Source organism: Pseudonaja textilis, chromosome 8, assembly GCF_049901715.1.
Source record: "Pseudonaja textilis isolate UNSWEBS1 chromosome 8, rPseTex1.2, whole genome shotgun sequence".
NCBI classification, from domain to species: domain Eukaryota; kingdom Metazoa; phylum Chordata; class Lepidosauria; order Squamata; family Elapidae; genus Pseudonaja; species Pseudonaja textilis.
The window spans coordinates 31,252,120-31,502,412 of NC_141997.1; the positions used below are offsets into that span (position 1 = coordinate 31,252,120).

The 250,293-nt window shown below is 38.3% G+C and overlaps 5 protein-coding genes across 31 annotated transcripts; 2 read left to right on the top strand and 3 right to left on the bottom strand.

Moving 5' to 3' along the window:
- Positions 1-6,235: 6,235 nt before the first annotated feature.
- On the bottom strand, positions 6,236-72,929 carry MBNL2 (muscleblind like splicing regulator 2). Of its 21 annotated transcripts, none has more exons than XM_087937975.1 (10): positions 72,787-72,929; positions 49,360-50,067; positions 42,685-42,849; positions 40,182-40,379; positions 38,321-38,584; positions 33,889-33,942; positions 33,149-33,197; positions 29,069-29,104; positions 24,537-24,631; positions 6,236-9,075 (listed from the first exon to the last, which is right to left on the bottom strand). In XM_087937975.1, the coding sequence occupies exons 2-10, from the start codon at positions 49,531-49,533 to the stop codon at positions 9,061-9,063; spliced, it is 1,050 nt and encodes a 349-aa protein (XP_087794101.1). In that variant the 5' UTR covers positions 49,534-50,067; positions 72,787-72,929; the 3' UTR covers positions 6,236-9,060. The 21 variants fall into 21 exon arrangements, with proteins under 21 accessions (XP_087794101.1, XP_087794097.1, XP_026564118.1 ...); XM_087937971.1 differs by having other exon boundaries at positions 33,149-33,302; XM_026708333.2 differs by lacking the exon at positions 72,787-72,929 and adding an exon at positions 66,609-66,801 and having other exon boundaries at positions 33,149-33,302.
- Positions 72,930-74,667: 1,738 nt separating this feature from the next.
- Positions 74,668-147,413, top strand: UGGT2 (UDP-glucose glycoprotein glucosyltransferase 2). Its single transcript, XM_026708351.2, has 39 exons — positions 74,668-74,931; positions 79,212-79,294; positions 87,430-87,560; positions 88,637-88,749; positions 89,458-89,632; positions 91,105-91,201; positions 91,594-91,666; positions 93,165-93,265; positions 95,378-95,477; positions 98,711-98,771; positions 100,548-100,639; positions 102,086-102,236; positions 103,400-103,519; positions 105,440-105,525; positions 107,074-107,209; positions 109,603-109,734; positions 111,568-111,729; positions 113,355-113,478; positions 113,578-113,676; positions 115,628-115,722; positions 116,468-116,674; positions 119,015-119,146; positions 123,670-123,797; positions 124,606-124,701; positions 125,960-126,062; positions 128,930-129,009; positions 131,371-131,560; positions 132,517-132,675; positions 134,431-134,516; positions 137,550-137,634; positions 137,771-137,847; positions 139,122-139,220; positions 139,642-139,726; positions 141,858-142,040; positions 143,625-143,785; positions 144,047-144,161; positions 145,803-145,919; positions 146,734-146,878; positions 147,241-147,413. The coding sequence occupies exons 1-39, from the start codon at positions 74,786-74,788 to the stop codon at positions 147,249-147,251; spliced, it is 4,536 nt and encodes a 1,511-aa protein (XP_026564136.2). The 5' UTR covers positions 74,668-74,785; the 3' UTR covers positions 147,252-147,413.
- Positions 147,414-149,080: 1,667 nt separating this feature from the next.
- DNAJC3 (DnaJ heat shock protein family (Hsp40) member C3) lies at positions 149,081-170,482 on the bottom strand. The gene is made up of 12 exons (XM_026708352.2): positions 170,332-170,482; positions 167,099-167,209; positions 166,322-166,446; positions 165,832-165,906; positions 161,519-161,671; positions 160,651-160,832; positions 158,487-158,606; positions 155,436-155,541; positions 155,016-155,136; positions 154,742-154,874; positions 153,361-153,509; positions 149,081-151,213 (listed from the first exon to the last, which is right to left on the bottom strand). The coding sequence occupies exons 1-12, from the start codon at positions 170,411-170,413 to the stop codon at positions 151,059-151,061; spliced, it is 1,512 nt and encodes a 503-aa protein (XP_026564137.1). The 5' UTR covers positions 170,414-170,482; the 3' UTR covers positions 149,081-151,058.
- A 6,692-nt stretch (positions 170,483-177,174) lies between these two features.
- On the top strand, positions 177,175-199,361 carry DZIP1 (DAZ interacting zinc finger protein 1). 7 transcript variants are annotated; one of them, XM_087937965.1, is made up of 19 exons: positions 177,175-177,971; positions 179,991-180,075; positions 181,809-181,936; positions 182,458-182,619; positions 183,198-183,335; positions 184,281-184,343; positions 185,431-185,571; positions 186,915-186,966; positions 187,139-187,192; positions 187,472-187,555; positions 190,572-190,631; positions 191,949-192,094; positions 192,722-192,914; positions 194,167-194,296; positions 194,640-194,693; positions 195,887-196,068; positions 197,454-197,581; positions 198,442-198,601; positions 199,025-199,277. In XM_087937965.1, exons 1-19 carry the CDS (start codon positions 177,273-177,275, stop codon positions 199,105-199,107), a joined length of 2,742 nt encoding a protein of 913 aa, XP_087794091.1. In that variant the 5' UTR covers positions 177,175-177,272; the 3' UTR covers positions 199,108-199,277. The 7 variants fall into 7 exon arrangements, with proteins under 7 accessions (XP_087794091.1, XP_087794092.1, XP_087794093.1 ...); XM_087937966.1 differs by having other exon boundaries at positions 181,812-181,936; XM_087937967.1 differs by lacking the exon at positions 190,572-190,631.
- A 2,105-nt stretch (positions 199,362-201,466) lies between these two features.
- Positions 201,467-220,087, bottom strand: CLDN10 (claudin 10). The gene is made up of 5 exons (XM_026708383.2): positions 219,525-220,087; positions 205,569-205,730; positions 205,340-205,421; positions 204,321-204,428; positions 201,467-202,354 (listed from the first exon to the last, which is right to left on the bottom strand). The coding sequence occupies exons 1-5, from the start codon at positions 219,889-219,891 to the stop codon at positions 202,234-202,236; spliced, it is 840 nt and encodes a 279-aa protein (XP_026564168.2). The 5' UTR covers positions 219,892-220,087; the 3' UTR covers positions 201,467-202,233.
- Between the last annotated feature and the right edge of the window lie 30,206 nt (positions 220,088-250,293).

Genomic DNA, 250,293 nt, shown 5'->3' on the forward strand with positions numbered 1-250,293 from the left:
GGTTAATCAAAGTTGGGGTTTTTTTTTTGTTAGAATCAAAACATGAACCCTACTATTACAACAGAAGTATGCTAAAATTAACACAGCAAGTTGATTTAAAGAGTGTTATATTCTTCCAATAAGGTTAGATTTCATAGTACATGATTGTTGGGTGCTATAATTCACACCTTTTACATTTTTTATTTCTGAACACTCAACATGTTTCCAGCTAGATAACAACATAATTTATAACACATGGATTGGAAGAAAGTTTACTTTTCTCCAGAAGAGCCTCTGGAAATCCTATATTAACAATCTTTGTTAATTATTCCTGGTTTGAACTGAGCTTGCATTGTTAAAGTTCAGCACTGCTTTTATTATGATTATTATCACTGCCAACTCTGCATGATGGAACCATTAAAGGTATTCTAAAGAAAGCTAGGTGAACAGCAGAGAAAATGAATGAACTCTTTGCTTTCATCTTTATTGCCAAAATATAGATCAGATGATTACACTTGAAGTAGATTTTGAAAAAGGATCAGAAGAACCAAGACAAATAGAAGTAACGAGACATGAAAGACATATGAACTAGGAAAATAAAATATCTGGATTGAAATAGTATACACTCAAAAATCCTTAACGAAGTTAAATATGAAATTACTGATTTTCTCATAACATGCAACTTATCTTTAGCATTAGCACCCGTTTGTGACAATTAAAAAATAGCTATTTTCACCTCCATTTTAAAAAGAGATCAAGGAATTATAGAAGAAAAGCTGCAAGTCAGTTAATTTCACAACTGTTCATGGAAAATGGTTGAAGGTACTATCAAAAAGAAGCAAGCAAACATGTAGAAGAATGAGCCTTGCTGAAAAGTAACATGGCTTCTGCATGGTGAGTTCTTCCACACTTTTAGAAGGTGCCAACCAATAGGCATTGCATACTTGAATTTTCAAAGATGCTGACAAAACCCTTCATCAAAATCTCTTGAGCCAAAGTAGCTGTTGTGGGATAAGAAGATAAGTGCTCTTGGGGGTTAGCAAGCAGTTAAAAAATTTAAAAGAAATAAAAAAGTTTCAGTAGCTCCTGATTCTGACAACTGGTTCAAAAGCAGCAGGGGTTGAATTTCTGGTTGTAGTAGGGGGTCTTCGCTTCCAGTCCTTGCCCGATGTTTTCCAAATGCATGCAGTTGCTTACAGTGGGACTTGAGAAATAGAACTAGGCAAATCTTGCAGGATATTTCTGAGGTCTTTATCTCTTACTATACAATTATTTACCAAATGTATAGTTAGATTCCAATGAAATTATATAGGTAGTACTTGACTTACAACCATTCATTTAGTGACCAGTTACAATGGCACTGAAAGTTACAACGGCATAAGTGACTTATGACTGTTTTTCAGAGTTACGAGCTTTGCAGCATCCCCATAATCATGTGATCAAAATTTCAGATGCTTGGCAACTGGTTCATATCTATGACCGTTGCGAAGTCCCAAGGTCATGTGGTCACCTTTTGTGAACTTCTGACAAGCAAAGTCAATGGAGAAGCCAGATTCACTTAACAACTGTTATTAACTTATCAAATGCAGTGATCCACTTAACAACTGAGGTGAGAAAGTTTGCAAAATGGGGCAAAATTCATTTAATAAATGTCTCATGTAACAACAGAAATTTTGGGCTCTACTGTGGTCGCAAGTTGAGAACTACCTGTTTTCAGGGGTGGGATTCAAATTTTTTAACAACCGGTTCTGTGGGCATGGCTTAGTTGGTGGGCGTGGCTTGATGGTCATGTTACTGGCTGGGCATGGACAACTCAATATCACTCACATCGTGGCACACATCTCGCCTGGCCTCTCATGACTGTGGGGATGCTGCAGTAGTCATAAGTGTGAAAAATGGTCATAAGTCACTTTTTTCAGTGCCATTGTAACTTTAAATGGTCACTCCACTTAAGCAAAATACTAGCAAGAGGGGAAAAAAACTCCAGAGAAGTTCCTGAGACAGGAAGTCTAGTCCTGCCAAGAATGTAATAAGGGTTAATGGAGAGGCAGTTTCTGTAAGCAACACCAGAATGTTTCCTTCCTGCCTTCCTTACAGGATTAGGCCAGTAATTTCTTCTAACAACCAGTTCTCCGAACTGCTTAGAATGTTAACAACCGGTTCTAGCGAATAGGTGCGAACTGGTAGAATTCCATCCCTGCCTGTATTTAAGAAGCCGTGGGGGGCGGGGAAGAGAATGCTTTTTTACTTATAAGGTGTGTAAGAAACACCTTAATGAACAGTTCAGTCATTTACTGTAAGGATCATATCTCATTCATATATCCATTTGTGAACTCTGGATACTCATGCAATTATACGGATGAATGTTGTGGTACAAGTCCTGAAGATTAATGGCAGTTTTCCATTGTTTTGTTGGAAAAAAGCACAATAAAAGCATAATGTAATGGTGACAGGATTGCTGGATTGATTACATGCCATCAAGTCAGTATCAATTCTTAATAACTGCATAGACCTTCAAAATGATCTGTTCCAATTTAGCTAATCAAGTCCTACAATGGTTCACCCAAATCTGCTATTCATTCATTCATTCATTCATTGCTGCTGTTCATCTTTTCTTCCCAACCCTGGAGACTTTTCAAGAGAATTAGAGCTTTGTCTATTGTGCCAAAATATATCTAAAATAGGTCATCATATTTCAATATTCGATTGATTAGTTCTACAGTCCATTTGTTTCTTTATTTTGGTATCTTGGCTTCTCAAGCACCAAAGTTAAAAGCATTTTTAAAATCCTGCTTCTTCAACTTTTGTTTCCGTAGAATAACAAAGGAAAAACATTTCCTGCAGCACTCTTTTCTTTAAAGATATAGGCAAATTATGATATCTGAATATCTTTTCCAAGGCCTTTATTGCAACCCTACAAAGTATATTTATTTCTTGACTGTTTAACCATTGAAAGGCAGAAGCTATTCACCATGTATACAATCATATGCTTGGTGGGAGGACTTTGAAAGTCTTCCATCCAATGTTCTACCTAGGACAGGAATCCCAGATAAATAGTTGTTCAAACCTTGTTTAAAAGCTTCCAGGAGACAGGATGCTTAATAGCTCTCATGGTAAAAAAAAACCTCCTCCTTATTGTAAACAAAATCCAAAACAAATAGCTGTCTCAGCTAGATGACTGAGTAGGACAAATGACATTTAGCTGAATAGGTGGTTTTCCCATGCAAACAACACAAAGGAAAGTTCCCTCTTCCTCACACAGCATTCCCTGGTTATCTGCAAATGTCCAATCAGGTGCTTGAATATTGTTCAGGAAACAAGTGCTTAGTCCCCAGCCCTGCGTATCTTGAATGACCTTGGCTGGCTGGAGCTTCTCACATGGCTCAGCTGGGCTTCCATCCTCCCCTTTCTTCACATTCACCAAGACAAATTCCTTGTGTGTCCAATCACACTTGGCCAATAAAAATTCTATTCTATTCCAATCCTTCCTTCTCCCACAACCTCCATGCTAATGTCTGGCTGCCAACTCATGAAGCATGGATAGGTGAGATGCAGCCATGACAATAGCCCACACATGGGGGAAAAAATCCAAACAGTTCATGACTTCTTATGCAGTGACCACATCAAAATGCCATGCCCTGGAAGTTCCAATAAGGATTTCCAATTCCGTAAATCTAATGATTTCTTTATGGCTAATATAATCTTGGCCTTCTTTTACTTAATCTTAATCCTGTTTTTTTTCCACTGTGCTTCTTGACTAGAACCTCCAGATCTTTTACATTTTCAGCTATCAAAGTACTGTTATCAGCATACACAATTTGTTAAAAACACTCATTTTTTTCCCATAGACTCTCCTTCCATATATATTAAGCATATCGGTTGGCAAAGCAATGAGACAAACATGTCTCATTCCTTTGCCAACCTACCACTAGACTGTTTTGCCATATTTCAATCACACTTGCAAACCTGAAGTATATGAATATACACATATACTACATGTACAGAATTGGACAACCTGGAATCTGAATGGTCAGACTCGAGAAAGGACTTATAGAAATCATGCTTTTTGCAAGGCCATTTCTTCAGGTTAGGATAAATACTGTTTGTGATTCCCTGTAGAGCAAACAATGAAAAAAAAAAACAGACTCCATTGGGTTGTTCTTCCCCCTCACACCCACATATACATACATTAAACAGGTCAAATATTTTTGTAGTGCTCCAACAAGACAGCAGAGGACAATGCATCCATCTTGGCTAAATGTCATTAAAATGTCAGGATTGTGATAGATGTGCAATAAAGTGGGTACAAACCCACTGAACATTCAATATCCGTTGAACCAAACAATGTCCACAATTTTCGAAAAGATCACTTCTGAGGTTCCAATGCTTTTTTTCCTTTCAAAGAGCATTGTCAACTTTAACGTATTTTGAGATAACTGGTATCAAGCAACAAAACTGAAAGAACAACATATTGTCCTACAGAAGTTTGATACTACATGGTGTCACTCCACTGTGAACTGAAAATGCTAAGCATATCTGGCACCATTGTCTGAAAGCAAGCTAAATTTCGTTCTGTTCATTTGTTTTAACAAAAAAAGATGTATTTTTCCATTCAAGCATTTTGCTTCTCTGTCTCATAGAGAACACTGATATACTGGAATGATTTTAAAAGGCTTGTTTTTATTTTCATGATTGTACATAGGTAATTAAATTATACCTCAACACACTTATAAATGGGTATGTATGCTACTAAATAGTTAATGACATGAATTAATGGGAAGGATTTATTTAACTGTTAGCAGTGTAAATAATTTTGTATAGACAGATTACGATACTTTGGTGAAGACCTTACAAAAAGTACAGGCATATCTCAAATAATATGAAATTATGCTTCAATTTCTATGTTAGCATATTGTATCGGTCAATTTGCTTCAAAGGAATTTTATATATATATTTAAAAAACCAACATGCCCTCCATTTTCTATCATTATGCATTCTTTTTCAAAATATAAGTGAAATTTTGGCAAATAACATTTATACCCCCCAAAAGTTTTATATCATTCCCAAATCAATGTATTCTACAAAATTAGAATAAATAAAACTATGCCCTTAATATTTCATTATTAGGCTGTTATTTAATACAGACCCAAAGCAAGAAGCACAAAGATTAAATAAATTATGGTGAGTATGAGCAGAATAGAGCTCAGAATAGTAATTGTTTCTTTGGAAACAGCTGTACATATGGGGCAAGTCTATACTTTCATAATTTCTGTTGTCCTAGATAGTCTTGCTGAAACTAATAGAAATAAGTTACTTTTGCAAGTGGACATTACATTTGACATACACATTCACAGTTAGTTTAGCATATACACGTGTATATGTACATATGTGTGTGCACATGTATACCCACAAATACATACAAATGTAGGACAGGGTCAGAACTTGTTTTGTGATCTCATATAAAGATTATGTTGGAATGAAATTTAATTTGTTTTTGTTTAAATGTCAAAATTTAGAAACTGATGAAATTAAGAAACTTGTCAAAACAACTAAAGTCCTTCCATGCAAATACTTGAAAATTAAAATAACTAAATAGGACTGAAATCAAATAATATTGCCCTCTTCAAAGCAGAGGAATGTTAATATGCTTATTAAAAAACAAAACATGTTCATGAAGGTGGAATCCGAGCAGAATAAAAATTGTTGACCATAAAGTGGAAGAGACAAATGGAGCAATATTTCCTCAAAAATCTGTAACGGTGTAGGTGAGGGACAATTTAAATCTATACTTTCAAAACTGGACAATGTCGTTTTCACCATTTGTACATTCTCTGTAACACATACTTTAAAACTACATAAACCACTTATTCCAACATATTCCCAGGGAGATCAACTTGATTTTTATCTGGAAGAAATAATTTAATATTTAATATATTGGTTAATATAGGAACAAAACAAACTTATATCCAACAGAGGGGATCTCTCTAAGTTGTTTTAAATACATTTTCTTTTGTTCAGTTTTTATCTAGGAAGAAAACTCACAAATATCTTAAAAGTCTGTTTTTCAATAGAGTAAATAATATCAGTGATTCTAAGAAAATAATTAAATGTTCATATATTTTTTCTACAGTTTAAATATTTTTAACATACATAATTTGCCATTTGTATTGTTGAATAATCTACCAAATATTTAAATGGATCGTTTAAAAAAATTATTAACTAGCACAGAGGTTAAGTAAACAGCCAAGTCAACAAACAAGTTATAACGACAAATTTATAAATAAAAACAAAAGTTGCATACATTTTTCTCACAGTTGAGATGAAAATAAATGCAAGATTACAACATGTTTTCCATAACATTTTTGGATGTATGGTATGTGTTCCTCTTTAAATGATTAAAACTACTATTAATATAAACATTAGACATTTGAAACACAAAATTAATACTGAAAAATAAAGTTATTAAAAATAAATTAGTAGATCTGTCTCTTAGAATAGGCAATGTTGCCAAACCCATATCAATCTGAAAAGCCTAAGTTAAAATACTGCAATCTTTTATAATTTTCTTAAGGGAAAATGTTTCCAATAATTATGCATATTTTTAGACAAGTTTTTGTTTAGAAACATTAATTTAAAAACTACATACTTATGTGATATATGTGCAATATACAAAACATTAAATGTAATGTATTTGGTTCAACCTTCCAAACCAATTTGTGTATAAATTTTTGAAAATCAATGCAGTTTTGAAAAAGTAAATATTAAAATATGTTTTGCCCATATTGAATGCTGTATACGATACAGTATACAGCTGTATATAATACCCTGTTTCTCCAACAATAGGCCTCCCCCAATAGGAAGTCCCAGCATGTTTTATAGGCATGAAATTAAGCCCCTCCCCCCAAATTAAGGCCTATATTAAAACACGCGAAATGGAGGGGAAATGGCGGGTGGGGCTTGCTGTTGGAAGTACTTTTGTTGCACACCCGGATATGGTGCTGCCTGCGTTGACCCTGATACAAAGTGCCCCACCAACGCCAAGGACAACATCCAAGCCGTCGCCGCCCGCCCTAAGATGCAAGGGGGGGGAATTAAGTCACCCCCGAAAAGACGGCCTAGCCGTTTTTTCGGGGCTCAAAAAAAATAAAGACCCGGCCTTATTATATGAGAAACACATTATATTCTGTATTTAATACAGCTGTATTAAACATAATCTTGCATTTCTGTGACATAAAGTAAGCTTTTAAATAAACAATTAAAAGAACCAGTTTCTTTTTTGTTTGTTGTAATCTTTTTTAATTTTACTTTTAAAATATGGCAGTAGTAACAATGAATTAAAATGAAGCTCTTTTTATATAGTTTTCTATGTTTTCCTAATTGTCTCTATTAAAGTCACTTATTAGCTTTTACAGTGACTGCACTGAGTTTTGAGTTGAAATAGAATTTCATATAATCTTATATAATCTGTAGCCCCATTTATTTCACTGGGAAGAAGTTATTTTATAATAAATGATTTTTGGTAACCTGATTGCAAATCTGAAAGCTGAATCACTTGGCATAGATTCAATTATAGACTGCAGTGTCACTTAAGTTTCAAGTTTTATGTGACAAAATTTAGGCACTTCTGCAAAGACTTCTTTAAAAAATATTCTCTCCTTGTAAAATAACATAGTCAAGATTTTTGTTAGGGGTATGAAAATCATACTGTGCAAAGGTTTGATTTACTTCTAGAATGTTGTGATTCCATATAACTTCTCCATACATATCCCAAAGCAGCTTCTGTGCATTGCTGCAATTTGTGCTTTACCTTAGATCGGGATGAAGAACTATGGCCTTTTTATAACTTGTAGACTTCAACATCCAGAATTCAGCTAGTCATGTTGATTCAGGAATTCTGGGAGTTGAAATCCGCAAGTCATAAAGGGTCCATAGTTCACCACCTTTGCCTTAGGTCAGGGTGTCAAACTGGCAGCCCGCAGGCCAGATGAGTCACACACAGGCCACGCCCACCCTGGCTCCGAAAAGGCAAAAAACGCTACGAAGCATCATGATACGCAACGTGACATGATTGAGTTTAACACCTGTTCCTTAGATCTTCTGTTTCAGCTTCATCCAAATGACTGTGCCTCAACCTAGGTTTCTTATGACTCCCTGGATTACCTAACCACCCACCTACCCACAGCATGACTATTGGCTATGGTGGTTGCCTATGCTGGAAGAAAAAATGCTATTTATTCGAAGGACAGCAGGGTGATTCCACTTCTAGTGGTGATTCCACAACGGGAGTGTCAAGCTGGCGGCCCTTGGGCTGGATGTATCACACAGGTCACACATACCCCAGATTGCGATACATCACGTGACATCAATGTGATGTGGCGAGTTTGACACCCGTGCACTACGGCATCACTTACTTTGTCACCAAACAATCATCACAGTGCAAATAGTGGCACTGATATACCCAAAGTAATTTTTTAAAGAATTCCCTTGACCTACATCCCTGGAACCAGATTCTCCTTTTTAGCATTATAAAGTACTTTTGAAAGTCCAGTTTCAAAAGCATTTCTCTGTGCAAACTGGGGTGCAGGGAAGTCAGCTGAAGAAACATGCAACCAAAGCAACAGCTCTCATGGGAAACTATTTATGTAGTTAGATCCTGGATTTGGTGGCCAATGTAAATCAGTTATTGCTAACATTGAAAGAGTCATAAAACTGTGAACCCTGCGATACATGAATGGGACTACTTACATTCACTATTTATGGTGGTAAGACAATATTCCTAAGTAAACAGTGTTATATAAAACTTTTAAAAGTAAAATATTACCCTTTTATGTCTTGAACCATCACAGCTGGCATCAGGTAGTTAACTAGATTAGTTTTGAATATACTAAGCATACCATCTTAATATTCATATATGATATAGCAGCACTAGCTCTTAAGTGTGTTTTCTCCAGATGAATAAACTCTTTACTCAGCATGCAGTTTGTGGCAATTCTGTTAAGGAAGAGACAGGGTTGTATGTACAGTAACAATGCTTTGCTGTTCTCAACAAGGCCTCTTGACATTCCATTCCATTCCTGTTCATTATTTCAGGATTATCTGTTAGAAGAAAAGAAAACAAGGATGATTTTCAGTGCAATACTTCACTGGAATATTGGAATATTTAACTCTATTGGAACACTTAATTCTTATCAATGCTACTACTTTTCTCATTTTTTATAGTTTAAATTTAAAAAATTCCACGTAGCACATAGAAGTACATTCATTTAGGATTTTTACAAGTTAAAATATATACTACATGCAAAATTTTAACAGTAATGTTTATTAATTTTCAAAGAGCATCAGAGACCAAACCATGGATATTTAATCTCATCTTATATGCTTACTATTGTTTGGAAAGAAGTTACATATTCAAAAACAAAATACCCGATTGGGATTTTATTTCAAAACTATAAGCACTTTTTCCTTGGATGTTGATTGGACTGAAAAGTCTGATTTTTTTTCTCACAAGTTACAATTAATTAACCTCAATACAGCAGACAGATATAACTTTTAATAATTTTTGGAACATGATTTTAAAGACTTTTTTGGATTGCTTTCAGGTTGTTTTATTGCTTTTTTTAAAAAAAAAAATCTGTAGTCTGAAGCTTCATATTCAAAAGTCTTATCAGATTGAAATTTATGTATTCACATACACACTATAAAGACAGAATTTAGAATAATGCAGGACAGTCAATATATCAGGCTTTAATCATATTTTATAAAATTGGATCAACACACTATCCTTTGAAATGAATCATACAATTTAATACTAAAAAATAAATACATAATTTTTTTGGGGGGGATGTGGTTTTTTAAAAAAATAATTTTTCTCATATCTTTTAATCAACTGTTTGCATTGTTTATATGTGCATGCATGTTTGTGCTAATATGATGTATGTGTGCAATATAAAGACAACACAGGAAAATATTGGTTGAATATTTTGTTTCATTTTTTGCCTGCAATAACCCTAGCCATTGCAGTTTATAAATCATAATTTAATGACTTAGTGTGTGAGTCTTTGGTAGGCAAACTATTTTACAATAAACAAATACAGTTGTGTGGGGAAAAAAAACACAAGTTTTATGGAGGTTTCTTGTGATCAAGTTTCATGGCAAGTTTTCCTACTCTTCCTTGCAGAATTTTGCTGGCTCAGAAATATTTTTTATATAATGGAAGATAGCTGGATAATTCAGTAAAACAGCACTCTGGAATAACTGTGAAGTGCTTGCAGGAAAAATAGGTAAAGGTTTGGAAATAATCTTCTCAGTCCTCTGACTTGAATATTATTGAGAAATTGCAGGGTGATCTCAAAACATATTATAAATGCAAGGACACCTAGGAATATTTCTAAACTAGAAATGTTCTATAAGAATGAGTGGGAAAATATTCCCAAAGAACAGAAGGATTCTTGAGTTCTGGTGGAGATGGCCAACAGACAACACGCCCAGGGAGAGATCCTTGGGGCTCCCTGAAGGGTTTTTCTCTGGGCGATCGCTTTTTCAACTTACCACCAGAAGGAATTGACATTCCTTTAGTTTATATAACCCTCTTGGATTAGGGAGAATCCTAGAATCATCCCACAAGACCCTCCATACAGCAAGCAGCTTTAGGTGTGCTTTGGAGAGAGCTGGTGAGCCAGCAACTGGGAGGCAGGGCTGCAATCACTATGTTGTTGAAAAAGCAGCCATTTTTGAATTTAGTTTTCAAATGGACAATAAGTTGTGCTTTTCATTTCTTAATCACTTTTAAGAACTATTAATCTTTATTAAGCTAAGAGAAGCTCTCTTTAGTCACAGCCAATTTGGAGATTTCTTTAAATGTTAAACAAGGAAGAAGGCTGCTGAAGGCAAGTGAAAATAAGGAAGTGTGGAGTATTTTTTTTTTCAACTTTGATGGAGAAATATAGAAAGTTGTGGTTTTAGTTTATTATCTTTGAATAATTTGTAGCTTGGTCTGCTTAGCTGTGGGGGGTTAAAATGCTCCCATTTTTATGAATCCTAATTGGCCAGTAATTCTAAAGTGATCTACCAAAAATCTTTGACCAAAGAGGGAGTTAAGAAGATGGCGGAGCAAATTATTTGGAAAAAAAATAAGTTTATAGACCAGTTATGTTCCAAGGATGTTAAAAAAAAACCTACTCAAATTACTTCAGAGATGCTATTATGTATAGGAAGCTACCAAACCACTGAGGCAATTTCACAAGTAGCTGACAATGCCAAAGACTAAACTGCAATCTTGGAACATAAACCTGACACCAATCTTTATTATGATGGTTTATATATAAATCTCCCAACACAATTGAAAGAAGAGAATTTGTAACTTTCGAGAAGACAAGTTTGGGACTTTTTCTTCTTGGATACTAAGAAGATTGAGAAATCGTTGAGAAAAAGTGGATTCTTAGCTGCAAAAGTTGGTGGAGTTAACAGAGATGGCTAAGCTGACTGCTTTGATTGAAGAAAAACACAATTACTTTTGTTCCTATTTGGAAACCATTTCTGAACTTTGTGCTTGAGGCGGAAAAAAAATGAAACTTTAATTTTGGGTTTTACTGATTGGATAGGTTTGTTGTTATAGAAATGGCTAGTTTATACTACTATGTAAAAGTAAAAACTTGAGTTTTGATGTTATTATCTTATTCTACTGCCCCAAAGGGGTTAGGGTTAAGGTTTTCTTTCTTTTTCCTCTTTTTTTTTACACTTTTCCCTTCCCTCCCCTTCCCTCTCCCCTATTTTTTCTATATTTTATATTATAAACTAATAAAAAAGAGATCCTTGAGAAAAATAATTTATAATTATTTGTAGACATTCCAGAGAAGAAAAATATTTTATTCTGTGAAGATAAATGGGAAGGAATGACTTAAACTTAATGAGTTAATTGGAATTAGGATGGATTTTTATCAATCTGATATATGTAATTGAAAATTTATGTAATTGAAAATCTTACATACATACATACTACATACATACATATGTAAGGTTTTATCGAAAGTATATTTGAAAGTCTTCGTGTTAAGAAAAGCTTTTAAAAAGATGTATTAGCTTTTAAAAAGTTTAGAGTCTTAACATGGATGTATACGAGGAAAAATATTCTACGAGGATAACTTAGGAGTTATTTAAATTTAATGAACTGGCTTTTTATTGGTCTGATCTATGTAATTGAAAGAAAGATTAATGCAGCTTGTATTTTGTTTTTCTTTCATATATAATTTTTGAGTAATTTTAAAGCTTGTAAAATACTGCTGAAAATGAATTTTAAAGTATGTACGGAGGAAGTTAAAAATATGTATTAAAGTTGATTTTAGAAATGTTTTTAAAGAAATGTTTAGTGTTTTAAAATGAAAGAAAAGGTTTTTTTCTCTTTAAAGAATGTGAAATAATATATTGATTTTTGTTAATATAAATGGTAGTTTATAAAGTTTATAAAGACTATTAAGTGCAAACAGAAATATATAATTTCCACAGCAAGGAAGAAAAGGCAAAGATGGTTAAACTGATTGTTCTATTCAAAGAAGAGATTATATTTAATTATGTTTTTTATTTGGAAATCGCTTCTGGATTTTATGCTTGCAATAATAAATTGAAACTTTGATTTGGGTTTTGCTGATTAGATAGATTTGTGGTTATAGAAATGGCAGAAGTCAACGTTTTTTCCTCCCCGCTTTTAACTTACATTTTCTTCTCCCGTCCCTTTTCCTTCTCCTAGTTTCCCTTTACTTTTATTTTCCTTTGTATTTTATATTTTGATAAACGTAACAAAGTTGAAACAAAAGAACAGAAAGATTCTTACTAGCTACAGAAACATTTGGAAATTATTATTTCTGCCAAAGGAGATGTATTTTTGTCAGGTGAAAGAGTATCCAAATGTCCATGTGTACAATATTAACTCTTTTCTTATTTTGTCTCTGTCACTTATTCCATATATATCATATATTTGCATTCAAATTTGCAGAACTATGTCATTTTTAAGAGCCGTGGTGGTGCAATGGTTAGAATGCAGTATTGCAGTCAAATTCTGCTGACTGCTAGCAGTTCAACAGTTTGAGTCTCACTGGCTCAAGGCTGACTCAGCCTTCCATTCGTTCGAGGTCAGTAAAATGAGGACCCAGATTGCTGGGGGCAATATGCTGAATCTGTAAACCATTTAGAGAGGGCTGTAAAGCATTATGAAGCGGTATATAAGCTTAAGTGTTATCATTATTGCTAAGTGATATTTTTAACTTAATATGTAGAGGTTGTGTCAAATTTTATTCATCGTAACATTCCATTTGACCATGGGAATTTAAACTTTTGCATACAACCGAACAGTAACACAAGAAATGTTCTTTTGCACTAAAAGACATAATTAACACCCGTGTATTTGTGATGGTGAAGAATATCCAACACTATAAAAAGTATAATAAACCAGACTGATGATGCACAATGTACAGAATATATGTAGAGCAGGATTGTGCAAACTATTGCATATGTATATTTTGCCTGAGCATGGATCAAGAATACACATACAGTCTAAGTAGAGAACTTGAGCTGGCATATTTGGGCAGAGTATACCTGGATGGGAAGGAAAGCTCACCTGAAATAGTATAGTACAGGAGAAAAGAGGGAGCAGAAAGTTTGAGCAGAGAGAAGGTGGGCTGGCTAGGTATGACATCAAACAAGTGGATATGCCTAGCAGTGACAATGGGCAGGATGGGTCTGTACAGCAGCGGCAGGAGGGCACACAGCTAAAGGAAAGGAAGGTTGAAGAATTGGGAAAGGATGGGCATTGTTTATCCTTAGGCATCGGGGGTTGTATGCAGGGGTGCGCTGCTGAGGGCTCGCAGGGGTTCGGGAGAGTCCCTAGCTAAAATTCTGTGCAGTTCGGAGAACCCCCAATTCTCATTCCTAGCTGGCCCCGCCCCGCCCCACCCTCCCAGGAGTCCCCACATAGCCCATTTTGGATGCAGGGAAGTGCAGGGTATGTGTGGAGGCTCAGGGAGAGCGAAAAACAGGCCTTGCGGAAGTTCGGAAATGCCAGAAATGGGTCTGTTTCCGGCTTCCAGAGAGCTTCCGGAGCCCGGGGAGGCTGTTTTCGCTCTCCCGGAGGCTCGACGAAAGTCTCTTGAGCCTGGGGAAGGCAAAAACGCCCCTCCCACCATAGTGTAGGAGGCCAACTAGGCCATGCCCACCAGCAGCCAAGCAGAGAATCCTTTGCTAAAATTTCTGACGTCTACCCCTGGTTATATGTGGTAGGTTTGCTGTATAATAGGTCACTCAGAATCACTTTTATAATATGGGCAGCTATACAAATCCTATAAATAACTAAGTAAGTATAAGCAAGCAAAGGAGGGAGAAAGGAGCCAGATGCACCAGCTTTTACCTTCTAGCCTTTCCAAGATCTCTTCAGAATTTGGTTTTGCCCAGAATGGTCTGGCCAAACCTGGAAACCATGGAACAAAAGACATTTTTCATTTCGTAGAGATGCCCTTCTCTAACAAGAAGTTTTGAACTCAGCGTGCCACTACCCTTCATGCTGGTTAGCGCTCTGGGGTCCAGAAGTACCAGGTGGCAAATTCCTCGTCCTGGTATAAACTAATCATCAGATCATGTGACAATAGACAGGTCCCTGCAAATCAGGACCAAGACATAAGCCTTGTATAAGAATAATTTACAGCCCTTGCCTATAAATTTGATTTGAGAAAAGCCCATTCTGAAATTTAACTGTCTTTTAATTTGGGGGCAATTTGCTGATTGACTTCTTATAAATATAGGCACTTATATCGTTCGGACATGTAATGTAAATAGAAATAGAAATTGAATCAAAAGGCTGAATCATCCGACCTTGGAAGTCTTCTAGTCCAATCTCTTGCCCCAGGCAGGAGAACTTACACCATCCCTGACAAATGGCTGTCCAATCTTTTCTTTAAAACCTCCAACGATGGAGTACCATAACTCTTGGAAGCAAGCTGTTCAATTGGTTAACTGTTCTCACCATTAAGAAATTTCTCCTTAGTTGCAAGTTGGGTCTCCTTCTGACATGCTTCCACCCATTGCTTCTTGTCCTGCCTTCAGGTTCTTTGGAGAATAAATCAACCCGTTCTTGCCTGTGACAGCTGTTCGAGTATTGGAAGATGGTTATCACATCATCCCTAAGTCTTCTCTTTGTTAAGCTACTTTCCTTATCCGTTCCTTATACAGTTTAGCCTCCAGGCTCCTTATTATCTTTGTTGCTCTTCTCTGCACACTTTGTAGGTCTCAGTATCTTTTTCATCTCATAATGGCCAGAACCGGACACAGTATTTCAAGTGTCATCTTACTAGTGCAGTATAAAGCAGTACTATGACTTCTTGTGAGCTTGATACTATCCTTCTGTTAATGCAGTCAGGACTGCATTGGCTATTTTGGCAGCTGCAACACACTGTTGACGCCTACTTTAAGTGGTGGGACATCCCTCCCACAGCTACTATTGGAGCAGGGTATCATTTATTCTGTAGCTGTACATTTGGTTTTTCCTGCCTGAGTGAAGGACCTTATTTTTCTCACCACTGAACTGCGTCTGTTGTTGTCTAGGGCCCAATGCCCAAGAACCTTCTGAATATTGAGTCTATCTTCTGAAGTGTTAGCAATTCCCCCCAGCCTGGTATCATATGCAAATTTGGTGAGTTCCTCTTCTATTCTCTCATCTAGATCATTTATGAAGATGTTGAAGAGAAGTGGGCCCAAGACAGAACTTTGAAGTATCCCACTGTATGTTTCCCTCCATGTAGATATACAATTTCATTGAGGACCACACAGTGTGTGGTTGGTCAGTCAATTGTGAATCCATGTGGTGGTGACGGTAGTACTATCTATCCCACATTTTCTACTTTATCAATAATAGGCTGTGGTCTACATTATCAAATGTCTTACTGAAGTCTAAGTATACTGTATCCACAACATTTTTTTGCTTCACTAATTTAACCGCTTTATGAAAAAAGATGAAGGTTTGTTTGGCATGTCCTGCTTTTTAGAAACCAATGCTGTCTTCTAGAGATCTCCTTGTTCACTTCTACATACTTATAAATCCACTGCTTGATTATCTTTTTCAAGATTTTCTCAGGTATTGATGTTAAGCTGATTGGGCTGTAGTTTCCTGGATCCAAGTTTCATTAACATGTTTTGTTAATTTGGCATGAGACAGTGTTCAAAATTTTTGGATGTTCATTTAAATTTTAATTACTTTTCTATTACATGAACATTCATCTGGACAATACAATTGGATTTAATGCACTGAAATGTCCATAATTATTTGTTATTATAATTGCCAGTAGGCCCCCAGTTAATGATAATTTGTTCACTGAGTGTTTGAAATTATGACAGCGCTGAATGCGGAGACTGACAGCTGGTCCTCAAAGTTGTGGCCACTGTGGTCAATGTAATTGTGATTCAGGTGATTGGCAACTGGCTCATAATTTTAACAGTTGCAGTGTCTTGTAGTATCTTATGTGAACTTTTTAAAGGGGGAATTGCAATAGATCTTGGGGGTCATATAATCTTGTGTAAAAGGAACTATCAATAGAACCACAGAATCAGATTGGATAATAATTTGAGATCATTCTAGTCCAACTTGCATGCCAAATTCAAGATCCACTATGTCTACGGCGTCTTTGACAAATGAATGACCGCCCAGCCATCCTACCTTCCTTCAGTTGCCTCTCTGGGTTAAACTTACTTAGATCCTTCACTGTTCCCCACAGAGCTTGATTTTCAGAATTCCCTATCTTGGTAACCTTTCTCTGGACTTGTTTCCAGTTTGGTTTTTGAACAGCGGTGCCCAGAACAGGGCATGGTATTCCACAAGGAATCTGATCAGGATGAAGTTCAATGGAATGATGATTTCATGGCCTCTCTGCTTCTATTAAGTAAATCTTTTCTGAAAATATGGATTGCATTTGTTATGAGAGATCACATCTGATGAGCTGACAGTTTTAAAACTGGCAGGTAGTGGGCCACTCAGCAGATAAGGCAACAAGCAAAAGCAGGTAAGGTGGACTTGTATGATGCAGGCCCAATCCTAGCAGGGTGCCCTGGTCCAGGATACACCAGCAACTTCCGAGAACAGATCTGCTCAGCTACTCAGGAAGCAAGGACAACACATCTCCTTTAGCTGTATCTGCACCTGGGACTATTTCAGAGCTGTTGACAGGATCTTTCGCTCCATCAGAAAGAATTCTCCACCAGCCTGTGTTCCTGCTTTGTTCTCTTTCTGGGACTCTATGACATTATGGCTTGGAACTCTCTAGTGTTTGAATCTTAGGCAGACACGCTTCAAGCTTGTATTATTTCTGCCACCTTGCCTCTTTTCCTGAACCTGCATTACAGGGGTGGGATTCTCCAGGTTTAACAACTGGTTCGGGGATCGCATGCTTTGGGCACGCACTTCGCATATGCCGGTGCCTTATGTGAGCTGCGCACGCATGCGCAGCACTCAAGTCACACAGCTAAGAAGTGGCGATCTGCTGTACCGTGTTAATCAGCTGAGACAATGGTAGGTAGATAAAGCGCAGGGGCGGATGGTGGGCCCACATGACAGTTGCAGCGAACCAGTTCTCTGCCAGCTGATTTTTTGGGTTTGGCCGAACCGGTCCGAACTGGCAGAATCCTACCCTTGCCTGCATACCACTGACAAACGAAAACTGCAGTTTTGTAATGGTTCCTCTACAGAAGGGGAATTTACAGGGCCATTAAATTATTGAAGGTATTTGTTAGAAGCCTGAGTGAAAGGATGCAAGAGGTGATAATGAACACAATTTGGATTGTTCAGTGCAGCGTTATGTTAGGCAGGGGTATGCAGGCCAAAGCTTTGCTGTTTATCAGATCATTAAGAAATGTATGAATGTGAGAAAGTTGTTTGTTTACATAAGTGTTTGCTAAAGCAAATAATCTGGAATTATGGAATGAATTGCATGAATTTGGAATTGAAAGTTGCTTATTGTACATAAAAGCAGTATCTAGAGGAAGTGAAACATGCATGAGAACATTTTTTTTTTTAGTCTAAATATTTCAATATGCTACATTTGGGAACCCAAATGCAGCATAACTGAAATATTTAGGCTAAAAAATAGACACATTAAGACACAGCAATTGTCCCACCAAGGTAAGATTTAATGCTGGGCTTATTGGGAGCAAATAGGAAAGTGTTTGATGCCATCTAAGATAGTTTTATATATGTCTATTGATCTCTTCTCCTACCTATAGCATACAGGTGAATATTAAAAACAAAAGTTGTAATGCAAATAATTCTAGAAATTTCTTATATCTCTCAAGAAATCCAAAATTAGTTACATAATTTCATACTTGTTTTTTTTCAATTACGAAAATACAAAGGAGTAAGTTTGGAATTATATAGACAACCAAGAATTTTGTGACATGTTAAATAAATATACTGCAGTATGTGCTTTTAGTCCAGCGTTTGAAGAATTCTAGTGCTGGAGGCTACAATCCAGAGGAAGGTAGTAATTAGAGCATAGGTTAACTGGAAACCTTAGGCCAGACTCTATCTCTCAGTCAATCTATTTCACAGGCTTATTGTTTTAAGGAAAAATTGGATCTTGAATTCCTCGAGCAAAAGTGAGATACAAATCTCATGAACGTATAAACAACAAAAATTCTCAGTTATAGAGCCATGGTGGAGCAGTTAGAATGCAGTACTGAAGGATACCTCTGCTGACTGCCAGCTGCCAGTAGTTCGATTCTCACCAGCTCAATACATTTGCATTCAAATTTGCAGAACTATGTCATTTTAAGAACCACTGCGGTGCAGTGGTTCGAATGCCGTATTGCAGGCAAATTCTGCTGTCTGCTAGCAGTTTGACAGTTTGACTCTCATTGGCTCAAGATTGACTCAGCCTTCCATCTTTCCGAGGTTGGTAAAATGAGGACCCAGATTGTTGGGGGCAATAGGTTGATTCTGTAAACTGTTTAGAGAAGGCTGTAAAGCACTGTGAAGTGGTATCTAAGTCTAAGTGCTATTACTATTGCTATATTGATATGATATGATAGACAAATATGAATATATATTCATTTCTGACAGCGGAGAAACAAACTGGGATATGGAAATACCATTAAATATGCTTGTAAGGCAGACATATGGATGTAGCTTTTCTGTTTCAGATGACCAAGCATTTTGGATATTGCTGTTATAAACAAGGTAGGTACTGGTGAGTCTAGGGCAGAAAGCTGAATCATAACAACTATCTAAATCAAGGATAGAAAAAGTGATACTGTAGCCCAAAAGAAATTCTGTATATTTGCTATTGTTTGATTAAGATTATTCTATAGGCATGTACATCAACTAGATACAATTCCATGTTCTTCCAGACTGTCTACAAACATATAAGTGGAGAACTTATCAAAAATGTTATTGAGATTATATATATTACATTCATATTGTTGCAGTACTTAACCTATAATTCTGTAATTCTGTGCCAGTACTTTTTTACTTGATTTTCACATTTCCAAAATCAAAAAATGACAAAAAAGCATTACTAAGATTTCAAATATTTAACAGAGTATTAATATTATCATATAAATTAATAGGATTAAAACTAAATAATCTAGTTATCCATGTTTGAGGGGAAAACCCTAGTAAAATATTGTTTTATCAATTTATTCTATAATTTGAATTTAAGACTACTAAAAATGTCTATTTGGCATTTTGTGTAAAGTAATGTTTACAATGGAGCTCTTTTTCATATTTCTCAAAGCATCACAGAATTTTATTTTGAATTTATGAAATTGATAATCAACATAAATGGGAAAAGTTACTTCTTTTTTGTGAAATGTATACTGCTGAAAATTGAAAATAAATTAAACTATAAAATAACAAACTATTAGAAATAAACTATAAAATAATAAAATAAATAAATAAATTGCAAAATGCTTTAAAATATAAATGACACGCTAACCAAAACAAAAATACAGAAGCCATTTAACTAGATTAGAAGTGGTGGTAGGTGACTATGACTTCTATGTCCTTCCCATTTCAATCTCAATTCTCTATAATGAGCCCAGTTGTAGCATAGGTTTCTTAATAACACCAAAACCTGGAATGCATTCATTAATGAACAAATTTTAGATTTGACATATAATCTGGATAATATTTCTGCCTACAATTAATGCTGCAGTGTTACCACTTTACTGTCTCGGCAAATAAGAAAGACTGCTCCAAAGCATCAGAACTTTGAATGCACAACAGAACATATGGACAACAGACAAAATCTCTGGTACATGGAAATTTCCTATTCTGTATAAGGAACTGTGATTTAATCATGGCCCTTTTCTCAAATTCGCTTTGGACAGCAATGATGATTTCTTAATCAGTTTCCTATGATGGATATGTGTGGTTAGGCCTAACACGGCTAAGTTCATTAGATTGAGCTCTCTCTAACTCAAGGAAGGATACAAATCACCATTTGATATCTGAATGGTTTATTCAGGTTAAGATATTTACCATACAAATTACTGATGACAAATTATCTGTGAAAATATTTTAAATATTACTTTTTTTTAACAAAACAACACAAAATAAAATCTTTGGATCAATTAGAAAGTTTATCAACTAACCTACAATATAAACTATGGAAAGCTGTAATTTCCATATGATGTAGGCACACCTATCGTATGTACTGTCTACACATCTGTAATTTTCCTTATTATTTCAGAGAAATTCTCTTTACTGGGGAACATGAAATAGATGACACACTGGGGTCAGCAGCAACAGTTCAACAACTGATAATTTTTCTTTGTACGGGTGCTTAGAAATATTTTACAGAAAGGCAACCACTTCTTTTTCTTTTTAAGCGCTTGCATTGATTGTCAATCACAGTAGCATCCTAGTATACCATTTTACTGGTAAAGATATGTCTGTTAACATTGTTTGGAAGTTGCATATATAACATGGGCTTGATGCATCACAAACCATGGGCAGGTGAGTGCACAGTTTTAGTTGCTTGTGTAAAGCATGAAGACTGATTTACATTAGGAATGCCCCCTGGGTTATAATGCCTGAAACACTGTAAACAAATGATCAAACAAATGATGGAACGAACTATAGTTCCCAAGCCGTACCTGCTTGCAACAGAAGTCAGAAGTCTTAAGTAGCAAGCGCTGGCATATTTCTTATTTGCTCTAAAACACATCATACTTCAATGGTTCATGTGAATCAATTACATCCTAGATGTAATTGTGCCCATGTTCAAAAGACTTTTCCCTGTCTATAAGACAGAATCTAAAAATTGGCAAGTAATTGAGACTAAAGTATGGTTGGTAGCTAATTGTACAATTATCTAATACAAGTCAGATTTACTGAATGATTTTAGCCTGATCTCTTTGTCTCAGTCCAACTAATTTTATAGGAGGTTGCAGGAAAAAGAATTGGAAAAAAGGAATATTGGGTAGGACCCTTTGAACTGCTACAGGAAAGATGATACCAGCTTCTTATGTTAGACTTTAAGATTATGCAGAATCTGGAGAATGAATATGTGAAGCCTTCCATGATTCAATGGGCAAAGAATATGGGTATAGTATAATGCTTGAACAATGGGAAAATGTGTGGATGAAGGGCTTAAAATTTACACTAAATTTTAATTTAAAGTTTTTTAAAATGATGTATGGTAGTATTTAATACCAGATAAAGTATCAAAAATATATAAAGCTATTTCAAATGTACATTGGAAATGTAAATGTAAAAAAGAAACTTTTATCATTTTTGCTGGACATGTTACATAGCAGAATATTACTGGGATAAGATTCATATTTTAATACAGAAGATTCTTAAAGTAGAATATAAAAATAAAACCAGAGATGTTTCTTTTAGGTTTAATGGACAAAGAATTTGAAAAAAAGGAACTTTGTTTGTTATACATGTTGACAGCAGCAAGAATGCTTTATTCGCAAAAACAGAAAGATATCTTAATTCTCACAATGAATGGCTGGCTGAAAAATGGATTGAACTAGCAGAGATGGATAAATTGACTGCCTTAATAAAAAAAAAAGAACACATCTAATTTTGTTTCTACTTGGAAACAGTTTCTAGATTTTGTGCTTGAGACGGGGAAAAAGTGAAACTTTGACTTTGGGTTTTGCTGATTAGATAGATTTGTTATTATAGAAAAGGCTAGTATATATTAACATGCAAAAGTAAAAAAAATGAGGTTGTAATGTTATTATCCTATTCTACTTGTGCTAAAAAGGGTCAGAAGTCTTCTCCCACTTTACCCTAACTTTTTCCCTTCCCTTTTCCCTTTTCCATTTTCCCACTATTTTAATTTTCTTTTGTATTTTATATCCTGATAAACTTAATAAAAATGTAAATGACAAAACAGGTGCCTATTATTTATTGACTGAGCGTGTCCTGCATGGAGATTTTTGAAAACAAGTATTGTTCTATGAACGTATGAAGTGAACTATTATTTTTTGAATGTAGCATGATTTCACTTGTGTGTGTAATACTACTTGTATTTCTTTAGTGCTTGTTTCATTTACATATCTTCACAATGAATTATACAGTATCTGAATTTTACATTCTTTTGTTTTTCTTGGATACTATCGTGCAAGAATAGTGCACCCATCCCCTACTTCAGCAAAGTTAAATTACCTTATGATTTTATGTATTACTTTATGATTATGTTTCACTGATTGTTGAGAAAATAAAACTGGAAATTAGTTGAACCTATTGACATTTAACAGGATTCATAAGGAAATAGTTCTAAAAATATAATTATCTGTATACCAGTCTAGATTCTGTTAACCATTTGTAGAAGAGTTAAGTGATCTCAGTTTCCTGCTAGCTTTTATCTGACCGAAAGAACATTCCTTAAACTCACGTCAGAGCAGCCTGAAGACAAAGAAATATGACAAGCTTTAATGTTTCTAAACCTAGAACCTGTCAGAACCTATAATTTCTTCTCCCACCAACTAATTTCAACTGTCAATAATTGTCCTTCCATCTCCTACAGCATCCAATTCAACTGATGATGCTTCCAGGGTAGGAAACTAAACATCTTGTTTTCCTCAAAAAAATCAGTCCAGTTGGTCTTTTCAAAATAAAAACCATTTTTGATACTGACAAGCTCTAATTTGAAAAAGAACAGGCTATAATGCATTTGTGTTTGGATATTTAAAAACGTCTCCCACACATTCACTGAGAAGAAACACATTTAGAATAGCTGTACATATTGTCAGTTTAGTGCTTTTCACTGGCATTGGTTTTGTAAAAATAGATTAATTTCATAAAATGTTCCAGTGATAACTGATTAAATAAAACTATACGAGCAGTATGTTGCCAAAATGGCAGCAGAACTTAAGAAGTATGATAAAATAGGGCGGCACAACCAATACATATCCTTAGTTTCAGTACTTTAAAAGACTGAAAATGTGAGCTGTTTCTTTTGTTAATCTGCTCCAAGGAACATTTAATCCAATGAGAACCCAGGAAAACAGTTCCTTATGTAATTATTCTATACATGAAGAATGGGAACAGATGTCTTCTAAAGCCCTTTTTAATGAAGTTCCTATAATAATGGTACCTCAGTGTTTGCGTGGACTTCTATTGCTACTCATAACAATAATTCTAATAATCTTTTCAAAAGCTTCATTAATTTAGAAGTATTTCCTATACACTATGAGAATTTGAAGGAAGGAAACAGCAAGAATATATAGCCAGAGGGAATGGAAATACAATTGCAGATCCAATCAGGAATTGCTTCACTTCCATTTTACAAACGTGAAAAAAATAACCTCTATAAGCCTCATTAGGTTTATTGATAGGAATTGTGTCTATTAATGTAGATATAACTCCTATTTAAAGATTACTTTTACCATGAATAAAAGTAGTTAAATACGAAAGAAATTAGAAAAAGCAATATTGTGAATGGTTATTAAACATGATTCTTAGGACTAAATAGAGCTGCCATGTTTGAAATGCTAAAAAAAAAAAGGGGGGGGGGGAACGGACTATTAGGTGAAAGAGAAACTCATAACTCTTTGCTGCCACCAAGTGATCATTCATAAATTTGCAGCCCACATTAAAAATCCCATTGAATGTTGCAATTATAGTATACAAACTTTTGTAAATGTATGGTACATAGAAATGTTCTTCAGCCTCAATCTTTTAGTCTGTTTTTGCTTTAAAACATTAAATAATTAATTACAATTATCATCTGGAGAAAAGATAGTTAATAATTAATTTAAAAGTTAATTGGATGATAACGAAATCAGCACTAAAATGGCTACTGAACGGCTAGGCTAGTATTAGAGAAACACACACACACACAAAAATACACAGAGCGCCACATTACACCCTTATTTGCAATAAATGTTAACTCTAAATAAGTGCAACCTGTCCATAAATATTAGTTAAATAACTGTTTCAAAGAAAAGTCTGATGGGTAAAAAACATGAAGAAAAAAATTCTCTCGAGAGAATTTTTTTTAAAAGAAATACCAGCACTCATTTAGAGTTTGGGATTTGTGAAATGAAAGAAAGCTTTAAAAGAGGCAAACCTGATTGGCTGAGGCTGCTGCAGCGAAGGGGACACTTGCTGTAGGAGCTGTTGGTGCAGAGACAGTGGCGGACGTAGCGCTGTGCATCATGGAAACTTTCAGGAGGGGAGCCAATGAAGCGGTGTGGGTAGCGTTATGGCAATGGAAGTGGAATTTTGGTATGGTGAATATCAGAGCAGCAAGCCATCATATGTTAAACCAGCAGATGGCATGCAATCACAATGCAAAGCAAGAAAGCATGGTAGAGAAATAAAACAAAAGGGAAAATAGCTTATTACATGTACAATTTAAAGGAGTCATAGTTATCAGCAATTCCCAGAAAAAACAAATATCGGTTTTAGGTATTTGTTAATGTTATCCAAGTATTGGGTAATGATTCAGTATTCTTACTATAGTTTCAATAATATTTGAAAAAAGCGGGCACGTGAATCTTTTTGGAACTACCTAGATGATACAGATCTGGAGCAACTTTATCTCATGCTGTTCTAGGAAACTCCTTCCAAAAAGAAGGAAGCAGGGGAGCCTTATTTGAGAGGAAGAAGTCAGTTTATAAAGAATCTTTCTCGGTGTATTCTACACACTATTTTTTTTTCAAAGCATGTGCTCTAAATTGATTTTAGTTAGCAGTGCATAATGACTTTCTCATGAAACATTCATCCTCCTTCCAAATTAGCCTGTTTCATTGGGATGGAGTGGAGAACAATTTCCCTGTCCCCCCCCCCCGCCCTTCCCCTATATAAAACTTGCCTGTCTATTCTTTTAATGCTTCTTAACATCTTCACTTATAGATGGCAATGACTAATAGAGTAAAAGCCACAGGGAGTCCTTTACCTTTTTTTTACAACCCCTTCATAACCAGCACGTTTATGTTGCTAAGGGTTACTGTTAGACATTCTGCATATAGCCCTACAGAACAAACAGTGCACAATCCACATGTGCTTTTCTGCTTAACTTTGATAAGAAAACAGAAAAGCCTATTCAGAGCAAAAGGCATAGAGCAGGGGTGGCTAATCTTTTCGGCACCAAGTGCCGAAATGGAAGTGTGCATCTGCATGCACCAGAAACCAGAAGCTTAGCTTCCCAGCGCATGCATGCGTGACAGCCACCTGGTCTTTTGGTTTTTAATGTGCATGTGTGCACAAAGACCAGCTGGCCGGCGCAAGCATGTGGGCCAGAAAGCTGCTCTTCCTGTTTCCGGTACTCCTGTGAACACAAAGACCAACTGGCCAGCACGCATGTGCGCACCAGAATCTGGAAGAACAATGTACCTGGAGAGATGGCTCTGCATGCCACTTCTGGCATCTTCAGGCAATATGGCCAGCTTATTTTTAAACCACTGAAAACTACATTTCCGTCTAATTTTGTCTCCTTTTTTATGTCAATACACAATGAAATTGTCTACTGAAATAAAGGCCGTTTTGTTATTATTTTCTTAGCTTATTTCTAAAGATTCTGATTTTATTTATTGATCATGATTCTATGTTCTATTGAACATAACTTAAATTGTGCTAATGTGCATAGTATTATGATATATGTCTCTAACTGGTTCTTTCCCTGTGTAATTCCCTATTACTTGCAGTTCCTGCTTTCCTGGACAATTCTGCATGACCAAGAAGAGTTATTGAGCATATCAGCCTTGTTCTGCTTCTTTTATACTACCAACACTGTTTTATAGGTGTATCTACCACTTCCTGAGACTGATTCACAGTTTGGGGGAACAATATCCAATACGAATTCTTGCTTCCAACATATTCTCCCCTTCCTTTTATTTCTTAGCATTTTCTTCTATCTGCTTCTTTCACAGCCTTTACTATTATTTAATTACTTCTTTCTTAGGTTTCTGCACTTAAGAGTTCATGAATAGGTCCAGGATGTTTTCTTGAAAACAAAGCAAAAGAGTCTGAATATGCTTTTAGGAACATTTCTCAATTTCCTAATCTTGACTACAGCCTTCACATTCTCTGGCACTGTTTCATTCAGAGACTTACTGGGTCCAACTCTGCTTAGCTTCTGAGCATGTGCAAAGTCAACTAAAGCCCCTCCATCTGCTTTACCATATATAGTTTACTTCTGAGGCATATAATTATATATATATATGTATGTGTGTGTGTGTGTGTGTGTATGCATAATATATATACATATATATTTTCTCTTAAGTTTTCGCGGCTACTTACATGTATGGTATTCAGCTTTGTTCGGGTATTTTCCCACGTCACTGTAGTTGTGCTTTTAAAGTTGTAGCAACGTTCCGGCAGAATCTCATCTGCCACCATCAGGCTTCTATTGTGTTTGTCTGTGAGTCAGACTATCACAGCTGTTTCAGTTTTAAATTTGGGGCAGCCTACTGCTGTGCCAGAATGGTTTTTTCTTCATCCTGATTGGTTGGGAGTCTTGGTCTGTGTTTATTGGTCTTGGAGTTTGCTGTGTTCTGCTTGACTGGTGTTTCTAATATCTTCTGTCTGTTTTGTGGCTTTTTTTGTGTCTTGATTGGCTGGCAACATTGTGTTCCTGTATTGGAGGCTTTTAGTGCAGCTTGGCTCCGAGCGAATGAATGACTATCATTTGTTAGGAAGCTTGGTTTCATCTGGGTACCTGGTTGGGGTGTGTTTGAGCTGGAGGTATCGGGGGGATCTGTTTGTGCCCAGGTGTTTGCCTGGCTAGTGGTGTGGATATTTTTTTGTTTGTGAGTGCAGGCTTCCAAATAATTGACAGTCTGGTGGAATCATCTCTTCTATTCATGCTGTCAGGTCTTTTTTAAATCTCTATGGCTTCTCTGATAATTCTGTGGCTGGGGTTTTGGTGCCATTGAAGTTGATGCTATGACCTGTGGCTTTCATGTGTTGGACTAGTGAGGAAGTGTGTTTCAGCTTTTTTACTGCAGTAAAAGACTCCCAACCAATCAGGATGAAGAAAAAGCCATCCTGGCACAGCAGTAGGCTAGCCCCAAATTTAAAACTGAAACAACTGTAAAAGTCTGACTCACAGACGAACACAATACAGAAGCCTGATGATGGCAGATGCGATTCTGCCGAAACCTTGCTACAACTTTAAAAGCACAACTATAATGATGTGGGAAAATACCCGAACAAAGCTGAATAACATACATGTAAGTACCCGCGAAAACTTAAGAAAACATGTGTGTGTGTGTGTGTGTGTATGTGTGTGTGTAAAAACTTTGTAATGATTGTATAAAGGGATAGGCTCATGCAATGTTCTCTGGCAACAAAATAGAAGTTTTGCTTTATTCTTTTTTGACTTCCTAGTATATAACTGTGAGAAAATAGTGTTAAATAAAGGTAGCAGAAGTTGTATTCCAACCTTTTCTTTCTACCCAGACTATTTGGATAAACAAATATTGAAAGTTCACTATTTCATGAGCACCTTCAAATAGTTTATATTTAAAATTCAAATATGAGTTCAATTTTTTTATTAGGATTCTAACATAATGGCAACCATCTGATAAAGATTGAGGTAGTGTATTCTATATTGCGATTTCCTAACAGTGAAGTTTCATTATATTGAAGTAAAAATATAATGAACTTCTTAATTTTGGAAATGGATATTAAAACACCTGAATTTGATTTCATTTTTTTTTACTTTTTATTTTATATATGTGTGAGTTTTTATGTGTGTTTATATATGTGTGTGTACACACTCACATCTACGGTCCTATAAGCAATTTATTTTATCATACATTAGTTGTAACCTAACTACTATCTAGAATTATTTTATACAGTCCCAACAAGGAAAGTGAAGATTATAATAATTAATTTTGATTCATTTCCACATATAAATAAAGTGGGGTATGAAAAAGTTGAGGGCATCTGAGAAACACAATTTAAAATCTTGATTTTAAGACACAAGCATTAAGGCTGGAACTTCAAACAGTACCTTAATAATGTTATTACTAAAAATTAAGTTGAAAAAAGTATGTTGGACAAATGCTAAATTAGAAAATGGAAATTTTCTAATTTTTTAAAATTGAAAACTGTACTGCTATGTATCAATGAACTAAATGAAAATTGCTTCTAAAAAGCACTTATAGGACTGCAATGTTAAATAGCTTTATAATAGTTTCAAATAAAAAATATTTAATGATTATTTTTTCTGCAAATATTAGGATAACATTTCTGGGAAATACTGATAAAAACTTTTTTTAACAACACAGCGAAAAAGAAAATGTAGGCATACCACTATGAAACTTCAAAATACTAATGAAGTTAAATTGCTTTTTTCAATAGTTTGTCACACAATAATGCTAGCATTATAAAATATACGTTAAAAAAAGCAAAAGCACACTGGACTTCATGATATAAGTGCATTTTCCAGTAGGACTGGTATTGCAAATGATGATGCATCTAAGTAGCCGGGTTTTACTTCTTTTTAAAAAATAAAATAGATGTCAAATGTTTTAACCATTCGAGTGAAAATTCAAAGTAACCATTTATGTCTAATTTATATTTTAATTCTCCAAACAAAGAAAGGTAGAGAATGCTATTAAAAAGAGATCAATAAATAAGTTTGAAACCTACCAATACTGGTAGCAGGTGTCATGCACAAAACTGACCCTGTGTCATGCAATGGTAGGTGAAAAAAGGTGAATAAAGGGAAGAAACAGGTTAGCTGTTTAGAGTTAACATTCAAAGATCCAAGCATCCCAAGGAAAAACCAAAGTGAGTTAAATAGAAATTCTAAAATACTATTCATAGCTTCATTGCTATTCTAAAACATTTCATTTCTATGTACAAATCTGTATAAATACACAACAAATGAAATTCTTTACTACAGTCAATGATCAGATGTTATCAATGTACAGTAAGTAGAACTTCTAGTCACAACCATAATTTGTTCGGTAACTTTGGTCACAACCTGATTTGGTCCTGACCTAAACCTAATTTTGGAAATTTGGTGATTACAAAAAAAAAAAAAAGGCGCGGAAGGGGAAATCGACTGCGGGGGGGAGTGATTTTTTTGGTTGGAACCTGATTTGGTCATGGTCAAAAGCATTTGTGACCAGAGGTTCATGTTATGAATCATCATAATCTGTACAGCAAACATTTCCTTTAGTATTGAACAATGGGACATTTTCATTAAAAAGAATTCAGTTTGAATAGTATATATAACAATAACTGTTTTACAATGTGATCTCTATTCCTGCCAGCCTGGTGTCATCTGCAAATGTATATGAGTTCCCCTTCTATTCCCTCATCTAAGTCATTTATGAAGATACTGAAGAGTAAGGGGCCTAAGGCAAAATCTTGGGGTACCCCCTGCTTACTTCCCTCCATGTAAAGATAATTCCATTAAGGACTACATGTTGAGTGTGGTTTTCGGCCAGTTTCAAACCCATCTGGTGGTAACTTTCCCACATTTTTCTAACTTACTAAGAAGACTGTGATCTACTTTGTCAAATGCCTTACTGAAATCTAAGTAGACTATGTCCACAGCATTTCACTGGTCCACTCATTTAGTTACTTTGTCAAAGAATGAAATGAGATTGGTTTGGCATGATCCGTTTTTGACAATCCGTGTTGGCTTCTGGTTATAACTTTGCTTGCTTTTAGGTGTTCACAAATCTGTTGCTTGATTACCTTTCCCAGGATCTTCCTAGGTATTGATGTTAGGCTGATTGGTCTGTAGTTTTCTGGATCAGTTTTTTCCCTTTTTTGAAGCCTGGAATCACGTCAGTTCTTCTCCAATCCTCTGGTAATTTCCTGATGCTTCAGGATCTTTGAAAGATATGGTTTCCGAGATCACATCTACCAGAACTCTGGGATGTAATCCATCTAGTTCTGGTGACTTGAACTTATCTAGGGTGGACATGTTTTCTCTTACCATTTTCTTGCCTATTTTAATTTGTACTCTTAGTCTGTCTTTTACTGTTCTGTTCTTGGTAGAGGTTGGACTGTTTTTTTTCCTTTTGCATGAAGATGCAAAGAATGAATTAAGAAGCTCTGTTTTCTCGCTGCTACCCATCACTTCCTTGCTGTCTTCTCCCATTAGTGGACCCATTGTTTCCCTGACCCTTTTCTTGTTTTTTTACATGTTGAAAGAACCTTTTTAAAATGATCTTTTATTTTTGTTGCAAGTCATAGTTCATTCTGAACCTTAGCAACCTGACTTTGACTTTCCATTTTTTATACTAATCCTTTTTTGTCTTAAGCACCTTAATATTAAGCACCATTCAAATTGACAGAACTCATATGCATGAAACAACTATGCACCAAAATGTGTATATGTGTACAGTATTGTTAAAATGTTTTTCTAGAATATTCTGCTTGTTAACACTGGTTCATTTGGGGCATAGAGTCAAACTTTAGGTTACAGTTTACTATTATCTACCCAAGAAACTGTGAGTTTCATATTCACATGTTATTCTCTTAATGGCATCATATCGTTTTCTTTTGAGGTCCCTTTTATGTTACACATAAGGCCAAATCAGAAGTTGATGGATGGATACCTATGGGTTATTGCAACAAAGCAATTTCTATACATATTTATCAATGAATCATTGCCTTACTATATGCAACAGACATATAATGATAGGCAAAGAACTGATTCTACATTGGTGATTTTTTTTTAAATGAGATTTTTTTTAAAATGCCTCCATTGGAGCATACGGGAAGGAAAATGATGTTTGCTGGGAAGGGAAATCATGGGGCAGATTAACATTAGGCAAATAGTTTTAAAAAACTTTAAGATTCTTCTAGCACATATTAAAATGGCAGAGAGAAGCAGGAAAAAGAATGAAGATAAAATTAAGACATGTAATCTAATGTAAAAGTGATAGAAGATTCTTGTTATCTTACTGTCAGATTTTATAGCCTTTGTGAAACTTTCTCATATGATGTAGTACCATGATGGTGAACCTATGGTATGCGTGCCACAAGTGGCATACAGAGCCATTTGTGCCAGCATGCGAGCCGCAGGAAACTTACCTCATTGCGCATGCACAAGTCTCACATCTGATTTTTCGGCTGGTTTGAGGTCTTTTTCGGCCTCCCAGAGGCCTGGAAAAAGCCTCTGCAAAGGCTTTTCAAGATGAATAGGCCCGTTTCGTCACTTCCTGTAATACCGGAAGTGACGAAACGGACATATTATTCGACCTGAGAAGCCTTGCAGAGGCTTTTTCCAAGCCTCTGGGAGGCCAAAAAATCAGCTGTGAGGTGCAGTGCAGGTAAGGGGTGGCGGGGGGTGGTGTGGTGGGGGTGGTATGGTGGGGATTGCATGCGCATATGCAGGGGCATGGGGAGGCACGCATTGCATTCTGGGTGCTGGCACACAAGTGCATGTGTGCTAACGTGCATGCAATTTTTGGCACAGGAGCCCAAAAAGGTTGTAGTACTGTAGTACATGGGGCCTCAAGTTACCATCAAATGAGATAGTAGATGGACAGTGTCACAGATATCAAACAGAATTTTTACTCTGGAAAGAAATAAAAGGGTAGCCTTCTGTATACAACAGAAACAGAGAAGGAGAGGGTAAATCCACCTCACAGGGTGACTGTTTGGAGGAAAAGCAGAACACGAAGCAGAAGCATAATATACTGATAGTTCTCAATTTACAACCGTTCATTTAGTGACCCTTCAAAGTTACAACAGCACTGAATGAAGTGACTTATGACCATTTTTCACAATTGCCACTTTTGCAGCATCCGCATGATCATGTGATCCAAATTCAGATGCTTGACACCTGCTTCCAATTAATGACGGTTGCTGTGTCCTGGGATCATGTGATCACCTTTTTGATCTTATGACAATGGGGAGACCAGATTCACTTAACAACTAATACTAATTTAACAACTTCAGTGATTCATTTAACAATTGTGGCAAATGTCATAAAATGGGGCAAAACTCACTTTAAAAATGTTTCACGTAACAACAGAAATTTTGGGCTCTATTGTAAATCAAGGACTACTTGTACCATGCCTTGGGTTGTAGAAAATAAAGGCAAGATATAGTAACAACCACAAAAGCAATGTATTTCCAGTAAACCTTCATATATTTGCTATGTCCTTCTGAGTTCTTCTAAGTCCTATATAGAAAATATCTATACAGAACACATATAGTTCTTCAAAGATGCCAAAGAACTGAGACAAGACTCAAAGGTGCTTTTTCAGGAGGCAACTGGACTTTCTTGTTTTTTCTTTGAAGACATTTTGCTTCTCATACAAAAAAATTCTTCAGCTCTGATTGGATGGTGGGGAATGGAAAGATTTATATTTCTTGCAAACTAAACCTTTGCCCGCTATCCAGTTGCCTCCTGAAAAACCCACTTTTGGGACAACCATGACCTGGAATCACTGAGAATCTCTACAAACTGAGACAAGATCGTGCCTCTTTCCAAAAGACTGCTGAAAGACCAGGTTTAATCAAATGGGTTCAGACTGAAAACTTTTGATCCTCTTTATGCACTTCTAAACATTTTACAATATTCTTTTAAAAGTTTTTTTTTTCAAAAAAAAAAAAAAGCCTTGTCAATGTCCTCCTAAAAGAGGTGGCAAAAGGACACAATTATTCAGATGAAAGCACAAGGAATGGGATCACGTGGGGGCTTTTTTTATCCAAAGACAAAGGAATCAAAATATTTCTTTACTTCTAAACAGAACTTACCTGTGGGAATAAACGATGCATGTTGCTGCAACTGTGCACTAGCAAGAGCCTGTTGGTAGTGCAAGAAACTGGGATTAAAAATAGCACTGGCACCATTGTTTTTCTCAAGTGCTTGTCTCTTTGGTAAAGGATGAAGGACAGCAGATGGAAAGGCCTGTGGATTAAATACACACATACACACACAAATACAAACACACACACACACGTGTATATATATATATATCCATATATATCTATGTACATAGATTTATATCTTAAAACGAGGACTGTGTAATTATTACAGCTTTTTCAACAGTTGAAGAAGCCTTGCCATGATCCAAAGGCAGCAATGTAAAATTTTATTATTACTGGCAATTAATTAAACTAAATTAAACTAAACTTATAGAATCATATTAGTAATTAGACAGAGCCTAGAGAAAACATTATTTTTTGAAATAAGGTTAAAATATTTGCGTTTGTTTCTATTTATAAAAGGCACATTATTTATTATAGAATAAACAGTGTCAATGATAAAAAAAATCACATTTTTTTCTTCACTTCGACTTTTAAAATAAGTCAATGGAAGATGAAACTTTGTTAGAATAGATGCTAGGTTATTCTGTCATATATAACATGTGAAAATTAGATTACTTAACTACTGAAATTATGCCTTATAATTAAGAGTGGAATTCAGATAAACGTTAAATTTATTTGCATTTTGGAAAAGCTGCATGCAAAGCAAAAGGTGAAAGTCAAAGTACCAGGTCTACAGTTGCTTCAAGAGGTCGCTTCATTGCTTTGGCAGTCGATTGAGTCTTTTTAAGAATAGGCAGCGAGCACATGATGGCAGTGGCCAATGGAATTCAAGCGAATTAACATACAGGTAAACAGCAAGCAGAGGTGCGTCATGGGAACGGCATTGCATTGTGGATAGTTGAGAAGGAAAAAAATATTCTGAATGCAAGATACAACATACAGAACACTAGACATGCACAACAACAGAAATACTTCATCATCTAAAGAAATGAACGTTACATCTTGGATTAGTACTGAAGCAAAAAATGCATTTATCGTAATTTAGTTAAAAACATATAAGAATAAAACAGATGTTTGGAATTTAGGAAAGTTGAACAAAGTAGCAGCTTGCAGACAAATAAGCATCAGTAAGCTTTTATACTACGTAGGAAAGCAGTTATTGCAATGATTTTCCTAAACAAATACTGGTAAGTTAGTTATGCCATATTAGGAAGCATACATTAATTTCCAAAAATTAACAATCAAAATTGAAATCACAGGAAAACAACATTTTAATGAAATGAACATATATATAAAACCTAGAAAGATTAATATTATTTTAAAGTCTGTTTTTTACTGAGATCTTTAGTTAATGTTACTTCTGATCTTTAATTTATCACATTCAGTATAGTATAAAATGTTCTCTAATTTTAACTGTATTAGGAACCACGGATTACCATGTTAAGTAGGAAAAAATGATTACACATTTTGTTTGGGGATTTTAACAGAATAACAGAATTGGAAGGGAGCTTCGAGGTCTTTTAGTTCAACCTCTTGCTCAAGGAGACCCTATACCATTCCAGGAAAATGGCTATCCAGTCTCCTCTTAAAAGCCTCCAGTTATGGAGCACCCACAACTTCTGAAGTTCAGCCATTCCACTGGTTAATTGTTCTCATTGTTAGGAAATTTCTCCTTAGTTCTAGGTTACTTCTCCCATTGAATAGTTTCCCTCCATTGTTTCTTCTCGTTTTCTGGTGCTTTGGAAAATAGCTTGTCCCGCTCTTCTTTGTAACACTCACTGCATAATGAAACACTGATATGCAACCCCTAGACTTTCTTTTCACTAGACTAGACATACCCAATTCCTGCAACTGTTCTTCATACATTTTAGCCTCCAGCCCCCTCATTTTGTTGCTCTTCTCTGTACTCTTTCCAGAGTTTCAACATCCTTTTCATAGCGCGGTGACCAAAATTGAAAATATTGAAAACTGAGTATCCCAACATTGGTCTTATTAAGGCATTATAAAATGGTACTAACACTTCACATGATCTTGGTTCTATCCTTCTGTTAATGTGCCCTACTTTACATTGGCTTTTTTGGGCAGCTACAACACATGCTGGATCACATTTAAATAATTGTCCACTAAGACTCCGAGATTCCTCTCATAGTTATGGCTTTTGAGCCAGGTTTCACCTGATCTATACCTGTATATTTGTTTTTTCTTGCCTAAGTGTAAAACACTATTTTTCTCTACATTGAATTTCATTTCATTTCAGGCCCAACGTTCAAGTCTGTCAAGATCCATCTGGCTCTTGAACCTGCCTTCTGGGGTGTTGGCTATTCCTGTCAGTTTGGTGTCGTCTGCAAATTCGATGAGTTTCCCCTGTATTCCCTCATCTAAACAATTTATGAAAATATTGAAGAATATTGGGTCTAAAACAGAATGCTGGGGTACTCCACTGCTTACTCCTCTCCATGTAGATGTAGTTCCATTAAGGGCTACACACTAAGTGCAGTTAGTCAACCAGTTACAAATACATCTGGTGGTGATGCTGACTATCCTACATTTTTCTAACTTACTAATAAACTCTCATATTCTGAATTTTGTACAGATGAAGGAGAGTTCTAATTAACTTTTGTTCTCTTCCAGTGGGGATATCCGTAATGCTAATCTGCACCATTTTCTCAGAACTCACTCCTCAGTGATTCAAGTGTCTACTAATCTGGATCTGTTTGCTTAAAAATGTCTAGTATTGATATATTATAGATGTATTTTCAGTATTGGCACAAATGGTTTTGTTCTCAGCCAAACTGTAAGCTAGCTATGCAAAACAACAACACATTAAACAACATTATAAAAAATGCTGTGTTGGATCAGACCAACGATCATCTAGTTCAATACTCTGTTCCCACAGTGACCAATCAAATGCCTATAGGGAGCCCACAGGGAGGTCAGGAGAGCATTAAAACCTCCTAATAGTTGTTCCCTAGCAACTGGTCTGTAGAGGCTTACTGCTGTTGAGTACTCTAGAGTCATAATGCCTAGTAGCTCTCATTTTATCCTTAGAACTTTAAACAATTTTTAATCCAAATTGGCCCACATCTTTGCAGCAAATGGCAGCAAATTCTAAAATTTAACCACCCACTGACATGATTAAAGTGATTTCAGCAAGATATCAACCAAAGATAACTTCTCTAACTTTAGAATGGTGATGAAAGGAGTCCTCACACAAAACAAAAATATAATTCTTAACTTAAGCAGTGTTTTTAAGCTTACACCTGTCAATTCCTATTTTGAAAACATTAAATGCGCCTTCTTTTTAAACAAATTCCTGTAAAATTTTATTGTTTCATGGATTTCTATTTATGTTTAATTATGTTTTGTTATGTTATATCAAATTATGTTTGATCATGTCAGTCTATCTAGATTTCTATTTAAAAAGAGGCAGATGTTTGAGTGCTGATCCCTAAAAGCAGATATCAATAAATGTCATATTGATTATAGACAAATTGGACAGTCATTTGTCTAGAATGGCATAGGGTAGGGGTCTCCAAACTTGGCAACTTTAAGATTTGTGGACTTCAACTCCCGTAATTCTTCAGCTAATCATGCTGGCTGGGCAATTCTGGGAGTTGAAGCTCACAAGTCTTAAAGTTGCCGAAGTTTGAAGACTCCTGGTATAGGGTCTCCTGCTTGGGCAGGGAGTTGGACTCAAAGACTTCCATGGTCCCCTCCAACCCTGTTATTCTATGTTCTATGATTCTGGTAGTTTTAAGAGCATTTTGGAGGCTTGCAAGAAGCTACTAACAATATTTTTCTAACAATATTTTGTATGGTGGCTCGATGTACAATCTGCAGTCTACCATCTATTATATAAAGTAACTACTGTACATTTGTTTTATTACTTGCCCTATGGCAAGAATAAGGACAGATTTTTGTACTGGGGATACTTCATTTCCTCCTCATTTGAACATTCTGCTTGTGTTATCTAGTATACTAAAAATAATTTACTCTCACTAACCAAATAAATTACCATAAAGGGTCCACTTATAGAAAGGGCATTATCAAGGTAAAACAGCTCTCATCACTTCTAAACCAAAAGAAGTTATTTTTGTAAAGATTTGTAAAGTAGAAATGTTTTGGTCATTAAACTGATATTCCTACAAGGTTTTAGGACAGGAGTCTTCAAACTTGACAGCTTTTAAGACTTGTGGACTTTAATTCTCAGAATTCCTCCTCCAGTCATGTTAGCTCAGGAATTCTGGGAGTTGAAGTCCATAAGTCTTAAACTTGCCAAGTTTTAAAATCCTTGTTTTAGGAAGATACAGAAAGCTATCTGTTTAGTACTGTTTGTTTGAAAACTTAGCAAAACAATGACATTTTATAAAGCCAAAGATAGATACAAACAGTATAATTATTTCACCCCCTTGGTTCTTGGGACAATGACTAGATGTCAAAAATAATGAAGTTTACAAAAACTCCAATAGGTGACAATGTGATTTTTTTCTTTTTGGAAAAAGGAAGAAATACAAATGGTGGACTCAAAAGATCATCCTAGCAGAATAATATCACAACAGAACCTTCAAGATTATCCTTGTAAGGTATAGTGAGTGATTGGGCAAAATTTCTTGCACAGGTTTCCTTCCTGGGATTCAGTCTATACAGAGAATACATATCAATCTATCACAAACCGTATTTCTACCTAATCTCTTTTTCAAATTAGTTTGAAAAAGAAGACACCCAGTAATTTGCCCTCAGTTTAAAAGACATATGAATGAATTCATCCACCCTTCCTTTCTAAGGTTTTAATCATTGTAGTCACTGTGTAAGATACCATGACTCCATTTGGAACAGCCAACATGCAAATTTAATAAATAAAGACCTAGCTAGAAAACTGCATCAGATATTTTCTAAACCACCATGTGTATGTAAGTCAGCAGACCAATTTATCCAAATTTCAAAGCATTCAAGCGAAAAACAAGTTAATCTTTAGAAATAAGAGCCTGTACTAAGTAGGGCAGTTAAAACTTGAGCTCGACTGCATTCCAGGAAGATACTCCTTGTTCTGAAATTACTGAGTAAAACAGATTTCCTGGGTTGCTAATTCGTAACAAAAATCCATCTTAAAAGTAGCCATCTCAAGGACTTAAAGGACCCCGTTCCCCTTGCACTCACCATGACTGTAGCAGCTGTAGCAGCTGCCTGGGCCACTACTGCCGCTTGGTTTGTCTGGTGCTGAGCTGCTTTGATTTTGGCCTGTAAGTGAGCAGGAGGGTGAAAATATTTGCATTTTTCCCTCAGGCAACGCCCTTTTATGTAATCCATACAAACAGTTACAGTGTTGTCATTTGTATCAATCATTGTGCTGTCAGCAGGATGTGCAAAGCGACAATCGGTTTCACCCCGTGCACAATTTCCTCTCTGGAATTCCCGGCAAACCTGGGGAACAAAGCAACATTTACTATGCACATGAGCGTTAATTACACACCGAGCACAAGAAATAATTTAAAAGGCAATTTTTGAACCCGTGCCCAAATAACCTCTGAAAATTGTTAAAACCTTTAATCTCAGTCTATAACAGGGCTGTCAAACTCATGGCCCCTGGGCTGGATGTGTCACACGCTGGCCACACCCATGCCCGGTTTAGTAAAGGAGGGAAAAAGCCCCATATGTCATGTGACTCCGCGAGTTTGATGCCCCTGGTCTATAACACAGGCTCCACTATTGTATAAATTCTGCATGGATCTTGAATCCATCTGGGTCCTTGATCTCTTAGTGACTTTTAACATTATCAACTGTGGTATCCTTCTGGAGTAACTCAGGGGTTAGGAAGGAGGATGTGGTGTTACGGTGCTTCTCCTTCCTAATGGATACGTTCCATTCAGTGTTGACAGGGGAGACAAGTTTAGCCCTAAACCTCTGCTTTTTGGGGTTCCATAAAGCGCTGCCCTCTCCCCACACCGTTCTATATGAAACTGGTGGGTGAAGTCATTGGATGCCATGGAGGTAGGTACCATTAGTATATTGAAGTTGTATATCTCAACTTCTGACTGACAGAACTCAAGAAATAAGCTCAGATTTTTCATATGTAACGGTCACCTCTCTAAGAATGGAGAACACAAAGGTACTAATGGACTACCATTAATTGAACTTAACTGTTTTTCCCTTAGTTTATTATCTCTGTTTCCAAATTAATGTGAACTACAAATTACAAAATAGATTACAATTGCTGCAGAAACAATTACTAGGCCATGAAAAAGTCTGAAGAGATGATTTGCTCCAAAGGTGATTCAGGTAACCACTTTAACTGAATTTCTAACCTTTCAGAGCTCTTCTGTTCGTGTACAGAAATCACTCACCCTAAACTAAAGCATCCAGTCAAGATTAACAAGACCTGTGCTGATGTTTCATGAGGTAGAAGATCTTCTTACCTTCTAGTGCAGGGGAGTCAAATTCAATTTCATTGAGGGCCGCATCAGGGTTGTGTTTGAACTCAGTGGGCTGGAGTGGGTGTGGCCAGGGTGAGCGTGGCCAGCTTGAGGTCACTTGTGTCAGCGGCTCCTGTGGCGGCCCAAATGCTCTGCCAGCAGGTTCCCGAGCTCCCTTTTGGTAGCTGTTTGCACTGACAGAGGGCTGCAGGAGGCCAACACGGCCAAAATGCAGCCCTCCCACACTCCATTTTTGTTGGAGAAGTGCCATGGGCCAGTTCTTCGCTATTTCCAGGGTGGTCACAGTTCTTAGCACTCCATGGGCTGAAACAGCCTGCGGGCCTTCAGTTTGACACCCCAGTTCTAGTGCTAAGTGAAATGTATCAAAGCTTTGCATAGCCATGATAATGAACTCTGCACTTCTTCAAGTCAGCACAATTATGACACCACGGTTCCGGAACAGAGGATCTGCATTGCTTATGCTAAGTAGCCAACTGAAATGAAATGGAGTTTTCTCTATATTTAAACATAGTCACTGTGTTTATTCATAATCCTATATAACCAAATATCAAATACTGAATGTATCAGAAGAATGATGCTCACGATACCTCCAGTTTATCTGTCCTGAGGAGTTTCTGTGATGTAGTTGATCCAGAGACAGAGACAGGATTTCCAGGAACAATTACAGATTGTGTGGGAACAATTTCTGTAGGAACCAATCCAACCCCAGAAGTAACTGGAGCTAAATATGGTGCAAAGTTTAGTGCTGGATTAGATCCTATTGTTGGTCCTACTGGAAATGATGGCTGAAAGAGAGAATAAAAAGGAATGATAAATAAGCATAAAGAAATGAAAAATAAACACATGTTCTGTGATAAATTCAATATCAAAGTTCACTGATTTATGTTAGCGGAGTCCACACACTTGCTAAATTGAAATAACCCATATTTTGACTTAAGAGAATGTATCAACTCAGTGCCTAGATCAGGGGTGTCAAACTCAAGGCCTGCAGGGGGGCTGGGGGCCACCCCTGGAAACAGCGAATGGCCAGCCCCTGGTGCCTCTGCCAGCAAAAATGAAGCTCAGGAGGGATGCACGCGCCCCCCGGGCCCCGGTTTTGGCTGTCATGGCCCCCTGCAGCCCTCTGCCAGCAAAAGCATGCATCCCCCCCATTTTCGCTGACAGAAGGCTGCACAAGGCCATCACGGTCACCCCCACCCGTGGTGCCCCCTTAAGAACAAACTCAACCCTGACCCGGCCCTCAATGAAATGGAGTTTGACATCCCGGTCTAGATATTTGTGGCTTTCTTAATAAATTAAAACTGAGTATCATGTTTTAATTTTGATGAACCCATTCCAAAGGATTCTGAAACAGGCATTATCCAGGAAAGGTAAACTTTGTGATTCAACATGAAAGTTTTGGAGCCATGTTCATATTTGAGGGAATGAATGTACATTGCACATATATAAATTAAAAATAATATACTTAATGTTGCACATAATAACAGCTGCGAGATTGGTTTATGCCCAAAACTGGAAGAATGACAATACCCCCGTTGAAAGCGAAATAATAAAGAAAATATTAGTCTGTGCAGAGATAGACAGAATAACTCTAGAAATGAAGGATAAGGGTGAAACAGAGTATTATGAAGTCTGGAGCAAAATATATCAATGGCTGGAGTCAAGGAAAAGAAGAAATTGTTGATGCTTTATAGGAATGAAGGTTAAAGTTATGTAGGCTAAAGAAAATGAAATATAATAGATGATTATGATATGAGTATAAGGATTATAAGGGGAAAAGGAGATGAAAAAGAAATTAGGTTGCAAATATGTATACAAATGTAAATAGAAACAAATATGTAACTAGCATTAAATTAACAATGTAGGAAAAAGGAAAGATCAACTGTTATATCTATTTTATGTTATAGTATGTATGGCCAAAATGACTGCCAAGAAAGTTGCATTGTGTTTAATTGTTTTTAATGTTTACTTAATAAAATTTTTCTAAAAAAAATTAAAAATAGAGAAAGGATGCTTAATTAACCAAAGAATGGCCACGTAAATTTACTGAAACAAAATTAATTTAATGATAAAGTAGCATGTCTTGCTAATACAAACAGGATAGTTGAGGACATACCTTGATATGACCTGCTGGAAATAAATCAAAACTATAATTTAATATGCATGATTATGCTACATGTTAATTCTTCTAACAAGGGTGAAAAGATTTATACATTAAGGTCCTTTCTGATGTTATTGAGCACAAAAACATTGAAAGTTAGAAATTTTAAACATACAGGAATTACTGCTTAAATGAAAGCTCTGCCTTTTTACCCCAAGTCTAGATTTAAGTCTTTCTTAAAAGAGTAATAGCATCTGAAAAACATTACATTTCTGATCCAAGCAGTATATAAATAAAGTGTGTGTGTGCGTGCGTGAGAGGGAGGGAGGGAGGGGGAGAGGGAAGGAGGGGGAGAGAGAGAAAGAACGCTCATACGCATCTTCAAGTCACTGTGGACTTCTGGTGATTGCCTGAAAAGTTGTCTTGGCAACATCATACAGCTGATTTCATGCCTAAAGCCATATTAAAACTCCTGGTTTCTCATTTAATACCTTAATCACAACCCCAGATTTCTTACCATTTTTACTTTTAATGATTTCTATATTTCGAAAAGTTTCTGGGTCACTTTAAGATTTTCACATCACAGGCTACATTTTCATTACTAATTATTCACCAATCCCCATAAATAAATTAGAAGGGTGTGCAAATACTATATACTGTATTTATAAATATATGCATACATGTGATAAGCAAATTAATATATAACTTATTCAGCTTAACTGAATCTCACTATGTTTTTCTTTGTAGTTTATCCAGAATAAACTGGCTTGTCCCCCAAAATGCAGACAGTTCAACAGCTGCAATAAGATTACAAACAGAAAAGGTTCATAAAAACGATTTATACATTTTTACTGGACAATATTGGATGACAGCCTGTTGTAATTTATACATTAAAATTATAATAAATTCATTCATTTATTTATAATGTTAGTCAGATATCAGCTATGAAGAATCAAGCATTGGGCTGGCATTTCATTAAAAGTACTGACCATTGGCTGAAGAGGTGCTCCTGGGAATATAAATTGCATCTGCTGAGCCAGCACTGCTGCTGCAGTTTTCTGTTGGATCAGGTTGTTCCTGCCATTAATTTCTAGCTGAGTTTTCAAATGTGTTGGTGGATGAAGATATTTGCAGTTCTCCCTCGTGCAACGGCCCTGAAAACGATACAAAATGATCCATTTTGGGAAATTTTATAATGATCTGTAATTATAAAGCAGCTATTTCATATCCTCCAAATTAGCCTTTCGTATAAATCAAATAGTATATTGGACTGAATTGCTCTGTTGACATTTCTTGGTGGCGTTACACATCTGTTATAATTGCATTATGCATTTTACCAAAATTAGGTGGAAAGTATTCCCATATCTTTTCTTTTGTAATGCCCTGTAGATATAACATATTACAAAATAATGTTCATCACATTTGATGAAGTTTCTAATGTACGCTATAAAGAAGAAGGACAGAAATAGAATAGGAATGCACTAAGGCAGATTTGAATCCTTTTCCATGGTCTTTCAAAACTTTATATGTAGCTATCCCCATCAAGATTGGCAACAATAAATTCAAACTTTTCTCCCAGATGTTGGAAATGTAATAAGGAAAAAGGAACATACTATCACTTATGGTGGAGTTGTAAAGAGGCCCAAAAATATTGGCAAAATCTACATAATTAGATAGAAGAAATGTGTGCAAAGAAAATAGAATATCAACCAGAGTTCTTTCTGCTAGGGATCAATTCGAGGAATTATGATAAAGAAAATATATTTCTAATAATCCATGCAATAACTGCAGCAAGATTGGCGTATGCACAGAATTGGAAAAGTAAAGATATCCCAAATGAATTGGATATATTGGGGAAAATCATGAGATGCGCAGAAATGGATAAACTAACAAAGGAACTAAAAAATAAGGAAGATTTTGATTATTATAAAACATGGGACAAATTTTATGGTTCGTTAGAGATGATGAAGATTCATGTAAATAAGGAATGATTATATGCATAGTTAATGTATACGGAATGAAATTATGTAATATTATTACTCAATTTAGCAAAGTAATGACAAAGATTGATGTTAGGAAGACTACCAGGCTCAACATTTTTATTGTAATTTTTGTTTCTGTTTCTCTTTAGTAAAGGAAATTTTTTTTAAAAAACTTTATATGTAGGCATGAAGATGAATGAGAACAGAACTGCATTTTCCAAACCCATTTGAAGGGCTTTATAAAAAGTAAATTTCTGAAGCTGACTTTCAAAATCTGTGGTGCTCACACATTCAAAAACTTATCTCAGAACAATTGTGTTGTTTAAGTAGTATAGTGTATAGTAGCTTAGGGTAGGATAGTATAAGTATAGAAGGGGAAGGAAAGGAAAGGACAAGATAAAAAGGCAGAAAAGAAAAAGGAATGAAAAGTAGAGAATAAGAATGACTTCCAACTTCCTTTGGTACAAATGTAGATTTAAAATATATCAAACACTCACTTTAAAATAGCTGTAATTCACACTAATTCTATAATCCCATATAGTTTTTATCAAGTCCCAAAATCACAATTTCATTTCTTTCATTTTCTTGCAAAAAGTCCAAAAGTGGTTTCTTGATAGAAACAAAAATTGATAAATCTTTTCTTTAAACAAAGCTGTCAGTTTCTTCCATTTCTGACAATCCCATCGGCTTAACCATCTATCCTTCCATTTTTGTGTACAGATAGTCCTTGAGTTACAACTACCATGCTTCTCATATAATAAGGCCGGGTCTTTTTTTTTTTTTTTTGAGCCCCGAAAAAAGGGCTAGGCTGTCTTTTTTCGGGGATGACTTAATTCCCACCACCCCCACTTGCATCTTCAGGCGGGTGGGTGGCAACGGCTTGGATGTTGACCTTGGCGTTGGTGGGGCACTTCGTATCGGGGTCAACGCAGGCAGCACCATATCCGGGTGTGCAACAAAAGTACTTCCTAACGGCAAGCCCCCCCCACCATTCCCATGTTTTAATATAGGCCTTAATTTGGAGGGAGGGGCTTAATTTCATTTCATGCCTATAAAACATGCTGGGACTTCCTATTGGGGGAGGCCGTATTGTTGGAGAAACAGGGTACAATGGAGCCCAAAATTTATATTGCTAAATGAAACAGTTAAGTGAGTTTTGCCCCATTCTATAACCTTTTTAGCAACCGTTGTTAAGTGAACAACTGCAGTTGTTAAGTTAGTAACATGATTGTTAAGTGAATCTGCTTATCCCATTGACTTTGCTTATCAGAAGGTTACATAAACTGATCACACGACCCCAGGGCCCTACAACCGTCATAAATATGACTCAGTTCCCAAGCATCTGAATGTTGGTCATCTAATCATGGGGATGCTGCAATGGTTGTAAGTGTGAAAAATGGTCATAAGTCAGATTTTTCAATCTGTTTGTCCATTAACTACAAAAGGAAAGTCTCTAGTTTCAACTGTACATTTCCTTTTAATATCTTCTGAATCAAAATATATATTTGATTCCTACATTTTCTAGTTTTCTGACTTGTCCACCAAAGATAAGAGTGTACCCTCAGTGTTCTTACATTTACAACGAATATTTAAAATCCAATTATGCATGTGGAGTCCTTGGTCCTGTCTGACCTTGCTGTTGTTTTCCTGCATGTACAGGTGAAACTCAAAAAATTAGAATATCGTGCAACAGTTCATTTATTTCAGTAATGCAACTTAAAAGGTGAAACTAATATATGAGATAGACTCATTACATGTAAAGCAAGATAATTCAAGCCGTGATTTGTCATAATTAAGATGGCTTACAGCTCATGAAAACCCAAAATCCACAATCTCAGAAAATTAGATTACAGGTAATCAATAAAACAAGGATTGTACATAGAACAATATCAGACCTCTGAAAAGTATAAGCATGCATATGTATTCAGTACTTGGTTTGGGCCCCTTTTGCAGCAATTACTGCCTCAATGCGGCGTGGCATGGAAGCTATCAGCCTTTTGCACTGCTGAGGTGTTATGGAAGACCAGGATGCTTCAATAGCTCTCCAAATCAACACAGACTGTGGAAACTTCACACTGGACTTCAAGCATCTTGCAGTATGTGCCTCTCCATTCTTCCTCCAGTCTCTGGGTCCTTGGTTTCCAAATGAGATGAAAAAGTTGCTCTCATCAGAAAAGAGGACTTTGGACCACTGAGCAACAGACCAGTTCTGTTTTTCTTTAGCCCAGGTAAGACGCTTCTGAGGTTGTTTCTGTTCAGGAGCGGCTTGACAAGAGGAATACGACATTTGAAGCCCATGTCCAGGATCCGTCTATGTGTGGGTGGCTCTTGATGCACTGACTCCAGCCTCAGTCCACTCCTTGTGAAAGTCCCCAACACTTTTGAATGGCCTTTTCCTGACAATCCTCTCCAGGCTGTGGTCACCCTGCTGCTTGTGCACCTTTTTCTTCCACACTTTTCCCTTCCACATAACTTTCTATTAATGTGCTTTGATACAGCACTTTGGGAACATTCAACTTCTTTTGCAACTACCCTTTGAGGCTTTCCCTCCTTATGGAGGGTGTCAGTGATGGTTTTCTGCACAACTGTCAGGTCAGCAGTCTTTCCCATGATTGTGATTCCTACTGAACCAGACTGAGAGACCATTTAAAGGCTCAGGAACCCTTTGCAGGTGTTATGGCTTAATTATCTGATTAGAGTGAGACACTTTGAGCCTAGAATATTGAAACTTTTCACAATATTCTAATTTTTTGAGATTTGGATTTGGGGTTTTCATGAGTTGTAAGCCATAATCATCTCAATTATGCCACATTATGCCATCATCAGCTTGAACTATCTTGCTTTGCATGTAATGAGTCTATCTCATATATTAGTTTCACCTTTTAAGTTGCATTACTGAAATAAATGAACTTCTGCAGGATATTCTAATTTTTCAAGTTTCACCTGTATGTTTTTATCCAACTAGATAGCATCATCAGTTCTAGAATGGAGTAGAGTTTGCTCTCTGCTTATATACAAGCTCCTTGCCCTGTCAGTGTTGGTGGCAGTTTGTTTTCTTCCTGATACTTCCTTGATTAAGCTGTTGTTTACTGTTTGTTTATCTCAGTTGATAGTTCCTTGATTGGGGTATTGATTAACTGCTTGATTGTTGGTCTGGTATTAATCCTGTTGATAATTTCTGTTTATCTGGTTGTGGATTGCTGGCGAGGAGGTTTATATATCTTAGCACTAATATGGTCAGCATTTCTACACAGTGCCACATCAAATTCAGTCTTACCATATTCAAACTTATAGTTCTTTTTATCAGATTTTAACCTTTCCATTAACTGAACACAAGAAACCAATGACATATATAACCTTTCAATTCTGGATCCTCTCTTGTTTTTAACTTAAATTCTCCTTGAGAAAAAAATCAATACATCAGCATAAGTTAGCATTTTTCTTTAGTTATCATTTCTCTTCTAAAAAAGAGAACTGACTGTCCAATCCAATAGTGCTTGGATCCTTTCCTGGGGTACAATCACTACTGGATTTTAGAAAACAATCTTGCCTTATACCTATATACCAAACTCTCAATATGACATTTCTAATAAAGTGATTTTTAACATCTACAATTTCTCAAAGTCACGTACTCCTTGTACATTCTAAACAACAAACTGCAAAATATAATTTCAAATCTCATAGTCCTAACATCAGTCATCAATATGGGTATTGTTTGAAATCAAATGACCATTCTAGTAAAATGTTCATCTTAATCATAGAGATTCTTCCCAATAATGACAATTGCAATTTTTCTCATCATAACATATCCTTTTTTAATCTTCATTCCATATCATAATTATTTTGAAATCACATACAATTCATATTAGTCAAGTCACACCCAAATATTTAACCTTTTTCTCAATTTTAAAACCAGACCATCTTGGTACAATTGTGACTTTTTAGGACCACATCTAGTTTGGGACTATTCCATCAACTTGTATATAAACTTCACATTTCTCAGAGGGAATGACCTGTTCTTAATTAACCCATGTTGGTTTCATGTAATCACCTAGAACCTTCATATGAGCTTGTGAAACCACTGTCTTTCTTAGGATTTCCTCAAGTGCTGAGGTTAAGCTGACTGGTCTCTAAAGTCCTGAGTCCACTTTTTTTTAAAAAGTAGAAAAATGGCTGATAAGAATACTGGATGCAGATAAATACTCACAGATGCAAAAAGAAAAAAGAAAAAGGGAAAAAAAGGATCCAGTAATTCTCATTCATTTTTCAACACTTTGCTTGTGCAATTTAAAATTTTCTACATCACAAATTTAAAACCCGCAAAAAGGAATATATTACAACAGCTGAAGAAATGAAAGCATGTCCAGTACTCTGCCTAATACCGGTACCAAAAGGCTGTGAACCAGTGGTGGGATTCAAATTTTTTTACTACTGGTACTGTGGGTGAGGCTTTTTACTTCTATTGTACAGGCAGATGTTCCATAATCCATCATAGTTCAATGCATGAATCTAAGATTTACTTATATCAGTTTTTCCCCCGAATGCTATCACTCTGCTAAATAAATAATTCTCTCAATAGTGTCCAACTATTTACAAAGTCTGCATTACTATTACTATTAATCTTCTCATCACTCCTTATCACCCATCCCCTCCCACTTGTGACTGTATGACTGTAACTTTGTCACTTGCACCCTTTCGATTTATATTGACTGTTTCCTAGTATGATTTGATTGCTTATTGTACCCTATGACTATCACTAAGTGTTGTACCTGATGATTCTTGACTCTTGACAAACGTATCTTTTCTTTTAAGTACACTGAGAGCATTTGCACCAAGACAAATTCCTTGTGCATCCAATCACACTTGGCCAATAAAGAATTCTATTCTATTCTATTCTATTCTATTCTATTCTATTCTATTCTATTCTATTCTATTCTATTCTATTCTATATATCAATAATACATCTAATGATAAATTTAGGCAGGACTTCAATTGTAGCCAATAAGACATATTCTCTTGTGGCCGGAGGAGGGAACTAAGCTCTGAACACAGAGAGTTCCTAATAATTCAGCGACACTGAAACAATATAAAGCATAGCATATGTTATGTGTGTTATATGAATATGAAGCAAGGCAATATGTCTTTGAATCAGACTTGATCTCTGGCAACTGCTGGGAAAGACCATGCAGTCTTCTTGGCAACATTTTCAGAAGTGATTTGCCACTGTCATCTTAGAGCTGAGGAGGAGGGACTAGCTCAAAGTCATCCAGCTGACTTCCTTGCCTAAGGTAGGACTAGAATTCAGGTTTTCTTGTTCTAGTTCTTGAGTACTAGTGACCAGTGTTTATTAATCAGTAAGGCATTAACTGAGCTACTCTTAACAAAATCTGAACAATTAAAAACAATAAACTATTTACTGTAGGAATCAAGTGGCCTCATCTCTACAACTTAAGTTAGATTTGGAAGCTAAACTGAACCAGGCTCAATTGGAGATGGGGTGGGATAGCAACAAGGAATTCCTAGTCTAGGAAGTTACGAAACATCTTGGAAAAAAGCAACAGCAAACCAGTTCTACACCATTGTTGAGAAAACTGACTAGATATAACCCATTCAGGGATGAGAACCAGAGCTCAATACAAGGATATGTTTTACAGTATCTCCTTCTAATGCATGCATTCTTACCTTTAGTGAATCAAAGCAGGCAATCACTCTTCCACTTTCAACCTGGCAGCTTTTGGACGGATGTGCAAATTTACATTCCTCATCAGAACGTGAACAAGTCCCTCTCTGAAACTGCCTGCACACTTCTAGCGTCAGCCATTTTGTGTCTCTCACTGGAGCAACAATTGAAGCCATGATGTAAAACAGCTTTTGATTTTGTGAGTCGTTAATGAAATAGTCTCGGTTTAAAAACTCTAAAAAGCCAAGATGTTCCTTTCAATAAAACCAGGCATAGCTTAAGAAAATCCAATGCCTACGAAGATAATGTACAAAGCGGCTATTATCAGTGAACATTGTAGTTATCAACCAATATATGCCACTTGTACACTTTTGTCTGCAATATATTCATGCTCAGTAGCATTTCTGGCCAACGTTCATGCTACTGGGGGAAAAAAACTTTGTTTTCATACAATGGCATTCTTTTATACATTTTAGGCTGTAGTATCCTCTTCGTTGGTGTTGATTAGGTAGGAATGGCTACAGATTCAGCAGTTCTTGTTTAGTTCAATATTTTTTCACACGTTTTGTAAATTCTGGAATCAGATTCACAGGAAGCAGCTGCTATAGTTGATTTGTAAGGTTAAAGCCAATATCTAGCTGTGAGAGATGATCATAAGAATGAGGTTGTCACTGTACAATGACTACATAAGGCACTTATAGTGCAGAAACCTGTGAAAACAAAGTGAAAAAGTTATTCAAATAATATATAAATACAAGTTTTCTAGAAAATGTTCTAGAAATATAACTACAATATAACTTGTATAACTACATATTTTGAAAACCCAGGAAATAAAAAGTCAAGATGCACAATACAATAATCCATTAAAGTAATAAAATGATATTTAGAATAAAGTTTTTCTCATCAGATTTATTCGTTTTGGGGGGTAAAGACCAAGTTGTCGGTAGATTAAGATTTTAATATTTTTATGCATTCTGGACACCAGGAATGGAATGCTGATGATAACACACTTTAAATAAAATAACTGAGCCTTTTAATTTGGTTATATTGTGAACGGATATGCTGAATATTGAGAAGACTCACTAAGTTTCCATTTCTTCCATGTGCAGTACAATTTTATAGAGGCTCACAATATCACTGGATACACTATTTGAACTGCAACACTATTTATACACTGGTGCTTAAAAGTTTGTGAACCCTTTTGAATATCAATATTCGGCCTAAGTGTGACCTAAAACATTTTTGTGACATAGGTGATCATATAAATTTGATACATGAATAAGCAAATAAATAAAACATGATCTGTTCTCCATGTAAGTCCTAAACCTGAAAATGAAAATAACCCAATCAAAAGGGTCAAAAATATACTTTTTCATTTATTGACTGAGGAAAATAATCTAAAAATCTCAAGTATTGCAAATTACCAGAAGAAACTCTTCTGTCCTTCCTTGATGCTGTGCTTTCCCTTCAGAGTGAATAATTCTCCTTTTCCGTGCCATAATTTGCACTACCAATGTAGAGAGAGAGCACCTCAAAGTCACTATTGGTTAAAATGTGACATGATTTTAAAAAATAATTGTCATTGGCAACCACAAAACTTTTCCTGTTGACAACCAATCCAAGCTACACAAATATTTTGGATGAATCTCGGGCAGTTTTCCTCAAGAATGACAGGAGTTGGTCCAAACTTCTGGACTACAGCTTGTTGATAAATGTTATACCCATTTCTGTTATAACATTTCTGTTGTATTTTGGAAACTAGCAGGGATGGGAAAATTCTTGAATTTCTCTAAGATATATCCTGTAATGAAGAAGTCAATTGAGAGGCCAGATTCTCGCTTCCAAGCACTAACAAGGAGTGAGAGGATTTTTGCTCAATTTCAAATGACAATATTGTCATTAAAGACTGAGAAATATTCCTTCTAACAAAAATCATAAAGATTCTAGGAAGGAGTAGTACTTGTATTTTATACATCTTTTTTTCTTCTATTCAATCATGCCTTGATTCTCAGAGACTGAATAAATCCTTGCAGTTTTCTTCACAAGATTTTCAGAAATGGGTTGCCATTGCCTCCTTCCTAAGGTTGAAAGAAAATGACTGGCCCATGGTCACCCAACTGGGTTTGTGCTTAGGGCAGTACTAGACCTCAGGTTCTTTGAAATCTATAAAGACCTTCAAGATTTGGCACCTGGATACCTACGCATCACCTCCTCCAACTGGATTCAAACCGGCCTGTTTGATCATGTAAAGAGGACTCCTTGTGGATCCACACCTCCATGAAACTAGAGGGCACCACTTCTCCAAAGCAGCACCAAAGAGCAAAATGGGGTCGCCACTGGAAGTTATTAAAAACCAAGCTTTTTCCAAGAGACCTTCATTATCTGCGCTGCTTGTGGTTTTCTCTTCTACTTTAGTTTAGTTTTTATTATTTGAATTGTATGCCATTCTAATTCCGATGTCATTTTATTATGACACTGTAAATACCGAAAGTTACAAGATTGAATTAGGATAAAAATCAAGTACAGTGGTACCTTGGGTCATGAACGCTTCTATTCACGACCAAATCAGGTGACAACCAGAATTTTTGCTTCTGTTTGCGAACAGATCTTTGGGTGGCGACCAAGCAAACCCAAAAATCACTGCGATTTCCCCTTCAGTGCCACTTTTTTGGGTCCATGCATGCATAGACAGTCGTGCTTCCAGTCACGACCAAATTGGGTAGCAACCGTAGTCCTGGAATGGATTGCAGTCATGACTCGAGGTTCTACCGTACTGGTATCTTTTTTCTACCTTCAGCAAAGGAAGAGATTATGGTAATCTGATTCTGCATGTGACCAAGAGTTCTGCCTCACTTGTGGACATAGATAGCTGATGTATACAATGAAAGGAACTATATCAGAATCCTTGAGTCTTGCTTTACTATAATTTTGAATAATCATAGGCACTTAATCAATTTGCTTTCTCTTATCCCTTATATTTTGCTCAGATTTTGGGGATGAGTTCAGGCGAGATGCTAGAAGTTAATATCTAAATATAATTTGTAAGAAGGAACAAGAAATGCACCAAGATGCAAACATAGAGAGCTAGTTACAGTATTATTCCCGTATATGAAGATGTCGGTAAAGAGCTAGTGGAAAGGATAGATGTATGGAGCAGAGGGTATTTTTTTCATTAAAAAATGAGAAAGAGATGTATTCAAAACATCTCTTGGGCTTTTCAGGATGAATTTGCTCATTGTTTCTGTTTTCTTCAGCACCCTTTGCCCCCCCCCCCCACCACAATTCTGACCTTGAAAGATTAATGAAGCATTTAATGATTCTGCAATGGATGGGTAAGAATTTAACATCTCTTCAGTGTGTATCTTCCAGAAAGATCTTGAAAGACTTTCCCTTGCCCGTTTCCTTCTTCCTCTTTCTTTTAGATTAGATTAGGACACTGAATTTTGTAATTGCTTATCAAACCTAAACAGTTCAACTCTAATCTCTTATCCAGCTAAGTATAGGAACAATGAAGACAAAAAGTTGTCTGCTTTGGGAGCCTCGTGGACACAACTTACTGAAGAACAGAAAGGGCTGTTGCTTGAATATTGTGGCATTGCCATATCTGAGGAAATGAAATGCATGTTTGGAAAAAAAATGTAAAAGTATCTAGGGGTCAATCTGGCTGAAGTGTCATTTTAAAAAATCAGAGGCAGATTTGGTAGAAACATTCATAAACAAAACCAGAGTCTCTTAGGAGCTAATCTAGTAGAGGTATCCCCAGGAGTACCTTGGAGGCAAATTTAGCAGAGAATTCCCTGGAGGGTGGAGATGAAGATTAGCAGAAGCTACTAATGCAGAGAACTTGACAGTAATGTTCAAAGGTAGTGAGTGAACTGACAAGAGTCACATGACAGAGCTGTGACTAGTTAATTAGCAGTCCTTGGCATTGGATAGAATAGAATAGAATAGAATAGAATAGAATTCTTTATTGGCCAAGTGTGATTGGACATGCAAGGAATTTGTCTTTGGTGCAATTGCTCTCAGTGTACATAAGAAAAAATAAAATACAATACAATACATTCATCAAGAAACATAAGATACATTTAGTTCTAGTCATAGGTTACTAACAAGCAGTCAAATCATACTAGAAAACAAATAAAACAATACAAATTGTAAAGATACAAGCAACACGGTTATAATCGTAAGTGGGAAGAGATAGGGAATAGGAAGGATGAGAAGAATAATAGTAATACAGTCTTACTAAATAGTTTGACAGTGTTGTGGGAATTAGTTGTTTAGCAGAGTGATCGCATTTGGGGGGAAACAGTTCTTGTGTCTAGTTGTTCTGTTGTGCAGCGCCCAGACTGACAAACTCTCAAAACAGAGTCATGTGAGTGGAAGGCATGAGTCCAATTCCCCCAAAACTATATTGGACACAATATATTAGGTGTCTAGAGTCTGTTGGGCATGCAAGCTACATTCACATCTTTTAAGACTAACATCCAAGATAGAACGAAAGATACAAGTCGGGCCCCTAAAAGAATAGAAATGAGATGGCATTAAGTAGTAAGAAAACAGTCTTGTTACATTGCCTTAAGCAGGGGTCTTCAAACTTGATAGCTTTAAGACTTGTGGACTTCAACTCCCAGAATTCCCCCTCCAGTCATGTTAGCTCAGGAATTCTGGGAGTTGAAGTCCACAAGTCTTCACTTGTCAAGTTTGAAGACCCTTGGCCTTAAGTATGGGGGGAAAAGAACAGAAATGTATTAAGAATTTTTTATAAGACACTAAAACTACATCAGCCCCAAATGAAAATTATGATAATAGAATTAACAGAATTGGAGGGGCCTTGGAGGTCTTCTACCATTCCAGACAAAGTTATCCAATCTCTTCTTAAAAACCTCCAGTGTTGGAGCATCTACAATCTCTGAAAACAAACCTGATTCATTGTTCTTAATATCAAGAAAAATGTCCTTAGTTCTAGGTTGGATGTTTCTTTGTTAAGTTTCCATCCTTCTTGTCTTGCACTTGGGTGCTCTGGAGAATAGATTGCCCCCCTCTTCTTTGTGACAATCTCTCAAATATTGGTAGACAGCTATCGTATTACTCCTATTTCTTCTCTTCATTAGACTAGACATGCTTAGTTTCTATAACCATTCATCATGTTTTTGGCTCCAGACCTCTAATCACCTTTTGTTGCTGTTCTTTGCACTTTTCCTAGAATCTCAACATCTTTATTGTAGAATGGTGATCAGAACAGTATTCCAAATGTTGTTTTACTAAGGAAATTTATTGAAGTAATAATATTTCATGTGATCTTGATACTATTCCCCTTTTTATGCAGCCTAGGACTTGTTGGCTTTTTTTGGTAACTGCAGCATGCTCTGGCTCATTCTTGCCTTTTAGTTAACTCTCAGTTACTAATTTTTGGCCAGATAATCCATGACTTACAACCAGAACTGAGCTCAGAATTATGGTCATTATGTTGTTTCTGTCATTAAAAAAGGAACCCAAGCAATCCCAGATCTCCCCACTGTAGCTATTATGCAGAGCATGAGATGGCTTAGGTGCAGGGAAGGCCCTGGGCTGCTGGAATAAATGATTTTAGTTGAGGACTCCCTCTATAACCTGTGCATTTGGTTTTTCTTGCCTAAGTGTAAAACCTTACTTTTCTCGCCCGTGAATTGATTTCTGACTTATATCCAGTGTTCAAGTCTGTTGAGATATTTTTGGATCTTGAGCCAATCTTCTAGAGTGTTGGCTATTCCCCCTAGTTTATAAATATAAGAAATGGAACAACAGCTACGGAAAGCATATTTAAAACTGGATGTTAAAATTTAAATCAAAGAAATAAAATTTCACAATAATTAGCAATGGAACAATATCATAAAGCTAGTTTCAAAATACGACTATATCAATGCCATTCACAAATAGTCATGAAATCTAGTCTGCATTCAAGTATCACATCACTAAATGGAATTTAATAATAAGAATAAAAAACAGATTTAAGAACTTTATACTGAAGGTATATATAGTATAAACAGAAATTATTGCCTAATATGTAAGTAAAAGACCAATCTACTGCGATGATTCCATCAATTATTTTACATTCAACCAATTGCAATGAATATTTAAATAATATAATAATTTCTCTTTAGAAATCAATGTAGCACAAAGTCTTAATTTAGATGTGGTTGCATTATTAATTCAGTGCAATACAGGACAGGCGATATAGTCATTTGCCAACAACAGATACATCCCTTGTTAGCAAAAATGAACTATTCAAAGTTGCTAGCAAATCATTCTTAGTTCTATAAGTAAATAGTACATGTTTTTCTATTATCTAGGGATGTCCAACATATTTTTGATGTTAAACATATTTAAGTTAAAACATTTTGTTTAAAGCCCAACGTTATCTTGATTTCAAAATTAGTTTTGACTATTTTGGAAGTCTTTGAAGTTAGGAGTCAGCTATGTCAGTAACTCATTTAAATATCAAACAGGGGGTGGTTTTGAGTTTGAAACGTATCCAGAATGATTGAGAAAACCCATTTTGGACTTATCACAGGGAGCACCTGATTAGCCTAGCCAATCCAATCCTGGGGCTGTTCAAAGTTAAAACAATCCTCCTCTAACTCATTGATGAATGGACTATGTGGTATTTACACAAAACTCTAATTCTGTTCATGACTTAATAAAGTTATGCAAATGCAACTTACAAGTAGCCTTAAGCTGCAGCTATATTAATTAATATAAGGCAAATGGGTTGAATAATTTGCAAGTGTTCTGTTTTTTCCCAAATTGTTATGCTGTAATTTAGACCCAATTCCTGATTTTTCATATTTGCATCTACCACATTTCACAAAGAATAAAAAAACCTTTATTGTCAGCAGATGCACTCTGGGAAGGATTAGTAATCAGGATTTGGAAGTTATCACTAAGTCAGGTATTTATCCAGAAGCTCTATTTCTATCAACACTTCTATTATAGGAAATAAAAGACAGAGCAGATAATACTATTCATAAATTATCAGTTAACATTGTTTCTCATTTAAATCTGGATTGGTTAAAGATGAGCATGTAAAAACTGACAATTTTTACCATAAAGCAATCTGAAATCTTTGAAAACCATGGTGAAATTGTAGTCCAAAAAAGACACGTTCAATTTATGCCTTCTGTTTTACTGTATTGGTGTTCCTATTAGCATATAGCTACTATTATAAATCAGCATTGATCCTTAGCATCTTTAAACCTCTGAGATATTGAATCTTAAGTACAAATATTCGAAACACACATTACGCATTCACCTCTATTTACTTAACATTTTATTTATACAACTTTATATGCAGATTGTCAATATCTTCTGGAGGAAAAAAACCCAAATTGATCCAAGTTTTAAGTGAAAAAAAAAACACCAAAGGACACTGTTCAAAATTCATGAAGAAATGCAATACCTAAAAGAAAATTAGAAAAATTTCTGTGAATGCTGTTAGAAAAAAATAAAAGGGTTATTTTCTATGAGCACCACACAGAACAATTTAAATTGCTTCGACATGAATTGATTTAACTCTCACATACAGATTTCTCTGTTCTTAGGAAAAATCTCTTTTCTCTAAATCCTTGCTCCAAGAGACACATATGGTATGCAGCACAGTGCAGCAAACTCTATAAACATTCAATAATACATACATACATACATACATAAAATCAATCTCCTACCTACCTTTTGTAGCTGTGTCTAATCGGCACTCCCATGAAGCAAGCAAAGTCGTCTAATGTAGGAGTAGCCATATCTTTTCAATTGCATCATCCTGATGATGCGTAAGTTTCCGTGGAATAATTATTATGCTTATTTTCTCCCTCCTCTAGCTAAAAGCTTTATGCCTTATCTGGGGATTTCCCTTCAGATGATGATGAATCAAAGACGGCCTAGAGGCTGCTGGTGACAGGCTGCAGCCCTTCCTTCTAGCAAAATTCCTCCCAAAATACAGTCTGTAGCCAATTACGTGAAAGCTTAGGTTGCTCTGCTGGTCTTAGCAACTGATTGGAAGGCAGTAACTGACAAGGCAGCAGCACTTACTACTGTGCAAAAACAGGGCATCTGTACCAATAAAACAGAAATATATCTTCCCCTTGAAAATGGTGTTTTGAAAAAGGTAAATGATACCAGTTAATGAACAGAAATGTAAAAAACAGAAATGTAAACAACACCGATTTACCAGATTTGACACTTACGCAACTGAAAATGCATACATATTAAAGAAAATAGATTAGATTTTTAAATCGGCGTAGCTGTTTTATATAAAATTCATATATCTTTTTGTTGATAAGTATTTCTTTAGGCACTTAAATGTCTACTCTGCAGTAAATGATTATGAAGAGAGAATGCTCTGGTCCTCTGCTGAGATTTGTTCATGTATATTAATCCAATTAACCTGAGTGTAATAACTTCAACTTTTAAAACAATACTTCTGAGATAGATCATGTTATTAACTGGCATTCCATAAACTTTGGAATGCCAGTTAATAACTTCCACTTCCTTTTGCTATGTATATTAAAACATATTTTTTCTTTTTTTCTTTTTTTACTATGCAACATGTTAAAAATGGTTCTGATAATCCTTTAAAATTATTTTTTTTTAATTTTAAATTAATTTGGCCCTAGGAATATTAAAAAGCCCAGAGAGGTACAAAATGCCTGTCTCATATTAATGTTCAGCATAACATTAATTTCCAGCAGTTGTTTAAAACCATACCTAATAATTATTCTATTATTTGTAAATGTTTTTGTACTATATGTTTAACTAATATTTAACTTTAACGTGCCTATTTAGGGCTTGTTGTATCTTTTTTTTTAACTGTCTTTATCTTGAAATACCAGGAACTTGAGCTGACTCACCCTAATGGGATTGATGCATCCCACTCACACCAGAGGCCTATTTCAGATCCCATCTGCCAAAGAATTTCTGCTTTTCTGCTTGGGCCCTGCCCTCTGTAATATTCTCCCATTGCCTCTACCTCCTGGCCTTCCAGAAGAGCATTAATCAATTTAATCAGAATAAAACTGGAAGGGACCTTGGAGGTCTTCTAGTCCAACCACCTACTTAAGCAGGAGACCCCATACCATTTCAGATTAGTGGCTGTCCAGTCTCTTTTTAAAGACCTTCAGTAATGAAGCATCCATGACTTCTGAGAGCAAGCTGTTTCACTGCTTCATTGTTCTTAATGTTAGGAAGGTTCTTCTTAATTCCAGGTTGCTTCTTCCCTTGATTAGTTTCCATCCATTGTTTCTTGTCTTGCCTTCTGGTGCTTTGGGAAATAAGTTGACTCCTTTCTCTTGGTGGCAACCTCTCAGATACTGGGAAACTGCTATCAGATCACCCCAGTACTTCTTTTCTCTAGACTAGCCAAATGCAAATCCTGCAACTGTTCTTCATATTTTAGTCCCCAGGCCCTTAATTATCTTAGCTGGTCTTCTGTGCACCTTTTCCAAAGTCTCAACATCTTTTTCGTAATATGGCGCAGTATTCCAAGCTTTTCTTGGCTGCTATCGCACACTGCTGGCCCATATTTAAGGGGATGATCCACTAGGTCTCTCTAAACAGTTACTGTTTTTGAGACAGGTTTCACCTAATCTGTACTTGTACTTTTGGTTTTTCTTGCCTAAATGTAATGTGCTTTTCTCCACATTAAATTTCATTTTGTTGGATAGGACACGTTATTCAACTCTCTCAAGGTCCATTTGGATCCTGAGCTTGTCTTCTGGGGGCCGGTTGGAAATTCCTGCCAGCTTAGTATCATCTGCAAATTTGATGAGTTCCCCTTCTATTGGTCTGTAGTTTCCTGGGTCTGGGTGGTTTTTTTTTCCTTTTTTTGAAATTGGGAACCAACAATCAACTTTTTTGTAATCCTCAAGTATTTCCCTGGGGCTCCAGGAAATTTGAAAGATATACTACAATAATTCTGAGATAACATCTGCCAGCTCCTTCAGAACTCTTAAGATATATTCCAAATCAGGTCCTGGTGACTTATATTCATTGAGATCAAACAGGTATTTTCTTACCATTTTCTTGCTTATTTTAATTTTTATTTCTAGTCTGTCTTTTAAGGTAATGTTTTTGGTAGGATGGCTTCTAATTCTTCTCCCAAAAAGACTGAGGCAAAGATTGAGTTAAGTGGCTCTGCTTTCTCTCTACGGCCTTGCCTTCTTCTCTCCTCAGTGGACTGACTGTTTCCTTGACTTTATTCTTGTTATTTATGTGTCAAAACAAACTTTATTATCTTTGATTTTTGTTAGGAGTCTGAGTTCCTTCTGAGTCCTTGCTTTCCTGACTTCATCTTTGCAGTTTTGGGCTATCTGCTGATATTCTACCATAGTTAAATGTCCCTCTTTCCATTTTTTGCCCTTGTTCTTTTTGTCTTTCAGTTTATTAGAGAGATATTTGTGCCACCATGCTGGTTTATTCTTGGATTTCCTGCGTTTGATTTTCAGCGGTAGAGGTAGTCTTCGACTTACAACAGTTCATTTAGTGACCATTTAAAGTGACATCCCCATGGTCATGTATCAAAATCCAGATGCGTGGCAACCATCTGACTCATATTTGGGATGGTTGCAGTGCCTTAGGGTCATGCGATCAGCTGCTATCACCTTCTGACAATCAAAGTCAATGTGGAAACCAGATTCACTGAACAACCATGTTACTAAATGAACAGCTGCAGTGATTCACTTAACAACGGTGGCAAGAAAAGTATTAAAATGGGGCAAAATTCATTTAAATGGTTCACTCAGCAACATAAATTTTGGGCTCAATTGTGGTTGTAAGTCAAGGAGCAACATTATTGTGCTGGATTGGGTTTATATGATTATGTTTTTCAGAGTTTCTCAAGCTTCTTGAGTTGTTTTCCCCTGTCAGATTTGCATCCATGGAATCTTTCCTAGGCTCTCTCTGAGTTTGTTAAAGTCAGCTCTTTTAAAGTTTAAGACACCGGTTGGATTATGTTCTATCGCTTATGTTTGCATTATATTGAATTCAAATAAGACATTATCACCTTTGCCCAAAATTCTGGCAACTTCAACTCCTCTATTAGATCTAGTATAGCTTTTCCTAGTTCCCTCCTGTACCCTTTGACTGACAAAGTTTTTAGCTAACATGGTTAGGTATCTATTTGATCATCCACTTGCTGCAGATTTTGTCTTCCAGTTGATATCAGGATAATTAAAGTCTCCCATTACTACTGTGGTATGCTTTTCACATATATTTGTTAATTGGTTAGCAAAAAGTTCATCTATTTCTTTTGCTTGGTTGGTTGGCCTGTAGTATAAATCTATGGCAATATCATTCTTTTTTCCTTTAATATTGACCCATATGCATTCTAGGAGGCTTTCATCCTTAGTTTTGTAGATTATGCATATCTTTGCTGGAAATCCATCAATCTAATCTAAGTGTGGCTAGATTGTAAAACTAATTAACAACCCAGTAGAAGGCAATGGTAAACTATTTCCATATTGTTGCTAAGATATGAAATCACTAAGCACTAAGCTCAACTCAAAAAACACTTTTCTCTTTTAACATAATGGACATTTTTGTAATAAAGAACTACACAAGATCTTACTAAACAAGATGAAGAAGTCAGAAAAAAAGCTGAAAATGGCATAAAGTAAACTAAAATTCCTATCCCAGATATTCACAATATTCCCATCTATAAATTAAAATACCTGTCCAAGATATTCACAATATTTATGCTATGTAAATCTCTTGTGGATGAAATTCAGAAGGAATCTGGTAGCTGCTTTTCTCATTAATCCTAATTAATATTAGTAAACTTAGCTACCCCAAACAATTGAAGGAGAATAAGGTGAAAATGATTGGAGGGAAGGTTGAATTTTGGAGCCGAAGAAGTAGGAAATCTGGTTTTGTTCAAAAAATGGGAAAGTAGATCAAGTATCAAAATCAGACCAATATGAGTGAAAACAAAATAAAAATGTTCTCTCTCTGCGATGTAGAAGTATGGGTCCCTCCCGTAGGGAATAAAAGAGGAGTGAAAGGGTAGCAGGGTATTGCAGGAGACAATAGTTCATTTGGGTGAAGATGTTTCTGCATTCTTGCCAAGTATTGCCTACTACAGTGTGGCATCTGAAAGATATCAGCCTGGCAACTTTCCAAGCCAGATAAAAGTATGCAATTGTGCAATATCTTGAAAGACTGTTGGCAAGGACTTTGCTGGAGAGGAATTCACTGTAAACTAAATAAAAGTGGTTTATCAGGATGAGTCAACTTCATGCTGTTGGGGAAGCCTAGGTCAGAAGCTAAGTTCAATGCAACCACCTCTCCCGTGTGTTTTTTTTCAATAATCTTACTACCAAATACAGAGTATTAAACTCACATTCTGGATCCAAAACAATTTGTTATTAATCAAAACAGGAATCCTTTATTCCAGGATGGTTACATCTTAGAACTGAGAAAGAAACAACTTCTAGATATGAACAGATACTCACCGTTTTCTTAATCAGCCCTAATCTGTGCTTTGTATAGTTTGACAGTGGGGGAGATAAGATTCACTACCATCACAACAACTATGGCCGGGAGCTGTTGAAGGCCAGTGAGCAAGTTTTAGTAAGAGTTAAGTCACAAATATTCTGGTTTTTTTTTTTTCAATTTCTTAGTATTGAGGTTTAGACTTTGAAATGTAAATAATATACCAGAGCACTTGATGTGCCCACAGGAGGAGATTCCAATAAATTATGTTCAAAGGTATGGTATTAGAGCTACCAGAATGGACATCCTTGTACTATAGTTCAGAAAGCAAATTTTAATTCCAATGAGAGGATATTAATGCACAATAATACAATAGACAATACAAATAAACAGTTAAATATGCAAACCAAAGTGAGATACACTGAAACCAACCGGATCTATTTCCAAGGAATATCATTAGGACTTGAGCTGAAAAACATCAAAAAGAAGTGCTTATCCTTAACCTTGAGTCTTTTGCATTCTGCATCGTTCAGTTGTACAAACTCGAAGGAACAGAACAAAACATGAAAATCAGTATTATAGTATGATGGCTACCTTCTTTTTCAAGAAACAGTGTATCAACATAGAGAATAGAATGTCTTTGCAGATATAGGTTTTAATGAAAGATTTGGCAGGAAAAGACTATGTATCGATTTGCATGACACAGTAAATCTTATTAAAACTTATTAATGAACAAGCAACTAGCAATTCCCATGAGTGTCAGCGGTTAATAAAATTAAGACGAACTATGTTTTGCTTTGCATTTTTCTCTAGTTTGTTCTAGGAGGAGCAGGACTGAATCCCTAGTTGGAGAGTACACTAAATTAACCACAAAGTTTGTGGTTTTCTGATGGTGTCTGCTTGCAGAGAGAATTAGCTTGCACCCCATGCTGCTGATTTATTAATAAACCTTAATACACTTGCTGTGTCATTGCAGACTGACTCCATGCAAGCAACAAGATTCAGCTTGGACAAAAACATATCTTGGCTTTACAAGAGAGAAAATGCAAAAATGTCATATTTTGGCAGCATATTTTCATTGCAAGTATTTTGGGATATTTCACAGCATATTTTAGAAGCTGTGCTCCATTTTCCAATTCCTCTTGCAATTCTTGTAAGAATATATGTGTATCTCCAATTGCTACTTGTGGCAATCTTTGTTATGGAATTCAGAAATAAAGCTTAATTACCAATAAAGGAGAACCACTCAACACAGTCAACTTGCTGCAGCCAACTCACTGCGGAACAAGAGTTACACTAATATGAAAGAAATGGTGGAATAGAATCATTAAAAAAAAAGAATGCAAAGGAGGGACAAAATGAAACGTGAATGACACAAATTAAATTAATTTTTTTAATTATTTAAATTGAGTTGCTGAATTGTCCCTCAGCAAGTGGTCCCTTGGTGAGTTGGTTGTGAAGTGGTGCCATGGTAAGTTGACCGTGGAAAGTTCTCTCATTCTGGTCCTTGGTGCTCTCTAACCTTGATTGTTTTCTTGCAGACCTTCCAATACCCAGACTAAATAACATCATCAGTACGAGTAATGGCTAATGAAATGACTGCAAAAACAACAACAACACCCAACCAAGCTCAGGGAGCACTAAGGACACCCTCCCTTAATATTAATATGATTGTAAGAGATAATTTTAACTATTGGAGCAAATGTTTAAAAATGTCACTGCCTTCAATCGGCTCACTCTTTTATGTATTGGATCACCGCTGCCTTTGCATTTTCACAGACATGTTTCCTTCAACAGGCTATATACCATATTATAAATATCGTACTTGACATTAATAGGATTTTATGAATTTCAAATACCTGGAGAAAAAAAATACTCTACCTGCTCTAATTCAGCTTCATGAGTGAAAAATGTTTTTATGTATCAGTGCTTCCCATGGTCTCTTTCAAATCATTTCAAGGACACATATTTCCTGAATATGTAGGCTTACATTTAACCATTTCATTGCAAAAAGCCCAAAACATTCCACAAACAAACTCTCTTCCTTACAGGAATAAATCATATTTAAAAGCAAACTTAGTTCTCTTACTAAAGTTGCCAAATGCTGAATAAACAAAATAATGAATCAGCGCTGAACCACAAGTAATTCTCTTTCCACATGTGCTGAGCAGTTAATAGCTGTAGTAGAACTGTCCACAACAGAGCAATAGTCACTTTTCTAAATCACCCAACAGTATTATACAAATCCACTAAAAGCATATATTTAAAAGCAGTGGGCATAAACTCTTCATGTTTAAAATTGCATATACTATTCATCAAATGAGGGAATGAGAGATGGCAAACAGCAAACATTTCCATATGGAAGAGCTGGAGTACTGACCGCAATTCTTTCTCTCTTTTTTAAACCTAATCAAGGCTGATAAAGCTACAGGAGGGCCTTGTACAGCATGGACCAGATTGAGGATTCAGGCTCTGCCTCTATGGGTTTTAGCCAAGAATGGCACATAACAATTCCTATAAATGAACAATTAGATCTAGAACCAGAACTCTTCCTATTGGGGATCTTCAAAAAAATATGTAGAGTACAAAATATGTACAGATATTAACTGCTGCCAGGATTGCCTTTGCTCAATGTTGGAAACAGCCATGCATACCCTCAGAGAAACTTGTTATACAAAAAGTTATGAACTGCGCAGAAATGGACAAATTAAAGCTGAGCTTAAAAGATAAAGAGACATCGATATTATATAAGGTGTGGGAATTATTATATAATGGTATAACTGGATAGAACGGAGATAGATTAAAGATAGATAGTTATTAAACATAAGTAATAGATAAAATAAGACTGTAATTATGCATTCTTAACGACGATAATGCACGAATTATTGTCATAAGAGAATCACTACAAATTGCTGTTGTTGAGTGATATAATTTTTTTTCTTTTTCTTGCTTTTTCATGTTTTTTATGTAATTAAAGTTCAATAAAGGATTTAAAAAAGGCAATTCCTATAAATGCAGGTAGTCCTCAACTCACAACAATTGAGGCCAAAATTTCTGCTGCTAAATGAGACATTTGTTAACTGACTTTTGCCCCATTTTATGACCTTTCCTGTCAGCTCAGTGAATCACTGCAGTTGTTCAGTTAATAACATGGTTGTTAAAAGTGAATCTGATATCTTCATTGACTCTGCTTGTCAGAAGTTCGCAAAAGGTGATCACATGACCTCCAGACACCACAACCTGTTATAAATATGAATTGGTTGCCAAATATATGACTATGGAGAAGCTGCAATAGTCGCAAGTCTGAAAAACGGTGTTAAGTCCCTTTTTCTAGTGCCGCTGTAACTTTGAATGGTCAACTGTTGCAAGTCGAGGACTACCTGTACATTAAAATTCCCTAGTGATCTCAGCTACAGATAGTCCATAACTTACAACAGTTCATTTAGTGACTCAAAGTTACAATGGCACTGAAAAAAGGGACGATCATCTTTCTCACTTATGACCTTTGTAAGCATCCCGATGATCATCTGATCAAAATTCAGATGCTTGGTCACTGGTTCATACTTACGACCATTGCTGCATCCCAAAGTTATGTCATCACCTCCTGACAAGCAAAGCCAACGGGGCAGTCAGATTCACTTAACAACCGGGTTACTAACTTACCAAGTGCAGTGATTCACTTAACAATGGTGACAAGCGAGGTCGTAAAACGGGGCGAAAAAAAATCACTTAACCAAAGTTTTATTTAACAACATAATTTTTGGGCTCACTTGTCCTGGTAAGTCGAAGGACTGCAAATGGTGACAAGCAAGGTCGTAAAACAGGGCGAAAAAAATCATTTAACCAATGTTTCACTTAACAACATAATTTTTGGGCTCACTTGTCCTCGTAAGTCGAAGGACTGCGTGTACTTACTTCTAGTCTGCATGCATCTTCTGATAATATCCTCCTCCGTTCGCTTTGCTACGCAATGTTACAGAGAAAAGACCATAAACACTAACCGGAGAGGGCTGCACGCTCGATTCTACCGCGTCCCAAACAGTTCTCCAAACCCAGGCGGCCAGGCTCTCTCAGCCGGCCAAGGGTTCAACGCGGAACCGGCGGCGGCGGCGGCACCACCTTGGCGTGAAGTAACCACACCGACTCGCTCCTCAAGCAGTGCTGGACTCGAGCGCCAAAGATGAAAACAGCCTCGACGCCTGGCAACCTCGCTCGCCTTCTCCGCCTCGATTACGCACGGAACCTGCCACCATTTCCATAGTATCCGTTGAGGGCCGGACTAGCAAAAAACACACACACACACACACACACACACACACACACACACACACACACACACACACTCTCTCTCTCTCTCTCTCTCTCTCTCTCTCTCTCTCTCTCTCTCTCTCTCTCTCTCTCTCTCTCACGGAACATGTTCTTCCCGCCCGGTAAAGGCATTCACAAGGACGGCGCTGGATGTCGCCTCCCTGCCACCCACCTACCCAAAAAAGCCAGCGTCTTCTCAGCAAACTGCCACCCACACCTGGTCCCACGCGTGTGTGTGTGTGTGTGTGTGTGTATATATATATATATAGAGAGAGAGAGAGAGAGATAGATATATACACACACACACACATACATACACGTGGGACCAGGTGTATGTATGTATGTATGTATGTATCTACCTACCTACTTACCTACCTACCTAATATATCTCTATATCCCCGAAGCCGCGGTCGCCCGCCCTTCTCCCGGTTTGCAAGGAAAGCTATCGGGCACCTCGCCCTCAGGCCTCCCCACGTTCCCCGCTCACCTGCGAAGGAAACCGAGCGGCCGCGGCGCTTGGGAGGGCTTCGGCGCGAACCGCAAGAACTCGTCCGCGCGCCCTCGGAGTGGCGAAGGCAGCAGCTCGAGACTGGCTAAACCAGGCCCTCTCTCTCTCTTTGGAAGGGCTGAGCTGAGGCCGGCCGTGCCACCTCCCTCCTGCTCCTCCTCTTCACGGGGCCGCAGCCTCCACGATGAGGCCGCCCATGAGACGCGCTGCGGCGTGAACCGGGGACGGCTGCCCGCCTGGCACCGCTAGGGAGAGGCCGCGCTCTGCGCTTCGTTCCCTGGCGCGCGAATTCTCTCCCTGCCCGCTGCCCCCCGCCCCCCCCCCGCGCGCGCTCACCCTTCGCCCCACAGGCGTCTAAAAGTGGTTTGGTGGGACTTGGGAACGCTGGAGGGATTTTGGCAATCGTGACGGGAAGCTTCTTCGTGTTGGCGAAAATAATGGCCCGCCGCCTTTTTGGATTTTCGGGCAGAGCATAATAATCCTGCGTGAGGGGGCTTGCCTAATGAGCCAAACGAAGGATATACAGATCTTCCTCCGAATAAAAACACACAGCTTTCCGTGTAGGGTACAGATGGATGTAGGCCAATCAAAAAGGGGATGTAAAAAGCTAAAAATACTAGGAAAGTGGGGCTTAAAAGTCAGACTTGGCTCAGATGCATCCTCTTGTACGTCCTCTTTCGCTTATGTTCAATGTTTGTGGTCAAGCAGATGGAAGATACTAATAAGGGAGGATATTAGTAGCTCAAGAGTTGACATACGGGATGCTTCGTGCTCTCTGAGCTGGCTTGTTTTCTTGCAAACGTTTCATTACCCAAACTAGTTAATACAATCAGTGCTGGTGCTGGCGCTGGCTAGCCAGCACTGATTATATCATCTAGTTTGGGTAATGAAACAAGAAAACAAGGAAGAGAGCACTAAGGACCCCTCAGACATAGCAAGTTGCAAATGACTACATCGAAGAAAGAAATAATATATTTATGCAAAGACATCAAAATGCAAAACTTCCATTCCTTCTGATCTTTTTGGTGTGCATTTCACATTTTTATTAACTGGAAATGAAAAGCACGTCAAATCAATTATCCATCATTTTATATATATTGAATAATAAATAGCAAAGATCATCACAGTGCATAACGCTGATGTCGTCCACTTATGTCATTCCTCTGCCCACTCCTATTTTTCTTGCTTTTTAAGACAAGAAGAAGATATTTTCCTTGAAACAACAGTAATTGGTTTCCCCATATCAAGAGGGAAATAAAATTCAATTTGGAAGTATTCAGAGACATCCCTTCAGCAGACGATGCTTCCCAAGCTTTGCTGCTTTGAATGACAAACACAAATCAGTGAATTAAGACCAGCTGTTTACTCTTGCTCTGCCAGCCCTACAATGGTTGCAGTGGGCCTTCAGTTGAGAGAAAAACAAATCCTATAATTAGGCAGAGGAAAGCAGCTGATCCTGAGCTCAAGGAAAGGATGCAAAAATTTATTATTGTAATTCACTTTTTTTTTTACAGCCAAACATTTGCTGCTTATACTTTGGATTGCAAAATGCCCTGGGTTAACCTCGCCTCCATAATAAGCAATTGATTAATTCATTGATGAATTCATTTGTAACATTGGATAAAATCATTCTGGACACTGAAGTATGGTGGAATGGAGAAGGTTTCTTAGGAACCAGATTTCTGCAAATCCATATCTCTTTCCAGTTGCCACATCAAATGTATGGCACCTAGGTTCCTCATTATTCTGAGAAATCTTGCCACCATCTGGTCTTCTGTGCAAAATGGGTTATCTCAAAATTGGGGAAGGGGGAATTTCCAGCAAAAAAAAAAGAAAAGCTTGATATAATTACCATTTTAAACAAAATGCCACTTTCCTTGTTACATTTATAAGAATAACAAAACCTTAAATCCATTATTCTAAATATTGATCACATTTAATAAATCTCTGAAAGTACTGTATATGGTATTATATAGAACTGGGATGGGGAACCTATGACACACGTGCTGGAAGTGGCACGCAGAGCCATTTCTGCTAGCACGCAAGAGGTTGCCCAGAAGAGCCCCACTGAGCATGCGCACGCACCCCCCACCAGCCAGCTGATTGTCAAATATCTGCTGCGCATGCACGGGGGAGACGCGTGTGCGGGAGATGCGTGCACATGCACAAGAGGCAGGGCACAAGGGGGTCATGCACATGCGCAGAGGCATGTGACATGGGTCGCGTGCTGTGCGCACACGGGGTTATACATGCCTGCACGGGGGGGTTGCATGCGCTTTGCATCATGAGTGCAGGCATGCAAGCATGTGCATGCATGCTCATGCACACACACTTTCAGCACGCAACGTGGAAAAGGTTAGCCATCACTGATATAGAACATAGAATCATATGTCTGAAAGGGACCTCAGGGTTCTTCTAGTCCAGCTGTGGCCCACTGGTGGGCCATGAGAAAATTTTGGTGGGCTGCAGCGAAATCTCACCCCCCGAGCACTCCCCTCAAAAGCAATTAATCCAGGCTGCACAGAAACACAAGGCTGCGCCACCCACAAGGCCTGTGGGAACCCGCCCCGCCCACTCACTCCTTACCTGGTAAAGTTGCCTGCTAAATTTCTGTTTTTCCTTTTTCTGGCCATCATCTGTTCTGCTGTGCCAGGAGATTTAGATTAGCTAGGAAGCAGGAAATAGTTGGATTTCTTGCTTTCTAGCTCGACTTTAGATCTTCGGCTCTGCTTTTAAGCACAGCTGAACCTCCCTTAGGACTGAAGGTTTGCTTGCAAGCAAATTCAGTGCAGACTCATGGCAAGCAAATTTGAGAGGCTGAGCTAGCCAATGGCAGATAGATAGATCACTGAATGACTCTGTGAGCAATTCAATCTGCCTGCCTACTTTGCCTGATTTTGGGTAAAAGTTGCTCTTTTTTAAAATAAAAAAAATCAATATTTACATGCATGGTATGTTGTGAGTTAATTTTATGGGTTTGCTTGCAAGCAAATTTTATGTGACAGACTGAGCTAGACAATGGCAAATAGATAGATTTGTCACGCTAGTATTTCCTACCTCTTAGCACTGATTTTTTTAGCTGCCTTTCTGAGGGGCATGTGACCTTTCCTTAAATCTGGCTTATTTACTTAGGATATCTTGTGAGGTGAGTGAGACCAGCTGGTATCTGTAAGTGGTGCAAATGGATCTAAAGATTGCTTTTCCTGGGTGTGCTTTTTCTGGAGAGCTTAAATGACCTCTCTGCTAAAGGGTTTCACTTTAGGAGCAAGAGATGGCTGCTTGATAGTTAACACTGCATTTTAACTATTTTCATTCCTCAAGGCGCTCTGGCACCCTGCCTGATTTGTAACTCTGGCTTGCAGATATTTTTATTCTAATGATTGGTATTTAGGGCAGCTTTTTGCAAGCAAAGAAGCTTTTTGTATTTTTGTATTCTTGACTTACAACAGTTCATTAATGACCAAAGTTACAATGGCACTGAAAAAAGTGATTTATTACCATTTTTCACATTTATGACCGTTGCAGCATCCCCACTGTCATGAGAGGCCAGGTGAGGAGAAGCGCCCTTTGACATGAGTGATGTTGACTTGGTCATGCCCACCCCGTCACATGACCAAGCCACACCCACCAACTAAGCCACGCCCACAGAACTGGTTGTTAAAAACACTGAATCCCACCCTTGGTTAAAGACTTCTTTCCACTCCACTGGTTTGTAAGGAATGTATTGAGCCAACTAGATATTGTCTTTGTTTTAAATTCTTTGTTTTTCTATATCCTTTTAAACATGAGATAGTATGTTTAAATTTATCAAAAGCTTAGCCACTTTAAGCACATAGTGTTTCTTCTGGCAGAATCTCTCCCAGATACTAAATAATTCATATCCCTTTTATTGGCTAGCTTGTCCCCCCCCCATTCAGGAGATTTTAGAGCATTTAAGTGCTCAAATAGTGGGCATGGAGATATTCTTGGGAACAGAATGTCCTCATTTTCAGTTTTCCCTCCTTCATTCAACAGAGAAGAAAAAGAAGGGATGAGGCAGATGCTTGCTAAAAATATCTCATTCTTAATACTCATAAAATTCAAGTATTTTCATTCTGCTACTATTCAAGCAATCATAATTTAGTTTCTCTTTATGTCCTATATTTTAAATAATTCCTTCAAAATACATAACAATAATTCACTTATTGTTTTCATCACAGTCTGTTTTCAGTTGTAGAAATAATAAACAGATTGAAAGCAAACTGAGTATCAGTAATTTATTCAAATGATGTTAACTTGCTAGATTGGGGATTTAGAAAACAAACATACCAATCCTTTTTTCCCCCTCCTGTTCAATTTTGTTTGATTCTCAGACACATCTTGCACAAGTCCCTGCAGTTCTCAGAATATATATGCACTGAATCTTGTAATTCTCCATCATTATGCAGTAAGCTGATAACAAGGAGCAGTTGTATGTTTGAGCTAGGGGTCTGATATGCTATGAATTGCTATCACTGTCGCTTAGCAGAAGGCCCAACTGAAATGTACTGTAAATGTTTGTATGCTCAATAAAAATACATAGAACTGCAGTCTTTGATTTAAAAAGCCCTATCCTTTTTAAATCAAAGGATTTTCCCATTCAAATTTTTCTTTTATTTTTTTTAAAATGTAAACTTGGTTTATTTGATCAAAGTTAAAATAGATCTGTTATCTCCCATAACCTTTAATGGCTAGGGGCTATTTTTTTTTTTTTTTTGCAACATATGGATTTTTAAAAAAAAATAAACCATTTTTCTTATATCCAACATCATTTCCATTCATTACAATGCTTCCATGACGGTATACATACTTTTACATAAATCTTAATTATCTGTACATTTATCTATATTCCTTCATCTATCTTTGTTCACTATAACCTTTGCCTTATTCAGTAGAGGGATTCAAATATTGTTGCCACCGGTTTGGTGTGGCTTGGTGGGCATGCTTTGTGCACGTGCGTATACTTTGCATGTATGCACGTGCCAACCACACACTTTGCACAGGCATATTGGCATTCTAACTCGCCTACTGCAAGCCTGCATGATCCCAGTCGCTTTAGTAGCTGTCGCGCAGCACTCTTCTGGGCCACGCAAAGCAGCTGCGCTTCAAATTCAGCAGATAAAAATGAGTATGGGAGTGCGGGTGGTCGGATGGGCCCAACAGCAGAGCAGTGGAGAGAACCAGTTCCGTCTCCACTGCTCATCACTCCTACTGGCTCGCCAGAACCGGGCCGAACCGGTCAAATACCACCACTGGCCTTATTGTCCTATTGTCATCTTCTCTATTCATCTCTCTCTATATTATTTAGCCAATCATACAATACATTCCACGTCAAATAATAATCCATTTCCTCTCTTTCTTTATATCCATGGTCAGCTTATCCATCTCGGCACACTCTTTTTTATCACATTTTCCTCTAGTGGCATACTATCATTTTTCCAATTTTGTGCACAAGTTATTCTTGCCACCATTAATAGATGTAGCATTAGATGCTCTGTTTCCTTATCATATTTTCCCATTGTTATATCTAATAGAAATGTTTCTATTATTCATCCATTGTTATATAAAGTCCTAAATATTGATGATAATGAGACTGTGGTAATGAGAGGCACATCCTGGAAAACTTTCATCTTCTTACCTATAGATCTTACCTATAGCAGGTCGGATGTGTCACACGCTGGCCACGCCCACTTTAGCAAAGGAGAAAAAAGTTGCAATATGTCATCTGATGACACCGGGATGACGTGAGTTTGACACCTCTGCTATAAATGCTAAAGTAGTTCCTTAAATATGTTATAGCAGATACCAAGGCACATAGAATGAAGGTGACCAACTCATTTGAGATGAAGTGGAAATAAACCTTAGAATTCATTTTTAAAAAGTTGAGCCAGAATGCTTTTCATCTTCGTTTGTCAAAACTTTGAATAGGAGTAATACAATCCAGTTGTTTAAAAATAAAGCATGGAAACCAATGTAATTTAAATAAATTTGTTTAGGCTGAAACAAATTAGTGAAAACTAATCAGCTTCAATTTTACTGCTGGCTAGATGATAAGTAGGGGTTGTGATGGCTCAACGGTTAAAGACCTGAGCGCTGTACGATAGGGTGAGCTCCCTTACTTGCCCCATCTCCTGCTCACCTAGCAGTTTGAAAACAGGCAATGCGAGTAGATAAATAGGTACCACTTTGGTGGGAAGGTAACAGCATACTGTGTTTCTTGGAGTATAGTCATGCTGGTCACATGTCCATGGAAATGTCTTCAGACAACAGTGGCACCTTTGGCTAAAAAATGGAAATGACCACACACACACATACAAGTCAGACACAAATTGGACAGAGAAACCTTTATCTTTATCTTAGACGATGGTATGTGCACAATATGCTAATTCTTCCCATTCCCTAGTTTAGCATGACATGTGAACATAGCAGAGGTGGTATTCAGCAGGTTCTGACCAGTTCTGGAGAAGTGATAGCGGAAATTTTGAATACTTCGGAGAACCGGCAAATACCACCTCTGACTGGCCCCCTCTCCATCTATTCTCTGCCTCCCGAGTCCCAGCTGATCGGCTGGGTCTTTTGTTGCTTGGCACAGGAGAATGGAGCTGGTTAGTGGGGGGGGGGGAGGGAATGTAATTTTGCAGTAACCTTCCCCAGGAGTGGGGAGGGAATGGAGATTTTACAGTATCCTTCCCCTGCCATGCCCACCAAGCCACGCCCACAGAACCAGTAGTAAAAAAATTTGAATCCTACCACTGGCAACATTGCCACTGAGTTGCCATGCAATCTAAAGCTTCTAGCACAATGTCATTCCCTGTAGGACTTTTTATCATCCACTGGATTTTTCACTGCACGTTGACCATTTTCTCATCAGAAATTGAATGTTTCATCAAAAAGTTAATTTAAAAGTTCAGATATAAAAACAAGGGTGTGGGTGGCTTGGTCATTTAAAGGGCTTGTTTATATTTTCTTTTCTTTTGTCTCCCCATTTAGTAACTAGTTTTCTTAGTGCCATCCATTGGTGAAGCGATATACAAGCCTTTCCTCATGACTATTACTTTGGCCCAATAATGATTAGATGATTTTTTGGGGAAAACATTTAAATCACTAGCGGGGGAAATGACTCCTATTTTGTAGGTGACTGCAAAAACAGCAATATAGAATTAATTTAAAAGGTAGTCTGTAATCTTCCATAGAGGATAATTTTGATTATTATATTACAATGTTTATTATTGATACTTCATATTTTTAAATGACTGAGACCAGGGCACCAGCAGTATTGCTACCTTCACCAGGGGCAGTGAGTAAAGATGACCTGTCCTGGCAGTTTCACACACGTTAACCAGGAGCAGAGAAAAACCCGGGGCACCCCATAATATATAGGGGCTGAAGCTGGATCATACAATTAAGTGGCTCTTAAAAGTCCTTTGAGGTGTATGTTATCCTCGCCCGATGGGGGTTCACTCAGGCCGTGATGTAGTGAATGAGCGGCTTAGTCATTTACTGTGATTAACACATTAACAGAGTTGGAAGAGACTTTTGGGGTCATCTAGTCCAACCCTGCCCTCGCCCCCAGGAGACTCTGCCTACACCATTTCTGACACATGGCAGTCCAAGTCTCTTCTTGAAAGCTTCCCCGGGATGGAAGCTTCCAGAGACTGTGAAGAGTCTGAGAAAAACAGAGGATGCTCGCAAAGGAGGGAGGGGAAGAGTAGGAAACAGCAAGTCCAAGCTCTACGCACAATTTCCAACTCGCCCAGCTGCCCCAAAAGGCTCCGAAGGTAAGCCGCGAGTAGCAGCGCAGCTCTCTCTCCGCGCCCCCCCTCCCCTCCTGTTCCTCGGGCCCCGCCCCTCATCCCGCTACCTTCCATCTCTGGCGAACTCGCCGGGCCTCCGCCGCTGTTGCGTCCGTCGCTGATTGGTCCAAAGAAAATTGCAATGGGGAACCGCGAGACCCGAAGGGTGGGCCGAAGGAGGCGGGAAAGCCGGGAATGAGCTAAAGGGATTGGCTGGCCAGAAAGAGAGAGAGAGAGAGAGAGAGAGAAAGTGGGGTTGAAGCTTTGCGTGGCAGCCGCTTCGGCCGATTCCTTTTTTCTTTTTTTTTTCCCCTCTTCCTTTTTGGAAAGGCAAAACTTGGCAGGATGATGGCCGGACCGATGCCGCTTTTTGTGGCCGGGATGCTCTTCCTTAGTGTAGGGCGGCGAGGCGCGGAAAGCGCCCCGCGCAAGGCGGTGACTGCCCGGCTGGCGGCCAAGTGGCCGGCGACCCCGCTGCTCCTGGAGGCCAGGTGGGTGCGTTTGGGTGCGTGGAGAGAGAGGGGTCACGGCGCCAGCAAGGCGCACAGTGCTCTTTCCGAGGAAGGCTTCCTCCGGGGTGGGCATCAGCCCGGGTACGCCGCCCCCCCGCCCGGTCGTCCCTAAGCGCCGCCTGCCCTCTTTCCCAAATTGGTAGAAAAAAGGAGGCGACCAGAAAAAGAGTCAGTCGAGCAAGTGAGAGGGGGTGTGTGAAAATTTGCACGACCTTCTCTAGGCGCTCGAGCGCCTTCCAGGTGTGCTGGTACTAAGTTGTGGGGTGCCTTGTTGTGTGGATGGCTGAAGAAGCTTGCAGACCTCAAAAAATGAGATGCAGAGTATTTATGGTTGCATTACAGGGACTCCCCGACTTATAACCATTTATATAGTAAGGTGGTACAGAGAAAAGTGACTTCAGTCCGTTATGATATCTCTAGGCTCCTGTGATCAGAATTTGGACACTTGGCAACTGGCATGTATTTATGCCAGTTGCAGTGACCCCTGGGGTCATCGGATCACCTTTTGCAACCTTTTGACAAGCAAGGTCAATGGGGAAGCCAGACTCACTTAAGAATGGTGTTACTAACTTAACAATCGTGGCAGTTCACTTAAGGGTGGTGGCAAGAAAGAATATAAAATGGGATGAAACTCATTTAACAACGGTCTTGCATAGTATGAAATGAAAATTTGGGGCTTCATTCTGGTTGTAAGTCAAAGACTTACAAAAAGTATTACCCCACTTTTTGCCTGGAGAGCTCAAGAACGCTTACATGTGGTCTTCCCATTAGCAACCACACGCAAGATAAAATGACATTATACAAATTGGGTAGTTTTCATTAGTTGCATCATGACACAAGGGACATACGGGATATTATTCCCATCATTGTAGATAAAGACATCAAACACATGTGTGATGACCACTCTGTTTCCCTCCATGGGCCGCCTCCCAGCCTATCTGCAGCGACCTCTTGAGGTGGATCAGGCTGAGGGAGACTGACAGAAAATATACAATGACCCCATAATTACAGTAGAAACTCAAATATGGCTCCCTTGCCCAAATCCAGAATTAACCATTATACAACATGGATAGAATACGTTCTGCAACTATCCTAACAAAACACGCCATTGAGCAAGTAAGGTGAGAGAGAGAGTACATTAAGCTCTGGCTTTGGATTACATTTGATGATGGAAGTTCCCTGGATGCTTGGAGCTAAATACTTTCATTCCAACCCATTTCAGCAGGTCTCTTGTAAGATCATTCTTGAGCTACTTGGAGGAGAAAGTGGAATAAAAAACAAATAAATACAATGCATTGTTTGTCATGTCATATCTGTTGTATTGCCTTTATCTGTTATATTGTATGCCTGCTTGGGGGACTTATTCCAAGATATATCCCAAAGACTGAAATTTTAGGAAGATTATTTCAAGATACGAGGTTTGAAGTTGCAAACTGCTAATTAAATACTATAGATGATTAGTTTTCAAGTTTTCCTATGTTTAACCTTCATTCAGTACGCTTATTTTAATCTCCATTTTGCTATTACCAACAGGAAGAGGCTGGTGTTTTAACCAGTCCTGTAATGGGGAAATAAAATGTCAATATTTGTGGAATTCAAATGGTCCTGGGACATGATATCCACTAAGTGGGGAAAATGATGAAACATGTAATACAACAATATAACCCAAATGTGCCTTGTTGTATTTGTGACATGCAAGTACATAATCCACAGAGCTTGTTTCATGACATTGTAATGCATGTTTCATCTTTTTAATGAAACCCCCTGTTCTGTAGATATCAGTATAATGAACAGATATGTTGATAGAAATTACAATATAACACACATGTGGAAAGAATTATAAGGTAACAGAATGCTAGGGAAAACCCCTGTCATTTTTCAAGACATACTGGTATGTATATCAAAAGTTGGTGTTTTGATGTTGGTTCTTTACATGATGTTTCAGTCTTTGCCTATTTCTACTTTACATAAATATAGGTATGCACACACATGTTTATGTATTCAACCATGCATAAAGTAATCCTACTCGTGCCATGAAGAGTGAAAAAATACTTGATACTGTATAGTTGAGAAATGTTCTCTAGTGCTTAGATGATGTATTTATTGCCTAAGCAATCAGTGGTGTACAATTTGGCAGCTTGTTGTTCCTTCCATAGCCTCAAAATAGATGCAAGCTATGTCTTAGCAATAAACAAGTCAGCTAGTTGCCCTCTGAGATTCTTTTGAAAAGTTTGATGTTGGTTAGAACGTTTGTTTCCATTAATAATACATAAGTTGCTATGTTTTCAATTAAATAAATCATAAAAATACAGCTGATCACTTAATTTTTAATTTTGTACTATTAATGTAGGGTAGACAGGAGAAATGAGTTGAGCTTTTATCAGCTCAGGTAGTATAGACAATTACAATTGATGCAAAGGACTGTAATTCAGCCATATTTGAGACTATAGCTCCCAATCCACTTTGGATTGGATACAGAATAAATTAATCACTGAAATAAATAGGCCAAGATGGAGTCAATATTGAGCCAGCCAATAAAAACCAGTTGTTAGCTAGATGTACAAATCAAATTCATCAGTTATTTATTATTCAATATATAATGAATAAATTACAGCTAGCTGAATTCACACAACATGCTGTGTCAAAGTCAAACGATTCCCATTATAGCTATGTGTGAACCAATTCTGTGCAAAGATAGTTTATATTCTTATTATACATTGAACAGAGAATGGTAGGAATAGATATAAAAGATAGAAAAAAAGTATTATTATGCAGATTAAAATGTTACCTTATGGATTTTATCTAATTAACATCCGATGAAATCTCTGTACATGTAAAATGTATGGAGTTTGATTCCAAGTCTTTCTTAGCAATCTATATTCAGTAGTCTCAAATGTTATGAATATCATATGTGTGAAAAAATGTAGAACTTCTATACTCATATTGTAGTATTCATCACCTCAGTTTATATTACTTGTCTGATGGGTTCTTGGCCAGCTGAATGTTATGATTCTGAATTATTTTTATAAGGGTGGATATTATTAGACTCAGTAATTGCAACTCTATAAAGACCCTAATAGAGGTCTTTGCAGAACAATTATAAGCATGTTTCCTCATATAGCCATTAGTTTCAACTAGAATTGAAATTAGTGAAAACAATCAACATGCATTTTACATGATCATAGATCTATTGACTGCCTTAAGTTCTTTTGACCTCAATACAGTATAGTTACATATATCTTTTTTCAGTGCTTTGACTTGAATTATTAACCTGTAGTATAGAAACCATTTTATACAAAGCTATATAGATGTAAAGTATTTTGAATTTTGAAAATTGAATGAGGTATTTTGACTTACAAAATAAACATTTTATTTTTTTCTTTTAAAATCAGTGGTAGATTATGTACAGTCACCAACATACAACGATAATGGAACCTGCCCATTACAGTGATATGTTATGACAGTCATAAAATAGTCCTCATGTGATCAGATCAGGTTTCATAACTTTTTTTGTGGCAATTGTTAAATGAACGCCGCATTGTTTGATATGGAGCATTTTTGCAGAAAACAAGTAAAAGCCAGCTTTTGACAAAAAAACAAGTCATAAATGGCAGTCATGTCACTATGGGTTGCTGCAAATGGCCATAAATGTGAGCAGATAGCCAAATGTCCAAAGTACGGACACATGACTGCAGAGGGGAGACAGCAGAGGTGATATTCAGCTGGTTCTGACCAGTTCTGGAGAACCAGAAGTGAAAATTTTGAGTAGTTTGACGAACTGGCAAAAGAACCACCTCTGACCGGCCTCGCCTCACCCATCTCTTCTCTGCCTCCCATTGAGTCCCAGCTGATCGGCTGGGTATTTTTTGTTGCCCTTAACAGGAGAATGGAGCTGGAAAGCAGGTTAGTGGGGTGGGGAGGGAATGGGATTTTGCAATAACCTTTGCCCAGGTGTGGAGAGAGAATGGAGATTTTGTAGTATCCTTCCCCTGCCACGCCCACCAAGCTACACCCACAGAACGGCAGTAAAAATGTTTGAATCCCGCCACTGTGGAGAACTTCAGAACCAGGTAGTACCAAGTATCTTTTTGGAGAGGGGGAGGTCTGTCGTAACTTCACACCATTGTTAAGTGACCCATCATATGTCAAGGACTACCTGTATGTCAAGGACTACCTGTACATTCTTATAAATATTTAGATTTTTAAAAACGTATCTGTTATGAGCTACATTAATTTTTTTTAAATATACATTTTAACAGTGAATTCATTGCAGAAGAAAGCAATGAGAAATTCTGGCAGTTTTTGGAAACGGTGAAAGAACTAACAATATATCAAAAAGGAGGTAAGCAATATACATATGTGTCAAATCTTTTATATGAATGGCTATATCCGTGATGGCGAACGTAGGTCTCTGCAGACAAGCGAGCCATTGCCCCAGCTTAGATTCACCACATATTTTCTTGCCTATGTGTAAAACCTTATTTTTATCTACATTGAATTTCATGAATTTCACAGGACCTAGTGTTCAAATTTCACGAGATCCATCTGGATCTTTAGCCTATATTCTGGGGTATTGGCTATTCCTGCCAGCTTCTGGTCCCAGTGACTGACCCAGATTGGATCCTGCAACTCCTGTAATATTTGAAATGTTATAGTGCTTGGTGTAATTCTGTAAATAATCCCAATCCCAAATCAAAGGCAGGGGGGGGTGGCAGTTTTGCCTGGGATCTTTGTTTTCCTCCATTGTCTAATTTAAATCTAATTTAAATTGTTCTGTTATTCTAAACCATAAAGTTTCTAATCTTTGTTTGACTTGCAGTAGTAGACAAAATAATTCTGGCTCCCACTGGTAAAAGTTTCAATATGCCACATTTGTCTGGATCCTTAGATTATTTATAGCATTCTTGGTTCAAAATCTTATTTTATCTTCTTGCCATTTATTTCAAATTCTTTAAGGTTCTTAAACTTACAGTTAAGTTTTCTTTTGTTCAGAGATGAAGATAGACTCCTCAGTTGGTTTTTCAAATTTATCACTTGGAAAATTTTAAATAGCTTTAAGGTGGTTAAATAGGCAATTTCTGAAAGAAATTGGAAGTAAGTTTACATAAAGTCTTTTAAAAGGTTTGTATCTTTTACAAACATAAAGTCTTTTAAAAGGCTCAACCACACTTGTGAGCCTAATAATTGACCCCTTTGTTTCCTGGTACTCAGAGCCACAGGGCAATTCTATCCTGGGGTCTCTTCATAAGAAGCAACCATCCAGAACACAGGTGTGTGATCACCCTTATCTAGAAAGGTTTCAACTAAGTGGTAAAAGTGGTAACTAAGTTGGTAAAAGCTGCCCCTGTCATTTTATAAAACCCAGCATTCATGATATAGCAATGGCATTTAGACTAAAATACCGCTTTACAGTGCTTTCCTCTCTAAGCGGGTTACAGAGTCAGCATGTTGCCCCCAACAATCTGGGTCCTTATTTTATCCACCTCGGGAGAATGGAAGGCTGAGTCAACCTTGAGCCAGTGGGATTTGAACTGCCCAAAAGTCAGCAGAAAAAGCCTGCAGTAGGCTCATATATATGGTTTTTACATGTATAGCAACCCCAAAGCATGAAATGTGTATTGGAACAGATCCATGGGGCACAGAGTCATTAAAGGAGAATTTTGAAGTGAGTTGCCTTGGATTGAAGTGGCTTATTCTATTTTAACAGATGGTATAATACTAGGACTTGTAAAATCAAGGCCTTTATTATCTAACTCAGATGTTAAAAAGGCAGATTTTTTTTTTACAAAGAACAAAACTAAGTTAAAGTAAGTATGAGTGAAAATAAATGTTCCTCAGTTATAGAAAACCTCTATAGGTACAGGAAGAATTCCAAGGCAACCTGAGGACCCTGCTTCTTTTTTCTAGTTTCATTTTAACTTTTGCCAATCCAGAGATTGTATAGAAAGGAAACATTTCAAGACATCCTTTGAAGATGAATTTTATCTCTGTACCGATGCCTGTCGGGACTGTCACCCTGCTACACCAGCCATGCTTCACCAGATGCCAGACTGCCATGGGATGAGGGGAATTTGAAGTACTCTTTGTGAGTCCTGAGGGAGCTGCTGGCCGTTTCAAGGTCATGGAGTGGAATGTGACTCCCTCCAGCCCACCAAGCCAGGGACTGTTGCCAAAACAATTTGTTTGAATGTAATTGGATAGTTTTAAGATAACCAGGGGAAAGGTAAGGAGAAACGAAAAGTTAACCAGATGCTTTGGGTATGAAACTTCAGTTCTGACTTCGCTACTCTGTAAACATTTGGCTTTAGTAAAGAATACTTTTGTTAACAATAGATTTGAGAGTCTTCCTTTTCTAACTGACAAAGTTGAGACACTTGACGTTGCCTCTGTTTGAAAATTGGAGAAGCCCAAAGTTACCCCCCTAACCTCTGTAGCTGAGGGAGAGGGGGCGGCATGACCTTACCTTCATCGGTTTCCCATTTAAAACATTGTCCAGTATATCATACTTAGGCACTTTTGTAGATAGATCTGCTAAGTCAATGCCTGAATGAGTTTCTTTGGTGGATGTAAGAATGGCAAATAACAGTGCTTATTTTTCTCTTACAAATGATGAACCTCAGTGTGAATTGGAACATGCGTGCCTGTACATTTATTTCTGTGAGGAGCAACAATTGCCATGACTACCATTAGGGAATGATTGTACCTATTCTCTATGTTGCCTTCGGAAAAGAATAAGTTGTAAATTGCTCTCAAATTTTCTATCAGTGAACAAAACAACATGTAGAACATTATATAAACATAACATACAGGGCATTGCGCCAAACCATACCTCTGGAGGCTTATCTAAGTAAATCATTATACGGTTTCTACAAAGCAGTACAGATTATTTTGTTCAGGTAGGCCTTTGTTTTGTGTATGTATGTATTGATTTTTGCAGATGAAGCTAAGCTTTTGGTTTTTCTAATTTTTAATGAACTTAATTTTATGGCATCTATCTTTTTCAAACTTTCAGAATCTTGGAACTGGGAGTATGAGAGAGTGAGCGGAAAAAAATTTTTTTTTCTAAGTCATTCATGTGTTTTTATACTTATTTTGGAGTTGTTTATTTCTTAAATTCCAAGAAGGTTGTTCCCACTCTCTTTGGATGGCATTCAGACAGCCTTTTGTCCCCTGCAATTTTTTCATAGTTATCTGCTGTTCCTGTCATTTCTTATCTCTGATTGCTGACACTTGACTGGCCAATTGTTTCTTTCTTTAGATCCTTCCCCTCTTGAGGTATATGAACCTCTCTAATCAAACATTTTTTCTGTACCTTGAATGCCAGAACTCACTCACTAGGTTTTGTTGAATACACTTTATTATTATCAAGAACAAATTGTGATTGTATTTGTGACAATTTGCCTTGCTGGGTTTTGTATTTAGTCAATCCCAGATAGTGGGATTGGATTAGTCCTTATTCTTGATGGCTGAAAAGTTATTAATATAAAGAGGCTAAAAAAATAATCTTGTCCTTAGAGGCAAAAAATAGTTTTGCTATGGGAATTAAAAGTGAGAATTATGACTGAATGTTCAGAATGTTGCAGAGTCTTTTAATCAAGCTGATTGTGATCAGATCATGCTTCTATTTATCTTTTCATTCATGTAATTATGGATTTGCTTGAACGTCAGGAAAATATTTCTTTTAATAGAGTTGTAAAGTTATTTTTTAAATCTCAGTTGTTATCAGATTCAGAATCATATTCAGCCAACCTGGAACAAATTGTCAGCTTCCAGAGGCAGTATAAAGGAAATGCTCAGCACATGTTCTAGGGTTCTCCACTTAGATCCATTTCTCAATCCAATGGAGTCTTTCTGGTATTAACTGGATTAGAACAGATTACATATTGGGAATCATAGCGAGGAGCAAAACCAAGCTAATCTTGGCTGATGCTGAAAAAACTAAACAAAGTCAGACACAGTTAATATTGGGATGGAAGAATATCAGGAAGTGCTAAGGATTGTGGGCTAGATTGGGTACTCAAGAAAGGAAGAAGGTAATACAACCACTTCTGTATTATTGCCAAAAAACTACACGAGCATGTTCACTGGCTCAAGGCAGATTTATCTCACACTTATCTAAAGCTAGTAGGCAAGGAACTAAATATCCTCACAACTTCTTTCATTTCCTAGAAGTCTACATTTTTTCAGTATGTAAAGTCAAAGAACAGCCAAGATGTAGTGGGTGAACTTTAGACATAAAGTGTGTCCAGGACTAGATATTCTCCCATCCTCGTGTTAAATTGTTACATGCTTTATTCAATAAAGCAACAGTAATTTAATGTTGCAGTTGTTGTGAGGTTGGTGTGTTTTAATTGTTATTCCTTCAAGACCTGCCCAGGTGTTCAGTTAGGTATGGAATTGTAATTGCTATTTGTGAAAAGAGAGTCATGTCCATAATCACTTTGTGGAAACAAAATTCCTGTTTTGTTTACTTCAGTTTATCATGCCATGAATTCCACCTTGTGGTTTTTCACTTTTACATGGGTACCTTCATGTTGTCTTTTCTTCCACATTATGGTTTTTTGTTTCATTTGACAATTTATTTTGCTATTTTTAATCTGCTCAATAATCCAGATTCTGTGAGAGGATTACGGTTACCTAAAATGTGAACTATTTGTTGAAATATCTTGGAGAACCAGAAAAACAGAAAAATAATGAAAACAATAAAAGCAATTGTTGAAGGTATACAAAGAAATTTTGTCCTTGGGTTCAACCACATCGAAACATAGCATTGGAAAAACCCAACTCCCTGTTCAGGGCAGGTCCACGAGGAAATCTTTAACATCTTTAACAGATGACCATCCAAACTTATGGTGAAGTTCTCTACTGCAGTGGTTATCAACCATAGATCTACAAACCCCTGGGGGAATGTGATATCGTCACAGGGGATCCATGAAGTCTTGAAGAAATGTTATGTTTTGTTAAATCTTGGCGTCCGTGGCCATGATCTGTGGCCACAAAAGGTGTTTCAAGGGAGTCCATGGTGAAGAAATGGTTGAGAACCACTGCTCTGTGAATGAGAACTCACCAATTCATATAGCAGGATCTTCCATTGGCTGACAACACATACACTCAGGAAGGTCTTTCAGATAACAATGGCGCAATTGTTCTGCAAAAGAGAGAGAGAAAGTTATTATTAAAAAAATAATAAAGCTGGACATAGTTCCTTGTTGTGGCCCCAATTCCCGAATCTATGCTGTCAGAGGAAGAAGACCTGGAAGATGAGGAGGAGGAACCGGGAATGCCTTCCTCCCCAGGACCTTCCTCTCTGGCAATGCCTTCCTCCCTGATAATGCCTCAGGTTTCATCAGACAAAGGAGAGGAACAGCCTGAGATTAATAAGGCATATCGGAGCAGCCCCTGACAGGGAGTAAAGAGGAAGAGTGTTGGATTGATCCTAAGCAGCGTTGTAGGGAGAAACGTGAGCAGCAACGTAGGAGGCGTGGGAGGGTCGGAGAGTGAGCTGAGTCATTGAGCCACACCCCACAGGGGATAAAAGTGGGTGTGTTTTCGGCTGGAACTTTGTACGGGACAAAGTTTAATCTTACTTCAGATTTTCTTCATGAATGGTTTTTGTGGACCGCCTTGTAATTTTCTTTGAGTAGATTTTTATTTGTTATCAATTCGGACTTGGCAGGCAGTGAGTGTTGGAATGCCAAGGATATTATCAGTTCCAAAGAATTAACTCTGTGAAGTCTGAGCCAGCTTGCCTGCCTGTGTTTGTGTGAGTTTGTGTGAGTTTGTATTTCTTCTTTTGGGAAAGAAGAAAAGTGAGACAGAACAGTTTCTTATAAGAAAACTCATATTAGAAAAAAGGATAGAAAATATTTGACTGATAAAAAATTGGGTGAGGAATTTATTTTAGCAGGAACCCAATATAGCCCTAATATTTAGAAGGAAAAATTTTGACTTTTAACAAGAAATTACAGACCAATATCATTATCGAAAATGATTGTAAGTTGTTCACGATGATTCTGGATAATGGATTAAAAATAATTCCGCAAGAATTTGTTCCTAAAGATCATTTATCCAAAAGCCAATTAACAGATGAATATTTGCAACAACACAATGAAAACAAGCTGCATTAATTATTTTAGATGCAGAGAAGGCTTTTGTCTGTTTCAGTTGGATTTTCCTGTTTCCTATTTAAAGTTTTGAAAGATGCGTACTTTAAAGAGGATTTTATAAAATGGGTGAAGTCAATTTATCCTTTCAGAAAGTACAAATTATTGTTAATGTGTCAACTCATAAAACATTCCTATGCCTGTTTAAGTAGGTGCCATAAAAGGGGGGGGGGGATCTGGAAGAGCAGTTGAAAGTGAAAGTACATTCCAACTTTTATCTTTAAAAGATTGTAGCTAAAATACCAGAGTTTTTGCCTGCAAATATATTTAATTGGAGAATGTGAATGACACCCAACCTGTGAACTTGCTCAATTGGATAATCTGGTTTATGAGATACCGAAGTGGGGGAGAGGGGAAACAGGACCACAGGTTACTGTAAATTACATATGCCAAAGTTGGCTTCATACAGGGAGCTTCTAATGAATGTCGCCTCTAATGAAAGTTTTGAAGTTTGGCTCGAGAATCATGATTTAATTAGAGCAATTGCTGGAATCCTGATCTAACAAAACCATGTAAGATTAAAAAATGAATAAGACCAGTTTTCCCCACTATCTTTCTCCTTTGTATTTGAGTTCTTGGATGTCTGAACAGAGGCATAAACAGGATGAGAGGATTGTGAGAATAAAAGTTTAAATAAAAATATTTAAATAAGAATAAAAAGAGATATACAATTTAAGAGCTTTTGCAGATAATTTGGGACAGGTTTTGAGAATATGGAATAGGTACAAATTATGTCCGAAAATAACTTTTTGGGTCTCAGCACGAAACATTTTATAGATAAGAAATAGTAGACAGCTACAAACAATTAACTCATCATGAAATACTATACTGGAATTATACTAGAATTTTGTCAAGGAGAAAATTCAAATATAAATCAAACGGTGTAAGACAGCTTGAATTAGAACTATGTATAAATTGTGAACATGTTATTGCTAAAATTGTATAAACCTCTATTAAAATTTGAAACAGAAGAAGAATATATGATAAAGTGTCCTAAGAATTTTGATTACAATGTACAATTGACTGCAGTGGAATATGTGGTTGAAAGGATTCAAATTTACATTGATCATTACGATCATGAAGATAATTTTTATCGAGTGTTGTATTGTTGGTGTATGTCACTGGAGAGGTTGTCTGGGAGAAATGTGTCCAGTGTGTGGCCCTGGACAGTTTGGTTAGGTTTTAAATAGAAATGAACCTACAACATTTGTGTGTGTGTGTGTGTGTGTGTGTGTGTGTGTTTAGGTATTTTGTTATGTTTTACTGGACCTTTGGGACTAATCAGACCAACTGAGGATTTAGAGATAAGATTATAGAAAATAGGGTGAGATATAGAATGATGATGTATCAGACTGATCAATTGTTAATGTTGAATATTCTTGCTGGGGATAAAGGAGAAAGATTTTTCCCCCCTTATTTTTTATGTTCTTTCTGGGGGATGTTTTGCACTTCCTACAGTTTTTAAAATGTATTTTTATTTAATGTATTCTATTTTTGTATCTGTTTTATCTGATTAATATAATATAATCCTTAATAAAAAGTGTTTTATTTTAATTTGTGACTGATTAACAGTTAGAAAGAAGATTTAAAGTCTTAGAATTTTGTTGCTATATGAGATAACTACAATGAGATTATTATTTGCACAAAGATGGAAAGATATTACTCACAATGGAGGAATGGATGATGAAAATAATGGATCTTACCGTGATGGCCAAATTGACATCTTCGATTAAAAAAAAAAAGACTATCAAAACTTGATTGCTGACTGGAAAATCCTTAGAGACTTTTTGTATGAAACAAAAAAAATGAACTTATAATACTGTTTTGATAATTAGAAAGACTTAGATTATAAAAAAATAAAGTTTATTCTGTGCCCACAGAATCAGAAGCTCCTCTCTCTCTCTTTCTCTCTCTCTCTCTCTCTCTCTCTCTCTCTCTCTTTCTCTGTGTGTGTGTGTGTGTGTGTGTGTGTGTGTAGTTTTGGCTTGCTTATTCTTTTCTTTATTCTAAATATTAGTTTGTTAGATTTTATCTTTATTAAAATCTGATAAAATTATAGTTTTTTAAAAAGAAGTTCTTCCAGTAATTAAGTTTTCAACATCATGCTTCTTTGAATGGCTTTACCTGGTAGTTATACCTATCTCTGTTCTTCGGCCTTTCTTACTTGACTACTTCCATTCTTCTTCCCAAGCCATAACTATAAAGTTGTACACTGTGTTGGCAAGCTGCTGGTATTGAAAGTTTAGTGCCAGAAATAATTTGTTTTGCCAAGATACTTTATATTTCATTTATATTTCTTTTCTTTTTAATATAGTCTCAGAGCATTCTTATTATGACTTACTCCTGAAGAAAGCTGGGCAGTTCCTATCAAATTTGCAGATTAATCTTCTGAAATTTTCTCTTTCCTTGCGGGCATTTTCCCCAACTATTCAGATGTTTCGGCAGGTATGTAAAATTGGCTGTTCATGTTAGGAACCTGTGCATGGTTACAGTTCTCAGGTTATGTCATATGAACCATCTCAAATAGAAACTCTTAAAAAATAGCTCCTTTTACTGGCTTCTTTCACTCAGCAAGCAATTCTCTTGCACATGTATGCCACGAGGTTTAAATGACTTTAATGGTTCCCTTCATCTACCTTTGATGGCTACCTTGTAAACACCAATCCTTAGCCAAGAGGAGTCCTAAGTGGAAATAGGCCAAGAAGCAGGCATCTGAATGATCTTTTTCTCCAGGACTTCATTCAGAGTTTGTGAGAAATAGATTTCCACTTGGCCTCTATAATGCAGGAGAACCTATATTACTCCAAATACACATTCTCATCTTATATATTATAGAGTTGTGGAGGATGCAGTTTGGTACCTTTAGTTGAATCATATGAATATCTTATAAAGCTAAGTATAGAGACTGATGTCATTGCAGACATCAGATGCTGAATTACAACTTCCAGTGTCCCATTGGCTGGGACATTGTTCCCATTGGACCCTTCTTTCCAAGTTTTGAATAATTTGATTCCATACTAGGAAATTATATCTTTTCAGGAAAAAAAAATCCTTTATTATTTAGAATTAACTAATTTGCTTTTAAAGATCCAAATTTCAAGTTTGTCCTTTCTCTGTAGTGTGAATGTTCCCAAAAAATTTAATTGGTAGATGCTGATATCCAAGAAGGTCATATTTATAACTACCTGGATAGAAATGCACCAGCCTCAAGTATGTTTCAGCAATTCATAAAATCAGTTTTTGAAAGTTTTACATTATAAAGTGCACTGCAATTATAGAAGCATGTTGAACCATTTGTTTAAAACTTTTCTATTGTTCTTTTGCTAGGCTAGCAATATTGATTATGACTGAGTCTGGAAAAATTGATGCTCTGTTCTTTCCTGGGTTTTGAATATGTATATTAATTTTTCTCCTCCCAGGCTTGGCACTTAAGCACAACAAGATAGTAGTTGAGTAGGCTCCATTATTTGTAATATGAAATGAGAATGTATTGCCATAGAATGTAATTGTTGAAATATTAGATTGCAGCTCTTGAGCCACCCCCAAAAGGATGCAATGCCTTTGTGGTTATCCATGGGAAAAGCACCTGTAAAACTAATGAAATTAAGAAGCTTCTGATGTCAGCTCAATCAAGGTGAGTGTAGTGAGCTATGTTTTAAAAATATAAATACATTTTAAGCTCTTTACCCCATGCAAAATGAATATTAAACACAGTGATATGCATTCCTCATGATACCCACAGAGATTTAATTCAAAGTCCTCCTATTGCTTGACTCTCCAATAACAGGATATTTCCTTTCCAAAAGTTGTTAAGATGTCTTTTCCTGACTTTGGCTTGCTCTGTACCAGTAAGCTTACCAATACTAACCTCTCACAACACACATATTTTTCACTCAATGATAGCTTAAACCAGATGGAAAGGAGAATGAGTAAAATCCAGGTCACTGAAGCAATTTTTGTGTGCAAAATAATATGATTCTTCATTAAGCAAAATAGGCAACATGGATAGGGATCACATTTTATTCAAGAGAATAAACGTTCTTCCTCTAGCACTGGATTTTCAATCAAGCATGAGTCAAGCTACAGTTGATGTTGTTCGTTAATCTCTAATGGTTCCATGTTGCACAATAAATAAAACAACTTCATTGCTTTGTTGATGCTATTCCACAACTAGTTATAATCCAAGTATCATACAGTACTCCACATCAACACAACAAGACTAACTTTGGTGTAGGTAACTTTTAGATTTGCATGATTACATACTTGGCTGGTTGTCGCTTTTTGGCACATTCACTGAAGTATAATTCATACTGAGCTGAACGTGACTTTTTCTTAATCCAAGGCCCAAACCATATCTCTTCAAAGGAGATCATAAATTCCCTGTACTCAAGGAACCTGCTGTAGTCGTGATCCTTTATGCTGAAGTGGGTACCAAAGATTTTGCCACATTTCACAATGTCTTATCTGAAAAAGCACAAAAGGGAGAATTTGTTTACATTCTCCGACATTTTGTCAAGGTAGGTATATGTGGAAATGTTATTGTTAGCTATCTAACTTTAGAATAAAATGATTTCTTTCAAGTTTTCAATGTGCTGCAGTGTTTAATATTTAGTTCCCAAATTGTGTTTTATAGAAGATAACTGCAGCTTCATTAATTCATTCAATTTCTATAGCTGCCCAACTCAACCAGGTGACTCTGGGCAGCTTACAATTCTAAAATACTAAAGCAGTTAAAATAAATTAAAAGACATTAAAACAATAGAAACATCCACAAAATGAATAAGAATAAACAGCAGCCGTGATGATTAATGAATTAATACTAAAGCCAATATTAACGGGCCTTTCACACATTATGAGTTCCAGGCCTAGGTGCAGTACATAGTCAAGTTTGTAAAGCTTTGTGAAAAGCCCGCAATGTTGAGACTGTTCTGATACTGAGGGAAGAATATTCCTTAAGGCAGTGCCTACAGCAGAAAAAGCCCTTTTAGTTCCTGACAGTCAGCACTCTTTGGGAGCGCTGCAGATCCCATAAGCTATTGAATCTGATTGGATGGATAGAAATTCTTGGATGAAGATGTTCCCTCAGATAACCTGGTCCCAAGCCCATCAACCACGACACAGATGTCTGTTGAGGTAATTCCCCGTTAGAAAAATGAGCGCGTACAGGGAAACGTATTTGAGAGTAGTGTTTGAATAATACACACACAGCACACAGATACACCGTACAGTAAATGTAGGTTTTTTACTTTCAATAAAGGTTTAAGCAAAGTTCAAACACAGTCCAAAGTCATTCACAGGTTAAATCAGTCAGTTTTCAGTCCAGGGATAATCCAATAACAAATTCCAGTATAAAAAAAAAAGTTCAGTATCAGACTTACAGCAAATCCAAGAATATCAGTCAATTAGGAGGAACAGCAAAACTCTCCAACAGAAGGCAACAGAGACTGAGACACACTTTCTTCTGAGACTAAGACTAAAACAAAAGGGAGAATTTTCAGGTTTCTGGCTCCATCTTATGGCCGTTTGAGAAACCATACCCAATTACAGTTTTGCATTTTCTTAAAGAGACAGTATTAAAATGTCTATCCTGGTTTAGATATTTCCATCCCAAATAGCTGTTAGGTGACTCACATTCCTAACAATGCCAGAATAAAAATATTTCTTTGAAATGAACAGAACTTCACAAGAGGACCAGAATCTTAAAATCTTTGATGATATTGTCAGTTTTCATAATATCAGCAAATAAAGTGGATCTCTCTTTCTCTCTCTCTCCATCTCTCTCTCTCTCTCTCTCCATCTCTCTCTCTCTCTCTCTCTCTCTCCGTCCCTCTGTATGTGTGTGTGTGTGTGTGTGTGTGTGTAATGCTACACTGTGATTAGTAAAGAATGGATCATGCACTTGTGTTAGATTGCCATTTCTTTCCTGGAAACCTAATGTTTAGTAATGATTTCATAACACATTTTTTTAAACTATGCATGCTTAATCCAGAAACGTAGCACTGAGAAGATGTATTTGTCTGGATATGGTGTGGAACTTGCAATAAAGAGTACAGAATACAAAGCGATGGATGAATCTCAAGTTGAAGGTACATTTTTCTTCCCTGGTATAACTGGAAAATATTAGGACAAAACATATGTCAGGTTATTGAGGCAGTAAACTTTTGCATAGCCCCATGGATAATGGAAGATAATGGAAAATACGATATTAGGGCAGTAATTATTTTCCAGACACACACTCTTAGTTCTTTTTGGGGGAAGATGGCAAAAGTAGCCATGGCACTGAGAATCAATATAGTAATGTACATTTGTAATGTTTTTGTAGATAGAAGCCGCTGAATTGTAATGTACATCAATCATGGCTTCTGTTTCTTCTCTAATGGAAATCTTGTCTGTAATTTCCTTTTGCTCATTTTGGAGCAGGAAAACAATCATTTGCAAACTGAATATGTTGTCGTATTTTCTTTTGATGTATATTTAGGCACAAGAAATAGAACAGAGGAAGAAGATAACAAGGATAGTGAGGTCCAAGGATTTCTCTTTGATACGTTAACGTAAGTTGATTTCAATCCCAATCCTTCATTTTACATTTGAATAAATGAATGACTTTATTATATTTCAAAGATTAAAAGAATTGTATTGAAAAAATCAATTTATGATATTATAAATGTGTCATTCACTTCACAACTCTGTCAAGAAAGGGGATATAATGGGGCAAAACTCAATTAACCAGTCTCTTACTTGGTAACAGAAATTTTAGGCTCAGCTAAAATTGGCTAAGCTTTGGCTAAGCTTTGAAATTACTAGTATGCACTACAAATAAATCATTCCAAGTGCCTCATTTGATTATACGAAGGAAAACAAGAATAGAATAGCTTCATAGGGCATCACTTTTTTAAATTGTTTAAATTTAAGTTCAGGAAGTTATTTATTTGCAATTTATTGTTTATATTAGTGTATTTTGGAAAAAATGGAACAATATTAAAGAACAATCCTAATTTTAGCAAAAGGCAAAGTTTTATTGACATTCTTTTAGGTTTATTGGTACTGTTGTTGGTTTTTTTATAACTGTGATTTAGTCTGTTATTGCATTTATTTATTTACCTACCTAGAACCTTTTTAATTGGGTGGGTTTTAAAGCTATAACATGAATAAATATTTAAATAATTGTCACACAGAAGAAGGAATAGGCTTGTTCTCTCATTCCCCAAAGGGCAGGACCAGAACCAGTAATGGAAATAGGCGGTGGAATGGAAATGGACTTAAGTTACTGTGTTTCCCCGAAAATAAGACCCTGTCTTTTTTTTTTTTTTTTGGCCACAAAAAAGGCACCAGGTCTTATTTTCGGAGATATCAACTACTGACTAACCTTACTTATGGCCTCCTTTTCGCTGTCAGAGGCCTTCAGGAACTTCTTTTTCTGCAGCTGGCAAGTCTTTCCTGAAGGCCTCTGCAGCCAATAACAGAGCTCTGGATCGATCGGGAGCTTTGTTACCAGCTACAGAGGCCTTCAGGAAAGCCTTCCCAACCTTGCCGGCTGCAGAAGAAATGGGCCAGCAAGGCAGGTGTCAGAGTGTGCAAGGCCTGGCTACAACTATCCAAAGTTAAGTAGTAGGGCAGCTCTACCCCCCCATCCCCACCCTAGCTTAATTTTTACCCATCCGCTCTGGAGTGGGCGGGTTCTTAATTAGGGCTTATTTGGGGGATAGGGTTTATATTGGGCACGCATGTAAAAATCAAGCTAGGATTTACTGTCAGGGTAGGTCGTATTTTTGGGGAAACAGGGTAGATATTAGGAGGAATTTCTAGATAGCAACTGCTTTCAATCAGTGATACTGGCTGACTTGTGAAGTGATATATTCCTCTTTACTGGAGCTTTTCAGACAAAGGCTGGATAGCCACCCATCCAAAATGCTTTAGCAAATATTGTACCAAGCAGGAGAGTTGGATTTGATGACCCTTGAGACTCTTCCAGCTCTATGACTCTTTATCTGTAATCTCATATGTATAAATGCTCTTTAATGTTAACTTTGTTTATATTTTATAAACCAGGGAGAACCATCCTGATCTCAAAGACAATCTGAAAGAGTTGAAAAAATACCTGATTGAAAGCAGTGATAATACAGAACCTTTGAAATTGTGGGAACTAAAAGGTATTGCTCATTATGCTGGTTTTCATCTTTGTGAAATACTATGTGCCAGTAATAATTCCAGGTTTCAGTTGGAAACCTTGTCTGTATGCTATTAAACTTCTTTCGTAAGAGAGGAAATTGCAGGAGGTATACAAATCAAATATCATTGCTGTATAAAGAACATAAATACTATGGCTTTTCAAAAAGTAAAGAAGGAATTATTTTTCTGTTTAGCTGGACTTTTTTTGGTGCAAAGGGGACTGAAAAAAGAAAATATTTAAATCTTTTGTGCCTGATATCCTTACAGTATTTTTTCTTTACCGATGCTGTTATCAGAGTATGAGAATAGACTATGAAGTGTTATCTTTGTAAAATAAAAAATGAATGGTACTTTAAAAGCTATTTTGTCATATTCACAACATGACAATGAGGGAAGTTAACCATGAATTTTTCAGAAAATTAAGCTTTTTCATCATAACATGACAGTTATATAATATGCTATCTTTCTCCTTTTTAAATTATTAGTCATTATTTCTTATAACTTTTATGTTATATATGCACTGGTTAGGAAAATGAAAACTGAAACAGTCTTTATTGAAGAAGCTAAAATTTACTTATCTTGGTCCTTCTGAATTTAATCTTAAAATAAATTTGGTGTGTTTCGGACAGAGAGCTAACTGATGTTTCCAATTTGTGCTTTAATTTTCTTCCTGAATTCCACTTTGGACTGTAACAAAATATGATTTGAATGTTTATGTGAGATCCTGCATTGTCATTCTTTAAAATTAAGCTTAATGTAAACCCAGAACATGACTTGATATTGTATTTGACAAGGAGAACCTTAATAATCTTTATGATTCACAAATCATAATCTGTTTACCTGTGGATTAGGGCGCACAAAACATGCTAAGTCCTCATATGCTTTCTTGGGGGTTGGTTTAGTTTATAATCAGGTTTAATACATTTTATGAAGCTAGCCAATTCAGTGAATTTGCCTGATTTTACGACCTTTTGTATCATATTCATTAAGTGAATTGTACGGTTATTGAGTGAATCTGGCTTCTCCTATTGGCTTTGCTTATAGGAAGCCCCTTGGGAAGATGACACATGGTGATAATGTGGACATTGTAACCATTGTAACCATTGTAAAAACATACCAGACGCCTAGCACCCAAATTTTGATCACATGGTTGCAGGGACATTGTAATGATTGTAGATGCTAGGACCAGTCATCAATCAGTTTTTAAAGTGCTATTGCAACTTTGCATAGTTAGTCTTTAGAATAACAGAATAATAGTGTTGGAAAGGACTGTTGTGGCCCGCCAGTGGCCAGATTCAGACAGTGAGGTGGTTGGGGAGGAACATGGGCCAGTCCTGGAGTCTGAGGAAGGTTCTGAGGCATGCTTTGCGTTGGAGGCAGAGATGCGGTCAGGGCGACCTGACAGTTATCAGCTGCCTTCAGAGTTCAGTGGGGCAGACGAACAGTTGGAGCCTGTTCCCAGTGTGCGCATGCACAGAGTTGCCAGAAGAAGAGAATAGCTAAAGAACAAGGGTCGACTTTGGAGTAAAGCCACAGGTGGATGGTGGATGGCCCCTCCAATAGGGAATAAAAGAGGAGTGAAAGGCGAGTGGGGTCTTGCAGGAGACAGTTAGTTCATTTGAAGCCCTGTTCCTGCTTTCTTGCCTAGTATTGTCTGCTACAGTGTGGCATCTGAAAGGTACCAGCCTGGCAACACTCCAAATCTGATAAAGGTCTGTAATTATGGAATTTCTCGAAAGACTGTTGGCCGGGACTTTGCTGGAGAGGAATTCACTGTAAACTAAATAAAAGGGGTTTATCGAGATGAGGAGTCAGCTTTGTGCTGTTGGGAAAGCCTAGGTCAGAAAAAAGGACCTTGGAGGTTTTCTAGTCTAACTCCCCGCTCAAGCTATATAGCTATACCTATATAGACTATATATCATTCTGGACAATGGCTGTCTAATCTCTTATTTAAAACCTCCAGTGATAAAGTCCCTACAACTTCTGAAGGCAAGTTCTGAAGGCAAATGCTCATAAGTCAAGGACCACCTGTATGGTAGACAAAATTTTGAATGTAATGTGAGGTTCTTTGGCAACACTTCATTTTCTTTCAGATATTAGTTTGCAAGCAGCCTCTCAAATTCTCTCTGCGCCTGTTTACAATGCATTAAGAGTAATGAAAGACATCGCACAGAACTTCCCGGTAAAGGCCAGGTACAATTTATTTCTGTGATCGTCATATGAATGTTTGGATTTGGGGCTTATCATTGTGATTTGTTTTAATTTGCCCTAGGATGATGTGTTTTATTATCCCTTTTTTAAAAGCTTGAATGAAAATTGATAAAATTAAAAAAATCCAGCATGAATATTCAGTTTTAAATGGCCTGCTCATTGTAAGTTGTCAAATTTAGGGAATAATACCATATATTGCAGTGATCGATTTTTGCAGCTTTCTGTTCCAAGTGAAGTTACTTCTTACATTCTGAGGCATATGTGATATTTCCTATGTTACCAGGCTTTGGTGTTGTTTTAAAGAACTTTTTCTTGTATTTTGCATGTTAAATGTAGTTTTCAGATCTTATTCCATTTACCCTCACGGCAGTCACTAAAGATGTACTAAAAGAACTTAATGCCTTTTTCTACCATTCCAACAGATAATAGGCTAATACCACTGCCTGCCATGTCTTGAATCCCAAATCCTGCTTAGTGCTTAATTGATTTTACAAGACTCAGCTGGCATTAGTTTTTGAACTTCTGTGAGAACTTTCTATAATAAGAAGGCAGCATGAGAATGTGCTGTTGGTATTAGATATGATATGTGTAATGCAGAAACTTGAATAACAGACATTAAGAAAATAAATAAATTGGGTAAAACACCCGTTTCCATAAAAAAATTATCCTAAAATTGCTTGAGATACAGCATCATGAAAATTTACTTGGAAGTCCGATCCGCTGAGTTTGGTTTAAGAAAGTTGGTCTGTAGCATAAGAATAATGTTTAGAAATTCCATGCAAAGGAGAAAAATGTACACATGCTCCTCAATTAGCAGTTGTAACTCTATTTGCTAAGAGCGTCTGAGGAAGATTTGTTAAGATCTTCTGAGGAACCGTGAAACCTTTTGATGTATGTGAGTTCAGTGGTCTCGTGCGAATAAATTTGTTTGTTTCAAAATAGCTACTTGGGTATTTGCAGTAGCGTACTCAAGATATTTGACAACTGAAGAGAATAGTTTTTAATAACCCCCCACCCCCTGAATCCTTTGTTGCTGATGGTGCAGGAGTTTAAGGTATTAGACTGGAAACCAGGAGACTACGAGTTCCGATCTTGCCTTAGCCTGGCTGGATAATGCTCTCAGCCCTAGAAAGAAGAAACGGTAAAGCCACTTCCCAAAAAAGGGTAGGGAGTAATTGCTAAGAGTCAAAACTGACTGAAGGTACCATTTTTTCCCCTCTAATGGTTCTACACCACCACTGTGTTCATTGTGCAGGTGGCAGCGTGATTTCATACCAGCTGCTTGCCTCCGTCTTTAATAATAACAATACTTTATTGTGATTGTACGTATATACACAGTATACACCTGCAGCAAAATTCACATAACACCCAGAGACCAGATCCATTCGCGCGCACACACATGACAATCCCCAAACACACCTTCACCTACTAAGATTCCCTGCCCCCTAATACACACAAGCACCCACACAACAGACCAAGTAATACTGTCCAACAGCTCACTGATGGTGGTCCTCAACTTCATTGTTAAGTGCAATTATAGCTCTGGGATAAAAACTTCAGAAAACGTGTAGTCCGAGTTTTAATTGCTCTGTATCTTCTTCCAGAAGGCAACAGTTCACAAAGATTGTAAGCAGGATGGGAAGAGTTGTGTGACTTCCTCAAACAGCGAGATGCATCCACAGCTGGTAGCTGGAGCCTGATGAAATTCTGGGCAGTTTTAATGATTCTCTTTAGAGCTTTTTTGTCCACTACAGAGCTGCTCCCATACCATGCAAGAATGTCGTATGTCAGGACACTCTCAATGGTGCTGCGGTAGTAGGACAGAAGTAGATACTGAGATAGATTTGTCTTCCTGAGCATTCTCAGGAAGGACAACCTCTTTTGTGCCTTCTTTACAAGCATGTTAGCATTCATAGTCTATGAGAGGTCCTCCGAGATAAAAGTGCCCAGAAATTCTATAGCACCTTCTTATTGCCCGTACCTAGGGCAGACTGCTCATTATTATCAGCACCAACATTGATAGGCCCCTGGATATATTGGGGGATATTGTGCTATCAGAAGTTTGGGAAAAAGAAATTGAACAAGATGTGCAACACTGAATTTTCATTCCAGTTGTTGATTGGGTGTAGAGAGCGAATGCTAAAATAAGAGATCAGATATTAGATTAAACAACCATCAAAAGGTCATGATGATCTGTATCCCTCTCCATTAATAAGAAACACATCTCTGCAAACTACCTGACAGTACTACTATTTATGAGTGGCATTAGATTGCCTTTTCTCTAGCCACAATAAATGCATTTCTCTCCAGTTGATTGGAGAAGGAGGAAAATATCCCAATACAGAGCACATGGGTCCATGAAGATAAATATTAATTTAGTATTTATTCATTGTAGGGTTTTGAAATGATTTAATACAGTTGCTCATTATTACATATTCAGGTAGGCCAGGAATTGAATTTATACACTCCTGAAGAATAAATTTCCATGTACATGCCATATAGAGCCATCATAGCGCAGTGGTTAAAATGCAGTACTGCAGGCTACTTCTGCTGACTGTCAACTGCCAGCAGTTTGGTAGTTCGATTCTAACGGGCTCAAGGTTGACTCAGCCTTTGATCCTTCCAAGGTTTGTAAAATGAGGACCCAAATTGTTGGGGGCAATATGCTGATTCTGTAAACCACTTAGAGAGAGCTGTAAAGCACTGTGAAGTATATAAGGTACATAAGTCTAAGTGCTATTGCTATGTACTGTACATCAAAGGAAGTTGCAAAATTTTGATCAACTGCCATTTATGCACAAGAATATCTATGGGATTATTCTGGATAATCTAAAACAGGGTGTCCAACCTTGGCAACTTTAAGACTTGTGGACTTCAACAGATTCCCAGAATTCTGGCTGAGGAATTCTGGGAGTTGAAGTCCACAAGTCTTAAAGTTGCCAAGGTTGGACACCCTGATCTAAAATGTAGTAATATATTAGCAAATTGAAATTAAATTTAAGCAGGAACTTAGTATTTCTACTCTCATGGGGGCAGTGTTTAGAGGAGGAAAGGAGCACATGAGCCGAAGACGGATCATGTTTCAGCCATGTAGTTCTATAATCATAATTTAGTGTTACATCCACACTGGACTGTGGCACACTTTATTGATGAATAAATATTTAAACGCAGAACAATTACCGTACTTAGTAATTTTTTCATATTCTTTTCTCTAGATCCTTGACTAGAGTGCTAGTAAACCAGCAAATGAGAAAAGAAATAGAAGAAAATCAAAAGGTTTGTACTTACTCTTTTTAAAATATGAAATGAAAGAATTTATTGTCTACTACTAGGAGATGAGAGTCAGATTGGTGCAATGATTTAGGCATCAGGATTTGTCATAATTTGTTATGATTACTTATTTGTTACTATAGCAAATTCAATACTTCTGACCGAAGCATTTTTTTAAAAATAAAATCAGAACTGAGAATATTTCATAATATGCCATCAGACAAATTTGATTTAATATGAGAAAGTAAAACAACAACATTTTGTCTAGGCTGGTCTTCCCATTGAGGAAGATGGAACGACCTCCTTCAGACTGAATCATGGTGGGATAAAATAGGGGCAGAGCCAGCCTTTCTAAACTGTTATCCCCCAGATGTGGACTGCCCGTGAATGTTTCAAATTGTAGCCAAATACATCCAGAAGGGTCTAGGGCAACTCACCTCAGCCAACTCACCACAGCCAACTTACCATGGCCAACTCACCAATAGCCAACTCACCAATAGCCAACTTGCTATGACCAACTTGCTGCAGGACAATTTGCTGCAGAACAAGAGTTATACTAATATCAAAGAAATAGTGGAATACAATGATTAAAGAAAGGATGCCAAAGGAGGGACAAAATGAAATGTGAATGAATAATAATTTTTTAATTATTATAAATAATTAAATTGAATTGTTGAACTGTTCTTCCATGAGTTGTCCTGTGGCAAATTGGCTATGGTGAGTTGGCCATGACAAATTGTCCCATTCTGCATCCAGAAGGCTTTGGGTTGGGACAGATGAAACCAGGAATTACAGCAAGAATTTTTAAAATCTTGGATTTAAGCAAGAGGAAGGAGCTGTCCTAATTTTTTCAGATAGTTAGGATACATTTCATGACAAATGCTGAACGTGAATTTGTGGCCCGTAATTTGTCAAACCAGTTTTAAACGTATCTGATGGAAACTGTGAATATGTAAATATCTATTGGGCTCCATATTCGACTACGCCTGCCAGCAATACAAGAATAAAGAGACTTTAATCGGGGATCCCTCCCACCAGCGACAAAGTGGAAGCGGAACAGGGATTCCCTATGACACTGTCTCGCACTGCTACCTGGGAGGGGAGGCTAAATGGGAATTCCCACATGAAGTGGCTGGGGCGCTCCACTGTACTGCGGGGAGGGGGGATGAGTGCGGGCAGGGGGGATTTATACATCGGGTGTTACGGGTGTTCAGGGAAGTAGAGGGGATCGGTGATAGGGAGAATGCATAGTGTTTGAGGCTATGGCAGGGGAATATAGTCTAGGTAACTAGTCATATTAGGAAATGTTGGATACATGGGTAATTAGAATAGGGCGGTCTACAGGAGGTAGCTGCAATTAGATAGGTGGAGTTATACTAAAAGAGCGCTGGAAGGCAAACACTCCTAGTGCTAACCTAAATTGGAATTCAAGCCGTTATCGCTGGATGGGATGTGTGTTACTTGTACAAATAAACGACTGCATACTTCAGTGCTTGTTGGTTTGTATCTTGGGAACACGAACATCTTGAAGATCGGCTGACAATATCATTCAATCTTCTAAAATCTCATTAAGGAATATTTAGTATCAGATTTATTTTGCAGAAATCAAGAAGATCTCCTTATCTTGAAAAATAACTAGGATGTTAAAATTGATTCAGTTCAAATGAATATAGCATTGCTTCCATTTGAAGTATGTTGATATCCCAAACATTTGTTTATTTCTTGGTTTGTTTTTAAAAAATGGCTAATTAACTGATGGCAAACTTTTCCTTTCTTTTCCAGCGTTTGCATGAATCTCTTGAACTTAAGCCTGGTGAAGCACGTTTATTTCTAAATGGCCTTCCAATTGACTTGGATCTTCGTGACCCCTTTAGGTAAAATACTTTACAGCTTGATTATCATCCAGAATGCTTAGTCATCTGTATTAAATTACTCCTTACTCCAAGAAAATTGGTTGATATCTTGTTCTGTTATGCGTAGTTCAGAATTGTTGGTGAATGCTGTTAGCTATTACATCACCTCCATGAGTCTCTAAAACAGTATTTGTTCAAATTAATGGTGTAAGTGTAAGATGACAGTCCTAAAAACCAAATAAATGTCGTTCAGCATGTGAAACATCTTACCATATCCAGTGGAACTATATATTAGTAAATCCCATTTCCTTCTGGTGAGCTCTAGATATGCTTAGAATATCCAGCTCCCCAAATTTGGCCTTGCTTAATAGGAATTACAGTCCCAACATACCTGGAGGATACAATATTGGGGAAGCTATACTAGTTTGGGGTCCTTTTTGTCCCTTTAAAGTTGCAATACACGCGGTTCTCAGTTATTCATTCAGTTACCATTCAGAGTGCTGAATGAGTGGTACTTATGGCCAGTCCTCAAAGACTGTTGGCTGTTGTAGCATCCTCATAATCACATGATTGCCCTTTGCAATGTTCCTTGCCAGGTTCCCGAAGGGGAAATCACAAGTCCCATTGCTTTTTTCCCCTGAGGAGCTTCTAAGGAGTACAAGATTCCTGTAGTGATCATCCACCAACAGTACCCCACATCCACATTCTGTAGTGCATGCATGCACAGTGCCACAGCTGTCCAGCCATGCTCATCCAGCACTGCAGCATCCCATCCCCCACATGCCTATAGTAACGCACCACCTTTGCACCAACCCTAAGTGAAGGAACACTTCTTCCCTTGTACACCTAGAAGAGCTGTGGTGGCACGGTGGTTAGATTGCAGTATTGCAGGCTATTTCTTTTGACTGACTAATTCTGCCAGCAGTTCAACAGTTCGATCCTGATTTGCTTATGGTTGACGCAGCCTTCAATCCTTCCAAAGTTGGTAAAATGAAGGCCCCAGATTGTTGGGGGAAATGCGCTGACTCTAAACTTCTTAAAGAGGGCTGTAAAGCACTATGAAGTGGTATATAAGTCTAAGTGCTACTGCTATTGCTACCCTAAGATTTTCTGAGATATGGGAGATTATTACCCAGGAGTGAGCCTTTCCGATGGTGATCTTCCTGACTTTGGAATCCCATTCCCAGGGAAGTGCACCTGCACAGACTTTTCAATATATTTTATTTTTCAAAGCCTTTGAATAATAATACTGCTGCGGCCTTGCATTTCTGTTGCCACTTTGATCTCTGTGATTGTTATGTTATTCCTGTTGAGGCCTGAACCAGGTATTGACCACATCCCAGTGGGGACGGTGGGTGTGGAGCTGAAGGAGGGAAGCCCCCAGCAGATGGAAGAGTTTTCTTTCTTCAGCTATTATTCTTTGGATTATTCTGTACAGTATTATATATAACATATACTTGTCTAAAGCATTTTAGAAACTCTGAAGATAGAAGGAAAAGCAATGCACATTCTTCACTCCCTGGGAATTAAGGGAGATCTTCCAAGTAAATTCATGAGATTAGCTTCCCAATCTCAGGATGCGTCTTACGCATTAGACATCCGTCACTCAGCAATTGTGGTAAGTAATATTTTTGTGCACATGAATCTTTAAAGTGCCGCTAGATTCTTGGTTTGAGTTACAATGAGTAAATGCCACAATGTCTTTGGCAACGATCATATTTAGTTTTGAAAATTTGGACTTGTTACAGAGCAATACTAAGAAGCAAAAATGGCACTTTCCTGCCATTTTCACAGTCCTAGAGGCTTGTGTTGCTTAACAGACATTGAGGAGGAAGTAATCTTTGTTTAGATATTTTTGAAAACAATTTTTTTCTTCTTGGTTAATTTTAGTAGGCAGCATCAATACTATCAGGTAGTACTGTATATCAATTGGCATAGGGAGAAACTCCTTTCTGGGATCATGTAGAAAAGAAAAAACATTTTTGGAAGCAAGACTGATTCTACCCAGGCCGCAGAATGCCCTGCTGGGACTCCCCCTTCTGGAAGTACCATTAAGGATTGATTTATGTCATATGAGTGGCATCTTGTTATTCTTTAAAAGGTTACCTTTCTGCTGTGAGGTGTAAGGAAACACAGTCCAACTGGGTTCACACATTTCACAAAGCCATGATTTCTTTAAATAACTTTATTGAATAAACTACTTAATTTTGGCTGGAGTTATACGCTAAACTGTCTTGATACATACGGGACACCAAGCCAAAACAAATAAACTTATTCAGTAGGTGTAAAAGCAGCCTAAGAATTATACCCACTAAAAATTACCAGAATCTGAGGTGAATATGACAAGAAATTAGATAGATAGATAGATAGATAGATAGATAGATAGATAGATAGATAGATAGATAGATAATGGTAGTGAGAGAGGTTTGGGTGATTAATGAAACCACTCCACATAGATATTTACTACTTAGCAACAGGTGCTTCCCCATAAATGCTCATAGAGTTGCAGCCCAAATGATCCAGCTCTTTTTCCATTTTGTTAGCATTTCTAAAACTGTGATAAAAAAGATGCTTTCAGCTTGTTTTTCCCTACATAATCCCTTAAATATGCTCCCAATTCTAGTCATAGAATTAGTTTCTTCACTGGCTTCACATATGTTAAACTACAACATACTGAGTACTAATTTATTAAAATGGACATGAGAAAAATTGTGCTTGACAAGGTTTAACTTTGATGGTAGCTTCACTAAATGTCCCATTACTGTTGTATTTTTTTTTTAGTGGGTCAATAACATAGAAACGGATGCTATGTATAACAAGTGGCCTTCAAGTTTTCAGGAACTTCTCAAACCAGCATATGCAGGAATGATGCGACAGATTAGACGGAATTTATATAATATGGTAAGTGTGAAATTAGTGTGTGGGTGTGTATGTTGTAGGAGTGATTGAGAGAGTTGTTAGGAAAATAATTTGTGCATTCTTTTAAATATTTTTAGTTGGGCTATATTAGAATGACATATTCAGTATATAAAAACCACAGAAAGCCTTTCCTTGGCACATTTTGTTCAACAATTCATGTATCTATACAGCGTAGGTATGAATGCATCACTGAACTGATTGCAAAGAATACCCAGCAGTGTACCTATGATAATACTTACAAAAGCACAGCCATACTTTGACAGCATTTTCCTATTGCATTTAGCAATGGTTGTTTCACTGTGGTTTATAGAATAAATCACAATTTGTGAGGTAGATGTTTGAACTTTGTCTTTCCATCTGATTGGAATAGGTGTTTGACTTTGCATACCATAGACTATCAAGGTCTCTGAGCAAATTGTTTTTAGGGAACACAAGTCCAATTCTGTGGTACAAGAAAGCTGGCTTGTGTCAATTCTAAGCAAATTTTATGACTATATTAAAACTTTTATCTTAGGTGGCATACCATTTATTTAATTCAGTGTTGTAAACTTACATTCAAGTACCATTTTCACTAAAAGTTATTCTACCAGGCCGGATTTGAGAGAACCAGTGTGTGATAGCATACTAATTGAGGTTGCTTAGTTGGATTATCATGTTTAATTGAGTAAATTCAATTGTTAGAATTCATTTCAAGCTTTTAAAATTTCAGTTGAGGCCCAGGTTGCATTTGTGTTGAATTGAGGGCAAAAGTTGTGGTCTAAAATATTAATAACATTTGAATCATTTTTTTCCTGAAGTGATAAATGTCAGGCGTGAACAACCAGACTCACACATGTAAAGTACAAATTAGCTACTTTATTACTTAATACCTATTTCACACCAATTTTCTCAGACTGGCAACTTCTCCCTGAGAAAGATTAGATAAAGTTCAATGGCATTCAAGGTGGATAGGGGGTCCTCTTGTATTTATATAAGGACTCCAAACTAATACCTGTTTGACCCCTCCTTCTGACTGGGATGATTGCTCTCCAGCATAAATTTGCATCTGTTCATGACAATGCCCAAAAAAGGAAATTATTTCCCTGCAAGAAGCTTCTATCCACTTTGATTCCAAATATGTCAGTGGCCAGGAAAGCTGGAGACTTTTCTCTCTGACATCAATATCAAGAAAATTCTCAAAAGGCTGAATCATGGAAGCCTACTCAAGTAAATTGATTACTAATCAGACATAATTAGTTACTAATCAGTAATTGTCATTTGAGGATCATTTCTTTGTTTAATTGACCCCAAGACAAGTCCATCTAAGTCATGCAGCAAAACTCAAACATAAAACATATAGTTTAAAACGACATCTTATGCATCTTATGTAGCAAAGACAATAGATTAAAATAAAAGGATACAATGGATTTTCAGAATTTCTTTAAATGCCACAGTGGGAGAGCCAATCACACATTCCCAAGAGTTCTAGCTACCATTATTAATAAGCTTCTTTTTCTGGAATGGATGTTAAAAGTGGGAATCTTAGCAAATTCTTCAGTCCAGATCTTAAATATATATTAAAGCTTAAACAGTTTTTCAATTAATCTGTTCCAAACCATTTATGTTTCTAAATGTCCAAATTGGAGTTTTATTGGGCCCAAGACACAAACTAAATAGAGCAGTTGGCACAGAAATGGCCAACTACTCTGGTACTATTGAGTGCATGAACCAGGACGTATACACCAACAGAAATTTCTAACTATCTGGTACTATTGAGTGCATGAACCAGGACGTATACACCAACAGAAGTTTCCAGTTCATCCTTGAATGCTTCTTTGGGGCTTTCAATGTATAGTAGAAGAGGAAATCGAAGATACAGAAAGAATATGAACCATGGATATATAAATTTTTCTTCTCTTCTAGATCCTTTTTATTGACCCTCTCCAGGAAGAAGCAGCTGGTTTCATTAAACTTATTGAGTTAATCTACACTCAGAAAGTACCTCTAAGGTAAATTAACATTGAAATTCTAGCTGATATTGAAATAGTAAAAGGAATTTCTCTTCACTTTCTTCATTTTCAGAATTGTGGCAAAAACACCCAAACCCTATAGAATTCGTACAATGTTATTCTGAATAGTTTTCCTATATGAGTATTGACTAAAATAAAGGGGAAGAGAGTTTGGGCAACATGTATCTATTGATGTTTAATCCTCCATGATTCATTAATTGCGATTTCTCAACAAGTCAACAAAATAGAAATGAGAGATTTTAATACATTGATTTGTTGATGTGTATTTGTTCTGAGTAAATATATATTTCCATAGATGTCAGTTAAATCTGTTGAACAGGTAGTATGTTTGTCTAAATCTAACTGCATTTAAATGGTTACAAGAAAAGCATATTCTTTATGAATTTTAATATCATAGTTTTATTATAATTTATAACATTGTTCCATGATCAGTCTCCATTCATCCTTACGTTGATCTAGTTCTATTTGCAAAACAGTTTTCTCCAAACTTGCAAGCTTTCTGGTATGGTGAGACTTAATTCCAAGGGATTCCTACATCACACTGTGCAGGAATTTGAAAGTTCAATATATCTATAGAATTAATATTAAAAAAGGCTATTCTAGAGTAGTCTAGAATATTTGTTTTACCATTGGCAAATGAATATAAATTTATGTGTATGCATTTAAATATGAATATATATTTATATGTATGTATATAAATAGTTTTGGCATACTTATATTTCCAGTTGGGTAAAATCAAATGAAATTAAAAATATGAGAAACTGGAAAGGAGCAAAGAATTCTGGGTACCTGCAAATACTTTTAGCAAAGTTGGTCAGGTTGTTAACCTTAGTTTGACAAAAATAGCTCCTCCATGTCAAAGTTACAGCTAGAGAGATAATTTCTGTAAGCAGATAAATTCTGCTAAAACTGAGAAATATTGATTAATTTAAGGATGAATTTATGCATTCATAAAGTTGAATTATGATAAAAGCAGTCCCAAATAGTTTTCACTTCCTGTAAATTTGGAAATTCAAGCCATGGTATGATAGCTCTCAGTGATTTGAACAAACTTTCGTTTGCTATGGTATCGTTGATTTTACATGTCCATGGAGATTTTTCAATCATCCAGGTCCTGGTTGTCCCAAAGGTGCTTTTTCAAGAGGCAACTGGACTTTCTGGTTTTTCTTCGAAGATGTTTTTCTTCTCATCCGGGAAGCTTCTTCAGAGCTAAGGAAGCTTCTTGGAGGAGAAGAAAAAGTCTTCAAAGAAAACCCAGAAAGTCCAGTTGCCTCTTGAAAAAACACCTTTGGGACATTGACTTCACATTTTATTAAAGGCAATTCTATTAGATTGGCATAAATGTTAACTTTGTGTTCATTTTAATAAGATTTTTGAATCTTGTTGGAATATTACAACTTATCTTTCTTGTTGAAGACCTAAGTGACATATTTTAACCTGTTTTTAGTATAGTTGTATTTAATCTGCTTCCAGCATACTTAAATGTGTTTTTGCCATTCTCACGGTATTTTTCTTTTTCTCAAACAGACTTGGCTTTGTTTTCATCTTAAATACCAATGAAGTGGTTGATGGAAATAAGGACGCAGGAGTTGCCTTGTGGAGAGCTTTCAACTTTATTGCAGATGAAGTGGATATCCCTCATGCTTTTGTCTCCTTATTTTATGTTAGTGTTTGTAAGAAGATTAAAATATTGCTTTATTTAAGACTAGCCTTACTTGCTTTGAGATGCAAAATAGCCATAGGATAGCATTAAAACCTTGTGTGACTCTGGGCAGTTAGCAAATAATCATGCACAGCCAAGACGTGTCATAAATTTAAGGCATATAAAGAATACCTTAAAGGTAAAAAGCAAAGCAAACTCAAACCCACCGGGCATGAAACTATGACATATCTTTCTGCATTCCATATTAGAGCAAAATATGAAACTTAATGGAGAGAGAAATTAATCCTGGCAGAAATGAATAGGGTATCTATACTAGGCATACTTAGATAATATTTAGATGCTCTCAAAACTGCTAGCATTTAAATATCCTTTGTATAAATTTGAGTTGTAGTTCCTTTTATAAGGTCCAGGCATGTGGTCCACCTAAATATTCAGGGAGAAATAAGGAAGGAAGGAAGTGAGATAGGCTGGATTTGATCTTTTTAAGGTAATATAAAATTTAAGAAGGCCTGTGAAATTATGGGAAGAAGACACTCCATAGACCTTCCATTGAGTAATTGCACAGTTCTGAAGAATTTCCAAAAAGGCTATTTAAAATAAGAATCTCATGATTTGAGATTGTCTACTAAAATTCACTTGCAATAGTTTCAGAGCGAGCAAAACAAAATACTATGTGTAATACATTATTATATAATTTGCTATCGTATGATGTACAGTAGTAATATTCACTATTTGAGTTGTCTTAAATGGACATTATTGGCTATTCAGGCTATTGGTCTTTTAACAGTAATTTTAAGTAGCTGAGTGTTGACAGGATTGGAATCAAAATGAGAACAGTAGAAACCAACAATTGACATTCCTGGTGAGAAATGCAAGATTACACCTTAAAAAAGGAGATAACTCCTTCAAAGCAGAGCAACATATATGAGATGTCATCTGGATGTGGAAAAATAGCACGGAGGAGAGAGAGTTAACCAGTGTGAGTGGTTTTTTTTGGAGGAGGCTGACTAAGTACCATCCTAAATAAGATTCCTTTTCTAAGGAGGACTAAAGGTATTATAATAACATTTGTTAGATATTCCATTTGTTAGATATGAGTTCAAGAGTTACAAGCTACTGCATTCCCAATCCAGAACACCAGTTTGTTTATGATTTGCCTTCTATTCTGCCAATCAGCTTCCTAGAAGCCTCTGGCACATCATCAAAATAAAATCTGTCTACCTCAAAGGGATCTTTATCATCAAGTAATTTATTTAAATCTTCATAAATTGTAAAAGGACTGTTTTGCGGGACATGGAATGCAGAACAGAACAATAAGCAAATGAATTTTACAAAAACAGATGTTATTTAATCGAGTAATATGATCCCAGGATGGGAATTGAAGATATTTGAAATTTAAAACAAAATTTCCTATTCATTTCAGATAAAATGGAAGCAATGGACTAAAATATTAAATACGAGCTCCCTAATTTTAGACATTTTGAAGCCAGCAGGAGTCCATTCTTTTCTATGAAGACAATATACAAATATATAAAATTGTATGCCAGTAATTAGAAATGCCTTCATTTCTACTTTAATCTGCAGTGCTTAATTTAGAACTGTTAGATTGTACACCCACATTTTCACTTACACAGATTTTTGACTTGCACAGATTTTCTCACATGCTGTGAAAGTTTTAAAATGGCTACATATTTAGAAATTTACTAAATTTTTTGGCTCTGGTTGAATGTAAATGGTTGGTTGCTTGACTCATTTCATGGCTGCTATGGAAAATAAATACTAGTTTAATATGTGTGTTATATTTTTCGTTTTCCTTAGAGAGTACAAAAATAAAGAGTGAAAATGCATTGAAGTTGGTTGAAGACATTACAGGTAGTCCTTGACTTACGACAGTTCATTTAAGTGACTGTTCAAAGTTACAAAGGCACTGAAACAAGTGACTTATGACCGTTTTTCTCACTTATGGTGGTTTTAGCATCCCCATGGTCACATGATCAAAATTCAGATGCTTGGCAAGTGGTTTGTCTTGGAGTGTCCCAGGGTCATGTGATCAGCTTTTTCGACCTGACAAAATCAATGGAAAATCCAGATTCACTTAACAGCCACATTACTAACATAACAAATGCAATGATTCACTTAACAACTGTGTCAAGAAAAGTCATAAAATGGAGCAAACTCATTTAACAGATGTTTCATTTAGCAACATAAATGTTGGACTCAATTGTGGTTGTAACTCAAGGACTGCCTGTACTGTTGAAAACTGGCTAATAAGGCTGAACCTGCAAATGGATGATAGGAGCTTTTCAAAACTGTTTATAGTATGAATAATAAAAGTGGAATATAATTAAATATAATTAAATATTAAATATCTTTCTTTTGCTTCGTTCAATTAGATGTATCGTCAAGTAGAAGATGGAAGAATCCTTTCGGTGGACAACGTGAAACGCATTCTTTATAGACAGTTTCCTCAAGCTGATATGGAGGAGATCCTGGGTCCTGACTCTTATTATGATGACAGGAGAAAGGTAGAAAGAGTTGAAAGTTGCAGAATGAAATACAAAGAAACTAAGAGATGAATAGCCTGATGCAGTGGTGACTAACCTTTTTGGGCTCCTGTGCCAAAAATTGTGTGCATGCTTGCATGCGCGCGCTCGCGTGCCAGTACCCAGAAGGCAATACACGCCCCCTATGCATGCGCATGCAATCACCACCCATCCCCGCCCACCCTTACCTGCACTGCGCCTCACAGCTGATTTTAGGCTGGTTTGAGGCCCTTTTCGGCCTCCCAAAGGCTTGAGGAAGGCTTCTGCAGGTTTTGCAGGACAAAAACTAGCCCTGTTTTGTCACTTCTGGTATTTTCAGAAAAACAGGAAGTGATGAAACAGGGCTAGTTTTCGGCCTGCAAAGCCTGCAGAAGCCTTCCTTAAGCCTTTGGGAGGCCAAAAAAGGCCTCAAACTGACTGAAAATCAGCTGTGAGGCACACACATGCGCAATGAAGTAAGTTTACCTGCAACTTGTATGCCGGCACAAATGGCTCTGCATGCCACCTGTGGCACGCGTGCCATAGGTTCACCATCGCGGGCCTGATGTAAAGACACCTCAACTAATTCTGTGTGTCTGGCACTGAAATTGTTTTTGTGGAGGTGATAATATGAGGAAGTTTGTTATTTCTTTGTCTCTGGATTCTTATCCCATAGCATTCAAATAGCAAGGGATAATTTAAGTGGGAATGGTCACCATCATAAATATCTTCAAATAAGTTTTAATTGCATCCTGATATCAAAGATCAGAAAATTACATAATTATAATATTTCTCGGACTAAGCCATGTCGATCTAAACAAAAGTTTGAGTCCTAGTTGGTTGTTCTTATTGTCATACATTTTTGTGGGGAAACCAGATTCTCTTCTGGCAGTCCAGAGTTTGTAATGTGTTTGAATATTAGTAGCTCAGATTGGTAATTAGGGTATCTGAGCTCGGAACTTGGCAATTTGGCTGCAAATGTTTCATCATCATTTGAGGATACGTTTGGTCAGCATTCGTCAGTGCGTTTTGAGTTGTGCTCCTCTGTCAGAACACAGGTCTTTAAATACTTTTTTATGAGATGCAAATTAGTCCGAATGTTATTTGTTTGGATATTTCTGAGTCGAGCTGATTTTGGATTGTATGATTGGCTGGATGTTGTTGCTGGGCTATAGTTTCAGAGGTGGTATTCAGCAGGTTCTGAGCAGTTCTGGAGAATCGGTAGCGGAAATTTTGAGTAGTTTGGAGAATTGGCAAATACCATCTCTGACTGGCTCCGCCCCCAATTATTCTCGGCCTCCCGAGTCCCAGCTAATTGGCTGGGTCTTCTTTTGTTTCCCTGCAGAGGAGAACAGAGCTGGAAAACAGGTTAGCGGGGTGGGGAAGGAATGGGATTTAGCAGTAACCTTCCCCTGCCATGCCCACCAAGCCACATCCATAGAACTGTAGTAAAAAAATTTGAATCCCACCACTGTATAGTTAAGTACTGTCTGTGTGATGCAGATTAGGATTAGAGTTGTTTATCTGGATGCTTCTGAGTCATGATTTGGTTTTGGCTTATTTGATTGTTTGTGTGGCTGGCTTTCTAGAAGGTTTAAGGCAGTCTTCCTTCATGTGCTATTATTCTTAAGCACATCTTAAATTACGTTGGCTTTGTAGTCTAATATATCTGGAGGATTCAGATTGGGGAATATTGTTGAAAGAGAAAAATAAACCATTTTATTCTTCCACTGTGCAGTTTATGGATGCTTTGAGTTTATTTTTTTCTTTATATTAATCCCATTTTCACACAGTCATCTACCTTCCATGTAACTGTGACGTTCCTGATTTGTTTAGGCTGGAGCAATGTTTTATCAGAAGACTGGCCTGGGCCCATTGCCTCAAGCTCTCTTTAACGGCGTGCCTTTTAACAGAAAAGAGATGAATATTGCAGAGCTAGAGACTTCCCTGCTGAAGCTCGTAGATACCACAGAGGCCTTTCAGCGGGCAGTGTCCAAGGTATGGTGTTTTTTTTTTTCATTTAGAAGACAGGAATGTCCAATGAAATATGGGCTAAGACAGTGCTTCTCAACCTTGGCAACTTTAAAACTTGTGGAAATTCAACTCCCAGAATGGCTGGGGAATTCTGGGAGCTGAAGTCCACACGTCTTCAAATGTCCAAGGTTGAGATAATATATTGCTTCAGTTATGTTTATATGATACATATTTCATAAAGAATTAGTTTGGAGTTAATGTTGCAAACATCTAATTGTTTTAATTTGTTGTCATGATTTTGAAGCTTGAACTATACTGATTATTGATCTAGTGGTTAAGGCACCAGACTAAAAAGCAGGGGAATGTGAGTTCAAGTCCTGCCTTAGCCATGCAAGCCAGTTGGGTGACCCTGGGCCAATCACTCTCTCTTAGCCCAAATCACCTCGCAGAGTTGTTGTTATGAGGAAAATAGGAGGAGGAAGACACTGCTTGCCACCTTGAGTTATTTGTAAAAATAATAAAGGTGGGATATAAATAACCAAATAAATAAATAACACTAAACATATAGTGTTACAATAAATAATGTAATTATGTACTTGTTAGATTTTAAAATGGTTGGAGCCATTGCATCCTTTAGAAATAGATGTTTAAAATGTTCTATTTAGGGTAATGAAAGAGGAGAAAATATTCAATTCTGTGCTTGATATTTAAGTCAGACATGAAACCAATTTCTCTTGATTCACTAAGCTGTAGCTTGGTCCCTCATATTTTGTTGAATACTGTTGGAAGAAACATCCTTCTAGGTTCAGTTTCAAGTGGGGGAAAAGACACTGGGATTGTGGAAGTTGCTTGGAAAGATGGTTTAATGGTGGACAGGATCACATGCCTCGGAGCTCTTGGGTGAAGCAAACAGAAGAGATGCTGAGAGTTCCTGGGTTTTGTACCCTCTCTGCCTTTGAACTTCCTGGGGCACAGGAAGAGTATCTTGATTAGTTGCTATCAGAGGTCATAGCTAGCTTTGTAGGTTGTCTGTGTGCTAAGTTTGGTTGAAACTTGGTGGGTGATGCAACGAAGGGCAATTCAATGGCTCTGCCTGAAGGAGGTAGATCTTTGTTATGTAGAATAGACTGCCCCAGGCCTTAATGGCCCATTAACAAAGGTAGCGGGGCTGAGTTTATTATGCCTCTCTGAATTTCTACTTCTCTTTTAGGAGAAATATTCTGCCTTTTTAGTATATCCTAAAATATTTCATTTTTCTAGGAGAGGGGTGGGTTTTAGCTTCCAACAATACCTTATAGCTGACTCAAATCACGCATTACATTAAGCTATAAGCTTTTATAGCTTAAAAGTTTATCATTCAGAATAGTTTGTAAGTACTCAGTGCTACAGTACTCAGTATTATCTCTTTCTATTCTTAGAAGGTTAAAAAAAGTGTCTTGAAAACCCCAGATTTCCAGACCTTTTCTAAATGTTTGTGCTGGAAGAGAGAAGATAACACTTCGTTATGATCCCAAAGGGCTTGGTAAAATCAAGCAAAGCGAAGATACCCATTCATTCCACAGAAGTTACACACCCTGATCTCAAGTTAAGGGGAGGCCATATTTAAAACTGTGAATGCTGTGTAAAATAAACTGTTATTCTGATTACAGGGCTTGCTACATGACCATAAAGATGCGGTTGATTTCATCATGGAGCAGCAAAATGTAGTTTCTCATATAAATGATAGAATTCTTGGTGATGAAAGAAGATACTTGAATTTTGAATCCCCATCAGGTAAACTAAATGCTATGCTTCTTCTCTCTCGTTTATTTGTGAGGAATTCATTTTGATATCATGCTTGATATTATGCCGCATCTTGAATTTTTTTTGCAGTTCCTATAGATGTGAACGACCACTCAACGTTTTTCTTTTTGGACTCTCAAGATAAAACATTCGTTATTTCTGAAAACATGAATTATGTTACAAAACAAGGTAAGCTTTATTACATTTAATCTTATTACTGATTCCATATACACCAAGGGTCTTCAAACTTGGCAAGTTTAAGACTTATGGACTTCAACTCCCAGAATTCCTGAGCTAACATGACTGGAGGAGGAATTCTGGGAGTTGAAGTCCATAACAAGTCTTAAAGCTGTCAAGTTTGAAGACCCCTGGTATACACACCGATTGTAACATCATAATCCAGGGTGGTTGATACTTACATGAGACCATTCGGTAAGTTCATGCATTAGCAAGGGATTGGGTATCATCAAGTTGCTGAAGTTACACATCTCACCCCCAGATTGAACAGGAAATGCCTGTTGGAGGCTGCTAGACTCTGGATGAAGAGGAACAAATTTAGGCTTAATCCCAGAGAACCAAAGTGGTTGTCGGTTCAGAACCCATCTGATTCCCGGAAAATTGCATTTCTGGTTATGAATGCCTTTTCCTTATTGAACTGGATCATAATTTGAGGCTCTTGAGTAGCAGATCTCAGGGCCAGGAATGCCTGTGTACAAATTCATCTGGTGTGCCAGTTAGAACCTTCTCACTGTGATTGCCTGTGTTAATCAGATACCCTTTGGGTAATTTTAATGCCTTCTATATGGCTCTGCTCTTGTCTAGGACCATGATGGCACGCAGAGCCATTTATGCCAGCACATGAGCCCCAGCCAAACTTAACTCACTGCGCATGCTGGGAGGCATGCGCATGCCCAGTGCAGATAAGGGGGAGGCGGGGGGGATTGTGTGTGCATGCGCAGGGGGCTTCGGGGAGCCGCGCATTGCCTTCTGGGTGCTGGCATGCGAGCATGAGCGCACAAGCAATTTTCGGCACAGGACCCCAAAAAGGTTAGCCACCACTGGTCTAGGACAACTTGGCACAGCCAACTTACCCGCGGGACAACTCACTGCAGGACAATTCAACAATTCAAATTAAGTATTTAAAGTAATTTTTAAAATATTTTAATTTTTGTCATTTGCATTGCATTTTGTTCCTCCTTTTTGCATCCTTTCTTTAATGATTCTATTCCACCATTCCACATCCGATATTAATGTAACTCTTGTCCTGTGCTGAGTTGCCCACGGTGAATTGGCCATGCCAAGTTCTCCCATTTGGTGCACCTGAAGACCACTCAGGAGGTACAGTTGGCCCAGAATGCCAGAATTTAAATAGCTATAGATACACTTTGATTTGCCTATGTAACACCTCTACTTTGAGGGTTGCACTAGTGACCAATTATGTTTCTGACTCTGGGTTGTCCTAAAAGCCCTTCAGCATTCAGATTCTTGAAATCTATAAGAGAACCTGAATGTTTTAAGTCCTCTAGAATGTCGCCTACAGGGCTTTTCAAGGAGAGAGAGAGAGAATCAAGGAGAGAAAATCAAGGAGAGTTAAATGTCAATAAATACATTTGATGAAAAAGCACTGCGTCGATCTTATCAGGAAGGCAATTCTAAGGAATCCTCAGCCTTCATAAAAAGTATGTTTGTGTTAAACCTTGCAGATATTACGACTTTAAAAGAACACTTTATAATGATTACTTTGTCAATTTCTAACAGAGTACAATCAATGTAATTTTCTGTTTTGCTTTTATTTTTAGAGATTGTGTGCTGGCCAGGATAGTCAATTTGCCCATGTAACTATAAAACTAAAAAAAATGTGAATGCAAAATCCTCAGCTATAGATTAACCAGTTGCCTATCTTTGCAATTTAGCAAAAAAACAGAATTCTATGCTTGAGATCCAAATTTTACATAATCCATTTTAGGGATTCATTTTTCAATATTGTAAGAGTATTGTGGATCAGATAGAAGTCTAGCAACAATTCTTGATCAGCCTTCTACCTATTGTTAAAGTAATCTATACTTTATTCTGCTGATACGTTTTCCATTTTGATCACCTGTATCAAACTGTAGAAGTTCTTGCCTTTTTTTTTTTCCAGATGATGCTTTAATCTACCCAGTAACCATGTGGATTGTAGCTGATTATGACAAGTCAGATGGAAGGCAATTGCTTTCTACCGCACTGAAACACGTGGTCAGTTCTTTACAGTTACTTGTGCCTACATCGTTTAAAAAAATTTTCTTCGGCCAATTTTGTATAAGAAATACAAATAGGAGATATGTGCCAGAAAATGATTGCAGATAAAGCTCTGTCCTTCCCTCAAAATAAAATTTTACAAAACAAAAGAAACTTGTAAAAAGTTTAATTACTGAATAAAAACAATAAAATCATTATGTACTTATTATGGATTTGTAATACCCAAAGAGAGAAATTTTGCTCATAGAAGCTTTTGTTTAAGAAGCTAAAGAGAATTTTGTCTATCTGAAACAAAGAGAACATGGGATTGGTTTGGAGAGTTCTGCATTATCGTTACACATTTTCTTTATAAGAAAATGACCTTAGAGCAAAAATTTCCTTTATGATAGCGGAAGATATAAATTGTAGAAGTAATAAGACTCCTACCCTGAGCTGTACATTTTAGTGTTGACCTTCAGAATATGGGCAGGAATTTCTGCTGTTATTGTGTTTTTATTGCTGCAGGGAGTTTTTATTGCTGCAGGGAGTTATCTAGAACTTGGGAGGATAAGCAGGAGATAAACTCTTTAAAATAAGCATCTACTTACTGTATCTGGTTCTTACAAAGTAAACATTTCCTTTTAAACTTGGCATGCAAGACTGTTTTCTTTCCTCGGCTTTTCTGATCCTCAAGAAAACAAATACCACTCCCAGCCTCTGGTATAGTTTTTAGCATAGCTTTCAACCTGCCTTTGTTTTACAGAAAAGCAGCAGTCATATTCGGCTTGGGATTGTGAATAATCCTACTTCAAAAGTTACAGAAGATAGCACTATTATTGCAAGAGCAATCATGGCAGCATTTGGAACCCAGAAAAACTTCCATTTGAAAAACTTTCTTGGTCGGATTCTTAAGGAGGAGACAGCAGTGGCCCTTGCTGCAGGAACTAAAATTAAAAAGTTTTTTTCTACGGTTAGTAGTTGCCTAATTATGTACTTGGCTGAATTTTGGGAAAGCAAATATAATAATTTCTGTTAATATGATTGCATATTGAAAATTTAATACTCATTTTTAAAAGTATAACAGCCCATTTCTATAATACATTTATATACTTATATGTTGCAACTACAGGATATTTTGTACATACAGGTAGCTATTAATCTATTTAAGTTTGGTAGTAATTTATCAAATTATCCCCCAATAGAATTCTCTGTATGCTGCTTCTGTATATATTGCTTTAAGATATTGGACCAAGAATGTGGAATGTAGGTTCAGGTCCATCCTTAGCCATAGATACTCATTGGTGAATCTAGGCCAGTCACTGCCTCTCAGTCCAACCCACCTGGGAGAAAGGCAGAATATAAATCTGAAAAATAAATAAAGTACCATTTCAGGATACAGGGTTTTCTACTGCATTGCTCCCAAATTATACAAATATACTCTTTAGGATTTGTGTTTGACCTAGGGGTGGGATTCAAATTTTTTAACAACCAGTTCTGTGGGCGTGGCTTAGTTGGTGGGTGTGGCTTAGTGGTTATGTAACTGGGTGGGCGTGGCCAACACATCACTCGCATCAAGGGGCACTTCTCCTTGCCTGGCCTCTCATGACAGTGGGGATGCTGCAATGGTCATAAGTGTGGGAAAATGGCCATAAGTCACTTTTTTCAGTGCCATTGTAACTTTGAATGGTCACTAAATGAACTGTTGTAAATCAAGGATTACCTGTACAAAAATATAAAAAGCTTTGCTTACAAAAAGCTGCCCTAAATACCAATCCTTATATCAAAACTACCTGCAAGCCAGAGTTACAAATCAGGCAGGGTGCCAGAGCACCTTGAAGAATGAAAATAGTTAAAATGCAGTGATAACTATCAAGCAGCCAACACTTGCTCATAAAGTGAAACCGTTTAGCAGAGAGTCATTTAAGCTCTCCAGAAAGAGCACATCCAAGAGAAGTAATCCTTAGATCCATTTGCACCACTTAAAGACACCAGCTGGTCTCACTCACCTCACAAGATATCCTAAGGAAATCATCCAGATTTAAGGAAAGGTCACATGCCCCCAGAAAGGCAGTAAAAAAATCAGTCCCAAGCTTGCATCCTGCCTCTTGGAAGTATTTCCCAAAAGGACAGTGCCGGATAGTACTAAAGCAGTGAAGGAAGACCTCTTCCCCAGATAGAAAAAGAAACCATGAAGCAGAAAAAATTCAAACACAATACAAATAATTAAATCACAACAGTAGCTGTTGCTTGTTAAACCAGTTACCAGAACATATAGACACAGGAACTAGCCAGATTTCTCAACCCAGTTTCTTTTCAGGAACAGAGATTAACCTTTTTCCTTCCAAACAAAGCTGAATAGAGAAAATTATCCCATCAATAAACACAGGTTTAAATGTCACCAAGGACAGAATTAAACTTCACCAAAAACTAGTTTTAGAGCAAAACTCAGAAAAGGTATGTAAACTCACATTTGAATGTCAGTCTTTCTAGCTTGCCAAGAAGCCTTGCTGAATGTCATTCATCTTGGTTCCTTATCATTAAAAAGCTTCTTTCTGCAGCTCTGCTTTGTTATTCAATTATTTCTTCAAAGTGCTGAACACTGCATGCCGGCTGGAAGTATTTCCAGGGGAGTATTTCCTCCCAACCGCAATGTAAAAAGCTTAAAACGACCCTTCCCCTTTAAGAAAGTACCAGGAAAGAAAGAAAACCTCTTTCTGAGACAGTAAGTCTTGGCATACTGCCAAGAATGTAATAAGGGTGGAAAAAAAGAAAAGGAGATTTCTTCTAACTACCGGTTCTCCAAACTGCTTAGAAAGTTAACAGGGAGTTCTATAGAACCGGTCAGAACCGGTAGAATCCCACTCTGCTGGCATTTACAAAAAGTATAACACTTCACTTGTTTTCCAAACTTTTAGTAGTAAACTGCTTCTGGAACGTTTTAAAATCTTTTTAGCTGTGCTGAATATTTGGCAGAGTAGAAATACAGAGAATAACTTAAATAGAATAACTCGGGAGCAGGTGGTTGCAGTAAAATAGAAACAGAAACCAATATTTTTTTCTGCTTTTCTAAATATCTAAAAAAGATACTCTTCAAAAAAACTAAATTAAGCTGCTTGATTCTCATGTATACACTTTTATTTAAAGGAAAGAATTACTGCATAACAGATTCCAGAAGACTCTTAATTACTTTGAAGCATAGCATCAGTTGCAAAAAGTGGATTATGTATCTAAATTCTCAGTAGAGAAAAGTTTTCAACATCCTTGCGTAGTTTTCTAATTTTGGGCTGCACTTTTATACTTTGTGTTCCAGGGCATGGATTCTGATGCTCTTGAGAAGAAATACAATACAATGGGAGTCGATCTGATTGAGACTCATCAGATATTTTGTCAGGAAGTTCTTAAATTGCTTCCTGGAGAAATGGCTGTTATCAGTAATGGCAGGGTAAGTAAAGAATGGGGAGATGGCATTTTATTATTGGGTTGTTTTGTTTTTTAAATTTCATTTACATGTATTTGAAAAGGAATACCAGTCTATTGCCATGCTCTGCTTAGTGAGAAAGAAGAAAATAAATGTATTTCCAATTTAAAATTCTCTAGGCGTTCCAGGTTGATACTTTCAGTCCTTTGAAAAAGAGCTTCCTCCTTTTATTAAGCGTGACGATCCAGCATTTTTTCTCCCATAGTCTTTCAGAACAAAAGGCTCGTTCCTATACCCACTCCTGGTTTAGTGACCATGTTCCATTCCAGTGACCAGGTTGCTAAGTGAAGAAAGAGGGAAAGACGGCAAAGATTATGTGCTTTGCCGATAAAGTTTTCTCATACAGCTGACCAACATTACTGAAACTAAAACATGAATTGTTATCAGGCGCATAAAATTTGTTTGTAAATGTAAACTTTGGTCAAAAAAATGATTTTAATGCTGTTTAATACTGTTGTATTTGCAGATGGTCACTAAATGAGGGGTAGGCATAATGCCCAAACTTCAATGGATTGGGAATTGGTTGAAATGGGAACTCCAGCCTTTTTCCTCCACTGGAAAGTCTAGTGCAGGGGCCTCCAACCTTGGCAACTTTAAGCCTGGAGGACTTCAACTCCCAGAATTCTCCAGGCTTAAAGTTGCCAAGGTTGGAGGCGCCTGGTTTAGTGCAGACGTAGACAAGGCAGGGGGGTTGTGTCACAGCACTGCTTCTAATTCCCTCATCACTTCAACAAATTCGATACGCAGTGAGCACATAGGAGGCGAAATATCTCTCTTGAGTGATACGGGATCCCTTCTCACAAACATTTTGCTTGCCCGGAACCAGGGGTGGGATGCTACTGGTTCTGCCCGGTTCTAAAGAACTGGTAGCTTTGAAGAGCAGCAGACATCGAATCGGTTCTGTGTCTGCTGTTGTTTGGCCCGCCCGGGCTCTTACCTGTCCTTTATTTCCTGCTTTTTAAGCCTCAGCTGCTTTGCGCATCACAGCTGAGGCTGAAGAAGCAGGAAAAAGAGGCTTTTCAAATGCTGTGCACCTGCGCGCTGCGCTTTTTAGCGCTTTTCATGAGCACGTAAAAATATTGTCACCGAAACAATAGTAACACCGATTGAATCCCACACCTGCCTGGCACCCCAGTTAGTTAATGGCTGCAGATGAAGGACCTAATTGGTAATTCAGGCTTTGTCTTCTAGATGTTTTTGTCCAAGGCCTTCTGCCAAAAAACAGAAGCCTAGTTGTCCGGGGATGAAAGACATAATAGAACAAGCCACCATTTCCATGCCCAGTGGAAACTGAGAAGGCTTAAAGCTAAGAAAAAACGTTAAGCACATTTGGATCTGGATCAGAAGCTATGGAAGAGAAATAAAATAGAATGGGAGGAAGATATATAGCAAATTTGGTCCACAATGTAAAAAAGATGTTGAGATTTTAGAAAGAGTGCAGAGAAGAACAACAAAGATGATTAGGGGACTGGAGGCTAAAATATATGAAGAACGGTTGCAGGAACTGGGTATGTCTAGTCTGATGAAAAGGACTAGGGGGAGACATGATAGCAGTGCTCCAATATCTCAGGGGCTGCCACAAAGATGAGGGAGTCAAGCTATTCTCCAAAGCACCTGAGGGCAGGACAAGAAGCAATGAGTGAAAACTAGTCAAGGAGAGAAGCAACATAGAACTAAGGAGAAATTTCCTGACAGTTAGAACGATTAACCAGTGGAACAGCTTGCCTCCAGAAGTTGTGAATGCTCCAACACTGGAAGTTTTTAAAAAGATGTTGGATAACCATTTGTCTGAAATGGTGTAGGGTTTCCTGGCTAAGCAGGGGGTTGGACTAGAAGACCTCCAAAGTTCCTTCCAACTCTGTTACTCTGTTCTAACTGTACAGGTAGAGAATATGTGGTACGTGGCTCAACAGTAGCATCTGAGAGGGATCTAGGTGTACTAGTGGACAACCCCCAGTGTGCTGCAGCTGTCAAAAAAGCTAATGCAATCCTAGGTTGCCTCAACAGAAGGATAAACTCAAGATCATGTAAAGTGATATTACCCCTTTAAACTGCATTGGTAAGACTCTCTTGGAATAAAGCATCCAGTTCTGGTCAACATAATACAAGAAAGACCCTAGGAAAAAATGCAGAGAAGAGCAAGAAACATGATAAGGAGCCTGGAGGCTAAACCATGCCAGGAACAATTGAGGGTTCAAGAGATGTCTAGTCTAACAAAGAGAAGGACTAGGGGCAATATGATATCAGTCTTCCAGTACTTGATGGGTTGTCATAGATAAGGAGGAGGTTGACCTATTTTCCAAAGCAGTGGTTGCCAACCAGTGGGCTGTGGCCCCTGGTGGGCCGTGAGAAAAATTTGGTGGGCTGCAGAGAAATCTTACCCCCCCAGAGCATCCCCCCAAAGCAATTAATCCAGGCTGCTCAGAAACACAAGGCTGCCCAGTTCACATGGCCCACAGGCAGGGGTGGGATTCTACCACTTCACCCCTACCTATTTTCTAGAACCGGTTGTTAGCATTCTAAGCAGTTCGGAGAACAGGTTGTTAGAAGAAATTACTGGCCTAATCCTATAAGGAAGGCAGGAAGGAAACATTCTGGTGTTGCTTACAGAAACTGCCTCTCCATTAACCCTTATTACATTCTTGGCAGGACTAGACTTCCTGTCTCAGGAACTTCTCTGGAGTTTTTTCCCTCCTTTGCTGGTATTTTGCTTGTGTGGAGTGACCATTCAAAGTTACAATGGCACTGAAAAAAGTGACTTATGACCATTTTTCACACTTACGACTGTTGCAGCATCCCCACAGTCATGAGAGGCCAGGCGAGGAGATGCCTGCCTCTGTGAGTGATATTGAATTGGCCATGCCCAGCCAGTAATATGACCACCAAGCCATGTCCACCCAATCACATGACCAGCAAGCCACGCCCATCACCTAAGCCACACCCACAGAACCAGTTGTTAAAAATTTTGAATTCCACCCCTACCCGCCGGAAGCCTCCCCGCCCACTCATTCCTTACCTGGCAAACTTGTCTGCTAAATTGCTATTTTTCCTTTTTCCAACCATCATCTGTTCTGCTGTGCCTGGAGAGATAGATTAGCTAGGAAGCAGGAAATGGTTGGATTTCTTGCTTTCAAGCCAGCCTGTAGATCTTCAGCTCAGATGGCAGATAGATCTTCAGCTCAGATCTTCAGCTCAGATGGCAGATAGATAGATCACTGAATGATTCTGTGAGCAACTCAGTCTGAGTTTGCTTGCTATCAAATTTTGAGAGTTTGCTTGCAAGCAAATTTTATGTGACAGTCTGAGCTTGCCAATGGCAGATAAATAGATTTCTGAATTAATCTGTGATTCTGTGAACAACTCAATCTGCCTGCCTGCTTTGCCTGATTTTGGGTAAAATTTGCTCTTTTTTATAAAAAAATTCAATATTTATATAAATATTTATAATGTTTACATACAAGCCACGCCCAGCCAGTCACATGACCACCAAGCCACACCCACAAATTAGGCCATGCCCACAGAACTGATTAGTGGTCCCTGGGATTTAAAATGATGAGTTTGGTGGTCCCTGAGGTCCAAAAGATTGGCGACCCCTGCTCCAAAGCACCTGAGGGCAGGACCAGAAGTAACAGATTCATTAAAAAGAGATCCAATTGTGTGGAATGATATTAGGTCTCCTGCTTGAGCAGGGAGTTGATCTAGATAGAAGACCTCCAAGGTCCCTTCCATCCCTATTATTGTATGTTCTGTGAATTCTTAGAAAAAATAGATTTTCCTTTTCCATGCCTTGTTGGGCCTTTCTTCTGTTTTTCAGTAGGGCAAGCATTGTTGCTCACATCTTGAACTCATCAGGTTGAGAATGCTATTATATATATTTACCACTGACTGTTAAAAACTGTTGGGAAATTTTCACTTCCTACAGATCGTATCTCAAAGCTGTTACCTGATGCTTACAGAGAGAATGTTTTGTGCCAGTTTCATTTCTCAGTCACTTTCTGGACATAAGTGTCAGAGTATATTCCATAAACTGGAATAGAGCTTGGTAACAAGGTCAGCCAATGAATAGGCATAGCAATTAAATCAGCCAATGAGGACAGTTTGGAAACTGAAACTAGAAGTAGTCTAGGCGTGGTTCTGTATTAAGCTCTACGAGTCTGCAGCTATGTTGAGCTCTGTGCTATTGAAGATGAAACTAACTTGCTTGCTTGCTGAACTAAAGTGAAAATGATGTCTGTTTCTGAGCTCCTGAGCTGCTTCTGAAATTACTTGCAACATGTTTCTGTCTGAGTTGGAGAAATCTACAACTGGTTTGTAAAGTCTACTTATGATGTTTATAAAGATGTTAAATGAAGCATCAGCCGTCTGTGTTTATTTTTCTGGCTCTGAATTAACACTGCAAAACTCTGAATAAGAAGTCAGCATGCTTACAAAGCAAAGTATTGTGTTCTTCTCTTAACACTGAATCATGTCAATTTCTTTTTCTGTAGATAATAGGCCCTTTAAAAGAAGATGAATTAAATACCAAAGACTTCGATTTGTTAGAGACATTAACTCTGAATACAGCAGCTGCAAAGATTAAAAGTCTTATCAAGGAAATGGGGGTTGATCATAAACGGTAACTTTTATTGTGGAAGGTTTCATAGTGAAGTGCATTTTGTAGATTTGCCATTTATAAGAGACACTGGATTTATCAGTGTATGGTCTGGTTGCAGTCAATTCATAGCCTTGATCAGATTTGATCTGATTACTTTTGGTTTTATTGTTTTTGTTGGATTAATTGTATAATTTTCACCTTATCTTGTCAGTGCTCAAACCGTGAGATGGGCAACATAAAAATTTAATAATAAATTAATAACGAAAATTATTTTTAATGTTTGCCACCCAGAATTTAGAGTTGGGCAGCTTAAAATTTCTATATTAATAATATAGATCGGCTAATTACAAAAGCATAGAATCTGAATGTAGTCTTAAGTCTTTGAGTCCCTCTGTCATCCAGACTTGATAGCACAAGAGAAAACCATCTCATGATACTAGAGATGGTTTATATTTACATAGACCTAAATGGTAAAAAATGATTTTGATAATTTGGTATCAAAGAGTGAGATGGATTTAAAAAGATCAAGGATGACCATTGTTATGGTCTTAGAAAAAAATAGATTTTCCTTTTTTATACCTTGTTGGACCTTCCTTCTACATGAGATGGATTTAAAAAGACCATTGTTATGAAAACCTCTTAAAAATGTATTTTTGTTCTTTAATTTCCCACATCATATTGTGCAAGGGACATTAACAAGATTCAGCATTGTTATTCCTCTTTGGAAGCCTATGGATTGTATTGGTGTTGCTTTTTGATATTTTATGACATTATTTTAGGAAATTCTTCCATTCCTGAGTTATATCCAGTTCTTTTCTCTTTTCTATAGTGGCAGTAATTTAGTGATGCAAGTGAATGCCCTTCTTTCTTCTTTGCCAATAACTGATGACCGTCAAGATGTTGAATTTTTCAAAGACCAACACAGGTAAAAAATAATTGTTTTTTTTTTTTTCATGATAACCTTTTAGTCTATCTCGAACTTCATGCCCCTAACCCTCAACATGCTTAAGACTGAGCACGTTCTCCAGATCAGTGGTCGCCAACCAGTGGGCCAAGGACCACTGGTGGTCTGTGAGAAAATTTTGGTGGTCCACAGATAAATGTCACGGCCAAAGCGCCTCCAAATGCAATTAATCCAGGCTGTGCAGGAACACAAGGCTGCGCTGCCAACATAGCCTGTGGGAACACAAGGTTTGCGTCGCTTGCATTGCGAACAACGTGAAGCAGTGAGGGGAGGGGGAAAAGGGCAGAGCGGGGGAACTTGCCCCACTTACCTCACCTAGCCACCAGGCTGCTTCCTTCTGCTTTTGGCTGCACACAAGGAAAGCAGCCAAAGTTTTTCTTTCTCTCCCGCAAAACCCTGCCAGAAACGAGTCTACGGGACCCTGCAAGGCATCCTGCTCCAAGAGGCTGTGCTGGCATGACAAGTCTCACAAAGATTCATTTCTGGCGGAGTTTGGGGGAGAGAAAAAAAAAAGATTTCTGCTGCTTCTGCTGCTTTCCTTGCATGAAGCCAAAAGTCTCTCTCCCCCCCCTCCCCTTTAGAACAGAGTTGGAGACAGTATCCTGCAATCCCAAGTAAAGAATGATCAATTGGTAGGAAAACGGGGTGGAGAATTTTCCTGCAGACTTTTGGGGGATTTTCCCAGGGTCTCTGGTCCGCGGGATTTAAAATTATGAGCTTGGTGGTCCCTGAGGTCCAAAAAGTTGGCGACCCCTGCTCCAGATCATTGATCTATCATTCCTATCATTGCCAAATCATTGAGGTTAAAGCTGAATACCATAAACAAAGAACCAAAGGGTAGTATAATTGAAGGATTGGGGAAGATAGAAGGAGGATGCTCATAATAGATCTGAAGCACTCTTCCCTCCCTCTCTAGGGAAAAGTGCTTTCAACGCATGCTTTTATTTTCTCAAATAAGTGGGCATAAACTATTAGATGGCATGTGTTTTTCTAATGGAACTGTTCTCCACTTGAACTACTTCACTAGTTTGAAGGAAACAGAGATATATTCAATGAAATGCATCCATTTGTTGAATCAGGGCATGTTTTATTAAATAGCTTTTAAATGCAAAAGTATATTTCTCATGAACATTACATAATGTTCATACATGCCTTTAAGATTTTTTGTTCAATCTTTAATGTCAATGTTCAATGTCTCCTCTTTGCCTTCCCTACCTAGTGTACTGAAGAGAAACCCTGAGCAAAGTGAGCCCTACTTTGATGTCGTTGGTGTTGTTGATCCACTAACGAGAGAAGCCCAGAAGTTTGCGCATTTATTTATTGTAAGAGCATACTGTTGCCATTGTGGTGAACTTAAGCCAATTTAACATTGTTTTCCATCCAATGGTATGAAATGGTAATCATTTTTCCTGAGTTGTATGCATCATGTGATGGGAGATCCAAGTTTAAATTTTACAGGGAGTCATTTTGTTATCCTCAGTAATCAGAATTTTTAAAATGAGAGTAAAATCTCTCTCTATATAAAAGTGAAATACCACTCATGCATCATCACAAAATCTCCAGAACCGTAAAGCCTACAAACTTGAAATTTGGCACGTATGTTCCTCTTGGCTTCTAGGTGAACACTAAGAAAGGATTTTTCGAAATGACCATCAGAGCATTAGTATTTCCTATATTATTATTAACACGCTCTGATGCTAAGGAGTTCTACTCCCCCGCCCTACCTGAAAAGAAATCTGTTCCGAATTCAAAACACAAGCAGAGGAGAAGAGTTTCAGTTTTAGTTTCACAGCATCAAGCAGCTTTAGTACAGAACAGTTGAGCTAAGCCATGCCCAGGCTCCTTGCTGTCTCCTTGCTCACACAGCAAATAATGTTTCAGTTTCTAAACAGCTCTCAACTCTTTCACACACTGATAGGGTGCTAGCCAGATGAATACCGATGGGTGCTGGTAGGCAGAGGCAGATTTTTTTCCCTTATTTTCCTCCTCAAACTCTAAGCTTGACCACATAGTTTCGTAGCGAAGCACGAGTATCGAGCTAGTTAAATATAAAGAATAAACTAATTAAAATAAGTCCATCAATCAGCTTTAAGCAAGAAGAAGCAGGATGGAAAGAAAACTGGTTGTTCGAATGCTAGTGTTTAAGAAGACTTCTGAGAATATCATGAATGACTAGGAAAACAAGCAGGTGGACCATAGATTTTCAATCCATAGTTCTCATTTATAGTCGAAATGACCAGGCTTATATTTTAGACGTAATGGAAAGATCTAATTCTTTGACAACGATGGAATAAAAGGAGAGAATTGGCCAGTTGATGGATTTAACTACTGTGTTTCCCCCAAAATAAGACCCTGTCTTATATTTTTTTTGCCACCAAAAAAGGCACCGGGTCTTATTTTGGGGGGATGTCATCCACTGACTAACCTCACTTGCATGCGTCGCTCCCGGCCTCCTTTTTGCTGTCAGAGGCCTTCAGGAACTTTTTTTTCTACGGCCAGAAAGGCTTTCCTGAAGGCCTCTGCAGCTTTGTTATCAACTACAGAGGCTTTCAGGAAAGCCTTCCCAGCCTTGCCAGCAGCAGAAGAAATGGGCCAGCAAGGCGGGTGTCAGGGTACGCGAGGCCTGGCTACAACTGTCCGAAGCTAAGTAGCAGGGCAGCTCCACCACCGCCTCATCCCCACCCTGGTTTAATTTTTACCTGTGCACTTTGGAGTGGTTAGGGTCTTAATTAGGGCTTATTTTTGGGGGGGAGGGCTTATATTGGGCCCACATGTAAAAAAATCAAGCTAGGACTTACTTTTGGGGTAGGTCATATTTTCGGGGAAACATGGTACAATGGCAGTGCTCCCTGCTTTTGTACGAAGGGCCAGATTGGGCACAGTTCATTTTCTGAAGAAAGTCTGAATTCATTTCTGCTTTTTCCAGTCCTTGAGGCAAGACACAAGAATATAAACTGGCAGCAAACAGCATTCTTTACTAGCACTGATGATGTTACCTAGTTAGGATAATGAAACGTCTGTAAGAAAACAAGCAAGCTCAGAGAGCAACAAGGACCCCTTATTTCAACCCTGAGCTACAAATATTCTCCTTTAATGATAATAAACTTTAATAAGCAAAAAAAAAAACCAGGTTCACACAGTCTCCTACCTAATGACTAAAGGAACATAGTTTTTTTTCCCCATTTCTAATGTCAGCAGTGCAGGTTTCATTACTGTAGTACAAAGGTCTTCAAACTTGGCAACTTTAATACTGGTGTCAAGCCCGAAATTGACATGTGTAGCCATTTTATATAGCCTTATTATGTATTCCTTTTCTTTCTTTCTCTTTGCTGGTTATGGGGGGAAGAGTTTCGGGCTTGCCACATTCCTAAGGGGGGAGGAATAGAGATAGATAGATTTGTTTAGGCTAGGTGGTGTTTCTTCCTGTGGGAATAGGAGCTGACCCTGCTGAGGCCTTGAGGTGGAGATTGACACCAGACAATGTTGAATTACTTCTATTGGAGAATGTGAGTTTTGGTGGTGGTTTCTAACTTCCAGTATTATGTAATTCCAGATTGTGTCAGATCCAAAATTACAACAGACTCTGCCAATTTGATGCTTTCCTAGATAAAAGAAATTATTGTGGAAGATGGAGTTTTTTCTTTTCTTTTTAAATGGATTTCATCACTTGGGAACCTGACAACTGGTGGACTTCAACTCCCAGAATTCCTATGCTGGCTGAGGAATTTTGGGAGTTGAAGTCCACCAGTCTTAAAGTTGCCAAGTTTGGGGACCCCTGTGTAGAATACAAAATATAATAGCAGAATTCTACTACTCTAGGCTGAAATCAATACTGGTGACTTCACAAGGCAGGAAGAAATTTTAATCCCTGCCTTCTATTAGAAGATGTGTTAGCCTTTCCTGTTTGGTTAATTTTCTTATGATCAGATAGGTGCTTCACAGCAAAGCTATCATTTTTCACACTAACTTCATTGAAGGGGTATTCATGATTCTTTCTACTAAGACTTAATTCCTAAATAAAGTTGATTATTAAATTGTAAATATGTATAGGATAGAAGAGAAAGTGGAGAAATGTAAATTTGCAAATTATGTATTTGTTTCTCATTTGAAGTACTTAGATAAATTAAAAGGATAGAATCAGAAAAATGGGGCAAGTTGCAGATTTTAATGTAGGAATTGTTTTCATTAGGTGCTTGGTCAAGTTATCAACATGAAGTTGAGGCTGTTCATGAACTGTAGATCAAACCTGTCAGAAATACCCTTGAAAAGGCAAGTAACTTGAAGAAGTTTATTACCAAAATGGGCACAACAAAATGAGAGTAGTGTCAGACCTGCCCCAGCTTAGACATTCAGGAAAGAAAGACCCTTGACTCCATTTGATTGAAGTGATAAGTTCTTTTACTAAAAAGCGGTTGCAACAGTCACTGCAACCACTTTTTAGTAAAAGAACTTCGATCCGAGTCTTTCCATGCAAAGGTTCCATGCAAAGGTTACACTTTACACATGCAAAGGTAAACTTAGATCCGAGTCTTTCCATGCAAAGGTTACACTTTTCCCTCCATGCCCCGCCCCAGCCCCCTTGATCAGTTCATCAGTGTCCAGTAGGATGCGTTGAAGATGTTTTGTGAATACAGCTCAGAGCTTGGTGCCTCTCAATGCAGTTTCCCAATTGGGTTCCAGGCCAGGTGTCCTTGAAGGCTGGTTTATGCTGGTTTGGCACCTCTGGTTCTTGTCAATGTGTCCCCTCTCACCATTTGTCTTCTCATTCCCACATGTTACTACCCCTTTCCCTTCCCTTGCAATTTATGGCAGGATGCCAGCAAAGCAAAGAACCTGAAGATGGTGGACCTGATAAGTAGTTTCACGGATAGTTTTTATTGGTGAAATGGTTTCATATGTAATTATGCAGTTCATGAAACATAAACACATCTTCATTGTCTCCCACATCTTCATGTGGAGGTCATTTAGTATGATTTGTATTTAGAAGCAGGTACAGACTTGGGCAGGCTAGTGTAATTTCTCCCCCTAAGTTGATTGGTCCTCTTCTACTGAATATTTCTTTTGGTCCTGGCAACTAATACGTAGAATTCTCAGCCTTTGTAGCTAGCTCAGCCAGGAGGGAAGTTACAAGAAAGGAGTGCAACAAAACAAAGGAGAAAAGAAACAGAAAGAGAGGGAGAGAGAGGAAAAAAAACAGCTGGTGCAAACACTACTACCGGTATCGTACTTCTCTGACATTCCTTCCATTGGTGGGATTCAAAAGTTCCCACCACTGGTTATGTGGGCGTGGCTTAATGGGCATGGCTGCAAGGGGGTCACACGACTCTCGCGTGCTCGTGCACCAAACACGCGCTTTGCGCACGCGTTAATAAAAACTAAGCTGCTGCGCCCCTCAGCTGTTTAGCACAGCAATCCGCTCTGCTGTGCCAAACAGCTGAGAGGTGAACAAGGTCTTAGGAGTAGGGCGGGTGGATGGGCCCAACTGCAGAGTGTTGAAGAACCTCTGAGCTAACCGGTTCTCTGCCAGCTGATCTTCAGCACTACCGGCACGCCAGAACTGGGCCGAACCGGTAGAATACCACTGTTGATTTCTACCCCACAAAGAAATGGGCCTTTGACAGAAGAAGGCCTACTCCAAATGCAATTTCCCTAGCCTCTTTCCTATCCTCTTCTTGTTGCAATTTTATGAAACATCTTTGCTGTTTCTCCTCTCCTCTCAAAATCTTCAGTTCCTTTTTCTCCCCCTAAATACTTGGTCTTCCCATTTTTTCCTACGGCTAAGTCATTAACATTAACCTTCCTTTTACCTGAACCTTCTATGTCGAGTAGCTGCACTGTTTAAAAAATAAGCACAGCAGTGCTGTACCTTGCATTCCATATAAGAGGACACGTGCGTTTTCCTGGCAAATGTGCTATCCTGAACTGGATATCTTACTTCCCCAAAAGCTTGATGACCTGGATTGACAGTGGACAAACTTTACACAGTCATGGGACCTACATTAGAATGATAAAGCGTTAGAAATTAAAAACAAGAGCGCAGAAAAGAAGCCCGTTCAAGTTCCTTGTAACTTAGAATCAGGGATGGGCTGCTGGGGGTTCGCAGGGGTTTGGGAGAACCTCCACACCCCACTTCTGACTGGCCCTGCCCACCCTGCACCTCCCTTCCCAGGAGTCGCCACACGGCCCGTTTTGGATGCAGGGCATGCACGGAGACTCAGGGAGGGTGAAAAACGGCCTCCCGGAAGTTCAGGAAGGCCGGAAATGTGCCCGTTTCTGGCTTCCAGAGAGCCTCCGCAGCCCAGGGAGGTGTTTTCGCTCTCCTGAAAGCTCGAGGGAGGCCTCCAGAACTTGGGGAGGGTAAAAACCCTCCTCTCTGTGGTGCAGGAAGCTGACTAGGCCACACCCACCATGGCCATGCCCACCCAGCAACTGGGCAGAGAACCCTTTGCTAAAATTTTTGAAGCCCCCCCGCTTAGAATGTTTGTAATATTACACAACTGCTTGCGAAGCAATACTAAATGTATGAAATTAGAAACAAAACATTTGGAGACCTTTACAAATCGTTGTGCAACCCTCTAAAATGCTCTTTGCTTTTCCTTCTTAATAGTGATATTTTTGCCTTGCTTTTAGCTTTTACCGTTTAGTTATGGAACCAGAGCTTTCTGTGGGGCCCAATAATTTCTTTCCTCTTCCACCTGGAGCAACCTTCCTTGAAATTCCAGAATCTCTTCTTCTGACACTAAACATGGCAACTCCAGAAAGTTGGTTGGTTGAAGCAGTGAACAGTTCTTACGATCTTGACAACATTCATTTAAAAGATGTAAGTACTAGTTCTCAAACATAATTATATAGAAAGCTGTAATAGCGAAACAGATTTTTTATTTTGTTTCACTTTTTAGATATTTTAGGGCTTGTATTTTTCTTAAAAAGTTTCATTCCAGACACGGAGAATGCATAATGTTTGAAAAATACTTACCCTGTTACCTTAGCTACATTTATTTAAAGTGGTGCTCACACTTCTGATAACAGCTTCATTGACAAAATAGCCAGAGGATATGAATGGGATCTGAAGGTTATTTATTTGTTTGTATAAATTTATTGGCTGCGCAAACTCCTGCGGACTCTTGGCAGCATACAAAACTAGAAAGATTAAATCCTACGGAAAGCCCCGACTAAAACCATCTGATAAGCAATAAAATCAACAATACAAAACAGAGTCTTGTGACATCCAGATTTCAAATGATGTTACAAGTGGTGGGATTCAAAAGTTTTTATTACCAGTTATGTGGGTGTGGTTTGGCGGGTATGGCTTGGTGGGCATGGCAGGGGAAGGATACTGCAAAATCGCCATTCCCTCCACACCCCACTAACCTGCTTTCCAGCTCTGTTCTCCTGCACAGGGCAACAAAAGAAGACCCAGCAGATCAGCTGGGACTCGGGAGGCAGAGAATAGATGGGGGAGGGGCCAGTCAGAGGTGATATTTGGCGGTTCTCCGAACTACTCAAAATTTTCGCTACTGATTCTCCAGAACTGCTCAGAACCTGTTGAATACCACCTCTGATTTTCTCCAAAAATGAGATAAATGTCTCTGATACTTAATTTCAGATACACAAGAAAACATCCAACCACAGATCCTTTATTAGACAGATTGTATAAGCACTGAGCAACAATAATACATCTGTGGCTTTGGCAAGTGAAAGCGCTTTGTATATGACTGCATCCAATCCTACCGACTCTTCATGCGTGTCTATTCAAAAGAATATGCATTTTCACAGGTAGAAGGGGTGGTTTCAGCCGAATATGAATTGGAGTATTTGTTGTTGGAAGGACATTGCTATGATGTAAGCACCAGGAAGCCACCGCGGGGATTGCAGTTCACTCTTGGCAGAAGAAATGATCCTTTCAAAGTCGATACCATTGTGATGGCCAATTTGGTAAGTGCTGGCTAAGGCAGGAGAATATGCATGGTAATTTATGCAAATGCTCATTGTTGTTATCTAACATGCCTGCTAACTTCATTATTAATGGTGTGGTCTGTTACTGTCTGAGTCTTATAGTTTGTCTTGCCAAGAAGGGATTATTTATGGAATAAGATCAGAGACACTGAGAACTGAAACTGAGGCATTAAATGCTTAAAACTTGTGCTTGTGAATGTCACTTTTATAGGGAAGTTGGTAATCTGAATTAATATGTGACATGACATCAGAATATAATGTTATAATAAAAGATACGATGTCATTTTAACCATGTCATTAAATATATCCTGGGCAGGATATCTAAGAATGGTGCTACCATATAATCAGACGTAGAATTTGTGGTCCCAGGATCACATCACAATTCTGTCCCCAAAGTCTTGAGTAGGGTCTCCAGAGCCTTTTGAAAAGTTGTTGCAGAATGGTGGAATTCAGGACCGTTAAAGCACCCTGTGCACCAAATGGCTGATTTTAAATGGTGCATGTCTGCAATGAAACATTCATAATTCGCATGTTTGGTCATACTGTTGGCCTCTACACAGGCTGAAGTGAAACTAAGAGTATAGAAAAATGCGTAAGAAATGGAAATGGAAAGTTCCAGTTTTCTTGTGATTGAAATAGGTGAACACACTCCCCAAAAGTCAATGCAGATTTCTTCAAATTGAGCTCCTCTTGGTAACTTCATAGATATAGACATGATGCTTTCTTGGAAGCAGAATAGGAACGGTTTGCCATTTTTAAAATAGGATTCTTTTTCAATATCTCAGGCTAGATTAGTTTTTCTGATTACACCCATTCAATTCTAATCAAGTCCAACTTTGCTTAGTTCTAAGCCCAAGCCATGGCTGAGACAACTCCCAGTAGCCCAACTGCAGGTTGAACGTTGCCTCTGCAATGCCACATGTCCAAGCTTCATAAGTTCGGAATCAAAATGTTAATACAAATGAATTTCATAGGGTTGGGAGTGACCTTGGTGGTCTTCTAATCTAACCTTGACCGAAGCAGGAGTCCTCACACCATCTTGGACAAATGATGGTCCAATAATTTTTTTGAAAACCTCCAGTGATGGGGCCCTCTCAACTCTGAGAGGCAAATTGTTCCATTTTCTGTCTTGCTGACAGAAAATTCCTCCTCATTTCCAGGTTGGATCTCACAATTCCACACATAACAGTAGCAGCATGAATTCGTTTCTTTTCTAGACCTTTACATTTTAGCAACTTTGGCTTCCAACGAAAAGAAAAGCAGCCTGGTAATTCTAGTATCTGGGAAATCTACTTTTTCACCTGAAGTGAAGGAGATTTGATCCTTTGATTCAAGATCCAGCATCAGAATCTTATTTTAGATGATTTCTTCTTAGTGGTTAGTGTTCCATGTCGATCAAGGAGACCAAGTTCAAGTTCCCACTCAAATCGTGGGACCAGTTATTATTTTGTCAGCGAAATCTCCCGTTCAAGATTGTTGTGTGAATAAAATGAGGAGAGACTATCATATACACCATGTTGAACTCTTAGAGAAAATGTATAAATGTAATAACTAAAATATAAAAGAATACCACAGACAATGTTTGTGTATGTATTCGCTTTAATTAAGATGCAAAATCTAAACAGAAAGGGTAGATTTCACCAATTGTTTAGCATCTGTGTTTGGGGAGTCAATTCCCGGTATAAAGTTCTAAATCCACTAAGACTTCGATTTGTTTGTTTGCTTGCTTTGCAGGGATATTTTCAATTAAAAGCCAACCCAGGGTCTTGGATTTTGAGATTACGTGAAGGAAGATCTGAAGAAATTTACGAAATATTTCAGTAAGACATAATTAGAGTCTAAGAGTTATAAATATAAAACATACTTTATGTTGACTTGAAGATAAACTAGAGGGAATGCGGAGAAATAGTTTGAAGTTAGCAGCAGAAAATGCTTGTTCATTTTGCAACCTCAAAGTTGGCATTTTGGTCTAATTTGATTTGCTCTGCATTTTCTCCTTTTACTGAGGTTTCCTAAATGTTTGTAACTTAGACATGACCCTTGTGCTTCATTTTCTGTTTCGCCATTTCATTTCATGAAGGAATTTCAGTATTTAGCACAGCTGTACTACAGCTCTTGATAATAGCCAACTTGGCCAATGGTGGGAGATGCTGGGACATAATGTTAGGCAACATCAGAAGTTTACAGCTTTTCTGTTTAGTTTGAAGACAAGTCTAGAATGCAGGCCAGGTTGGTCAGGAGCTGCCATGGCTGAGACAACTCCCAACAGTCCAGCCTACAAGGCTGATAATCAGGAATACAAGAAGTTGTACTTCATCAGCCTCTGGAATATCCTATGGCCAAACTTCATAGCAAAGTTGAGAATCAAAATGTAAATATAAATGAATTTCATTGGAGTGGAAGGCACCTTCGAGGTCTTTTAGTCCAACCCTTCGCCCAAACAGTTGTCTAATCTTTCCTTGAAACCTCCAGCGATAGAGCACCCACAAGTCTGGCAATCAACCTGTTCCTCTTCACCACAAATATATACCTTATACCGATAAATTACATCACAGGCCATAAAAATCTGACTCTGCCCGCAAGCATTGGGCTAGGATGGGGCCTGAGTTAGTAGTCAGGCAACTAGCAGGAAGGGCTGTTCTATTTTTATTCTTGTTTTTTATTGGTTGCTGTAAGTCATCTATGTTCACTATGGGAAATAGGTTGCCTTATAAGCTGAATAAATAAATAAAGCCAGAACCTTTTTAAAAGTTAAGAGCAAGATAAGCTAAAATGGGAGTGGTCGTAAAATTGCTTATTTGTCATGGCTTAGGTTTGTAAAAGTTGACTGTTTTTAAGTCAAAATTTAGGTTCTCTCTTTTTAAAGCTACTGTGTTATTTGGCTTGTTTTGCAGGTAATTTTATAGTTATCTGGTACAGTATAAGCTGTATGTGCTCTGGTCTAGGTCTGAAATGAAGATGTATGTGTGTGTAAGTTTTATGTGTATGAACACCCTCATATTTCCTCTTCCCTTCTTTCTCTTTCCTCACACAAATAAACCTAACAAAGATACACACACATAACCATAACAAAGTACAGATTACAGCCAAGTGCTTGGTGAGACTCCAACACGTAAGCATTTGGTTTGTGGCTTTCATGGGTCAGTCTGACACTAGAAATTCATTTGCTTTTTGCCTTCTATTTTGAAAGTTTTCTTTGTGAAAAACAATGCTCTGTACTTTTAACATTTATGGTGACGTTAGTCAGGACAAGATCATAAGTTAGAAGAAGCTGTTAACTAGAATCTTTATGCTGTATTGCTAAGAATGATGGCAGTTCTAAATTTGGAATCATCAGTGACAGGATTTCAGTTTGATAACTGTGATTCCCTTGCAACTAAATCTAGAATGTGTCTATTTATGTTAGGCAGCCTCAGCGTTTGAACTAGGAATTCTGCAAATTGGACATGGGTTGCCTCCTCCTTGTATTGTCCTGTGAATCAGCTAATTCCCCCACCTGCATTTTTCAGTGCTGTTTTAAAAATAAGTGAACTGGAAATAGTTTAAAATGGGTTAAAAGCAAACTTTGAGGGGGAATAATTTGCCATGTTCTATGGTGAATCAGCATTACTTTCCTCAAACCACAGTTTCTTAAATACTTTGCTGTGCTAAAATGAATAGAGGTACAATAATTAATGTACCTTCCCTCTATTTCAGGGTTGTCAAACTTGCAGTCCGGATGTGTCACACGCTGGTCATATGCACCCCCCCCCCTGGTTTAACAAAGGGGGAAAAAGTTGTGATATGTCACATGACAACAATATGACACTGCAAGTTTGACACCCCTGCTTTATTTGTTCTACAGAAGATTACAGATAATCCTTGACTTATGACCACAGCTAAGCTCAAGATTTCTATTGCTAAGTGAGATGGCTGTTAAGTGAGTTTTGTCTGATTTTACAACCTTTCCTGCCACAATTGTTAAGTGCCTCACTGCAGTTGTTAGAAATGCAGTTAAGTGAATCTGGCTTCCCCATTGACTTTGCTTTAATATTTGGGATTTCTTCAGTTTACGTATTGACATATATCAAATGGACTTTTGCTTATCTTGATTTTATTACTCTCAATATTAGGGAAGGAAGGTTGGTTTTTATTGTTAGAGAGGAAGGAATTCACAAATCAAGCCTATGTAGACAATGCTATTTCCTCCTAGTAGGCAAGAATATGTTTCATTATGAATTGTAAGGTTTAATTGAACATACAGTATATCATCTGCTCAACATGGTTTATTTAGCAGGTAGAAAAATAACTACAGCTATATATTAGTAAGTTTGTATGCAATTTACTTTTCTGCATAAAATATAAAGTTATTGGATCAAATCGTTACCAATTACAAGAGAACCTGGAATTACTTTTTTGTTAGAATTATCAGTCTGGCTTCAGCACCCTGAATTTTTCAGTCCTGGATTCTTCCTTTTGAAATGTGTTTAAGAATAATATTCTAGATCTTAAGAAGATTCGTTTTGAAGGCCAAGACTTACTGTAGATACTGATATCGTAGATTTTCTAGCAAATTGTCTCAATTGCAAAACATGGTCTTTGAAATGTATATTTTTATCTATGCCACTAGTAGATGTCTTAGGCTTTGTTTCCCAAATTGATTGAACATTTCTGCCTTCTTCCACTGACCCCCCAAATACAACCTTTTGCTACAACTTTGCTGAAAGGATATAAATATGGAAAACTTCCTAAATGAGTATACTGGAAAACAGGGGTTTTCATTCCCAGCTGAGCAACCTGTTCCATAATTCAAAAAACAATAATTGTTATATCTAATTTTTATTTGCAGATAACTTCCTTCCTTTCTTCTCTAGGCATGAAGGGACAGATTCTTCTGAAAGTCAAGAAGAAGTTATTGTAGTATTAAATAGTTTTAGAAGCAAAACCATCAGAATCCAGGTACATATGCTGAAAATTTAAGATGAAAATGCTTAGATGATTGATAAATTAAGTCAACATTGAATGTAATTAATAATGGAAATTGCTGACCATTTTGTCAATGGTGATTGACAACATTGTTTGGTTGGATGTGTAGGTACAGAAAAAACCTGACAGTGAAAATGAAGATCTCCTGAACGAAGTAACAACAGAAGAGGAGGATTCCATGGGCAGGTAAACTGGTTGGACTTTACTTGGGTCTAGACAAGAAACTTGATCTGCGAGGAGCATTTCTGGTTTATCATCTCTGTAATATTATTAGATGGGCTCTTGTTCTTCAGGTAAAAAATGATCTTATTCTATGAAGGAAGGAAGCTCTTTCAGTTTTTCTCATTCTGCATAGCCAAAAGGAAAACTGGGAAAACCGAAATAAGCAGCAGCCTGGACTTCTCCTGGATATAGAAGATGTAGCATAATGATGATAGTGGTGATGATGTGGAAGCGGGGGAAAAAACAACTGCCCAGAATATAGAATAGGTGGTACCTGGCTCAACAACAGTAACTGTGAAAGGGAACTAGGCATCCTGGTGGACCATTACTTAAATATGAGCCGCCAGAATGCTGCAGCTGCCAAAAACCCAGTACAAACCCTAGGCTACAACAAAGGAGGCCCAGCATCAAGATCACAAGAAGTGATAAATGATCCTGAGACCTTAGCAGGAATGCAGAGGAAAGAAAGAAAGATGATGAGTCCGGAGGCTATGATGACTAGTTAAGGAAACTCGGTGTATCTAGCCTAACAAACAGAAGGACCGGGGTGAAATGATAGCTGTTTTCCATTACTTGAGGGGCCGTCACAGAAAATGGGGATCGACTTATTCAACAAAGCACCCGGGAGCAGGAAAAGGAGCAATCTGTGGAGGCTCTTTAAAGACAGATTCAGTCTGGTACTAAGGAAAAAATTTCTGACAGTGAGCACAATTAATCAATTGGAAGAGTTTATCTCCCAGAGTTTTCAAGAAGTGATTGTACATCCATTTGTCCAGGATAGAATAAGGTCTGCCGCTTGGGCAGGGGGTTGGACTAGAAGACCTCAAAGGTTCATTCCAGCCCAATGCGTCTAGTTTAATCCAGTCCAGTTGGCGTTACTTTCAACCACTGAGGTTCTGATTCACAGCTTCTCCTGGGAAGAATATCTCACACTTTGGTAAGGGTTGGTTTCAGATATTGCTTTGAATTAGGATTTGATTTTGTTTGAATCCCAATAACTATAATAAGGATTGTAAATCATAGAGTAGCATAGAAACTTAGATACAGTAAATGCATATATACAGACTTCAAAGACTCTGTTTTGGTCTGAAGAATAAATAGTTTGTGCTTCTTATAGTCTTCCTTCTTCTTCTTTTTTTTTTCTTCTGATATGGTCTTTTTCTTTTTTCTTGTTTCAGTAGGGCAAGAGAATCTCTTTTATATGTCTTAAATACAAACTGAATAAAATATTTTTGAAGTTTTACAGGACGAACTTGGGAAGCAGATCTGGAGAAGAAAATGGATGTATTGAATATATTTTCTGTTGCTTCTGGCCACTTATATGAGCGATTTTTAAGGTATCTGAAATATTTGGGTGAAGGGTTTGTTGAGTGACACCAGGGTTGCCTGGCTGTGTATATTTCTATGTACTTTAACTTGATGAAGAATACGTGATATGAAAGATTTGAATATAAGGAACCTGTTTAGTTGCTTCTTTTTAAAGCAAGATTTGAGTAGTTAAACAGTCTTTTATTGATTTTATTGTTAGTTGAAAAAATGTTATGCCGGAGCCAATCTGGATCAGTCACCGGGACTAGAGGTTCAGTCTTCCGAGCTTTAGGACTCATGCTGGAGACTATTCTCAGGGAAAAAAGTTATTATAAAATTACTTTTTGTTATCTCCGCAAAATAGTGCACGTATTACTCTTGAATGCTATGAATCTCTCAAGGCACACAGGATTGATTACGCTTGTTTTATTATTACTCTTTGTTTTCCAGAGTTATGATGCTTTCAGTTCTACGTCACACAAAGACACCAGTAAAATTTTGGTTTCTGAAAAATTACCTTTCACCAACATTTAAAGTAAGCACATTATTTCATTTTAAAAATCCATTGCAATTTTAATCAAGACAGATCTTGGCTGTTCTAATTGCAAAGCATTAATATCAGTTCTAGCTAATTTAAGCATATTTTGGGAAAACCAGTTCTGTTTTTTTTTTCTTACAATAGATTAACTTAAGTAACTTGCAATAATAGTAGTTCTAATTTTGAACTTTTGAAATAGTTTAAAGTTTTGAGATAGTCCTAGTTTTGATCACAAAAGTACTTTGTGCTTATTTCAGTATTTTAAATCATACATACACACATTTTAATTGGATAAACACATACATACATTTTTATTGGATAAACCTTAAAAAAATTGAACACGGTGCAACTTTCTTGGCTATCATTTTGCCCATACAAGCTATAGTATAGAAATACATATAACAGTTAATTTTCCTTTTTCCCTTATGCTATTAGTATAGTGCTATTGCATATTATTTCTATTTACATTTATCTACAATTATATACATATTTACAACCATTTTTTATACTCATGCATTTATTTGTGTCACAGCATATTTGTCCATTATATTCCATTCTCTTTAGTTTACAAAACTTTACCTTTCATTCCTATAAAGCATCAACCCTTTCTTTCTTTTTCCTTGACTCTAGCCATTGATAGATTTTACTCCAGACTTCATAATAATAATATTATGAAGTCTGGTATTTTGGATCTCTTAAGCTCTGTTACATCTGTATTGGCCCTATCTAAAGCAGAGGTGTACTATATTTTGCTGCTTTAGGCAAAGGATAATTGGCTTTCCTATTTTATGTACAAAGTTTGACTGGAACGATAATGACCAATCATATCTATAGTCTGTTCAGTAGCTTTTCAGATGTTGGACATCATTCAGTCTTTACTGGTGTTCTTTTCTCCAGTTTCTGTCATGTTTGATGACTCCTGTTACCTCAGGAAGTTGGCCCTGTCTTAAGTGCCTCACATCTCTCTTACTCCCAACATACCTTTACTCATCCTTGTCAAATTTTAATCAAGCTGTCATTTTTAAAAAAATGCTGACTGGTTAAATGTATACGGAACTGTTGTTAAAAATGATGTATACAGTTTATACATATTTGAGTTTATGGCCTAATTGCCTTATTGTTTATTGCCTTTGCCTGAAGGAAAAATGCAGCTGCCAATCTGCTCCTTTAGTAACTGCTGTTTTGACATGTATATGGATAATATGAAAGGCCATCTGCATCTTACAAAGGAAATGTTGTCATTCATGATTGCTAGTTTGATTATAGATTGTAATCATATGGATTATTTGAGGAACAGAGAAGTTGCAAAAATTAAAATTAAAATCCGTGAAGACAGGAGCTCTGTTCCCAGGAAAAATAAAACAACTCCAGCAGAAAAATAAAACATTTCCTCTGAAAAAATGTTGATCATACTGTTGACTGTTGGAAGAAATATCCTTCTGGGTTCAGTTCCAAGTGGGGAAGAAAAACACTGGAAACTTGGTGACTGCTTGGAAAGATGGTTTATTGGTGGACAGGATGGGTTCCTGAGCAGAAAAAAATGGGGAGAGATGCTGAGAGTCCCTTAATTTTATGCCCTCTGTTGGGATTTGAATTGGAGCTTGTATTCTGATTGGTTGTCAGAGTCCCATGGGGCCATGCAGGGGCAACCCTATAGGCTGTGTTGAGTTCCAGGCTTGGTTGAGCCTGGCTGGATGGTGATGTAATGAAAGGGCTTTGGGCAATTCCTATTATAGCTCTACCTGGAGTAGATCTCTGTTATGTAAAATAGACTGGCCCAGGCCAGAGTAATAGTCCATTAGCAAAAGTGGGGGGGCTGAGTTTCTGCCTCTGAGTTTCTACTTTTCTTTTTAGGAGAAATATCCTGTCTTTTTAGTATAGCCTAAAATATTTCATTTTCCTAGGAGAGGGGTGGGTTTTAGCTTCCAACAATACAGTACTGCCTTTTTTTTTTTTTTGCCAAAAGGAGCGTTCACTCATTTCTGACCTCTTCACATTCAATTAATATCCGGGCATGGGAAAACCCAAGTGGGAGAGTGTACATGCATTTTTCATGTGACCTTGACCAACTTGTTGTGCCGGGAACAATGAAAATAGAGTTTGCTTTGTCTCAATGTCTGTTTTATAGGCACTTATACCTCATATGGCTAGAGAATATGGCTTTGATTATGAGCTTGTACAATACAAATGGCCTCACTGGCTTCATAAGGAGATAGAAAAACAAAGAATCATCTGGGGTTATAAAATTCTCTTCTTGGATGTTCTCTTCCCATTGGCTGTGGAGAAAATAATATTCGTTGATGCCGATCAGGTAACAAGATGTATTAAAATATGGTGTTTATGACAGTTTTAATTGACCTTGGTTTCCTTTGTTCGTGCTTAGTTCTAGATACAGTGCTACCTCGGTACTTGTCCTTAATTGGTTCCAGAAGGTGTGACGAGTACTAAAATACAATGAGTACCAAAACAAACAAACCATGAGTCTTACCACATGACCCTTTGTCTTGGTTGAGAAAGACTTCCTGTCTGTCCCTTTTCCTATGTCAGAAATCTTCCCAGCAAGGCTGACTTCCTGTCCGCCCTCTGCGGCTGTCCCCCCACTTCCTTTTGCAGCGCCCTTCCTGGCATGGCTGACATTCTGTCTGTTCTCTGCAGTCATCCCCTTCTTCCTATCACAGCACATCAAATACCAAACAAGCAAACAAGTACTGGGACAAATTATCAAGTCAAAATGCATTGACTACCAAATTCAGGGGCCAAGTTTTGAAGCAGCGGCGTACTGAAGCACCACCATACTCTGTGCCGTTTCCTATCTTGTGTCGTTTGATTCCACCAGTTGGGGAAGTTTGAATGCTTTCTTTCTCTATGCATTCAGACTGGGGGAAGTTCAGCCAATTCTGCTCGCTCATTTTTTGCTTCCCAGTCTTGGGGTTTCCTGGTGATTTCTCAACCTAACCAGTCCCTACTCTGCTTAAAGTCTTTCAAGGTCAATTAGGAACTAAGACCTAGTGTGGCCTTGAAATTATAAAGTAAGGGTATTTTTCCCCCCCATGTAATCGTATCAGAAGTTTAAATAGAAATGTAGGTGCTGATTTTACATACTCAAAGAGTAAAGTATTCCTGGTGGCACAATGTATATAGGCTCATTTATGAAAGTAGATCCCTAATCCTATCCAATTTGCTGTCTCCTGGCATGACAGCTACCAAATGCCTTAGCAGTTTAATCTTTCACTCTATAGCAGCACTTTGATTGGTCAGCACGTTCTTATATACTTTTTAGTAACCAGATAATATGAGGGCTGTCCTGTCATACAGTACAGGTATGTTTTGCCACACTCAGTGTTGCCTGATAATGATAATGGCAATACTACTCAGTTTTTGGTACATTTTGGTCAGTAGATCACAAGCATTACTAAACCTGCATTAACAGGGGCATGCTCACACTATTCTGGACAAGCTAGGATTCCTAATCTGAAGACCATCCAACCAGTGGTGGGATTCAGCCAGTTTGCACCACTTTGGGAGAACTGGTTGTTAAGTTTCTGAGCAGTTTGGTGAACTAGTTGTTGGAAGAAATCGTTAGGACAGAGAACCTGTTAAATTATTTGAATCCTACCACTGCATCCAACATACTGTTGTTCTCTTCCCACCCAGCCGGAAAGATATGCAGCATATGACATACTCTTAGATGCTAATTCATTAATTAATATGTATTAAGTAACATAAACCGATGACCCAACTGAACTTATTTTCAGATACATGGTGGATCATGGAAAATCTATCTTAATGAACAAGATGGGAGATTTAGAAATGTGGAAATTAAATAACAGTTGTAATAAATAACTATTATAACCAGGAATGTATAGCCCCCTCTTTATTTTCTGCCAATATTTAGATTGTAAGAAGTGATCTGAAAGAACTCCGTGATCTAAATTTAAGAGGCGCACCTTATGGTTACACTCCTTTCTGTGATAGTCGTAAAGAAATGGATGGCTACCGTTTCTGGAAGTCAGGATATTGGGCTTCACACCTTGGGAAAAAGAAGTATCACATCAGGTAGGAAAAGCAGGCAAATCTGTTCCTCTTCTCTCTCCATGTACAAATCAATAGACTTTATCTTTCTGTCAAAAGTTAAGCATTGAAAATCTGACTGAATGGGATTCACTAAAGGACATGGCAAAACAGAGATACCTCATGTCCTTTTTATGTATTTCAACCAGGAATAATAGCAACATTTTGATAATAGCCCATTTTTCAAGGGCATGAAACAAACCCTAATGCATTGTTATATTTTTATTGTTGTTGTTTTTTTGTTAGTGCTTTATATGTTGTGGACCTGAAGATATTCCGGAAGATTGCTGCAGGCGACAGACTCCGAGGTCAATATCAAGCACTTAGTCAGGATCCAAACAGTTTATCCAACCTAGATCAGGTATGCTGGAATCCCTAATATATGCTACCAAGAAAAACCTCTGTTACCCAGGATTTCATCCTGGCTAAAAAAGTGCTGAACGGGCATATTTATAGAGAGCTGCTTGAGAGATGAGCGAAGCCCTCTGTTCAGAGTATCGCAATGTAAATTCAGCGCTTCTTTATAAACGTATAAAGTAAATTTTACAATACCAGTTGTAGCTTTCTCCAACATGGAGCAAACTCAAACAGAAGCAGACATGTTACCTGTTCAGAACAGAACAGCAACTCAACTTCAGCAGAGAAACAGACATCAGCTTCACTTTAGTTCAGCAGGCAAACAAGGCACACGACAGAGGAGAGAAGCAGTTTCATTTTCGATAGACAGACTCAGAGCTTAAGATAGTTCAGAGCTGCAGAGCTTAATATAGAGCTACACCTAGGCTACATCTAGTTTCAATTTCCAAACAGTCCTCATTGGCTGACAGTTGCTATGCCTATTCATTGGCTGACCTTGTTACCATGCTCTATGAATATCCTTGTTACCATGTTCATGAATATACTCTGACAACCTCATGTTGTTGTGTTTGGATATCTTAAGACAATGTAGGGATACTGTTAATGTACTGTCTGCCCCAGTTGAGGTTATCTTTAATCTGGCCCTTAACTACTCTAGCCTCTTTTGGGAGATTACTGTCTATGATAAGGTTGCTAGTGAAAAGTGTTTCAGAATTCAGGTTTACCATGATAACCTCAAGCCGTGGGGTTAAAAACATGAATTCTATCTTTAGCCCCACACTTGTATTGCACTAGATTTAGTTTAGCTGCTGCTAATGAAGGAGTCTTCTTCAACTTCGTTACTTGATTATCATGGTCACTCTTTGGTTAATCTTAGACTAATTTTCTAGTATTTGACATATCTTGCTTAGCTTTTGTTTATTATTATATTAACTTTTATTATTGTTGCAATTTATTTATTTTTTTAAATTCTGGTATTGCTGAGTGAATTTGTATTGTATTTTTGAGTAGGACAGGGGTATCGAACTCAAGGCCCGCAGGCTGGATCACCTCCAGGATTATTAGATTTGACCTGCAGGGCTGCCCTGGAAACAGTGAAGGACTGGCCTGTGGTGCCTCTGCCAGCGAAAACAGAGCTTGGAATGGCCGCATGCGCGGCCCTCCCGAGCTCTATTTTCGCTGGCAGAGGGTTGCAGGAGGCTGTCGCAGCGGAAAACTGAACTCAGGAGCCCATTTTCATTGGTAGAGTGCTTAGGCCACCACAGGCGGCCCTGACACAAATGATGTCAAGCTGGCCAAGATCACGCTGGCCATGCCCCCCCCCCCGGGCCCCCGAGGTCAAACACAACCATGATGCAGCCCTCGATGAAATTGAGTTTGACATCCTTGGACTAGGGTGTACATTCAAAAAGTAAAAAGTAATAAACCAAACTAAGGTAGGGTTATGTGTGATATTTTCATCTCTCTTCCCAAGGAACAGCCAGGGTGCTCTTAAAAGGTTGTATTACAACTTTTGTTCTCCAATATACCTGTACTATGTCAGCTAGGTGGCAATTCTAATTCAGCCTGCAGAGGAAATACCACATTGGGTACAGTGGACTACATACTGTTTTCCGAATAACAGTTCTAAATCTTACCTTTTTAGGATCTTCCAAATAACATGATTCATCAGGTGCCGATTAAATCGCTCCCTCAAGAATGGCTATGGTGTGAAACTTGGTGCAGCGATGAATCCAAAGCAAAGGCTAAAACCATTGATCTGGTGAGTGGGTGTAAAATGGAGTGGTTAGGAAGATCTGCTATAAGCAGTTTCATAGCAGCATTTCCCTCCCCACCCCACTGTCTCGTGGAATCCTAATTAGCAGTAATGTAGAGATTTGTGAGTCAAAATTCTGTCTCCATTTTTGTTACATGTAAAAATTAACAGGTGAATCGTGGAAATCATGAAATTGTGGTACGTTGTGGGTCCTGCCTGAATTGGCAGCATTAACAGGATTTATCTCTCACAGCAGTGGTGGGATTCAAATTTTTTTACTACTGTTTCTGTGGGCGTGGCTTGGTGGGCGTGGCAGGGGAACGATACTGTAAAATCTCCAGTCGGAGGTGGTATTTGCCGGTTCTCCTAACTACTCAAAATTTCCGCTACCGGTTCTCCAGAACTGCTCAGAACCTGCTGAATACCACCTCTGTCTCGGAACATCTTGAAGTACTGTTCCGTATTTCTCTTCTACTTTATATCTCATAGCTTGGAAGAAGAGAAAAGCCTGATCGCACACAGGTTAGCCCATTAACCCATTGCAAACAGTGTAGTGTCAGGGCTCCAGCCATTACCACGATTTAAATCATGAACCGAACTTCCAGTTTTTTATATTCTGGACTCATCTCATCTGGTCCACAGCATGTGACGTTTCTGATAATGTAACTCATTTGCAACTCACCCGTTTTCATTTTAATACATGTGTAGTTCTTTTTTCATGGTGATTTTTCTTTTTTAGTGATAGGGTTTTGTTTTGGACTTTAAATCACAGTAAGCCTCTTTTCTCCCTAAAAAATACATACATATATATATATTTCAGTGCAACAATCCCAAAACTAAGGAACCTAAACTAGAAGCTGCTATCAGGATTGTTCCTGAATGGACAGATTATGACTCTGAAATACAGAAGCTAATAAATCGTATCAGAAATGAGAAGACAGACAGGAACCCATCCCATCCAAAAGGTGAGACACGGGAAAAACTTCTGTTGTTCATGAAATTGCCCTGGGAAGAGAAAAGGGTTGATTGGTTTTGTTTATCTGCCTTGAAGAGGTAACATTACATGGAAATCTCCTCTAATGTTGTCTCTCCATAATCCTATGCAGTTGGTTGGATTCAGAGGGTGGGTACATCCCAAGTGCAGTTCAGCAACCTTATATGTTTTTTAAAAATAGTTTCCTATTTCATTATATTGTGGTGGTGGGGTGATAGAAAAAAGAGCGGTGAGAAAATGACTTTTAAGAAGGAGAATACTGGTCATTTTTAATATTGTCTTGCTTTGTAGTAATGTGCATTCAGAATTAATAATATTAAATTCTTTTTACAGATGAACTTTAGGAATATTTGTCAATGCCAACCACAGACAGAAAACAAAGACTGCTTTTAATTAATGTAATTGAGATACATTGTATATTTGTGCAATTTTTTAAAAATGACTTGCACATGGCATGGAACTAACAGACTGTACAAGATGCCCAGTAAATAAAACATATTTGGAAATGATGGTATCTGTGTGCCTTTCTACAGAAAGTAAATGGAACCCTTAATGCAGTATTATATTTAAATTTCAAAATGCTTCCTCTAAGAGCTTCTGAAACAATATTTCATAACACAGAACCTGAAATCATTTATTAATCTTTTTATTCAGCCTTCCTCATCACTTTCCAAAAATTCTATTTCAGTAAAACCTCTCCCTCTCCTCATCCTGCATACTGTTTCCCCATTATGGAAAAAAAAATATTCACATATATTCACTTTGGTCAAATTTTTCCATCTGCAAAAAGTAAATAACAGAAAAGACAAATTTGTGCCGCAGATTCTGAATTAACTCCCATTATCTAAGCTACAAACGATGAGATAGGGGACAGCAACGGATAATGGGGGTGACATTAGGAACAATCCATTAGCTCAGCATAGTGAAACCCGCCTGGTGTGATAAATAGCAAACTCTGATTATTTTTTTGCAACTTGCAAATAGTTTTTTTTTTAAACTTAAACTCATTCATAATATGAGGTTGTGCTCCTTTAACTCAGAGGGATGCAACTTTGTCATAGGCTCATAATTGAGGAGTCTGTACCCCTAAATTCAGTTCTGATCTCTTTCAAGATATTTAGATTGTTTGGAAGCTGTGGTTGGTTGTGCAAGGCTTCTATTAACTCAGGTTATCAGGGCTTTACAGGTGAGCCATAAACACCAAGCAACCCTGTCCTTTACTAGGTGAAGGCATTCTAAAATCTGCAAAGACTTCCCATTGATCATGATAACTTATTCTGCCTCAAGCATATTTATAACTATGATTTTAAAAATTCACTGATTCTTCTAGAATGCTCATTGATTTTTCTCCATTATGAAAAAATATCTATTAATGAGGAATCCTGTCTTAGTGTCTTGTGTTTTCTATGATCTTAAAGGATCTTCCTCAATATATTTTATCTTCCATGGTAGTATTTAACTATCTCAGCCTTGCTGGGCTCACTGATGATCTCGGGAATAAAAAGAAACAAACCTTTTCAGCCCCCAGTACAGGTTAATTTAAAAAAGAACTCCTGAGCTCTAATGCCTTTAAACACTGTTTTTGGATTAACGCTCATTGGCCTTTATTCTCTCCTTCAGTTTTGTACTGAAAAACCCTGCTCTTGAGCTTCCAGCTTAAGTTTGCTGGCTAACTCTTAGTTGTAAAGGAGGGTGACGCAGAACTGTGGGAACCATTCAGAAAAGAGACTGGTGTGCACACACCAAAATGTCTTATCTGTTTCTTTGAAAGCAGCCATTTCTTTTTCCAATTAGACAAAGTATCCATTTGGAATCAAGTACTGCAACCTCCCACTACAAAATATAGCAAAACAGATCAACTGTTAGCCTGCCACAAAATTACATCAAAAGACGAGTTTATTACTTTGACCACTCTTCTACAGACCACAGCTTCCTGTCAAAGGGCAGACTTGGCCGTAGATCCCCTATATTATCACGTCATATATTAACGGGCAAAGGACTGTGTACTTCCTAGGAAACATTTACCATTACTTTGGTCTCATTTCTGTTCAATATGAAGAAGACTGGGTTCCAAACATTGTCCCATTAAGAGAGGCAATAATTATTTTGATCATTATATGTAACTGGTTTTGATGAAACGTAATTTTAAATATCAGATTTCAGACATAACACATGTACACCAATGCCGTCAATTTAATATAAAACCACACTGACACAAAAGAGCTTCCAGATTTCAAAGTAGTAAAGTTTAAAAAGAAATATTAATCTTTGTGGTTGTAAAATATACTGCTTAAGTAAAGTTATTTTGCAAAGACAAAATTCCCATTTTCTTTTCCATATTTGAGCCATTTAATTCCACGGATGCTTTATGGTAGCAATTGAGAACAACTGATTTTTAAACTGCTTCTTTAATTTCCAAAGGAATACATTTTTTTTTTAAATTTCCCCCAAGTCTACTCGAAATCACTAGGAACAGCAGCATAATAAAGCAATTACTATTCATTATTTGGCGTAGAAACAAATTAAGGCTTGGCACAATTGTTAAGTTCAGAATTCAACTTGTCCTATCCCTCCCACCCCCAATACAGTCAAAAAAGGCCCCCCAAAACCTAAACTTCAGGATTTAAAGCAATTAAAACAACTATGTGCTACCGTTGAATACTATTTAGTATTTTGTTACCTTCAAAAAAACACCATAGTTTTCACAGAATCTATTCCCCCCCCCCCCGCCCCCTGATTTATTCTAGCAACACTTTCAAGGCAATGTTTGATTTCAATTGATCCAGAAGCACTGCCAAACCTTTGGATCAATCCATGCACATGCCTAGCACAAGTGGCTCAGGCAACATCAATGCAGCCCAAACCACGTCCTGTACATGGACTGATCGGATTGGATCAAAGAAAGCGAAGACTTTCCCCCAACCCCCATTCTAACCATGGCACTTTATGCAGTCCTGTCCAAAACACAAGGATGATTTGTTAATAGGTAACAACTCACTCTCCCAGCATTTCTGGAGTCATTCTTGAGGAGAGAAACATGAAAGACCTTTGTAGGTCCTGGCTTTTTGTCTGAATGCTCACTCAACAAGCGTCCATCGTGGCATGTTTTGAGACAAATCCAAATCGTTTCAAAAGCATTCCTAAAGAACATCACACCCAAAAAGCTAGTGAGATTCAACCACTAATTTTTCAGATGTTTGGAGACTTGCATTGAAATAGACTGGGGCGTAACATGTGTTATTAATGAGAAACAAGCGAGGTGAAAGATGAATATCATTTTGATAAGTGTTCAAAACCACGTTCTGGAAAAAGACGGGATGTGAAAGAAGGGCAAGTTCAATATTGCATCCCAAGATGACTCCAGCTCCGTTCGGAAAACAGTCCGCAATATCAGATTTCGGTTGCACGAAAACACTTTCAATTGGATCCACGAGTTATTAGTCTGTGCAACAACAGACATGCATATAGTAGCTGTGAAGAGGATGATCATCTACCACCCTTAAAACAAGAATTATCTTCAAGAGCAAAACAAAGTTCTACTTATTCCAGCCAATATCTCAGTCCTGCTCAAATGTCAAGCAAATTTTCAATGGAAAATGGTTCTCTGCACCCTGGCTAAAATTTTAATTCTGTTTAATTCTTTAAAAGCAACCAGGAGAGGTTTTAATCAGAGAAAATGGTCCTTGTAACATTAATCAGAACAACTTAAACTCTCTACAAGCTGGCTACAATGACCAATGTCCGTATGATGTAAATTGTCATAGCTTGCAGACATGTCATACTTCCAACAGTCACTTTAGACTTTAGCATTTCCTCTTGTGGTAACTAAAGTGGGAGTAAATTTTGCTGTTTCAAGGGATTAATTTCCACAAAAGGGCCCCAATGGTTTAGTAAACTTTAAAGTGCTTTTTTGAGTCAGTTTTTTCTCAAACATGGGTTCGTCTTGAGTTGGAGGCCCGGAACTATCAAACAGTTTGGTATTATTGATATGGCTGGGTTTTGCTATCCCTTTTGAACTATCACCCCAAAAAACCCCACCCCTGGCTTTCATTACTGTTCAAAGACTAGACGGTAATTTTAAGTTATCTAGAAAAAAAAATACAGATTGCCAGATGCAAAAGGAAAAATACAATAATAAGAGTCGAGCAGTTCTAATTGAAATGGAATTTAAACTGGAAAGGTCCCCCGGAACTGAAAGGGTCAAAGCCTTGCCAGGAATTCCAAGATCGGTGAAAAGGGTGACCTCCCCCTTGCTGGCTCTCGGCATCCAGTGGGTCTTCTCCGGCATCAAACTTACTCCGCATTTCTAGAAAAGAGACAAAAGTGGTGATCAGCTGAACAGACGTAAAGACAAAGGAATTCCAGAAGCTTTCATCCAAAGGTTTTGATTCTAAAGCCAGTAGGGCTGTGATGGTGAACCTGTGGGACGTGTGCCACAAGTGGCATGCAGAGCCATTTGGGCTGGCACGAGAGCTGCAGGCAAACTTACCTCACTGCACATGCCCCCACGCCTCACAGCTGATTTTTTTTCCGGTTGGTTTGAGGTCTTTTTAGGCCTTTGAGGTCTTTTTAGGCCTGTTTCGTCACTTCCTTTAATACCGGAAGTGACGAAACGGGCTTATAATTCGGCCTCAGTAGCCTTGCAGAGGCTTTTTCCAAGCCTCTGGGAGGCTGAAAAAGGCCTCAAACCAGCCAAAAAATCAGCTGTGAGGCGCAATGCAGGTAAGAGGCTGGGAGTGGGGATTGCGCAGACATGCGTGGGGGGCATTGCATTCTGGGTGCTGGCACGTGAGTACGGGCATGTTGATGCACTCGCAATTTTTGGCACAGGAGTCTGAAAAGGTTAGCCACCACTGCACTAGGGCATCAACCACAAAAAATGAACAAATAAGTAAAAAGCTGTGGTGTAAGCATGGGCATAGCTGCACTCCTTAAAAAAAAAAAGAGAGAGATGGCAAAATATTTTGGAACTTGCTTGCTTCTCACAGACAATTTTCTCCAAAGGGCAATGTATTTATTCAGAATAAACCATCCATTCTTTGTTCGTTCGTTCATTCAGGCAGACAGGAAAGAAGGCAGGATGCAAAACAGCACCCACTTCTGGTCTGCGGAAAAACATTTCTTCACGGAATCGGTCCCCTGGTGCCCCAAAGGTTGGGGGCCACTGTTCTACACATTTCCTCCTACTTAATTTCCAAATCCAGATAAGCCAGTCACCAGCTGAAACCTGGGTCACATAATAAAAGAGCAGAATTGGAAGGCACCTTGGAGGTTTTCTAGTCCAACCCCTGCTCAAGCAGGAGCCCTATACCAAGGATGGCTAACCTTTTCGTCGTCCTGTGCCAAAAGTGTGCACGCGCCCCTGCACCCATAATACAATGTCCACGTGACCCACCGTCCGCATGCACCAGGCGCCTGCGCCACGCACCTCTGCGCATGCAACCCCCGCCACGCGCCCCACCCCCTGCACATGCTTGGGCATCTCCCGCCCATGCCCTGCCCTCCACACATGCACGGCAGATCCCCGACAATCAGCTGGCTGGCGGGAGGCACGTGCGCATGCGCAGTGGATCTATTCTGGGCAACAGCTCATGTGCCGGCAGAAATGGCTCTGTGTGCCACTTCCGGCACGTGTCCCATAGATTCGCCAAACGGTCCTATACCATTTCAGACAAACGGCTGTCCAATGTCTTCTTAAAAACTTTCTGAACCCACAACAGCCGTTTCATTGATTAATTGTTCTCACTGGCTGGATCTCTCCTTTGTAAGCTTTTATCCTTTTGTCCTGCCTTCCGGTGCAGGTCTTAGTAAAGGAAGAGGCAAAGAAGCAGGAAACCCAGCGTGACCAAGACTTTGATAAGTTGAAGGTCCACACCTTTACTCCTGGAACTACTCAACCCCCAAATTCCCTCCTCACAAATCATTGTGATTGCTGATTTATTAATGGCTGCTTACTCTGTTACCAAGGTTAATGATATGGTTGGATTTACACAACACATGGAACACTCATCAACATGAAGCTTGGTTAAAACTCATCAAGCTTCAGTTATTGGGCCAATGCAGCCATTAGGTGTGTGGCTTAAAACTTAAGATGTAATAGTTTTAAACAGAATGGCAGAGGGAGAATCACTGTGGAAGAGTTTTAAGTTAATAGACATACCTATTGCCTGTTTAAGAAAAATGTCAAGGGTAGCTCTATAGCACAGAAGGCTGGATGTGCAGCTAGCACCAAAAATACTATTTTACTTCACTATATAAGCCATTTATCAAGCTCTCTGGCCCATGTATCAGCTGAATCCCTTCAAAACTGAAATAACCTCAATAAACACAGCAGTGGACACGGAAGGAAAATGAATGTTGATTGATTCTCATAAGGATGAGGTGAAAAACAACCCAACGGGCTCATCTCTTCTTCTGAAAGTAAGGAAGCAGACAAGCTACACATCTATCTACCTGGATCTGTGAGGACTTCTTTGGCAGCTGCAATATCAATAAACTTCTTCTCTGCTTTCTTCTTCTCTTCTTCATTCTGAAAATTATCTGGGTGCCACTGCATTGCCAGCTTCCTGTAGGCTTTTATGATTTCCTGTTTTCTAGCATTCCTGTCAGAAGTATAAGAAATAACTTGGATTTTTAAAAAGAAGCCAAGACCCCTGTCAGTGGATAGAAATTCAGGTACTTTGCCTGTCCTCTTTGCAGGTACCATCTTCTATTATATGGCTTAACTTCTGGGTAACAGGGAAATACGCAGAATGATAACTCCCTACATAGAGGAAGCTCAATTCGCTTCATGCTCTAAATTTCTCTACATGTAGCATTCTATGTTGCATTTATACCGTGTTTCCCCGAAAATAAGGCCCTGTCTTATATTTTTTTTGCCACCAAAAAAGGCACCAGGTCTTATTTTGAGGGGAAGTCATCCACTGACTAACCTCACCCGGCCTCCTTTGCGCTGTCGGAGGACTTCAGGAACTTCCTTTGCGGCCGGCAAGGCTTTCCTGAAGGCTTCTGCAGCCGATAATAGAGCTCCAGATCAATCCAGAGTTTTGTTATCAGCTACAGAGGCCTTCAGGAAAGCCTTGCCGGCCTTGTCAGCTGCAGAAGAAATGGGCCAACAAGGCAGGTGTCAGAGTATGCGAGGCCTGGCTGCAACTGTCCAAAAGTAAATAGTAGGGCAGCGCAACTCCCCGCATCCCCACCCTAGCTTAATTTTTACCCATGCACTCTGGAGTGGGCGGGATCTTAATTAGGGCTTATTTTGGGGGAAGGACTTATATTGGGCACACGTGTAAAAATCAATCTAGGACTTACTTTCAGGGTAGGTTGTATTTTGGGGGAAACAGGGTAAGTTTCCTTCTCTTAGTATAGAACTTCTTTTAAGATAGTTAAGAGAAACTCTTTCTTATAGGCTTCATAAGAAGGTAACACAGCATCTAGCGACCACTCATTCAGCAATCATTTAAAACTTATGAAGGTGCTAAATGACTGGGAGTTACGACCAATCCTCGAAGTTCCAGTGTCTCCGCAGTCATGTGATCGTGACTTCCAACATTCCCTATTGGCTTCCCACGAAGCAAAGACAATGGGGAAGCTAGCAGGAAATTGGAACTTGTAGTCATGTGAGGTCCTCATTTATTGGCTGTGAGTGGGACCGCCTCAACTGTTGTCGCAAAACAGCATGGTCATGTGCTGTCACATTTTATAACCCCATCGCTTAGTGATGGCAGTTCCGGTCCCAATTGCCACTTTAAATAGAGGACTACTTCTATAGCCTCTTGAAGAAAAAGCAGCATTTAAGGAAACTATAGGTGATTGTCCATTGCTAAATGCTTACCTTTTAACTCCTAAGATTTTATAGTAGTCCCTTTTTTGAGACTGCTTGAGCATCCGCTGGGCTTTCTCAAGGCTTTCCAGAATCTGCTGGTCATTATCGCTGTATTGTTTAGCAGTTTCATAGTCCTGGATAGCTATCACAAAGACAACAAACAGAGTTCATTTAGAGATTTGTAGTACAGGAATTCATGTCCAGCCTGGCCAGATTTCAAACGGTATGTTTATTTAAAATTGGATAAAGGAAAACAAAGAATCTTTACGCTGTTGAAATGTACCTTCTTCATACATTTCTTCTAGCAAGTATGCTTCAGCTCGATCTTTGAGGGCATTCACATTTTCTGGCTCGAGTTGCAGAACTTCTGTGCAAACATTAATGGCTTCTGTCGTCTGTTGATTCTGAGAAAAATGAGATGGACCAATGAGGACAATAATAGCAATAGCACTTGGACTTATATACCACTTCACAGTGCTTTACAGCCCTCTCTAAGCAGTTTACAGAGTCAGCATATTGCCCCCAGCCTCATTTTACCGACCTCGGAAGGACGGAAGGCTGAGTCAGCCTTGAACCTGGTGAGATTCAAACTGCCCAAATGCAGGCAGCCGGCAGTCAGCAGAAGTAGCCTGCAGTACTGCATTCTAACCATGGCATCACCAGGGCTCCATAAGATCTTTTGCCCAATGAACTGAATGTTTACCATTGAAAGGCAATGACAGATTCTCTCTTTGGCTCGAGTAGTGTAGATAGGAACGTTTGTCTCCAGCTTCATAACAGCCTCATACTTCTCAGTGGCTTCCTGATACCTATTTACATTAAGAAAGAAAACCAATGAACAGCGTATGTTTATTAAATTTAGCAAAACAAACTACATTGTTCTGCATATTTTACGGAGGGCAAGGTAAATACACCAGCGCTCCATTTTAGACTGAACTAATGACACAGACCTCATATTTTACCAATTGGTTTTCAGTGACTTGGGGAAATGGAAGGAAATAGTTCCATTAGTTTTCAGTATCGCTGATTACTGAAAGCTGCAGGAGTTGCAGAAACTCTCGCAGGTCAGATGGAGACTATACCGTTGCCACAAACCACGACATTAAAAATTCCTGGAGCAAAAGCTGGTTCTCTGAAAAGTAATGAGGGTCAGCCATCATGCTCATAATCATGTCCTTTTAATGGATATTGGATTTCAATTAAATAATTGGAAATAAACAGCAAAAAGCTAAATACAAATTTAATCTAGTCTAGAAAGTTATAAATAAATTAAGGATCCAAACAAATTTGGGGTATTGAGACATTTACGCTAAGATTTTGAAAATAATTAAATTAAATAAACAGCTTTTTGCAGGAACCAAATTGTTTTGTCTATCTTAAGTCACAACAGAGATTTAAAATGCTCTCATTAAAGAATTGGACACCAGAAAGAACTAAAGATTCCAGGCAGAAAAGTGGGGGAGAGGAAGTGTAAATTTGCTTTTGGTTTTGGGTTAGTGAAGGGATCTACAAAATAATACAAGTTGTTATCATATTTGAAATACTTCAGGAGATTTTCAAAGAATGGGACCAGAAATTAGCTACAATGTTAGCAATGATGTCGGCTATGTCCAAAAGATGTTAATGAAAGAATGACAGACGTGAAGCAATTTTTACCCAATAAAGAAATAGTAGAACCAAAAATGCTGGATAATTAAAAAGAAGCGTGGACTACGAAAGAGAGTTAAAATGGGAATAAAAATTACAAGCCAAGAGAATGACCTGGGTAAGACTTTCTACTGGAGATACAAAAAAAATTAAAGTTTTGAAAATTGAAAAGGAAATATAAATAATATACCAGGAGAATGATCTGGATGACTTTTTACTGGATTTACGAAAGAGATTTGCCTCAAAGCCATCTTTAGGATGGGAAAAAATAAAACTTAAAGTCAGACCAAATCCTCCATCAACATCTGAATGAATTAAAGAGCAGGATTGTCAAAAGTAAAAGGAAGGAATATACAGTTGGTTTGTTTAACCAGAATTAAAATAAAACTGGTTTCTATAAAGCTCTTGTAACCGTTTATGGACTAAAAAGTTCACAATTTGCATATGGTAAGAGGAAGAAGCATATGGCTTATAGGAAGAAGAGATATTTTCTTGCAACCCTATAGGGATTGAAGAGTTATCAAATTTATACAGGTAACCTCAACTTAAAACAGTTCATTTAGTGACTGTTCAAATTTACAACAGCATTGAAAAAAACAACTCATGACTATTTTTCACTCTTACCATGGTAACATTCCCATGGTCATGTGATCAAAATTCAGACACTTGGCAACTGATACATATTTATGATGTTTGCAGTGTCCTGGGGTCATGTGATCACCTTTTGCGACCTTTTGACAAGCAAAGTCAACGGGGAAGCCAGCTTAACTTAACAACTGTTCTACTAAAGTTAACAAATATAGTGGTTCACTTAACAGCTGTGGCAAGAAAGGTCCTAAAATGGGGCAAAGCACACTTAACAGCTGTCTCACTTAGCAACAGAAATTTGGGGCTCAATTTTGGTCATAAGTCAAGGACTACCTGTACTTGTTATTATGATTGGAAGATCTATCTATCTATCTATCTATCTATCTATCTATCTATCTATCTATCTATCTATCTATCTATCTCAATCTTTCTTTCTTAGCCTTTATACTTTGCATTTGCTTTTACTCTTGTAATTAAATCTTCAATGAACACTGTAAACAAAAAATGCTCCAAACGTTTAAGGAGATGCTCAGGAGCAAACTTGGAATTAAGGAGAAACTTCATAAAAGTGAGGACACTTAACCAGTGGAACCAGCTTGCCTCAAGAAATCACTGGATGTTTTTAAGAGAGCCTAGACAATCACTTGTCTAAATTGGTATAGGTAATCCTGCTTGAATAGGGGACTGGATTAGAAGATCTCCAAAGTCACTACCAGCTTATTCTATTCTAAGTATTGAGTATGCATGAATTTTGAGGAAAAAGCACTTCTGTCAGCAGAAAAGATCCCACTGGATTTAATCCATGGTCCTCAGTCGTTGCTAGCTTGTTAACATTCACAAAATCCCTACCTATTGGCAGCCCTGTCAGAGGTAACTGAAATGGGCACACTTCAGTGAGTCAGGTTTATAATGGTCTCACAGCCACTACAGACTTTTAAATATTGATTATGCTGTATATTCCGGTGGCTTACTGAAAAAATCAACAACTGTGAATGGCAATAGCACTTATAAACCACTTTATGGCGCTTTACAGGAAGTCGTAGAATGGATCCCACTTGATAAAAAGTGCCCATGAAAGATGAAGAGGATGAAGAGACCAAGATGGATCGACAATATCAGAAAGTATTGTGGGCCCAACAGGCAAAATAAAACTCAGGACCCTATTGGTTGGAAATATATGGAAGGGACCTTCATTCTGTAGTGGAGAGTCAATGGCTAAAATGAAGAAGGAGAAAGAGAAGGAGACGGAGGAGACGAAGGAGGAGGAGGAGGAGGAGGAGAAATTATGACTAGGCAACAGAAAAAGGTCTTAACAGCGAGAACTATTTAACAGGGACACCAAATGCCTTGGACAGTGATGGCTTCTCCTTCATCCGAGGCTTTTTAACCAAAGGCTGGATGGCCATCTCTTGAAGATATGGTAATGCAATGCAGACCACTCCTGAACTGCTGATCTGTGTAAGAAGCCATGGAGAGGAAACTCAACCAAGAAAACAAAATCACAAAACGGAGGACATGCCTTCTTTCCTGGATGAGCTCTTCTGCTGAAACAATCTGCTTGTTGAGCTTCTTTACTCGCTTGTAGTGAGAAAAACACTCCTTGTGATCTTGGTCCAGTTTCAGACATTCCCGCACTTCACTTTGCACACAGGAAACAATGAGAGAGATAGAGAGAGAGAGAGAATTAGGTTATGGAAACAAGATTTTTTGTTGTCTTTTTTTAATGACCCTGTGTAACACCTGCATTGGGGTGGAGTCGGGGCAACTGAATGGAGTGTTTACTGCCCGGATGACTTTCCTGTCGCCAGTGCAGAGTTTGCAGCAGATATTTTCTCATTGTACCCAGAGAGAGAAATATACCTAAACTCACAGCCTCTTGATTGTGAGGCGAGAGCTCCACTTCTAGGCTACTGCACCGCTCATTGTGGAATCAAAATGCTCGGGATAAAACCACCAGAGTTCAGTCCCTGCTCCTAGTCCATTTGCAAAAGAGTCATTCCCCTCGGTTTACTTTCTCTGCTGAGAAATAGGTATATTAATTGCCCCTCCATCAGAGGCATGGAGAAATGCAACAAAATGTAAAGCCCTTCGGATGCTGTGGCTGATTACATTTTTTTATATTAAATTATTAGTCATAGGGACTGGGAGTTGCATTTCTCTGCTTGAAGACATCTGAGAAAATGTTCACCCACTCAAAAAATATGTTCCTCCACTCTAGAATGTTTATTAAAGGAATTTCAGAATATACAGCCCGGAGAAGCTGCAAAGTGAGGGCATTTATACAGAAGAATTAGTAAAGTTCTCCATTGTTTAATATAAATAAGAAAATGCCATTTGTTTATATAGTACATTGCCTGGAATCAATCACAGATCTAAAATTATGGGCCCTTTTCATACAGCTTAATTGTTACATGTCCAATATTACTGCTGTCACCTCCTGCACGCAGATTAGAGAGAGAGGGAGGAAGGGAGAGAATTTTCCTTTAGTATTAGCAGAAAAGAAACAAAAAATCAACTGATATTATTAAAAAGTTAGCAATAATCTCAAATTATTCAACCGTTCGGAGACTTATTACTTGCAGCAATAAAAATAATAGAATTTAATGGCATTTATAATTTTATATCTAAGTATATAGGACTTTATGATTCATTATTATTTGAAGCACAGTCATTAAACTTTGTGGGTGGGCTATTGGAAAAAAATAGAACATGCTTTGTTTGTATCTAGCTTCCCTTGGGTGAAGAATCAGAGAGTTATCACTTTGGGCAGATGACATTCATTATATTAGTAGCAATGAATTTATTTATTGATTAATTCATAACGTTGTGTGGTCTTTGCTTAGTTCTTTTTCCCCTCTTGAAAACTGTTTAGTAAAAAGGGAAAAGAATATAAGTTTCCCTGAGAAAGGAATCCTCTGAAATGCAGAGGGGGGATGGGGGTGGAAGCAGATTCTGATCGAACACACCAACTTTTTTTAATAGTGCATCTTAGCTATACTACTGTAATATAGTATAGTCCTGTGGTGGCGAACCTATGGCATGCGTGCCAGAAGTGGCACAAAGAGCCATTACTGCCAGCATGCGAGCTCTCACCCAGAAAAGATGTATTGGGCATGCGCACACTGTTCACCCGACAACTGATTGTTGGGTATCTGGGGTGCATGTACGGGGGCGCGGAGAACACTCGCGCATGCACAGCATACAGCATGTGGGGGGGTCACGCACGCATGCACAGCTCTCAGCGTGGGTTGTGCAGGTCTCACACTCATGCGCAGAAGTGCAGGCCGCATGAGTCGTGTGTGCATGCGCAGGAGATATGTCCTCCCCCCGTGCGCATTGCCTTCTAGGTGATGGCACGCGAGTATGAGCAGGTAAGGGCGCGTGCAATGATCGGCATGGCAGCCCCAAAAGGTTAGTCACCACTGGTATAGTCCCTCTTAAAACCTGGCATAAGGTAGTGGTATGGAGGTACCCTGAATGCAATCCTTTCTCTTCCAGGTCACTGTGGAACTTTTCCCTCCCATGGGGAAAAAGAGAGGGATTTGGAGGCCTGGGAAACTCCACATCCATGTTTCTCCCTCCTTCAAATAACCTCTCTTTCATCTTGGCAAGGCATCTTTCCATTCAGCGCAGGTTTTCTAAAATTCTAGAAGTATTTTGCTTCCCGAACCCAGAGCATTTACCTTAGGGACATCTCGTGATCCCCTAATTCATAGTATATTGTGCTGATTTTATAGAAAGCTTCAGTGTTATCGCTCTTCAATTTGGCAGCAGCCTTCAAGTCACTGATTGCCTTCCCGGGCTCCCCTTCATTAATGTAGCTTTCAGCTCGAAGTTCCCGCATATCCGCATCCCAAACACAAACCTTGAGAAAAACCAGAAACAAAAGGAGATTTTAATCCTATCTGCACTGGTTCAAAAGGACCCTCTGACCTAAAATGAAGCAATAAGCCACACCATGCCATAAACGCTTTAAGAATTGGATGACCATCACTACACAATTGGAGCAAAACATTCAACCCCATTTTTGGATTCCTCTGGAGCGAATCTCCTTTTAACCAAAATTTGATGTTATCAGGTTAATCTAACCAACACAATTTTTGGAAATTGTGTGGTTAAATTAATCTGATAAGATAACATCTCTGTCAAAAGGAGATTACTCTGGATTTCATGAATAAATTTGTAAATTGTTGCGGTAACAGTAAATAAATTGTTTGCCACTGCCCTCTTCCAGGATGGTTTTTCAACTTTCCAGTCCAGGCTACAGCTCCAAGATACCCTAAGATTTCTCTCATCTAATCAGACACACATCAACTCCAACTGTACAGCACTTAGCACTGAAAATCAGGCAAGGTGAGCTATGTGCTACCACTCCGCTGAAACATTGCCCAATGGGGGAAAAAAATCTTCCAATTTACAAGCATCTGGTGAAAAAAAAATTACCTACCTGAATGTTGCTGTGATTCCAAAGTAACTTTTGATTCAAAATTTAAAATTCAAAAGTAGTAAGCATGCTTACACCTTGGCACCACTTTCCAGTTTGGGACTTACTTCTAGAATTTTATCCAAGAGTGTGATAGCAGTGTAGTAATCTTTTCTGAGAAAGGCAGACTGTGCTTGGGAACGCAGCTGCCGAGCTTCATCTGACTTCAACAACTGAGCCCGGGCTTCTCCTTCTTCTTTATCACTGGGTTTAGACAGGAGCTGCAAGTAGTAAGCACACACGCACAGCCCCAATTACAAGTTGAAATTCAAATTCAAATTCAAACACCCTGTGTTTGACACCCATCGACAAACCCACAACAACAAAACAGAACCCAGGCTTTTGAATTCTTTAGCACAGAAAAATCATAGCTTAGAAAATAATTTTAGATTGACTTAGAAATCCAGAACAGAAATGCAGGCAGTTCCCCAGTCACTTCAAAAGAAAATGGCTACTTGTGTCTAAACAGAACAGAAGAGAGAGCCTGTGGCTCTAAACTGAGTTCTCCCTCTGAAAATGTTGCATCTTGTTATTGCCAGACTGTTCCTTTCAGTTCCTTCTTCCCCAAACTTCAGACAATTCACAACGGATCTATATTGTACATTTTCTTCCTGAGACAAATAACAACAAGTAATTTCAGTGAAACAGGCGTACTCTTCAAAATGAGTCTACTGAAAACTGCAACCTGAGGACCTTCCCCCTGGCTCCCCTCTTTTCCAAGTTCTTTCTGACCAACATATGCCCCACACTCCACCCATTCTCACCTAAGGCAAGGACGCTGGACTGAGTTGGCTGCCAACGGAGCGGGTGGGGAAAGGGGAAGATAAGATAAGCATTAAAGCAGGAGTCCCCAAACTTGGAAACTTTTAAGACTTGTGGACTTCAACTCCCAGAATTCTCCGGTGGAAGTCTACAAGTCTTAAAAGTGCCAAGTTTGGAGACCTCTGCGTTAGAGGGTGAAACTTCCATTACAGGGTTGCAGAAGGACCAAAGGGCTGGATTCTAAAGCAGAGAGGTGCAGGGGGACCTCCCTTTGAAGTGTCAGAGGCAGCCTCTCAAGCCCACCAAAAGCAAAAAACAAACAAAACCATTTTATTTTTTTCCAATAAAGGTGGAAAAGGCTAAATAACTGTATATTACCCATTAAGTATAAATTCTATTTCATGAACTGAAGTGAGTTTAATTAAGAATAAGTTAAAATTTCCTTTTAGTTCTTTGCCAAGGCCCTCAACAATGCCCATAATATCTGTAGCAAGACATGTGTGACTCCAATTTCTTCATCACTCAGGCCTGGCTTTAGCAATCTGGGTGATGGAAAGTATTCCACTGTGGACACAGCTGACAGCCAACTTGCCACGGCCAACTCACTGTAGGACAACTCACCATGGGACAACTTGCTGCAGGACAATTTAACAATTCCATTTCATTATTTATTTAAAATAAATTAAAAAAAATATTTCAACTTTTGCAATTCACATTTCATTCTGTCCCTCCTTTTCCACCCTTCCTTTAATGATTCTATTCCACTATTTCTTTGATATTAGTGTAACTCTTGTCGAGTTGTCCTGCAGCACGTTGGCTGGTGTTTTGTCCCACAGTAAATTGGCTGTGGTGAGTTGACTGTGGCAAATTGTCATAGACCCTTCCACTGCTGGCCATTTCCTGACAATGGAAAACACTGTAAGATTGCTAGAAGCAGATTGAATCTTTTTCCAGAACAGTGGAAATAAATGAAAAAGCAAAAAATCTTACTGGCGGAGGAAAAGAGAACATTTTATTAACACCTTTGAAGTTAACAAAACACAAGAGCAAGTTGTCACATCAAGTGCTCCATAAGCAGAAAACCCTAAACATTTTCAGACCGAGAACATTATTTTAACTAAGTGGTTTGTGCTAACACTGGTCACTTAAAACATTCAGGACGGCAAAGAAAGAATAAACCATGCCATTCAACTAAGCCCATTGCCTTGAGACAATGTGCCCACCTACCAAGCATCTCACATAAGCAGATGTTGACATTTGATGGTGTTAGAGGCGTCACCACAAGTTGTAAGCTGCCCAAAGTAAAGCTGCCTTTTGCAATTGACTGATGTTTTCGTCAGCACTGATAGTGTTCAAGCGGTAATTTTTTCAATTATGATTATTTTATGTATGATATAAATTATATAAGATTTTATGTAATAAGTGTTTAAGTGATAAAATATAAAAAGTAATTATGGTACATTTTTACACTAGGGAAGATGCAGTTTTAATAAAGATAGCCCTCAAGGACAGACTGTGCTGGCCTCTAGTGGAAGAACGCAAAAGAGATTGAAGTTGTCTTCCAACTGTAGCTGTAGGAATAATTCTCAATGGGAGCACCTGTTCTCCGGGTGATGAGATACAATGGGAAAAAGCAACTAGAGACTCTTCTATTAGTCAGCTATTACTTTGAAGCTGAGTCTCCCATCCCCACCTTTTTAAAAACTGACTCTGCATTGTTTTCCTGCCTAGTCCATAGCAGATCAATTGGCAATGGCCACATCCATTTGAATTATGACTTCAATGTACGAATACCACAATGCAGAAAACAACCCAGAAAACAAATAGAAAAATTCCCTCAGAAATATATTCAAAATAATTCTCTACTAATTATTTATTTTTTTAAAATATTGCCACCTGGGAAGCTTAAATAAACGGCTGGGTGCCCATTTTCAAATCCCGTTGTTTCTTACTTCTGGAGGGTAATTTTATTTTTCTACATAGTCTGATTGTACCTGAAATATACTGGGCTGCAATTTAGTAAGTTATTCTAGTTTTACATATCTTCTCACTATACTAACAAAAACCAAATCAGTTTCATAATATTGAACCAATATTAAATAGGCAATCAAAATAATCTGTTCTTTTTTATTTCAAGGCAGAATGAGCAATTTTTCACTTCCTAATATTTAATTTGAATTCTGAGCTCCAGTAAGTACAGGGTCAGGAGAATAAAAACCAGTTTGACTGTTTCATATTGAGGAATGTTGAGTACATGCAAAATAATCATTATCAAAATTATGCGTGAAAATATTGGGAATGCAAAAGATATAAAGGAGAAGTAAAAACAAACAAAAAATCCTGATCTGAAGAAGATTCACGGCAAAGTAAACATCTCTTTGTCAACTGCATGGATAATAAATACTTCTTTTCTAAATGCAATACTATAAAGATGTGCTGTATGGAAATAACACAGTCTAGGCTGCTTTAATAGAGGGATAGAATCAAGATCCCATGAAGTGATAGTACCGCTTTATAAGACCTTGGTAAGGCCACACTTGGAATACTGTATTCAATTTTGGACACCACAATATAAAAAACATGTTGCGACTCTGGAAAGAGTGAATAGAAGAGCAACAAAGATGATTAGGGGACTGGAGGTTAAAACATATGAAAAACAGTTGCAGGAATTGGGTATGTCTAGTCTAGAGAAAAGAAGGACTAGGGGGTGACATGATAACATTGTTCCAATATTTGAGGAGCAGCCACAAGGAAGAGAGGGTCAATCTATTTTCCAAAGAACTAAAAACCAAGGCAAGAAACTAAGGTAGAAGAGAAGCAACCTAGAACTAAGGAGAATTTTTTTAATGGTAGGGACAATTAATCAGTGGAATGACTTGCCCTCAGGAATTGTGGGTGTTACATCACTGGTGGATTTTAAGAAGCGACTGAACAGCCATTTGTCGGAAATTGTATAAGGGTTTGCTGCTCTAGCAATGGGTTGGACTACGGTATAAGAGTTACAAAATCCATTCCAACTTTATTATTCTGTTATTTGAATCCATTTTGTCTCTGACATTAGTTTACCTTTTGTGAAAACAATTGTTGTATTTGGAACTCCAAAAAGTCACTCCCCTTCCACTTCTAATTTTGCTGGGGTGGAGGTGGGTCGTGGGGATATAAGTGTGTGTGTTTTTTTTTTTAGCTTTTCCTGCTTCCAGTCAGATATGAAATGTCCCAATGACACACCCACTGGCCATCACTGGCTTCATGCTTCCTAAGTATATTCTGGTTCAGAAAAGGACTCAGATTTAAGCCATTTCAAAAGGAAATTAAAGATGTAGGACAGTAGCACTGTTTACACGGTCCTAATTTCTCGCTGACTCTACCACTACTCAAATTCAAAACCAAACCATCACCCTAGAGCACAGATGTCAAACTTGTGGCGTCACGTGGCTGTAACGTGATGTTTCGCAATTCTTTTCCCATTCGTGGGAGTGGCCTACATGTGACGCTTCCGGCCCGCGAGCCGCTAGTTTGACACCCCTGCCCTAGAGTATACATACAGGGACATACAATGCTCAATGTTGTTTTATCACAGCTGCTACTTCAATATGCCTTGAGAAATCACTTCACTTACCACGCCTTCAAAATCTTCTACAGCTTCATCCAACTTTCCCTGCTTAAGCAGCAAATGGCCTCTTTGTAGTCGTGCCTAAAAAAAAAGAAAGGTAATATGGCAGGATATGTAGTGCTGTATATCACATTATAATGAGGAAAGGCTACTTAAGAATCTAAAAAAGATTTAAGAATCCCTCTGCACATACTTTCAGCAATTTGTAGCTATGCCAAAAACTTCATCCCGCAGTCTTCAAGGGTATTAATACTCCTCAAAGTAATCAGAGCAAATTCACATGCTGAATTAGTACTATGAAAATCCTGTCTCCCTAGCTAGAATTTCAGCCTATATTTAATCTCCCCAAGTTGAATGATAATTGAGGTTTCCTGCTAGATTACACCATTTGCTAAAAAAGAAAAAAGGCAGGCTCCCCTTTAAAAGGCAACAGAAAAATGAAGACCAAAAAGCCATTACCATCCACCCCAAGGAATCTTTAGAAAGTACTGCTTACCGATGTGAAATCCTGCTTTAATTCAACTACCCTGCTTAAATCATGAATGGCAGCTTTTGATTTGCCCATGGCTAGATATACTGTGGCTCTTCTGTAATAAGCAAGGTAGTTATCGGCATCTCCTTCTGCAAGAAAAAAAAAAAAGTAGCAATCAGAACATAGCCTTAAGTCAGCCAAAGCTTTGGAGAGAACGGAGCAAGCAACAAGGAGGAATACAATTAATGTGTGTGTGTGAGAGACATTGCGTATAACTCAAGGAAGGAATATTTCCAGCAACGTAGGCACTGTAATGAAATTTTAACAGCAGTATGCATAGAACATCTATCGAATCCCAGTCTGCTTTTAAAGGCTTTACAGAAGTGGGTATTTAAGGAAGTTGAGCCCCAACGTGCTACAGCTTCTAATCTCTAACTACAGACTCACATGTGGTGGAAAATTATTTTACAATTCGGTTTTTAGATTCTACATCTTTCTCTTGTGGAAGACCAAATACTGTAATTGATCAGTAATGGAATGTCCTTTTCGCATCCCTGCTAATAAGACTTCAACATGTACCTGGCAGAAACATACCGGCTTTTTCACTTAATTCCTGTCTGAGAAGTTAGAATATTTTGGACCTATGAACCAAGTATAAAAACATTCATTCAGCAATTAGAATTCTCACCAAGAATAAGTTTCTCAATCTCTTACTTTTAATCTCATACATATTATCTAGGCCAGAGGGAGAAAAAAACCATATATTTAGAAGGGAAGCTCAACAGGTCTTCAGATACATACCTATGGCAGCGTGGAAATGGGACAAAGCATCTGCCAGCTGCCCAGCTGCCAGCAGCTTTTTCCCCAATTCAAGCTGCTTTTCCACTTCTGCATTTATGCCACATTGTACTCCTGAAGGAAGAGAAAGTAAAATTAAGGATCCAGTTTTTCTCTTTTCTGCATTTCTCAAAAAATGGAAATCAAAAATAACCAATTTCTCTGATACCACCAATAGATGAAATCAAGCCTGCATAGCTAGAAAAGGTGGCAGGTCCAATGTCCTCAACAGCATCTCCACCTGCCACCACATCCCCAGCATTTCCAATATATTGCCAAGTAACCTCCATCACATTTACATGTGCCTGCGGAGCCAGCAGCCTCCTTGTTGCCTATGTGGTGTTCAGGTTCACACATAGGGTTCCTAAGCATCTCCAGTACTTCCAGGGGGGCTGATGAATACCAGCCTCTCCAACCACTTCATTAATTAATATTTCAATATACATAAAAAATAAAGCCCATCAATAAAGGTTGCATTACTGTAACAATAATGATCTCTTATATTGTTGCTGCTTAAATTAATTATAATCAATCAATCAAATGGAAGGGATGATTTGCATATATCAATAAAGAAGGCCTGTGATTTTTACTCCTCTTTAGTATAGCAATACCCATTGGGACTACTACGTTGGTCAATAAATCAATTTACGCTTCAACATATACTGCATGTGCCTGGACTCCAATATGCATGCACACAACCCCTCTGGATTCCATATATGGGCATCACACACTTGTCAATGACATAAGTGAATTATTCTTCATAAAACACCACAATCAATGTTTCAACTTTAGTCTCTACATAAAGTTTAACAATATAATTTCTTAGGTTCAACTGCAAGTCATTTTAAAGGCGCTACACATTTTTCGAAAGCTTTCCTTTTTCTCTAGGATAGTGACTAGCAAGTGGGTTCAAACAGATGATTGGGTTCAGATGATTAATTCAAATGATTAATCACTACAGATGAGATAGTTCCAGCCTTTTAAGAAGGCCCTGGTTCACCCCCTCCTTAAAAACCATCACTTGATCCCACCTGCTTGGATAATTTTTGTCTGGTTTCCAATCTTCCAATTTTGGGGAAGGTTGTGGAACAGGTGGTGGCCTGGCAACTTCAGAGGGTCTTAGATGAAACTTATTATCTGGACTCCTTTCAGTCAGGATTCAGCCCTGGTTATGTGCATTGGTTGTACTTGAGATCATCCGTCACCTTGAGTGAGATCATCCTCGGCTGAGGTATTTGTAGTATGCCAATGATACCCAACTCTATATTTCCACCTCCAGTGATCCAAGTGATGCCTTTCCATGGTGCCTGGAGGTGGTGGGGCTTTGATTGAACCTAGGTGAGGCCAAATGGCTTTGGGTACATGGAGCCCCAAGATCTGGAAATTTGACATATCTAATTCTGGATGGGGTGGGACTGGTCCAGATGGATCAGGTCTGCAACTTGGATTCTCCTGGACTCATGACCGCTTCTCAAAGAGCAGGTGGAAGTTACAACTAGGAGAGCTTCTGCACAACTACGAGTTGTGCACCAGTTGCAGCCTGTTCTGGATCAGGAGTCCCTGTGCTCTGTCATTCACTAATCTGTGAGCTGCACTGGCTGCTGGTTTGCTTCCTGGTGCAATTCCAGCTATGACGTAGGTCCAGGCTACTTGAGGGACCGTCTCAACCCATTGGGATTGGCCCATCCCACCTGTGCCAGTATGTTTGCAGGCCCATCAATCAGGGTATTTTGGCTGGTGGGGTCCAGAAGAGATTCTCTGTCATTGTGCCTGGCCTTTGGAACATTTTACCCTCCCTCCAGAGTAAGGTCAGCTTCTATCCCCCTTACTTTCTATAAGGACAAAAGACTGGCTCTGCCAGTTGAGTTAAGGCTCCAATGGAAGGGTTTCACATTGGCGGTAGTTCATAGATTAATAACAGATATTAACCCCCCCCTTTCTTTCATCATACTCCTCCCTCCTCATCTTTTTAGCTAGGTTGATTTTTTTTATAGTATTGTATTTGAATTATTATACTTTATAGTTTTATCTTTTAATATTGTAAGATGCTCAGAGTTAGTGTGCGATAAAATGGGTCGCTAATAAATTTTACAAATAAATAAATGACTCTATCCGGCAGGGATGCTGTCTATCCCACAATTTTCTAGTTTACCAAGAAACAAGTTGTGATCTACTGTGTCAAATGCCTTATGTGTACTGCATCCACAGCGTTTTTTTGCTGGCCCATTAAATGGTTGATTTAATAATTTCGGAAACTTGGGCAGATGTCAGCAAAACAGACAATGGGCATTTTACCAGTTCATGGGCTAAATTCCTAAACACAATTCATATGAAGCAAAAGCCATTGATTAAATGAGCACAGCTTGCATATAAGCTACAGCATTTTAATTTTATAATCATGGTCCCAGGACTATGCCTGCTAATGTCAACTTTCTAAGAACCACCTACAGTTCCATGAGAACAGAGACTATCATTAGAATATGTTGAGCTTTTCCTGTAGGGACAGCACCTCCCCTTGGGGATAGATATTCCTCCCCTTTTCATGAACCTTTTCAGCATCATTAATTTGATCCCGCCCGTCAAAAGCAGAACTGTTTAATATATAATTATACCAATGTTTTTTTTCACAGCTTGGGAATGTGTGGGCTTCAACTCCCAGAATTTCCCAGCCAGCAAATATCTAGCATTTAATTTTAATACTTAAATCTTATTTTTTAAATGAAACATTTAATCTCTCATTTAGATATTTACCTAGTAATATCTGGCTGGGGAATGAAGTGCGCATACCTTCAAGGTTGAGAAACACTCGTGAGTTCTCCCTTTCTTTGCACTGTAGCCCCCTCTGCAAGGAAGGCTGTAACTTCCTCTTCCACCTTTGCAAGGATCCCAAGTGAAACCATGTTTTTAGTTCTATTAGCAGAGGATCTCAACTGGGAAGACTTGTGGACTTCAACTCCCAGAATTCTCCAGGAATTCTGGGAGTTGAAGTCCACAAGTCTTCCCAGTTGCCAAGTTTGGGGGGGGGACCTCTGCTCTAGAGGAAGATTTATACTGCGTGCACTTCGACCCATTGTCCATCAACTCCCTCCACCCCAACGTACAGCCTTCCTGCCCCCGCCCCAAGTCCCTTCTCTCGCCCAAGTAAACTGAACTTCCCAGGTAACAAATTGCCAACCAGCAGCAAAACTTCCTCTCACCTTCATAGTGGAGATCCCAGAGCACCAACAGCAACGGAAGCGTCGAGCCGAGCTTGTGAAGACAACTCCGGGGAGAAACCATGACGGCCCGCAGACTCTCCCGCGCGCGTAACCACCGAACCCGCTTGGAAAGTTTACCTCGGAGAACTCTGGAAACTCTTTTTACGTTCTAAACCAGGATCCCCCTGGGTGGGTCGTGGGAGCCTGTGATTGGCCGGTAGGCACGCCGTCCCGCCTCTCGCTCGGGGAACGTGGAAAGCAGGAGAGGCGACTGTCAACAGTCTCCGCCCTCTTTGGCCCGAGAACGCGCATTAAGGGCGAATGAAGCCGAGATGACGAAACAGCGCCCTCACTTCGTCCCGAGCTTGATGCCTGCCCGTTTGCGGCTCTGTAAAAGGCGAGGGTGGGACGACGTTTCCGATTGAGAAAACCTTCGCGGGATGATGATGATGATGATTATTTCTTCAAAAGTTTTCCCCAAAAGAGATAATCTTTGAATTTCACGGGATTTTTCTTGTGACCGCACGCAAGGAAAACGCTGAAAACTATATTAAAGCCCCACAGCAGGTTGTTATCCTAAGAAAATAACTGTTAATTACTCAAATCAGATGGGAAGTATAGGATAAAGTATCAAGTTAGTCACATTTCAGTCGCAGTCCTCTACTGTATCAACAGGGATCTTGTTAAATATTAGTATTGGGATCATGTTAAATATATACCATGCCTTGGAAAGACCATACTTAGAATAAAGAGGTTAGAATTATTTGAAATGGTGTACATTCTCCTGCTTGAGCAATTCAATTCAATTCAATTCTGTATGATTTGATTGCTTATTGTACCCTTTGACTATTATTAAGTGTTATGATTCTTGACGAATGTATCTTTTCTTTTAATGTACATATGCACCAAGACAAATTCCTTGTGTCCAATCACACTTGGCCAATAAAGAATTCTATTCTATTCTATTCTGTCATCTCGAGGTAAGATGGATGGCAAACAAATTTAATAAATAAATAAAGATTCCAGTTCTGATCCCCATGATATAAAAAAGATGTTGAGATTCTAGGAAGAGTGTAGAGCAGGGGTCCCCAACCACTGGGCCATGGACCAGTACCAGTCCGTGGAACATTTCCTACCGGGCCGCCGGTTTGCTGGGCGCCGCCATCTTGTTTGATGAGAAAGTGCTTCCAGGTGAGCTTTTCCGGTTGGAAAGCAGCGTTTGGGTCCTGAAGGACTCCTCGTGCCTTAGTTTCATCGAAGGGGGGGGGCTTCGAACGAAACTAAGGCGCGAGGATTCTTTCAGCACCCAAGGCAAGGCGAGCCGAGCGACTGTCCCGAAGCCGTCCCTAAGCGAAGCCCATCGACAAAGGTACAAAGGAGGAGTTGAAGGTGGCGGGAAGAAGTGGGGGACGGCTGGCTGGCTGGTCGCTTGGCTCGCCTTGCCTTGTCATGCATGCTGATGCCGGTACCGGGCCGCGGATCATTTTGTGATGCCGGTACCGGGCCATGGCACAAAAAAGGTTGGGGGCCACTGGTGTAGAGAACAGCAACAAAGAACAATAGAGAAGAGCAACAAAGATGATTAGACGATTATAATATTTGCCTGAATGAAGGCATAGTTTCCATCATGTCTCTTATATATCTGACCCCATGTTAGTATTTTATAAAATGTGAGAAATCAATTATTTCTCTGATTCGGTACATATCTTCATCCTCTTTTAAGTTTGGGAAATTAATGCAAATGAGTTATTTTCATAAAAGAAAGGCTAAAGAACTTTCAAGTCGAATTCAAATCCTAATGATGATGCGGACAATAATAAAATATTACAGCCATTTGCTGCTGGTTTCTCACACATTTTACAACTTCCCAGTCTACAACCCAGTAGTTGCTACAGGTGAAACTTGAAAAATTAAAATATTGTGCAAAAGTTCATTTATTTCAGTAATGCAACTTAAAAGGTGAGACTAATATATGAGATAGACTCATTACATGCAAAGCAAGATAGTTCAAGCCCATGATTTGTCATAAAGATGGCTTACAGCTCATAAAAACCCCAAATCCACAATCTCAGAAAATTAGAATATTACATGTAATCAATAAAACAAGGATTGTACATAGAACAATATCAGACCTCTGAAAAGTATAAGCATGCATATGTACTCAGTACTTGGTTTGGGCCCCTTTTTCAGCAATTACTGCCTCAATACGGCGTGGCATGGAAGTATCAGCTTGTGGCACTGCTGAGGTATTATGGAAGACCAGGATGCTTCAATAGCGGCCTTCAGCTCTTCTGCATTGTTCGGTCTCATGTCTCTCATCTTTCTCTTGGCAATGCTCCATAGATTCTCTATGAGGTTCAAGTCAGGCAAGTTTGCTGGCCAATCAAGCACAGTAATCCCACAGTCATTGAACCAGGTTTTGGTGCTTTTGGCAATGTGGGCAGGTGTCAAGTCCTGCTGGAAAATGAAGTCAGCATCCCCATAAAGCTCGTCTGCGAAAGGAAGCATGAAGGGCTCCAAAATCTCCTGGTAGACGGCTGCATTGACCCTGGACTTAATGAAGCACAGTGGACCAACACCAGCAGATGACATGGCTCCCCAAATCAACAGACTGTGGAAATTTCACACTGGACTTCAAGCATCTTGTAGTATGTGCCTCTCCATTCTTCCTCCAGACTCTGGGTCCTTGGTTTCCAAATGAGATGCAAAAGTTGCTCTCATCAGAAAAGAGGACTTTGGACCACTCAGCAACAGACCAGTTCTGTTTTTCTTTAGCCCAGGTAAGACGCTTCTGACGTTTGTTGTTCAGGAGCGGCTTGACAAGAGGAATACGACATTTGAAGCCCATGTCCAGGATCCATCTGTGTGTGGTGGCTCTTGATGCACTGACTCCAGCCTCCGTCTACTCTTTGTGAAAGTCCCCAACACTTTTGAATGGCCTTTTCCTGACAATCCTCTCCAGGTTGCGGTCATTCTTGCTGCTTGTGCACCTTTTTCTTCCACGCTTTTGCCTTCCACATAACTTTCTATTAATGTGCTTTGATACAGCACTTTGGGAACATCCAACTTCTTTTGCAACTACCTTACGAGGCTTTCCCTCCTTATGGAGAGTGTCAATGATGGTTTTCTGCACTACTGTCAGGTCAGCAGTCTTTCCCATGATTGTGATTCCTACTGAACCAGACTGAGAGACCATTTAAAGACTCAGATACCCTTTGCAGGTGTTATGGCTTAATTAGCTGATTAGAGTGGGACACTTTGAGCCAAGAATACAGAACCTTTTCACAATATTCTAATTTTCTGAGATTGTGGATTTGGGGTTTTCATAATCATCTAAATTATGACAAATCACAGCTTGAACTATCTTGCTTTGCATGTAATAAGTCTATCTCATATATTAGTTTCACCTTTTAAGTTGCATTACTGAAATAAATGAACTTTTGCATGATATTCTACTTTTTCGAGTTTCACCTGTATCTCAAGACTAAGGCAGTATTTGCTCTAAGGTACAAAAACAGTCCTCGCTTACCAAATATCCCATTTAGTAACTGATGTTAACAATGGTATAAAACCAGCTTGTGACCGATCCTCACATTTATGACCACTGCAGCATTCCAAGTTATGTGATCATCATTTATCTGCTTCACAACTGGCTTCCCAGGAAACGGGTTAATGGAGAATACAGTAGGAAAAGCTGAAGTTGCAGTCTCACTTAATGGTCATAGGTGATTTCCTTAACAACTAAATACAAATTGAGGTTGCACTTGAGGTCACATAATAAAAAGAGTTGGAAGGGACCTTGGAGGTCTAGTCTAACCCCTTGCTCAAGCAGGACATCCAATACAATTTCAGATGAATGACTGTCCAACCTCTTTTTAAAACTTTCAGTGATGGATCACCCACATCTTCTGAAGGCGAGCTGTTCCACAGAGTAACTGTTCTCACTGTGAGGTAATTTTGCCTAGGTCGGATTGCTCTTTAAGGTGTGCTGAAGAGGTGCCATATGGGGCTAGGGAGATTGTGCAGAGGGGCACAACGGTACAGGGAAGTGTGGCAAGTGTTGTGGAAACTGTACAGGAATTTATAAGTGTTAGGTAGGGAAATATTTCTGAAACAAGGACCCCATGCAACATAGGTTGTCTAGTTATTTTAATAAAGGCCAATGGGTCAGTATCCTGCAAGACAGCACATGCAGGCAACAGGCTTGCAAAGAGGTGCCGGAGGGGGAATATGTGGCAACCCAAGAGAATGGTGATTGGATGCTCTGGGAGAAGCCATCACTATCCTCCTCTAGATCAGAAAATTTGGCATAGTCTGAGGTGCTGAGCTAAAAGATAACCTTTTAGCTCAGCACCTCAGACTATGCCAAATTTTCTGATTATGTGTTTTCAAGTCATCAGCTACACTGTACTCAACAATACTTGAATACATTTTCTGGCTTTGTGTTTTGTGTCCAGGTCCTTCTTTTGGAGAGTAGCCACTTCTGGTCTATCCTAGTTCACTGATGTCTAAGAAATCAAGATTCAACATTCACTTGTTGAGTTTTCCCACGTTCATGCTTCCTAGGTTCCTTCTTCCCACTGAACTTGCAGCTTCGGGTTTTTTTTTCATTTTTGGTAAAACCAGCAACCGGATATGCCAAAAGAGCCTGCTCATGCATCCCGTGGGCAACCTGCCCCAACTCAGAAGCTGAGCAATGTCTGGCCTTGGACAATATTTGGCTCAGGCCCCTACAGCCTGTGCGTCAAGCGATCAAGTAGAAAAAGGGAAAGTCAGCCCCTTTCTGCACGATTGCCCCGCAAGGCGAGTCTTCACGAACAACGTGGCTCGACGCCACATTTAGCCACCGATTCACGCTTTTGCACAGAAGTGGCTTCTGCATAAAGCCAACTCTGCAAATCCGTAGCATGCACCCGGCCGCGCTTGGCTCCGTCGGCAATGAACGGCGGATCCCAAATTAATCCCAGCCGCATTTTTGGAATTTTACTCCCGGAGGAACAGAAGAGGCTGCTTTATTCTTCTGCATCCCTGTCTTTCTCCCAGCCACTAGACCAAGGCCTCTTCTTGCCTCCGCTCGCTCCACCCCGCCTGGGGGATAATCGGATTGGAGGAGCGGGAGGAAGGGGGGAAGACGGGCGGAAAACCGCGGAGCGCCCGACCATCTTAAGGCGGGGAGGGGGGTCGTGCGATCGCTTGCGGGATGCGCAAGAGCAGGAGGCGGGGTTGGGCAGCCGAGGAAGCCGCTTCGCTGGAACGCCGGCTGATCCAGGTGAGGCGAGCGAATCGAGATCCCAGAGAAAGGGGAGCAGCGACCGGGTGGATCGCCGCATTTGGGGGAAGGGAGAGCCCTTCAATGCGGGCGACCAAATCGCGCGGGGTGTTGATTTACCTCGGCTCCTGCCGCCGGCCGATCCCCCTTTGCAGAGCTCCTTTTTTCGTGACGGGATCTTCCCGCATCTCACCCAGCAGAGGGAGCCTGTTCTGGCTCTGCAGCCCCGGCTTTGGGAGTGCGAGCCCAGGAGGGAAGCGGTGCTGGCGGGAAAGCCGTTTTGCTTCTTCTCTAATAGCCTGCGGGGCTCGCCTCCCTCTTCTTTTGCAATGGGACTTGGCTTTTGGAAGAAAGCTTGATTTATCCTCGCTGGCTTGCTTCGCTTTCCCAACTTCGTGGGAAAGGAGTGCTTCGAATCGCGGTGCCTTTTTTTTTTTTTTTTTACATCGCGATTAGAGCAATACGCCCTGCGGCTGGGCAGGTCAATATTCATTTGGCATTTTTTTAACGTGAGCTTTTATTGGTTAAAAATAGTATTGTGATTCTCCCCCCTCCCAATTTTAGGGCCATGCACTTATTGTTATGAGATTTCAACTCACGTCGTCAGATTGTGTGAATATCTGTATGTATGTAACATATTTGTATGTATAGAACTGTAATCAGAGAGAATCGTATTGAAGTCAGAGGGAGGTGCTGAAAGACGATTTAATTTAGATCTATAATACAGAAATCCTTACAAATAATAGGCAACTGGTTTATCAGCAAACCAGAAGTTAAATCCAAAGTAACCAGCTATTTTCCTTGTGTTAATTTGGACAAAAGTGTTGGAAATGCAAAGCAAAGGAGGGAAGTAGGGAGTAATAGGAAGCTTGTTTTTACATCAATGATAACGTTTTGTTCCAGGTCACAATATATATGAGTGCATCTTAAACATTGTTGAGTGCCATTGTATTGAAAGATTATTAAATTATTATATGTTAGATGCTATATTATTATAATATGCCAGGAATTAGTGCTTATGGTGTTGCAAGTGCAAAATGGGTGCTTACAGTAAAAGTGATGCTTCCTAAATCAGTCAAATCCAGTGATAATCTCCCTGAAACTAAGATTAAGCGTTTGTGAGGCCTGAATGCAATTTCTCTGCATCTTCTTTTTCTTGATCTCAGTGGGCAACCAAAGCTGAAACTGGTAATTTTGCTTGCATATGATTAAAACCTTTAAATAGAAACCAGTGATTCCTCCTAGTTGGGACACTTTGGATGGCCAGGGGAATGAACTTTTGCCCTGCTCTAATGCAACAGAATTTATTTTTATGAGAGGGAGTTGATAAAACGATTAAATCTCTCTCTCTGTGTGTGTGTGGGGTGTTCTCTGTCAAGTAGGCCAACCAAAGCCTATCTGGAGCCCCTAAGGGTCTGGATCCCTAACAATCCGGATAAAAGGGCAGCAGGGAGTTTCCTGCTTCGTTCCGTTGCCATCCAACGACCCTCCAGATTTCCTCAGCCCGGCTTGGCAGCGAGGAGGCTGAAGGTGAAGCTGGCTTTCTGAAGCAGCGTGTTTCTCACCCGCTTGAAGGCGCGTGGCCTTCACAAACGCCTTCAAGCCCCTGAGATTGAGAAGGGGAAAAACGGTGGGAGGCAAAAGCGGGAAGGGGAAAGGAAAGAAAGAAAAGATGCCACGGCGGGAAAAATCCACGCGTCGCGAGGGTCTCGGGGTGGCCTGTTCGTGGGAGGTTAAGCCGGGACCCCCTCCTGGCGTGAGACTCCGGCCACGCCGCCTCGGTTGCCGCGGCAACGGGGAAGACATGCGGCGCCCGCCAGGCCGGCGAAGACACCCCCGGCAGGTGGCGGTGCGGGACCCCCGTTTCTTTCTGTCCCAACAGGCGGACCCGCCGGCTGGGATGGCGGCGGCGGCTTCTCCGCCTCCCGGGGCGGCTCTACCTCCTTTTCAATTCCGTGCGCGACACGAAGGTCCGGATTGGCGTCGCCTGAGCGCCGTGGAAGTGGACCGGGTGGCGGCCGAAGTGAACGTGGCGGTGCTGCAGGAGCACCTGGAGCACGTCACCTTCTGCAACGCCGGCCGCGAGCGCTGCCCTCGCTGCCAGGGCCCCGCCGACCCGCTGCTGCTCAAGCTCCTGCGCCTGGCCCAGCTCTGCCTCGAGTACCTGCTCCACTCCCAGGATTACCTCAGCGCCCAGCTCCGCGCCGGCCAGGAGCTGCTCCGAGCCGCCGATGCTCACCGCGATCTGCTGGCCGAGGACGTGGCCCGCGGGGCCCAGCAGATCCGGCTGCTCAAGGAGGAGTGCAAGCGCCGCAAGAAGATCATCGCCACCCAGCAGATGATGCTCCAGGCCGGGGCCACCTATCACCAGGTGGGCTGGAGAGAAAGCCTGTCCCCTAATCGGGATGGTTAATGATGGATTTGGGGAGGTGGGATATTAATACAGGTAGTCTTCAACTTACAACTGCACATTTAGTGGCAGTTGGAAGTTTCAGTGGAGCTGAAAAAAGCGACTTAGGACCTATATTTGACTTAATGATCATTGCTTTAATGATCATTGCTTATGACTTACATATATGACTATTGCCACATCCCCATGGTCACCTGATTGAAATTCAGATGCTTGGCAACTGCTTCACATTTATGACGGTTGCAGTGTCCTGGGGTCATGTGATCAGCTTTTACGACCTTCTGACAAGTAAAGTCAATGGGGAGTCCCGATTCGCTTTCCACGTTTCTAACTGAACAAATGCAATGATTCACTTAACAACCGTGGCAAGGAAATTTTGTAAAATGGGGCAAAAGTCACCTAACAAATGTTAACACAAATTAACATTTAAATTCGTATGGCAATGTAAATTGGGGGCTCCATTATGGTCGTAACTCAAGGACTACTTGTAAAGCAGAATATTTGTAGCCTGGGGTTGACCTGAAAGGTCCTTGGTGCTCTTCGAGCTTGGTTGTTTCCTTGCAGGCCTTTCATTACTCAAAACAAGGTTAACGTCAGTGCAGTGATGTTACCTAGTTGGGGTAATGAAAAGGTCTGCAGGGGGAAAAAAAAAAACAAGCACCAAGGACCCCTGAGGTAGGATATGGCTGAATTTGGCTGAGATGGGAAGCTAAGCAGGCCCAGCTTGGGCTACTTCTTGGAGGCAGCCCTGGGAGGTTGAAAAAAAATGCCCCATGGCAGCCAGCTTGTCAAGGCTCATAGAAGTTGATGTGACTCCAGGCCATTTGCTTTTGTTGTGTCTCTATGAATACAGGATTACTGCATCTTTGTCTGCTGCCCCCCATACCCCTTTTTGGGGCGGGAGTAAGCTTGGTTGTGAGCTTGGTGATTTGAACTTCCTATGGATGGTATCAAATAAGATACTGTTCTGAATATTGGCCTATGAGGAAGCCCTTCCCCCCCACAAGTTAGTCTTTTGTTAGTCTGATACCTAGGATTAACAAATGCTGTAAATAAAGCAAAACAATAAACTATTGGGGATTATTTTTCAAGGTAGAGAAAAAGTTGTTAAGTGAGTTTTGCTTCATTTGATGACCTTGTCACAGTGGTTAAGTGGATCATTGCCCTGTATACATTCAATAATGTGATTCTCCTAAGTTTATTAAATTATGTTGGTGGGCTAATCCTTTCTGTCATTTCCTTTCTGCTCGAAATTTTAAAGAGTTGACTTTTGTTTACCTTGTCCACTGGCAGAATTTCAGACATTTCTGAATTGTTCAATAATGTCTCTAACTGTATATTCTTTACACGTTGCAGCAGAATTGAAACCTAGAGTCTAGTACTTAGTTTTATCTGCCATAACCTAATTCAGTGTAATACAGTGTGAATTATGCTAACTTGAATCTACATGATAATGATAATATACAGATACTCTTCAACTTACAACATTTGTTCAAACTTACAGTGCCACTGAAAGAAGTGGCATGACTGTTTTTCATACTTATAACCATTGCAGCATCCTCATGCTCACGTGATAACACCAATGGAGCGTGAATTGTTTAGTCATTATTCGGTTTTCTTCCATCCAAGGATTCTTTCGAGATAAAGCCACATCACCTGGGTTGGTCACCGGTAGCGATTTAGAAGAATTTAAGATTCTTTATATGCATTGTACTTTTAAAAGGATATTTGTAATATGCTTATAATGTTTGTAATATTTATTCATTTTAATCAGAAGTCTTTTTCAGTCCTTTTGTTTTGGAATTGAATTCCCTGTATCATATTACTACCATTAAATTGCTCAAGTGGCAATTGTTTTCAAAATAAGACTGTCAGTAAAAATAATGACAAACATCGAATCATACAAAGATAAAAATAAACATACAGAGATAAATATCCTTAGTTTCACAGTTGTTGTTTAAACATACTTTGATTTTACAGTGTCAGTTTTGTGACAAAGCCTTTATGAACGCTTCCTTCCTGCACAGTCATTTGCAGCGTCGCCATTCAGAAGAACCAGTCACTGGTGAGTGTTTAATAAATAAATAGATTTCAAAACTGACATCCAATCCATATTTTTTTCTTATTTGAAAAAAGCAAGCAAGTGCAGTAGGTGCTATTTAGAGAACAAGGAGGAGACTTCATTTAGAGAGCCATTTCATTAATAGGAAATCCAGCATATTTGTTACTTCTTGCCAATATGGAAGAACCAACTAGGGCCCTTATTAAGCTAAAGTGAATTGTACATATGCAGTTTGTACAGTTTGTATATATAAAACATTATATAACTTTAGTGTTTTTTAAATTTAGGTTTTATTTTTTAATGACTTTTAATTTTTGTTTATGATCAGAGGAAAGAATCTACAGCTAATCCTTGACTTACAACCATAATTGAGTCTGGCACTTAAGGGCATAAGTCATAATCGTTGTCAAGCAGGTCATCATGTGACTGACCCAATTTCATTAAGCAAAGTTTATGGTCCTTAAGAAAATCTATTGCTTGTGATAGGTTTTTGTTTTCTGGATAATTGGACATAATTTTCTTTCCTGCAGTGTAACAAGTAATAAACTTTTTTCTGTGATGTAACAGGATATAATTTTCTAGAACATAATTGGACATAGTTTAAAAGTATTTGCATAAAGCAAAAGTAAATCAAAGACATTCTATCTGTATTCTACTTTTTCAACAAATCGTTTTCTTCCAATTACTGCAGCTTCTGACTGGTTCAATTGCAGTGAATTAGTGTTAAGGAGATAGCTCAAAAATAGATGATCATACGTGATATTTAGGAGCTTAATTGCCTTCTCAGATACAGTTGCTTTTCTTGCAAGTTCTTAAATTTAATAAACCAGTAGTATGGATAAAAAGAAATTTAAGTTAATTTTTAAGTTGCAAAAAAGTCTTGGCTGCCATGTATTGGTCCTATGGATTTATGCAGCCTACACCTGCAATCTAACATTTTTAAAAGAGTGAAAGTTGATGTGAAGAGCATCACTTCACAATATTTATTACACTTATTTGCTTTTCTCTGTAGGGTTGAAATTTTGGCAGAAGGAGGGATCTGAATGGTTCAAAATGTTTGCATTAAAGACTGATTAAGGATATCACAGATTATTTTCAGACTATGATGTCATCAGGGCACTCAGAACATAGTCTTTATTCATTTATTTTGTGCATGTATATGTATAAGAAAGAAGAAAATACTTCATGAAGTAAAACAGAAGAGTAAGGCTGTCTTGGTCCTGGGTTCAGTTTAACAGGATGTCTGTCATAAAAATTATTCAGCATTGTGACAAGAGAAATTGGTTAAAATGGTTGAAGAGGAATATGCCAAATTTTATTTGTTTTATTTGTTCACTCATGGTGATTATGCTTTAAGATTGGATAATACTTCTATTTATTGTTATTTGAAATGGAATTCAACTGTGCTGAGGAAGGAGTTATTCCTGTTCCTTTCCTCCCTTTAATTATTCCAAAAAGAATAGGAAACCTGGGCCTTAGATGTTCCTGAACAACAACTATTAGCAGTCCCAGACAGCATGAACTAATGATTATAAAAGTACTATGTAGTTTTTATAGACTGTTTACTGTTAAAGTAGCTTGGGGGAGTCCCTGTTACATCTTTTAGATGGTAATGTACTGAGGAAGTAGTTGGTATTATAATCCACAGGAAGAAATAATACTTTAAATGTCTGTGTAAGTAGAACTGCATTTCTCTGCAGTATATTAACAGACACTATCACCGTTATACTTTGAAGCAGATCAGAAGAAAAAATCACAGACTTATAAACTGCAGGAGGAGATCAACCAACTGAAGGAGCAATTACAACTTACCAGGTCTCAATTAGAAGCTGAGCAACATGACCATATAGTCAAACTGTCTAAGGTAGGGCATATTCTGTAGGGCTCAGTTTTAAGATGCCATCCAATTATACATTACTAATTAAGTTTGTAAGTTTAAATCAATATCAACATTCAAAGAAGAAAGTAGCCTTGTTTGGTAATTTTGCACTTTACAGAGTGAAATGTAAATGGAAAGATGGTTGATTATTTTAGACTTTGTGGTTGCATATAAAATCTGCACTTCTTTTTTATGTTCTTTGGGAAATAACACAGAATTGTTCCTCCTGCCCATATATTTTATCGAAAACTTGTTCTAGCAATGAGCCAGGTTAAAAGAATATACAATATACATTTTCACACATCACCATTTCCATTATTTCTCTCTAGAAACCTTTTTCACTGATCAGCAATCCTTTAGTTAGATTGGAATATTTTAAAATCCACAAATCACATTAATTTATGATAAGGTTTCATTGGTTTGGAATAAGCATCATGTACAAAAGGCAGAAATTGTAGAAAAGAACTTTCTGGAATTCTTCAAATAGCTTTTTCATTCAATTTCAGGAATATGAGGAACGCCGATCCAAAGAGGAGGAGATTCGGCACTTATTTCACAAATGGAAAGAGGAAGAAAAGGAAAAATTGGCCCGTGAACTTGAGAAGGTGAAAGACATGTTTATGAAGGAATTTAAAGAATTAACTGCAAAAAATTCCGAATTAGAAAATGTAAGTAGCTGAGAAATTGGATGGTGTACTCTTTAGAGTAATGTTGCAGTTTTATTATGCTTTATATTTTAAATATTGGAAAAGGCATAGAACTTTATAAAAGCCTGAGCTTCCTGGTTGTCCTTCAGCTACAAATTCCTTCCTTTCCCACTGTACCCCTATTCCTGCGGTCTTCAAGCCAAGGATTATTTTCATCTGCGGCTGCTAAGGCTGTTCATTAGAACCCCTTCAATTGGGAAGGCTCTCACTTCTCTTTCCCCCTTTGTCCCACATATTCATTACTTTCCCCATATATTTACTTTTGTGGATTGAGCACATATTCCTTTGAACTTAAAAACAAATAATTGTACTTAGTATTTGTGGGGTGGTATATTATCTAAGTAATTACAGTTCAAGAAAATGGCTAGATTTTCTAAGTAATTACAGTTCAAGAAAATGGCTAGATTTGGGGGGTTGATGGAGATTGCAAAAAATATTTTGCCTTTTAGAAGTATTTTCTAGCAGAATATACCAGCTTATTTGTTTTTCTAAAGAAAACTTTGAATTTACTTTGATTGCTGCTGTTGTATCCCTATTAGCATTTGCTAGAGATACAAAAGTCCAACCAACATCTGAAATCCAATTTAGGCACTTTAAAAGATACCGTTGAATTAACAGATGAGAAACATCGGAATGCTATGGATCATCAGAATATAATGCAGCTTCTTGAAAAACAGGTAATTTAGTGCAAATGTCAGGCACTGTGACTTCAGATTCCAGGCCCCAGGTATCTGGTATAAATAGGGAGACAAAATTTATGTGCATTTATTGTTCCCTCACTTCCCCGTAAGCTGAACACATTTCCAAACAGTTCCCAGTAAAGCCAAGAATGAGCACATTGGTTGGGGATGACTGAGATTACAATTCATTTGGGGATTTAGGCAAATGAAGGCAGAATTAGATCTCTTAGGAATAGTCAGATTATGTTAATGTATTTTCTTCCAGATTCAGACTCAGTTGTGCTTTAAATTGGTGGTTTCAGCTTTCTTCTTTTGTTCTGGCATAATGTATACCTGGGTTGGACATAATGTTTGTCTTCTTTCGTCTGAATGGAGATTCCCTCTCCTTAATGCCATAACCTCTGGGATACCCTAATCTCTCCCCCACCCCCCAAAACCCCCAAGGTTTTCCACAAATGCTTGGAATCTGATTTTTGATAAGTAGGTATTCTAGAACCTCAGAGCCAGGTGCATTATTAATAAGATTCCCTGACATTAAAATTACAAGCTAAATTAGTTCATAATGTCTATTGTCTCAAACTAAGCTGGTTCACTAGTTCCAGCATTAACATAAAGTGATCTAGGCAACTTGGGCACAGAAAGCAAAAGTAATTTCACAGTGTGGTTCTAATCTCAGATAACCCGTTTAAATTTACTTTCTTAGTATGAGCATTGTGGACTTATTTAATAACTGCCACAACATGTTCACCCTCTAATGGTAATGTAGTGTAACAAATAATGATATTATGCCAGTACTGCCACCTTTTCTGATTCAGCAGTTCATATTGGGATTTTATTTATATTGTGAGTTAGACACAAGTTGATAAGTTGGATTTCAATAAAACAAAACTATACAATATAAAGTTAAGACATTGTTCAAAGTATCATATTTGTTTTATGTAGGAAGCCAAGTGGTCTTCTAAGGTACAAACTCTTCAAGAAGAACATGAAAATGAAAAGTACCAGGTAAATCTGAATGAAAGTTTCCTACATAGAAATAAATAATACAAAAAAGGAGGAAACTGTGATAAACCATTCAGAATGACTATTTAAAATCCACTTTAGATTTTGTAAAATTTCACTGATTCCCATGCTGAGTAACTGCATGAAGTATTTGCATTCAGTTCTTTTGTTGAAAAATAAGCTGCAGCATGCAGAAGTATGCTGTGACAATTACTTTGAACTTCTTCAGCTACATTCAGATTTCTTTCTGTGAGCATTTGAACTGGTAAAGCCATGAATTCCAATGTAGAAATATCTTCCCTGACAGAAGTGTTTTATATATGACAAAAGAAGTACAGAAAGTCTAGGGTGAAAGTGTGTGTGTGTTTTCATAGTTTATAAGATAGATATATTCATGGTTTATAAGATAATCATGAATAAGATAAACTTACGAATTTTGACAAAATTTATACTTACATATTTTTTCTAGCTTCCAATGGAATAGGAAGAGTCGGGAAAGGAGTTTTACAAAATGGAGAAATGTGGAATGATGTGATTAAAAGAGTCACTTTGTATCAGGGCACCTATCTTTTTCTCTGAAAGACTATCACTGCAAACTATACAGTCTGTTATGCCCATAATGCAGTTGTCTGGTTTTGGTTGATTGTGACAGCTACACAAATCTATGTGTCATCACAAACCTGTTGAGTAGGATAGGCACCCTGATACTCTCTGGTTGCTATCGGGAGGGCCCTAAGTTGCCTAACCATACCAAAGAGCACAAAAGTATAATAAATTAATAATGGATTTTCTAACTCCTTAAGAAAATAAGCCTGTTTTGTAGATCCAAATTATTTCTCATAAAAGGGAAATGTGTTAATTAACTTTCCATAATGCATATATTTCTATTTTCCTAGAGCTGAAGGGGAAGTCTGGCCTTTAACCTTTATGACCAAAAAACATTCAGGGGAGGAAAATTAGACCAGTAATTATATTTTATATTATAAATATATAATAAGATATATAACTATATAATAAGATACATAAGATAGCATAAGATAAACAAAATGTTTCCAGTTAAATAGACTTTTTCTATATTTGACCTGTTCAGCTCACATCTCAAATTGAGAAGCTTAAAGCATCAGTGGCTGAGGAACTGAATATGAGCAACATTTTCTATAAGAAGAGGCTAGAAGAACTAGGACAAAAGCTGCAAGAACAAAATGATCTTATTGTTACCCAGAAACAACAGGTCTGTTCCATGTAATGGTGCCCTTCTAAAAGGCCAGAGCATGAGCAAAGGGCCCTTTTTATATAAAACATGTGGATGGAATTATAGTAACTACACAAGTAACTATTTTCTATCCTTATACACTTCTCATTTTGGGTTCTTACAATAGCAATAGCACTTAGACTTATATACCACTTCACAGTGCTTTACAACCCTCTCTAAGCGGTTTACAGAGTCAGCGTATTGCCCCCAACAATTTGGGTCCTCATTTTACTGACCTTGGAAAGATAGAAGGCTGAATCAACCTTGAGCCGGTCACGATCGAACTCCTGGAGTGAGCAGTGAGTTAACCTCCTATACTGCATTCTAACCACCGCACTACTATGGCTCTCATCAATCACAATCAGTGATTCTTTTAGTACTTAAGGCAGCTGCAAATTAGCAGTAGAGCATGGCTGCTGAAATGTGAGTACAGGTTTAGGCTGCATCTGGGCATTGCTTTTCAAAGAATTAAAAAATGGAAGGAAATGTGCATAAAAGAGAAATACAAACTTAGGGCTTAGGGAGCTGGCCTCAGAAGCCAGAATTTCGATGGACCACTATTAGGAAATCTCATGGCCGTGAAGTCACCAGAAATAGAATAGAATAGAATAGAATAGAATAGAATAGAATAGAATAGCATTCTTTATTGGCCAAGTGTGATTGGGCACACAACGAATTTGTCTTTGGTGCATATGCTCTCAGTGTACATAAAGGAAAAAATACACTCATCAAGAATCATAAGATACAACACTTAGTGATGGTCATAGGTTACTAATAAGCATCAAATCATACTAGGAAACCAATAAAACAATACAAATTGTAAAGATACAAGCAACACGGTTATAGTCATAAGTGGGAAGAGATAGGTACTAGTAAGGATGAGAAGAAGAATAGTAATACAGTCTTTATAGTTAATTAGTGTTGTGGGAATTAGTTTAGCAGAGTGATGACATTCGGGAAAGAACAGTCCTTGTGACTTGTTCTTCTGATGTGAAGGAGACTTTGCTTATAATTGCAGTTGGCTGTGACAAAAGGTCATTTTTTGCTACCTGGCCAGACTTGATAGTACTATATTGAGCCAGCCAATAGGCTCCTCTTTGTTTCCACCTGCTGTATGTGCTTGTCTTTATGTCTGGGACCAATTAAGAGCAGTTCATCTGGATGGGAGACTTTGTGCAGGGAGGAGGTATTGCCAAGAGCATTGTTTGACTTACCATTTATTGATGAAGTCCTATCACCTACCTGGACTTTTAACTAGCACAGTATAGGCAAATTCCCATTTCTGCATTGATATCCATTGTTTTTTATCCCTGTAATTTCAGATAGAAAAACTGGCTTCCAAAAAACCAATAGAAAACTCGAAGTTTTCTGAAGGTAAGTGGGGATTTTTAACGAAGAAAGAGTTTAAAATGTGTCAAATGTGTTTTTTACTTTATTACAAAACTACTTTTGCAGGAAAAAAAACCCCACACCCTTGTTTAGAAATATGTGCAGTTTATTGTAATCGGAAGGTTGACACTTATATCCTCTCATATTTTTGTTCTAGTGAAAACTTCAGAACAAAATGTTCAACCCAAATCAAGCACGTCATCCATGCATGGTAGGTTTCTGTAATGGACAAGGAAATCTTCTTAGGTATTATCCTGTAGGATAATAATAAGTAACAAATCAATTTAATTAATGGAACAATATTTTTTTAATTAAGCTCTCCTGAAATATGTTGGAAAGATCAGTCATTGTATTCATTGACATAAACGTAACTTGCTGACATTTTCTTTCTGTAAAATAATTGTTTCTATTTAAAATCAAAATTGAAGGACTTTTAACTAAGAACATAAAACTTCCTTGTAATCAAATTAATTTGTGGCTGGCTCAATAGATTTTGGAATTGAAGCAGAAAATCAACCTGTGCTCCCAGCTGTAAGACTATTATCAAAAGAGCATCCAGAATCTGCTGTCCAAGGTTAGTTTATATTTATCTGGAGTAAGCACCTTGAATAAAGTTTATAATAAGAGGACCTTTAAAAAAACACCTGATTGAAATGGGTTTTATCTCAAGAGGTTTCTACATTTGCAAGAGAGGAGAGATGGATAGGAGAGAGAGGGAGTCCCGCTTGGTGCTCCCAGGGACTACTATGCCTGCAAAACCTTTACCCACATTTTGCAAAAGGCTCTGGGTGGATCTGGAGATTTATTTCATTTGTAACATTTTAATTGCTTTTCTGTGTTTGGAAAGGGGTGATTCTCAGAGAGAAAATGAAGAAGGTGGGAAGGGAGTGAAACGAGTGGGTTTACTGGTAAGAGAAAAGGGAGACTACATTCAGAAAAAAAAAGTCTGGAAATAAACAGATTTGTATTTTTAAGGCCCAGCCTCACCTCGGAGTCATATTCAAGAACAGAGCAAGTTATGTATCTTTTTGCCTCCATTGTTTGCCTGCTATAAAATGATTTTTTTGCTGGAATAGAAAATATGGACTGCTGGTTGGTTCAATGGACTGGTTTTTATTGTAGATTCAGGGTACAAACTGCATTTCTGCATTCATAAAAATGGTTTTTGCTAGAGTAGAAAATACGTTGGTTCAGTGAACTGGCTTTACTGTATATTCAGGATACGAACTGCATTTCTACTTGGTACTTTGTAGATGAGTTGCTTGTAGTTCAGCCTTGCCAGTTGGCCTTTTGCCTTTCTATGTTAATTTGTCACAGCCATTTTTATGCGGAACCAGAGACAATCCCAGTTTATGGAATTGCCATATGGACAATTCCAATTTTAGACCATTTATGTTGATCTAGAAACAAAATGCCCAGTGTGTCAATATAAATTACAGCATGGTAAGATAGGATCTCTCTAGCATCCCATACAAAAGTTCGTGATTATAGAAGTATATTCTCCTTCAGCACCAGAAATTGTGTCACATCATAGCTGCCAATTCAAAAAATTGGATTGTTTGGATCGGAAGTTTTAAGATGTGGGGAATCTATCTGTCATTGTGTGTAGCTGCTCAATTTGTAGAAGTATCTGTTTTTTTAAAAATATATATATAGATCATTACTTGTAGTAACAGATTCTGTTTCTTGAGGCTACCTTTAAATAGCAATTTAACCTGTGCTGTTTTTAAATATACAAAAATGTCTAAATGATATCAGTATTTAAAGTTCTAAGCATTTAGCATTCCTTCTTCAGTTTGGACATATTTGGGTTTTGATCTTTGTTATTTTATTGGTGATTGCCTACTTAAATAGCCTTTCTACTTCTGTATACCTGTCTTCCTGCACCTTCACATTCATCCTGCCTTTTACAGTTATTGCTTTAAAATCAGATCTGTATGAACATAGGTATCCATGACAAACTAAGTGACAAATGAAGAAACTTAATTTGCAAGTGGCAACTTCGCTTTCCTACTTGTGACTTGTCACCAGGTGCAAATAAGAAGTTACCAGATTTGTATTGTGCCAATGCATTATTACTCCCAACTCCCCAACATGATAATGTGTGAGTCTAGTGTGGTTGCATTTTTACTCTCTAATAGGATGATATTATTAGAGGAATGATTGTTTGGGGGAAAGATTATTTAACATGATTGCCTGAGCTGTATGGGGCTGTCCCAGCATATAGGTGATCTTCATATACCTGTAGTAATACTGAACACCTCCTGTATGCAATCTTGAGGGAGAATGGCAAGCTGAGAGCGTAGTATTTCTTGATGACATTTTATTACAATCAGTAACAAAGTTGGCAAAGATTAGATTTATAATGACTGTATCTCTCCCCCAAAAAGTTGGAATATTAAGATGGGAGATGCAAAAAAAAACAAAAAAAGCTGAGGTGTTCCAGATAGAGGTTTGAATGGTTTTTTTATGGTGAGCATCACTGCCATAATCATTGGAACTTTGGTTGTACCGTAGAACAGGGAAACAGCTTAGGTAGAGGGCGCAAGTTGGCTTAACTATTCTTACTTGCAAAGTAGTATCCACTTGGCTTCTTGGTTTATATTTAAGACAGAAAAACAAAGAGGAAAATCTTAAGTGTTCAATGGTCACTTACATTTATCTAAATGTAAACAAGAACAAGTTGTAAAGATCGATGCTAAATGCCTAGGGCAGCATGTTATTCTGTGATGCAGTTCTCATAGTACAGTCCATTAAAGCTTTTCTAAATTGGATGATTACATTAGCCTGGGTCTTAGGATTTTATATGTTTTTGAGCATAAAATGTCTCATTTTGCTTTGAACTGTTACTGGTAAAACGATACTTCTTTTGATAGATCAGTATTGTGATGGGAACACAGGGACCATGTGTAAACTAGAAATAGCCAAAGAGTTTTTTACTCCGTTTTCTCATTTACACGTAATGAGAAAATCCTAAGGCCCAGGCTAAAGTAACCATCCAATTTAGAAAATCTTCAATGGACTGTAGAATGAGAACTGCATCACAGAATAACATTAGCTGTTACGGTTTGCCATCTATTGGGAGATGTAATTCCAAAATTGATTAATGCCTCCTTAATACAAGAGTAGCGATTGAATTGGCTGCTTCTGCAGCCTGACTGAAATAAAGGGTCTCCCCACTGCCCCCAATATCTGCACATGGTATAGGGACAAAGTCCTAATGTCTGTTGTATTATACGATTTCAGGAGGAAAAAAATAGGGTGAATTTTTTTGTGGCTTTTGTTTAGTTTAAACCCCAAAATATACCATCATCCATTTAACCCACAGTATATGATTAGAGGTTGAAATCAAATTGTGCGTGATAATAAATATTTTGCCAGGTGCATGTAGCTGAAGGCAAGTTACAATTTGCATAAAGTTGATAATGAATAATTGCATTTGATTGGGCTTTAATCACCAAATAAATACACATCTGATAGTTTTGCATACATTTTTGAATTGTTTTCATTCTCTAGGCTTTATCTTTACCTATTTTTATACAGTCTATCTTTCTGTCTCTGTTGCTATTCATGTCTTTCCTCGTTATTAGAACAGGCCCTTTTGGTACCCATGCTGGAGCCCATAGAGGAGCTTCCAGAGAATGAAAAAGGTAATCGACAGGACCAGGTGAAGTTTTTGTGGCTTAAATTCTTCTTGCATTATGCGTGTATATCAGAGAGCGAGAGACCAGAGAGCAGTTTTACATTTCTTCTACCAGAAGACACAAAAAAATCTTACCTCAACATTTTCAGGCAGCCTCAGTGTTTTTGTGATCCCTTTGAAAAGTAGCTTCTCCTATTGCTTGGCTTCCCTTTTTGCCAATTAGTGTCCACCACTATTCTCTCTAGGATTCTGTTTTATTTATCTCTTATATCCAGCCTCCATGTTAACTTTCTTACACCTACAGACAATTGAGTCTGAGGGAAAGAGGGCCACCCAGTTTCCTTGCTTTTGAATTTATCTTTATTTTGGGGTATTGTTGGAATTCCTTGTAGTTCATTTGATACAATTCTTGGCTTGAATGGCTTTCAGCCACTGTTTGAACATATTCCTGTCTTATTCATACAGATCTAGATTTACAGTTGCCTTCAGGAAGTCATAGAATCTTAGGGTTGGAAGGGACCTTTTAGTCCAACCGTACTTGAGCAAGAGACCGTATACCATTCTGGACAAAAGTCAGGGATTAAGATTATTTATTTATTCAAGTTTCTCTGTCAAGAGTATTTTGAAATAATTGGCTATAGATTGATCCTCCAGAAAAAAAAATCATAGATGAAATTGCTAAAAAACACAATTAAGTAACAGTGTGAATGATAAACTATATTCAGTGAACTATCCGTGTTTCCCCCAAACAGGTCTTAGATTAATTTTCGCTCCAAAGGATGCATTATGGCTTATTTTCTGGTTAGGGCTTACTTTCGGAGAAATACTAAATGCGTCTATCTGACTGAGAGTCTTATTTTTTGGGCAGGGCTTATATTACAAGCATCCCGAAAAATCATGCTAGGGCTTATTTTCTGGTTAGTTTTATTTTCGGGGAACCACTGTAGTAGTAATAAGATTCTGTGATCACATTATGTTTACCTACATTGGTTTGGACTGAAAATTATTCTTTAGAGTAGGTCCACTAAAATAAATAATAAATACCTTTTAATGGATTTATTATATCTATAATTAAACCGATACCTAATGCATAACATGATTTGTCAGATGTAGTTGTGACCAAAGAAAGAGTTGAATTTTGGATTTCCACAGCTGGCCCAGTTATATTTAAAATTAAGTTATTGTTTTGCTTTTTGATATAGAAACATTAGAATTTCTTAAGCAGAAAATTCAGGTGAGTGCATAATACACTGCAAATATTTTGATGAAGCGTGTATTGATTTTATGATGTGATTTTTAAAGAAAAATACCTGGCTTGTTTCAGAAATAGAAATGCAAGTGCCCCGAACAGGAAAGAATAAATCTTACATGATAAATATCTTGAAGAGCGATCCGTCTTTAACGAAAGAGCTGAGAACTGTTTTGGAGCACACCCTAGCAGAAAAGTTGGAATCCTTGGGAATTAAATCCGTAAGATCACTTTAAATTGTTCAAATGTGTGAATGAATATTAATGTCTTTTTCAAACTAAAATCATAGCACAGAGATCTGGGCCTCTAAAGTAGTGATGCACATCTGTAACAGGACTATTATATATTCAAAAGTGGAAAGGCTCAACATTACTCGTAATGCAGGAATGTCTGGTGAAATTGATGAAGCTTGCAGAGATGACTAACTTGACTCTAATCAAAAGAGAAAACACTATATTATTTACAGTTAACCTTAAATATATTGTTTTTTCCTCTAATAGGCTTTTTGCATGAAATAGAAAAATATGCACATAATTTGTGACTTTATTTAAAAAACTAGAAAATAGAAAAAAGTGAGCTCTTTTTGGTAATAATGAAATAAGACTTAATATAAATGTACTTATATTTGATGCAGAAAAAAATGGAAACCTTCCTTCCTTCCTTCCTTCCTTCCTTCCTTCCTTCCTTCCTTCCTTCCTTCCCTCCCTCCCTCTCTCCCTCCCTCTCCCTCCATCTCTCCCTCCCTCCCTCTTCTTGTCTTTGCATTGTTCCATCATTTCCCAAGAATAATTTATATTCTTCCCCAAAAAATAAAATTATTTTTAATTTTTGTTAATTCATCCAACCAGGGAGTTCGTGGCATCCCAAGTGATCATCTGAACAGAGTCTTAGTATCTGTTGAGACTGCTAGAGAAGAGAGAAAGAAACAACTGCCTGACATTCAACACATTCGAGAGCATCTTGAAAGACAAGTCAGTTTCAGAGTTGCTGAAAGATCATCTTGCAGCAGATTTCTTTCCAACCCTCACCTTTCTTCAGAAGGTATAATCTTTGTTTATGCTCTTGGGCTGAGGGGAGTGTCAGATTTAAAAGTTTAGCTTTGCTGCCTGTAAATGATTCCTTAAAATAGAGTTGTAAGTGCATTCTTTTAATCTTTACTGCTATATTTCATTGACAAAGCATATAAAAATTCATGCTGATAATTTTTCATTATTTATGTCAAGCAAGAACAAGTTAGCCTATTTTCCATATAACTTGGAAATGTTTAAATCTGAATGACACAATTATTTCATGGGATATATGATTTATGAGCATTAATTGAGACCTGTCTGTAGTTAGGAAATCTAAGAAATACAGTCACGTATTAAGACTGTTCAGATGATCGCTTGGGATGTCACCTACTCCCCGGTTGGATGAATTAACAAAAATTAAAAATAATTTTATTTTTTGGGGAAGAATATAAATTATTCTTGGGAAAAGATGGAACAATGCAAAATGTGGCAGTTTGTATTACAACATGACTGTATTTCTTAGATTTCCTAACTACAGACAGGTCTCAATTAATGCTCATAAATCATAAATTCCATGAAATAATTGTGTCATTCAGATTTAAACATTTCCAAGTTATATGGAAAATAGGCTAATTTGTTCTTGCTTGACATAAATAAACAATGAAAAATTATCAACATGAATTTTTATATGCTACGTTAATGAAATATAGCAGTAAAGAATGCACCTATAACTCTAGTTTTAGCAAAGTTCACAGTAAACAAAGCAAAATAAAAACAAGAATATTCTAAATATTATGCCTATCTTACCATCCGGATCAGTACTTCTCAATCTTGGCAACTTTAAGATGTGTGGACTTCCAACTCTCAGAATTTCCCAACTAGCATTCTGAGAGTTAAAATCCACATATCTTAAAGTTGCTCAGATTGAGAAACATGAGGAAGGAGATGGTGACAGGAAATGGTCCCACAAAGTGAGACCCTAAAGAGAGCCTGTGATTTGGTGATCTAGTGACTTGTTGGAATAAGGTCGTGAAATATTTGTAAGGAAAATGCTAAAATCAAATAGCAAATACTGTTTTTTTCTTCTTGTAAGTGGCATGATTTCACTATGTATTGCTTCACAGACAGGGCATGTGCTTTAAATAGAATAGAATAGAATAGAATAGAATAGAATAGAATAGAATAGAATAGAATAGAATTCCTTATTGGCCAAGTGTGACTGGACACACAAGGAATTTGTCTTGGTGCAATGTCACTGGATCCTCCTTATCATTTCATTACAGCGAAACACAGGACAACTCGCTTAGGAACTTCATTACCTATCGTTTTCGCCAAGCCAGTAAAACGTTCTTCCATTGCCAAACATTCACTCGTGCAAAGAGCATTGCCTGCTGAAAACACTTCAACCCCAAAGTAAGTGAAAAGGTTCAGGTCAGATATAACTGTTGCATGTTTTAGGAGTCGCTGTTAGTGTTGTCTTCTTACTGGTTTATTTATTTTATTTGCTTCCCATCTCATGGTTCAAGTGACTCTTGAGTGGCCCTTTGATGATCAGGAAGTAATGGTGGCGATTATTATATTATTGCCATTTGTAAGAAGAGCAAGGGGAATAATCAATTTCACCTTCATATAAACCAAATCTATAAGGCAATGGCTCCAATGAGGAAATGCAGGAAAACGAATGGCAGTGTATGAAGTATCTATCCTTCTTATTAGCCGAAAGAAACTGCAAATATTTGCTTTCTCTTCCTTCCAGAACCAAGAAGAATATGTTGAAGGAGGACATTCCTAGGAAGCCACTTACTACTGTGTAAGCTATCTTCATTTTGGTTTGTGTGCTTTGAAATAAGAATTCTATCAGACAACCAAAAATTAATTCTGGAACAAATTGGACATACAGGTAGTCCTCAACGTACAACAGTTCATTTAGTGACCATTCAAAGTTACAACGGCACCGACAACAGGGACATTTTCCATAATTTCGACCCCATGATCATGTGGTCAAAATTAAACGCTTGGCAATTGGTTCATATTTATGACCGTTGCTGGGTCCCAAGGTCACATGATCCCCTATAGCGACCTTCTGACAAAGTCAATGGAGAAACCAGGTTCATTTAACAACCGGATTACTAACTCACCAACTGCAGTGATTCACTTAGCAAATGTGGCAAGGAAGGTTGTAAAATTGGGCAAAGCTCACTTAACAAATGTCTCGCTTAACAACAGAAATTTGGGGCTCAGTTATTGCCGTAAGTCAAGGACTACCTGTGCCACTTTGCCTAAAGAAGTGTAGTGAAGGCTGCTTGGAAACCAGGACAGAGCAAATGGAGAGATGGGAGCAGAAGGCTGGGCAGGGCATTCTGCCTTTTGATCTGATCAGAAACCTGTGAATCCTTTCCTGATTTCTTAGCCTCCTGAAATGCTATTTGCATACTTCTGGATTCATAATTTACACTGAATATTACATGTAACAGGAACACCCAGTGGTTACGGTTCAACTATTTCAGGTATTCCACCTTTTAACTTGAGTGGAATCAAGTGAATTGATTGGCTAAAATCTACATAGATGTAGCTCAGTATTTCAAATCCAACCTTGTGCCTTTGAAAGAAACTGGAATGCGGGTTATTTCACTAAGAATCATGAAGGGAATTAATCTAGCACCTCTGGAGGGCAATACTTTGGAAAAGGCTGAAATAGAATTCTGCCCAAATAGTTAAAAAAATAGTTTAGCTCATTCTTATTTTTATAGAGTGGTGTTACTCTTAAGTAAAAGTCAGTGCTTCATTGCTCCTATGATGTAATAGTTTATATATCTGCCTATTGATGGCAAAATAATTTTCCAACAGAAATGGGTACATCTCCCAATTATCCTTGCTTTGGTCTTAGGTATAATGTTTGATACCGGTAGACTATTGATTCTAGTTTTATTTAGTTTATATTTTTAAAATTGCTGTAACTGGAACAGGTTAAGTTTCACTCTCCACGAATTTTTGTTTTCCCAGAACTCCCCCATTTAGCTCAGAAGAGGAAGTGGAGGAAAGTGACATCAAGCACTCCTACATCTCACCCGAATTATCTCTGCATAAGGCATCCAAGGGCCACAGCAAAGACAGTTTGCCAAGATTTGCATATGGGAGTGATGTAAACATCCCTGGAGACGAAGCAGATCTTAAGCCATCCAGAAGTACAAAAGCTAATTATGTGGGCAGTATTTGGGGGGAAAGCTAAAAATATGTGGCACGTGTAGGGGAGGAGAAACTGCCTTCGAAAGGTGGACAAGCTGAAGCAGATGACCCATGTCAAAGAATTGGAAAACGATACCTAACCTAAAGGATCCTTGTAAACTACCGAATTACGACTTTGAGAGAAAATAGAACAGAATAGAATAAAATAGAATAAGCTGGAAGATAACCTTGGAGGTCTTCTAGTCCAGCCCCCTGCTGAAGCTGGGGAACCTATACTATTTCAGATAAGTGACTGTCTAGTCTCTTGAAAACATCCATTGATGGAGCTTCCATGATTTCTGGAGGCCAGCTGTTCCACTGGTTAATTGTCCTCATTGTTAGGAAGTTTCTCCTTAATTCCAGGTTGCTTCTTTCTCTTGACTACGACTGAACCCTTGAGAGATCCACAGCTATTTTATCCTCACTGTAGGTGATCTTGGGTGGGAGTGCAGCAACATTTTATAAAGTCTAATCTCAGGATTTGAATTTGCTTTAATTTTCCAGGCCAGAGTTTGGGTGGTTAATGCAGCGGTGCCTACAAAATTGGCTAATCTCCGCATGTAACTTTTTTTCCTTCTACTTACGCTGTAATTTCATGTCCAATGTCAGGGTAATGCAGAATTATTGATCGATACTATCCTGGTTCTGCTGCGTGTCTTCATGTCTAGAATGTACTTCCCTTCTCAAACAGCTGATAGGCTCATGAATGAATCTTCTGCTTTGGACCTAATTGTTTTCTTTCCCATTAACCTTTTGCCAACTAGTTAATGTAAGGGTAATTTTAATTGGGCTGCATCTTGTATGCCCAGAAAAAATAAATTCTCACCGTGTTTATGAAATAAAACAAAAACAAAATCAGTGAGCAATGCATTCGCTTTTGAACATGTCCTTAATTTAAAACCTGAGAAAGGTACAGCGGTGTGACAAGTTTGCTGGGCAGCCAGCTGTGTTTAAAGTGGGGAATGAAAGGGGGCAGAACCTGAGCTGGGTGCAAAAGTAGAAAACTACCTTATCAGCCAGGTAGTGTTCAGTTTCACAACCCAAACCAGGATGGCCCAGGGCTGCTTATTTCGAAAGGAAGTCCAGATTTCAGCCTTGGAAATTTACTGGGTAACTTGGGGTCAGTTTCTTAGACCAATGTATCTTATATTGTTATTGTGCAAGAGAAAAATGGAGATTGAAATCCCCTTGAAATCCTGGAGGAAAGATGACGGTGAGTGTAAGAACCGTGCAGTGTAGTCTTTGGACTAAGTCTTGTTAAAGAAATATTGACAGCGTAGTAGCACCGTCACCGTGTCTTCAAACATTTGCTTTATAAGCTGTCTTCTGTCCTGATGGATTTTAGGCTCTTTACTTCAAAATGAGATGGATGAAATGGAGAAGTTTCTTTTGAGCCAAAGAAAGGAAAACAAAGAAATCAGAGGAATGAATGGTGGTTCATCATCTATTCATACATGTGCCCAAGGAGTAAAGGTATTTCCCGAATAAGATTCTAGACAGTCCCATTAAATGTTTTCTGATCCTATTGTACATATTTTCATTTGACTCTGATGTCACCTGGGGTAATCATAGAACTCTGACTGCAAAAAGCACTTCAAACCATCAGATCCAGAATCCTCCATGCAGAAATTCTTAACATTTCCAGCTTTTACTCATACATACAAGGTGCCAGGAATCCAACAGCTTCTATGGTTGCTGGTTCCACTGTCACCCTAGTCTTATTATTACCAAGATGTTTCCTAGCAAACAACTGCCAGAAGTAGGTTCAGAGCAGGAGAATCCTACATACAGCTTGTATTCCTTTGTATCCAGTGGAATTTGTAATGCAGCTTTAATGAAACATTATTTTCAATGAAGAATGAAACATGTTTAACTTTTTCAAGTGTAAATGAATGAGGTACAAGTAGAAGCATTTTAACATTGCTGCATTTTTTTTAAAGAAAAAACTACAACTGTAAAATCCTGATAGACAATATTCTGTTTTTTGCTTTCATCTTACTGATTCTACCCTCTTTCAATAGAGGTCACTGTTTTTTTAGAATAGAACTATTTTTTTCTACCTGTGTTAATATAGTATTTAGTAATGAATCAAGAAAATATGCATTTCCATACTGTCTCTTTAATTTGTTTTTTAGAGCAGGAAAATAAAACCATTATTTTTCGGTATTACTCCTGAGAATTCCAAATTTCTTTCCTTAGTCTGATGTCTCTCTTTCATTTTACTGTATTACTGTGTTGAAAAAGATTGAGAACCGTTGCTCAGTGAAATATTGCTAAACATTTATTTCCTCTTAAGTTGAAGAAATTGCTGTTATTTCTTTTTTTGTATATAGTTTAATGGTATTGAAGATGAGGATGACTGGGATTTATCATCTCTGGAAGATGAAAAACCTTTGAAAGATGAGAAAAATAAGAATGTACGTGCTGTTGAAAAGAATGATCCATGTGCTGTGTCAATGACCCATGAATGGGGAAAACCAATAAAGGATGAAGGTATTTTCACACTAGAATTCCTATGCTATATTTTATCTGAACAATTTGAAAGGGGAGGTTTAATCCAGACATCTACGGCTGTGGATACTGTTTACATAGATCTACAGTTGCATGATAGCTTAGTGCTGAAGAAGAGTTCCTATGGCAACAAGATGTACAACTCTCCCATTGCAGTCATTGAGAGGGCAGTGAGAGTTTCATGCATTTCCTAGCTTTGCCAAAATGGCCCTGACTCCCAAGCTGGGATGTTCCCATATTGGCCAACTATGGTTATGGGAGATGGCATTTTTTCCAAAAATATTTAGATTGGATAATAACGAGCACCTATATAAGGGGTAAGAATATGAAACAATAGGTGGCAGGGAATAGTAGCATCTTTCTCACTGAATAATCTTGCAAAACAACTGTTTTCTTTTGAAACAGGACGTCAGGATGCAGATATCTCAAGCTCACCGAAAAGCAGCCTGGTCACTGTTACAGATTGGAGTGACTCTTCAGATATTTGACTGTGCAAGGAGGTTTAATCTGATTTCTGTCCTTTTTTCTTACGGTACACGAACAAGGAACTTTTCTTTACAAAACTGTGTCCAAAGTTTTTCCTTTTATTAAATGCAAGCTTTTAATTATGTCCAGCTGGTTCTCCTGAAAGAAGTGGTTAAACAGTGTTTTACCAATTAATACTGCTTTAATACCTTTTTTTAAAAAAATCAAAACATATTTAAATCATACAAAGACCTTATATAAATTTATTTCCATTGTAATGCTATTTTCTTGCTTTTCCAACATCCAGGATGACAAAAAAGTTGGGAGAAGTTGTCTGTGTTTTGACTCCTGGCACTTCCGTGCAGCTCCTATCCTGGGCCCCTCTTGCTGTCTGCAGCACTGCCAACTTCCCTGTTGCTTTTTGGGTTGGGAGATGACGAGGAACAAGAGTCACTCAGGACGGGGAATTCCAAGGAGGCAGGACAAAACAGGCATTGCATCAGTGAGGACCATGCTCAATCAGAATAGAGCTGGAAGGGACTTGGAGGTCTTCTAGTCCAACCCCGTTGAAGCAGGAGATCCTATACCATTTGAAATAAGTGGCTGTCCAGTCTTTCCTTAAAAACCTCCAGCACCAACAACTTCAGCTTAATTGTCCTGTTAGGAACTTTCTTTTTAGTTTCAGGTTGCTTCTCTCCTTGATGAATTTTCATCCATTGTTTCTTGTCTTGCCTTCTGGTGTTTTAGAAAATGCGTTGACTCCCTCTTCGTGTCAGCCCTTCAAATAATGAAACGCTGCTATCGTGTCCCCCTTATTTTTTCAAGACTGGCCATAACCAATTTCTGCAACCCTTCTTCATATATTTTTTGTCTCCTTAATCGTCTTAGTGGCTCTTCTTTGTACTTTTTCCAAAGCCTCAACATCTTTTTTTGTAAAGCGGTAACTTAAACTGGACGCAGTATTTCAGGTTTGATCTTTTCTAAGAATTTACTGAGGAAATCCGGTACAAATAGGAAACACTGCAAAACCTATTCAGTTTCCTTTGGTGTAACACGAGCTGAAAGTTAACTGCACCTTTGCTGAAGGTCCCTACCCCAAAACCCAACTGCATCTGTTGATATAGCTGTTCTGCGAAACTGAGGGGCAGTTTGAGAAAAGATTAGCAGATTTCCTTAATGGTAAAGAAGTGGACTCTTTTGAGAATCTGGCCACCTCTCCCAAGCTTTGTATATTTGTACAAATGGTGAGCACAGGAGTATTAGGGATAATATCAGGTGACATGAACACTGCTTGTGGATCGGTTGAAGCAACATAGAAAGGATGCATTAAAATGCTTTGCAGCACCATAAGTTGAACACATTTATCATGTGTTTTGTAACCTGTCAGACCTGACCTCTGGCCTGGCCTTTTGCTCATCTATCATTGCTATCAAGCTTTCAAGAGAAGGTGGTGATATGCCCTTGCTTTTGATATGCCCCTGCCTCTTCTTATGAAGAGCAAAATTTCCTTTTGCCTTGAGCGTGCAGAAATAACTGCTCAAGGGGACGGTTGGATCAATGATCACACCAGATGCTATCTCCCTTAGCGTTTCAGGGTATTTAATAACTTCAGTGTACTTCATAGATTGAGCCCTAGTAACCCTAAGTGACCCTTCAACAAGCAAAATTTGAACTGAATTGGAGACAAAGGGGATAAAAATAAGATATTTTTTTTAAAAAAAAACTGAAATTGTTTATTTTAAACCAACTAAACAATAAGATTCTTCTAATCCAAAATAATTACTAAAGCTACATTTCTGGTGTCATAAAAATGACTAAAAGCCCCTGTTCCTTTCTTATATCTCATTCTTTCCCTAAACATTCGGTATTTTTAGTTCTAGGCACAAGGAAGCATATCTGGAAACCAGTATGTGTACGTGTCATCCCTCCATCTTCTCATTACTGACGTCTAAATGTACAATGTCTGTGGAAGATCCTAACTTTCAATGGGTTTCATATCTTACAAAATCTCAGGACAGCATTGGTGTTTAATGGTATAATGCGTATCAAGGCAGTGAAGCTTTGTCAATAGGAGAAAAACAAGGAAGAAGCCATTCCTACTGCACTACCATTATAATTATATCCTATAATACTATGACAACCAGTGTGATGTAGTGGCTAGGCACCAGGCTAGAAACCAGGAGACCACGGGTTTTAGTCTTGCTGTAGCACAAAGCCAGCTGGGTGAATTTGGGCCAGTCACTCACACTCTGTCCTTGGAAGAGGAAGAAAAGGGCACACAACCCTTGCCAAGAAAACTGCAGGATTAGTCCAGGCAGTTGCCAGGCATTAACTCTGACCAGCAGGCACCAAAAAAAAAAGAAAGAAAAATCCAATACTACCTAGTTTCTAATTCACATTATCTAACAATATTACACAAAATGAAATGATATAATTAAATGTATATTACATTGAACGTTTTAGCGGTCTGATGAGACTTTCACTTTTTAGAGCAACGTAACAAACCTTCAGGGACACAGTTGATTGTTCCAATCAATACCTGAGGCTGCCTTGATTTAAATCAACCAATTTGCAGGTGAGGAATTAAGTGAAACTACAGAGAGAAACTCCTCAGAAATAGACAAATCATTGTTTTGTGTTACAGGCGTTTGGGTGTGTTTCTATGTGGGTTGTTAATCCATATAATTGGGATATTGGGATTAAAACTGTTAGTGTTTCATAATAGATTATTAAGATCTTGCTTAATCTTATCCTGATCTGTTTTAACATGCTTTTAAAAGTAGTCCCAAGTTATTAAAAGCAGGTCTTCAAAACTGATGGATCCATTTAAAAGCTGCAACTGTTATGTTTGATTCTGAAGATCCCTGACAATATTGGCTGTAATCAAAATGACTTCATTTATATTTCTTTTTACAGACAGCAAAACATAGCAAGTTATTTTTCAGTTATAAATTATGTCTAGTACAAGTATAAATCTTAAAACAAGTTAGAAGAAAATTTACATCAAGTAGACAAAAGTTCATTTATAAAACTGTTAAAATAGCTGCAAAACTGCTGATGCTCAAGGTACCTAGCCACTTTTTAAAAATCATTCTGCGGATGGACAGCATATAAACATGATTGTTAAAAACATTCCTCCAACCATCCAGTTACACGTAGGCATTTTTGTCGAAATGCTTTGGAGGGATCTTGGATGTTTTAAAATCTGCTGAGTAGGTCCTGGTTCGAGCAGACATCACAGAAGCTGATTTGTTGTATGCATATACCATCCTGAAACACGAGAAAGTTTAGAGTTCATTTAAATATCGAGAAATATTGAAAGGAAGATGTCACGGAGCTGCTGTGTGCTTTAAGTTTTACTATAGACAGACCTAAGGGAAGGATGAGCGCAGCCACTCTCCACAATTCATTTAAAGCAGCAGCGCATCAATTTCCAGGATCCCACACCTGCCTTTTTTATAGTCCTGGAAGAAGACATCGCTGTTCAGATGAAGTGCAGGGGCTGCATGTACTCATACCTTAATTACAACAAAGAATATACCCATCCATTTTGTTCAAGTTGGGTAAAAACTTCTCAGACATTATTGCAGTTAAGGAGGCTACTCTGTGGTCAAGTCTCAATATTCTTTTAAGTGACCGTTTAACAAGAATAACGTTAACACTTTTTCTTTGAAGTGACAAGAATAGCGTTCATATTTTGCTAGTCCTTGGGAAAGGCTTCCTGTAACCAAAAGTACAGGGTGAAATTTTGAACAATTTTCAAAACTTCTCCGCTGTAGGAAAACTTAACTAGCAAGGTAGAAGCAGTTTTTCTCAGCCTGAACTAAAGATTTTTTTACACAGCAGCTTTGAGCTTGTAATCAAATACCTAGAAAAATATAGGTGTGTGCTGAAGAGTATCAGTGGGAAGCTAAAATTGCCTTAATGACCATACCATGCAGGTCAATTGGTCAAAGCCCTACAGGGTCAAATGCCAAGAGCATGAATTAATGGCCAAACCAGGAAAGGCAGCTGCTACCTTATTATTGATGACACAATGAAAGAAGGTCTGTGGAACATTCCCAAATGTCACAGACCTTCCCTAGGCTGATACCTGTAATTGCTTCATACTAAAAACTTGGAAAGGGACCTGCTAGCAATCACACTTCTATACTGCTTCATATTGCTTCACAGCTCTCTCTAAACAGTTTACAGAGTCAGCGTATTGCCTCTGACAATCTGGGTCCTCTTTTTACCAACCTCAGCAGGATGGAAGGCTGAATCAACCTTGAGCGGATCAGAATCAAACTGCTGGCAGCGAGCAGTGAGTTAGCCTGCAATACTGCATTCTAACCACTGCACCACCTGGCTCTTATCTGACCCAAGTACAGAAATCAATGTTTGTTTTTCTCTACGTCATTTATTGTAGCAAGCTGTCCTTAAAACAGCTTCAATTCAGGCATGGAGTTTAAATTTTTGAGATGTACTTGTTTGTCCAAAACAGCGCAACCTGAGCATGCTTACTCAGAAGTCCATTCTATGGGAATCAGATGATCCATTCCCAAATTAAGACTGGGCTACACATAGCTCAGTGCTGGAAAGTGTAGAATCTTTCATGAATCCATACTACTACAATCCTACTTTAATCGTCAACATTCTCAACACAATCGGTAAAATCACAGCAAATGCATTACTGCACTATACTTCAAGATCCCAATTTTGACTCAACCCTTTCATATTTTGTGTATCGGGAAGCAAAATTAATGAACCACATAATAGATGGATGAAAAGGAAAGAAAGCTTGGACTTATAAGGGCTACTAGTGAATACTGCTGTCTCAGTACTATTCAAGATAAAGGGATGTAGTCGGAAGGTGGTTTCACAATTATAAATAATTTCTGTGAAAACGATGCCCAGTAAACTTAAACATAAGCCCTGAATCATGAATGATGACATTCATGCATTTTAAAAGCATTAAAATGCAACATGCATTATTTTAAAGAAGCACTAAGGCATCTTACATGGCATAAATTATCAGTTTGTGCTACATGATTTCTAATCCTATGCTTAAATCTTACTGAGATGAGCAGTGTCTGATAAGTTTTTTCCCCTAGAAACAGGATTTTAAATTCTGTTTTTCAACTAATCATTCTTGACTATTGATTAGGGTTTGCAGATTGAATTGGTGCTACTGATCTTACAGTTGAGTAATTAGAAATCTGCTAATATTAATTTTAACAAAAGCAGTGGTCTGTACCGTGGAGTTGGTTTATTTTCAGCAATGGAGAAGCAGAATATGCTGCCACCAATTATGCAAAGGGATGCTCCAGCCCAACCAATGAATAAAGCTGCTCCCAGTTCATACCTGCAGATAGGTGATAATTCAGGTTTAATAAATAGCGAAATCCACAAATCAGATTTATTTAGGAGTTTACAAGGCTAAATTAAGGCATTCGTTGTATTAACAAAAATTAAATAATTTTTGCTCTTTCCATCGCAATCCTCAGCAACCCCACTCCCCTCAAAAAAGCAGAAAGCTTGGCAAACATTGCTGCTATCTAAAACAAGCCATTTGAAATACGGTTACTCTAATGGGCATTGAAGGTTTCATTCCCTCTTCACTTCTCCAATTCTCAAGAGTTGGAGAATTTACAGTCTTGCTCTCCAGTGTATATCTTAAGTATTTACAAGGAAAGAACCCATTAATCGCCTGCCATAAAAAAAATAGGGGTGCTTTGCGGCATATAATTCAGCAATAACAATCAATTATTTGATTAATTATAATAGAATAATCCTTTAGTTCTTGCTGGGTCACAAAGACAGCACTTCTACTAAATATATTACGGCCAAGGCGACCTTGTATAGAATTAGGTCATTTGCTGTAAATGTTTCAGTTTTGGTTGATTAAAATAACTAGAAAGATGAAAAAGATCCTAGAATATAGCTAATCAGCTATTTATTGGTTTAATTTTAGAAACAGAGCAAAAGATAGTTTAATTTTTTGTTAGTTTCTTTTAGCTATGTTTTCTGAAATATAGTTTTCAAAGCTTCTAAGACAGGAGGAATCACCTCAAGGCTGTAGACCTTGTAACCTTCCATTCTAACTTCACTGAAATACTAATGGAGTTAAAAAGACAGCAATTGTTTTGGTTTATTATAGCGAGTTTAAACTTTATTTTGGGCAGGTTACTTAGCTCTGGTTCCTCTGAACCAGGCAGATAGATCAAAACAGCAAATAAAGCATCTCCTATCTCTAGTTTTTTCAACTGGACTTACTTTTGTGCAATAAATGTGGGGTCAAAGAACTCAGATGTGATTCGGTGAGCATAGAGGGAGCAACCAGTCAATGAACTCAGTCCTAAAAAAAAAAAATGTATCAAGTGCAGAACAGATTAATATCTGGAAATGCTTCAGTATACATCCACCAAAATCTACAGTCGACAGCAATTTTCCCACTTAATTTGATCTGCCTAGAAAAACTCAGCTTTGATCATTTCATATTTACCTGAAAGAATAAAGATCACTCCAGCAAAACAAGCAATTTTAGCTTTAGTTTGGTCTGAGCCTCCAACCTTTGTACATTTCATCCCGATCAGGGCAAATACAGAGCCAAAAAACCCAAGGCAGACAGCAGCAATCATGAGTCCTCTGCACGCTTGTATGTAACCTGAAATGCAAGAAGAAATTGAGTGATAATGCAAGAAGAAAATTGAATGATATCCATGTTCAAAGGGCTTTCAGTGCAGAACAGATCACCTGCGTAATAAGACACTTTTTAAAATGAACTCTTATGCAAATCTCCACTCTATCTTCACAGGTTTTTCACATGGCAGTACCTAACGTTCTGGGAAATGACACAGGGAGTAATGTAAATATGAACATACTGGGTTGTACTAGAAATAAAAATGCTCCCAACTTTATTGGGATAGCTATTGGTTCAGGGATCTTAGCAACATCCAGTGTGTCAGGGATGCCCCAAAGAAGACGGGGTCAACCTATTTTCCAAAGCTCTAGAAGGCCAGACAAAAAACAATGGATAGAAACTCGTCAAGGAGAGAAGCAATCTAGACTTAAGGAGAAATTTCCTAATGGTGAGAACAATTGATCAGTTGATTGGCTTGCCTTCAGAAGTTGTGGGTGTTGGGGAAGGAGACCGCAAAATCCCCATTCCCTCCCCACTCCACTAACCTGCTTTCCAGCTCCGTTCTCCTGTGCAGGACAACAAAAGAAGACCCAGCCAATCAGCTAGGACTCGGGAGGCAGAGAATAGATGGGGGCGGGGCCAGTCAGAGGTGGTATTTTCCAGTTCTTTGAACTACTCCAAATTTCTGCTACTGGTTCTCCAGAACTGGTCAGAACCTGCTGAATACCACCTCTGAATGGTGTGCTGTATAGGTGCTGAGGGAACAGCTCGGATGTTTGATGCCACGTGGTGCTGTTCACATTTTTTTCCCAGGCTCGGGGGTGCTTGGAATAGGCCTGTCCTCATAACTCTGGTTTCCATCAAGCCTGTCACACACACACACACACACCTTTGCTCTTCTCTACTCTCCACTTGACAATTGCTTCCTTCCTTCCCCCCTCCCCTCAACAATTGATGCCAGCAAAGCACAAAGCTGAAGATGGCAGATCTGACAGATTATGAAATGCAGTAGCACATGCCTTCTATATGTTTACCATATTCCGACATGATACAGTATAAAGACTAGTACAGATACTTTGTAAAAGTTACGTGGGTGGACCCAAATATAGGTTACTGTTATGGTGAATAGAGAGATCTCAAAATTATCTTCCAGCTACTATCTTATATATATTAGATTGTTATAGAAGGAACAAAACTAATTTTGGGGAAAAACTAGGTTTTTTTCCCTTAAGATGGTGCCATTGTAGAAAAAGAAAAACACATTTCAGAACAAATTCCCCATTATTTAAATTTTTATAGGGTTATACAGTATTTTATTAAGGATTATATACTGAGGCACAGTCTTTTAAATAGGCTTTTAGTTAACTGTAAATGCACATGCCTCATTTCAAGCAATAATGTAGGCCTGGAGCGCATTCTTACTTATGCATTTCTAGATAAGGAATAACACAGGAAATAACATTACACCTGATGGGGCACTGGATATGGCTGTTAAGCTAAATTCTGCAAGAAGTGAAAAGTTACCAACACCTAGTTTTTATTACTCAAAATGGATATTTAGTATAAAATTTCTCCTTAGACCCAGTTTTCTTGGGGGGTCTTTGTAACTTTTTTTTGCTACTTATATAGATCAAAATTAGCCACGGAAGTCATTATTTTCCGACACATTCAATTTATTGGCATTGTTAGTAGCTAATTAAGACATTAAATGTGCTGGAGCATGAAGTTATTTACCCACAGGTGCTTTCAAGGTAATTTATAGCTATATCTCCTGGGAAAAATGGTAAAGATTTACCCCAACCACAACAAAATGGCTGCCATCCATCATTTACACGCTAGCATGTGATTTTTCCACAAAAAAACAGAATAAGGAGTAAAGAAGGAAGGACATAATTAGTTCTCACAAGCAAAACATACCAGGTTCACATGGCCAGTGCAAAAAGAATGTGTAGAATGGTCATCTAATCCAACTCATAGGGCACACTGAACCATTTACCAACGATATAGACTGGATTCACATAACATTAAACTGAAATGTGATTTGCGTATTTTGTGGTTCATTGTGGTTCAGTATACAATAAATGCAGCCTCTATGTCAAGGCAGGATTGATCCAAAACCAGTTGGCTTCAAATGGATCAAAAAGACAGGAAAGAAGGATGGATGAACAATATGACAGACATGCCCAACCAATTCAAGATCTGGAACAATCCTTATGCAAATAATGCAAATAGCTGGGTAGAAATGACAGGTTTTTAGCCTTACTAATGATACATACTCCCTACTTGGGATATAACAACCAACCACAGTGCTTCTAATTGCTTTCTCATTGCCAAACCAGCGGAAGAACCAAGTGTGTATCTATGTACGTTATATGCATTTATCTGGGCTGCAAATATCTGAACTGCCGAAATCTTCTTGTGCTCCTTCAGGGAGTTACCTGGACTTTTAAAGCACAACTTGTGCAGCCCTTGTGTTTATTGTTTTTTAATTACCTGCAACTCCAACCAGAACTGATAGAGATAAGTTAATTAAGACCTGCCTTTTTATATAATCAATATTAACCAATTAAATATTAATTAATTGTTAATATCAATCATATTAAGTAAATCAGTTTGGCAGAGGATTTTACACACATTTTAAAAAGCTACTCTTCTAATGAGGCTAATAGCCAGAATACCATTTATATTCACAAGTTAAAAAACAAAGGCACAATGAACACCATTAGAAAGTATCTGTTTAGAGACTTTTCAATTCTACAAAATGATCATTTGAAAAAAAAAACCTATTCTACTAATTTACTCTCTATGGTAGCAATAGTTTGTCATATGCCGTGCATACTCCCATCAGCTGATAGCATTGTCAATGCCAAGACCCTAGATGTAGGAGATAATTAGACTGAACCCGAGGGAGGGGTCAAACACATCATAAGTCATGAATCCTTGTAAGCTTGCAAGAGATCGAAGTCAAGACCATCTTGAATGCCTTTTAATTCCCACTTGTTTCCCTTAACCATTGGTAGCTCAGATTTTGCAGAGAGCTTAAGCTTGCAATAAAATCTTTATATTCATTTGAGCTGCCTGAATTCCCTGATTTCCGGTGCTTGGCACCAGACTTGCTACAGACAGAAAAAGAAAGAAAAGAAATACGGTGATGAGAGAAAGCTTGATTAATATTATATATCTCTATAATAATTTCTCTAAAATAATTTATTAATTGATTGTTTGATTGATTAGTGTGACTAGAGTGTCTAGTGCAAATAATGTGATTACCAATCTGTAATTTAATTGATTAGCAAAATTAATTATTAATGTAATTAATTGACCAGTGTGATTAGTGATTAGTGTAATTAATTGTTTAGGGTGATTGTTAATTAGTGAAATTACTTGACTAGCATGATTATTGTAATTAATTGATTGGTGCATGCATGAATTCCTCATCTTACTAAGCACAGCCACATTTGATATTATATTTGTCTGTGAGACGCTGAATGCATCTTTTCCAGACTCCATTACCACAGTCAGAGAATATCACGTTTATCGGTCAAATCGCGAAATACGTAGAGGAGATGGAGTTGCTATCTTCTATAAAAAAATCCCTAAATCTAAGAAAGATTCCAATTACACAGGAGCTTGTTTTTCCAGAGACCACTGTTTCTGAACTTTCCTTAAATACCACTATCCACTTCTTACTATGCTACAGAGCCTCTGATTAGGACATAGTTCATGCAGACAAACTAACTTCACTCTGATGTGGGCTGCCTCTTGTCCACACCCCCTTATTTTCCTTGATGACCGCTTATAAACTGGACCCTAAATGAACGTACATCTGAACCCACACATGCAACCCTGTACAATGTTGTTACCACACTGGGACTGGATCAATTAGTAACAAACAACACTAGACTCAACAACTGCCTCGACCTCATCTTCTGCAACAGCTCAAACTCAATTTAAGGCCTATAAATACAAGAACCCTTTTCAAACGGTGACCACAGTATGATTGACTTTTGTCTCAATTTACGCCCTCGCAAAGAAGATCATAATGATGGATCTCCAAAATACAATTTCAAAAAAGCCAACTATGATCTCATAGATGCCGATCTATCATCTCTTGATTGGCACTTTCTGTTCTCTAACTGTAATACTACAGAAGACCATTATAATGCATTCTTACTTGAACTTGAAAGAGTTATTAAACTATATGTACCATTAGTAACCCCTAAAAATAATTACCCATAACAATATGGAAACTTCAATCAAAAAAATAAATCACTATGGTGTAAAAACAAAACTAGCTACGTAGCAAACTTTAAAAACTGATACAACACTTTATGCCGACAGATAAAGGCAGAATGCACAAATTATTACTGCAAGCAGGAGGAAAACTTCCTACGTACAAAATCTACCCACGCCTTCTACAATTTTGTAAATTCCAACTTAAAGACTCAAGAACCATCCCACCTCTAAAGGGACCAAATGGGAAAGACTGCAGTGATGAAGCTGTTAAGGCCAACCTCTTCAACACATTCTTCAGTTCAGTCTTTGTAAACAGCAATGGCTCACGCCCCACATTTCTTAGTCGTACCACAACTAACTGCAATGGTCTACTACATATTGACTTTGCAGAAGATAATGTAGAAAAGGCACTACGAAACCTAAAACCATCCCTATCTATTGGCCGTGGTAGAGTATGTGCATACTTCTTAAAAAAGCTCTCCTCTGCCATAGCAGAACCCCTAAGCATTATATATGATATATCATTTAAAACCAGCTCCTTACTGAACCTATGATCCTTAGCTACAGTCATCCCTATCTTCAAAAAAAGTGACCCCAGCCTGGTTGAAAACTACAGACCAATCTCACTGTGTTGTGTTACGTGCAAAGTCATGGAATCAGTCATGAATCAATTCATCACCCTCCACTTAGAGTCAAACAACCTACTCTCCCAAAAACAATTTGGTTTTAGGAAAAAATTGTCCTGCAACCTACAACTCCTACATTGCAAAAACATATGGTCTACTCTACTCGACCAAGGTAAAGCAATAGACGCAATTTACATAGACTTCTGCAAAGACTTTGATTCAGTGGTACATGACAAACTACTGTTAAAACTAAACTCTTATGGCATTTCCGGATCCCTTCATAAGTGGATTACTACATTCCTGTCAAACAGGCAACAAATAGTAAAAAAAGGAAGCGCTATATCAAACCCTGCTCCAGTCAACAGTGGTGTTCCCCCAAGGCAGCGTTTTACGACCCACATTCTTTATACTCTATATAAATGACCTTACGATCACCTTATTAGCAACTGCGTCCTCTTCATGGATGATGTAAAACTATTCAACACCACCGACAACGCTACTGTTCTTCAAAGTGACCTTGATTATGTGTCTGAATGGTCAAACATTTGGCAACTCCAAATCTTGACCAGCAAATACTCTGTCCTACACATTGGTAAAAAAAAATCAGTTCACCAAATGCAAGCTAGGCGGATATGACCTAGTTGATGACCCTCACTCTGTCAAGGACCTTGAAGTACTCATATCTAATGATCTAAGCGCTAGAGCTCACTGTAACAGCATCGCCAAAAAGGCATTAAGAGTTGTAAATCTAATCTTACGACGCTTCTCCTCTGGAAATATTGAATTGCTAACTAGGGCATTCAAAACCTTTGCTAGATCAATACTTGAATACAGCTCATCTGTCTGGAATCAGCACTGTATATCAGACATTAATACAATTGAGTGAGTCCAGAAGTATTTCATGAGAAGAGTAGTATACTCCTCTGCTTGCAACAGAATACCCTATAGCACCAGGCTTGAAATTTTGGGCTTGGACAATCTTGAACTATGCCTCCTAAGGTTGGACTTAAGTGTAGTACACAAAATTATCTGCTACAATGTCCTACCAGTCAATAACTACTTCAGCTTCAACCGCAAGAATACAAGAGCACACAACAGATACCAACTCAATGTTAACCGCTCCAAACTTGATTGCAGAATGTACAACTTCAGCAACAGAGTGGTCAATGCCTAGAATGTACTACCTGACTCTGTTGTTACATCCTCAAACCCCCACTCCTTTAACTTCAAACTATCCACTATTGACCTCACCCCATTCTTAAAAGGTCTGTAAGGGGCATGCATAAGTGCACCATCGTGCCTCCCGTCGCTGTCCTATTGTCCCCATTTATTTGTACCTATTTCCTGTATTCTTACTCATGTTTATACTTATACCTATTATCTTGTAAGCGACTGACAAATAAAATAATAAAATAAATAAATAAATATTGTAAGTCCAGAAGATCACAGATGATATAATAGACAGTTCAACAAAGCATACACATAGATTCTAACTAACTAAACCCAAAAAGGTCAGACAGATCTTGGAAGAAGATGTTACCATTTCATTTTTTACATGAAAGTGAAACAGAATAAAAATATACACAATGAAAATATAAAAATAACACCAGATTCATAATGCATCATTTAGAGCAACTGGAAAATTAAATACATGAGAGAATTAAAATGCTTACAAATAAATGGGGTGATACCAATAAAGGAGGCCTTTCAACTCATCATTCGCTTTATCTTGGATTTTTGGGGTGCCTAAAGGAAACATGACCTTATACCAGTGGTAGGATTCAAAAATTTTTTACTACTGGTTCTGTGGGCATGGCTTGGTGGGCATGGCAGGGGAAGGATACTGTAAAATCTCCAAGCAGAGGTGGTATTTGCTGGTTCTCTGAACTACTCAAAATTTCTGCTACCGGTTCTCCAGAACTGGTCAGAACCTGCTGAATACCACCTGTGCCTTATACGTATACTTTATTGGATATAAATTGGGACTACATAAAGTTAGAAATGAATTTCATATGCTGGCTCTTACTCCTACAATTTGGGTTGGTTCTTACCTGATATTTAATCAAAACTTAATTAAATGATGAATGAACTGCACTACTGTGTTCCATTCATTCACTGGCTCCCCTCACAACTGTCTGCATTGGGTCAATTTCTTAAACATTATAGCTTTGTAAGAGTTAAGCATGTCATCTGAAAGCAGAACGATAGATTAATCCACCTTAATAAAACATGGTTGCAGAGCGTAGTTGTGTAGTCGGAGGTAAGATTTATCTTGGTAACTCATAATTTTACAGTAACTTTCAGATGTGCAGGACCACAACTTCAGTCAACCATTCATGAACATGCTGGTAAGAATCTAATAAGCATATTACTATCCATATATCTGGAAAGCATCAGAATATAAATCCTCCTGAGAGGAATGCTATACTGCACTTGTACTCCCACACCTGTATTTATAAAGTCCAGGTTTTCAGATAGGAGAGAATAAAACTGCACCTGCAGAAATTCTGTTTTGTAAAACTCTTAGAAGACTGAGATTGTCTATCCTTCTTTATACAGTTCTTCAGATGAAAGAAACTGAGTTTCTTCCCAGGTGTTTTGTCTTCCCCTCAAGGCTCAAGGTTTAGGTAAGTCTCTGGTTCTCAAACATAGTTTCTCTGGGAATTCACAAATTTACCCTAAGGATGAGGTGAAGACCCCTATATTTTACCTCTCAAAGACAGGACAAGGTTCATAGTATCATAAGATGGCAAGGGACCTTTGGGTCAACATGCCTAAAACCAACACAATAATACATCTCTTTGCCTGAAAGCATCTCCAGGCAGAGGCAGAAGCCATAAATAAACAAAAAACAAATGTGACCGTATCTGGGAGAAGACAATACCATACATATTTTATTATTCAACCAAAGGAATATGCTCCGTTTTGACTCTGACAATCCCAGTGCATGAAAAAACCTAAACAATTATTTAAGTGACATATCGTTAAAAAAAAGATATATGAGTGAATATACATCTAAGAGGCTGGACTAAAATGCAATAGAAAACAAAGCTCAAAATGAAAATTTGCTAGCTATAGAAAAGGGCTGGGAAAGAATGATTTTAGTTTTTAAAGAACAATTTTAGAGAAAATGCTTAATAATCCCTGGTTTACAACAGGGGTGGGATTCAAAAATCCCAGCAACTGGTTTGCTACCCGGTTGCTGGGTGGGTGGGGCCAAAGTGGGCGGGGCCTACCAGAACTTCCTGTTTCCGGCTTCCAGTGGGCCTCCAGAGCCCAGAGGAGGCCGTTTTTGCCCTCCCATGGGTCCAGAGACCTCCCCTGGGCCTCTGGGAGGGCGAAAACAGCCTCCCCTGGCCTCTGGAGGCCCACCGGAAGCTGAAAATAGGCCTGTTTTGCCCCTTCTGTTTTTTCCGGGAAGGCCGTTTTTTGCCCTTCCAAGGGTCCAGAGGTCTCCCCCGGGTCTCTGGGAGGGTGAAAATGGCCTCCCCCGGGCTCTGGAGGCCCACCGGAAACCAGAAACATTCTGTTTCCGGACTTCCAGACGGTCCATTTTTCCCCCTCCCAGAGCCTCCATGTGGACCCTGCACTTATCTTCATCAAAAATGGGCCACGTGGAGACTCCTGGGAGGGGTGGGGAAGGAGGGGAAAGGCTAGCTGGTTGGTTGAAATGCTGGTTCAGCGAACCAGCTGTAACTTTAACATCCGGTTCGCCCAAAACAGCCCAAACTGGTAGAATCCCATCCCTGGTTCAGTAAAGACAATTGTGGAAATTACAACTATAACTAAGTCATCATGGTGTATGCAAAGGGCAGAGATAAGTTGCATCAAGGATACATGCTTTCTAGATTACCACATATTCTACTCTATTGTCTGCTGGTGAGGTAAGGCAAATGTGTAATTGAGTAATTCTGCCTGCCCCACATTTTAAGAAATATTTAGAAAAAAAGTAAAGAGATGCAAAAGAGGCCAAAGTAAGAACAAAATGAACACAATAGTCAGCATTTTTTAAGGAAATCATACCAAAAAAAAGTTAAATCTGTTTCCTGTTTGCCCAGAGACCAGGATCAAAAGCTATATTGTTAAATTATGGGGAGTTCTATTTCTGAGAATTATATTTTTTTCTTAAAAGTGAGGAAAAAAATGAACACAGTAGTCACTAAAAGTGGTAAGCAATTCACCTAAGTTCAAGAAAAGATGGGCACCTTGTGCATTAGCTCAGCTGTGTAAGTAAAAATAAATCCTCTATTTAAAATATTACTAAAAGCAAACGTTCCACAAAACAATATTGGTTAATGTTTTATAAATTAATTACAATTTGTCTTATTCTGCTTCTACCTTTGGTGATATAAATTTGGGACAGATTTTGATACAATTTCACAGTATCATGAGAACATCTGTATGCAAAACAATGATTTATATGTCACCCCGGAGACTCAGAGATTTAATTAAGAAGGTTCCAGGAAAGACATAGAGTATCTGAGCTAAATCCTTATTAGCCAATATGAACTAAAGTAAGCAATGAGTAAAAGTTCGGTGCATTCATTTATTTCCTGATTTCCCATTTACAATTTAATTGTGATTAATTCTGACAGATCTTTCAAGATAGTAATACCATAAGTAGTTGCATCACCTTACAAAATGCTTTATTAAAATTTGGTGGTGACTGTGTTAAAAGGTGATACCAGCATTATTAATATATCAAGAGAAATGTGGCATCTATCTACACATGGTAAGAAACCAAGAGACAGAAAAAGCAGATGAGATTGAAAATCATAATGAAAAATTTATTGTTCAGCACATTTCATACTCTTAATTTTTAGCCACAGAGACCAATCTAACTTCCATTTTATTACAAAAAGTCAATAGTAGTTCAGAAGCTTTACTCAGGTGCTTTGTTAAATGGGAATGTCAAGAGTTTAATGTGTCCTGTACAATAATAAATGAGGATGGCGGTATTGGGATCATTAAAAATATCAGCCTCCAAATTTTACCTAACAGCTGTCTTTTTATAGCCTGAAGATATTTTCTTGATGGACAATTAAACTACACAGAAATCTTAAAACAAAAAGCCTCTGCCTTTTATTATTTAGGAATCAAACTTTTGCACTGTTCAGTCAAACTACTCTTGGCATAAAGAATACTCTCACTTAGAGTACATAAAATAAAAATTAAAACATCCATGGACAGATTAAAAAGCAATCACAATAACATGGATGGATAAAGCCACAACACAAGATTATTAAAAGATAACAAGAGATAAAAAAAACAAGCAAGGGAAAAAAGCCCACCAAGAAGACATCAAATATAGACTTAAAGAAAAAAAACTCTCTACAAAAATTCAGTTTTTAACACTTTCCTAAAAGCTGGCAAGGAGGGGACAGCCATTAACAAGAATCCGTTCCAAAATGCTGCCGTATTGCTTCTTGCTTTAATCCCCAAACCTCTCAGAAATGTGGGACCAATTTGTATTTCCCTGGATATTCGCATAAAGGTAGTCCTCAACTTATGGCCATAATTGAGCCCCAAATTTCTGTCGCTAAGTGACACATTTGTTAAGTGAATTTTTGCCCCATTTTACAACCTTTCTTGCCGTAGTTGTTAAATGAATCACTGCAGTTGTTAAGTTAGTAACACGGTTGTTAAGTGAATCTGGTTTCCCCATTCACTTTGTTTGTCAGAAAGTTGCTGAAGCTGATCACATGACCCCAAGGCACTGCAACCGTCATAAAGATGAGTCAGTTGCCAAGCATCTCAATTGTGAACATATGACCCCGGGGATGCTGCAATGGTCATAAGTGTGAAAATTGGTCATAAGTCACTTTCTTTTCATTGCCGTTGTAACTTCGCAAAATGAACTGCTGTTAAATTGAGAACTACCTGTGTGTTGGGCTGATGCTGGTTGCAACAGGCAGTCCAGGTGCCACGCCATAAAAAGACTGTAGAATTGGGGCTTATGTATTGCAAATGACAGAAATCAGGAGGCACGTGGACCGCTGCATTCCAGTCCAATTATCATTTCTGAGGTGCCTCTAAAAGCAGCTTTATGGGAAATATATTGCAATTATCTAACCCAAGTAGTAATGAGGGCATAAATTCTTTAAATCAGGTCCTTTTGCCTTAGATATTACCGTTAGTCCTTGACTTACAACGTTTGTGTAGTGACTGTTTGAAGTTACAATGACACTGAAAAAAAGTGCCTTATGACCATTTTTCACACTTATGACCATTGCAGCATGGTCACGTGATTTACATTCAGATGCTTGGCAACTGACTCATATTTATGATGGTTGCAGTGTCTCGGGATCATGGGATCAACTTTTGTGACTTTCTGACATAAGCAAAGTCAACGGGGAAGCCAGATTCACTTAACACCCGGTTTACTTACTTAACAACTGCCGTGATTCACTTAACCAATGTGGCAACAAAAGTAGTAAAATGGGGCAAAACTCACTTTAAAAAGTTTCTCACTTAGCAACCTAAATTTTGGGCTCAATTGTGGCCATAAGTTGAGGACCACCTGTAGTTGTAATTGGTACACCCTGGAAGCTGGGCATGGGCCCCTCTGGCCATGGCTCTACCTGCTCTTCCAGAAGGCTCTAAAATGGCAGACCTGGTCCTCCATGGGTAGGGTCTGCTTGTCACGAGACATCACAGGTTGCAACAGGAAATCCTGAGGTAAAAGCAACAACTCTTAAGCTCAGCTTTTACACTGTTCTCTGCCAACCTTAAAGCCTCCAGGCCCAAGAAAGGACCCTAACAAAAGAATCTCTCTACAGCTCGGACAGCTCTTATATCATGGGCATCTTGGTGAAACTGTACTTCAAATTGTCAGATGACCCTATCTGGCGGGTTTACATAGATGTTGAACAGGGGACAGAAGATTGATCTGTGCAACTTCCCACATATCAGGCTGGTTCTCCTCCAACATTACTCCACGTTGAAATTGCCCACCTAGGACGGAATAGAATCTTTGTAAAATAACGCTTCACATATCCAAGTCCTGCAGGTGAACCATGGTTGATAATATCAAAGATGGCTGAGAGGTCGAAGAGGGGCACATTCTCCTAGTCCAGATCCTGGCAAACCAAGAATGCTATCACATTCACATTTAGAGTCCAAATAATCCTCTTTTTCTAGGGTGCTATGAAGCTAGTCTGCTAGTAGTAAAAGAAGAGAGGCCGGAAACAGGATGAAAACTATCGAAAAGCAATGGATTCAGAGAAGGCATCTCTATAAGGAGCCTCACTTTCTTGTATTAAGGAGTATTGGCAATCTTCTAACTCTCCTATGTTCAAACAATCCACTGGTTCCTAATTGACTGGTTTTATTGTTATTATACAGAAGCACAAGATACCAACGCGGGCCTGTTTTCACATGGTTCATGTCAAAATGGTGAGAGGAGAAAACAGAAATAGTAGCTCCTTCCATATGTCACCAGATTTCTACTCTCCTGGGAAATATAGCCAATTAACTCATCAAGGTAATGGTTTGATCCATATCTAAGAATTCTTCAGCTCTGGGAACCACACATCTTAGAATATCTGGAGTTGAGAAACACTACTAGTCTAATGGGCACTAATTTATAAGCTGTCCTTCACAGACTGCAGTCCCCAGCTTATCTCATATTAAAAGTATGAAGCCACAAGAATATAACTTCAAATGTTACATGATGGCGAGCTGTATATTTTGGGCAACTAGGATCATTCTTGAAATGATGTGAAGAGAACAGATGAGTGACCTTTTCCAGTCTATTTCCAGTATTCCTCTCACAAAAAGAGATTGCAAAAGGGATCTGGACATATCTATAATCTCTGGATGAAATGATCAATGAGGAGCTCTACATGAGTAATTCATTTTTGACAAACCGGACCTTGACAGATTCATGGGACAGCTCTGGTAGCATATACCTAAGAGGAAAAGTGATCAAAATATCCCTTGCAAGTTTGAAATGCCGGAAATTATCTTGTCCTTTTGTTCAAGATTCAGATACCTCCAGGAACTTTTAAAATCAATTACAGGTTATTAAGTGAATCATTGCAGTTGATAAGTTAGTAACCTGGTTATTAAGAGAACCCGGCTTCTGCATTGACTCTGGGACACTGCAACCATCATAAATAAGAACCAGTTGCCAAGCACCTGAGTTTTGATTGTGTGTCCATGGGGATGCTGTAATGATTTGGTGTGAAAAATGACCATAAGAAAAAATGGACACATTTTTTCAATGCTGTTGAAACTTTGAACGGTCACTAAAAGAACTGTTATAAGTAGAGGACTATCAATATAAGAACTATAATTCAAAAAACTCACAGTTCAGATATTTGGTTTTGTATTGATTTATCCATGGCATTGAGATAGGAACTTGTGACAGGCAAATTCCTGAGATGCTTTAGTGGGCAAGGGCAGTTTTAGAGCCAAATTCATTAGCAACTCAAGTCCAAAAACGAGGCAAACATAATATTGCAGTTTAGGAAAGAGAATGATCAGGAAATCAGACAATAATTTGAAAAAGAAAGCAACTGTTCTCTTCAAAAAGACTCTTAACTAGAATGAAAAGAAAATTAACCCCACTACAAGTTTGGCATTTCTTTCTGGATTTCACATCTCTAAATAGACAAATGAATTTTATATCCTCAAGCAATTCTTTTACTATCAACTTCAAACAAAAAAAAAAAAAATAAGGAGGCAAAGCAACCATGTAAGAGGGGAGCAAATAATCTTAGATCCATCATTATTCCGGTTATCATCTAAATTAAATTGGATTTAGAGATCGAGGGGTTGGACCCGATGGCTCCATGGCTGAATGGATTCCCCCCACCCCACCGCTCCTTCTAGGAGAGCAGCTCCCAGAACCCCGCCGGGCTCCCCTTCCATTAGGGATACCGAGCAGGGCAGACCCCCGCTAGCTTAACCGAGGGGAAGGGAAGGGAAGGGGGAAAAGGAGAGCCTTGCAGACCGTCAAGCGCCAGCATGGAGGGGAAGTCCTTGCAGTTGGACACCCCGGTGGAGTCGGTCACGCAGGTCTTCCAAAGGTTGGACCAGAAAGTAGCCGTGGTGATGACGGTGCCGTCGATGGACGACACCTTCCAGTAGTCGGTGGGCAGCGTGGAAGAGACCAGCACCCAGCCCGAGACGACTAGCAGGAAAGCCAGGATTTCCACCGACGCGCTTGCCATGGTCGACGGGACGCGACGGGACGGGAAGGAGCGGGGCGGCGAGGGCGCGCGAGCCTCCTGCCTGCCTGCCTGCCTGCGCCTCCGCTTGACGGCCGACTGAACACAGCCGCCTGCCGCGTCCCCGGGGAGGTCCCACCCGCGCGGCATCCTCCGGGCCCCGAGAGGGCGTGGGGGGGGGGCGGGAAGAGGCACGCCTCTCGCCTAAGCCGGGCCCGTGAGGGGGCGCTGCCCTCGGCTTCGACGGCTTGGAAAGAGGCACCGCGCCTTCAGATGGGGCTGCCAGCCCGCGGCGCTCACGGCCTGCCCGCGCGCCCGTCCGCGCCCAGCGGTGGCCCTCTGGCGCCTCTGAGCAGAGGGCGGGCCCGCCTTGGCAACACAAGCGAGGAGAAACCGGCGGCGGCGGCGGCCTCCTCTTTCTCAATCGCGCCCTAACGGGAAAAGGGACGGGGTCATGCCTGATTCATTCCAAATATTGGCAGGATGTTGGGGTGAAATTCCCACAGGGCAACATTGAGTCGTGGGCGTGTTGAGACACTGTGTCTAAATATAGAAAACAGGCGTGTCTGGGACCTAATTTGAGGCATTTCCCTCTCCCCCGCCCCCACCAACCCCAATACAGGTAGTCCTCGACTTACGGCCAACGTTGAGCTCAAAATGTGTTGTTAAGCGAGACATTCGTTAAGGGTGGCTTGCCCCCTTGGATGACCCTCCGTGCCGCTGTTGTTAAGCGAATCACTGCGGTCATTAAGTTAGGGACAGGATGGCTAAGTGAGCTGTGGCTTCCCCATTGACGTTGCTTGTCAGAAGTTCACAAAAGGTGATCACCGTCATAAATATGAGTCAGTTGTGAAGCATTTGAATTTTGATCATATTAAAAGATAACGATAAAAATAAAGGTTTTTTTTTAAAAAAAAACAAGCAAGGGGGAAAAACCATCAAGAAGATGTCAAATATAGACTTAAAGAGAAAAAAAATTATCTACAAAAAAATTCAGTTTTTAACATTTTCCTAAATGCTAGCAAGAAAGGGACAGCAAGAATCAGTTCCAAAATGCTGGCAGTACTGCTTCTAGCTTCAATCCCCTCTCAGAAATGTGGGACTATAAATCATATTTCCCTCATATATCCTCATAGTGTACTCTCTGGGGCAGGCTTGCCATTCCCCCGACTCCTGGTTTTCGGGGATGCTACCTGAAACGGGGCACTTTCCCAGGGCTGTGACCAGCCAGCCTTCTGCAGGTTCATACAATGACAAAAATCAGACTGGGTTCAAAACTGGATCCTCCTCTATTGACCAGAGCCTTTCTTTGGCCACCAAGATCCATGAAGAAACTCAACTTTACTAACTCCAATTGCTAAGTAATCCGTTTTCTACCTCTTTCCAGCCTGCATTTATCTTTGGGGGCATCTCTAGGTGAAATCATTTGAGACTTGCAGTTCTGTGTCAAATCCACAGCGGCAAATCATCAGAGAGGAGGTATAAATCTTGTGAAAACATTCAGCCAGAAAATGGGCTATTCTATTCTCACAGAATACGTGACACTCTATAAACTTAGCTGCAAAAGAGGATTTTCATCACAGCAGATGTTCATTCCACCCAAAACCAGGGAAGCTCTCCGTCGTAGCTGGACTGAGAGTCCAGCTGAACAACTTCGTTTGCAAAAGATGTAAGTCAATCTATCCCTCCATTCCAATAGAGGTTTTTTTTTCCCCCAAGAATAAAATCACCAGCAGCCATTTCTAGTTTCATCAATTATATTACAGATGACAACATTACTTGTTCTTTAGCCAGAGTGAACAGATTAGGGTCGTCATGCCTGTTGTTCTCCAGATTGGTTTTTCTTTTTCATTTATTCCTCTATGTTGGGCTACTTGAAGTGAACCTGTTTTAAGGTGTATTTAGAGCCCATGGATAAGAATAATTGGGTGGTTATTAATTGAGTTGAAAAGTTAACCTCTGTATATTTTACTGGGCTTGTTTAATTCTGTAAAGGAGAACATAACAGAAACAGGGCATTAGACAAAACTCCTTTCTGAATGAAAGCATAAAAACACAGTGAGTGATCTGGGAGCTAAATATAGCAAACCTGAACAATAAACTAGATTACCATTTTCTCTCATTAACCTAGCCACCCCACTCCATCAACACATACAAACACAATGCATGCATGAATATGGATACAAAGCCGTGTTTAATTTCAGAGGCAAGTCCTGCGATTTAAAGTTGCTTATAAGTTAGGTTTCCTAGCTTAACAGCTCTTTATAGTAGTTTTCATTGCCATTGCGATTACTCATTAAAAAGAAAAGATGCTCTGCCTCTGCTTAGTGCCACTCTTTTTATTTATATAAACTCAAATTCCAGAGTTGTGTGCAGACATTAAAAAACTTTTGTTTCTAAAAATTGTAGTTAAGATTCAGATCTTGCAGTTATACTAGTTGAGGGGAGGAGAAGGGAATGCAGAAAAGTAAAACTTATTATAACTTGTCCTCATAAAGTAACTCTTGTAAATGCTGTGCAAGTTCAACTGGGATTATTTTTTTCCTTCATTTTTTTCTAATTCTGCAAAGCAATATCACCCAAAAAGAAGAGAACTGCCCTAAAATGCATAAGAGAATAAAACTGATCCAATTTACTATTTCAAAGAAGCATATACATTTCCATTCATGAAAAATCACATCTTACATTAGTGCCACCTGTATCATTAATTTATTTATGTATATTTATTTATATGCGGGAATGAATAATATGGTGATAATAATGTTTAATGAATGTATACGTATATGTATGTGTATATATATATGTATTTTCTGAGGTTCTCGTGGGTATTTGTATGTGGATCTTTTGTTATTCGGGTTTTGTCCCGCGTAAAATTGGAAGTAGGCGACGTTTCGATGAAGTCTCATTCATCATCTTCAGGCTTGTGTCTTTGGCTTTGTGCTTCTCGGAGTAATGTGAGCTTGCAGCTGCTTCTTCCTTTTAACAGCCGAAGACACAAGCTTGAAGATGATGAATGAGACTTCATCAAACTCGCTAGATACCTGCGTGGAAAAACTCTATATATTTCTATATATATTCTTAAGTTTCGGGATTACATGTATACTTCAAATCTTACGCGGTAGAAAACCGCAGAACAACCAAAGATCTACATATAAATACAACTTTGAGAACTACTCAGAAAACAACAAATATATATATATATATATATATATATATATATATATATATATATATATATGTGTATATTCTTAAGTTTTCAAGTTTTTCGGTACTTACATGTATGGCATTCAGCTCTGTTTGGGAATTTCCCCACGTCATTGTAGTTGTGCTTTTAAAGACGTGAGAAAATACCCGAGCAAAGCTGAATACCATACATATAAATACCCACGAAAACTTAAGAAAACACACACACACACACACACACACACATATATATATTAAAATAGATTATAATTATATATTAATAAAAGACTGCGCTACTTTAAGAAGATACTTGGTTGATATATAGGATGCTGTCAGCAACCCGTATCAACCGTCAGAGCCAGTCATTGATATTTGTGATACATTTTTAAATGTTCAGTTGACTGAGTTTAATGTTTAATGAATAAAAGTTAATAATGACAATAATAACTACTACTACTACTGCTACTACTACATCTAAATCAAGGCAGGTAATTTTAATCGCTAAGAGAAATCACTTTTCTTCCACTTATCCACCCTGTCCCAAGTTTATTTAATGCTTATTTCTGTTTACAGTATTTTTCTACTACTGACCTCACCCCTTTCCTAAGAAGTCTGTAGGGGGCATGCATAAGTGTACCAACGTGCCTGTCCTATTGTTTCTTTTTATTTTTCTTATATGTATCCATTCCATGTATTCATAACTATGTTTATACTTATACCTGTTATCTTATAATCACTTGACAAAATAAATAAATAAATAAATAAACAAACAAACAAACAAATAAAATTTGGTTGGCAGGCAAAGCCCACCTATATCTAGAAGGCCATAATTTCATCAGTCATGCACTGTAAGGACTCATATCACTGCCAAAATATCCTGCTATTCTGAGGGAGAATTTGTTCTTGAAATCCGAATTCCACCATTTCAAAGTAAGATCAGGAAAAGATGAATCTCAAGGAAAAGGGGGCGTATGCATGCCTTGCTACATCAGGACCATTGTCCCTCTAGTCCAGAGGACTCCAAACTTGGCAAGTTTAAGACTTGTGGACTTCAACTCCACAAATCCACAAGTCTTAAAGTTGCCAAGTTTGGGGACTTCTGCTCTATATACTATGGCCCACAATGGCCAACTAGGTACAAAAATGGGCATGAGAATTATAATATTTAACAATATCACACCCCAGGATTTGATATTCAAAGTAGCAAACAGATGTTGATAGTCTCATCGTTCATGGATTTGTCCAGTTCCCTTTTAAAGCCATCTAGGTTAATGACACCAACATATCTGAGTACAGAGTGGAATCATGTGCTGTGCAGATATTACTACAAAGATACAAAAAATAACATTCCTAGCATTTGGGGAATGAGAATAACAAACCTATGAACAATGCATTGGTGCCATGCCTCTGGATGATTCCTTAAGGAATTAACCGAAGGGCAACTCCCTTTCTCTCGTATCCTAATATAGAACAGCTAGTTGGTATCGGTTATGTGGAATGGCTGTTAGAAAGACCAGATACCATAGAGACAAGGCTAGATGGGCATCACAATGGGTTGTTATTAAATTTACTAGATGTTCAATGTTAAAAATTACTATATTTTTTCAGATCAGAAACATGGTCCTACAAACTAAAGATTCAGGATTCGATGGAATTTATAGGTATCTATGAAGATAAAAGTCCATAAATGTGGGATATGGTTCCTGAGCTTTTTATCAGAAAACGATATATTTAATGCATAACTTTTAAAATGAAAATTGATAAACCTGGAATTGAGAATGTGGTTAAAGATAGTAGGAGTAGAATAACACATGCCTTTCTAACACACAATAGATAACTTTTTATATTATCCTGATATTTATGAATATTTTTAATTTTGTGTTAGTCATAGCTTTGAAAAACAGTTTTGGAACTGATCGCTGCTGCTTTATTGTGCTTCTTGAATCTATTTTAAATTCATGTGGAAATATTTAAATTGCAGGCTGTCTAGCAATGTTTCTACATTGCAATAATACATTTTAAGCATGCAAGAATTTACTGTTGTTTCTCAGTTGTGGGGATAATGCATTCTGCACAGTCTAAAAAAAATCATTTTTATGTTTTACTGAAAGAGTTGTTGTTTTTAAAGACAGTTATCTGCAAATGAGAGAATATTGCTAAGATAAGACAGCAGCAATTTCTGCAAGAGATCTAAATTATTTGGTGGTATAGCTGAGAATACATTACTTCAATATAACAGATGTGCAGCCTTATTCTTCATAGGATTAAAGTCAATGAATTGTGATCGTGGGTGAGCAGAGTTTTGTAATGTTTTACTATAAAAAGGTGAAATGCTGGCCAAATTGAACATAGTCATGAAAGCAATAATTGTAATGTGACTTGATGAATTAATTGGCAATATAGGGTGAGAAATTGCCAGAGTCAGTTGGCAAAGGAGCAATTGGAATGAGGAAAAACCATGGGGGGATAATTGCACCTGCAAGGAAACTGGAAGCCAATGCAAGCTCTTGTAGCAGTGGCGTAACATTGGCACACTAAGAGGTGCCCCAACAGGTGCATGCGGCTGTGTTGTAGACCAGTTGTAATTTCTGGATAGTCTCCAAAAGCAACTTCCTGTAGAGTGCATTGCAGTAATCTGGCTGAGAAGTGATATGGCTCATGAGCAAGGCCTACCAGTCTTGGAAGGTATTATCCTGAAGCCCTGTTTCTCGATCCAAAACGATGAAAGAAATGAATAAACGGTGTCATAGTGGACCACCATTTAAGTATGAGTCAGCAGTGAGGTGCCAAAAAAGCCAATGCAGCCCCTAGGCTGCATCAAGGGATAGCAATCAAGATCACAAGAAGTGATAGTGCCACTTTACATGGCACTAGTGAGCCCACACTTGGAGCACCACATCCATGTCTGGTCATCACAATACAGAAAAGTTGCTGAGACCTTAGAAAGAATATAGAAAAGAGCAACTAAAATGATAAGGAGTCTGGAGACTAAACCGTACGATGAATGTTTGTGGGAACTAAGTATGTTTAGTCTAATAAAGGGGTGTGTGTGACACAGTAGCTGTCTTTAAGTATAGAAAACAGGGTGTTGACCTATTCTACAAAGCACCTGAGGGCAGGACAAGGTAGTGGTTGGAAGCTGATTAAAGAGATTCAATTTGGAACTAATAAATTTCCTGACAGAACAATTAATCATTGGAATAATTTGCTTTCAGAAGTTGTGGGTGCTCCATCACTGGATTTTCAAGAAGAGATTTGTCCAGAATGGTGCAAGGTCTTCTTGCCTTGGGCCGAGGGTTGGACTGGAAGACTTCAAAGGTCCCTTCCAAGTCCATGATTCTAATTGGCACATCAGATGAATCTGTGCAAAGGCCCATTGTTTCCCAAAGAGCAGGAGCTGTGAGTCTTGATAGAAAGACTCCAGTGGTGGTATGCTACCGGTTTGGCCTAGATCTGCCGAGCCGGTAGTGGCAATGAGCAGCGGAGACTGAACCAGTTCTCTCTGCTGCTCTGCTGTTGGGCCCACCCGCCTGTCTGGGCCATCATATTCACTTTTATCTTCTGCTTTTGAAGCGCAACCGCTTTGCACAGCACAGAAGAGTGCCGCACGGCAGCTGCTGAAGCGACTGGGAGAGTGCAGGATTGCAGGAAGCGAGTTGGAATGCCTCTGTGCCTGCACAAACGCCTCTGCGCCTGCCCAAAGTGCGTGTTTGGTGCACGCATACATGCAAAGTGTGCACGTGCGCTAAACGTGCCCACCAAGCGCGTTTGAGCTGGTGGTAAAAGTTTTTGAATTCCACCACTGAAGGACTCTTAAATTGTGTTCAACTCCCTCCAGGGGATTGCAACACCAGCAAAAGTCAAAGATGGTATCTAACCTGAATCGAGAATCAAAGACCCAGAGCCATTCCATCTTGCTACAGTCTTATTTTAAATACTGGTTGTATAAACTGTATGGTAGCAGCTCACTCCATCCGTGAATTGTTTCAGATAACAGAACAGATAATCAGATTTGGAAGGGACCTTATAGGTCATCTGGTCCAACCCCCCACCCAAGCGGGAGACCCTACAAATGGCAAATGGCAGTCCAATCTCTTCTTGAAAGTCTCAAGTGATGGCGCTCCCACAACTTCCGAGGGCAAGCTGTTCCATGGGTTGATTGTTCTCACTGTCAGAAAGTTTCTCCTTATTTCCAGGTTGAATCTCTCCTTGTTCAGTTTCCATCCATTATTCTTTGTCTGGCCTACAGGCGCTTTAGAAAATAGCTTGACTCCTTCCTCCCTGTGGCAGCCCCTCAAATATTGGAAGACTGCTATCATGTCTCCCCTGGTCTTTCTCTTTACTAGACTAGCCAAGCCCAGTTCCTGCAACCATTCATTTATGTTTTAGCCTCCAGTCCCTTAATCATCCTGGTTGCTCTTCTCTGTACTTTTTCTAGAGTTTCAACATCTTTTTTATGATGTGATGAACAAAACTGGGTGCAGTACTCTAGGTGTGGTCTTACTAAGGCTTTATAGAGTGGTATTAGTACCTCCCTTGATCTCGATTGTATCCCTCTGTTAATGCAATTTAGGATTGTATTAGCTTATTTGGCGGCGGCTGCACACTGCTGGCTCATATTTAGCTGGTTGTCCACTAAGACTCCAAGATCCCTCTCACAGTTACTGCTATTGAGCCTGGTTTCACCCAGTCTATATGTGTACTTTTGGTTTTTCTTGCCTGAGTGTAGGACTTTACTTTTCTCTACATTGAATTTCATTTTGTTAGATATGGCTCAGTGTTCTAGTCTGTCAAGGTCCATCTGGATCTTGAGCCTATCTTCTTGGGTGTTAGCTATTCCTTCCAGCTTAGTATCATCTGCAAATTTGGTAAATTCCCCTTCTATTCCCTCATGTAAGTCATTAATGAAGATATTGAAGGCTACTGGGCCTAAGACAGAACCTTGTGATGCTCCACTGCTTACTTCCTTCCGTGTAGACTTGGATCCATTAAGGACTACTTGTTGAGTACTGTTTGTCAGCCAGTTGTGAGTTCATCTAGTGGTGGTGCTATCTATTCCACCTTTTTCTAGCTTACTAAGAAGTAGGTTGTGGTGTACTTTGTCAAATGCTTTGCTGAAATCTAAATATATTATGTCCACAGTATTTTCTGGTCTACTAATTTAGTTACTGATGAAGAATGAAATAAGATTGGTTTGGCATAATCTGTTCTTAACAAACCCGTGCTGACTTTACTTGTTTCTAGATCTGTTTTTTTATATTATCTTTTCCAGTATCTTCCCGGGTATTGTTGTTAGGCTGATTGGTCTATAGTTTCCTGGGTCTGTTTTTTTCCGCTTTTTTGAAGATGGGAACCACATCAGCTCTTTTCCAGTCCTCTGGTAGTTCCCCAGTGCTCCAAGATTTTTGAAAGATATGATGCAGTGGTTCTGAGATTATCTCTGCCAGCTCCTTTAAAACTCTGGGATGTAATTCATCAGGCCCCCATGATTTGTGTTCATCAAGATCAGGCAGGTGTTCTCTTACAATTTTTTTGCTTATTTTAACTTTTATTTCTGGTCTGTCTTTTACAGTTATGTTTTTGATGGGTTGAACTATAGTTTCTTTTTGCGTGAAGACTGATGCAAAGAATAAGTTAAGCAGTTTCTTCCATTTTTGTTCCATAGCTCCATAAGAGAAATGTTTTTTTTCTAAAGCCCAATTTCTTGATCCAAAATAAAGTAAAAAATGAAATTGATACAACAGGCTGAAGGCATATTTGATTCCATATTTGGTTCTCAGAACATCCAACCAGATGTTTTCTGGGAAACCAGAAAGCAGATTTGAATACATGATAGCATTTTCCAATAATGTTTTCTAGTTTCTGTCTTGGAATCTTCAGACGTAAGCATATTTTTCCATGAATTTATCTAACATTTAAAGTTTTCCTGGTTTGTGCTACAATTTGTAGAATATAAATACTTGTTAACTATGTGCTATATGAAAATTATTTTTGTGTTATTTTTATGCTTTTGACATCCCTGAATAGTCCAGGGTTTTAATATTATAACAGGGGGATGTTGAATCTTATATTTCCCCTTTACAAAAAAATCTCAAGTATATTGTAGGTTTTTCTCACTTGGAGAAAAATGATGGTAGTTGACTATTCTTCCATCTTTTCTATCTCTACATCAATACATCTCAACATTCTCTTCCCTTTTAAAGCTTACTGACTAGAACTTTTCCAAGTACCCACCACAATTCCAGTATTTCCCCCCTGGTCAGTTATAGCAGGCGTAGACCATTTTATGCTTATTGACAATAAATTATATGCAATATTTGAATATCTTTTCAATTTGGAAAGTGTTATCTATCCAAATTGATGTTGTTTAGTCACTTCACTATACTCCTCAAACTTTAGGAATTAAATTTCTTTTAATGATCACTGCCTGAAGCCTTATTGTGTGTTTTTTGGCTTACGCCAACACAGCCACATATCATCGGAAGCCAAGCTTATTTAAAACATGGATCAGATTAATTTCTCAAGACCAATTTGAAGTGAAACTGAGATGGCAAAGATCAAACAAGTTTATAGCGACAAAGAAAAGTTCATTCTCCATTTGCTTTTGCGGCCAATAAATAAAAGGCAACACAGACCAGCGTGAAAGTTATTTCAGACATAGGGATGTAGTTAATGCTTTCTCAAACAAATAATGGGCACTATGGCAAAAAAAATAAATAAATGCTTGTGACAAAGTATACCATTGTATAAAAACTGAATAAAAAGATTCTTTTGCTATTTCAGACCTAAAACCATGAAACCACAGTGAAGTATATTCCCAGAGTTGGTTATACACCCTTTAAAAATTATGCAAGAAGAAAAGCTGAACCCGTATGCACTATATTTATTAAATGATCCTGTTTCTACTTGTGTCTTAGAATAATAGAGTTGGAAGAGACCTTGGAGGTCTTCAAGTCCAACCCTCTGCTCAGGCAGGAAACTCTACCATTTCAGACAAATGGTTATCCAGTCTCTTCTTAAAAACTCCCAGTGTTGGAGCATTTACAACTTCTAGAGGCAAGTTGTTCCACTGGTTAATTGTTCTAACTGCCAAGAAATTTCTCCTTAGTTCTAGGTTGCTTCTCTCCTTGATTAGTTTCCACCCATTGCTTCTTGTCCTGCCCTCAGGTGCTCTGGAGAATAGCTTGACTCCCTCTTCTTTGTGGCAGTCCTTGAGATATTGGAACACTGCTCTCATGTCTCCCCTAGTTCCGCTTTTCATTAAACTAGACATACCCGGTTCCTGCAACCGTTCTTCCTATGTTTTAGCCTCCACTCACCTAATCATCTTTGTTGCTCTTCTCTGTACTCTTTCTAGATTCTCAACATTTTTTTTAACATCCTGGCGACCAAAACTGCATGCAGTATTCCGAGTGTGGCTTTACCAAGGCATTATCTTAATTCTATCCCTCTGTTTATGCAGTCCAGGCCTGGGTTGGGTTTTTTTGGCAGATGCTGCACATTGCTGACTATATTTAAATGGTTGTCCATTAGGACTCCAAGATTCCTCTCACAGTTACTACTGTTGAGCAAGGTACCACACATAGTGTACCAGTGCATTTTGCTTTTCTTGTCTAAATGTAGAACCTGACTTTTTCACAACTGAATTGAATTTTGTTAGATAGCGCCTAATGTTCAAGTCTGTCAAGATCCTTCTGTATCTTAAGCCTATCTTCTGGAGTGTTGGCTATTCCTGCTAGCTTGGTGTCATCTCCAAATTTGATGAGTTCCCCATCAAGTCCAAATCATTGATGAAGATGTTGAAGAGCTCTGGGCCTAAAACAGAGCCTTGGAGTAGTCCACTGCATACTTCCCTCCATGTAGATGCAGTTCCATTGAGGACTACATGTTGAGTGCAGTTGGTCAGCCAGTTAGGAATCCATCTGCTAGTGATGCTGTCTAACCCACATTTCTTCAATTTTATCAAGTAGTAGGTTATGGTCTACTTTATCAAGTGCCTTACTGAAGTCCTAGTAAATTATATTGACAGCATTTCTCTAGTCCACTAATTTTGTCACTTTGTCAAAGAATGCAATAAGATTAGTCTGGCATGATCTGTTTTTGACAAACCCATGTTGGCTTTTGGCTATTACTTTGTTTACTTCTATTATAAGGATTGACATGGAAACTAACCAAGGTATGAAACCCTTAAAATTGATGTAAATAAACTGTTGTGCTGAACTCTCAAGCTATTCTACTATAAGAATTGGGAAATATTTGTGAGCTTAATTTGGATTTTTCCAGCTATGATGGAACACTCACAAGCTTGAATTTTAAATATATCAATACCAACACTTCTACAACTATCAACCCATGATTAGTCTCATCTTCTTATCCTAGGAATTATTATTGCTTTTACAGTAGTTAGTTTCAGAAAGTAATCCTATGCAAAACTGAAGAATCTCTGATTACAAATACAAACACATGAACGACTTACAACCATTCATGTAGTGACTGTTTGAAATTACAACTGTACTAAAAAAGTGACTTATGATACTTTTTTACATTTATGACTGTTGCAGCATCCCCATGGTCACATGATCAAAATTTGGATGCTTGAACTGGTTCATATGTATCTCAAAATCATACGATCCACCTTTGCAACCTTCTGACAAGCAAAGTCCATGGGGAAATTAAATTCACTCAACAACCGTTGGGATGACCCATTGGATTCCCCATATCAAGCATAACATTTAACACAGCACAGTACTTAAGCAAAATGGTTCATCTGAGATCGCATATGTGGGACTGATTGTAGGGGTGACACCGAAATATAATTTTATCATATTTTATCTATATCTTAAATTATTATATTTTGTTCCAAGTTCATTTTAAATTGTATTTTATTCCAATTTCATTTTAAATTGCTTTTATCAAATTTTAGTAATAATTTTGCACTTTGATATGGCCCAAGGGCTAATCAATCAAACAATCAAGCAAGTAATTAATCAAGCAAGCAAGCAACCATGATACTAACTTTACAACTGTGATTCACAGTGAAACACAGTGAATTCACTGTGATTTGCAGTTATTCACTCAACAACTGTGGCAAGAAATGTTGTAAAATGGGGCAAAACTCACTTAACTATTGTCTTGCTTAGCAACAGAGACTTTGGGCTCAATTGTGGATGTACGTTGAGGACTAAATGTACCTAATTCTGCACAGGAACTAGATTTTATTCTAGAATATACAGTAAGCCATTTGAGGTGACTTTTAACAAAGGCGGAATGTTCACGTGATCACTTCCACTTCCTTGTCACAGAACTCTTCACTGATTCCTGAACAGTCTAAAATTGCTCCAGGTGAAAGAAATAAAAAAAATAATCTATTGTTAAGATATTTATGATTCAGGGTCATTTAAGGCTGCAGCAATTCTTTAACGTTTCCTTCTTAATTTTCTGATGGCTAAGCAATACTGGTAAGGTTTACATTAGATGTTAGTGTAAATAAAATCTTGTTGGTTGTAACCTGAGGATAAAATAAGTAGAGGGCAGATAAGATCTGCAAAAACGTTCTTCAAAAAGATTTAGGGACCTATCATGTCGGTACAAGAACAGGAGGCAGTTTTTCAGCAGTTCAATCCAACAACTACAGGCCAAATGGGCCTCTATTTCAAGCTCTCCTCCTTCTTTCGAACGTATCACTAGTTGTTCCAAAATAGATGGATGAATTTTGATTTCGTTGCAAGCGCGTGAGTCAGACTTTCATAGACGAACACAATACAGAAGCCTGATGATGGCAGATGAGATTCTGCCGAAACGTTGCTACAACTTTAAAAGCACAACTATAATGACGTGGGAAAATACCCAAACAAAGCTGAATACCATGCATGTGAGTACCCGCAAAAACTTAAGAATGAATATATATATATATATATATATACATACATATATATATATATATATATATATATATATATACATACATACATACATACATACATACATACATACATATACATATATGGATCTTTGGTTGTTAGGTTGTTTGGTTTTTCTCCCGTAAGATTCGAGTATCTAGGCAACGTTTGATGAAGTCTCATTCATCATCTTCAGGCTTTGTCTTGCTCTTGCTTCTCAGAGTGACTCTGAGAAGCAAGAGCCGAAGACAGAAGCCTGAAGATGATGAATGAGACTTCATCGAAAGCGTTGCCTAGATACTCGAATCTTACGTGGAGAAACCCGAACAACCAAAGATCCACATACAAATACCATGAGAACCTCAGAAAAAAATATAGATGATAGATAGATAGATAGATAGATAGATAGATAGATAGAGATAGATAGATAGATAGATAGAGAGAGAGAGAGAGAGAGAGAGAGAGAGAGAGAGAGAGAATAACTTTATTGTCACTTTGAATGTATACTAATCGGCATACATTTAAATGAAATTTTGTTTCATGCAGTTCTCAAAGGGTCACCACCTCCAATATACACTACATAAAGATGACAAAATAAATAAATACAGCATTATGTATACACCCACCTTTATTATATGACACAGAGAAACAACACAGTCTAGTTCAGATGTATATATGTGCATGGTGAGAAAAACGAATCCTGCAAGTTTACCAGACGAATGGCATAACCAACAAAGCTGCTGCAGAATCTGGCAGTCCTGCTGGAAATACTTCAAAACCTTCTCTCAGAGGGGAGCAACAGAAACAGACCGTGAAGTGGGTGTGCAGGGTCTCTAACAATGCCTTGAGCTCTAAGCATATAGCGCTTCCAGCGTGACACAGTACAATCTCCAGAATTCCCAGTCAGTGTGATAAAAAAAAATGAGACAGGAATATATCTAGGTTTGCTGAAACACATATCTATTGAAATTACATACATATTGGCATTTGACTTACAGAACCTAGAAGATATCTGGCAGTCTCTCCTCTTCTCACAAGAATTCTCAGTTGAGAAACTTGAGTTGTTTTAGCCAAATCAAAAAAGTGTTTGAGAAGTGACTTCAAAGAGGGGAGCTTCATGTATTGATTTCAAAGCAAACCCTGCCTTCTCTTTGTCCTGGTTTAAGAAACACCATGTTTGGATTCTTGATCATTTCAGAAGCAGCTAAACATTATGAAGGTATTGGTATTGCCATGGCAAGGAAAGAATTACTTTTTACCAATTTATATTACCCTTGTTGAGGTCATCCTTAACTATTAGAAGCTGAAAACATTCATACATGTCTTTTTCCTTTTTTTAATTGATATGAGTTCAGCACAGAAAGTAGTATCTACCTGATCTCAAAAAGAAAGAAAGAAAGAAAGAAAGAAAGAAAGAAAGAAAGAAAGAAAGAAAGAAAGAAAAGTGTTAAATCTGGGAGGACGGTTCAAGAACGGAGGCAAGACTCAGATAGCAACAACAGCTCTTTATTTGTGACTTCAGATCTGAGCAACTAACCCCAGCCGCAGCAGCCCCTTATATAGGGCTGGCTGCGGCTAGGCAGCCAATGAAAGCGATTTGAGTTTGCCGCTCTTGGCAGGGCCAATCGCAGCAGCCCGTTTACTGGCCAATCGCATCAGTCTATGGCGACCAATCACGATCGGCTTTCAGCGGGCCAATCAGATTTGCAGGCTACGAGCCTGCTAGTCCGGAACAAAACGAAAAGCTGATCAGGTTTGATCTGTTTGCACTTGAATGAGACACCATCAGGAAATCCCACAACTCTGGGCTAGGTTATATAGTAAAAAAAAAGATGAAGTATTGCAAGGGACTAGGTAGCGTTCCTGGTAGGAAAGACATTTCAGTGCTTAGTTCCTATACAGCGATAGGATTCTTTTTTTTTTTTATTACCGGTCCTGTGGGCGTGGCTTGGTGGGTGTTCCTTGCTGGGCATGGCAGGGGAAGGATACTGTAAAACCTCCATTCCCTCACCAATCCTGGGGGAAGGTTACTGCAAAAATCCCATTCCCTCCCCACCCCCTTAACCTGCTTTCCAGCTCCGTTCTCCTGTGCAGGGCAATAAAAGAAGACTGGGACTTGGGAGGCAGAGAATAGTTGGGGGCGGGGCCAGTCAGAGGTGGGATTTGCTGGTTCTCTGAATTACTCAAAATTTCTGCTACCAGTTCTCCAGAACTGGTCAGAACCTGCTGAATAGCACCTCTGTCCCTATTATTGTAAAGAAAGATCCCCAGAAGGGCCACCAAGCAACCTAAACCCTATGTGGAGCTGGTAGCACTCAGGTAGAATAAACTTTTTCCATTCCCCCATCTTCAAAAAGCAGCGTACAGCCAATTCACAATCATCTTCAAGGTTGCTGACCTCAAGCTGAGGATAAATGCTAAAGGAAGAGAAAGGAGAGTCCCCATGCCTGGGTGATCAGAGAAGGGGTGAGGCAGATTCCCAGCAAGGGAGAATAAGCTGCCCTGAAGCCCTGCAGTGCTGAAAGAAAGAAAGAAAGAAAGAAAGAAAGAAAGAAAGAAAGAAAGAAAGAAAGAAAGAAAGAAAGAAAGAAAGAAAGAAAGAAAGAAAGAAAGAAAGAAAGAAAAAGAGATTAGCTTTGATGCAATTTTGTATGCACTGCAATGGCTCCGTTAATAAGCCAACTGGAGTACTTGGTCTGATCCAGAATTAACTCCAAACCATTGCAAAGACCTCATAGGGAAACGCCCTGAACGTTAGAAATTGAACCAAATCTTCTGATGAGCAAAACTATGCTTAAGACTGAATTTTGGATTATTTTTTTTTTTTTTTTGCAGCAGTGCAAGATACCCCTTTGTGGGATTCATCCTGAGAAAAATGGCAAGCGAAGTAGGTGGGAAAGGATTATCTGTCTCCTGTATCCATTTCCTTGCCAACCCTCCCCCCTTGTTTTAAAGCACTCTGATAGTAATTTTTTGAAAATTTCCACTAGTTTTTAAAAAATTCATCTGTTCAATTATGATCATACCTCAACCTTCTGTTGTGAAGTGAAACATTTGTTAAGTGAATTTTGCCCCATTTTAAGATGCCTCAGTTGTTAAGCAAATGACGGCAGTTGATAAGTGAATAACACAGTCGTTAAGTGAACCTGGCTTCCCCATTGATTTTGCTTGTCAGATGGTCGCAAAAGGGGATCGCATGACCCCAGGATGTTGCAACAGTCATAAGTATGAACCAGTTTGCCAAGCATCTGAATTTTGGTCACATGATAATGGAAATGCTGTGAAGGTCGTAACTGTGAAAAAAACGGCCATAAGCAGGGGAGGGATGCTACTGGTTCTGCCCAGTTCTATAGAACCAGTACCTCTGAAGAGCAGCAGACACCAAACTGGTTCTGTGTCCGCTGCTGTTTGGCCCACCCACCCACCTGGGCTCTTACCTGCGCGGTAAGCTGAGGTTGAAAAAGCAGGGAAAAAGAGGCTTTTCAAATGCTGCGCACACGCACACTGCACTTTTCAGCTGCCTGGGAGGCATAGCTGATTTTTTTTTTTTTACACACATGCATGCGCACGAAACATAGTCACCGAACCGGTACTAACACCAGTTGAATCCCACCCCTGGTCATAAGTCATTTTTTACAGTGCCATTTTAACTTTGAACGGTCACTAAATGAACTATTGTAAGTCGAGGACTACCTATATTGATGAAGATGAATTTGTAAACTTCAAGCATGCTTGGATCAGGCAACTGGTTGGATCACTTTTAAAGGTTCTTAAGAGGGTTAAAGTCATTGCCCAGAAGATCATTGGTTGCCTTCTCCCCTCTTTGGAAGAGCTTTATAGCTCTTGCTGCCTTAAGAAAGTTCAAAACATTCTCAAAGATCCATCTCATTCTGGGAACTCTTTTTTTGAACTATTACCATCTGGCAGATGGTACAGAATAATAAAAACAAGGACAAATAGGTTGGAAAACAGCTTCTATCCCAGGGCAGTAGCTCTTTTGAATTCTACTGTATAGTGCAGTGTTGGTGTGGTGTCGAGGCTTTTTGGTTCAATGTGTGAAGCATGAAGGATGTGCGTTTGTGTTTATTTTCATGGTCATGATGAGCACTGAAGATGGTGTTTGATTTCGTTGTACGAGGTGCAATGACAATAAAGTAAACTAAACTAAATAAGCCCTCTGTCAACTCATAAAACATTTCTTTGCCTGTTTTAGTAGTTGCCATTAAAAAGGAAGGGAGGAGGAAGGAAATCTGGAATAGCAGTGCAGCAGTTTGAAATCAAAAGTACATTCCAACTCTTATCTTTAAAAGATTGTAACTAAACTACCAGAGCTTTTGCCCGCAGATATATTTAATTGGAGAAAGTGGATGATGACACCCAGCCTGTGAACGTGCTCAATTGGAGAATCTGGTTTATGAGAACCCTGGGGGTGGGTGGGGGAAACAGGGTCACAGGTGACTGTAAGTTACGTATGCCAGAGTTGGCTTCATACAGGTCAATGCCTATATGTCACCTCTAATAAATCCTTTGAAGTTGGTTGAAGTTTGGCTCGAGAATCGTGATTTAATTAGAGCGATTGCTGGAATCCTGACAGCCTCCTTATTTTGTGTTGGGCTGGTCATTCATGCTAAATTCTAAACATTCATCTTTATTTCTCTGATATTTGTTTAACCAAAAGTTCTGAGTGATGCTTTTGCTGTAGCAAAAGGGAATTTCATATACCTTTCTTTAATCGATTACATGCTAGACCTGTGAAGCCTATGAAGCAGTGTGAGAAAAAACAACAACCCACAAGCCCTTTGTTTTGGGAAATAATATTGCCATGCTACTTTATTTTGTTTGGTTTTAAATTGTGTCTGGGCTGTGAGCAATAATTTCACACATAACAAAACCAAAAACTCCCCAGCAATTATGCTTTTTCCCTTCCCCTTTGTAGTGTCATGGAAATCTCCCCCTCCTTCATATACCTTTGCCAGACACAAGAACAGGGTAAGAAAACATATTCTTGCCATTTCCTTAAGCTGAATGTGGGCACAGATTTGAAGACCTACTGGAGAGAACAGGACGTGCTCACTTTTGATACCTGGACCAAGACCAGCACACGAATAATGGAATGTTTGCTAGGTTGTCTCCTGAATAGGTCAGTACAAACATCAGTTATCTTAGGATAGGTGATCAGTTAAAAACTGGAGAGAAAAGACCAGGAACTTCTGCACCAGAGATAGTAACCTCTGAAACCAGCTTAGGGTGTCTTGGCAACTGAAATATCTAAACACGTGCTGCAACTAAGCAGCCATTCATGGGAGAAACCTCAACTATTCATTGATTGTGCTTATACATGCAAAGACAAACCTAACTAACCTAAAGAATTTTGTTCTGTTGTTAAGTATTGAAAAAGCTTGCAGTAGCAAAGTTTGACCTAGTTTACAACTTCTCCTAATGCCTATATTGAATGTGGTGCCCTCTGTTATCCGGCATCTTCTTTATTGACAGCCCATTTCATGATTAAGAGCAACTGCGTTCTCTTCGCTGATGATGTAAAGCTATTCAACACCACAGACAATACTTCTACCCTCCCAAAAGACCTTGACTATGTATCAGAATGGTCAAACAAATGGCAACTTCAAATCTCAACAAATAAATGCTCTGTCCTACATATTGGCAAAATATATATATATCAGAAAAAAAAATACAGGCTGAATAGTCAAGACCTTGTTGATGATCCAAACTCTGTCAAGGATCTTAGAGAACTCATCTCTAATGATCTAAGTGCTAGAGCCCACTGCAACTACATAGCCAAAAAGGCGTTAAGAGTTGTTAACCTAATCATACATAGCTTTTTCTCTGGTAATATCAGACTACTAACTAGAGCATACAAAACATTTGATAGACCAATACTCGAATACAGCTCATCAGTCTGGAACCCACATTATGTATCTGATATTAACACAGTTGAGAAAGTCCAGAAATATTTCACAAGAAGAGTTCTCCACTCCTCTACTCGTTGCAGAATACCTTATGCCACCAGACTTGAAATTCTAGACCTAGAAAACCTAGAGCTACGCCACCTTTGGTCCTATCTAAGTATAGTATATAAAATCATAAATTGCAATGTCCTACCTGTCAATGAATACTTCAGCTTCAATCATAACAACACAAGAGCAAACAATAGATACAAACTCAAGGTTAATCTCACCAAATTTGATTGCATGAAATACGACTTCAGCAACAGAGTGGTCAATGTCCGGAATACTCTACCTGACTCTGAGGTTTCTTCTCCAAACCCCAAAAACTTTAACCTTAGACTGTCTACTATTGACCTCACCCCTTTCCAAAGAGGTCTGTAGGGGGCATGCATAAGTGCACCAACGTGCCTACCATCCCTGTCCTATTGTTTCTTTTATTTTTTTAAATTTTTCTTATATGTATCCATGTATTCATAACTATGTTTTTTACTTATACCTATTACCTTGTAAGCAACTGACAAAAATAAATAAATAAAATAAATTAAATAAAGGTGTATCCCTGCTATTGTCAGCATTCCAAGTAACAACCTCCAGGGAAAAAGACTCCAAGAATATCATCTTCCCAAAGATTCATTTTATTAGACATGTCATATTGGCACATCCAGGGAAAACCTGAATCTGAGAGTTCTGGGTTTTCCCTAGCCCAAAGAAAACCCAAAATCCAACCGCTGCACCCAATCACCCAACTCATGATCCAATCATTACTTTGTTCCAATTGGAGACTACCCTCCAGTCACACCCCTCCAGGTGCAAAGTAATATGTCCTTGACTTTCTGAGAAAGAAATGTTGTTGCTAATCTTCCACCTCTCCTTGAAACCCCTCCTCCCAAATTCCCAGGCACTGAATGTGGCCAGCTCAGAAGCCTCAAAGAAAAATGGCTTCCCCAAGCTGACAGCTATCTGGGTTCATTTTACTTCCTGAACGTTTAGTTTGTCTAGATTTATAGGAGACTTTTATTTAGTGAGTTGATTTAATGCTATTAGATCAAACTACAATGAGATATACAGAAGCTAGAGCAAGGAGGGAAATAGTAAACAATCCTATGTTTGTATATTGCAAAAACAGAGTTGGTACAAGTGTAAGAGCAATTAAAATGCCAAGCTCACACCCTGAGAGGGATCACCAGTCAAGGAAGCATCTGCCAGACACAATCAGTCACCATTAAGACCATAAACCACTCTTCCAAAGCCAGTTCTAACTAAGGTACTTCAGATCCTGAGAGTTAAAAGGTGGAAAGTGATGTCTTGTCTCAATATTGTAAGCTTTACCAAGCATTGGTAGATTTAATTTCTTCCAAGGTAAAGCTTCACTTTTGGAATCTTGCCTACAATTGCCTCCTCAGAAGGTTGTTTACAAATCTAATGCTATTGATGTTCCATAAAATGATAACCTTTGCATGTAGATTTAGTTTAGTTAAGAGATCTATCATTTGAAACCCAGTTTGGTGTAGTGGAAACCAAGATACTATGAGTTCCAGCCCGGCCTTGGGTATGAAGCCACCTGGGTGGTCTCAGGCCAGCCACTTTGTCTCAGCCCTAGGAAGGAGGCAATGGCAAACCACTTCTGAAATACCTTGCCAAGAAAACTGCAGTGATTTATCCAGGCAGTCTCTGAGAATTGGACAGGATAGAATGGGAAAAAAACCCAATCTATTTAGGAAGCAGTGAATTCCCAGAATTCACATATAATTTAATGTAATTTTGAAGGCAAAGATAAGATGAAATAAGTGGTAGAATAAGTTCCAATATACTATAGGGCTAACAACAAATACACAATTTATTTATTAAACTATAAAATATTTCACTTTGTTTCAAGTTGAGGGCAATATCCCCTTTGTATCTCTAGATATCCCTGGTCTGGGCAGCACAACACTTTCAGAATTGGTTTGTTTTGAGAGAATTTAAGGTGCAAAATTGTAGAGGCATCTGTTTTACTTTTAACTGTCTCCAACTTCCATTTCAGCAGGCCATTTTTTCCTATGTTTGAAGAGGAACTGAGGAAGGGGCTGGAGGTTAACCCTAAACCTTGTGTCCATCTCTGCTCCTCGCTGTAACAAATGTCATCCCCCCAAAAACTTACACTATGCTTCCTAAGTCATTTATCAGCATAACCTCTACAAACACCTCTGTCATATTTTAGATGCATTGGGCAAATACTAGTATCTAGTAGTAGTAGTAGTAGTAGTAAATTGTGCAAAAGGTAAGAGAACATTCAAACAAATTCAGAATAAAGAAATTAACAGCTATCTCCCAGCCCACAAGATCACCTGCATTAGGTTAAACCTCCGTGATTGCTTTCATTTTGGCTTGGTCAGTGTCTCTATGAATTCCAGTTGATAAGCCACAGATTAGAGTAGACATCTTTGCAGCTGTTGAGTGTTATCATGTGTTGATGTGGTAACAAACATCCTAAATACATGCCACACTTCATTACCAAGATGTTAACACTGCATATATTTGATTTTGAGGTCCTGCAGACCCCGTTTTCATTTATGACTTGGGGTTCTGCCTGAACCTAGCCCTTTAAGTTTATTCAGCAAAATGTGATTCAATAAATTCCCAACCACTGGAAAGTTAAAAAAAAAATCCAAGAAGCTTCTGCCTTGGATCTGATTAAAAGCCAGAAGTTCAGTTATTCTACCCTAGCAGAGGGTTTTTCCCCCACCCCTTCCTCAAGTGAGGAAACAGGAAGGCTTGCTTGGGCAGAGAAGGATGTAGTGAAAAGAGCTGAGTTCCTGAAGAGAAGCTCAACAAAAATCCCCTTTATACTTTCTAACACAATGTAAGACTTTTAGAGATTGCTCAAATGTTTTATTGCTTGTTGATGAACTGGACTTTGCAAGCTCTATTGGGATACCACTTATATGTTTTTAAAACAGTTTTATTGTTTTTCTGAAATGGAACTTCTCTTGAGGATGTGGAGAGCTAGGTTTAGAAGCTAATGAAATAAAATCTCAAGGTTGTTATCATGAGATGGGTGAGGTATGGGATGATAGACATTCTGAGGTCAGAAGACAGCAGGGAACCTCGTAGGGGCAATGTAAGTGAAAACAAAGAAGGTTTTTCCAGTGAAATTACAGATTATTCAAATGGTATGCAGGACAAACACCTGCTAAAGACAATTATTGAGTTACAAAGATGATCCACTGTAATAAAAATAACTAAAGATGTCAAAATAAGAAAAATCAAGCAAAGAGATGAGATCTGTCATGAAAGAGATTGCTGGGGATTTTAACAAGAGATGTTTCTGTGAAATGGCAGAAGGAGAGGCGTTGGGATATTAGAAGCTGGGAGTGCCAGAAGATCTTTCATTATATTTTATTTGGAGCGAATGGACAAAATACTGGTGTAGATGAATAGCACATGGACAGCAGGAAAAATGAGAGATTCCTGGGAGGGTGCGACAAAAATAGCATGTTAGCATGGAAAGAGGTTATCAAGGGGCACATCAAGAATGCAGAAGAAAAAAGAAGACAAACTGGCCATCTAACTTGCTGAAGTATCATCATGATCGTCATCCCATGTTTTGAAAAAGGAAATCACCTTCCCACAAACGCATTCCAATTAAGATAGAGCCTATTCAGGAACCAAGGAATGTCAGAAAAGAAAAAAAGGATATTTGGAGAAGGCTGAGATGATTCATTGCAGGAAAACATGGCGGGAAGAAGGCTTATTTTTTAGGAACTGAGAGCATCGTGAACCACATGGCAGGCGGCATAAATTTGCATTTGATAGTTAATATGGATTACAATTGCAAAGAGCAATTGTAATTTAAAAAGAACTGTAATAATTCCTGGCAAGAGCTTTCCAAAAATAGAAGAATGGCATAAGCAGATGGCATAAGCAGCTACAACAATAGATAAATGAACTCAGCAACTTGTTCCGAATGTAGAGGTAGTTTTCAACTTACAGCGTAGTTTTGAAATTACAACAGCAGCAAACAAAGTGCCTTATGTGTGATCAGTTTTCACACAACCTTTACAGCATCCCAATCTTCATGTGATCAAAATTCAGGCACTTGGCAACTGACTCATATTTATGACGGTTTCAATGCCCGTGGTCATGGGATCCCCTCTGGCAAACTTCCATTGAGCAAAGTCAATGGGAGACTTAGATTCACTCAACAACTGTGTTCCTAACTTAACGTCTGCAGTGATTCACTTAATAATAGTGGCAAGAAAGGTTGTAAATTGGAGCAAAACTCACTTAACAACTGTCTTGGTTAGAAACAGAAAATTTTGGGCTCAGTTGTGGTCATAAGTCAAGGACCACCTGTATTTTAATAAATAAAGTCATCTCACTTCTCCTATTGTAGGTTTTAATGTACATCCACTTTGCTTTATGTGGTCCCTGTGTGAAATCTTAAATTATGAAGTTTAGGAATACATAAAGCCACTAGAGGGCAACAAATCCAAAGAATAAGTTTGTGACTGGATTCTTGCATATTAATAAAAGATTCTGCATTTTGGCCATTCACTTTTTTCTCCACCTATTTTTCATTATTTTAATCCAGGTAATCTTGTTCAAGTGAAAGGATGCTTTTTACACTCATATATGTAGTATTCAGTACTTAATAATCACATAAGAAATCATTTTCCGCTCATTTATTTTCTCAAACTATTAATTTGTTGAAAAATTATTGCATGATTTTTCCATGGCTTAACAAATACTAATTAAAATATAAATAATAAAAAAAAACATTGTACCAATAAAACATTAAGCCTATAAATTACTTGTTTATAGACCCACGTGTTAAAATGGCCAAAACATATAATGAAATATTTTACTAAATTATGAGAAACCAAAAAAAATTTATTTAATTAAAATAAAACTAAATTTAAAGGAATAGAATGGGCTTTGTCTGGAATCTAAAGGATAGTAATGAGGAAAGACCTTTTTGAAGAAAGTGGCCTGGCCTAAATACATATGAAAGATTTGGGGCTGTCATTGAAAGGCATCTTGACCCATCTGTAAGATCAGAGGTGGCATTCAGCAGGTGGCATCTGACCGGTTCTGGAGAACCGGTAGTGAAAATTTTGAGTAGTTCGGAGAACCGGCAAATACCACCTCTGACTGGCCCTGCCAGTCTGTCTATTCTCTGCCTCCCAAGTCCCAGCTGATTGGTTGGGTCTTCTTTTGTTGCCCTGCACAGGAGAACGGAGCTGGAAAGCAGGTTAATGGGGTGGGGAGAGAATGGGGATTTTGCAATATCCTTCCCCTGCCACGCCCACCAAGCATACCACGCCATGCCCACAGAACCGGTAGTAAAAAAAATTGAATCCCACCACTGGAATAGATGCATTATAGTTGTTGTTTTTTTTCAAATATGCAGTGTCAACTACTGGGACCACCCTTTCACTACATTGGCACCTGCTCCCTGGAACAGCACCCTCCCAGAGATCTACACAGCTGCTGCTCCAAAGACTGGCTGTGCTCCCAGACCTGGTGCTCTAGTGGGTGCTGAGCCCGTTGTTATGTCAGATGATTCCCAAACACACCTGGCTGTTTATTCCCCAGTTCTATAGGAAGTTGCCTAGAGTCGTTCGGTGTCAGGCAGCCTCTAAATTAAATAAGGAAGAAAGGACGAAACCAGGCAGGTTTTTTTTGAGAAGAATACACTGTCCTGCAGGCAAGAGCCCCATAAGGATGGCTTTATAGTACCATCTCACATTTAGAGTAGGTATGTGTAAATAGATAGCTAGACAGACAGACATGTTTTTTGCTATTCTATTCGATATTATGTTACTAGCTTTGCTCACTGAATCCCTTCAATGTTGTAGAAATACAAGCCCAGAATTTCCAGTCAATGTTCTCCTTGGTGGAAAATTACAGGAGTTGAAGTTTAACCCATCTCAGGGTGTGATCCCAATCCTGTTTTTGGTCCAGAAGAAGAGGGAAAAAAACCTATTCCCCTTTATGGTGAAAATGCACTAAGACACTGGCCTCATTACACTCAAGATTAATCTATTGGGGTGCGGGCCATCATACAGACATTGTGATTTGTAAACCACAATTTGTATCTTTTAAGATACTGTTTATAATAGGTGGGAACCAAGATGAAATGTCTTGTTCGTCTGACAGGAATGACAGCTCTGAACTGAAGATTAGGTTGGGCAGTTGTTTCACGTTATTCATGGCGTTGTAGTATTCTCAGCAGTTCTTAGACAGATCTCCAATTTTAAAGGTTGATAACTGGGGGAAGAAAACTAGCTTTCACACAGAGGTGGCATTCAGCAAGTTCTGACCAGTTCTGGAGAACCGGTAGTGGAATTTTGGAGTAGATCAGAGAACCGGCAAATACCACCTCTGACTGTCCCCGCCCCCATCTATTCTCTGCCTCCCAAGTCCCAGCTGATTGGATGGATCTTCTTTGGTTGCCCTGCACAGGAGAACGGAGCTGGAAAGCAGGTTAGTGGGGTGGGGAGGGAATGGAGATTTTGCAATATCCTTCCCCTGCCACACCCACCACGCCACGACCACCAAGCCACATCCACCAAGCCACGACCATCAAACCATGCCCACAGAACCAGTAGTAAAAATGTATTGAATCCCACCACTGCTTTCATATATAACTGGGCATAATAAAACAGGAATGAAAAAATATGCTGCTAGTCCATGTAGTCCTGTTTTCTGAATCCCAAGTCCAACTGAAAGCATCCAGTGATTCCAGACCTCCTGCTTTTAAAACGGCTGTCAGACTTAGGAACTGCTAAGAATTTCTGTAAACTTGTTAGGTCCTAGTTGCTGCCACTTCTACAACTGCTATCAGTTGATATGAATTCTGCAGTTCACTTATATCTTCATGAAGAATATTTTTTTCTGTTGAGCTTGATTATTTAGATCAACTATTCAATATTAGTTAATTAAAAATAGATTGCCTTTAATGTCACTTCTGCTGCAAGCATTGGACTGAGCTAGCATCATTCTTCCTATTCAGCAGTGTCTTGTCTGTATATCCCCAGACTGTCTCAAATCTTTAGAAATTGAGTATTTAATTGAAATAACTTTGTTGGGTCAAGTCAGATGGCTGTCACAGCCACACAATCAACCCTTGCTGCTTTTTTAAAAGCATCACATGAAAAAAGGAGCTAATTGCATTATTATGGCCATCCTGCGTAACAATACCTGGTTAGCTTTGAGATTAATTCTGAAGAATAATTCATGTATGCTATAAAGCAAAGATTAACAGCAATCTTAGTTTAATACAAGTAGTGGTTGATATGAAATTAAGCAAAGTGTAGTTCTGTAGTTGTAGTAAGAGGCATTGTGAAAGCTGTCATGGAATCAGATGTAGGTGTAAGCCTAATAAAGAATGAAAAAAAGCATAGATTGCATTGTAAATTTATGAAGAAGGATGATATTTTATGTTTTATGTTGTATGTTTTATGTGGTTTTGTTTGTTGTTAAAATAAAAACACTTTTTATAATAAAAAAAGAAAAAAGCATAGACAATCACTCACACTTTGTATTACTGAAACAATAGCTAAGAAAGAACAAGCAATGCTTGGCACACAAACTGGTATGAAGAGCATTTTCTGGTACAGTTTCTATTAACTTGTCAAAATACCGCAGTGCATAATTCAACTTGGGAAAGGGAGGGTGAAAGTGGAAACAATTTTAGAAGCAAAGAACACCAAGGCAGAAATAACATTCAGGAAAATCATTCCTTAATCTAAATATTCTGGCAGGAATGAAACATGGCTGTATGCACTCAACACCTCAAACTCACTAATTGGACATCGAGGATATAAGTGAGATATTGGCCTACAAACCTTTGGCTTGTTAATTGGGTTGACCCTTTATTATCTTCCTTCCAAAGATAATAATGTTTATCTACAGGTAGTAGAAAGCCATTCCAACTGTTCATTTTTTCTAGTTAGTTAGCAAATTTGTTTATTAAGAAGAGAAATATTCTGTTTCTCTTAAGCTGGAACGTAACTGGGAAGCCAGATGCCCTGTTTAGCTGAAATCACAGCATGGACTTTCAGGTTTACTAATTAAACAATTATATACATAAATTAATTAAATCTCATAGTGTTTGACATAAAAGGATTTTTGAATTCCAAATAATGTGGGTTTTTAAAAATTCACATCCCAGTTTGCAGTACTCAAAATGAGCTGGAATTGTAAATATTCTGCACAAAGTACTTTAAATTATAAAGGTGTCTATGATTTGGTGATTGAAGAAGTTCTCAAGATTAGAAGGCCATTAAATCCAATAAAACATTGTTAAAAGGAAAAAAAAAAAGGTATTTTCACCCGTAAAGTCATGTATTGAACTTTTCTTTTTAAGACCAGAATGCCCTCATCTGCTATTGGAGTTTTCTGGAATATCAGAGAAGTTATCATGGATTTTATTGAGAGGGAGTTGGCAGAATCCACCAAATTCATAACATCAAGAGCCAATTTGGTCTAGTGGTTAAAGCACCAGAGTAGAAAATAGGAATCAGGAGTTTTAGGCATGAAAGCCAGCTGGGTGACTTTGGGCCAGTCACTTACTCTCAGCCCAACCTATCTCACAGGATTGTCCCAAAGGTGCTTTTTCAAGAGGCAACTGGACTTTCTGGTTTTTCTTTGAAGATGTTTTGTCTCTCGTCTAAGAAGCTTTTTCAGCTTCTTGATGAATGATGGTAGGGAATGGAAAGATTTATACTCCTTGCAGACAGCTAGTCATTTGCATTCTTTTAGTGAGTTGCTGAGGCCACCTGGAGGTTTATCTATGTCCTCAGGGTCACCTGAGTAGTGCAAATGGGGGTGGAGCCTTCTGGGAACCATGAAAGGACTGTGTTATAGACTGGAGATAGAAGATGTTGTATTTTCCCCCCTCTGTTGAAAGAATGCTGTTCAAGAAAAAACAAACAAACCAGAAAGTCCAGTTGCCTCTTTTTTTTTTAAACAAATTTTATTCAGTTTTTCACATTAAAAACAAAAATCTCTTTTTAGTGGACAACATATTTCCGGGTCATCACCTTTACATACAAATATGACAGCATTTATACATTCATATATGCATACTTAATTCTATTATTACCTTTTCCATTCCAAATTTTCAGTAAGGAGAGAAACACATTAATTCTAGCCTCTTTCAATCTCAGTCCCTGCAGAATCCCCTTTTTAATTCATCTTTTTGTTTCATTTCAATTATTTCAAATATAATCCTTTAATATTTATTTTAAAAATAAAGATAAACAATATGTGCTTGTCTAATAATAATAATAATAAAAATAAAAAGGTTACCAATGTCTCTCCTTGCTTTTAATAGTCTATATTAACTTATTAATTTAGTTGGTTCTTTAGTCTGTCATATTCCCTTTCCATTACACATTCTTTTTATAAATTCTAGATTAATACAAATTTTAACACTAAAGAAAAAAAAAGTATAGGTTTCCCCGCTTTTACTGCTTTGAGTGTGACACCTCAATGATTAAAATATACCTTTATTCCCCCATCTTGATTCCCAATAAACGATTATTTTTAAGAAGTTACAATAATAATCATTACATCTTTTCATTTGGATTTCGCAACATACTTTCCCTCCTTAATTTTTAATAAGAGTTATCAGTATCTATATTACCCTATTTTCTAAATATTTTTAATTGCAGAAATATTCTTATTACCCCTTGTCACCCTGCAGAATCCCCTTTTTAATTCATCAACCATTATCTCTGAAAAAGCAATTTCTTTTCAACATTTTACTACTTCCGTAATTCTTTATTTCATGCACCTGTTTCTTACAGCTTCTCCTCCCCCTCTTTTCCCCATATCTTTTCTCATTCCAGTTTATACCCCTCTCTTTCTTCATATCTTCCTTTCCCCTTTTCTGCTGGGTCTTTCTGTCTTTCCCGACTTCACAGGTATTCCCCCTTTTGATTGCCTTCTTAAATCTCAACTTTTTAACCTTTCTTCTTTCTCCACTTCTTTGTAGTGTTCTTTGTGTTAATTGTCTATTTAAAATGTCTTCTCCTTGAGTCGACTCCTCCTCCTCTGAAAATCTTTCTTCTTGTTCTTCAATCACCATTTCCATTTTTTTCTAACACAGAGCAAAGTGATTCGCCTCTTTCATGTAGTAATTCTCTCATATTTTTAAGTTCCATTTTTAATTCCTGAAGAGATATCATCATTACACACTCTTATATTTTATGATCGTTAAAGTCCACACAAAAAAAAACCCCACTTTACTTTCCTCCTTTCTTCTTTCAATCTTCTAAAGTTCTCAATTATTCCAGCCCAGGGTCTATACCAAAAACATCAATCAATCCCACAGTCAGTCTTTCCTTGCTTTTTCCTTTATTCTGGTTCTGCTTCCACTTTCTAAGATTCTTACTTTATTTCAATATTTCTTTAATGTTATATCCACACAAGTACATTCAGAAACAGGATGCTTTCCATTTTGTTTGAACTCAAGTTTTTGTCAAAAGGTGGCACTCTCCATTATACAAAGTCTTCACCTTTTCCCCCTATTTTTTTATTTAGGGTTTTTCGAACCTCAATATTCCAGCACAGTCCAGTCTCCAATTTGTAAACTTTATTATTATTATTTTTTGACAATCTTAAGTCCAGCTTTATTTTATGCCTGTTTATTCCCAAAACATTTTAGTCCAATTTAGTTAAATCTTTAGTTCCAGCTTCTTCCTTTCCCGGTTCGAAGCCCCGCGTAGCTGTCAAAAATATTTTCTTTTTTTCCCCTGTCCCTTTGTAATTTCACTGCTCACTTTTCTTTTCTTAAAAATTCCATGTTACCTTAATCCCGGGGTACTTTTGTTTAGTTGTATTGCCCAGTTGTCCTGGTTCAGATGTTATCCAGCTCTTCCTTCCCTCCTGCACAAATCTTAATCCAGCTGAGTCCTCCTCTTCAGGGTGGCCATTTTAAACCACCGCTGCAGTCATCTTCAGGGGGGAAAAAGACCAAGACTAGGGGGGGAGATGCACTCCCCTCAACCTGTTTTGCAGCTTCCCCTTACTCCGCCGCCCTCCAAGGCAGCTTCAGCCCCTAATTGTAATGATCGGGACTCTCCAACGAAAGAGCACGGACCATAGCCGCAGAGAGTCATGATCTACGGTCCTTCAGCGAGGAGGCTCCACCTTCTTTGTCCAGTTGCCTCTTGAAAAAGCACCTTTGGGACAACTGCAACCTGGATGAGTGAGAATCTCCACAGACAGATAACAGAGAGTGTTGTTGTGGAGAAAGTAGGAGAAGGAAGTTGTGTTGGATATATTTGTCACCTTGAGTTATTTGTAAAAATAATAAAAGGGGTTACAAATAGACCCTGTATATTTAATGGCTTTTTGAAATTAGCTATACCAAGAGAAACAATCCTTAATAATGATCTGATGAATAATTGTTTCTAAATTACTCCCCAATCATTGTTCACTATTAGAAAAGTCCTGACCAGCTGGTGAAGTGAACCAAAAACTAAACAGAAGCTTTTGATGGGTAGACGTGG

What these genes read in the sequence shown, in the direction of transcription:
- MBNL2 (XM_087937984.1), bottom strand. Translation starts at nt 49,533, where the DNA reads ATGGCTTCAATTGTTGCTCCAGTGAGAGACACAAAATGGCTGACGCTA. An exon ending in CCTGCTTTGATTCACTAAAG is followed by an intron (nt 42,850 to 49,359) that starts GTAAGAATGCAT and finishes TATCGTTTTCAG; the next exon opens with GGCCGTTGCACGAGGGAGAA. An exon ending in CTACAGCTGCTACAGTCATG is followed by an intron (nt 33,943 to 38,320) that starts GTGAGTGCAAGG and finishes ATTCTTAAAAAG; the next exon opens with ACTCAATCGACTGCCAAAGC.
- UGGT2 (XM_026708351.2), top strand. Translation starts at nt 74,786, where the DNA reads ATGATGGCCGGACCGATGCCGCTTTTTGTGGCCGGGATGCTCTTCCTT. An exon ending in GCAAAACCATCAGAATCCAG is followed by an intron (nt 137,635 to 137,770) that starts GTACATATGCTG and finishes TTGGATGTGTAG; the next exon opens with GTACAGAAAAAACCTGACAG. An exon ending in GTTTATCCAACCTAGATCAG is followed by an intron (nt 144,162 to 145,802) that starts GTATGCTGGAAT and finishes TTACCTTTTTAG; the next exon opens with GATCTTCCAAATAACATGAT.
- DNAJC3 (XM_026708352.2), bottom strand. Translation starts at nt 170,413, where the DNA reads ATGGTTTCTCCCCGGAGTTGTCTTCACAAGCTCGGCTCGACGCTTCCG. An exon ending in TCTTGGATAAAATTCTAGAA is followed by an intron (nt 160,833 to 161,518) that starts GTAAGTCCCAAA and finishes GTTTTTCTCAAG; the next exon opens with GTTTGTGTTTGGGATGCGGA. An exon ending in AGAAGAAATGTATGAAGAAG is followed by an intron (nt 154,875 to 155,015) that starts GTACATTTCAAC and finishes TCTTTGTGATAG; the next exon opens with CTATCCAGGACTATGAAACT.
- DZIP1 (XM_087937965.1), top strand. Translation starts at nt 177,273, where the DNA reads ATGCCACGGCGGGAAAAATCCACGCGTCGCGAGGGTCTCGGGGTGGCC. An exon ending in AAACTCGAAGTTTTCTGAAG is followed by an intron (nt 186,967 to 187,138) that starts GTAAGTGGGGAT and finishes TTTTTGTTCTAG; the next exon opens with TGAAAACTTCAGAACAAAAT. An exon ending in CCCTCACCTTTCTTCAGAAG is followed by an intron (nt 192,915 to 194,166) that starts GTATAATCTTTG and finishes ATTTCATTACAG; the next exon opens with CGAAACACAGGACAACTCGC.
- CLDN10 (XM_026708383.2), bottom strand. Translation starts at nt 219,891, where the DNA reads ATGCCGCGCGGGTGGGACCTCCCCGGGGACGCGGCAGGCGGCTGTGTT. An exon ending in AGTGATCTTTATTCTTTCAG is followed by an intron (nt 205,422 to 205,568) that starts GTAAATATGAAA and finishes TTTTTTTTTTAG; the next exon opens with GACTGAGTTCATTGACTGGT. An exon ending in CCCACATTTATTGCACAAAA is followed by an intron (nt 204,429 to 205,339) that starts GTAAGTCCAGTT and finishes ACCTATCTGCAG; the next exon opens with GTATGAACTGGGAGCAGCTT.